A 272,262-nucleotide genomic window follows, 5' to 3' on the forward strand; every position below is an offset into this window, starting at 1 on the left:
GCATGCCGGGCCTTGTAGTCCTTCCTTTCCCCCCCCTCTTTTTTTTCCCCTCCCTCCTTCCCCCCCCGTTTTTTCTCCTCCCAGTCGCTGCGAAGCGCGCAGGGAGGGGCGCAAACGCGCGCGCGGCCGTTGAGCGCCGCTTTGGGAGGGGGGGGACACTCACAGAGAGGGGACACTTTGCGGGGGGACACCCCGGGGGAGGGTAACCCCCCTCCCCAGGCTGCCCCCGCTCCCCGAGGTCCCCGTGGGATGTGTGGGGCATTGCTGCCCTCTCCTGGGATGCACCCGCACTGCGCGCCCCCTCCTTAGGGCTGCGGGATTTGGGCACAACCAACCCCCCCCCCCCAGCCCCCTCCCCACAATCTGGGGTGCACACTTCATCACTGTCTCCAGGTCAGCACCCCCGTGGAGCCAGGAGTGCCCATGGAGCCAATCATGTCTTTTTTTCCTTCGCCCCCACCCCACTTCTAACTCTTTTTTTTTTTCTTTTTTTTTTTCTTTTTTTTTTTTTTTTATCAAAAGCTCTACCTGAGGCCTGGCAATGTCCCTGCTGTTTGCTAACACCCCTGCTCCTCCAATTTTTTGGTGTCCCCTCTTGGCCGTGTGCCAAAGAGAATGCCAGGAGGAAAGGTGGTGAACAAGGCCCCTGGGGACAGTGGTGGCAGAGCAGGGGGGCTGCCCCACAACTTCCCGAGCACCGCAGAACCTCCCTCCCCACCGCCCCATGGAGCATCTCCCCAGCACCAAGTCGCGCCGCTGTTAATGTTCCGGGAGCTGGGTAGATACAATATAATTAAAGTAGATAATACCAGTGATGTTTGTTATGACATCGTGGTTTTGTGAGTGATGAGTGAAGGGTTAACTCCAGGGAATTGGGAATATTGCTTGGCTGCTAATAACACGTGAGTCATCGATGGAATAACACATGGGTGCAGGGAGAGACACAGCACCTGGCTTTACAGCAGCCCTTTGCCTTGCCTGTGTGGGGCAGGTTGGGGTTTCATGTGTGTTTTTGGATCAACAGGCAGCAAGGAAGGAATATGAGCTCCAGACACACGCTGGTCTCCCCAGCTTCGCTGCTAAACTGGGATGAACTGGTGAGCTGGGCTCATGCTGAGAGCTGTCTTCCAGCTGGGACCTATTGCAGCCGGAAAGGTGCCAGACCCATCCCCTCCTGCACTCATCAGGGTGAGCAGGGCTGGATTTGGGGCCGGCTGGGCTCTGCACACGCTGGATGAGGATGGGGAGCAGGCTCATTGCTCCTGGAAGCGGAGCAGAGTGCAGGCCTGGGCTCCAGCCCGGTCAGCAGAGGAATCTGCACACGCAGACAGGATCGCTGCAATTGCTGGTGGCTGAGTGAGCAACTTTGCAGGCTTCCTCGTCCCCTCGCCCTGAATGTCAGCTTTGAATTTTCTTGCTATTTTTAGGGATGGTTCAAAAAAAAAAAAAAAAAAAAAGAAAGAAAAAAAAAAAAGAAAAAAAAGCCACTGAGGAGTATCCCCTCCCTTCTCGCTTTGCAGGGCTCTGTGCCCCATGAATATTGCAAGGCTGTGGATTATTGTACCTGTGCAGGGACGGGGGGAGAGGGACAGAGGGACAGGGCAGGCAAGAGAGAGGTCGTGCAAAAAACATGACATTGCAAGCAGAATGGGTGAGAATGTAAAAGATTTATTAATTTAATCCAAAGCATTAAAAGGTCATGTATTAATCAAAGAGATGCTTAAAACTGTCAAAGTCCTTTGTCAGGTTTGAAGTGCATCTCTATAGTTATCATAAAATATATATATCAGTCTGGCATGGAGCCCCGGGCAGGGCTGGAGGAGGATGAGGAGTTAACTGAGGAGCTTTGCAGCGGGATGGACACCCCCAGCTGGCCCTGCCCGGCTCCCGTGGGTGCCCAGCACCCCCACACTGAGCTGGGAGCCTTGTGGCTCATCCTGCTTGTCCCCAGGCCTGGGTTTGCTCCCTCCCAAGTCAGGCTCGTGCCCTGCGGTGGCTCGGGGGTTGTGTTTGGAGTCTGAGTTTGGGGCAGAGGAGTGGGTTTGGGAGCGGGGTCCCCAATTGTCCCCGTGGGCACAGGTGGCCGCAGGCACGGCAGTGGGCATCGGGGCGGGCGAGCTGTGCCCGTGCCACTCGTGTCACAGCCCCAGGAGCGCTCAGCGCTGCCAGGGTTTCTCTCCAGCTGGGGAGGGGGTGGCGGGGGCGGCTCCCCGGGGCCACCCGGGTCACCCGGGCCCCGTCTCGCAGCCAAGTGCTGTGTCAGCAGCGTTGGCGTGGACTTACGCTACCATCTAGCGGCTGCTCTGCCACCGCTGTCCCCGGCTCAGCCCGTGTCCCTCCCTGCCCACCCCCGACAGCAGCGCCGGGCTGAGCTGCTGTGGCGGGGCTGGGGGTGGTGGCAGCTGTCACCCCCAGAGCCACCAGCTCCCCGGGGTGGGAGCGGGGGGTCAGGCGGCAGCGGGGTGCTGTGGGGACAGCTGGGGGCACGGGGATGGAGGGGCGAGGAGACAGAGAAAGGTTTTCGATGCTTTGTTGGGATACAGGAGCTGGCGTTGTGGGGAGCGCAGTCCAGAGGCCTGGTGGGTTTTGGGGGGGTGGGTCCTGCCCCTCCAACGCCTGCGGAAAGCTGGGGCTAGCCAGAGTTTGCTTCCATAAAGATAACTGCGGCAGAAGAGCCCAATTCATCTCCGAATTCCAGCACCGGGCTGCCCCGGAGGAGCAGCAAAGCCATTCCCAGTTTCTCCCAATAAAACCATTTCCGAGCAGCCCCGTGACCAGCAGAGCGAGGCTCCCGCTGTGCCCCCTCCCCATCGCCTGTGCTTGCTCTGTCACCTGACCATTCCCACTCCCAGGAAACCTCCGTCCCCAAATCCTGCTGCTCCCCCATTGCTGTCTCAGATGCTGCCGTTGTCGGTGCACAGCTCTTCCCAATTATCTGTTGTTTTTCCACGGAAAAATGTGTCCCTCACAGTGACTGGGGCTGAGCTGCTGGGTGATTGCAGATAAATCCATCTGTGCCTCAGTTTCCCCTCCGGGGGGACAGTGCCTGCGGGCCTGGACAGCAGGCTCAAGCCTGGTCAAGTCTAAGCCCACATTTTTGGCCATTTTCCACTGTTGTCTGGCCGTTGCTGCCGTGGAGACGTGGCTGCGATCCACGGCCCGGGAGCTCTGCGGGTTCTGCCGGTCCCCGGGGGGCTGGGGCCGGGGGGCACAGGGACAAACCCCCGACCCCCCCTTCCCGGTCACGAGGGTCCCCAGCAGCATCTGGGGGGGCTCGGGGCCCCCGGGGAGGGTGACAATGCTGCGGGTGCCAGGTCTGCAGCGCCGGCCATCTGCAGCGTCCTCACACCTGTGCCCTGGCACCGGGTGGCTCCAGACCCCCCTGCCGTGCTGGCCCGGGCTGGCCCGGGCTGGCAGAGCAGCCAGCCAGAGCCGGCCCACATGGGCTGGGCAGCCTGTGCGGGGGAGCGGGGCGAGCAGGGCTCGGCACGATGGGGATGAGGCTCCTGCGGGGCATCGGGGAGACCTGGTAATGCTGGATGGACCCTCGGGGCAGGGCAAGGGGTGCTGAGCTGCTCTCGCCCCTCTGGAGCTGCTGCAGGGACAACCGGCCCGGAGGGGAAGGGGCCAGAGCAGAGCCCCAGCTCTGAGCTTTGCTCTTCAAGCCCCCAGCGCAAGCTCGGAAGCAAAAACGATCCTGCAGCACCTTCGGAGGGGTCCTGACCTCTTCCCCCACCTCCCATCGCTTCTGGCCCCAGGGTGGACCCTGCTGGGGGATGCAGGAGCTCTGTGAAGGCTGATCCCACCCCTGATCAATAGCGCCCAGCATTAACATAAAATCGATGTCCCTCCCCTGCCCAGCCTGTGGTCACTCCGCAGCAAAATCCTTTTGGAGAAGGACAGCACATGTCCACGTGGCTGTGGGGACAAGGACACTGCGTGGGTGACGTGTGCCCCACCAGAGGGAGAGTGGGTTTGGGGTGCTGGGTGGGTGCCAGAGCTCGTGTGTGCCAAGTATCAGGGGACGACAGTGCCAGTGCCATGGCCACGGGGTGCCCCTGGCTGTGTCCCTCAGGGTCCAGCCCCAGGCGTGTGGTTGCCAAAGCCAATGGCCACAATCTGGCACCGGGGCTGTGCCTGGGGCTGCCCTGTGCCAGCCACCTCCTCCTCTCCTGTCCCTGCCACACAATCTGCTCTGTCCCCCAGCCCGGGCAGCCTGCCACCCTGCCTGGCTGGGGGCCTGGCCCTTCCCCAGGGGTTTTTCCCTGGGATGGGGGAGCAGGGGCACAGCCAGCCCTGCTCCCTCCACCACCATGTGCTGGGGGATCAAAAGCCCTTGCAGGAGGTGGGGTGAACCAGGAGCTGTGAAGATGCCTGGTGGTACCCAGTGATGGTGGCATGTTCCCAAGCCTCCTGGTATGTCCCCAAACACCTCAGCAAATCCCCCGAGTCCCTGGTATGTCCCCAAACCCACTGGCATTGGCCCCCTGTCCCCCTCCCCATATGCCCAGCATTTCTCTCACAGCCTGAGCCCCCCTGGCTGGGGTGGGGGCCAGTCCCTCCTTCCCATCAGTGCTGAGGAATTCATTACCGGCACAGCTGGGCCCTGCTGGGGAGGCCAAGCTGCAAGGAAAATTAACCTCTTCCTCCCCAGCCTGCAAGCACGGGACCTCTCCCTGTCCCAGCTGGCAGGAAGGGACAGTCCCCTCTCGGGGAGTGCTGGGGGGCTGCGGGGTGCTCTGCATGGGGGCAGCTTTGCAGACCCAAATGCTTCCCAACCCAGCGTTTCCAGGCTTTTATTCACAAGGGAAGTTGGTGTGCCCCCTTCCCACACGGCCTTGGGGGCAGGGGGGCTTTCTCTGCTCACCCCCTTGGAGAAGCCCCCCCAGACCTGTGTCCTGGGGCTGGAGGCGGTGAGGGGGCATCGTTCAGTCCTGGCTCGGCTGAACTCGGAAGCCCCTGCCCCCATGGGGATGGGTGTTGCCACCCCAAATCCCCAAATCCCAAGTCCCCCCACCTCCAACCACCCCCCACTGCTTATGCCCACCTGGGGCTTCTCGTCTCTCTTGGGGTGGGGCAGGGGCAGAAGGACCTGGGCTGCCTCCAGTTTGTTAGAAAGGTTTTATTTCTCTGTATTTACAGACTTAATAAAAAAAATAAACAACAAATCCCTCCCCTGCCCTTCCCTCCCCATCCCATGGCACTGTCCTCCACAGCCCTGCCCTAGGGGTGCGGGGGGTTACTGGCCATGGGGCACAGGGCTGGGAGCCCGCTCAGGAATGGGAGTGCCTGGGGGGGCAGCAGGCAGGGTGGCACCGTCCTCCCCCGAGCCAGGACATTCCCCTGGACACACACACTCCCCCGATTAACCCCTGCTGCAGCCACACCTCCCCAAGTGCTGTGGGGTGACCCCAGCCCGTACCCTCGTCCTGCCCCCTGGGGCAGAGCTGCCCCCACCCCGCCTGGCCCCCCAGGACCCCCTGTGCCCCCAGTGCAAGCAGAGGTGGGTGTATGGCTTTCAGGACTTGGCTCTACCATAAAGCAGAGGAGATAAGGCCAGGGACAAGGGGGTCCCCCAGTACTGGGGTCCCTTGGTGGGGGCGATGGCTGCTTGGGGGAGGCATATAAAATCTTATAAATTAAAGGAGATATAAAGGGAGGGAGGGTTGAGATGACCTCCCACAGGTCAGTGCCAGGATTTTAGGGGCATGAACTCCATCCAGCTGTGCTCCAAGAGATTGGGGCTGGCATGGGGAGCTCCCCACAAGCCCTCTGCTCCTGTGGGTCTGGGGGTGTCTGGGGGGTTCACCGGGGTTCCCCACTGTCCCCCCTGCAGCCAAAGCCCTTCTCAGGTGCAAAGCTGGGTGTGAAGGCAGTAAAGGAGTGGGAGAAGGGGAGAGCTGGGTGCACTGCTTTGTCTCCTCTCTGAGTCCAATATCCTTGTGCAAAGCCCTGTGTTCTCCCTGAGCACTCCCCAAAAGACATTTTGGGGGAGCACAGCCAAAGGGAGCAACCACCTCTAAAGAAAAAAGGAAATTCACCCCAAAGCCAGCCCAGAGCTTGCTGGGGGTGCCAGCCCCGGGTCACTGGTTGTCCCCGGGCTGGTACTGGGGCTCGGTGGCAGTGAAATAGTCCTCGAGGAAGGACTGGAGGTACTCGAAGGTGGGGCGCTCCTCGGGCTCCCTCTTCCAGCACTGCACCATCACCTCGTGCAGGGATGGGGGGCAGCTCCCCGGGCACTGCATGCGGTACCCCCGCTCCACCTGCTCCAACACCTCTCTGTTGTTCATCCCTGCGGGACAAGGACTCGCCCTCTCAGTGACAGCTCCCCCGTGGGACGAGCCAGCGGGGAAACTGAGGCACACGGTGGCGTTGCCCTGTGCTTTGGGTAGGAGCCCAGTTTAGCATTGATCTCTCTGAAGGGGAAACTGAGGCACGGGACAAGCCTTGCCAAGGAGGGTCAGCCCACGTCTGTGCCCTGCCCAGCCCAGCCCAGAGGTGCCCCTGCCCCAGGGGGCCATACCTGGGTAGGGCACCCGGCCTTTGGTCACCAGCTCAGTCAGGAGGATGCCAAAGGACCAGACGTCCGACTTGATGGTGAACCTCCCAAAAAGCGCAGCCTCCGGAGCCGTCCACTTGATGGGGAACTTGGCCCCTGCAAGGGGAGACAGGTGAGCCACGGCTGGGGCTGCACCTACACCTAGAGCACTTCACACCTGGGGCAGCCACATCTGGGCACACACCACAGCTGGGACATCCCACACCTCACATGAAGCACCTTGCACTGGGGGTGTCCTGCACCCAGGGCACCCTGCACTGGGGACACCCTGCACTGGGGACACCCTGCTCTGGGGTACCTGTCACCTGGGGCATCCATCAATGAAAACACCCACGCCCTGGGCCACTTGTCTCCTGGGGGTGCCAGTTCCCTGGGGCACCTCTCCTCTCCACCAATACTCTGGCATGATCAGAGGTATCCATCACCAAAAATACCCATAAATTTGGGGTGTCCATCACCCAGGCTGCCCATTCCCTGGGGCACCATCATTTAGGGGATCCAGTGCCCAGGTTACTCAGCCCCGGGGATGACCATCTCCAGGCTAAGGGACACAACAGGAGGACACCGCGGGGTTCCCACCCTGCCGTGCTGTGTACTCATCATCCTCGATGAGGCGAGCGAGGCCGAAGTCAGCGATCTTGCACACGAGGTTGTCTCCCACCAGGATGTTGGCAGCGCGGAGGTCCCGGTGGATGTAGTTCATGCGCTCAATGTACGCCATGCCCGCCGCGATCTGAGGGGCACAGAGCAGTGAAGACCCCCAGGACAGCCCTGGGGGGTACCCCCACCCTGTACCGGCCCCCCAGTACCTGGGCAGCCATGTCCACCAGCTGGGGCAGCTTCAGGTAGCGACCGTCCCCATCCTTCAGGAAATCCAACAAGCTGCCTGCAGGCAGGAGGAGTCCCCATCAGAAACCCCCAAAACCCAAGGGGTGCCCTGCCCTGCGAGCCCCCCTGCCCTGGCAGGTGCCCCCTGCTCACCCTGGCTCATGAACTCTGTCACGATGTAGATGGGCTCCTCTGACACCACGGCGTAGAGCTGCACCAGCTTGTCGTGCCTCAGCCTCTTCATGATCTGAGCCTCCTCCAGGAAGGCCTCGGGGGACATTGTCCCAGGCTTCAACGTCTTCACTGCCACCTTGGTGGTGCCATTCCATGTGCCTGGGTTGGGCACACACACAGAGTCACCACGAGCCCAGGGGTGTCACCAGCCAGCCCAGCACAGAGCAATGTGTGGATGGATGGATGGATGGATGGATGGATGGATGGATGGATGGATGGGCAAGGATTCAGGGCAGGGCAAGGAAGGGTTTCCTTGGTGAGGATTGTGATCCCACAGCATCCCACCCAGGACAAGGAGTTCCCCTCATCCCAGCGCCCACCTCACCCCATTCCCAAACCCTTCATGGATTCTGTGCCAAGTCTCCACCTCCCCTACACAAGTGGGTACCACCTGGCACCCCGTGATGCTCCCTGCCAGGACAGGACAAGGCTTCTCCTGTTCCCTGTGCTCCCCCACCCCGGCCGGCTGGGCCAGCCTTACCCATCCACACATGTCCGAAACATCCCATGCCAAGTTTCTCCTCGAGGGTGATGGATTCCCGTGCTATCTCCCAGGCGTCCTTAGCTAATCCCAGGGTCTGGGGCTTCACAGCAGGGCACGGGTGGGTGAGCAGATGGCACAACCCGTCGTTGTACTCTGCAGGGGATGGGGGGCAGGCAGGGAGGAGGAGGGAGGGGATGTGATGGGATGAAGGCAGCATGCATGAGTGCAGGAAGCAGAGGACACCGGAGGAAGAGGATGACAAAGGTGGGACCCCCTGGCCTGGTCTTGTGGCCCCATCTGCAGTGGGGGTCTGCTCGCCCATGCAGAGGTGACATGGGGCCTCTTGGGGTACCCATTGTGAACCCAGAGCAGGACATGGGATAATTCCTCATGCCAGCAAATCGGTGTCATTCAGCCTGTCCTGGCAGGCGTGAGCTTGTCCCAGTGGGGTGCCAGGCCTGGGGGTACCCCCGTGTCCCCCCTGCCTCTTGCCCTGGCTTGCCCACCAGGCCCTACCCATCCAGACTTCCCCGAACTGCCCATTTCCCAGCTTCTTGAGGAGCTGGAGGGACTCGCGGGGGATCTCCCACACGTCTTTGGTTTTGACTGAGAGGTCGGCCAGTTTGGGGGTTCCCTTGTGGCACGGCACGGCCAGGCGGCAGCACAGCCCGGCCGCCCGCTCTGCAGCGGGAGCAGGGGCACAGGAGTCACTGTGGGCACGGACCCCCACAGCCCTTTGCCCCGCTCCCACCACCCTGGGCATCGCCAAGGCTCTTGGATCACCCCCAACACACAAATGCACCCCCCTCCGCCTGCCCCAGGGACAGCTCTGCACCCCCCAGCCGGGCTGGACCCCCAGTCCCCCCAGCTGCACCCGGGGCGGGGGTGATGTCCCCCCACCGGAGACAAGGGGAGCTCCCTGCACCCTGGACAGGCAAAAGGGGAGGCTCTCAGCAGTCTCCTAATGCCACCAACAGCACAGTCCCCTCCTTCCCCAGTTCAGCCCCGACAGCCCAGTCTCTTACCAAAGGGTCTTCTGAGCTTTCCCTACCCTTCCTATTGCCCCCCTGTGCCCCTCACCACCCTCACCACACCCTACCTATGTAGTGCTGGACCAGCTGCTGCACGGTGTTGAACTGGGCGCGGGTGGTGATGTAGTAACCCCCGCTATCCAGTTTCCGAATCTTATAGTGCTTCACGTGGTCTCCCTTGGCCTCATCCCAGTCCCGGATGGAGAGGGAGTAGGCACCTACGTGGGGATACTGGTCAGGGAGGGATGTGGGGCACAACCCCAAGTGTCCCCACCCCTGTCCCTGTACCTTTCGTCGTCTCACTCTCCCGAATGAGGAAGGTGCCTCTGGAGTTGCCGTGGCACAGGAGCTGCCGCTCTGCATCTTTGCGCCCGATCTTCCCGAAGTACCACCTGCCACGGTGACGGGCTCAGCGCCAGGGTGGCACCGCCGAGGGCACCACGGACCCCCGTGCCAGCACTGCGGCACTGCCGAGGCTCGCAAGGACACCTGGGCCTGAGCCAGGTGGGGTTGGGGTTTGTCTCCACCCCTTATCCCCCGCTACTCACTCTTCTGCCTGGATGGAGTCCACAGGGGCCACGTAGTTGCTGGGGATGTAGCCCGTGGCACCCGAGCTCAGTGACCTTGCCTCCCACCAGTCCCCCTCCCTAGGCAGGGAAAGAGAGAACGTGGAGGAAGAGGGACAGACAGACAGACAGACAGACCTGCCCACCGTGTGCCTCCTCCCCCCGCACACAGCACCCCAGACCCCGCTGTCCCCTCCCGTCCCTGCTGAGACCACCCAGGCAGAGCTTGGGTCCCCGGCCTGGGTCCTGCGGGGGGTACCAAGGCACAGGGGCACCTCCCCGGGCTGGTGTGTGGGTGCTGGGGGTGGCAGCAGGTCCGGGGGGGGGCTCACGTGTTGTTGATGATGTGGAATTTCTCCCCTTTCTGGAATGTGAGGTCGTCCTCCGTCCTGGCCTCATAGTCGTACAGGGCGATGAAGAGTGTCACCCCCCCGCCTGTGGCACACGGAGGGAGCACGATGAGAGCCCAGGGGTGCAGCTGGACACCCCTCCCCACCAGCCAGCCACGCCGCTGACCTGCGATGCCCCCGCTCCGCGTTGGCAGCGCGCTGCAGGTGAAGCTGCCCGGCTCCGCACAGGACGGGGCCAGGGGCACCGCGGGCCCCTGGAAGTTGTTGAAGTCGGGGATGCGGGTGAAGATGGCCCCTGGCTGCGTGGGGTCGGGGTCGTACTGGGAGGCGGGGGGCTGGAGGGAGCCCCCCTCGCCCCCTGCCTGCCCTTTGCCGGCCCCCTTCTCTTTGCAGGGCACGCAGCCCATCCTGGGCACCGCCTGTGGGGCAGAGGGTCCGTGAGCCCCGCGCCCCCCGGGCAGGGTGGAGGCACGGGGTGCACCCCTCCAGTCCCAGGGGATCTGCCACCCTCCAGCTCAGCGCGCTGCACAGCAGGGGCACCCTGGGGTGTCCATGGACACCGCTGCAAGGGGGGCTGTGCTGCCCGGGGGACCCCACGCCCGCCCGGCACCCCTGGGTGCTCCACAGCAGCTCCACTCACTGCGACGGCTCCTCAGGTCACTTCAGCTGCTTCATGTCACCTCAGGGAGGACAAGAGTCACCTGTGGACACCAAGGAGGCCATCAAGTTGAAACACCCTTGCCATGGGCTGTAGCACCCCACCGTGGGATAAAATACCCCTGTACAGGCTGCAACAGCCCTGCATGGACTGAAACACTTCTGCCACAGGCTAAAGGACCCCTGAATAGATTGAAACACCCCACAACAGGATGCAACACCCCTGCCATGGGCTATGACACCTCTAACGGGCTGCAACACCAACGACGTGGACTGCAACACCACTTGCACCGGCTGCAACAGCCCTGCACGAGTTACAACACCCTGCGCAGACTGAAGCGCACATGCACAGGCTGTAACACCCCTGCATGAGCCATAATAACACCCCTGCAACATCCCTACAACGTCCCTTCACAGGCTGCAACCCCCCTGCATGAGCTCAAATGATCTGCAACACCCCCACAAAGCTGCAACATTGCTCCGAGGGCTGCAACACCCCGGTGCGGGCTGAAACCACATCCTCCAGTGGGTTTTTCTCTCACTGTGTCCTCACCACACCACTCACGTCCTTTCAGGGCAGCTGCGTCCCCGAGGCTGAAGGGGAGCCTGACCTGGTGGGAAGGAGCCCCCAGAGCGTCCCCATCCCCACACCCTGTGCTTGGGGGAGTGTGTTTTGGGGAGGAAAGTCCCTGCTCACATTGCTGTGGTCAGGACAGGCTCTTCAGCCACATGTGGTGAGAAGGTGTCGCAGAGGAGGAGGAGGAAATCAGACCTCTCCTGTCATGGCTGTTAGATGTCCATCCCCAGCCCTGTCCTCACCTTGGCTGCTGGGCACCCACCCACACCAGTCTGCCCAGTTTGCACCGGGCAGAGCACTCCAGTCTGCAATATGCCAGAGGTCACCCTGCCTCCAGCTGAGAGTGGAGGGAAGGAGCAGAAGGTGTCCTGTCCTCTGCACTCCAGCAAGCTAAAGGAGACAAAGGTTATGGGGTGGATGAGACATTTCAGTCAGGTTTTCCCAATCATGGTTATCGATTCCCTTTCCTCTCTCTCAGTAGGGGTGGAGAGCCCAGCTCGCCCCTTCCCTCTCTGCTTTCCACGCTGGTGGTGTGGCAAGGCCGCAGCCATTGCCAACGGGGCAGTGTTGTCAAATCTGAGGAATCTGAACTGGTTGGGGATTTTATTCCCGATGATAATTAATGGCTATTTAAACTGATGAACAACCCTGGTTCTCACAAACCCTACCCCCTCTGGGTGGGAATCACCCACCCACCACATTCAGAAACTTCCCATTTTGCTGAATTTCAGTGGAGCTGCCACAGCTGCCAGCAGGGACGGCAAGGAGCATCTTCCAGGCAAGTGCAACCCCCCAGCATCACAGCATCAAGGGTTTAGGTGCTGTGCAGCAGCATGGCACCCAGGCTTCCCCTTCCCTGCGCACCCAGGAGTCTCCTGAGCTCAGCCCTCACACTGCCCATGGGAGGGGGACGCAGCTGCGGCCGTGTCCGATGGCTGCACGGCAGTGTCTGGCTCCAGCCTTCCCCAAAAGGAGCTGCTTGGAGCCGGGGAGCAGATGGCAACTGAGCCCTTGTCGCCCTGGCTCCCCCAGCACCAGCCCCGGACGAGCTGCCAGGTCCCGCCCCGCGCTCAGACCCGGCCAATTCATCACCCCCGTCCCGCCGGGCACGGCTGGGCACGGAGCAGCCACATCCCTCACTGCCCATCCATCTGCTCCCCAGGCCCCCGGGACACGGGGCAGCTCAGCCCCGTCCCCAGCTCCTGGACAGGGCACAGTATCCCTTGCACACCCAATTATCACCCCACATGTCACCTGCAGGGCTGGGGTCACCTCCATCCCCCGCCTCCCCTCATGGGAATAACAGCAGTGGAGAACTCGGGCTCTGGGGGGACATGGCGGTGCTGGGAATGTCACACCCCGATCCGTGGGGACAAGCCACGGTGGCATTTGCCAGGCTGAGGGGGCCACAACCCCACCGGGCAGGAGGCAGCTGCCAGAGGAACTCACACAGCTACGCAAGGGAAGAGGAAGCAGCAGGAGCACGGTGTGGGCTGGGGAGAAGAAGAGGATGGTGCTGTGGCCGTCAAGGGGCCACAGGACGGGCAGGACTTGAGCTCTGGTGGCAGCTGGGAGGGTCAGGCAGGGATGGCAGCAGGGCTGCAGCCCCCTGGGTGTCCTGAATCCCCCCCGTGCCTTGTCCCACACTGTCACCCTGCATTGCTCCGAGGTGACCCAGCTCCCGCTCCCTGGGAAGAGGAACCGAGAGGGCTGCACAGCCCAGCCTGGCGCCACGGAGGTTCCTCTGTCACCCTGAGGCTCTGCAGCTCCCTAGTCCTAGCAGGAAAACTTAGACATGAGGTAGCTGCAGTGCAGAAGGGGAAAGTGGCTCATAAGGACACAGGATCTGGAGCTGTGTCCCCATCCCATGTTCAGAACCCCACAGACCTGGGGAGGGGACAAGAGGCCACATCTGCCTCCCCCATCTGCTCCTTGTTCCAGCTCTATGGCAGATGGTGGCGTGTCCCTGCCCCTTTCCCGCTGCCCCCAGCCCCAAGATGATGCCTGGAGATTGAGCCCTGCTCCAGCTCCAGTCCTCCCAGTTCACCCAGTGCCTGGTGAGTCTCCTGTGGCTCCCGGTGGGAGCAGGTTCCTCCAGAGCAAGGGGTGCAAGGAAGGATGACGCCCCATCTCATGCATGCCCACGAGCAGGGCTATTCCCTGAGATGGAAAATGAAGGATTTGCCAACCCCCAAAAGTGATTTTCTCCACAAGCCCACCTGTCCCCTTGCCCCTCTCCCTGAAAGAAGATGCTCAGTAGAGAGGGAGCCCCCCTGGCCAGCCTTCCAGCCCCATCGCTGGCTGGGAAAGCAGGATTTCCGCTGGAAGAAGAGCAATTCCCGGATCCAAGGGGCTGCAGGGGCGGAGGGAGGGAGCCAGCCAGGGCTCCAAATACAATGTCCCGGGAGGAGCGGGGTGGGGAGGGAATTGTGCAGGGCAGGAAGCAGCGAGTTCCTGTCCCTCCTTGGGACACACCAAGGATCAGGGACGAAGCAGAGCTGCAGGAGCGGGGGGAGCATCCGCTCCGGCTGGGGCCTGAGCCCCCGACAGCTCCCCCAGCCCCAGGCACGGAGAGCTCAGCCTCCACGATCGCCCCGGAGCGCGGACTGGGCTGGCAGCCCATGGGCACCTGCAGGGCCGGAGGGCACAGGTGTGTGTGTGTGTCCCAGGTGCCGTGTCCGGTCCCCTCGCCAGCCTGCGGGTCCAGCACGGGTGAGGGCACCGACGTGGTGTCACCAGCAGTGAGTGCCGGGATGGTGAGCTGGATGCTGGATGCCCCCAGATCTTCACACACACCCCGCAGCCCCGCTGACCTGCTGCCCCCCAGGACGGCCGGGACGGGGGTCTCCTGCCACCCTCAGGCATTTCCCAGGGAAGCAGTGAGGGCACAGTGAGGGCAGACCCCCCAATAAACCCCACCGATGTCCCGGGACCCTCTGTCCCCACAGCTCAGGACCCGTCCCGCCGGCACCCAGAGCCACCCCCCACAAGGAGGGGGCATCTCTCACAGAACACGGCAAGGGGATGAAGAGACCCCCCCGCTCTTCCAGGGGTGAGCCCTGCACCCCCTGCACCACACACCGCACACACACCTCCTACCTGCTCCGGCTGGCATGGACCCCCCGCTCCCACGGGGCTCCCGACGGGACCACCGGCCGGGCAACCACGGCAGCCCCGCCTCGCCCAGCGCTGGGGTTCGGGCCGGCAGCCGTGGGAGAGCCGGAGCGCCCGGCCGTGAGCTTCCCGTGTCTCTTCGGCGCTCTGGCAGCCGAGCAAGAGCTTCCCCTCCCCTCGCCCCCCCTTCCTCCCCGCGCTCGCAGCAATGGTTCATTGTACCAGCCAGCCCAGCCGGCTGCTGGATCCCCCTCCGGATCCCCTCCGGATCACCCTCGGGATCACCTCGCACGCTCTCTGGGGACCACAGCCTGCCCGTGGAGGTGGTACAGCGGGGAACAGGCACCCGGGGGTCTCCGGTCCCCAGCAGCACAAGGAGACGCTGGCGCGGGTTCCCAGGCTCTGCCTGCTGGGATTTACGGGGCAGTGAGCGGGTCCAGCCTGTGCCGCTGCCTGCACCCGTCCCCAAAGCCTGGCACTGCCTCCCTGAGTCCCCCGGAGAGAAGTCCCGGGGCAGGGGACAGCAAAGGGACATTAAATTGCGCACAGAGCCTTGCAAGGGACAGGAACAAGGTGCCCGTCTGGTGGCAGGACAGGCACAGCAGCCACTCGTCCTGCTGGAGCAGGCTCTCAGGGGCAGGCAGAGCCGTGGAGGGGCAGCAGACAGCCCGCCATGCCTGGGGAACGGCAGGTAGCTCTGGGTTGTGTTCCAGGGGCGTCCCCCCAAGGTGGGGTGCAGCTCTTATGTGGCTCGAGCCAGTCCTGTGCCCATGGATTGCCTGCTAGACATTGGACTCCTTATTTACACCTTGTCCAGATAAAGTTGCTGGTGGGATGAGCCCAAGATTCGGTCACACCAAGCCACAAACTTCAGTGAGTTCTGGGATTGGGGTGAACCACCCAGACCCCTGTCTGAGTGCCTCTGCACCCTGCCTGAGCACCCAGCATCCCGTGTGATCCCCTTGCACCCTGTCTCAGTTCCCCTGCGCCCCCTCAGAGCCTCCCCAGCGCTGTCTGAGCCCCCCCGTGCGTCCTCTCTGAGCCCTCCTGGAGCTGGCTTTGTCCCGGCTCTGCCGTGCTGTCCTCCCACACAGCTGGACTGGAGTGGGATCCTTCCCATCTCTCCAGAGCCTTCCTCCTCCTCCTCCTCCTCCTGCTCCTCCTCCTCCGGCTGGGGACCTGTTCCTCAGTGATGTCACACTTAACCTGTCCCCTCCTGACTCATCCGGCGAGGGAAGGAAGCCTGGCTGGCCCCAGCTTGGGGGGTGCCCCACAGATCCATCCAGCACACCCACCCGAATGCTGCTTGAGGCATTTTGGGGCTCATCGTGCACCTCCCATGGCCCGCAGCACCCGCATTGCTCCATCTCCCTCCGTGGGGCCCTGCCGGGACACGCTCTCCCCGCCGAGCGCCCCGGGGTGCCCGTCCCCCGCCAGGCTCCGCACGGTGCCGGTTCCTTCCCTCCTCCGGGGAGGGCCCCGACTTCTGCATTGGCTCCGCCGGGTTTCGCCGCCGCCGGCTCCAGCTTAAAGCTGAGGAGCCGGTGCGGGGCCAGCCGGGGCGTCCAGGATGGGTTTTCTCTGCTGGCTCACGGCCTCTGTGCTCTGCATCGCCGTCCGGGGTGAGTCTGACCCCCACCCTGGCACTGTCACCGCTGGGGACACCGCGGGCATGGGAGGGAGATGTGGGGACCCCCACCAGATCTGCTCCCGCCGCGCTGCAAGGGAGGTTTGAGTCTGAGGAAGTGGTTTTATTGCTTGTTGGGCCCCGAAATTCGCAGTTCCTCCAAGACACAGCTGGGATGGGTGGCAAAGAGGGCAGGGGAGATGTGTCTTGAGGGCTTGGTGGGGCTAGGGGCATGAAAATAAGACTAAATATGGCTTTAACCCAAGGGGTTTAACCCAACCAGGCAGGGCAGCCAAATGTGAGGGGACAGGGGTGGCAGGGCGGCCGTGCCCCCGTGGGACACCCTTTCCATAAAACCGAGCAGGGTAGGGAGGTGACTGCACCTGTGGCTGCGCCCCCCAGTCCTGGCACTGTGTGTGGGTGCCCAGGGATGGCGTGTCATGGGTGCCCATGGCACAGCCCGGGCTGCAGCTGGGGTTTGCTCGTCCCCGCCTCCCCAGGGCTGGGGGATCGGCTGCTCCCGGCTGTCCCGGGCTGGGCAGGTGCTGTCCGGGTCCGGGCAGGTGCTGCTGATCGCTCCCGGCGAGGAGGAGGATGCTGAGGGAGGGAAGGGCTCGTTCCCAGCAATTGTGTTGGCGTGGGGTTGCACAAGCTGGGAGCCCGGAGGGAGGCTGGGGAGGTCACTGGAAGATGCCAGGCAGAACCTGAAAGGTCCCTGGCACCCCTCAACCATGCCCTGTGTGTTGGGGACAGCTTGGCCGGGTCCCACCTTGGAGATCAAAGCCAGGGCCACCAGTGCCGGGGGTGACACTGGGGCATCACCCCAACGGGAACTGGGGCTCCCTGGGGGTGCAACAGTGCGGGGCTCGCTCCAGTGTCACGGCAGGCTGTGGCATGGCGCTGACCCCGGGAGGGTCCTCAGTCCCTTGGATATGCCTTTGGATGGGCTCAGGAAGCTCTTTTGGCCAAGCAGGGAAGCCCCAGGCTGGCCTTGGCAGCCTCTCATGCTCGTCTCAGCTGGGGGGACACTCACAGCCCCCTCACCCTGCCCCCTCTGCCTTTCAGGACAGGACTATGGGCTCTCCCGCCCGCCCCCTCAGTTCGGCTCCATCTACCATGTCCGAGGTAATGGGACCCCGCAGCCCCTGGGAGGGAGCAGGGGATGTTCAGCACGGGTAGGACCAGGCTGTCCCAGTGCCGAACTGGGCAAGTTCCCACAGCCGAGTGCCTCTTCCTGATCCATCCATCACCCGTGGGGGCACAGTCCTGGTCAGCTGTGGGTCTGCAGACTCTGGGGGGCTCGGGGGGGATGTTGGGGTGCTGAGGCTTGGGGGCTGACCCGTGTGCTGTGCCGGGGGCTCACAGGGGTCATTAAGTTGCCCTACGCCGAGATCGAGGAGCCCTTTGAAGCCTGGTACAACCTGACGGGGAACAAGAGCCGGATCCAGTACTACGGAGGTAAGAGGTGGGCACCCAGCTGGGCCCACTCTGCACCCGCAGGGCTCTCGTGCCTCAGTTTCCCTTCCCTGGCACAGGACAGGTGATAACCTACCAGCTGGCAGCGGTGAAGCCCTATGGGATGAGGTACAAGATCACACCAGAGACCACCGAGAAGGAGGTGAACGCCAGGAAGTGCTTCCAGCTGCCCGGCTCCAAGGAGGACGTGGTCACCGCTCAGAGCGTCTTCCCCAGCATGAGCGGCTTCAAGGTGGGACAGCTCAGAGCCTAGATCTGACCTCCCAAAGCATCCCCAAGCTGTGGCAGGGGTGCTGGGGGATGCTCCTCTCTGTCCGAGGGCTGCAGGGCGCTGGGACCGGCCAGGACCTGTCCCCACACCCCAGGGTGCAGGGAGGGTCACTTCCCCACCCGGATCGGGGCCGGACTCCTGGCTCGTTTCCCAGCTCCAGCAGCCGTGTTGGGACGTGTCACATCCCACACAAACGCTGGCATTTCGGCATGGCTTGGGCAAGTCTCTGCGTGGCAGCTCAGCTCCTGCCGGCCCCGGCCTGCGCCAGGGCTGAGCACAGCACGTGAGCAGTGGGGACAGCAGGTTGTCACTGAGCTGGACACATGCCTGCATGGCGAGGGCTTGGAAACACGCAGGAAAAATCTGAAATCTTTTCAGGTTTTCGGAGAAATGGTGCAGCCAGACCCCCTGCTCTGGGTGCACAGAATGCTGTGCACAGTGGAGTGTCCCCAGGGCACCGCCGAGCCAGACAGGGGGGGCTGCCCTGTGTTGCACCCCATATCCTTGCCCCAGCTTCCACTCCACGCCTGGCTGTGTGCTTATGGCCATGGAGCCCCTGGATCCATCCAGAGAGCCTGGGCTGTGCAAAGGGGCTGGGTGGGCAGCAGGTGGCTGGAGGAGGTTGGGGGCCCCTCCCTGAGGCCGTGTCCCCCCCAGTTCCTGCGGGAGGAATACTACGAGGGCCGGTACTGTGCCGTGTGGCAGAACGTCACCCGCTGGGCCCAGAAGAAGAATGTCTACACGCTGTGGGTGACCAACTCGAGCTGCGGGGTGGCCCCGGTGCACTATGAGATGCGGGGGTACAACAGCCTGCTGGGCTCCCACTACGACAAGTACGAAATCGCCTACACTGACTTCGACAACAGCTACCCCCCCTCCGTCTTCGACCTCCCCGTGAACGGTGAGCCAGGGAGCGCCCCCCCGTCCCGTCCGTGCGGCTCGGGCTGACAGCGTCCCCTCTTCGGTCCCCAGCGACCAAGTGTGGGGTGCTGCCGGGGAATGCGGCGGAGCACCGTGTGCTGGCAAACCCCATGGAGGATCTGGTGGGGCAGCACCGGCCCTGGGCACACCGGGTTTTCCATGACTACCGGCGGCAGATGGGGCGGCGCTACGGCTCCGTGCGGGAGCTGGAGCACAGGCAGAGCATCTTCGTGCACAACATGAGGTAGGGGCAGCTGGGGGGATGACCCCTCCGCGGGTGCTGCTCGCACCGACGAGGCGGTGGCAGCGGCAGCTGGCGCTGTCCCCGCCGTGCTGGCAGGTTCGTGCACTCGCGGAACCGCGCCGGGCTGTCCTACACGCTGTCCCTGAACCACCTGGCGGACCGCACCCCGCAGGAGCTGGCAGCGCTGCGGGGCCGCCGCCGCACCGGGACCCCCAACAACGGGCTGCCCTTCCCCAGCGAGCTCTACACCGGCATCATCCTGCCCGAGAGCCTGGACTGGCGCATGTACGGTACGTGCGGGGTCAGGGGGCGCCGCGGTGCTCCAGGAGTGAGTGCTCCTCACCCAGGCTTGCGCTGAGTCCCACAGAGCTGCCCTGCTGCCCATCACTACACTGAGGAGCCCGTGGGGCTGTGCTGTCCCTCGGGCTGCACATCTGGGAGGTTGGTGAGAGGCTGCACGGAGAGCCTGGGGCTGTCCGAGACCAGGCTGGACAGGGCTTGGAGCAACCTGGTCTAGTGGAAGGTGTCCCTGCCCACGGCAGGGGGTGGAACTGGATGGTATTTGAGGTCCCTTCCAACCGAAACCATTCTGTGTTTCTGTGATTAAAGGCAGCTGGGTCAGCACTTGGCCCTGAATTCACTCTGGTGTCCCAGGGACAGATGTGACATCTGAAGCAACATCTGGCTTCCCCCATGTCCCCATCAGCTGGGAGTGACACCCCCAGAGCTTGGCCCTAGCCAAGGGTGGGGGTCCCAGGTTTGCTGATGCATTCCCCCCTTCTCGGTTAGCACCAAGACCTGGCTGTGCTGCCTCTGCTCCTCAGCTGCTGCCTCAGTTTCCCTTCCTCCATCCCTCGGTGTCAACCCAGTTTCTCATCCCCCACGCCGTTGTCCGCAGGTGCTGTCACCCCCGTGAAGGATCAGGCTGTCTGTGGGTCGTGCTGGAGCTTTGCTACCACGGGAGCCATGGAAGGTGCCCTCTTCCTCAAGGTGGGAGCAAGGCTGTGGCCCACGGTGTGGGACGGGGCCCCTGGAGGGTGCCTGTCCCCATCCTGCCCCGTGTCCCCCCCGCAGACCGGCGTGCTGACCCCCCTGTCCCAACAAGTGCTCATTGACTGCTCCTGGGGCTTTGGGAACTACGCCTGCGACGGCGGAGAGGAGTGGCGAGCGTACGAGTGGATCAAAAAGCACGGGGGCATTGCCAGCACCGAGTCCTACGGCACCTACAAGGGGCAGGTGAGGGTGGCCCCTTGCTCCTGATGGCCTTCCCAACATTTTGGGGCTTTAAAACCGTGGTGGGACTCACCTGGATGCATCACAGGCTCTGAGGATGAGGATGTCACCTCATCCTCAAGCCTTCCGTGGTTCACTGTCAAAGCCAAGCCCCAGGGCTCATCCCGGCAGTTTTGTCATCGTGTCCCTCAGTTTCTCTTCTTGCAAAATAGGGACAAGGGTCCTCCACCTGTGCGTGGTGCCATGAGTCACTCCACAGCCAGGGGTACCCAGGGATGGAGCAAAGCTGCCTGGGGATGGGGATGTGGCAGCAAGATGCAGGCAACAGCCCTGCAGGGCTTTCAGTGCAGAGCAACTGGGAAAACGTCCCCACCACCCTGGGCTTGAGAGGACAGAGGGGTCAGAGCCAGGATGCTCTCACAGCCCAAATTCCAGATCCCTCCTGCATCTGCAGGGTCAGGTGGGGAGGCAGGGTCCCAGCGAGGGATCCTGGGGGTCCTGGTGACAGTGTGTGTCCCCTGGGTGTGCAGAATGGCTTGTGCCACTACAATCAGTCTGAGATGCTGGCCAAGATCACGGGCTACGTCAACGTCACCTCGGGCAACATCACAGCAGTCAAAACTGCCATCTACAAGCACGGCCCCGTGGCCGTCAGCATCGACGCCTCGCACAAAACCTTCTCCTTCTACTCCAACGGCATCTACTACGAGCCCAAGTGCGGTGAGACGAGCAGCACACGGGGCACGGGAGGTCCTGGGTGCCCAACGAGATGCCAGAGCACCTAGGTGCCCTCTCTTTTTTGGTCAGGGGAGGGGTGGAGGGGATGAACCCTGAAGTCCTCTGCAGCACTGAGGGTAGCCCTGGGAGTGGGGATGCTGTCTGGACTGGGATGTTCTCTGGACTGGGATTACTGGGCAGGGATGTTCTCCAGGCAGGGATGGTCCCCAGAAAGGAGTGGTCACTGGGCAGGGATACTCTCTGGACACACGCTCAGCACACAGAGATAGTCTCCAGGCAGGGCTGAGCCTGTCCCATGTCATTCCTGCAGACAACACTCCGGGATCACTGGACCATGCAGTGCTGGCTGTGGGCTACGGAGTCCTGCAGGGAGAGACCTACTGGCTCATCAAGAACTCCTGGTCCACATACTGGGGCAACGATGGCTACATCCTTATGGCCATGAAGGACAACAACTGTGGTGTGGCCACTGAGGCCACCTACCCCATCCTGGCCTGAGCCACCCTGGCTCTGCTGGGAGAGCCCTGGGCAATATCCTCAGCACTCAGCCCTGGATCAGGCCCTTCATGGCAACATCAGGAAGCCAGGGACACGATGGGACAGGTGCATTCAGTGCTGGACACAGGGCAGGATGGGGACACAGCACTGGCCTTGCCAATAAAGACACTGGAAAAATACGGGGTGGCTTCTTCAGGAGGGATTTCATTGCTGCCCACACAGCTGTGCCCCCTGTGCCCCAGGGACACATCCTGTACAGATCCCTATCCCCAGCCTGGTTTTCTTGGTCCTGTGGGACCCTAGGGGCCTCCTGGGGAGGGGACAATCCCCTGGCAGAGCCAGCTGGCTCTCACAGCCAGTCCCAGACACCCGGGGCGAGGGGAGCGGCTCTTCCAGCTCTGAGGTGGAGCACAAACAACCCCAGGGATTTCTGCTGAGATGAGAAATTCCTGGCATGGGCTGTTGGGGGGGGGGGAAGGCCTCCACCCCGTGCCCCACTGCCCGAGTGCCTGTTGTGGCTGTGCGTGGGGATTTTGTCCCTGGGCTGTTTGCCAGTGCCACCAGCCGGGCACCTTCACTCTCTGGGGCTGCTCCCCTTTTACATCGTGGCTGTGCCTCGGCTGGGTGCTCTTAGTTTGGGCTCAAGCCATCCTGGAGAGCAGGATCAGTGCACAAGGATACTAAAACAGGGTGGGAAGCTCTCCCTGCCCTGATCCCATCTTTGCTGGCTCATCCCTGGAGCAGGAGGCACCTCTGCAGGGGTGGGCAGCTGTGGCAGTGGTGGTGGTGGTCCCTGGGGCAGTGCTGCAGCACAGGGGGCACCGGCTCTGCCCTGCACCCCGAGGTGCAGCCAAATCCAGCCCAGCTTGTGCCCGGTGGGGCGTGCAGGCAGCCCACAGCGAGCCCTGAGTGGCTCTGCTTGGGGCTCGCTGTCACCTTGGGCTGGGGGCCGGCTGGACAAGCAGGAGGGGTGAAGGGCACTCAGCCGTGCTCCTCCCCAGCTCTGTTTGCCCCTGGCTCCAAACTGCTCCAGGGTGGGGGGGACACGGGGACACCCCCAGCACCCACGCCCAAACCCCAAATCCATTTGGCATCCACCTGTGCTCCAGGGATGGCTCCCAGGGAGAGCTGCTGGCACTGCCAGGCTCTGCTTCCCAATTCAATAACCCATTTAGCAGCAGGCAGCTGGGAAGGGAAACCTAGAAGGGAAATGTCTCGTAGCTGCAACTGCACAGGCTCTACCTTCCCCCAAAATGGGGTTTTGATAGCTGAGAAGTGACATCCCCCACGGCTACACCCCAATTTTGTGCAGCAAACCACTGGCAGCAGCTGGGGAGCTGCACTTCCCTCCAGGTGACACAACTGCTCTCATCGGTGGTGGCAGGTCATCATATTCCCTTGTTTTCTTTCACTCCTTCACCTGCTTATTTGACAATTTGCTGATTGTTGAAGGGGTCTTTAATCATTCCCAGCAGGGAGGCTGGCTGGAATTCATGTCTGGGAGAGGAATGATCACTGCACAGGGATAATGTGGTTTATTCCGTGGGAGTCCAGGTCTCCAGATCTTTGATTGTCTTGACTGCAGTCAATAAAACATGCTTTGACTTTCAGGAAACCATGACTTTCAGGCTCCCTTTGGATAGGAGATGTCCTGAATTTGCTGCTGAACACAGAGGTGCCTTCGAGAGCTGGAGGTTTTGTATCCCCAGGAAGCATTTACTGAAATTCTGCTCTCATGGCATGAGGGATACCGCAGTCCTGAGCGTGGGTAGTTCAGCTGGCTGGGAACCTAAAAAACGATCTATTTATTATATTTGAAAAGGGGAAAAAAACAAGAAAGGACATACCTGAAGGGAGGTTTGCTGCTTGCAGAGCCAGATGTAAGTTCTGGCTCCCAGCCTGGCTGAGCTGTGACCTCCAGACTTCCCTGGACACCCAAACCTCAGAGTGGCTCCAAGTTTTGCAGAGCACAGCAAAGCACAGCCACTCTGAGCTCTGCTATTTATTGGAAGCAAAGCTGGCCTGAAGCTCGGCATTTAAGGTTTCCTTTGGAAGAGGCACCTTGCAGGAAACTCCCCAAATTTGATACCTTGGTGCTGAAATATTAGCTGAGGTTGGTGTTCAATGGAGTGAGCACTGTTCAGAGTGGAAGATCAGAGGGTTTGGGACCCACCTTCCATATCCCACCTTGAGAACCCCATCTCCTTAGTCTGTGGGGTGGTTTGGGAAGTCTCCTGAGGGCAGGATTGCTGGTAGCCCTCAGTGATTAGTTTCCAGTCCTGCCCCCATCCTCTATTAGGTGTTTGTCATGGTCTCCACTCCTTCAGGGCCCCCTCCTTGTGCAGCTGCTCCTTTTTGGCATCTGCCAACCAGGAGGTTGGTGCTCAGGCACTTAAACTGGGCATAGGTGAATCTGCCTGCACACTGAGCCCTTTTGAGGCTGTCCAGGCCAGTGGTGGCTCAACTGGAGGTGGGAGCCTGCTCAGCCTTCCCTGAGCCTCCTGCCTGATGCTCTCCTTTAGGAATTCTTTAGGAATTGCTACACTAAGATGCTCTCCAAATGTCTCAGTCACCACCAGCCAGGTGAGTGCCTGTAAGTGTGGCTTCCACCCCAACATCATCCTGGTTTATGATGAGATGGAGACGCTGACATTCTCATGATCCATGTTAAAGGTGAGGACACCGTGCTCTCCGTCAGGGATGTGGAGGCTGTAGGACAGGGCTGTGACATCTCATTCTTCACTGAAAGGGTGGTCAGGCATTGGAAGGGACTGTCCAGGGAGGTGGTGGAGTTCCCATCCCTGGAGAAGTCCAAGGAATGACTGGACATGGCCCTGGTCTGTGTGACAAGGTGGGAATCAGTCAAAGAGGGGACTTGATGATCTCAGAGGTCTTTTCCAGCCTCAGTGATTCTGAGATTCTGTGACTGGAGCCCCTCAGCACAGCGATGGCAGCAATCTCCCTGGCTTTGGGAGTGCTGAGATAAGCTGGCACAAGGATCCTCCTTTCTCCTCCTGCCCTGGGGTGGGGATGGCAACCTTGGGGTGATCTTAGCTCCGTGCTGGGCTCCAACCCACCCAGCCAGGGCCAGGCAGGACATGGGGAACGAGGCAAGACAGAGGTCACCACCACAAACAGCTCCTGGGAGGAGCTCTGTTTGCAGTGAAACAGCTCCTCTGTGGGTGAGAGCATCCAGATCTGTGGGATCAATCTGTCCACACATCCAGAAACTCAGGGTGGGCTGAGTTTGCCAAGCTAAATTATTCTCCGAGGAAGGGCGGCTGGGATTTCATCTGGGTTTGGTTTCTCGCCCTGCCCTCGGCTGTCCTGGATACAGCATTTCCCCCCGAGGCAGCTGTGCTCCAGCACAGACCTCTGTGCAGCAATGCCAGGTGGTCAGAAAATGTGCTCCAGCCCAAAATCTGGCTGCCTTTCCCTGCTGGATGAATTATCTGTGAAAACCTCTCACGGCTCGCACAAAACAAGGTAATTATTCAGCAGGCGGGGGATACGCAGAGCCAGAATATGAAATTATTATCTGTTAGTGATTTACAGAGAACCACAGACGGTGTCAAGGAACAGCAGCTGAATCAAACTTGCTTTGGCAACCTCGTGGCTCCCAAATGCTCCAGGCGACCCAGAGGGGCTGATGGAGAGCTCACAGCAGTACCCCTGTGCCCGGGGGAGGGGGCTCCTGGGGGTCTCACTCTCCCCACGACAGAGCCAGGTGGTCCACGAAGGGGAAGGATGTGCTTTACATAAAACCCTGAGATTTCAGGATGGCAAGGACCATGATGCAGGGGAGCTTTTGATGTTTTACACAGTAACCAGAGGTTTTTGGGGCACAAATAGAAGATGTCCCTGCCCATGGCAGGCATTAGAGCAAGATAACCTTTCCTTCCTTCCAACCCAAACCATTCCACAGCAAACGGGTGCATCTGACAGATCTGAACAGCCTCCTAAACTCTGAAGGCTGGAAACTGCTTTGCTGCCAGTGCAGCTCTGCTGGAAAATCACCGAGGCAGCGGCTTTCCAAGCGTTTCTTCTCACACTTCCTTCAGTAGCAGCTTTGCAAACTCTCTTCCTCAGCCAAATGCTTCTCCCTTGGCACCCGTGATTGCTCTGGCAGGTTTGTTGTTCACATTCTCAAACCAAACCATTCCTTGTCCTTCAGCCCCAGGTATTTGCCACTCCATACCCCCCACACCCTGACTTTTAGGTTTTAATTGATAGGGTAAGGGGGAATGGATTCAAACTGAAAAAGGGGAGGGTTAGATTTTATTTTAGGAAAAAATTCTTCCCTGTGAGGGTGGGCAGGCCCTGGCACAGGGTGCCCGTGGAAGCTGTGGTTGCCCCTGGATCCCTGGCACTGCCCAGGGCCAGGCTGGACAGGGCTGGGAACAGCCTGGGACAGTGGAAGGTGTCCCTGACATGGCAGGGGTGGCACTGAGTGGTCTTCAAGGTCCCTTCCAACCCATCTCAGGATTCCATGATTTACTGTAACAGAGTGCAGGCGGTGCTGCCCTTCTCCAGGTGTGCTGTCAAACCCCAAAATCCGAGCATCCCCAGCCTTCCACCTCCTCATCCCACAAAACCCTTCCCCGGAGCACGGCAGCCCCTGCACAGCGAGGAGGGGTTTGTTCCCAGCCGGCCCTGCCAAGCTCTGCCTCCTGCTTCCCACTGACGGACATTTCCCAATCACAGCCCAGCATCCCGCACAAAGCAACTCATGTCATGAAATTAAGTATTTCTCCTACACACAGCACATTTGCCCGGTGATTAAAACGAGTCCCCGAGGTAGCCAAGCACAGCAGAATTCCGGTTCATTATGCACACCCACGCAGCCAAGCTAAAAACCCAAGACACTCCCCCAGTCCTTCTTGGGAAAGCCTGAGCAGCTCAGATTTCAGCTTCACCACTTGCACCAGCCGGGACTGGGAATACTCTGTCATCTGGTGTAGGAAAAAAGGTAAGGACAGAAGTTTCCCAAAGATTTCAAGGTATCCCTTATGGTCTGAGAAAGAGGGAAGGGTGTAGGAGCACAGGAATGCCGAGCAAATGGAGCAGATCACACAACTGTGAGTGGTTACTGCCTTTTGCTCATTCCATCTTGGATTTAGGATGAACTTTTAACACCAAAACGTCTTAATTTCCCCCATTTCTCAAAGCACCTGTTCTATGTCACGTTTCACAAAATGACAACTACTTGATGAAAAAAAGAGAACAACTATTGCATATGTGCAGTGTATGATCTGTCCTTGCTGCAGCAGCTTGAGTCCAACCCCATTCCCAAGATGAAACGGGGCCAAATCTTTTCCGTATTCCCTGCTGGAGCTGCTCCCAAGCTGCGGTGTGAGCACAGGGAGCTGCAGTTTGCTCTGACCCCATTAGGGGCCGAGCCACCCGTGAAATCAGCGCGGGCTGTGCCTGGGACTCGGGGACGAGCAGCTGCAGCTGCTGGAGTCAGAGCAAAGGGGAAGCACGTTCACATGGAGGTTTTCCTTTCCCTGCAGACACAACCTCCTGCCTCATTCTCTCTTCCTCCCATTCTCTTTCTCTCCAGGCACAATATTCCCAGTGCCCCTGCCCTGCTGGTGTCTCCAGCCCTCCCTCGAGCAGGAGGCTCTGCTCCTTCTCACCTCCATTCTCAAGGTGGAGACACCTTCTCCTCCTTCTCATCAAATTCCTCTGTTCTTTTCCTTCTTCCCTCCAGTCCTGACCCTCGTCCACCCACCTCCACAGAGACCTTCCGTGCCTGCACCAGCTCTAATCCCAGCCCAGCCCTAATCCAGGCTCCCCTCCCCTGTCCCATGCCAGCCACGGCTGTCCCTGTCACCTCGTCCTGCTTTAGCCCTGCCACCACCCCTTCACCCTCCCCTCCTCTCCTGCGCCCAGCTCAGCCCCTCCTAACCCCAGCCTGGCTCAGCCCAGCTCAGCCCCTTCTCCCAGCACTGTCCGGGCTCAGCTCAGCCCCACTCGTCCCTGGCCTGGCTCAGCTCAGCCTCTTTTCCCAGCCTTGGTCCACTTCAGCCCTGCCCATGTCCCGTTCCCCTGTCCTGTCCTGTCCATGTCCCGTTCCCGTTCCCCTGTCCATGTCCATGTCCCGGTTCCCGTCCCCGCTCCCATGTCCGGCCCTGCCCACTCTCTTTTCCCAGACCCCGCCCCCTTTCTCTGCACGAGATCTCGCGCGATCTCCCTCACTCGTCGCGTCACGCGGGGCCTAGAGGTGACGTCACCGCGCCGCCCGTGACGCTAACGCTTCCGCGGCGCGGCGCCCCGCCCCCTGAGTGACGGCACAGTCACCAATGAAACGCGGCCGGGGCGTGACTGATGCGGCGCGCGGCCAATGGACGGCGGGCGGGGGCGGTGCCGCGCGGGCCGGGCGGGCGGGCGGGCCGGCCGCGCCTGTCAGCGGGGCGGCGGGATGGCGGCGCTGTACGCCTGCACCAAGTGCCACCAGCGCTTCCCCTTCGAGGCGCTCAGCCAGGGCCAGCAGCTCTGCAAGGTCCAGGAGAGGGGCTGGGGGCGGGCTGTGAGGGGGCTGTGGGGGCAGGTCTGTGAGGGAGCTTGTGGGGGCTAATTTGGGAGGAGGCCTTTGGGAGAGGAATCTGAAGGGGGCTGTGGGGGAAATGGGGGGGTGATCTGTGAGGAGATTTGAGCAGGGTGGTCTGTGAGGAGATTTGGGGTAGATGAGGGGTAGAGGGCCTTCTGGAGCATTGTTTGTGAGGGAGAGCAAGCAAGGGAGTGTTTTCAGGGGGTGTGTGGGTTGTTAGAGGGACTGAGGATAATTGGAGAGCTGTTTGTGGGGAGATCCTGGGAGTATTTATGAAGACTGGGGCCTTGAGGTGTCAGTTGGGGGTCTGTGGGTGGGCAGTGGGAGGGTGTGGATGAGGGGATTTGGGGAGGTTCTGAGGGGCTGCAGCATGGGGCTAAAGCCTAGGGGCTGTTAGGGGAATGTGTTGAAGGGCTGTTTAGGGGAGCTGTATGTCAGGGGGACCTGAGGGCACTGGAGGCAGTTTGGAGGTGCTGAGGGTATTTGGAGGCTGCTGGAGTGGAAGTCATGGGATTGTTGTGGGGAATAGAGGGGAGGTGGGAGCTGTTCCTGAGCAAAGGTCTGGGAGATGTGGGGACATTGACAGGAAGTCTGATGGTGTCTTGAAAGGAGTAAGGTACGTTTTGGGGACAGTCTGAAGGGGTGGGGAAGAACAAGATCAAATAGGGGATGAAACAGGGCACACGGGGCAGGACCTGGAGTAGCCTGGGATCACTGAGGCTGGGACAAAGCAGGTGAACGCAGGGGAAGCTAGGATGGGAGGAGAGCGCAGCCAGATGTACAGGGAGCTGGTGAATACCTGAGGCAGAGCTGTGTTCCTGCCCTGGGAGCCAGGGCCATCCCGTGACCCTGCTCTGTGGGTGTGGGGCACAAATGAGCCCTGCTGGTGGCTCTGCATTCATGCCTGGCTCACCTGTGACACATGCCATTCCCATCACCCTTCCTCTTCTCTCAGCATGACTGTGCAGGGAGGAAGTGTTTGCAAGTGTGGGGATATGGTGGGAGTGGAGGGCAGCAGGAGCTCTGGGATTTGGGGAGCAGCACTGCACCTCATGGAACACTTCTGTTGTTGCAGGAGTGCCGGATTGCTCATCCCATTGTTAAATGCACTTACTGCAGGACTGAATTCCAGCAGGAAAGGTAAATGCTTGCTGTACTGGGGAGATCCAGGTTTCCTGTAGAACGATCACACCCTGGGAACTGGAATGCTTCCACACCTTCGTTGACTGAGCCTTACCTGTAGATTGTTGCAGTGGAAGACTTGGGGGACCTTTGGCCACCTCTGAAGGTCTGCTGGGCAAGCTGGAGTGTCTGTAGTGCACTTGGATGACACCTTTTGCTTGGGTTTTTTTTTCAGTCAGAGCTCAGATGCATCTTCCAGGGAAGGATATGGGTGCATCTTTCCATGAGTTTTCCTCTTACCTTATGTCTGGTATTCAACATTCATTTCCTGCTATGTGTCCTTTAGCTGAGATCTTGTCTTTTTGCATTTTGACAAGTTGTGTAGCTGTCAGAGGGAGGATTGGTGACCTCAGAGCTGTGTGTGGCCGTTGTGTGAGGTGTTCCTTCCTGTGTTTGTTGGACAAATATACCTCTGGCCTCTCCTGTGACCTCTTGAGTGGAGCCTGCCCTGATGCTGAATCACTCATGCTGCCAATTAGTCAGTGATCAAATCCTGTGTTTGTGTGGACAAAAACCTGGTGTCATCTGGAGATGCCTTAATTAAAGGATACTTCCTAGTAATGCCACTTTTTGGCCATTTATCCTCAGCCAGATGGGACAGGAAAAACACTTTGGTATCCGAGTCCCTGGAGAGGTTGAATCCAGCCGAGGGGAGGTTGGAATCCTGAGCAGGGATCCTGGGATCCCAACCAGGCATCCTAAACACAGAGGTTTCATTTTCTATTGGAATGTGTTAATAGAATGATCTGTTCTTTCTAACAGCAAAACCAACACGATATGCAAGAAGTGTGCTCAGAACGTGAAGCTCTATGGCACAGTAAGTGAGGGGGCTCAGCCTCTCTTCCTTTCATCTCTCTCGTTTTTATCCTGCTGAAATCCCAGAGCAGTTTATGGGCTGCCTCGGCTGTAAGAGCATGACTGATCAATAATATGGGTCACTCAAGTGTGAAGCTTTGACTTTTTCTCTTCTTTTAGCACAAAAAAGAGCTGTGCATCGTTTGAGACCAGGAAATGATCTGCTTGATACCCAGTAGAAACAAGACTGTGCTTACACAGACTGAGGTTGCTGCAGGAAGCAGTGATAAATCTTCATTTCCTGCTTGTCTGAAATCTGAAATAGAGATTTTGATTGGTTCTATTTTGGTGTTAGACATTTTTCTAAAGATTTCACAGTGCTTGATAAATGGTCTGAGTGCCATGGCTAAATACATTTAGCTGGAGACTGGGGGTCTAAATGGAGTTTTGTCTCCTGGATCAGCATTATACTCTGCATAGAATAAGGAAACAAAAGTTTGAAATTATGGTTTAATTTTAAAGTGTTAATTTTATTAACACTGCTCGTTCCCATTGTAGTTAGAAGGCTGTAACAGTTGTTCTTATTTTTTAAAGCCAAAACCCTGCCAGTACTGCAACATCATAGCAGCATTTATTGGAAACAAATGCCAGCGTTGCACCAACTCAGAGAAGAAGTATGGCCCTCCTCACTCGTGTGAGCAGTGCAAGCAGCAGTGTGCATTTGACCGGAAGGATGACAGGAAGAAGGTCAGTATTTGTGTGAAAGAAGGCTGAAAAGGCAAAAGGGCTGATCACAGTGATCCTCTGCCCATCTTCCTTACATCTTCTGCAGCATTTCTGACAGGACAAGGAGGAAAGGCTTCAGACTGACAGATGGCAGGGAGAGATGGGATATTGGGAAGGAATTGTTCCCTGCGAGGATGGGAGGCCCTGGCACAGGGTGCCCAGAGCAGCTGTGGCTGCCCCATCCCCAGAAGTGCCCAAGGCCAGGCTGGACAGGGCTGGGAGCAGCCTGGGACAGTGGAAGGTGTCCCTGCCCATGGCAGGGGTGAGACTGGATGAGCTTTTAGGTCCCTTCCCACCCAAACCATTCCGTGATCCATGTCTCTTGGTTATGAAACGTTTTCCTAGAGCTGAGCTTTGCTCTGGTTTAGAGCTGTTTAATCTTTGAACCCCTATGTGCCTCTGCCAGATCGTCTAAGAAAGATCTCTTGAATTTGGCCCAAGAGCTAGCAGAGGAGCAGAGACCTCTGAATGAAGTGTGAGGGGCTGTCTGGGGAGAGGCGTGGGGAATGATATTTGTTCCATAGCCTGAGGAGCTACAGGTGTCATACCTCCACCAGGAAACCCCTTCCATGCCTTCTGTATGTGAGTGCACTGTAGGAGGCGTGTCTTGTCTTCCCGAGGTTTGGAATGCTGCAGGGATAATCCATGCCCTGCTCAGCCTCCTGGAGCAGACATCCATGCTGTTTTGGTCTCGAGTGACTGCCTGTCCATTCAGAGGATTCTTTTTAAATCCCTGCTTGTTCATATGTGACCCTAAGCTTGAAAGTGCTTCATGTCTTTTCTCTATTTGTTTTGTGGGCAGGAAGAAAGACCAAAACTTCTTTCTGTCTCCTGTTCCAGGTGGATGGAAAGCTGCTGTGCTGGTTGTGCACCCTGTCCTATAAACGAGTCCTGCAGAAGACCAAAGAGCAGTGCAAACACCTGAGCAGTTCTTCCCGAGCCAGCCTGCAGGAGAAGGAGCAGTTCAGTAGGCTCAGCAGTGGCAGCCACTATAACAGGTGACCTTGGGGAGGGCTTTGGGCAGGGTTTGAGTTCAGGATGATCTGGCTGAGTCACACTTTGCTGTTTTGCAAACCTCACCGTGCTGGTACAGCCTTGTGCTTCTTAGTGATCCAACTTACTGAACTTGTGCACTATGAAAGCAGAGTTGCATTTGTAAAATTTAATTATTAAAATGCAGATTTTAAGCAGGAGTTCTTCACCTACGTGCTGCTCTGACTCATTGTTTTCTGTTTATTTTTAGTCTCCAGCTACTCTTCGAGGAATGATTTTTTTTATCGTTTTAGCACTGGGAAATACAGTTTTAATAGGATCAAAGTGGGTGGGAATATTTATCTGCCTCTCTGTCTTAGTCTGAAAGTCATTCAGGTTCTGACATACAATTTCCTCCTTTTTCTAGCCAGAAAACCTTATCCACGTCTTCCATTCAGAATGAAATCCCAAAGAAGAAAGCCAAGTTTGATGCCATATCTGCCAATGGTGACAGGTGAGCCTGTTACATGGGGAAATTGTGGGCGGGTTTAGTTTGCTGAGTTTATATAAGACAGAGTTGTGTGTGAATATCAGGAAGCTCTTATGCTAGAGCAGGGGCCTTAGGCTTTGAGACCTCGGGGGGCTGCCCTAGAACCTGCAGGCCAGTGCTACCTGGAATCTAGATATAGATTGGAAGAGGAAAAGAATACTGAGCACATCTATCTGCATGGATGGAGCAGATGGAGGTGATGGTTGGCTGAATTCCCCAATAGGCAGGAAAATTGCAGCCAGACCACCTTCATTGTCTCTCTCTTGCAGTGACAGGGAGAGAGGGGCTGGTGAGGCCTGCAGGTTTTGTGCTTTAAGGTCTGGCAGACTGATCTGCAGGGAGAGCCTCAGAAGACAGGAGGAGATTCAGACCCACTTTCCATGTCCCCTCCAGCCTTTGGGGGAGACACAAGCAATCAAACAGCTTTGCTTGAGAGGTGGTGAACTCCCCATCCTGGAGATGTTCCAGGCCAGGTTGGATGGGTCATGGAGTGACTTTGTCTAGTGGAAGGTGTCCCTTCCCATGGCAGGGGGATGGAACAAGATGCTTTTTAACATTCGTTCCAGCCCAAACCATTCCATGATTCCCTGATTCTAGGGAAGCATCCGACCCCATTCTGCTGTCACACTTGATGCTGGATCATGTTGATGCCAACTGCCTGTGCAGTGGAATGGGAGTCACTAGCAGAAACAGGAGATTGAGGTGGATTTGTATTTTTATGATCTTGTACATGCATATTTTCATTCCTGCCTTTCCTCTCTGATTCTCAGCGTTCCTTCCTCTCCCGAGATGCTTTGCCCCCTTATCCAGAGGGCCCCGTCCACGTTGGCGCAGTGGGCTGCTTCCCAACAGACTCTCGGGGCCCACCATTGTCCTGTTGCTCAAGGCATTGACATCCTGAAGTGAGATCACCTGTTGTTTTCTCCCCTCCCTCCAACTGCCTCACACACGGGAACTCTCCCTGTCCACGGATCTCTTTCTAAACAGCAGGGATTCGGGAGCATGGACCAGAGCATAGTTAGTGACAAAGGGTTTGTTAAAGCCACTGGTAATGAATCAATCACTGCCTGCCTTCAATGTCTCTGAGATCACGCAGGATCCTACAGATCCTGTTGACACCTTGTCACTGTATAATGCTCCCATGGGAAATGCCCATCCCTGGAAGTGTTCATGGCCAGGCTGGATGGGACTTGGGGCAACCTCATCTAGTGGAAGGTGGCCCTGCCCATGACAGGGGCGCAGAATGAGATGAGCTTTAAAGTCCCTTCCAGCCCAAACCATTCTGTGGTTCTGTGAAATAGAACTTTAATAATTTTACAGGCTCCCATGGAGTGGTCTGAAACACCTTTTATCATCTGAGCAGCATTTTCAGTTAAAAGCTGGAAAAATTTAAGGACTGATTGTGACTTAGGAGCCCTGGCTGAGTGCAGAGTAGCTAGAATTCAGTTGCCTTCAGTGCTGGTGGAAGCAGAGAAGAGAATGGAAACAGGGCCCTGGTAGAACTGGTGCAGCCTGTCCTGGTGCAGCTTTCCCTCTGGAGAAGTGGCTGCTCTGGGCTGTGGGACAGCACCAGCTGTTTTTACCTCCTCATTAAATCTTGGGCTGCGATCTCATAACTCATTGTAACAGCCCTGCTGGCTTAAAAATACCCCAAAAGCAGAATGTCCTGTGCTCTGGATTGGTCAGCTATTTGTTTGGAAAACAGGAGCATGTATTGAAGGAATCAAGGGCCTTCCTTTGCTCTCAAGTCAGATATTGTCAGTCTGGCTCCTGTCAAGGCTGTAGGCCTCGCCACAGGCTTTTTTTGATGAGTTCCAGTAACAAACCAAGTGTAAATTTAGCAACTAAAGAGCTTCAGCAACGTGCAGCAGAAAAGGAAAGCTGCAACTGCTTTAAATAGACAAATGGCTGCATGTCTTGAGTGGAATAATAATAACGGGGGTTCCTTAAGTGTGGGTTTGGAGTTGCTGAGGGTTCTTTCATGAGGTGAACCCCCAAATCCCTCCCCTTTTATACAACTATCAGATTGTCCCTCCCAGAGTCACCTTGGTGTCTGGGGCACAGCCTGAGCGTGCAGTTAAGGTCTGCTGCAGCACAGGGGTATTTGCAGCAGCAGCAGAGTCTGGAGTAAGGTGACACAACCAGCACCTCCTCCCTGCTGAGATCAGCCCCAGCTTCCTGTGCCCTGGCTCCTGGCTCCAGCCAAACCTCTGGTGTAGTCCTCAGCTGGGCAAAATTTGGGCATATTTGAGCTCAGCTGACTTTGGCAACACCTTCAGCCAGGGTCCAGCTTATCTGAAATTACTGCCTCTTCTTGGCTATGGTAGAAATTCCTTTACTGTGTCATACTGAATTCCCTCTGTGTTTTTGTTTACGTATTTCAGAGTGATTGTTGCTCACAGTGGCTATGATACGTGGACAGGGTGATTGACCTCCAGCAGTCATTTAAAGGGTGGTGTTGGATGGTTTGTTCTGTGTGAGTTCTGGGAGGAGCAAGCAGCTCTGTCCCTGCTGCACTGGGAATAGTTTTGTCTCCCAGTGACTGACAGAACATCTTGCAGCAGGCCTGGCCTTGTTAATCCTTCTGTGCTGCCAGTGCCCCTTGGTGCTGTGCTTCCCAGCACGCTGGCCTCACCTCCAGCCCCTGGAGCTGTGCTGGTCCTGACTGGGCACTCTCGGTGTCCCCATCCTCTTGTGCCAGTGCTAGCAAAGTGTTTCCGTGCTGCAGACTCTGCAGATGGGCACACTGCAGTCCCTTCTCCTGTCACTGCAGACAAGGTGCTAAATTGTGCTTGTAACACCAGGCAGTGACAGCACTGCTGGCAGGGGGGAGGGCAGCGGTGCCTCAGGGTGCTCAGCAGTGAAGTTCATTTGTAAAAAGGTTCTTATTTGCATAGGAAAGTCCTGGCACAGTTTAAAGCTCTGTGACTTGGGTTGTACTGCTCTGAGCAGAGGATGTTCTTCATAGAATCCCAGAGTGGTTTGAGTTGGAAGGGACCTTAAAGCACATCTCATTCTGCCCCCCTCCATGGGCAGGGCCACCTTCCACTATCCCAGGTTGCTCCAAGCCCTGTCCAACCTGGCCTTGGACACTTCCAGGGATGGGACAGCTACAGCTGCTCTGGGCAAACTGCCACCCTCACGGGGAAGAATTCCTTCCCAATATCCCATCTATTCCTGCCCTCTGTCAGTCTGAAGCCTTTCCTCCTTGTCCTGCCACACCAGGCTCTTGTCCCAAGTTCTTCTCCAGCTCTCCAGGAGCCCCTTTAGGCACTGGAATGGGCTCTAAGGATTCCCCAGAGCCTTCTCTTCTCCAGGCTGAGCACCTTCAGCTCTCCAGCCTGGGTTCAGAGCAGAGGCCTCCAGCTCTTGGAACATCTCTGTGGCCCCATCTGGGCTCTCCCCAGCGGCTCCACACCCTCCTGTTGCTGGGGGCCCAGAGCTGGAGGCAGCTCTGCAGGTGGCTTTTGTCTAAAGTGAAGTGTGGATGCTGGTTTATGCCTGGTCTGTGCCTTTTCATGCCAGCCTGACTTGAATAGCAAAATCTTTAAGCTTGGCGTTTGCTTTGCCTAATTTCTGCCACTTAACAGGTGTGGAGTTTGAGGCAGTCAATTTGGTTTCTGTTCCAGTCAATATAGAAAAGCAGGTGCCTTGGGAACAGCTCCATTTTTGTCCTCTGTCTCTGCTGAAAACAGCAGGAGCTCATAATTTCCCTTTAATTAGCAGTGTGCATTTTAGGCTGTTCAAACATGGAGAGGTCATGTCCCCCTTACCTATCTCAAGGGGCTGGATCTTGAGTTTATTTAGTTTATTTGTAGAAGAAATTACTTTTTTTTTTTGTTGGTTGGTTGAATTCTTGATCCTGTTTGTTAAAGGAAAAGACTGACTTGTTTTTGGCAGTTTTCCTTTGAATTTTGGTGTCTCAGGCTGCCTCTGTAACGTGGGGTTAAACACAGAGGAACCTTTCATTACTATCTTGTCAGTCTTTAAAAAATACAAAAGAAGAGGGAAAAAATATCTGCTTCTTTATTTAGCACCTTAACACATTTGAAGGGGCATTTTGCAGCAACTGGACAGGAAAATACCTGCCTGGTATTTTATTCCCCTCCAGGAGGAGATCTCAAGTTCCCCACTGGTGGATGCAGAGCCCTCAGAGCGCCAGGGACAGGTGCTCTGTGCCAGGCTGTGACCCTGCTGTCCCTTCCTTCTTCCCATGGGGTGGCAGGGCTGGCACTCAGCTCCCTGCCTTCGCGCTGTGCTGGGCAGCAGCAGCTGCCAGGCAGGGAATTTTTCCTGCTGGAGCTGCTCAGGGAAATGTGGACATCTCGTGGCACTCTTTATCACCCCAGGGCATGGCAGGAGGGAAGCGTGCCTGGGCAAAGGAATGGTGTGTCAAGGGGTTGTTTTCAGCCAGAGGGAATCAGTTCTTTCTTTTCTCTGTGGAGGCTGTTGGTTTTTTTGTTGTTGTTTTGTTTTTCCTTCCTTCTCTCCTCCCCAGCATATTTGCACTGAGTGGGAAATTAAAGCTGCTCTTAATAAAGTGCTTGCACACAGGAAGGTGCTGGAGCACCCACTATCATCTTGCACAGCCTCCACTTGGGAAAACTATTGGGAAAGTTTTAAATTGGAATTGTTCTGTGCTGGTGTGTGGGTATGAACGTCTCTGCCTAGCACAGAGCTGGATCCAGTGTGCCCAGAGAGCTGCCACATGTCACTGTGGACTCTGCTGTCAGCATGGTTTAGCCACGCAGGGCTCTTCTGCTGCGGGCTGTCTCCTGCAGGCCCTCAGTTCTGAGTTTTCCTCTGGCAGGTTTTCTCTCCCAGTGCCTCAGGGCCATCCTCTGACTCAGATCTGGGAAGCTGCCTCTGCTTAGTTTCCCTCTGTAGATCCCCAGCACAGTGGGGGAGCAAGCCTTTTCCCCTGCCACATCCTTACTAATGAGTCCTGTCAAAGCAGACTGTAGTGCTTTTAATTAGAAAATGGATCATTTCCAGGTGCTAGGGGAGACCCCGTGTGAAGTGAGCAGCGAGTACTCTCTGCCTTAGGGTACAGGCTGGGGACTGGAAGCTCAGAGGTAGAAACATCCTGGAGAGAGGCAGAATTTTGGGTTGAGACCATGCCTTCCCCACTCAGCTTTAGAGCTGAGTGTTGACCTACTCTGAAGGCTTTTAAAAAAGAGTCAGGCTTAGGGTGACCCTGATGATTTATCTTTTATTTATCTGATAACATCCAGACTTGAAGTCATCTTCTAGGTGAAGCTTTGTTGTCTTATTATTGTTCAGTTTTTATACAGCAGTTTCAGGTGTGTGTGGCTGGGAGTGTGCTGCCCACTTAGCATGAGGAGATAAAAATCAGCTTTAGGGATGAAACGGAAGGCAGGGAAAATCGGCTGGGCTCCCTGGGCCGTGTGGCCGCAGCTTGTTGTATCCTATGATCTGGCAAATTCCTGTAGCACAGGGCTGCGTGTGCCTGCCTGGGGCACTGCAGGGAGATTTGTGACTTAGCAGTGCAGCAGTGACTCAGGCACAGATAACTGCTGATGGTTGCTTAGATTTAGAGTACCTGGTGGTGTGCAGTGATGTGCTCAGCTATTTCTCTGTCTTCTTGGAGAGTTTTTCCTACTCTGAAATAATGAAGCTTCTCCCTAAATTGCTTTATCGTGGCAGAATCATATTATAAGGTCCAGTATGTTTTTTACCCCTTTTCCTTGTTCAGGACAATGTAGCTGTTTCCCTTTGCTCTGTTTGTTGAACTTGGAGGTTATTTGTTTCTCTTTCATGTTCCCTCCTTGCTAGAATGTTTGTTTACATTCAGTGTGAAGTTTTGCAGTGCATCCAAGGACTGCTTGTGAGCAGAGATTTCCAAAGGGATACATAAAGTTTAATTCTCTCTCTGATTGCTGTCTTCTACACTTTGGTTTGAAAAAGGATCGTGAATGATGGTGAAATGATTCCCATTCTCCTTTGAGTGCATCTATGGGAGTTTCCCTGCCTTAGTGTAGAGGAGGGATTTGTTGAGAGCCTCTCCCTGTTCTTTGCTGCAGTTTTTCTCCTGACCTTGCCCTGGACTCCCCTGGCACCGACCACTTTGTCATCATTGCCCAGCTGAAGGAGGAAGTGGCTACTTTAAAAAAGATGCTTCACCAGAAGGATCAGATGATTTTGGAGAAGGAGAAGAAGGTACAGTCCTTGGCTTGCTTCCTCCCCAGCAGGCTGACATGTTCTCACAGTTCACACTCTGACACAGCCTGTTTTTTTATCTTGGAGTTAACATGTCTGGCTGTTTCCAGGCTGCCTCCTTTCCAAAGCCAAAGAGGCTCTCTGGACCCACCCAGAGGATCTCATTTCATAAAGGGTCATTTCCTGACCACTTGGAGACCTCTGTGTGTGGGCAAGGCTGGGAATAAACATGCTGCTGCTTGGAGAAATGCAGTGCTGGCCTTTGCTGTTGCTCTGTGCTCTCAGTGACACAGTTCTGCTCTCGTTGCAGTCCCCCAGCACTGCCAGCATGTCTGTGACCTCAGCCGGTGTCACACACCTTCTGTAGAGACACTTTCTGTGGCAGGGGCTCTGTGGGGAGGGCAGTTGTTGCCTCTTTCAGCTCACTTGCTCCTTCCTGGTTTCTGCACAGATCACAGAGCTGAAAGCTGACCTGCAGTACCAAGAATCACAGATGAGGGCAAAGATGAACCAAATGGAGAAGACACACAAGGAGGTCATGGAGCAATTACAGGTGACAGCATTTTTTGTTTAATTTGCTGAGCTGTGTTGTAACCAGGAGTGACCGAGGACATTCCTGAGCTGTGTCCAGGAGGGACTGAGGACACTCCTGATCAGAGCACCCCGTGAGCTCCTGCACACAGATCTCTGCTAATGCTTCTCAGCCCTGTCCTACAGCCTCTGTGCTGCCAGGCAAGCCCCTCCCGAGCTCTGCATTGCATCCCGACCACCATTCACACCTACCTTGCTGCTCTCTACTCAGGCTCACACTTCCTGTGTTGTAAAGTGCTATGTTATGTCCCTTATGGACTAGACAGGAACCATCAAACTCATCTTAGTTATTGACAAAATCAGGTTTGAACCTGTTTCTCCAGTCTGCAGAACCTTTGTCAGCTCCCTGAACCTCTAAATCACCTCCCTGTGATTTGTGTGAGCAGTAACCAGAGAGAACAAAGGAACAATTGGCAGTTCTTTTAGCCCTGTATCTCCAGTCCAAATAAAGAAGTCCCTGAGCTGATGGAAGCAGGGAGGGCAGGATTCTTGTCATGGCTGTGGAAACACAGCAGACTGTCAGCATGAATAGCTTGAGCCACCGAAGGGATCAGGTCAAAGGGGAAGAAATGAGACACAGAAATGAACTTTGCACCCTTTAATTACTCTGGGTATATAAAGATCTAAAGCCCCAGCAATGAGAGGTGGGAGGGGATGAGACAAAAGGCTTCTGTTGCCCCTGAGGAAACAGCCCCTCCTCCATCCACACCCACTCTGGGGAAGTATCCCAGTGGAAGGCAGGTTTGGGGCCTCCAGCTGCAGTCAGAGTGCTGGGGCCTGTGAGAATCCCTTCACAGGACACGTCCTTCTGCCTGGCTGAAGGCTGCAGTGTGGGAATGTGGTGTGCAGGGGGCTGGATGTGCTGTTTCTGAAGGTAAAGGAGCATCAGATCCAGGAGCAAATGTGCCCCAGCCACCTCCCTCTCTTGGGGTTTTCCATGTCTGTGCTCAGCTCAGGCTGGGACTGTCCTGAACTCTGGTCCAGACATTTTTTCTGCTAGTATTGGCTGAGTCTTTGGAAATCTTTTTCAATGATTGCAAAATCAAAGTTCAGATCCTCTCAGTGTATTGCAGGTGCCTTGAACTGTTTTTATTATTAATTTTTGAACAGTATTGTGGGTTTTATCATTTTGTCTTTGTCCTTTCCTGTGGGGCTGGCATGGGAGAGCCCTCTCTAGGGGGTTAGAGGTGAGCTCAACATCTGCCCCCGCTTTCCACCTGTCTGTGGGATGTCAGCAGCTTCTGCACAGGGATCCCAAGAGCTAATGATGATCCATGCCACTAAATACCCATTTTTCCCTGTTTGCAGGCCAAGAACAGAGAGCTCCTGAAGCAAGCAGCTGCCCTGTCAAAAGGCAAAAAGCCTGAGAAGTCAGGAGCAATAACCTCCCCTTAAAGCCAAACCCCCAGCCTGGGAGCTTTGGCCAGCATTAGCCGAGGAGCCTGGGAGCCCTGCTGGATCACTGGAAGCCCGAAGCTCTGTGTTGTCACTGTCCCACTGCTGGGGACTCCATGGGATTCCTGATGCCTGTTACCTTCTGACAGCATGCCTGAGTGTGGCCAGTTTGATCCATGGGGAGAAGTCCCAGCCTTCCTAAATCCCCCCCGAAGTACTGTTTCCTGGAAGAAATCTTTTCCTTACCAGTTGCTACCACTGCCAGCCCTTTCCATGAGCAAATAGGAACCTGCTGCATTAGAGGCTCCTTGCCTGCTGCTGTGAGGGAATTGCCATGGCCAGTTGTTCTGCAGATAAAATGGGAGCTGCATGTGGTGGGAGCTGGATTTTTTTTTTCCTTGAACTGTTCCTTCTTCAAAAGAGAATTGAGAACTCACCAGCCCAACAGATGTTCCTGGGAGGTTGTGCCACTGCCGACAACAGTTGATCCAGCTTTTTGAAGATGCTTCCAAAATGGAGGCCATGTATTTATCTTGGAAGATTTTTGTGTTTTGTTTTGTTTTTTCTTCTTTTCTCTGTCAACTTGGCAAACCAAACTGCCTGGTTTTGTGTTTCCTTGTTTTTCTGATCAGAGCTTTTGGGTTGGGAGCCAAAGTGGAATGATACAGCCCCCAACCCACCCAGAATTCTCCCTCCCAGTGCCCTGGTTACATGGTGACCTCTGGGATTTTGATGATTTCTGCAGCTTGGTGCGATCAAGTGTCTCTTACTCCATTTCTTTACACAGAGAGAGTTCAAGGCTCGGATATTCCCTCTCTTCCCCCTTTCCCTGCCCCTTCCAGATGCAGGGGCCAGGCTGGCTCCAGGAAAGCACTTACTCAGGCAGCAACCCAAGCCAGGGAGTGTTTTTTGGGGCACTCCAGGGATTTTTCTCACTGCTGATTCCAAACCAGCAGGATCAAAGGGCTATGAGAGTTCCCTGTACCAGGGATGTGCTGCCCCGAAACAGCACGGCTGCCACTGACCCTTACAGCCAGACCAGCTGGGTAGGTCCCCCCAGGCACCTCTTCTGGGGTGATTGGAGGGGGAGCACCCACAACTCCGGGCTGGCAGGAGCTCCTCAACATCCCGAACTCCAGACAGGGAGTGGAGAAACATCTCAGGGCTTGGAGACCCCCGGGCAGGGGCTGAAGGTAGGTAAGAGAACTCATGCTTTTGCTGCAGGGCGGCTGCTCCATCAGGGCTTTGATGAAGCTTTTAACTAGAGCTTGTGATTACTTTTTTTCATCCTTTTGTTTCTTATTTGTTACTAAAGTTGATTTTACTCAAAGGCACTTTTTTGGGATGATGTTGGCCTCTGGCACGGAAGGAGCATGTTTCATCGAACACTGCCATGTATTTGTTTTTGATTTTTCTAAAGAGACTTTTGATGTGAAAACAAGCAAAACCAGAAATTGTTACAAATTTGCCTGAGTGTGGCAGCTGGAAAAACTCACCCAATTTTATACTTTTAGAAAATGAAGTGCATTGGTGGGAGTTTTTTTAACTGTGGGCTTTGCTTTTTTTCCTTCCCTCAACATACAGAAATAAAAGGAGGGAGAAGGGCCCTGTAAATACTGTTCAGTTGGGTTTTTAATCGTGATAAATTGCTCCTGCCGTCGCGTAGCTGATTTGTAGCACCAACATCGTTTCTTTGTATGTTTGTAATAATGAAATTTTCAAGGGACTCTTTGATTTGTACAAATGACACCTGTAAAAGTGGTTTAAAAAAATCCTCCTCCGTGGCTGATACTTTGTTTGCTTTGAAAAGGGAAAAAACCAAACCAACCAAAGTACCTCTCCCTGCCTGGAGCTGATTTATCTCCTGCTCTAGGGTTGGGAGTTAGGGGAAGGAGACAGTGTTTTCCCATTGTTTGCTCTGCTCCTACTTTTTTTTCTATCTTTAAATGCTCCCATCAAGCCTGTTGCTAGGATCCTGGTTACTTGGTTACATCCAGCTTCCCGGGACCCATCCGGCTGTATCTGAGGAGATTATTCCTGATCTCGGCAAGGGGATGTGACTGGCACAGACAGAGACACCCACTCCTCTGGCATGGAGGTTTTCCCTTTTCCCATGAGATTTCCATGAAGAAAATTCAGCTGCCCCTCGTCTTTTTGCAAGGAAACCTCCAGAGGTCTGGGAGTCTAAAGGGGTTTTAACTTTGACCCTTTTCTTTATTCATATCCAGTCCCCTGGAGCACATGGGGATAGCAGCTCCTTCCTGCTGCTACACCCAGAGCAATGAGGATCACTGACCAGTACAAACCAGTACACACCACAGTGTCTAATGTTTGTTGCTGAAGCCACGTCCATCTGCCTGCAGAGCAGAAATCCTGATGGAGTGCTGGCAGCTCCTGAGGGCCAGGATCACCTTGGGAGTCACCTTCCCTCCAAGCCTCTGAACAGAGCAGCTGCAGAGGAAATGAGAGGAAACAGCCTCAAGGTGTGCCAGGGAGGGTTTAAATTGGATCTCGGGGACAATTTTTCCGTGGAAAGGGCTGTCCAGCCCTGGCACAGACTGCCCAAGGAAGCTGTGGAGTCCTGGAGGAATTTGAAAGCCATGTGGGTGTAACATTTGGGGACAAGGGTTAGGTGATGGCCTCCAGTGCTAGGGCAACAGTTGGACTGGATGCTCTTAAAGATCTTTTCCAACCTGAACGATTCCATGATTCTAATTCCCTTCTCCACCCCACAAATGCTCTGGACTTCCTTCTTCCAGCCAACAAAGCCCTAATGCTGCAGGTTCTCCCACTGGAGTCTGTAGTGGGGTGACAGTCCAGTGACAATCGGGCTCCTGCTCTTTGAGCGGAGCACATAAGGGAAGGAAACACTGAAAGAATATTCCATGTCTTACCTGCCCCAGGTGTCCCCTCAGAGTGTCCCTGTATGGTCTCTGCTGCCCAAAACCACCAGCTGGTGAAAAAGGCAGGAGTTGTCCCCAGCCAACCTCCCTCTAAGGTAACACACCTTGAGCAATTTGCCTCGCCTTGCTGTTCAGCTTTCCTGGAGCACCAGACTTGTCCAGTCAGCAGGATGGTGACCAGGGCACTGTCCCAAAATAATTGCCTACTGTTGCTTGTTTTTAAATCCCTGGAGAGATTTAAAAGCCATGTGAAAGTGGCACTTGGGGACAGGGGTTAGTGGTGGCCTTGGCAGTGCTGGGGTAATAGTTAAACTTGATGATCTGAGAGGGCTTTTCGAAACTGAACAATTCCATGATTCTATGGGATGCTGAAGCTGTTCTGCAGTGCCCAGCATGGCCTGCTCCTGACTCCCAGCATGGGTGGCCAGATGCTCCCTGTACCAGGCTGCTGTGGGAGCAGGGACACAGCCGGGAAAAGTGCTGAGCCTGCAGGTAGCCCAGTGAGGCTGCAGGTAGCCCAGTGCTTGCCGAGTGGGCTGACGAAGGGTGAGGAGCAGATGGGGGATCTTGTGCTGCTCTGAAACCTGAACCTCTGTGCCCACCCAGCCGTGCTGGGCCCCTCCTGCCCCTGCTGTACATGCAGGAGTTGTCTGTGGGACAAATTCCCTCCTGGCACAGCCCTTCGTGTCTTCTGATGGGATATTTTTATATTAAATATTTGGCAGCATCTCCAGCCCATCTCTTCAGCTGGATCATTGCCTGATGCACACCCACAGCCCTGTTCCTCTAATATCCAGAGCTTTTTGGGGAGCAGAAAGGGGAGAACAGAGGCAGCCCACCCCTCTCAGCCCCCCCCAGTTTGCTTGCTCTGTGTTGCCTTTACTGATGCAAGGGAAGAGATGTGTTTTCCCTGCCAGGCTGTGTTCAGCCAGCACAAACACAGAGCTCATGGCCTCAGGTGGAACCGTGGAGTCATGGAATGGTTTGGGTCGGAAGAGACCTTAAAGCTCATCTTGTTCCACCTCCTGCCATGGGCAGGCACAGTTTCCACTACATCAGGTTCTGGTGAGCAGCAGCGCCTCTGCTTGTGCCCCGTGTCCAGCAGCTCTGTGGGGTGTGACATTGCCAAAGGAGCTGGACTGGGGTGACAGAGGCTAAAACAGCACCTCTGACCCCAGGGCAGTGAGAGGCCACGTTCCCTTGGATCAGATGAAATGAAGCCCCTGAATCGTGCCTCTGAAATGACACAAATGGAAATACAGAAGTGGAAACCTTGAGGTAGCCAGAGCCACCCAGACCCCACAGCCTCGGCACAGAGCCGTGTTTGCAAAACACCCTAAAAATAGCCCCAGGAAGGGGACAAGGACAAGGAGCAATGACCAGGGACATTTGAGACTGCGTCCTCCCTGCCCGCAGAGGCTGGGGCTGTGGGCTGTGCTCTGGTGGCTGTTGCAGCCGTGGGCCAGTGCTGCAGTGCCAAGGAGCCCTGACGTTCCCTCTGCTGGCAGGAGCTCAGCCCGGAGCCAGAGGAGGCTGTTGCCAGGCAAATCCTGAGTTGTTTGTGCAGCAACTCCTGTTTGCTGGACTTTGTTGTGTTGGGCTGTCAGGCAGCACCAGATTGGTACCAGTGCTGTGTCTGGGACAGCCTATGATTGTGGGGGTGGGTTTTTTATTTTATTTTCACTTTTTTTTCCCTTCATTATTTTTCTTCTTTTCACTTTTTTTTTTTTTTTTTTTTTTTTTTTACTCCTGTCCCTTTGGAGAAACACCAAACCCGGTAAAAGAGGCAGAGAATCCCAGACCATTTTGGTGGGAAGGGATCCTAAAGCCCATCTCATTCTGCCGCCCTCTGTGGGCAGGGACACCTTCCACTATCCCAGTTTGCTACAAGCCCCATCCAGCCTAGTCTTGCACACTTCCCAGGATCCAGGGGCAAACTGGGCAAACTCTGCCAGGGCTTCCCCTCCAGCACAGGGAAGAATCCCTTCCCAATATCCCATCTATTCCTGCCTTCTGGCAGCAGGAAGTCTTTCCCTCTTGTCCTGCCACTCCAGGCCCTTGTCCCAAGTCCTTCCCCAGCTCTCCAGGAGCCCCTTTAGGCACTGGAATGGGCTCTAAGGTTTTCCCAGAGTTTTCATTTCTCCAGTCTGAGCACCTTCAGTTCTCCCCGTCTTTCTCCAGAGGGTCTCCAGCCTTCTTTGGAGCATCTTGGCCTCCTCTGGGCTCACTCCAGCAGTTCCCATATCCTTCTAATGCTGGTGGCCCGGAGCTGGCCCGGCAGGCGGGCTCTCAGCTGAGCGGAGCAGAGGTAGTTTCTCTCGGCTTTCTTCTCCCTTTAGCCCCAGGACACATTTCCAGCACTTCCAGCGTTCAAGGGTCGGAGAAGTGCGGCCGGCTCTGGGTAGACCTGGTGTCTGTGTTCGGCAATACGGCCACGCCCCCGCGCTGCTATTGGTCCGGTTGTTGCTGGGCGATCACGCCCGCGAGCTCCCATTGGTGGAGGCAGCCCGGGGGGCGTGTCCCCGCCCGCACTATGTAAGCGTGGCGGGCGCGGGTCCCGGGGTCGCTGCGGAGCGCGGGGGCGAGCGGGGGCGAGCGGGGCTGGCCCCACCGCCCATCCCCACCGTGATGCTGCTCGCCAGCTCGCCGTGCAGCCCCGCGGGGCTGGAGGAGCACCGGGGCTGCGGGGCCCGGCGGGGCGGCCAGGTAAGGGCTCCCGGGCTGTATCGCCCCATCCCCGGGCGCACACGGGGCGTTGGGGGTGTGCCCCGAGCCGCGGCCGCTGCCCGGGGTCACCTGCCCCGCCCAGCTGCACTGACACTCCGTGCCATCCCACACCCGTTTGCTGCTCAGGAGCGGGGGCCAGGCTGCACCTTCCGCCTCCAGAGGGGTTTGAATTATGCCATCATGTGCCCCTCTATGGGTCTGTGGGTGCTGTGGGAGCGCAGCTGCCCCCCTCCGGCTCTGAGGAGTGTGGGGCAGAAAGGACCTGAAGCCCGTGCTTGGAGCAGGGGGAGCCCCTGTGAGCAAGGGCTAATTTCTGGATTAACTGTGTTAATGAATTTGGAGGAGGGTGGGGGAAATGGTGATATTTAGTGGCGTTTTGTGCCCAGGGAGGGGTTAGTGGCCCCCCCGAGGCCGTGTTTTGCTGGTGATTGTAACCACAGTGCCGCGGCTGTGCTGCTCCTGACCCCGCTGCCGTCCCGCGGGACCCCCGCACCCCGTTTCTCCCTGTTTTCCCATGGAGGGGGTAAATCCCGGCTCGAGAGTGGTGTCACCACTCCGGGCCCGTGGGGCCACAGCTCCGGTGTCCCGGTGTGTCACGCGCGTCCGGGAGCGGAGCAACATCGCAGCCCGGTTTCATCAGGCACTTCCAGCCTGACGCAAAGGGTGTGGGGGTGATGGCCCCGTGGGCCGTGCCGGTGTCCGCCTGAGTCACCCCTTCCGGTGACGCTGACGGGGATATTCCATGGCTCCGGTGACTCCCGGCTGTGCCTTCCTTCCTAGGAAAGAGGAATCCAGGCTCCCCGGGAGCTGGCGAGGGGCCCCAGCACCTTCATTCCCCTGGGAGAGGTAAAGTGATGGGGATTGACTTGGGTGGGGGTCTCCTTCACCCTTCCCTGCTGCGGGTGCGGGGACAGGAAGGATTCCCAGCCCCCCAATTCCCAGTGCCTGGTGGGGGTGGGATGCTGAGGAAGGAGGAAGGGGTGGAGAGGGGTCACTCACCGCAGGTGGATCCTTGTGTCATTGTGGGGGAGTCATTCTGGAGATTGGGAGAACAGCTGTATTTCACCCTGCTGTTTGCCTGTGCCTCAGTTTCCCCACTCATCCAGACACATCTGTGTTTTCCCTGCCATGCAAAGACTCACACCCTTGCCCTGTCGGCCCCCTAACATTCTGCCCTGAAATCCCCAGGGCACCTGGGCCCTATCTCAGCACCCAGACTCACTCTTCCAGATGTTCCTTCTCAGGCAGAGATAGCGCCGTGGTTTCGTCACTGCGCTGGGGGGCTGACCCCGTCTCCTCCCCTGCGCTCCAGAGCCCAAACAAACAATCCAGCCCACAGGCTGAGCCGGGCGGGCTGTGTGGGATCTGTCATGGAGACCCCCAAAGAGGCTCTGCCCGCCGGGACGGGCAGCGGGGGCCCCCGGCGGTGCCCGTTCCGGAGGCGGGGCACTTCCAGTGGGGTGAGGATCCGATCTCGGTGCTCTTGGGTGCCTGGGTCCTGCTTGCTGAGGGGGCTCCACTGAGCTTAGAGGGATGTTGGGAAGAGCGGGGGCCTACAGCTCACAGCCCTTGAGTTCCCTGCTCTCCTCATTCTGCAGATCCCGCAGGAAGGTGGGGACAGCAGCCTGCACCAGCTCCTCAAGGCCTTCGTCTCGGCAGGCAGGGTGGACCACGTCGCCATGGTCATGGGGCTGCACCCCCAGTACCTGAGCAGCTTCTGGAAGACCCAGTACCTCCTGCTGCGCATGGACGGGCCCCTGCCCTACCACAAGCGCCACTACATCGCCATCATGGTGAGCAGTGGGGCCCTGGGCGTGTGGGGACACAGGGTGCTCTGTGGGTCCCAGCACTGCTGCTCGGGGTGCATCCGGGACCCCACAGAGAGGTCCCTCTCTGGTATGACATCCCAAAAGCGTAGAAGCCCCTTTGGGGTTGGTGCCCGCGCAGGGTACCCCAAAACCTTCCCTCCAGGACCCCTGGGGACTGGCCCTGATAGTGAGAGGGGAAATCCCCCTGTCTAGAGCTCGTATCCCAGGGAAAATCCTCCAGGAGCAATGTGGGACGAGTGGGCTCCCTGCCTTGGCTTCTTGAAGGGCTTGTAGCGGGGTGGGGGTCCCTGGGGGCTGACTGCTGGCTCTCCCTGCAGGCAGCAGCCCGGCACCGCTGCTCCTACCTGGTGGGGTTGCACATGGGGGAGTTCCTGCAGGTGGGGGGCAACCCTGCGTGGCTGCGGGGGCTGCACTGTGCCCCCCAAAAACTCCGGAACCTCAACGAGATCAACAAGCTGCTGGCACACCGGCCCTGGCTCGTCACCAAGGAGCACATCGAGGTGAGAACTGATGCTGCCAGCACACATCCTCCCCCAGAACCCCAGGGGCCACGTTCCTGCTTGCACAGTCCCCAAGCTTTAACCCTTTGGGGGGCTGAGGGAGTCAGTGGGATGGGAAGGGGTGACTTGCCCTGGACTGTGGGTGAAGCACTTCCCAAACATGCTCCTGTATCCCTGCCACTGGCTTGCCCCAGCACTGGGCTGTGGTGGGTGTGCAGCTGAGGGCTGGGGGGTCTCTCCAACCCCTGCTGTGTGTCACAGGCTCTGCTGAAGCCAGGGGAGGACAGCTGGTCGCTGGCAGAGCTGGTGCAGGCACTGGTGCTCCTCACCCACTACCACTCGCTCGCCTCCTTTGTCTTCGGCTGCGGCATCAAACCCGAGGAGGAGCAGGATGTGGGGAACAGCTGCTGGACCCCCTCACCCCACGGTGACAGCAGCCCTGCCTCTGATGACAGCATGGGGGGCTCTGGGGTAAGAGGGGCTTTGCCTTGCAGGGCTGTGAGTGTATCCTGGGGTGGTGGATACTTTATGGGGAATCACAGATCAGCTTGGGTTATTCTGGCAATGGGAAGCCATTCCCCCTTGTCCCGTCCCTCCAGGCTCTTGTTCCAAGTCCCTCTCCAGCTCTCCTGGAGCTCCTTTAGGCACAGGAAGGGTCTCTAAGGTCTCCCTGAAGCCTTCTCTTCTCCAGGCTGAACACCCCCATCTCTCGCAGTCTTGTTTCCAGAGTAGAGGGGCCCAGCTCTCAGAGAATCTCTGTGGCCTTTACTGGGAACAGCTGATGTTTTAGAGCCATGCAGTACCTTCCACATCCTCCACAGGACTTCCCCCTCCTTGCAGACCTGGGGATGGGTCATGGGAGCTGCTGGAATCTGGGCAGGAAAAGCCCAGAGGGAGACGCTCATTTGAGCAGCCCAGGGACTTCCCCCAAGTGCCAGATCTGGGCTTGGGGGCCCCTCTGGTCAGCCAGGGGCAGAGTTGACCCTGCCCTGTGCTTCCCCAGGGCACAGATGCCATGCAGGAGGTGGAGATGCTGATGGAGAGGATGAAGCTGCTGCAGGAAAACCAGCTGGAGGAGGAAGGGGTCACACAGGAGGAGATGGCAACGCGCTTCGAGCTGGAGAAGACAGAGAGTTTGCTGGTCCCTTCCTCAGGTGAGGGGGCAACTGTCTGGGAGCTTTGTCCCCATGGGCCAGGGGAGCCTGAGGAGGGGGAAAGGAGCCAGAATCTGCCTGAGGGAGAGCAGGATCAGGTCCTCAGTGCAGCGCTGACTCCATCTGGGCTCATGGCCACTGCGTTGGTGCCTTGTAGATATTTTGGATCCCTCCCTGCAGTCCAACATCCGCTGCTTCCTGGACGACCCTGAATTCGGATACAAGGACTTCACACGGAGAGGGGAGCAGGCCCCCCCCACCTTCCGTGCACAGGTGGGTGCTCAGCAGGGCTCAGGTCTGGGGGTAGCTCCTACTTGTGTTGGGGTTGTTCCCAGGACTGGGGACAGTGGGTGAAGGGCTGGAGCTGAGCAACCAGGTGCTGAGAACTGGGAGAAGGTGTCAACTTAGGGGGAGACCCCACCCCCTGGTTTTGGGGGTTGTTGTGGTTTAATGCCAGTTGGAGATGAAACATAACACAGGTGCTCACTTAGCCCTCACTTTCTTCCCTCCAGCCCAGGGAGGAAAATCAAAATAAAACTTATATGTTGAGAACAATTGAAAAATAATTGAAAAGAAAGTAAAATAAAATTATAATGATAAATAATGATAATAATGACAATGAAAAGGGAAAAAACAAGTGATGCACAATGCAATTGCTCAGCACCTGCTGACTGATGCCAGACCCCCCTTTCAGGTAATTCCCCCAGTTTATATACTGGGCATGGTGTTCTCTGGTGTGACATTCTCCCTGTGGTCAGTTTTGGGTGACCTGTCCTGGCTATGCTCCCTCCCATTGGCAGAGCCTGAAACAAGAGGAATAAAATCCTTGACTCAGGATAAAACCCAGACCATTGGTTTGTTACCAACACCCTTCTCATTCCAAGTCCAAAACACAGCACTGGAACAGCTACTGAGAAGAAATTAATTCTATCCTGCCTGAAACCGGGACAGAGGGACCCCAGTTTTCCCCACCAAACCCCTACCCTGGCATCCTTTCTCCACCAGGATTACACCTGGGAGGACCACGGCTACTCGCTGATGAACCGCCTGTACCCCGACGTGGGGCAGCTCCTGGATGAGAAGTTCCAGGTGGTTTACAACCTCACCTACAACACCATCGCCATGCACTGTGGCGTGGACACCTCGGTGCTGCGCCGGGCCATCTGGAACTACGTCCACTGCGTCTTCGGCATCCGGTACCTCCCCAAAACGTGGCTGCACTTCCTTCTCTGCCTTGGGAAGGGCCCACAGCAGGTCCTGTGCCTTGGTCTTGGTTAGAGCGTTGCTGCTGCTTCCCTAAGGCAAAGTGATGCTGTTGGCACGCTTGGCTGAGGCTCAGAACAACCCCGGGAAAGGAGAATGTAGTAAAAAATCACAATATGGGTGGTGAGGCTCTGGCAGAGTTTGCCCAAAGAGGTGATGGAATTTTCATCCTTGGAAGTGCCCAAGGCTAGGTTGGATGGGGCTTGGAGCAACCTGGGATAGGGGAAGGTGTCTCTGCCCTTGGCAGGCAGTGGGACTGGATGGGCTTTGAGGTCCCTTCCAACACAAACCATTCCATGATTGTGGGAATGCACAAGGCTTGGAATAACACATCCTCCTCTCCCCAGCTATGATGACTACGACTATGGGGAGGTGAACCAGCTCCTGGAGCGCAACTTAAAGATCTACATCAAGACAGTGGCTTGCTACCCGGAGAAGACAACCAAGCAGATCTACACGCAGTTCTGGAGGCACTTCAAACACTCAGAGAAGGTGCTGCCCCGTCCCTCCCCCTCCTGGCGGGCGTTTGGGGGTGCTGGCCCTGGCCCTGACTCTGCTCTCGCCATAGGTGCACGTCAACCTGCTCCTGCTGGAGGCCCGCATGCAGGCGGCTCTGCTCTACGCCCTCAGGGCTGTCACTCGCTACATGACCTGAGCTGCCGCTGCTCCCTCCTCCTGCCCTGGCTGTGCAGACAGGCCAGGGGGCAGCTGGAACCCTGAAAATCCATCGGGAGTCTTGTCTCCCTGCTTAATGAGCTGTGGAAGTAAAGTGGGAGCTTCCCTGAGCTTTCTCCCAGACAAGGGGAGCCCCAAGAAGCTCTCGGTGCTGGGGAGACCCCAAAGTGCTGCCTGGGCTTGGTGAGTGCTCTACTGCTCCATCCTTTTTGGGGTTAGCCCCAGTGAAGCTAAACTGGGATGTCTGTGGGGGCAGTGCTGGTGTCACACCCCTGTGACATGTCCTGGTACCAGGGCTGCCACCAAAGAGCACTGTCCCCCTGCCCGAGATGGCCAGAGGATCTCTTGGGCTTCACCCCTGCTTTTTGGGTCCTGCTGGGCTGGGAGACACAGTTGCTGGTGGGGGTGCTGCCCAGGCACCCCCCTCACCTTTCTGCCTCATTCCCTGCAGTTTGGGATGTGAAGTGCCTTTAACCTAAGTGCCAGGGCAGGAGCAGGGAAAGGGTAGGAATACCCGAGTGTGTTTTACACCTTTTTGCATTGTTTTCCAACCACTGGCACATTTCCACTGCCTCAGCTTTAGGGGCTGAGGTGGGGAGCTGTGCTGGGGCATGAGGCTCCCTCAGCCTTTGTCCTGCTGTGAGGGTGGCAGGGTGGGATGGGGTGGCCGTGGCTTTATCCAGATCTGCCAGAGCATTCCCAGCAGCACAGGTCGCCATGGAGGTGCCTGTTGGGGAGCAGGATCCAGGGCCAGCACATCACCACCCTTGGTTTGGCTGATGAATCTTAGCTCCAGTTATTTCTGTATTAACTCATGATTAGGCATGGAAATGCCTCTGTAACTTTGCTATTAATCTTGTTTGAAAAAATAAAGTAGTTCTTTTTTTATTCTTTTTCCTTTTTCACTTTTCCTTCGGTCAGCCCAGGGGCTAATCCTGTAGGCAGGTACAGAGTGCAGGGGTCTTGCTGCTCTGGGAGTGCCTGGGAGCATCCCTGACTTGTCCAAGGTGTGATGGGGGAGGTCTGAGTACTCCCCATTTGCCTCAAGGGCATGGGTTTGACTTCAGTAAACTCTCCTCGTGGTGGCTGTTTCCAGTCTTTCCTGGCTGGAACTTCTTCCAGGAAAGGCAGGATTTAGACCCGACACTCCTCCCGCTGTGGGTGTCCCGTGGGGTGCCCTGATCCACTGCTGGCATGGAGCTGAGCTGCCGTGGTGCTGTGGAGCCCAGCACTTATCAGGGTGTGGGCAGGAGCCCCTGGAAGCTGCTGATAAGATCCCTGAGGAGAGGCAGCTCTTCTTGGAAGGTGCCAGGTCCTGGCTCTGGGGCTGCTTGGGACCCTCTGGCCCCCACAGCCAGCGGGGACCTGCCCCTCTGAGCAGGCAGGGGGAGGGCAGTGGGGCTACGAGGGAGCCTTGGTGAGGGTTTGCTGGGATTTATGGGGTAGTCTCTATTTTGGGGGAAAGAGGTTTGAGGGCAGCTTTTTTTTGGGGAACTGAGGCAGGAGGACGGGGCTCCCTGGGCTTTGCTGGTTGTGCCAAAGTTCCTGGTGGACTTTTAGGGTGTCACCCTGTAGCACCAGAGAACTCCGTGTGGGGGCTTGGGGAGCTGAGCCAGCCCTTGGATCTCCATTAGCTCATAACCTGGGTCATTGCATCACTTCAATCCCCTCTGCTTTGTACAACTGGTCACAATTATAAACCAATAAATTCTTCATCTGGTGCATAACCAAAGCCTGCAATTTGTGTGTGTATATATATAATTTCGCCGCAGCTTTCACTGTTGCCTTGCAGGGCAGGTGTATTAATAATCCCCCTACCTGTAGTCGATAGTTATGATCCCAATAGGCGCTATTTTTTTTCCACTACACTTGTCCTCAATTTAAAAACACAATGTGTTAGTGGTGTTTAGCACACATTAAAGAAACAGGAAATAACAGTAGTAGTAATAATAATTAATAATCTGTGCTGAAGGAGCCCTTTGAGCCTGCTGGAGCCCAAAGTGCTTGGCAAAGTCGCCATTCCTGGGCCATTCCTGCTGGCTGTGCAGGCTTCAGGCGGGGCTGGCGAGGAGAAGTGTGTGTGGCCGGACGGACACGCGGATCCGTGCAGGGCTGGGACCGGCCCGGGGCTGGGGCTGGGGCTGGGGCTCGGCACTGGCCGCTCGCCCCCGGCCCCTCCCGGCTCTCCCGGGCCGGCAGCGCCGCTCGCTGGGAGCCGCTGGGAGCTCGGGTCGCCCGCTGGAACCAGCCCCGCTGTGAACCTTGGCAGCCCGCACTGCTTTGGGTTCGAAGGCACCTCAAAGCTCATCTCGTTCCGCCTCTGCCCTGGGCAGGGACCCCTTGCTCTGGCCTGGGCTGTGCTGTGGGGGGGGTCGTGCCAGCATCTCCCTCCGCAGCCCGGAGATTTTCAGGTGAGATTTCCCCCCGAGGTAACCCAGGGAATCACCTCAGACCTCTGCGGGCAAACTCCAAACCCAAAGCCTCCTCCCAGTACCCCATCACCCCCCATGCCAACTCTGCATGGCCTCAAATCCCCACTCCTGCACCCCACCAACCCCTGCAGCAAGCCCCCATCTCCAAACCCCGCACTCCCAGCGCTCCCCACCCCAAAGCCCAGTCGCTCCCTGGCCTCAGAGCCTCCCTCCAACCTCCCCCAGCACCCCATCATCCCCCACCCCACGTCCCCTCTTGCCCCTTGACCCCAAAGCCTCCCTCCAAACGCCCCCGACACCGAACCCCGGTTCTCCCCGTTCGGGGGGCGTGCCCCCCCCAGCCGCACTACATCTCCCGGCATGCCCCGTGCGCCACTTCCGGCGGCGCGTCCCGGTAGCGGCGGTGGCGGCGGCAGGAGCAGGTACGGGCGGGCGGGGGCCGGGAGCGCCGGTACAGCGGGGGAATCCCCGGTGCGGCGGGAGAGCCCCGGTACGGCTGGGAACCCCGGTACGGCGGGGGAATCCCCGGTACGGCTGGGAACCCCGGTACGGTGGGGGAATCCCCGGTACGGCTGGGAACCCCGGTATGGCGGGGGAAATCTGCGGTACGGCTGGGGAGCCCTGCCGGGAGAGCCTCCCCGGAGCGAGGACGGGCCCGGAGAGCCCCAGCTCTGCCGAGCCCCCTGCCCGGGGACAGCGCCTCGGGACGGGGCGGGGGGCGAGAGGCGGCGGCCGAGGGACTGCCCGGGAACCGGCCCGAACGGGGCTCTAACACGGCTGAAACACGGCCCGAACACGGCTTTGACACGGCTGAAACACGGCCCGAACACGGGCTCTGACACGGCTGAAACACGGCCCGAACACGGCTTTGACACGGCTGAAACACGGCCCGAACGGGGCTCTAACACGGCTGAAACACGGCCCGAACACGGGCTTTGACACGGCTGAAACACGGCCCGAACACGGCTCTGACACGGCTGAAACACGGCCCGAACGGGGCTCTAACACGGCTGAAACACGGCCCGAACACGGGCTTTGACACGGCTGAAACACGGCCCGAACACGGCTTTGACACGGCTGAAACACGGCCCGAACATGGGCTCTGAGCACAAGGAGCGGAGCTCTCGTCCCGGCTCGCCGCTGTCCTCCGAAGGACAATTCGGAAACCCTGAGCGGCTTGGGCTGGGACTACAACAAAACCCGAGTTCTCGTTCCTGCTGCCCTCCTGTGCCTTGCCGTGAGTGTTTCTAGCTTCTCCAAAGTTCCCTCTGAGGCAGCCCCGCTGGTATTTCTTTGTTTGATCTCTCCTGCCTTAATGTTGACTGAAATTTGAAACGTCCCCGTTCTGCTTTCTGGCTTAATTGTTCTTTCCCTCTGTTTGCACGCAGATGAATTATTTACCTCTGTGCCTTGCATTGGGTTCTGTTTGTCCAGGTGGAGGTAGGCGAGGGCTTGGTGCCCTTCTGTGGCGCTGAAACACTGTAGAAAAGGTAAATGATGTGAGAAGGTGCTCAGCTGAGGCTGAAATGAACGATAAAGTTCATTAAGCTTTAGGATGCTTAAATGCTGCTTCCACAAGCCTAGAAAGAGGAGTCAAAGAATCCCAGAGTGCCTTAGGTTGGAAGGGACCTTAAAGCTGCTCTTGTTCCACCCCTGCCATGGCAGGGACACTTCCCACTGTCCCAGGCTGCTCCCAGCCCCAATGTCCAGCCTGGCCCTGGGCACTGCCAGGGATCCAGGGGCAGCCACAGCTGCTCTGGGCACCCTGTGCCAGGGCCTCCCAGGGAAGGATTCCTTCCCAATATCCACCTAAATCTCCTCGTTGAGTTTAAAACTGCTCCACTTGTCCTATCGCTTTGTGCCTATATAAAAAGTCACTCTCCTTCTTTTTATAATCTTCCTTCAAGTATTGGAAGGCTGTAGTGAGATTTCCCAGGAGCCTTCTCTTCTCCTCATAATAAAGAAGCCTTTATTGCTTAAAGAAACCTGGAATTGTACAGGAGCGAGTGTTAAATTTTAAGTTTCGTGATGTTCCTGTTTTTCAAAAGCAAGTCCCGTGCGGAATCAGGGGAGGGGGCTGATGAAGCTTCCACAGCCCACTCTTGGTGGGTAAAGGATGCTCAGCTGACTCAGTTTGATGTGCTACAGAAGCTGCAAGGGAGATTCCTCTCCCTGCTGTGATTTCCTCAGGAATACCTGATGCTCTTCAGACAGACCTTTTAAATGAATCCAAATTGCTTTTAAGAGTAGACAACACCTAAAATTGTGAGCTTACGTGGTTTAAATTCCTTTTTGTGAAGACTACAAAAAAGGGGCAAAACAGAGCCAAAATGAGGCCGGTTGTGAGGGATGGGGCTGGCACAGTTACACCAACTGAAGCTGGATATCTGCACAGCGATGGCAACAAAACCCTTTTCTAATTCAGGTTTAAACCTGTTCCTGCCAACAGTGCTGGGAATGACTGTGCTGTTCTGTCCCAAGTCAGGGGGGTTTCAAATGTGTCAGTGTGTCCTTTCACAGGTGATATCTGTTATCTGATAATGTATCAGAGTATTTTTGCAAGGAACGTTTTCTTTCTGGATTACGGAGAAATGAGCTGTGTCTGAGGGACGGAGCACACTCGGCTCCTGGGAGATGGAGTGGGAATCCTGTTGGGAGCACGGGGCAGTGCCACAAGCAAGGGGAAGGGGATTGCATCCTTGTTTTCACTCTGCTGGATCAGTGATCTGTGATTTTACAGCCTTCTACTTCATTCAGGACTGGTTAATTTGATTTCCAGTTTAATTTGATGACAGTTTTGAGAGCCAAATCACTTGTATTTAAACAAATGGCTTCTATTTTGATCAAATTTCATTGTGTTTGGCATGTGTTGAAGCATTATACGTATTAAAAATCGCTGAGACTGCGGTTCCTGCAGGTTTATTAGCTGGTGATGAATCTTCAGTTACGAGCTGTACAAAAACTGTGTCTGGCCAGGGTGGGAGTGTGGGGGGGCTTAGAACAGAACTGGGTTTTTCTGGCTGGTCTCAGTGATACCGTGAATGAAGAAAGCCTCAAATATCCTTGGGACCATTTGGGTTACCTCAAAACCTGTCATTTTTCAGGCAAAACTGGAACTTTGGGCTGCAGGGAAGCTGGTAGGGCTGTTGGGGGCAAAGGCATCATCTTGCTCCTGCATCCATTAAAGTGGGAGTGGAGATGCTCCAGGTCATTCATAATGAGTTCCCTAATTCTCTTTAGCAGCGATTTTCTACATACAAGTGCCATGTGGGTTTATTTTTCTGAGTGTGAGAAGGCCTTTATTTTTTGCTGGCAAGTTTGGAGCCTGTGGAAAACTAATGGATGTGCAACTGTGGCAGCGTTGGGCCTTGGCTTTGTATGGAGGGGAGAAAAACCCTTTCAGAGATCTATTTTTATCAGTTAATTAGTCGCTCTTGCTGACGTGTCAGTGCTTGGTGATAACTATTCCCAGCTCTTCCCTGCGAAGTGGGGTCACGCTTAGGCAAGGAATGCAGCACCAGCCTGGCTGCTCATCCCCATGGCTGGAGGTTTAACTCCTTCCAAACTGTGTCCCCGAATCCACGGGCAGATTCCACGGGAGGAGCTGGCATATAGATACACAGAATTCTGTCAATCTTCAGCAGAGCTGCTTTCCCACTGGTGACTGCCCTTAATTTTTCTTGCTCTTATCTGCTGATTTTGAATGACTCAGGACGATCTGTCAGGGTTGGAAGGTGACCAGGCAGAACATCTAGCAATTACATGTTGGTATTTTCCTTCTTGAAGACGAGGAATTGCTGTTTTCCTGATTTCAAAATGACGAAGCCCTTATTCTGGAAATTCCTGTGTTGTGCATTCTGTTGCTTGTGGCGTCAATTGTTGTTGATTCTCAGCTGCGATGAGACAGGGAGGTGAGAGGCAGCTTTGGTCTCAGCTGTACCCTGGTTGTCACTGCCTGAATTTCTTTGTTTATTGGTGACTCTCTGCTGAGGACGGGAAGGGGGAGGGAGGACTAATTATCTCCAGAGAGAGGCTTTCAATGCTATTAGCTAAAAGAAAGGCTTCATCTCCTAACTTGAATGACTTGAGAGAAATAACACGAAGCGCTGGTGGCAAAGATATGAAAATTGAGAGCAGTCCAAATGGTTTCTCTCTGCTGAGCCCTGGAAATAGATTTATTATTTCTTTTCCCCGAGCCTGTGGCTGGTAGGAGCTTTGGAGGAGTGAGGGAAGGGGTAAACAGATTGTTAACTTTATTCTTTTGTGTTTGTGCTTTTGATTTTGATGATTCCGGAGCACAGTTAGGGATCGCTCACCTACCAGCTGCGTGCAGTCGTGATGGGCAATTCATTATCAAGGACTAATTAACCACAGCTGCTGAGTGTCATGGGGCAAAACAAGGTGCATACTGATTTGTGCAAGCCTGGCACTTCCCTGCACTCGGTGCCTTTTGAAACGCTTTTGGGAAAGATCATTGGACTTTGGTAAAATTAGTGCTCTTGGACCTGAGGGTTTGAACCTTTTCACTGCCAGCTCCAGAAAGCTGCTGCTAAAAGCAGGAATCTCTTGGCTGCCAGAACCTAAATGTTTTCCTTTAGTTAACCAAGCCCCAAAAGTTAACCCCTTAATTAGAGCTGTGTTGCCACAGACTTAGTTCTATAAAATCCATCAAGATTAATCCCCACCATTGATTTAAACCGCAGGCTGCCCCATATGGGCTTCCTTCGTCACCTCACACTTGTCTGTGGGATGTGCTTTTCTCTCCCTTAGCTTTTAAGGATGCAAGGAAGAAAAAAAATTTGTCCTAATCATATAGAAAAGCCTCGGTTTGTAAACTTGGATCAAAGTTTGGGAGGCACTGGCTTGTTTGGTGTCTGCACAGTGTTCAGTGGTGGGCCATGCTCAGACCTCTCACTGTGTAAACACTGTGTTGCAGAGGGTGACTTAGCAGAAAAAGAGATTATTGCTGGATGTGGCCTTGAGGTTGGGATCACAAGCTGTGTCTCAGGCTGTGCTCACGGAGGTGAAGCTTCCAGAGGTGTTTATGGATGGGGGATAAAGCCAAATGTTGTCTTCAGAGTATTTGAGCTTTGAACAAAGCACGTCACCGTGCCAGTTCTCAGGGGGCTCTAGGTGTAGTCACATGCCTTTGAAGGTTGTGTTCTCTCGTCTAATCCTTCTGTCCTACCCAAAATCAAATCAGGGATGTCTGTCAGCTGCTGAACTCGCTGCTCTGGGTCGGGGGGATCTGTTCTCACTGTGCCTTCTGGAAGGGGGCTTTGGTCAATGTTATTTCTGTCTTGGCAGGAGCTCCCCTGCAGATGCACAGAAGTGCTGCTGGTGCTGTGTTATCGATTCCTCTCCTCTCCAGAGCTGTCTAAAAGTTTCTGCTGCTTTGCTGCAGTGCCAAGATCCACAGGAAGGAGGTTTGCAGGTACAGCTAACACCAGCCTTCACATCCCAGTGAAGGGAGACTTGAGTGGGTTTGTGCAGGGATAGAAGCAAGGTCAGGAGGATTTGAGCTGGTCTTTGCTGGCTGCCTCAGGTTGTCTGGGAATGCATTTTTAAAGCTGCTCTGCTGCAATGCTGACAGTGGAAATCTGGATGGATCCACAGAATATCTGCTCTGTGTTTCTGGATGGATGACCTTGTGCTGAGGTTATCTTTATGGGTCTAAGGAGGAGGAGGATAATTACTGAAATAGTGATAAGCTGTCAAATTTGGGCTAGTAAAATTGTGCTTTTATTTTTGGCAATATTAAGTTTAGTGTCTGTTGCAAACCAGGTGTAATTTACGTCTATGTGGGAAATGGGAGAAGCAGGAAAAGAGCTGTTACAGAATCATGGAATATGCTGAGTTGGAAGGGACCCATCACGGTCATGGAATCCAACTCCTACTAGATTTGTTCCCTTGTAAAGGGTGTTTGTGTGATGCCAGAGGAGAACAAATAATCAGAAGCAAAGTCTTCTTCCCTTACAGTGTTGATTAGCAGCAGGTGAGAAGTGGCATGTTCTCTGTAGGGGCACGGAAGCTTCGTTTACCTTGTGCTGAGAGTTAAATTAGTGCTTATATCCTGCTCCTGACTTGCTCTGTATCCTGCTCCTCCTGCCTGTGGATCAGGGCCAGAGGGGAGCAAGGTCATGGAATTTTTCATCTTGTACTTTCAAATCAGTTTTTAACAGACCCACAATTACGGACAGAAGCACTGTGATTGCAGGTGTCTGTAAACGGGATTTTTCCTGACTCAACTGCACCTTCTTAGAGCAGGATCTGCCTCTGGGTGAAGTTGTCAGATGAGTGTGTCCAGTTCTCTTGGCTCATGCTGTTTTCCAGCAGTTTTGGAGTTGGGTGGCTTCAGGCCACCTGGCTTTTCTGTACCTGCTCAGATTGAGGTAAAGGCAGTTAACAGAGGGCCAGCAGTGCCAGAGCAGGAAGGGAAACTTGAGGAAAACTCTTACCTGGCACCTAACATTATAAAAATTGGATTTTTGCTGTTATTGTTCTGTTTCACTTGTCTTATAAAGACAGAGTTTTTTTCCCTGACTATGAGGATAAATAGTTTGCAGGGAAGAAGTTCCCTGGACTGTTCATGCAGGCACTGCTCAGCTGCTGACACCTGAGGTCAGGCTGAATTTGTCTGTCCCTCAGCCAGCAAGGCTGTTTGTTGGGATTGTTAAGTATCCAGTTTCTCTGGGGGTTTTGGTGGGCTTATACAAAATGCATCTGGAGGAAAAAAGGGGGGAATCTTCAGATTGAATTTATTAAGCTGGCTTGCAAGGTGTCCTGAGTGTGCTGCAGTCTGGTCACCTGCAAAAACCTCTGCGAGTGTATTAGGCTGGGGAGGTGGGATGAAGGATTGTTGTGAGGCTGCTGGATCCCCAAAATCAGTGTGACACTAGTGATTACACTAATCAGTATTATTCTACATCTACTTCCAGCCTCCTAATGAAGCCTTCAATCTGTATTTTAATGACTGTGTTCTCTCTACTTACCGACTGTGAGTCCAGGGAAAATAAGGATGCTCAGGTGGACGGGAGGTCTGATTTAGCTCCCAGCTATGTTGCTGTCGTGGTGTTTGATGTCAGGCAAGTCACTTTTTCCTTGTTTCATCCTTCTGTCTGTCCTCTCCAAAATGACCTGTGGTTAGTGAGGATGTAGTCATCCTCCTGTTTATAGCTAGAGGGACAAATTAATTCATCTCAGCCTTAAGGGCCATAATTAGCAGCCAGGTTCTACCAGTCTAGTCCCATCCTGCTCTGTGTCCTATGTGTGTAGGTGGGCCCTTCAGTAAATAGAATATGAATAACAGGAGGAAGTGTTTGAGCAGCAGGTATGTTGGGTAAGTCCAGCATCAGCTGTGTTCAAGGAATTGTTTCTTGATTTTCTGTATTTTGTGAATGCGTAATGTGAAGTTTTAACTCTGCAATTTTTTAATTTAAGTGCTTATTCACGTTTCACCCCAGGCTTTTCTGCATGTGGAGCTTGCTTTTTGTATTAAGTTCTTCTGCAAGGGAGGATTTTTTTGAGAGCTTTTTCAGTGAAATAGGAAAAAAGTTTGCCTTGATTCTGCAGTAAATCCCTGCTGCTCTTGGGAAGTGGGATTTATAAAGCTGCTGTGCTACATTTCAGCATGGAAAGGGAGGTCAGGGAGAAACTACCAGAAATCCATTTCTCCTTTAACATGGAATTGTATAGGTGATACTCTTGCATGGAGAGCAGCAGTCCTTGCATAAGCACTGGATACATTAACATTTCTAACTAGTAAATTTATGGATAATCTCTTCTTTTGGAGGATTTATTTAGATTTGAGAGCATTAGCCTCTGGGAAAATTAAACCTCTTTTAAATCCACTTTGTTCAGAGACTAGACTGAGGAACTGCTGGTAAGCTCTGCCATCTTCCTCCTGCTTTTCTGTGGGCTTGATTGGAATTGCAGTGCAGGGACACAGCTGGTCCAGAGGCATCAGGACTTTGGTTTTAGGTGCTTTATCCAGTTGTTGCAAAATGGATTTGGAGCCTGTTTGCTGTTCCTGGAAGGGGCATGTGCAGCTTTAAGCACTGTCAAAACCAAGAGAGCCCCTAAAGCAACCAGCCCCAAAGGTAAGGAAGATGAAGTGTTTGTGGGAGCTGAAATGTCTGGATAAAGCTGTTTTCCTGCATAATGCCACAGTTCTGGGGAGCTGCTGGGTGCTGCTGTGCCTGCCCAGGCGTTTCAGGTGGCTGATTCATGGCTCTGTGTATTTAATCACAGTTTCTATAGCAGTGAAATCTTTAACGAGTGGGTGGAGTTTGCTCTTAGTCCATTGCGGGTTCGGCCGATTCATTCCTGTGTTCTTGCTGAGCAGAGTCATTTCATAGGGGATAATATTGAAGGCTATTCTGTGTTTCTGGTGCATGTAATGAGTACTGAAACAGCTCTTTCATTTGAATAGTATTACTATTTTTAATACTATGTCGTGAGCATTGCTTTGTCCTGTCATGTGTGGCTGCACTGCTGAGTAAATGTAGAGTAGGATTCCTTATGCTGATGTGAATGTGTATCTTACTACCTTTTGATTATCATTTAAGATAATTGAACCTGTGATTGTAGACTTGAGTCTTCCTGTGTTCTCCACAAATGCTTCCCTCAGGGTTTGATATTATCTGCTGGCTCATAATAGAACCGTGGTTCAGTCCTGTTGTACTGAAAGCTCAAATTCTTCAATTCTTCCTTATTTCCAAGGTGACTTTGCTGCAGGAAGCAGCTTTCAGTCTTAAGGCCAGCAGCAAGGGGTTTGATTTGCATCCTCAAGATAACATGGTGGGCAGTGGTTTTGTGTGGATTTAGAGCCACATGCTGCCTTGCTCTGGTGTCCTGTAAAATATGTTGTGTTCTTGAACTTGGAGCAGAAGGCTGATCCTGGAGAAGGGCACTGGCTCTTGGGTCCCTCAGTGGGATGAGAGTCCTCTGGGATGGCTGACAGTGCTGCTGATGAGTTTGGCTTCAACAAAACCTCGTCTGAAACTCGTGTTGAGTTTACTTTTGGGGAAGTGTGACAGTTTGTTTGCCTGCCTTGATCATACCCTCTTCATCCTTGCCCTCTTTTGAACCTGAGCACTTTAAAAGCAAATAAAACTTCCTCGTGCAAAATTCTGTTTCTGACATGGCATGTCACTTGCTTGTGACGACTGTTTGAGTTGAAGCAGGAATCTGTTGGGAATGGGTTTGTATCTCCATTAAACAGGAGGGGAAGGTGTCCATTGCCAAGAGTCTGTTGGAGATGCTGGCTGAACATTGCTGTGTTGAAGTCCCTGTGCATGGGGGTCAGCAGCAGCAGCAGGCTGGCTTTTGCCCCTGGGAATCGTGTATGGGGTCACCCTGCTGTTCAAAGCACAGCACGAAAGCACTGGGGAGTGCAGTGCATGGGGAACTGGGAGCTGTGGGCTGGGGAAGCCGGCACTGCTCAGCCCCGTGGGTGCTATTCCTGCCTCCTCCTCCACAGTGAGTAGCTCCTGTTTCATTGTGGGTGTCCCTTGGAGCTGGAAATCGGAGAGGCTTTGCCTGTTAGGCAGACTGTGTGCAGGTAAAGTGGAGGTCCTGGCTTATTTGCCATTTCTGTCAGTGTTGAAGGCAGGAACACTTTGCCCCCTGCTTTTTATTGTAGCAGTTTGGAGAGCGAGATCTTCCAAGCTTCATTTTGTGAAGCTTTTCCACAAGTTGCAGGCTTGATCCTGGAATTTAGTGTCCCTACAAACTCTGTCTTCAAAAGAAATTCTTTCTTGGGAGGCTGTGTTTGTGCTGGCTGATAGGAACCTGGCTGAGCTACCTGTAATCACTGTCTGGCTTTGCAGTAGCCATTGTGGGGTGAAATGTTTGCTGCCTTTCAGCAGAGTGCTTGTCAAATAGTCTCATTCAGTGCACCCAGATTTTTTAACAGATGGGACAGATTTCTGTGAGCCTGGGCAACCATTACAATGGTTTTGCAAGGTGAGATTTCTGTTTTGATGGGCAGGAGAATTAATAACACTGTGTGATTCATGCCAGTGAGGAGTCTGGTTTTGGCTCAGATTTGGATTTTTTTTTTTTTAAGGATATTAGCATTTGTCTTCAAAGAAAGCTAAGTTGAAAGGCAGAAGATGACAGCAGCAGTTCCTGAGCTGTTCTGATAGGATGAAAGAATCTTGTGGATGGAGATCTCCATACACTTGAGGGGACTGGGAGAATTGGTCTTGGGCAAGGTGATCACTGCTCACAAACTCTTCCCCTCGTGCTTGGCGTGCCAAGAGGGAGACAGTGGCACCAGGGCAGTGCAGTGTGCACAGGGGGCTGTGCCAGCCCTTAGCTGCTGCAGGGGCACAGAGCTCTGGGAGCCCGGCTCTGCCCTGGTTCTGCAGTGATTAACCAGAGCACGAATCCGTCCTGTGCACAGCCAGTTCCTCATGGAAGCATTCTGCAGATGGCCACCCTTGCTGGGCAGCACGGGAGCCACGAGCAGGGGAGCAGGGAAGGGGATGTCAGTGTCTGGTGCTCTTGGAGCCCAGAGTGCACTGCAGGAGCAGCCTCCTGTGCTGGTTTTGGCTTGGCAAAGGCAGCAGCATCTGAGTGAGTGTTCAGAGGCTCTGGTGGCCAGGCCTCCACTTGCCTAGCCCTGTTCCTGCTGAGGATCCAAGGCTACCCTAAATGCCACCACACTTGAGGGATTACAGGGCAGGTCCAGCAGGAGTGAGCAAGGCAGAATTCAGGCTCCGTTTTAGTGTTTTATTGCCTGCTCCTGGGGCTATCACTTCCTTTGCAAAGGGCTTATTTCCTTCCTGCAGCATCGTCCTGGATGGAAGAGTAGGGTGTGCAAGAAAGTGAAAATCTCTGGTGATGACTGAGCCTTACATGTTAAATTTAATAATCTGGGGACACGTGGGGCAGGTGATGCATTAGTCACATCTCGGGATGTGATGTAGTCCCCCAAAGCCAGAGAGCGCCTGTGTGTTTTAGCAGATTGCAATTTAATTGTGCTAGGAGGGAGTCTGAGCTGTGTTTGTGGCTGGAGGATTGCTGGTTTGTGTCGTGATCCCTTAACAAAACAGCCCTGGTGGAGGCAGCCTCTGCCATGGGCTTTGTGTCTCGGCAGCACAAAGGCTGTGCTGGCAGCAAAGCCGGGTCTGTGTGCCTGGTGTGTCCATCTGTGCTGGCTGAGCGAGAGCTGGAATTTGGAAATGCTTTTAACTGTGTGGGGGGAGCAGGTGGCTTTTCATCACAGTGAATTGTTTATTCCGGTACAGATTGGGGCAGGGTTGTGTTGCCGAAAGTGGGAGGAATGAGGGGTAGAAAACATGGAACTGGTTAAACTGGAATTCCTGGGTCGTTCCTGCCCTTGAGTTACGATCAGCGAGGTCTCGCTAATTTCAAAACCTAGGGCTGACAAATCCTGGTGCTTCGGGATCACTCCGTGCTCTGGGTTTTCGCTGGTAGGTGTACTGGAGGAGCTTAGGAATGGTTCTGTAGCTGGGAACTCAAATCCTGTAAACGAACAGTCCTGGCTGGTCCCGGATGGCCCGGGATTGTGCGGGGTAGGAGCCCGTGGGCTGGTGATGAGCCTGGCTCGGGCAGCATGGGGACACGAGGGTGGCACCTTCCTTCCCGCGGGGTTGGCAGTGGCAGCAGGGATGGAGCTGTGATCCATGGCACATCTTTCAGGCCTCTTTGGTGCTGGGGAGCCTGACTCCATGTCTCTCTAGCCCTTGGCTGTGAGGGCAGACACCACAGCCCTGTAAATTAATTAATCAATCCCAAAGTGCTGGGGCTGCCCAGCAGGTCCTGTGTGTTCACTCCCTTCCCTTTTTCTCCGGCCGCTGGTTGTGGCCCATGTGACAAATTGAGGAACTGAACTGGATTCAAAGCAGCTGCTGCTGCACCAGGCTGGTTTAGGCTGGGCTCAGCTGCTCCATGAGATCTCTGGTGCCAGTGGAGAGGAGGGAAGGCAGAGCCTGTGGAGCCACAGCTTTCACTGCCTTCTGCACGGGGCTGTTTTGGGGTTCCAGTGCAGCTGCTGTGCCTGCCCTGGAATTGCTCCCTTGAGGAAATTTTCAGGTTGAGCTGTTTTGCCAGTTTAGTTAATTCCCTTTCCAGAAACCTTGTTTAGAATTTACCTGGAGTACTGCTCATGTTAGGTGGAGGGAGTGGGGCTACATTTTTAACTGTTCCTGGTTCTGGCACCTATCAAAAGGTCCTGTTTGCTGAGCAAACCAGGAGTTCCTGGCTGGTTGATAACTGTGCTGGGGAATGGGGTCACAAAACGAACCTGCTCTGATGTCCAAGGGCACAGAGCTGAATACAACAGAGAGGCTGAGTCTGGTGTACAAAAGAAGTCCCCAGAAAGAGTCAGCTTACAGTTCAAGCTGCTTATTTTTTAAGGCAGTTTTTTGTCATTGGATTTTAATTCTGTTCTGCAGCTGCTCACAGGCCCTGTCATAATGGATTCCTCTTATGTAACTTTGGGAGGTATTTGTAATTCTTGATGGCTTTTAGGTTTGATTCAAGGTGATCTGACAAACCACTCAGGTGTGCTGGTTCCTGTACAGGGAAGGGCTGGGAGCTGCTGGAGGTACCTGGAGTGCTCCTAAGGCATGTCTTGTGGAGGATTCTGTGCTTGTGAACCAGGGGCTCCTCATGCTAGGGTATGCAGAGCCAGGTCCAGCAGCCTTCCTGTTAATACAGCCCATCCCAAGGCAATTCCTCAGCTCCTGTGCCTTGAGAACGTTTGAGACATTGATGTGTTCTCTAATTTTGAAGTCCTCTCTGCTCCTTGGTGTTATGATGATTCCCTTGATTTAACTGGCACAGCTGGAGAAGAGCAGTTTTTCCTGGTTGCCTTCCTGGCCCAGGTCAGCTAGCCTGCCTGCAGGGCACAAGGAGAGATTTGTCGCTTCAGTTGAGTGTTTTTTTAACCATTGTTACTGTGGAAGGTCCTTTTGTGGCTGGAAAGAAGCCCTGATAGTTTTGTTGAGCTCTTAATGCAACTAAACGTGTTGGCAGGAAAATGTAATTTCTGATGGAAAGTTAGAATGGTGATGAGAGAACAGAGCTGAAACATTCCTGTTCCTGGGGGAGTTCCAGGAGATTACTGTCTTTAAGATTATGCCACTTAAGATTTAATTAAAGAGTATTTGGAGGAGTACATCAGACCAAAACTTAAAAGATGAGTGACCGTGTGCTGAGCAATGTGGCAGGTGTCCCTGCCTATGGCAGGAAGGTTGGAATTGGATGATCTTTAAAGGCCCTTCCAGCCCCAGCCATTCCACGGTTCTGTGTCCCTGTCTGAAAGCATTTGGAAGAGCACTGGGAAAGGCACAGCTTCCACCTGAGATTAAAATCAACCTGCAGCCCTGTAGGTCAGGTGGCTGCACTAAGCAACCAGTGCTGCTGCTTCATAAACTTTGTGCACAACCATGGGAACTGCAGAAATTTTTTTTTTAAAGAAAATGTTCTCATTCAGAAGCTTTATGGGCTTATTTTCACAATGGGATGCCTTGCTGCCTGCACTTATTTATAAAGGTTTTGCCAGATCAGTAGTGGGAATTAATTTCTCTGTTGTCCTACTTGAAGCCTGGGCACCTTTTTAAAACTGGAGCTTTGTGAGAAAATAATTGCCTGAGGAGGGCTTCTTTAAGGAAATGTGATATCTTAATCAGAAATAATTAGAAATTATGCTAGTGTGTCTGTGAAAGAAAAAAAACAAGGCTACAACTGAATTTCAAACTACCTGAACTACTTGGCAAAATCTGCCAAAAGGTGAAATTTAATGCTCCTATAGATTCAGTGATGGAATTCCAGAGTGTCGATTCAGAAAGAGCTTTAATTTCAAATAGCTGAGCTGTTCCCAGTTACGAAGTGTTGACTCTGTGAGTTGATAACGACACCTACTCAGCCCAGGTTTCCTGTATCTCATTTTTTCAAGTGGGAACATTGCATTGCCTTGAGTGTGGAATTTGATTAGAGATGCCTGGTTTATGTGCTGGAACGTGCAGCAGGGAAGGCATGGAGTTTAATCTGATTGCACAAACCCTGTGGGCTCTTGATCCCAGGAAGCAGTCGGGCACTCGGGGTGCTTTGAGAAAGACCCTGATGGCAGGATTGCAAACTCAGCTCTGCTGCTGCTGCTGCAGGATTTTTGGGAGTTCAGGTGAGCTTTCTAACAAATTCATTTTAGTGCTTTGATGGTGGTTAAGCTCATTCCTCTCACTTCTTAGGCAGAGGCAAAAAGAAACACTTTTCGAATGGGCTCTGCAGTGGCTGAGACTAAAAGTGGCCTCATTCTGGGGAGGAAATGGTGGTTGCAAATGAAATTGTCTATCGAGTCATAATTACAGGGGCATGACCACAGCACTGAATGAGCATTCAGCTGCCTAGTTTTTATTCAAAGTTTGATGAGAATGGAAACCACAAAATGAAGACAGAGGTGGTTTGAATTTTACCCGAGAAGCCAGAGGTAAATAAGTAACCCTGTGATTTTGTGCCTTTTGGGGGTGTGTTACAGAACTGACACAGATTATTTTAGCTCAGATAATCTGTGCAGCCCGCAGTCCTCAGCTGCTCTCTGCAGCAGTGGGTCCAGGATGGGAGGTTTGCTTGGATATATCCAAACAAGCTCATTTGGATCCTTCATGGCAGACAGGCACAAGCAGAGGACAGGCCATGCTTGCTCAGCATTCATCAGGTATAAACCACAGAATCCTGCCATGGTTTGGAATGGAAGGGACCTTAAAACTCATCCAGTTCCACCCCCTGCCATGGGCAGGAGCAACTTTCACTACCCCAGGTTGCTCCAAGCCCAATCCAGCCTTGAACACTTCCAGGGATGGGGCAGCCACGTGAACTGAAATTCCCTGTGAGGTGTGGTACAAGAATGAGCTGTTGCATGAACAGGTATTTGCAGACCACAAAGGAATTTTAATTTCTGACTAGCCCAATTGTCCTGAAATCAGTTGTGCAGTAAGACACAAGGGAAATGTGCCAGTTCCAGAGCTGAAACCAGTGTGGTGCTGCTGGGCTGGGATTTCACAGGGGCTGCAAGCTGGTCTCAGTTGCTTTCAGAAGGGAGCCCTTCTACAGCTCTGTGTCTAGCATGGGGTTTTTTTGGGGTTTTTTTTGTTTGTTTGTTTGCATTTTTCCTCTTTAAAAAAACTTGGGATTTCTTTGTGGCAATACAACAAGCTGGAAAGGACGTGGATGAGAAACCCTTCTACTGGTGACCACCATTCTGGGTTGGTTAAGGCACTCAAGCTTATTTTTGGGTTTGAATATTAGATGCTAGTGAGCATCTAGTGTTTAACGTGCATTTTTAATGACCTTTACAGGAAAAAAAAGACATCTCAGGTCTTCCTGTTCTTAACAGTCATAGGTCTGAGAAATAGGGACCACACTCCTGGTTGTTTTCCCTTTACACTTCTATAACCTTCTCTGAAAGGTGAATTGTACTCGAGGCATTTCCCCATCTCCTCTGTGCTTTCAATTAGTGCACCAATTAATTTATATAGGCCTTGTGATTGGGCTGTGGTCTGGCTTTGCAGAGGCCCAGCTGGTGTTTTTGTAAGTAACTGGCAATGCCCCAGTGGCTTCAGCAGTGATAAAAGTTCATCCTAATACAGATTCGAGTAGTCAAGAATTCAGTTTGTCATCTTCTACGTTTTGGAAAGAGGGAGAAATAGAAAGCACAGCTTAGATTTTGGGCAAGTCAGCTCTCTACACTTCAGATAATTAATTGTTTTTTTCTTTGCTGAAGCAGGTGCTGGTGGAGCTGGTTCCTCTTCTTAAGTCCCACTGTGCAAACGTGTGCAGTCCTGGATAACTGGGAAGCTCTACAGAAACTACTTTATATCAGTTCCCTTCCTTTTCTCCTTCCTTTGCTGTGCCCAGACTTTCCTAGGTAACACCAAGCTATAGGAATTGCATTCTTCAGTACAAGAATGTGTTAATGCATTTTGAGTATTTGTATGTATCAATAGATTAAGTTGTGTGTGTTGGTCGTGTGGGTGTCCAGAGCTTCTTTCATCTCCTGGTTTCAGTGTATCAAGCAGCAGATCACAGGATGGCCATGCCTCGCTGCTTCCCTTGGGATCCTCCTACTCCTGTGTCAGCTCCCACAGTAACAAGAGCGTCTGTTCTCTGCCTGAATGGGCCATTCTGCTTTCATTTTACCCTCTGCTTTTATCAGCAAGGTAATTTTGGTCTAAGACAAGCCCTTCAGCTGCTTCAAGGACAGTGAAGAGGGAAGCTGGTTTGCCCTATTCATGCTGCAGTTTCTTCTCTGCATGTGTCTGCACCTCCAGACTGGGGGATCAGCTGTCAACAGGTCTGGAGGCGAATTAGAGGTGTTTCCTATGCTGAGAGCTGAATAGAAATAGCATTTGTCACTGGGGCTGGTGCAGAAGCTGTGCTCTATTCATGTGTCATACTTTCCTATAGGCTGCTGGATTTTTTTTCGAGGTTTGCTGAATACAGCTCCTTCGGTGAACTGAAACACCTGGGAGAGGCTGGAGTGGCTTTTTTGGACTTTGTGTGGTCTGTTTCAAACAGAAGCATGGAAGAACTTGCTGTGTTTGGTTTGTGACATGAATCAAGTGTCCATGTCCTACTGTGGATGCCTACAAAAACTGTGAATGTTTTAATTTGCGTTTGAATTGCTGTACAAAAGAAATGAATCCCATCTTGAAGATGGGGGAAGTTGAGGCATAGTTGAACAAAGGGCCTTGTCCAGCGTCCAGTTCACCATCCCTGGAGGTGCTCAAGGGATGAGGCACTCGGGGCTCTGGTCTGGTGGTTGGTCACAGGTTGGACTCGCTGATCCTGGAGATCTTTTCCAGCCTCGGGCATTCTTTGCTAGTCAGTAGCAGAGCAGGAACGATGCCACTCACCTTCCCCGTGGCACAGCCCCAGAGGATGCAGCTCCCTTCCCTTTCCAGTTCCTCTCTGGTAACCTTATATTACTGTGCCACCCACAGGCAGCTCCTGAGCTGCTGGAAAACATTTGCTGTTTGCATGGGGAGCCGCTTATCAAATGTTAAATCTGTGACAAAAACCACTGGTTTCATTGACTGTAATATGAACTGAACTGAGGTTTTCAATCCTGGTTATTCCAATTTTCTATTTAAATTGCACATAGAGTTGCTATACTAGTGTCTGCTTTTTCCACTTCTTCCACAAATCCCATTCCTTGTTGCTGACCAGCTGCTGTATTCCTGCTCAAAGCCATTGCTTCCCAACGAGTGCAGAAATGCTTGTAGTGTTGGGATCCTTGGAAAGAGAGGGAAACTGCCGGGCTGTTAATTAGTGGGGCACCCTGTTAATTGACATGCTGCCAGATTAGGCTGCAGAACAACTGGGTTTAATCTGTGTGGTTTTACTGAGGAGGAATATTCTGATTTCCCTCCAGCTGACCCCTCCACTGCTCAGTATGTGATTAGTGCAGAACAAACTGGGTCAGCTGAGGCTGCTCAGAGGATTTTGAAACCAGCACTTGTAGTTCCAGCAGTTTGCAGAAACCAGCAAATGATGTTCAAACCATATAACTGAAGGACATGAGCAAACCAGGACTTTTAGGTGAAGCTGGTTTGTTTTTAGACAGAGTCAGAAAAACGTATGAGCTTTTTGGCATCCACTGACTTGAAAAGGGGCTCGTGCATCTCTTCCCCTTTGTACCAACAAGAGGTTAATTACACCTTTACACCTGGTCTTGTAATCTGTACTAGGGCATTTGGCATGGTTGATCTATTTAGGCTTTTTAAGAATTTCCCTTGTAATACTTAAAGTCCAGTTGTGCACCCGTGCTGTAATCTGTCCCTTGGGAGGACAGTTTGGTGCTGTTGAGGTATTCTGCTTTGTAGAAGAGAATTTTAATATTGTTTACCATGCTCTTAATCTCACTGCTGGCAGATAAAATGAGTTTCTTTAGCCCTCCCCCTGAGGACCTGGTGGAGCTTCATGGCCAACAGACCCATGGCATTAGGTGGAGTTATCTGAGCTTTGCAAAAATCTGCTCATCTGCCTTCCTGGGAGGAGTAATTATTGGTGAGAGAATAAAATGTTGATTTTATTTTTGAAATTACATTTATAAAAAGGAACGGGCAGCCAGATCCCTGGGCTAGCTGGGGAGGGTTTGTAAGTCTGGCCCTTGAGAAGCATTTGCAGCTGGGGAGAGTCCTGATGGCTTGGATCAGCTGCTCGAGGGGAGTTTGGCAGGTCAGGGAGGAAGACTCAGGCTGTTCTCTGTGTGATGAAGAGGAGGCTGCTCTGTGCCTGGCTTTCATCTCCCAGCTGGCCTTATTGCTGGTGTCTGCTTTTTCTTGTTGTGATGGTGAGCTGTTGTGGGCAGCATCAGCCCCTTGCTGGGCTCTTGCCATCTGCCCCAGTGGGAGCCAGCAGTGGGTGCTGCTGCAGTAATGTCATTTTTTAAGTAGTGTAAAGCAAAGGGCTGAAGTGGCATAATGAGTGATAATCTAATATTTGTTTATTGGCTGTTACTAGCACCATATTAGGTCAAAATGAATAATCATCTGGGAGTTGTCAGGTGAGCTTGTTTAATTTCATGGGTCATGGTCTGTATTAATGCAGGACCATGTTCCTCAAGCTATGGGTGTGTGTTAACCCTTCCCTTTCCCTCCAGCTGGTGGGTATAGTTCCAAACTGTTATAAGAGCATCCTTTCTCTCCCCCACATGCTTTTTTTTCCAAGACAGCCTTGGGTTTTGTGTCTCATTACAGTAAAAGCCCTGTAGTAGCTGCCCAGCTGCTGTCATGTCCCTCCCTGGAATGGTGATTTAGAGCTGAGCCAGCATGGAAACTGCCTTTCCATGCCTAAGGCAAGCCTGTTGGCAGCCACTGTGGAGAAGTAATGTGCCACTTCTGCTTGGGAGAGTTGTCAGTTTTCTCGTTTAGTTGAGAAAAACAACCACCGTTGGCTCAGGTTTTAGCTGGGCTCTTGGAAGTGTGCTGTAGTCTTTGGAAGGAAGCTGTGAGGACAGAGGGGTCCAGCTAATGAGCTTCATTCTGAAGGAAGCTGAATGCTTAGTGTTCCAGAGGTCTGGGTAAGGAATGAAAGTGAGGAAGGGGGAAGCTGTAAAGGGGTGTTGAGTAAAGCTCATGCATGTGGATTGCCCAAGGCTGGGTGTGCAGTTTCGTGGTGGTTTGAGCTGGGGCTGCCCAGGTTCTGTCCTTCCCTCTGGACGTGCTTGGTCTGCATCTGGCTCAGCTTTGGCTGCTCCCAGAGCAGCTGCATCGGTGCTGGTGCGAGGATGGGAGGAGGTCCAGGGTCTGCAATTGGGCCGGGCTGTGTTGCTGTGGGTGGAGAGCTGGGAAAGACAAAATTCCCTGTGCAGGAGGCAGTGTGTTAAGACTGAAGAAATAGGGTTGAAAACACTCCAAACAGTTTTCTATTGTGTGTGGATTAGCTGCCTAGCTGGAAAAAAGCCATCACCTTACTGCTGGGAGTTCAGAGCCGGGTCAATGGAACAGGAATATATTCTGAGAGTGGTGCAGAGAGCTGGGGAGAAAAGCTGTGAAGTGTTTGAAGTGTGGAGGCAGACAAAGAGTGGGGCTCTGCTGCTGTGGTGGCCGGAGGAGCAGGGAGTGTCTGAGCAGTGCAGCACCCGGGCTCTGGAAACACAGGAATTCCACACAGCTGTCAGGGAATGTGGGAACGCTCAGAGGACATGAATATTCATAGGCGCTGTGGCATGTCATGCTAGAGGAAATGAAAAATCCAAGTTTTCTCAGAAGTAGGTATCTGGGAAACCTGTGACAGGGGATAAAAGCAAATTTGTGTTCTGTGGAGTGGATTATCTCAAATATTAGTCCAGAATACAGCTTTCCAATTAGCTGGTCGTGGTTAATGCTGGCAGCAGGATCTGCACTGCTTAATCCATTCCTTTGGTGAGAATTCCTGTTCTTAGTGCAGGAACACGAAGTGAATTCCTGACCCTCAGTGCAGGCAGAGCTGTGCTCCTGCTCTGGCAGCCTGTGGCAATGCTGCACTGTGCCTTTTATGCTTGTCCTGTTAATAACCAGATATTGTGGATTTAGTGTTGTGCTCAGGAAGATCCTCCCAGCGCAGACTGAGGTGCTTCCAGCTGTGACAGGCAGTGACAGATGTCCCTGGAGTGCACAGTGAGTGCCCAGCAGTGATGCTGCCAGGATTAGTATTCCAGGCACAAATGTGCCCCTTGTAGTGCAGAGCTCAGCACAGCCTGTGCAGGAATGCCCTTGAAAGGCAAATTTAACCCAGCTCCCTGGTGGCTCTGGGGGAGTGGGAGCACTGCTGTCACTTATGCTGAGATTCAAGGAGGCTTTGAGGTGGCAGTTTCAGTTTCCCTTCTGCCTTCCTTTCCCAGAAGGGCTGGCTGGAAAGGGCAGGCAGGGCTGGTGGCTCCTCTGCATTCAGTGGGGGAGCATTCCCTGGCAGGAGACTGGACCAGATGAGGGTCAGGCTCTGCTCCTGGGGACCGAGGGACAGGACAAGAGGAAACTGCCTCAAGTTGTGCCAGGGCGTTTCAGGTTGGATATCAGGGAAAATTTCTTCACCAAAAGGGTTGTCAAGCCATGGCACAGTCTGCTCACAGCAGTGTTGGAGTCACCATTCCTGCAAGTGTTCAAAAACGTGTGGATGTGGCACCTGGGGACGTGGGTTAGTGGTCATCTTGGCAGTGCTGGGTTAATGGTTGGACTCTATCATCTTTTCCAGCTTAAATGATTCTGTAGTTCATTCATTCCAGTTCTTGCAAATGGTGCCCTTGATGCAGCATGTGGATGCACCAAACCATGCATCCAAATGCAAGTGAAAGCTGTTTTTTAACAGTGTGAATGGATTAGGCTGTAGGGATTCTGAGGGTGTTTCCTAAGCAACTTGTGGCTGGCTGCCTCTGAAATCAACACCTTCTGATGTTCTTGGTCCACTCACTTGCTGCCCAGAAGCCTCTACAGATACCTGTTCTCTTCTGTGAGCTGTTTAAAGCTGTGATCCCCAATTATGTTTTGAGGGTTTAATGGCTCTGTTGAGGTGTTCCCCCCATTCCCAGAGCATCACTACGTGGAATTCAAGCTGCATCAGAAGGAAGTAACCTGGAGCATGATTGTCTGATGCAAGGAAGCATTTTCCCCCACACAGCTGAGCAAAGCAGAGCTGAAAAGCCTCGCTGGCAGAGCCTCCATGGCTGGTGAGTTGTGGCTGCTGTGCTGACACTGCAGCCCTGGGATGCTCCCATGCTCTTGGGCACGCTGAGCACGTGCTGCACAATCAGCAAGCTGTCACATGAAGATGACCAGCTGATCTGATGTTAAACTAAAGCCACCAAACTGTGCTCTGCTGCGGGAGCAAAGGTGATGAGTTGGCCTGGGCTTCACGTGGGAAAGGTTAGGCTGAAGTGGGCTATAGATAAAGGCTGGCTTTGACCCCTCAGCACTGGAATAACTCTATTTTGTAGTTCTTCCCCACTCACTCCATGATGTTCCTTCTGACATGTCCAGTTGAGTTTGTCTAAGTTTGAACTGCAAGGACAGAACCTCTCTTTTCCTAAAATACTGAACTTGTTTTCACTACACTGTGGAATCTGTCAAAATCAAGACACATCATGATTTCCCCAAACTTAGTTCCCCTGGCACCTCATTTCAGAACTTTCTCCAGAGAAAAACTGGCTTTTGTACTAAAATCCTGGTTCCCTTTTTTTTTTTTTTTGGTCTTTTTTTCCCTCGGCAGTATGTTCAGAAGTGCCTTGATGCTGTGTGACATCTGAAATACTTCCTGTGCACGTGCTGGGCTGCCTTTGCTAGATAAGCAGCAGGTTGTTCCCTTTTACAGCAGGCACATCCCTTCCTGAAGAGGCAGATGTGGAATGTTTTCCCTGGGAACAAATATTGCTGCTTTCTAATTACGGCACCTTAATTTTGTTTCTCTTTTCTTTCCATCATGGCGTGTGTGTGATTAGAAGCTTCTTATGGCTTCAAAGAGGGTGACAATGTCACACTCTTCCCAGTTTGGGGCAGGATTTCTGCTCTGGGTTCCCTCCACACTGGTTTTGTGTAGGCTGAGCAGAGCTGATAGAGAAATAAAACTAAATCTGAGCTTTGTTCACACTTGGAATTTTAATTGGTGTGTTGACTTTGTTTCCTGTTTTTGCAGGCATTTCTCCAGACACTAGTGTGCAAGAGGAATGGAAGAGAACACTGGTGAGTACAGTGTTGGATATCTTGCCACAGGTTATGCACCTGACCTGTCCTCCTTGGTTAAGCATCATAAAGAACCTGATTACTTTAAACTTGGTGTCTTCATTTCAAGTGTAGAAGGTGATCAGAAAATAATGTAGTTTGGCAGATGCATCAGCTGCACTTGTACTGTGGTGTGGACCAGATCTGACTGAAGCTCTGTACATATGGAAAATCTTTTTTGGAATCTCCCACCTGTGAAACCTGGAATGCTGATCTCTTGGCTATCTCAAGTTCTTGAAAACAAGTAACATCCCCTTTCTTAATAAGGAAGAGGCCAGAAGCAATGAGCTGGTTTGAACAAGGCACATGGCAAGGCATAAAGTAGGATCAACTCCTGGTTATTCCTGTTCTGTATTTATTCCTTTAGGCTGCTCTGTGTTGCAGAAGGTACAGGATTTTTTTGGATTAAAGTTTTTTAAATTAAAATTTAAATCTCATGCTTTAGGCAGTGTGTAGTGCTTGCCCTGAAGCAAGAAAATTCATTGCTGGTAGGCTTAACTGATGTAAGGATATGGCTGTAACTAAAACTCACAGATTTTTGGCTTAGAGATTGCCTTGAAGAGGTCTTCCATCTGTTTGCCTAAAATGGCTACAAGAAAGGAGTTAAATGCCCGTTTTTTCCCCTGCCATTGACATGAGGTTTGCTGAAGGTTGGCATGAAACCAGTATCCAGGCAGCAAATTCACCTCACATCTTCTGGACTGTGATTCTGCAGCTGGCGATTCTAACTCGTAAATAATATTTCTAGGTTATTCTATACAGTCAGGTGATGCCATCCTGAAAACTTTGGGAATGGTTGTGTTGTCAGCAGGGCAGTGTGCTTGCTGAGGCAGATGAAGGTCAGTTTTTGGCTTCATACAGAGCTGGTGTGTTGGAGCCCAGTGGCCTGGCTGGATCTTGCAAGCCAAGAGCTCCTGCATAAAAGTATAATGTGCTTGTAGTCCTGGTGGCAAGAACTGCTGTGCTCCCTCTTTGTCAGGCTGTAAGGTGCACATTTAATCTGTGGTGATTGCTTTCCCTTCTGATTTGCTCGTGGCAAACTAATCCCAAATGATGACTTGTGGGGGAGGCAGAAGGTGAAGTGAGTGTGGAGGTGGCAGCTCCTGCTCAGCCCTGGGACACAGCACAGCACAGCAGGGCCAGTTTTCAGTCTCTAGGGCTTGAGTTACTGGGATGGCCTTGAGCATGGAAGGTGTCCCTGCCCACAGCAGGAGTGGAACAAGATGCTCAAGGTCACTCCCATCCCCAACCATTCTGTGATCCATGATCTCTCCTTGTTCACCAGGACTCAGCCACCTCTGTTCACCTCACAAAGCTTTGTGTCCCTTTTCACGTGCAGTTGAACCCCATTTTTTGGCTAGATCAGTGAGACAGAGCTGGAGCCTTTTGAGGTTTCTGATAGTCCCTGTTTTGATGAGTGCTGGTGGCCTGGGATGTGAAAAGCTGTTTGTTCTGCTTGCATTTTGCCAACATGAGTAAAGTTACTTCCCCTTTCCCTCTGAAGAGCTTCTGCAGTGCCATTTTAGGATGGAATATCTGTGCTGGGTCTTTGCATGCACAGACACCCCCATGGCTGGTCATGAAGCTTTGTGTTACCTCCTTGGTGCTAGGAGCCAAGAGCCCTGTATTAAAGACAGAATAAACAGATGGATCTTTTATTATAATTTCCTTAAAATTCCTTTGCTTTTATGGATGTTCATTCTCCAAGTGCTGTTAAGCTCAGGACTGCTGGGTTTCTTCCTGGAGATGAGGTAAGATGGAGCTCAAGTCCAAGTCTGTGCCCTTTGTTCCCTTCAAGCCTGGTGCTTTTGGATGCATTGCTGTCCTTCCCTGGTTGGACATTAACTGCACTGACAGTGCTGCATGGCTGGAGCTTGTTTGAGCTGCTGTGCTTGGAATGGCCACTGGGAATGCACAGGGAAGCATAAATCCTTTTGAGCTGTCAGGCCTCACCAGCCATGGGTGGGTGGGGGAGCCTTCCTTGGCTGACTGCCCTGGCTAATTAAAAATGAAATTTGCTGTTGTCTTCAGATTTTAATTCATGCTCATCCCTGAGGACGAGTGGAAGCCAGGTCTCCAGGCAGCTGCAGTGAAGTTTCAGAGCTGTCCATACATGGTATTCTAGAACAGGTACGCAGCTTAAAATTTGCTCACAACCCTGCCTTGAGTTAAGTATAGAGAAGAATACACAGAAATTTCTGGCAAACTTTGGGACATGGCCCTAAGTGACTGTAGTTCAAGTTCCCACGTGTGGCCTTAAATTGAAGGAGAGTGGGTTTAGGTTGAATATTAAGAAAAAATTCTTCCCTGTGAGGGTGGTGAGGGACTGGAATGGATTTCCCAGAGAAACTGTGTCTGCCTCATCCCTGGGAGTACTTCAGGCCAATTTGGATGGGGCTTGGAGCATCCAGGTCTAGTGGAAGGTGTCCCTGCCCATGGCATGGGGTGGAATTGGATGAGCTTTGAGATCCCTTCCAACCCACACCATTCTGGGATTCTATGATTTTACATCAGTTCTCTGCAGTAAATTTGGGGGGTGTGTGTTGTAGCCAGGGCAGCCTCACAGGTCTGTTTGTCACTAATGCTGGACTTAGAACTGAATTCCTTCCCTGTGGGCTGTGCCTGTGCCACTGGCATTTGCTTTAGGAATGTTCAGACTGTGAGGTGCCAGTGCCACGGCTGAGGTTCTGAAATGGGGGAACTGCAGTAGTGTGTGAGGAGATGGGAGCTGGTGCAGGTGCTGCAGGGAGGGACAGTGCTGCCCTGCAGGAGCTGATGGTGCCCATGTGAGGATGGAGATTAGGGAGGGCAGTAAATGAAATCTAAATGTGCACATGCTGCTGGGCTAAGCTTCCTCAAGGTCCCACCTACACAAGTGATCTGTTGAAGGGAAATGTCTCTGGAATACCTTTCTCTTCTTCAGATCTTTCCTGTGGTGCAGGTGAAGAATCACACTCTGTTTTTGGAGCCTGTTTTTGCTGTTCATCTACTGCCTGTCACTACCCAGGCCCCTCCCAAAGACCACTCACTCACCTTACCATGATCTGAGCTACGTTTGGAGCTTTTTCTTTGTCAAAGGATTGTGTTCTATAGTATTTCATCTGTCTGTAAGTCTGGGAGATCTAAAAAGCAAAATATTGAAGTGGAAGCTTTGTGCTTGGCAGGGCAAGTCTCCCCTTATGCCCATGGTTCCTTGAAAGCTCTGCTGCCACGTTGGATCGACCTGAGGTGGGAGCAGACCTGCACTTCACTTGCCCAGTAATGAGCAATCATTAATGAACAGGTTCAGAGGGAGCATGGAATGCCTTTTCATGGAAAGTTGTTGCTGTTGGGTCCTTTGACCTCCTGTACTTTGCTCTCTGTTGACAGTTTCTGCCTATGCTTACACACTTCCTCTGCAGGTATTCAGATACAAACCTTTAAGTCCCTAAAAGGTCTAAATCTCTGTGGGACCACCGTGAAACATTTGAGGAAATTACTGAAGGAGCCTTTGCACACACACAGGCTGTTACCCAAAGCTGCTTTTTTAGAAAGTTTATGGATGCTTTAAGAATCTTCTGTGGCTACTGCTTTATTCCATGCTGACTTTCATCCCCTTTGACTTTCATCCTCTTTATCTCCTGCTGTGCTACTTTTTTCCCAATTCTTTTCCTCCTAAAAATATGAATTAGTCTTCAAGTCCTTCACCTTTGTGCAAACAAAGAAGTAATTTGTTTTAGCATCTAAGCTGACTCCTGGGTTACATGCCTCAGGAAGAAACCAGTGTGATCTGAATCTGCTGCTTCTGGAGACTTGGGCTCTAAATACAGGCTGAGTAGAGGAAAGGGCTGAAAATGTGAATACTTGGTTCTTATCCCACCAGCTCTGCTGCTTTTTCCCAGCAGGATGCGTGGCTGGCTTCCTGATTGCCATCTTAATCCCCAAGAATCAGAGCTATACCTTCAGATGCTCAGAGATTCCCAACCATTATGGGAACCACTACAGAATGATTGAATGGTTTGGGCTGGGAGGGCCCTGGGCACACACCTTCCACTAGGCCAGGCTTTTTCATAGCCTGTCCAACCTGGCCTTGGCCACCTGCGGGGATGGAGCAGCCACAGCTGCTCTGGGCACCCTGTGCCAGCCCTGCCCACCCTGCCAGGGAACAATTCCTTCCCCAGATCCCATCCAGCCCTGCCCTCTGGCACTGGCAGCCATTCCCTGTGTGCTGTCCCTCCATGCCTTGTCCCCAGTCCCTCTGCAGCTCTCCTGGAGCCCCTTCAGGCCCTGGCAGGGGCTCTGAGGTCTCAGTTGAGGCCAGGCTGGTGGAGCTGGCAGTCAGTGCCAGCACTGTGTGCTGCCTGGATGGGCGCTCAGAGCATTGCAGGCCTGGGGGCTGCTGGAAAAGAGCAGTCACTGCTATGTAGCCAATGGAAATCTCTTCATGATGTCCACAACAAAAGAGTGGGTTTTTCTTCCAGGAAGACACAGCAGCTGTGATTCCACTCAGATGCTGCATGTTGTGCAGCTGTAACACAGCAGAAGAACCAAAGTGGCCAAAGTGCCCGAGATCAAATCCTTAATTACAGTTTGATGTGTGGTAACTTGCAAGCAGGTAGAAAGGCAATTTCCTACTGTTTCTTAGGCAGGTTACCAGAGGTTGGAACTGATCTCAGTGGAAAGCATGTGACTTTTAAACAAGGTGCAGCACAGAGCATTTCCTTACCTACCTGAAAGCATTACTGTAAACAAGTCGAGTGCACTTGAGGAGTTAGCAAAATACTTTGGGACGTTATCCTGACAGCCTTTTGTTCTTAAATTTGTTTTAGTCCTTAGTGTAATTAATGTACTGAGTGCTGTCAGGGTGCTTGGGGCACTCGATGCCGTGTCGGTGCTGTTTTTCTGCCTGCTGTATTTGCAAGTGGTTCAGCTCAGCCATCCATCTAGTTAGCGTGGCATTTCTGAAAATTAATACCCAGTAATTCCTCCCTGAACAACTTGAGGAAGTGTCTGAACTCTTGCTGCCTTTCCCTCCTGAGCTACAAGCCGAATATTTTTCAGAGATTATTTGCTGACCTGCCAGAGACCTCGTAATTCTGTGACACCCCATTTTGAGTGATTTTTGTAGCTGTTGTGTTGTTTGTACCCCTGTCTCTGACTGGGGGAAAGCAGAGGTTAATTCTGCTGGTTTTCTGGTTTCCTGGCTCAGCTGTGGAGGTGCTGGGATGGAAATCCCATCCCAGCCTCCAGGCTGGCTGGAGCAAGACAGTGGCAAAGGTTGATGTTGAGTGAGAAATGTCGTTTTATTTTGAGGCACAAGCACAAGAAATGCTTCATGACAGAACTGAACAATCCTATTCCTTGTGTGAAGAGGTAAAACCGTGTAGGACATACAGTCCATCCTCTGGGTAATTCAGGGTGACTTGCTGTGAAACAGTGAGTGTGGAGTTCCTGTGGCTCAGTAAGTAGGGCATGGAACAGGGCAGTAGCTTTCCAGAGTTTCTAGTTTTCTTTTTTAACTTGTTGGACCTTAAATTCACCTTGCTCCTGGAACATTGCCTGTAAATTCTGTCCAGGGATTTTAGTAGCTGAATTTATTGGGGTTGGGAGTAGAAAAGGAGCCTGCCTGGAGCCAGAGACAAGCAGGTTTAGTATAAATGTGATTTTTGTTATTACTGTTTCTTCACACAGGAGCAATGTGTCCAGGCTGAGTGGCAAACCTGGCCTTTTAAAAACAAAATGCTGAATGTTCTCATTATCTAGCCGCCTTTGTGAGCTGTAAATAGTGTTAGCTGAGCTGTTGGCTGGACAAAGCTACTCCCAGGCCCTCAGGCTGGCCCTGAGGTGCAGTCCCAGTGTGAACATTTGGATCTTGTCACTGCTGACATCACTGCTTTATCTGCTTGGTTCTCCTTTGTCTTGGAAAGGAGCCTGGCTCTGATTGCTGAAGGTGTCTTTTGTCTCCTGAAACCGACAAGCAACCAGAGATAGGAGGTGGCTTTTTTACAGCTTGGGCCCATCCAGCTTTGTGGAATGAGTGGATAACTGTGACTTGCTTCAGGAGAGCATGGTTCTTCAACCCAGCCTGGGTTTGTCTCATTTTGTGAAGCAGAGATTTTAGGATTTCAAAAGGATTTACTGTCTGGGTTATGATAAATTTGTATTCCCTGGCACACGAAGAGTAACACTTACAGGAGATGCTAAATTCCGTGTACAGAGGTGTTCGGGCTGAGGGTGCTCAGGCCATGCAGGTTCTGAGCCGAGCTTTGCAGGTGCAGGCTCTGCCATGGATCCTGGTGCCTATTAGGACTAGTCTAAGGCTGTGTAAGGTGGAGCTTTGTACATTAGTGTAACTCAGCTGTGCAACTGCAATTTTTGTTCAATTTACCACAGAATCATAGAGTCCTGCGGGTTGGAAAAGCCTGCCAAGATCCTCGAGTCCAGCCAATCCCCCCAGCACTGCCAAGGCCACCAGTAGCCCTTGTCCCCAAGTGCCACATCCACGTGGCTTTTAACGCCCTGCCGGGATGGGGACTCTGTGCCGGGGACTGACAGCCCTTTGAGGAATTTTCCCCGGTATTCAATCTAAACCTTCTCTGGGCACAGCCTCACTCTCTTTCCTCCCGTCCTGTCCCGTGTGAGCGCAGCCCGACCGCCCCCCGGCTGCACCCTGCTGTCAGCGGACGGCCCGAGGGTTCGGCCGGGCCGGGCTGCAGAGCTGCGCTGTGGCCGCCAGAGGGCGCGCGGGACCGGCGCGAGGTGAACGCGGAGAGAGAGGGACAGGGGACAGATGGACAGGAGAGAGAGACGGGGACAGAGGGACAGGGAATGGCTTCCCACTGCCAGAGCGCAGGGGTGGATGGCATAGTGGGAAGGAATCCTTCGTGTGAGGCTGGTGATGCCCTGGCACAGGGTGCCCAGAGAAGCTGTGGCTGCCCCATCCCTGCAGGTGTTCAAGGCCGGGTTGGATGGGGCTTGGAGCAACCTGGGACAGTGAACCGTGGCAGGGAGTGGAACGAGATGAATTTGAAGGTCCTTTTCGATTCAAACCATTCTAGAATGTTGTGAATTCCATTTCTGTAGGAGGCTTCCTCCCTCGCGCCGTTTTTTTGCGGGGGGGATAAAACAGCCAAACCGTGATGGTGCAGCCAAGCAGTGGCTGTGGACATTGGTTTTCATAGGCAGTGCAGTGAGGTCTGGTTTGGCACCATGTCAGGCTTAGTGCCAGCATAACAACACTGGCCTAATTGGTATAGCACAGCCTCCTGTTGCACTTGAAAGGTAGAATTTAATAGTGTTCTGTACTCCATGAGAAAATCCCCTACAAAAACACGTCCCAGTTCCTGTGCTCTGTTCCCCCGCATGGCTGGAAGCAGCTCTGTGTATTGTTTGTTGTGTGTGCTTTCCCTTTCCTTCCCCAGCCCCACTGCTCTAAGGGATTCGTTTCCAAGGCGAGGTGAGCAGCAAGTGACGGCTTGGCAGGAAAATCACTGCGGGAGGGTCTGTGGTGATCCCTCCAAGCTCTGCTCTTAGAGAGCAGATCAACCCCTTCTCCCCGGGAAGGCAGAGCTAGGCAAGGATCTGGGGCTGAACCTTGATCTTTGAGAGGACTGTAACCAGCCTTTGTCATCTTTTTTGTTGAAATTCAACCAAAATGATGAAAAACCTGCCCTCCTCCCCTCCAGCTCCTTGGGCTTAACATTAAATCTTGGAAACTGAAGTGGTGATTAGGAAAGTAAACAAGAGTCTTTTCCTGCAGGGAAGGCAGGAGTTTGTTCTGCCCCAGCGTTGTAGGTTGCAGGGGTTAATGTTACATTTTGCTTTGGGAGAGGAAAGGAAAATCTCTCCAAGTAATTAACTTAAGATGCTGATGCTAATGAAGGGGCTTTCAAGGCTGGGACTGCGGGGGGGTGATGGGAATCCCCTGCTGAATCAGTGACATTAAGGTTGTAGGAGTGATTCCGCAATTATTAGGCTGAAATGATGTTGAACATGAAGCTAATCCTGTTATCTCCCAGATACTGAGCAAACTGAGTGCTCTGGATAACTCTAATGGGATTGTGTGAGTCAGTCTGGCACCCTTGGCCTGTTCAGGGCTTTTTCTTATTTTCCTTTTCAGGACAAAGTATTGATCAGGCTTCCTAGAGTTCATGTTGGGAGGTGGTGTCTGGGGCAGTGTGTTGCAGCAGTGCTGGGTTATTTTTTTTTAAATGAGTTTGACAGTGAACACCCTGTTGCCTCCTGAAGACATTCAGTCCTCCACAGCAAGGATCCCTTAAGCCTATCCCTAAACAGATGTTTAGGAAAAGAACTGAAGAACAAGGAGAAGTTTAAAGAGGCTTCCCTGTGTCATGTCTTCCTGGCATCAAGGAGCTGCCATTGAGATTATGTCATTCTGTGATGGAGACTATTCTGGGCTGTCATATTCGCAGAGAATAATTAGTTTTCTGGCTTGTAAATTGCATTTTGCATCCATGATAGCCTGTGGTGATTGCTCTAAACACAAGTAACTGGTAGGGTGCTTAAAAGGGATTATCTCGAGCTTGGTTTTAAGCAGTTGGATAAATTGCAAGGTGACCATTGTCAGGAAACCCAGGAACCAGAATGATCCTGTAGGGAGGACAGAAGAGCCATAGTGCATGTTCAACAGATGGGCTTGTTTTCCTGTTGGGCACAGACCTCCAGGCTGTGCTGGCCTCACTTCCATGCAGGTTTGAATGAGCTGGAACAGTGTTGGTGTTGTCACTGCCAGGTCAGGCTCCAGCAGTGGTTGTAGCAGCACAAAACACAGAGGCTTGAGAAAACCGTGTACAATGGAGAGGTGAAGCCCTATACCCCAGTGAGAACAAGAATTTGGGTTTCAGAGTTATGGAAAATGTTTTTCTCTGCTCTTGTACCACCAACCAGGCCTCTTGGTTCCAGCATCATCAGAGTATAGAAGTGATACTTATAACACCCACTAAATGAGCAGATATTTTTGTGCCAAACCAGAAATTTCCATAAATGTGGGAAAGTTCTGTTATTAAAAGATCAGTCGGCTTTTATTTTCCAAGCTTTCATTTTTTTTTTTCTTTTTTTAAGGGCTGATCTTGTTAAGAACTGCAGATTTTTTGTGAGGTTTTATTTTTATTCTTTTCTGTTCCTTTGAGGAAGGTGAGAATTGTTTTGGAAGATGCAAGGAGCTCATTTACTGCAGAAACAGGCTTCAGGGTTGCTAATGACAAAGTGGCCAGGCTGCCTCAAAGAAGGCACCAGAAGATGTGGGGGCTGGTACAGCCAAGGGGCCACCTGGGATTTTGGACCAGTTGAAGTGCCCAGAGCCAGCCAGCCCTGCTGTTGATAAGGTGACAGATTTAGATGGCATTGCACTAGCCTGTAATTCCAGGGACTTCAGGGGATAATTCTCACAGCAAAGGAGCCAGCACCTTCCACAAACTCTTTGAGACGGGAATTCAGCACAAGAAAAATTTCCTGATTTCAAACCCAGAGTGCACAGATAAACAGTTTAGTATTTGTGTTTCTACACCATAATTTTTGCGTGCCTCACACTTGCTCTGAGGTATCCTTGCTATAACTGGTCTTGAAGAATACTCTTACTGGAGCCACTTTTCATTCCTGGAATGTGGTCTGATACAGGAGCCACAAACCGTTGATAAATTAGTTAATCAAGATGTTTTCCACTGGTTTTTCTCAGTGATTTCTCTTTGAATTACTTGTAGATCTTGCTCATTCTTCCTGCAAGCTGAAACCCCTTAAACTTGAGTTTTGGTGCTGCTCAGTCTGGCATGTTCTGGATTTTGAGGAGGTAGATTTTCGTGTGTGCCACGGTGGGGAGTTTTTACTGATACCTGTAAGATCTTTGTCCCTAATGAGCAGCATTCCCTTTTTGAGGATTGGGAAGTGCCTCATGGAGCCATGGGATGTAGAGCTCTTTGGCTGTGGTCTCTGCCACCACATCATTCTTTGATCCCAGCCTGTATCTCAAGGTGTTTAACTCAGGTGTGAGGCTCCCCAAGAGTGCCCTGGGCAGGAAAGGGGTGAATCCTCCTCTGTCTATGCTGCTGGTGTGTGGGTTATCTGCATCCAAGTGAAGGTGGGACTGCAGCTCCCATTAGACTGGCTGCAAGCTTTTAGCAGACATACTTGAAATAGTCCTGCAATACAATTCTGCAGAGTTTTTCTGGGAGGGCAAGTAAATATTTGAGGAGCTCATTCTTGCTGAGCTCTGGGCCTTCCAGTGGGAGGGTTTGAGCTGTGGCTGTGCTGGGCTGTGCTCACAGCTCTCCCTGCCCTGCTTTAATTTATTGTGTTTGATTCTGGTCCTTACAGTGTAAGAAAGACAAGAGGCTACTGGAGAGGGTCCAGTGAAGGCTGCAGAGATAAGTGGTCTGGAGCATTTCTCTGATGAGCAGAGACTGCAGGAGCTGGGCCTGGTTAGTCTGGAGAAGGCTGAGAGGGGATCCCATCAATGAACAAACAGCCTGGGACAGTGGCAGATGTCCCTGCCCAGGGCAGGGGGATTGGGACCAGATGATCTCTAGTGTCCATTCCAACCCCTTAACATCCTGTGAGTCTATGAAACATCTCTGAGGAGTGTCAGAGAGTGGTGCCCAGGGACAGGACAAGGAGCAATGGCCGTAAACTAAAAGACAAGCTGGTCCTCAGCATGAGGAAGAACTTCTTTCCATGAGGGTGGCGAGCCCTGGAACAGCTGCCCAAGGAGGGGCTGGGCTCTCCCTCTCTGGAGCCATTGCAAACCCACCTGGACGTGCCCCTGTGTCACCTGCTTTGAGTGACCCTGCCGTGGCGGGCAGTGGGACTGGCTGACCTCCAGAGATCCCTTCCAACCCCAACTCTTCTGTGACTGTGGATCGAACCCCATCTCCTGCCAGCAGCAGTGCCTGTGGCAGGACTGCAGCCCCACCTGCAGCCCTGCCAAGTGGGAGGAGAGGGGAGCATTATTTGAGAGTCTTGCAAACGATCTTCAGCTTTGGTGTGATGCTGCTTGCTCCCAAATAAGGCTGCTGCTGATGCTCTGCAGACACAGGATGAAGGGAATGAGGTGAAATGAATCTGGGAATGTGTGAAAGGTTGTTTCTGCAAAAGGGGGAGCAACTCAGGGACAAATAGCTTCCTACAAGGTTAGGATTAGCTGTACCTTCAGAACTGTTGGTGTTATCTCATCTCTTGACGTTTCCTTTAATTATATGAAACGACCTTGACACTGTAAACAATTCCCATGGCATTGTCCCTGCGCTGGTGTGAGTCAGGGTGATGTGTAAACAGAGGTTTGGGGGGCCCGGTATGGTTTGGGACACAATCGTCCTGTCTGATTTCTGTGCCTCCTTCCTGGATGGCTCTTGGTGCCTGTGGCTGCCACCACCTTGTTTTCCCAAGGTCTCTTGGTACTGGCAGAGAACAGGAACATCTGGGAGTGGGATTTCAGGGTAAGCCTAAGGGGGCAGGTGGAGTGCTCTCCTTTTGTTTTCAGCTCCTTTGAGCCTCCATAATTCTGTCTCCAGTTCCAAAGGGGAAAAAGGAGGTGTTACACAGCACAACCCCAGCACTGCTTTATTCACATTAGCAGCAGTGCTTTACTCATCACGTTCCCATCTTCAGCCTCGCTGCTGCTCAGAGATACCTTGGTGGCTGAGCAAGAGTCAATATTTGGAGTTGAGGTTCACTCCCTGTCTTGCTGATGGCTCTTGTCTGGGTGTGACCTGAGGTCTGGCCATGCCACTGTTTAGGGTGGCCCATGGTAGATCTATGAAACAGAAATTGGGCAGATGCACTTCCTAAGCGTTATCTTGTTCCTTAAATAGAGAATAAAGCTTGTATCAACATGAATCACAGAGTTGATAAACTGGAATAGTTCCTCTTGGAGTTGTCTTCTTGTATTGAGCAAATATTTATCCACGTTGTTTCCAAAGGCATATTCGTGCAATAGAAGGAGGTCAGACCTGTAATTACCTGTTAGATTTATTCTGGCAGAAACGGCTTGTAAAAACACAGTACAATTGAAAGGAAGCTTTTAAACCTTCTCTCTGTGTGTGAACCTAAAGCTGTGGTTTACAATTTCAAAGTTTATGAGTTTTCAGTTGCAAGGGTACAAAAAGTATTTTCCTTGCTTAATTTAAGTGCCCCAAGTGAAACTGATCCACCCTTTCTTTTAATTCCTGAGCTGTGGCAGGGAATTTGGGTTTCTCTTCCAACTGTATCTGCGGGAGATGATCAGAAGCTGAGGTTGTGTGCCAGACTTGCCTTGCATTTTAATCAGGAGCTCCTCGCCTAGTCAATAATTAAAGCAGAGCAGGTGCGGTGGGGAAATTGGGTGTTCCCCAAAAACTAAACCAAGGCGCTTTTGTAAGTCTTCATGAGCAGAGCCAGGAGTGAGGGGTGGTAGGATGCCCTGGCACTGCCTGGCTTGTGCAGTAATTTGGAAAAAATGTAACTTCAGACTGGGGAGCTGGAGGTGTTGAAGGATAATTTGGATTATTGGTGTGGTGCGGCTGCTGCAAGCCGGTTGGGTTGGCAGAGCAAAGGTGTTTTTGCTGCAGTTTCAGCTTTGGGTATGAAGAGCACATGCATTTACTGAGATGCTTGTGAAATGTTTAAAAGAGAAAACTTTTACAGAGGAATCTTGCTGCCTTTCTTTTCAGTTACTGTGTGGGCAGAGAGGCTCGCAGCTGAAGTTTGACACCTTGAAGGATTAGAGGTAGGAAGAGAAATTTGGGATCATGAGTCTGTGGACCTTGACCTATGCACTGAAGACTAACTTAGAGTTAATATAGTCTTACCTCTTAGGGTTAATTGCAATTTAATCTGAATTTCGAGGTTTCGTATTTACTGATATTCTTGCAGTTAGCTTGCAGCTTCCAGTGTTGTGCTTGACAGAGTTTGTCCCATTTGTTTAGTAAGTGGCACAGATGTACTTGGGCTGCTGGAGGACTTGGTTATGTCGGATAATGTCTGCACAAAGCTGCAAAGTCTTACGAGTTAGGTTTGTCCTGTAAGACTGTTAGTGATGGATGTGACTGTGCAGCTGCCCCTCGCTTGGGAAGAGCATTGTGTGCTGTGCTGGGCAGTGCTTTGGAAGGAGGGGAATATATTTTGATTTTCTTCATCCCCGTGTTTTGAAGTGGGGACCCTCAGGTGATGTCAGTTTATACACTTTTCTCTGAGTATCTTGAGTTTTTGCTGCAGGAGAGGGCTAAACAAGAGTTAAGCTAAATGCCATTCCTGTTTCTTCTCTAAACAATGCAATCATTAATGTAATTTTCTTCTCTGTGTTTTTGCTTAATGCGTTGCTAATAATGTAGCTGGAAGTGGCAGATGGGTATCCTGCCTCTTAATGCTTCCCTGTTGGGAATCCGCCGATGCTTTGCTGGAATGTGTCCTATATGTGTGCTTCCTTTGGCTTCTGACCAGACTTTCTTTTAATGCTGCTTCAAGGTGCCCCAAAAAGTTGTTCATCAGCTTCGGAGTTTCCCTTGCCTCAAGATGGCAAAGCCATGAATCACCATAGTGATCAAATTAGGGTTAGTCAAGTTAGCCAAGATGTGACTGAATCTTTAATTTTGTCAAGATGGCATTCCTCAGCATTCCCTCACTAGTAAACAAGAAAATACTCAGCCTGTGTTGTAATTGCAGGGAGTGGTGAGGAGGCATTGGTGGTGAGACTTTTCCAGTACTGCCTAAAAGGTACTTCCAATGGAAGTTGTATTTCCCCTGGAAAACAAGGCTGGGGGGTATTTTTGCTTTAAGCTCCTCTGGGCCCAAAGCCTAGTTAAATTTACAATTTTTTTAAACCTCTTTCCCGTGACAATGAAGTGATTCCTTGTGTTGCAGCCACGTGCTGTGACCCCAGGGCTTTCCGGGAGCATGGCCTCACCTTCCCAAAGGTGGGGCTGGAAGTGCTGTCAGTCATCTCCTTGGCACGGCAATCTCTTCCTCCAGCTGTGCTCCAACGTGGTCAACATCTGGACTGCTGTGGGACCCGGCGTGCTCACCTTCCCTGACGCCAGCACATGGGTGGTGGCACCGAGTCCCTGAGGTGCTGGACCTGCTGCCCTTGGCTGTCTGAGGTGGAGCACCGTGCTGACTAACTGGTGGGGACTGGAATGCTGTGGGAAATAGGAGTTTCCCTCTTGGAAATGTCACAGGAAGCATGAAGGAAGTCATGTGGTGCAGGAGCAGTTAGCTCCCATTTGTCTCATCTGGACCATCAAAGGCTGCACGACCCAAACAATGTGATGCCAGCTGCCTTATAAATAACCCATTTTCCACTTCCACACCGGCTTTTCATTCCATGTGAGGAGAAAGGAAGAGCGTCACGTTGTGCTCATTTGTTCGAGTGACTCCCTGGCATCTGCTGCCCTCGTTAATGGGGTATTAATTACCCTCAGTGTGGGAGCACAGCCCAGAAAGGTTTGTCTCTCTAGGCAGCCGGAGCTCTGATGTGTACATGCAAGATTTTTTCATTTTCTTCTTCTTCTTCTTCCAAAGCTGAAAACAAAACCCGTGGTGAAACGTGAAACCAAGGTGGTGAGAGGGCTGTAGCCCCTGTGCTGTGAGGAGAGGCTGGGGTTGTTCACCGGCAGGAGAGAAGCTCTGGGGTGACCCAGCTGTGGCCCTGCAGTACCTGAGGGGAGCCTGCAGTGACAGGACAGGAGTGGCTTCCAGCTGACAGAGAATGGGGTTAGATGGGATATCGGGGAGAAACTCTTCCCTGTGACACTGGTGAGGGAGTGGAATGGATTTCCCAGAGCAGCTGTGGCTGCCTCTCCCTGGAAGTGTTCCAGGCCAGGTTGGACAGGGCTTGGGGTCACCTGGGATAGTGGAAGGTGTCCCTGCCCGTGGCAGGGGGTGAAATGAGGTGGACTCTAAGGTCCTTCCCAACCCAAAGCATTCCATGATTCAGTGAAATGCATGCGGAGCCTTTTTGTCGTCCCTGGCAGCCCTCCTGGTGAGGTGGGCCCTGGGTGAGGGTGGCAGGGCGTGCATTTCCTGCCGTGAAAGAGCCTTGAAGGCTCTGTAGCCGCAGTACCACTGGACCGAAATGGCTCCCTCGGCAGGGATGGGATAATGCCCGAGTCATTTTTAATGTTCCTGTGGCTGAATCACACAACACAAATGTCTGAGTCACCACGGGTGAATGTAGCATTTCACGTCGGTGTGAACTGAAATGTGAACAACTCTGGCTTTATTAGAGGAGCTAATATTGGGCTCGTTATGGCTTTCCTTACGTTTTCAAGTGAACCAATCCAGAAGAGGTCCTTTTACAATGTATATAAACAGATTATTAACATGGAAATGCCAGGGGTTTAATGGGATGCTGGGCTGGATGGAGAGGAAATTAAACTTCAGAAGAAGGCCGTGTACCCCATATTTGAGTGTTTCCTGCCTGCCTTTTTTATTTTCAGCCATCTGCCTCTCCTTAAATCACATAAAATTTTCATGTGACTGGCATTTCTTTGTTACTATATTTTAGAAGGAAATGCTGAAGGGACAATCATCTGTTACCCTTTTTGCTCTCCTTTAAAAAGCTCTTTGCTATTCCAAGTTTTTAATCTTAAAAAAAGTTGTCACCTGTCCCTGAGGAGTAAAACAGTTGCTCTGGTTTCTTCTGGTTGCTGTGCAGCAAAGTCAGATGTCTTTTCTTGTTACTACGGGAGTTTTTGCCATTTATTACTCTTCCTTGCTTGAAATGTGAGTTTTCCTTCATCCTGTATGTCCAGTGGGACGAGGCTGCTTTGTGCCATATTTTTCCCCAGTGGTGAAACAAAGCCCTCTGAAAGCTGAGGGTTTCTTAGGAGCTGCTTTCATGCTCTGACCTCAGGCTGCAGTTGAGGCAGGAACATTTTTGGCATTCTGTTTTCTGGGACAGAATTTGCACCTTTCCTTTCAGAGGTGGAGCTGAAGGATGGACTGATGGGTTTTTCTGGCCACGAGTTCCCTTGAAAATAATGCTGCTGGTGTTACGTTTGGATTTGTGCTGTTCTGTGCATGTTGTCAGCTCTTTTCTGGTGGGGTTTTGCTTTCTCCCCCAAAAGAGGGGAGAGTTGTGGCTGGAACTCCTGAATGATGCTTAAGTCCAGAGCCAGCTGCAATTTGAAACACGGATTTGTAGCTCTTTGCTCCTTGAGCATCACAGCCCTGCCTTTCAGGAGGAAATATTAATGCTTCTGATACAACCATGGCCAAACCTTGTTATTCTCTCTGTGATGGTCTTTGAGCCCTGATGAAGCATATAGAAATGTAAAGGACTTTATTTCACAGCCTGGTGGGTTCCTGTGCAGCCCTAGAGCCTGAGTAACTGTTGTGCATCTCTTGGGCTGCAGCCGCTGTGAATTTAAATCTGTTTATTTAAATATCTTCTATTGAAATTTAAGGTAATGTTTCATGTTTTATTAATGTAGAAATAAAGGGTCAGGGATATGATGGTGCCGCTATGCTTTAACTATTTACCACGTGTCATCTGTTCTGCAGCAGAGCTTTGTGCACTTTGAATTCACAGCAAATGCCTTATAAAAGGCAATGACTTTAATTCCTTAGAAGCCAGGCAGGTCTAGAGGCAGCGTGCTGTAGCATTCCTCAATGCAGGGATGTTTTTTCCAGACCTCCTTCCAGGCTGGGCAGCTGATTTACAGGAAAATCAGAGAAATCTTCCTGCCTTTATCTCTCACCTTTATGGGTCTCTGCCAGATGGCAAGCAAGTATAAATGGTTTTAAAAATGGCTTTTTCTTTGCTTCAAAGCAAAAAGTCTTCAGTGCGGTGGAGCATTCTTGGGAATGGGGATGTTCATTGCCCAGAGGTGGAGATGGCCGTGGTGGGCGCTGGAGAAGAGCAGCCCTGCAGGAATGGCAGTGTCCCTGCACAAGGGAGGACAGAGCTGTTTGCTCTGCTCATCGCCTGCTCCTGCCTGGCACCAGCGACTGAGGACAAGCACAGTGCAGGTGGAGAAGGTGCTCAAGTGCTCTCCTGTTTCTACGCCCCTGCTCTGGATGAGGAGTGGATTTGCAGGTTTCCAATGGCACATTTAGTATGTTAGTGGGGAACCAGGAGCACCGAGGTGTTTGTGGCTCAGGTGAGGTGTTAGAGAATTTCAGAACTGGCCCATGCCCTGTTTTGGGGAGTGTTTTTGTAGCACTGTATCCCCCCCATCCCGGGGCTGGGAACAGCAGTCCCATGGCATTTGCTCTGGGCAATGTGCAGCATTGATTGTTCCCGGCTGCACCAGCCCCAATCGACAGCCTTGGATCTGGTTGTTTCCCAGAATAGAAGGTTTTCCTATTGGGATTGCTGCCTGGGTACTATTCACTCATCCTGAAGTCCTCCTCTTGCTGGCCCAACGAGGACAGGGACACCGAGCACTGCAGCAAATCCTGTTGTTTAAAACTTCTCCCACATTGGGGAGAAACCAACCTAGATGTGTCACATGTGATTTTAATCCCTTTTCTGCTGCAGTAAATTCATGTATATTTTTGAAAATTGCTTTTCCTTTTTCCCTGAACTAAGATTAAGCTTCTGGATGCTTAAAGATTTTCCTGTTCCTCTGTTGTAGGGTGTACAGGGAAAACGAGCTGTAGGTTCACAGAAGTCCTAACCCAAATTTTAATGATAAATTAAGGAATCCAAAAGGACATATTTAAACTTTGGAGATCGTTTATTGTGAGGCAGATGGCTGAGGGGGATGTTTGTTACCTTAACCATCCAGCTGTGACACATGAATAGAAACTAAACTTTTACTTTTCCTTGTTAAATTTGAATTTTCCATTGTTAAATTCAAATTACACGAGAAGACACGCTTCCTGGTAACTTTAGTGGAGAGGGGAATTGCATGAAATTGTATTTTTATTATATATTTGGCTAGATGCATATCAGCTCAGGCTGTCTTTGAAATTCCCTTTGCTCAGGGGTAATGCAGCTCCAAGCACTTAGAGAACGGCAGTCTCATCCCTTGGTTTGTCTTTAGCTGGCACAGGTAGGCTGCAAATTCCTTAATCCCATTTTGGGAGGTGAAGCCTCTCGGTTTGTTGCCGTGCATGGATTCTCCAAGCGCATCCCTGAGATGAACACCGAGCTCTCCTCGCTCCCGGTGTGTCCGTGTGTCCCCCCGGTGTGTGTGTGTGTGTGTCCGTGTGTCCCCCCGGTGTGTGTGTGTGTGTGTCCGTGTGTCCCCCCGGTGTGTGTGTGTGTGTGTCCGTGTGTCCCCCCGGTGTGTGTGTGTGTGTGTGTCCGTTTGTCTTTCCCCCGTGTTTCTCTCCCCTGGGTGCCGGGGGTCCGGTCCCTGTGCCCGGGGGTCGGGTCCCTGTGCCGGGGGTCGGGTCTCTGTGCCGGGGGTCGGGTCTCTGTGCCCGGGGTCCGGTCCCTGTGCCCGGGGGTTCGGTCCCTGTGCCCGGGGTCCGGTCCCTGTGCCGGGGGTCCGGTCCCTGTGCCCGGGGTCCGGTCCCTGTGCCCGGGGGTCCGGTCCCTGTGCCGGGGGGTCCGGTCCATATGCTCGGGGCTGTGCGGCTCAAGGGCTGGGTCGGGCCTGGCTGTCTCCTCCCCTTCCTGAGCTCGGCGCTGAGCTCGGCTCTGGAATGACAGGCATTCCTGCGGGAAGGGAGCTGGCCCGGACCCCGGTTTGTGCGAGCCAAGTGCCAGCCATGGGGGACAGGGGCAGCCGGACCTGTGCCGGACACTCGGACACCGGAGCCGTGGCCTGAGAGCCGGGAGCCTCGCTCGCCAGGCTCGCTCTTCTCGCCAAGCGTGGATTTAGCGTTTTAAAGGGTGAAGTGTTCTCAGCGCAGACTTGTCCTCTCCTCCCGGAGAGCTGCTGCGAGCAGGATCCCATGGGGCAGCCGCACTTCTCCAGGCCGGTAAATCCAGGTGCTTTTGGTGAGTAATGCGGGGCAGGGGACACGGGGAGCTCTGGGGCTGCAGCTCTGCAGGTGAAACGGAGGAGTTGGGAGGAGTGGAATGTGGAACTTGTGTAACCTGCGCCCAGCTGGAGAGAGAAACCAGAGAAATAACTCAATTTCCTTCCTTTCTCTTACTTATTTCACATGAAATCACTGTGCAACACGTTCTCTGATCTTCAGACAGGCTCCAAGATGCTGTTTTAAGGGACAGCCTCTGGTTGGCATGGATTTAGGGATTTTACCTTTGCAAAGCGCTTGGACAGTGGGAAAGTTCACCTGCGTAGGGCAGAGTGAGCCTGGACCAAAGCCACCAAGAATTGCCTCCTTGTGATTGATGTCACACAGCTCTTGGGGCAGCTAGAACAGTTTCGGGGGAGAAGGGCTTGGCAGTGATCTCCCTGCTTGTTTTCCCTCTCCACTCTGAGGTATCTCGGTAACAGACTGGAAGAAACACAGCTGTGTTAAGCTCCAGGAGCAGCCCCGGTTCCCGAGCCCTGTGTGGGGGTCAGGGTTGCTCAGGTCTGTCGTGGGTGCTGTTCCCAGCACTGTGCCTGTGAGGAGACTTTCCACATCCCGCTGTCATTCCCACTTGCAGTTAGCTGCCTGGGCTCAGTTGTTCATCCTCATCTGTAAAGTCGAGTTATCTAATGTTTGGAGAAGGAATTGACATTGGCACACAAAGAGCACCCTCAAGATGCAGATTATTATTTTCATTATTTTACATACTATTATTTTCATCATTTTTCACTTCTATAACTTTGACCCTATCAAGCATTTCTAGGACTCAGATGAAACCAGTGATTCTCTTCCCCACCACCAGTTCACTGCTAGCTAGTCTTGTTCAAGAGTTGGTAAAAATAAAGTGATAGAGTGGAAGGGAGAAGTAAAGCTTCAGTTGTCTTTGTACTGTGGAGATTAACAGCATCTTCTGCTTGGATTTACTCACTGTCAGAAGCCGACCTGATCAGTCTTGGGCTCTTTCCTCATCAAACACCAAGAACAGTGGTAATTTCCAGGAGAGTGGGCTTGGTGTAATGATACTGTGCTTTCTGGAGACTGGGGCCAGCAGACCTGGTGTTTCCTCAGCTGCTCATTTGCTCTCTGAAGTCTTTTTTCATGGCACAGCTCTCACAGTTCCTACTGATTAAATCTGGAACTTGAAGAGATGGTTCTTGCATTAACTGTGGCAGGATGCTGTTAAGGGGAGTCCTGTGAAGATTATGGTCATTAGAAACACACAAAACATAGGGAAGCCGAGGGCTGGGACTATGTGTGGTTGATTTGTGGCCACAACCTTTTATTCCTTTAAGGTCAGGATTCACGTCTTCCCTGGTCGATTCAGGAAAACACACACCAAGTTTTTAAAGCTGTTTTAGGGAAGCTTAGAAACATTTACCAAAGTGCTTTTTGGATACTTTTAACAGCATTTCCCTCAAAGAGTGTTTGCTTTTTGAGTTGCTGTTTGCTTGGAAGCTTCTGGGATTCTTGAGTGCTCTGCTGGACACAGCAGGGTGGGAAGGGAGGGAGTGGGGTTGCTCTCCAGCCTGTGCATCCACAGGTGGCCACAGGAAGGCTTGTGGCAGTGCCTGGCTGCTGGCTCAGGGCTGTGGTGGTCCCAATGGAGCCACAGGTCCTGGTGTATTCCAGGTACCTGAGCAGCCACATATTCTGCAGAACTTCCCGATGCACCTTGTGGGCTTGCTCGATGGCAGAACTTCAGGAGGTGTGTTCCTTTGGGAGGGAAGTCAAGGTGATTAAGCAGAGTGCCATGGCACTGAAGTACCTACCTCATTTGCCCAAAACCAGAAATGCCCAGCAAGCTTCTTATGAACAGAAACTCCTGGGATTTGTGAAAATCCTGTAGTAACTCCTACAAGAAGAGATGGGTCAGGTTCTGGCTGAACTCTGGTTTGTGGATGGAAGGAATCTGGCCCAAGCTCACGATTTAGACACTGTGCAGATCTGTTTATGCATCAAAATAGGGATGTTTCCTCATGAGGATGTCTCTTAATGAAGGTAGAATTTACCAAGTCTTACATCCCAGAAGAGGATGGGGGCAGAGAGCCCATGGTAGTGCAGGGAGGACAATACCTGGCTTCTCTCAGACTGCTTCACCAGCCTTTGGATATCCGGGGGAGAAAAGCAGCTTGTTCTTGACCTTTCCCTAGCAGCTCCATTCCCTGTCCTGGGGCCCACTGACCCTACATCCTTAAAGGATTGTGCCATTGTCCTCATTGTGATCTCTTACTGCTACACCTCACGAACACTAAAAATCAGTAGTTTATCTCCCAGGTATATTCAAGATACGATGAACTGTCATCATCTGAGATACTTTGATTTCTTCACAGCCTTTGGCCTTTCTTTTTTGTGATCTTAGACTTGAATCTGAGGTGATTTTTAGGTTAAAAGTAAAATTTCTCCATAGCCAGGGTGACTTCTGAGGATGTGTGGCCTGAGTTAAAACAGTTTAAAAACTCACCAAGATTAATTCTGGAATGCCCTGCACTAGATCCAGGTTGGGTTTAGTTCTTCAACACTGTGCATCAGAGGTGCCTCTGTTTGATGTAACTGCAGGTATCTTCCACATTTGAAGTGATCCTTAATGGAAGGAATGTTTATTTATTCCTCTCGGTCCCTGAAGTTCCTGCTGTGCCTGTTTCCAGGCTGGCAGTGCTTGGCTTTACAGAAGGGTGTTTTGGGGCTTGACCCCAGAAGATGGGGATTAACTCTCCTTGCTCACCTTGTGGCTTTTCCTCCCTGGCCCATGGTGTGACCATTAAACTATGACATTGATAGGTGGGGTTCCTCAGGGCCAGGTGGGAACTGCTTTCTGGGTTTTCCTGTGTGTGTGGCCATGGTGTGACCATGTGGGGGGTTTTTAATTGACCCCATGAAACCTGGCTGCGCCAGTTTAACCCACTGAGAGCAGTGGTGGAAGTGAAAGCTTCACCCTGTTTAATGGGAATGGCAGCCCCAGCCAAGCCTGACAGGACCTTTGGGAACAGGTGGTGCATCAGCAGCCACTTGCTGAGGGTGTGAGAGAGCAACTGTGAGTCTCTAGCTCCTTCCACTGAAATGGTTTCTCTGTTTTGGAAAAAAAAAAAAGCCTGGGGTCACTCAACACCACAAGATGCAGTGGAAAAAGAGCTTTTTTTCTGCATGAAATTTAACTGCAAGACTTGAGCAAAAACATGTCTGCAGGGAGAGGGTTGTAAGGACCAGCTGGCCAGGCAAACCGATAGGGAATTGCATCCCAAGCTGCTTGGCACTGCTGGAGCTTCCTGCCTTCTTGTGTGTTCAGGCTGTGCCAATTTTGTGACGTTTCCCTAGATTATTTCAGTCTAAACATTTTGGGTTAACACAAATCTGCTGTTTTAAACAGCTCAAATTCACCTGCTTGTTTGGATAGAATGAGATCAGAACAGCTTAAGTGTATGGGAGAGCAGATCTGAAATGGCAGGAGGCTCTGGCTGGGAGCATCACACTGTCCCTGGACCAGCTGGATTCTGAGCCCCAAGTGTTCCATTTCCCCCAGGAGCATCAGGCAATGTGCTGAAGTTGCAACACGTATTTTGTTGCTGATTTTTCCCTCAACCAGGGCTCTGTTGGAACATTAAACACAGCATCCAGCTGTCAGGGTGGGCTCTGTGGGGTCACTTTTCCAAAGCGTGGGCTACTGCTTCCAGAAGGGTTAAACAAGGCCCTGCTTCAGCATGGGGTCACTTTAGGCACCTGCCAGCTGGGAATCTCTTGACCTTCTCATGAGGACTCTGCTGGCTTTACCCAGGGCTGTGTGACCTCATTTAACCTTTTCCATGTATTTAAAATGGGTTTTCCAGCCTGGCACCATGGTGAGGGTGAGGCTGGTCTCTCTTGCTGTTGGGCCAGGTGGGGTGAAGGCATCAGATTCCTGATGCTTCCCACCTTTCCCTCAAAGTCTGGTTCCTTTCTTTTTCCCTATTTAATTCCCCTAGCACTGTGCTGTGGTTCCCTCCCGGTTTCTCAGTGCATGACTCGGATAAGGAAGGGTTTCCCCCTTGCATTGCAAAGCAGCTTAAGGACCCTCCTGTACCTTGTAGAGCAGAGCAGGAGGAGGTACAGCCTCAGCAAGGTGGGTTCTCTGCCTTCACAGGGAAGATGTGTCCTCTCCATTTCCTCTCCATTTCATGGAGATTTGAGCTGGAAATGGCCTGTGAATGGAAGAGAGGGTCCATTTGGGAGGGAGTGTGAGCACTATCTAATGTGAACAATCACTGAACAATAAGGTTATTTGAATGCAGATCTGTAAATCTCACCTCCAGCTGCTGATCCACCCGCTCATTAGTCCTGAGTGTCATAATTGCTTCACAACGGGCTGCTTTAAATGTCTATGTCCCTGTGGAAATCGGGGATGGGAAAAGGAAGAGAGCTGTGGAAGGATAGGACAGGTTCTCCTGGCACCTGCACAACAGGACAGAATGAATTCCAGTGGGGATCAGGGAAGGGATTGCTTCCCTGGCTTCAGTGTGAGCAGTGGGCTGGAATGGTTGCAGAATGTTCAATAACGTGTCAGGTTTTATTCTACGCAGAGCAAAAGGGTGAGGGGAAATGATTGTGTGCCTGTCTCCCTCTCTTGCCCGGCTGTTTTGGGGTATGGAACTGATAATAAAGCACCAAAACCAAGTGTTTCCATGTTGGACAACACCTGACTCTCAGCAGGAGCCCATGAGCAGTTGTCACACGGTGCAGGGAGCAGTGGGGCAGAGAAGCAGGACCAAGGAATTTGCTCTTGATGTGAAGGTCTTGTGAAACCTCCTGTGTTCACCTGCGTGGTTGCAGTTCTGGCAGTGAAGCTCCACCCTGGGAAGGTATTTGCTTTGACAGCTGGACCTGGGCTGCATGAGCTGCTGGAAGAGGTTCTGCCAGGAGTAGTCACATGTGGGTTCTCTCCACCCTCTCTGCTCTTAGCTGCTCCTCCTTTGGAGGTACCGTGCTCTCCTGCAGTTTCGGCTCATCTTTTCATGTCCTGTGCCCCTCCCTGGCTGCTCAGAGGGGACTGTGGCAGGGCAATGCTTGTCCTTCTGCTTCTAACTGGAAATGGAGACATTCCAGGGTGCTGAGGGCTCTTCATTAATCCCTGGACCTGATGGTTGAGTTTTCTTTTAATAACTTACTTTGCTTAGTACAGCACTCTGACATCTTGGGTGGTAGGCAGCACCTAAGTGACATTCCTCAGAGCAGCTCAGGGAACGGGTAAATATAAGGCAGGCTTGGTAATGCTGCCTTCAGCACTGTTCTCCTTGGAAAGGCGAGGGAAATGCTTTTGATGACACTTGGGCTTCAAATTCCATCTACAGCCTATGCTTGGCAAGTGCTCGTGCCTGCCTGGTGAAGTTTGGGAATGCTTTGTTGAGCAGAGTGAATACTGCTTGTTAAAATTGCAAAAAATAGCCCCTCCAGGGCTAAAGCTCTGGTCTCTGAAGAAAGTGCTTCTAAACATGCAGATGCTTCCTCTTGGATTTCCAGGAGCTTGAAATGCCTTTCTGCCCCCTGTGCCCCCCCTTCCATCCCTACAGAAAATCACAGATCAGTGCTACCATGGTGTATGTTATTTCCCACCCAGTTTCTCTCTTGATATGAAGTCAGGGTTGTTGTTTTTTTTTATTTAAAAGCATCTCAGATGCTGAATTGGTCTTTCTTTTTCAAACAAATGTTGGCTGGTTCAGAGTGAGGGACTTTCTGTTACAGGACTGATTTAAACAAAAGTACAACCAACAAGTAAGCAGTGGCTCAAACCTTCTCCGGTTTCGCACTGCTCTCCTCTTCCCTGTGTTTCAGTGATCTTCCATCCGTTTGTTGAGCTCTACAGTGCTCCTGTCTCTAGTGCTGAAGCTGAGGGATTCTGGCTCTGGAAATCCTGCCATGGAGTGGGCACCAGCTGGCTTCACTTAGCTTGTGTGCAGGTTTTGGTTTTTTTTTTGCAGTCAGTGCTACATTCTGCTCTTTGTAAGTGATCCTCTGTGTTCCATCAGATACCCCAAAACAGAAACATCAGGCAAGGCAGGATCAACAGTCCCCAGATTAGTGTTTTGTGTTCCGATTCTGCTTCAAAAGTGGGTTTTTTTGAGTTGGGGGTGGGGTTTTCTTAGTTTTGGTTTGTTTTTTTCACGTCCCTTCCCGCCTCCGTGTCCTTCTTGTGCTGTTCTCCAGAGACTCCTGTGCAGTAGGTGGAGCACAGGCCTGTATTGTGTCGCTTTCCTGTGGAGTTGTTGCTCTTGGCCAGCTTTGCTGCTCGTATTTATAGAAGGAAAATCAGAGAGGGGAAAATCTAGCACATCCAGCTGCTGGAATGGCTCTGGTGATTTCGGGGTGTGGACAGTTGTGGACATCAGCTCAGTGGGCTGGAAGGGGTTTGTGTTCGTGTAATGACTTGTGTCCAGCACCTGCTTCCAAATGAAGATGAGAAAATGTAGGGAAGTGGTTTGCACTCATGGGAAAAGCTGTGACTCTGCAAAATTAAATTAGTATGTGGCTGAGGGAGCTGGGGGAACTCAGCCTGGAGAAAAGGAGGCTCAGGGGGGACCTTCTCACACTCTGCAACTCCCTGACAGGCAGGTACAGCCAGGTGGGGTCAGGCTCTGCCCCCGGAGAACGAGGAACAGAACAGGAGGAAACAGCGTCCAGTTGTGCCAGAGGAGTTTCAGGTTGGACATCAGAAGGAATTTATTAATTTGAAGAGTTGTCAGTCCCTGGCACAGTCTGCCCAGGGCCGTGGTGGAGTCCCCATCCCTGGTGGTGTCCAAGGAACGACTGGACACAGCCCTCAGTGCTCTGGGCTGGTGACAAGGTGGGGATTTGGCACAGATTGGATTCAGCCATCTCAGAGGTCTTTTCCAGCCTTAACGATTCTGGGATTCTGTAATCTTAGTCTCATCAGGAAGGCTCTTACCAGTTTCCCTTTGCCCTGCTTATGTTGAGAAGCCCACTTGTGTCTCCCCAAGCTGATGTGAGGGATCAGTGGAGCCACAGACAGAGTCTTGTTCCCTTCTTTGCATGAATGTGTGCAACCATTCCCAATGTGAGGTGGGTTGGTGGGAGATGGGAGCTGTTACCTGCAGCACAAAAGTAATTCTTTATTCTTTTCCTTCTTTTCTGTGCAGCTGAAGAGGTGGATCACGCCCCAGGTGATGCCAGCATGGGGGTAGATGTTTTGGAATCAGGTGACACCACACCTCCTACAAAGAGGAAAAGCAAGTTCTCGAGCTTTGGCAAGATTTTCAAACCCTGGAAGTGGAGGAAAAAGAAAAGTAGTGACAAATTCAAGGAGACTTCAGAAGGTAAAGCAGCAAGGCCTGGGTGGGTGTCCCTTCCTCCATCCATCTGAGAAGGGCTTGCTGTCACGGGCCTGAGTCCTGATGTGTAAGAAGGAAATGGGACTTTGGTGATCAGCTGGCACCTGCAATCTCTCCAGAAACACCTTCCCATGAATCTGTAGTTTCAGACAGATGAATTCCTTTCTTTCAAGGAAGCTCCCCAAGCAGCTGTGGGGAGAGAGGTTTTGCTCCATGATCAGCAGTGCAGCATGAAATGCAGGTCTGAACATGCAGTTTCTCCTCTCTCCTCTTAATCCATGCAAAACCAGTGAAATCTGAAGCCCTTTTATTTCCTCTAGAGAATCTCTTTAAAAGAAAAAAAAATCTTGAATTTCAAGCTTGCTCTGTTTTCTGAGTGCTTTTTTTCAATTTAATATCAGTTTTAGAACGAAAGATTTCTATGCGAAAGCCAAGAGAGGAGCTGGTAAAAAGAGGGGTTCTGTTGGAAGAGCCTGAGCAGGGTGAGTCTGCAAATGAGCTTCTCCTGTCTGTGTCTGTGTAGCTGATCTTCCTCTGGCCAAACCTCACCCTTGGGAGACAAATCTAAGGGCTTTCTGCTGAAGTGATTTCTGTCTGCCTTACTCTTTACAATGCTCTCTATTGTCTGTTTTCCCACCTGGGAGGAAGGCAGCCTGCTCAGGGAGGAAGATGGTGCCACATTCAGGGTAGAAAAAAGGAAAACAGAGGTGCTTCCACTAATCTGAGGACTTTATGAAAGTCTGTTATTGCACATGCAGTAGATGACTTGACTCATATTGGACTCTGCATTGCAGCAGGGATTTGGTGACTGCTCCATGATGGAGGGTGGATACAAAAGCTGCTGGAGATTTATGACTTCAGTTACGACTTCCTGTGCTGCAGCACAACACTGGGCTCACTAACCTGTAACACAGCAGGAAGGGCAGGACAGGGAGAAGAAAAACCTTTGATGGCATACAGTGTCGTGTGATTTGTTGATAATTGACTCGTTGATAATGAAATCAAGGGCTCTCTGCTCTAGCTGGTTGGGTTGCTGTGCTGTCCTGTGCAGGTGACTGAAGACCAGCTGCTTCAGAAGCCAGAAAGAGCTGGAATGGCTCCATGGTGGTTGAGTCAGCTGTCTCCATCTCTCCTCTCGTCTGCCTTACGAGTGTTTTTCTCTTTGCTTCTCTCCTCCCGCCCCTTTGCAGATGGTGAAGAGCCAGAGAAGCTGAACCCACCTGCACTGAAGAATGGCCACACTGTCCCCATTGGGGGCCCTGGGGTCTGTGACCTGCCCAGCCAGGAGGAAGAGGCCACAAAGACATCCAGCCTTAGGAAGCCTGTTCCAGTGGAGGAACCAAAGAAGAGGCAGGGTAAGAAACGAGATGTGTGCAAAATCAGGGCTTCACATTCTCCTGTAACCAGTTTTGAATTCTCATCTGATCCTTCCCACTCTCAGTAGGCTCTCCAGTGCCTTAAGCTGAGCTGCTTCCCTTTGCAGGCTCTTCCAGCAGCCACCCTGGCCCCGAACTGGAACCACCTCAGGAGCCACACGTTCCCAGGCAACCTCTGCTTCCTCCAAAAAGACCTCCCTCCACTTCCCAGGAGGCAAATGAAGTGCAGGCACAGGATCCAACACCTGCCAGCAGCACTGCAAGAACTGCCCCCTTCAGCACAGCCCCCACGTCAGCAAAGACAGTCAATTCCACAGCTGCCCCTTCCCCAGCCCCCAGGACTCTGCTCCCTGCTCCTGCCAGTGCCAACACTACTGCTCCCACCAGTGCAACCAGCACAGCTCCTGCCAAACAGCCTCCTGTCCCTCCTCCCAAACCCGTCAACAGAAATAGCAACTCACTGATAGGTAAGTGACCCCATAAGATGTTTTTTGTACCCTGAGATGTTCTGGAGCCACTTCCCTTCATAAGGGAAGATTTTTAGTTGCATCAGGATGTCTGACCACCTTTCCTGAAAACAGTCCAGTTTGGATTCAAATCTGTCAGTGTGTAGCCAGGACACACACATTCTGGGAACAGTGTAATTACTGGAGTCTTCTGCCGTGAACTGTCCAGTCTGTGCCCAACAACTACCTGCAGGAAGGAATCCCTGCCTGCCTGTTCTCTGTCAACTCTAAGGCAGTGTCTGAATGTTGATGCTTCGCTGGGGGCTGGGATTGGGGAATGGTGGATGACGTTTTGCTTTGTGAGAGTGTGGTTAGTGACAATTCAATCCTTCAGCTCCTCTTGGATAAAAAAGCAAGCCAGCAAACAAACACAAAAAATCCATATCACACCAAAAAATGTCTGGCGTGGCTATCACTGCCAGGCCATGTGGTTTTTTAGGTCAGAGACCAGGAGCTGGCAGGGATAATTCAGACTTCCCTGGTTATACTCAGGCACCTCCTCTAAGATCTACGGCTGGGCTGTTGACATATGGGTCTTGTCCCTATGTCTTGTCCTGTGGATAAATCAGCTCAACTTTAATTTGAACTGAATCTTCCCTTTTAGAGAATTAAATATTTTCATCTCTGTAACTTTTCTAAGCAGAAGATTTGGCGAGAGCTTCTTAAAGCTCATTTAGTCTCAGTTCTCTGTGGGAGTTCTGGAGATCTTAAAGATGCAACACTGAGAGTTGGGATGACTTCCATGCAGCCAAGGCCTGTTGACATTTCAGACGGTTCTTTCAGAGACACCTCCTAATCTTTGGACAGGGTTAGCAGAGGTTAGCACAGATCAGGAGGGAAGCTCCTGGGAAGATCAATCTGACAGATCTGCACTGTTACCACAGAAACTGGAGGCGTTAGCCAGGTGTGGTTTGAGTGCTGGATGTGCAAGTTGCCATCTGAAATAGCCTGGGCCACTGCTTTCAGTGTGGGTGGATGGCTCTGCTCTGCTTGGGGCTCACCTTGTTCTGGCAGGTTTTACAAGTGACCTTGGTATGGTATTAACAACCCCCGTGTGCCAGACCAGCGTGATTAGCCTGACCATGCTTGAGCACTCCATGAAACACCTTCTTGTTTTCTTTAAGCTGCTTGCACGCACTGCAGGTGGCATTTGAAATGCCCCAGCGCTGATGGCAGGAGGTACTTGTGGAACAAAAAATGTGGCTGGAAACAGCAGTGTATCCAACGTGTTTAGAGTCATCCTGCCTCTGGGCTGGGAGCACCTGGGGACGTGCAGAGGAGGAGAGAACCAGCAGTTCTCTTTTGTCTCCTGGGAATTAATGCAGATTTAGAGGAGGTTCCACAGCCCTCTGGTCTGGCATGCTGGAGCTGTGGTGTTGCTGTGTGAGCCTTGTGTTGTCACTGTTGTTGAGCAGCAGGAGTGGAATTGGCTTTGTGAGCTCTCCACGGGTGTTTGGTGCCTACTCTGACTGCAGGGATGTGTCCTTCTGTGCCACTGTTACAGCCTGAGGCAGGGGAGGGTGTCACTGTCCAGGTCGCCCCTTTGTCTGTCCCCAAGTTGCTCATTCACTGAGCAGTTCTGGTGTCTCAAGCAGCAACTTCCTTCTGCCAGCTCCTTGCTCCCTTTCAAATTTTGCTCTTACCCAGAGGTGCCTAAATCCTGGTCCTGCCAGGCTCAGAGCACTGCTCAGGAGACACTGGAGTCCCTTGGGCGGGAGTTGAGGGCACTCTATTTTGCACAATCTGGCCCTTAATCTACAAGGGGAAAGTCTAAAAATGCTAAACATCTCACAAATGTGCCCACCTCTCTCCAGTTATGTGGCCTTATCTCTCCCACTTGCAGCACCCTCTCGTGGTGTCTGCACTGCAGATTCCTCCAGCTCTCTTCTGGGGACATCCATGTGTCACCGTCACCCGCTCCAGGGGAATGTGCAGCAAGTCTCAGCCGCTTTAGGCAAAGCCTCTACAAGCCCCAGAAGCCATGGATACATGGATGTTGAAAGTTGCAAACTCCTAAAGCAAGAGCAGTCTTTACTGGTGCAATTTCCCTGGGAACAGAGAGGGGGTTTGAGGATCTTGTGACTGCTCACTGCAAGCATTTTTCTTGTCTCTATTTCTTCCTCTCTTCTTCATCAAACAGCAAATACTTAAGCTTTAGGTATTTTTGGAAGTTTTTCTAGTTACTTTGTAATGGCAGATGAGTTTATATAAGGCTTAAGGAACACAGTTTAGAGGGAGTAAAGCAGAACCTCATCCTGAGGAGTTGCTGGCAGTGCGATGTTCTTGGGCTGGGTCTGATGAATGAATACAACTGGGGGGAGCACACTGCTGCCTGCAGCTGTGCTGGTTTTTGCCTTTGAGCAAAAAGTAAGACTTCAAGACTTTTTCAGTCTTCCCAAGAAGTTCTTTAACTGCAGGGGAGCCGTTAACACAGCTGGAGTCTGGGGTGTCCTGGATGTCTCGGATTCCTTTATGCTGTAAATACAGCCATAAAGTGCCCACATAACTGCATTCCTGGGCAGGTTCCTGTGCTGTCTTTCAAGGGCTGGTGCCATTTCTCTCTCTAAAGCAGGAGGATGTACAAACCTGTCTCAGCCTGCTCATTTTTGGCTGCTCTCCCAAGTCTTACCTTTGCTGCTGGAAGGACAAACTAGAGCCTTGCAACCTGGCTATTTCTGGTATGATATTGCAGTAAAAAGTAGCAGAGAATGCTTAGTCCAAGGCTCTGAGTGCATTGCTGTGCTTTTTCCACACTGGTGAAGATTATCTGGAATATATCCTGTTCAACATTGTGGCTTTTGTGGTTTTTATTTTCAGCTGAGCTTTCCCAAGTAATGACCAGTGGTACGGCCTTGTCCAAGCCTTCCCCTCCTCTCCCCCCAAAGAGAGGCCTCCTGCCTAACAACACGTCAGATGCTGTCCCCTCCAAGCCCCTAAATGACAGGACAGTGGCAGTGAGTCGCCCCGCACCTGTTGCACTGCCCGTGCCCTCGGCTTACCCACCGCCGCCGTCCTCGCCGCCGCTGCCCACCCACGTACCCCCGGAACCTCCACGCGTGGCCCTGCCCACCTCCAGCCCTGCCCTAGACCCACCGTGCTCCCTGGACCTGCCGAAGGAGACTCCTCCTCCTCCTCCTCCTCCTGCTGAAGAGTTCAGGTCCATGGAAGCGTCGAAGAGGACGGCAGAGCAAGGGTTTGGTGAACCCGCTGTGCTGCCTCGGCTGCCGCAGATCCCCCTGCACATTCGTATCCAGCAGGCTCTGGCCAGCCCCCTGCCTGTCACCCCACCTCCCGAGGGGTCCCACAGGGCTCACTCGCTGCTCTTTGAGAACGATGGTTTTGGAGAAGACAACGGCACCCTGGGCAGGACGAGATCTCTGCCTGTCACCATTGAGATGCTCAAAGTGTGAGTACCTCCTTGTATGTGTGCTGGCTCTCCCAGCTCCTGCAGCACTGTGATGGTGGGGATGGCTCCGGGCAGGGCTTTGGTCTTTGCTGAAATCATTTTCCCTGTTGGCCAAATCTGTATTTCAGGCTCTTAAGAGCCAGTGCATCTTCCCCATGAAATTACCCCTGGTTTTGGGATTTTATTGCTCACAAAGGGAAATGGGTTCCAAACTACAAACACAGGCTGATGCCAGGAATCCAGGCTTGGATTGTCTGTAACTGCACCAAGACCAAACAAAGTCTTGTATTCCATCCATCTGTGGTCTTCCTTAGCCTTTCATTTTGCTAAACATAAGTGGGGAAAGGACTGTCTTGTGTTATAGCAGAGCTGAATCTCCACAAAGCAGTGGGGTCAGAGGGCTGTGCCTCTGTCATTTCCTCAGCCAGAGGCCCCTGTGCTTTGAACAGAGGGGACAGTGCAGGATGCTGCAGTGGCTCTTGCACCTCTGGTTTCTGGGCTTCCCTAGAGAGGAGAGCTAAGGACGCATTGATTCTAGGCATATTCCCCTGTGCCATGTGTTCGGAGGTGTAATAGCATGCTTCTCGTTAGTCCAGACGATGAGGAAGAGGAAGAAGATGACCAGGAAGAGGAACAGAGTTCAGGTCTTCGTGTTTATATTGGAGATGTGCCATCTGTCACAGTCATCCCCAAACTGGTACCTCAGGTCCTCCCAGAGGAGCAGGAAGGAGATGAAGGGATGAGCGACTCTGATTCGGAAGGGCCCATCCTGTATAAAGATGATGAGGATGAGGAAGATGATGAAAGCCATAACAGTAAGGCTTTGACATTGCAGGTGGCTTTTTTATTGCTCTGTTGAACTCGTGCCTGGCTGCACTGAGATCTGGATCAAAGCACCGCTTCCCACAGTGCTTCAAAGCAGCTGGTTCCTGGTTGCATGATGTAGCACATGTCCTCTGCCTTGCTTTTTCCAAGGCTTTGCAGCCAAGCCTGTGCACTCACCTGCTGAGTGCACCCCTTCAGCTGCAGATGGCTCCTGTGAAAGCATGTGCTGTCCCAGCCCCTCGGGTAGGACAGCAGTAGGTGAGCATGTGGTGTCACACAAAAGTGCTGGCTGCTGCTGCTGCTGCTGTGCAGTGAGTGCAGAGCTTGGGAAGAGCAAGGACAGAGGACAGCTCTCCTTAGGGAGAGCGCAGCTCCCAGGGGCACAGGGCTGGGATTGCTGTGGCAGGCTCGGCAGCCTTGAGCTGCATCCTGTTGCTCTCCCTCCCCACAGGCATGCTGGCCAGCAAAGTGAAGAGGAAAGATACACTGGCTATGAAGCTGGGGAGCACAACCACACCACAGGAGGAGAAGATCGTCGTCCCTCGGAAGAGTAAGGAGGAGTGGAACGAAATCCGCCAGCAGATTGGGACGACGCTGATCAGGTACAGATAATGATGGTGATCAGTGTGTGCAGAGTGGGACTGGACAAAGTTAGTGCCTTGTCTGAGCAGCCTGTGCAGGAATAGGGTGGGTGGTTGGGCACGGCAGCAGGAGCAGGGCTGGGAGGTTGAGTGTTGCTGTTCCTCCTCCGTTGCAAAAGGTGGGAGTTCCTCCTGGAGTTGAACAATATCCCTCTTGACAAGCCCCTGTTTCCAGAGGTTAAATGGACTGAGAGGGGAAAATCTCAAAGATTATGGAGAAGTAGAACACAGATGGTATAAAAAGGTGTGGATGGATTCAGGGTGGGTGCTGGTGATGGATGAAGCGGGGACTGGTGACAGTCCAGGCTCTGCTGTCAGAGCTCCTTGAAAAGCTCTTTCTGAGCTGGAGGGCCCATAGCCCTTCCGGAAGCTGTGCCGGTGGCTGAGCAGCTGTTTGAGCAGGGCATGGTGTAAAATACGGCAGCAGTGATCCTCAGTGGTGAGTGAGGAGTATGGAGGAGGCTGTCTAGTGCACTGAAACCAGGCAGTTTTATCCTTCATCTGCTACTGATGAGTGACCAGATAAAACATTCTCCACTTGTCACACTTCTCTTCAGGCGACTGAGTCAGAGGCCAACTGCAGAAGAACTGGAACAGAGGAACATTCTTCAGCGTGAGTAGCACTTCTCTGGTGGTCCTGAGAAATACCATAAGTTCGCCTTTAACATCTTAATGTATCAGATGGGGATAGTTTTAAATTGAAAGAGATTTAGATTAGATGTTAGGAACAAATTCTTCCCTGTGAGGGTGGGCAGGCCCTGGCACAGGGTGTCCAGGGAAGCTGTGGCCGCCCCTGGATCCCTGGGAGTGTCCAAGGCCAGGCTGGACAGGGCTTGGAGCAATCTGGGATAGTAGAAGGTGTCCCTGCCCATGGCAGGGCGTGGAACTGGGTGATCATTGAGGGCTCTTACAGCCAAACCCATTCTGGGATCATATGATTATGGACAGAAAGCTGTCCCATGCCTGCCACCTCAGAACAGTGTGTGGGCTGGTTCAGGCTCTGCTGTTGCACAACAAGGACTGGTAAAGGTGTTTTTGCTTGGGCTGGATTTTTTGTTCCAGACATTACAGCATTGCACGATCTCTAAAGCAGCAGTGCATCACGACATCAGGACTGTTTCTCTTGGCCATATCTTGTTCTGCAAAAGTTTTAAACAAGCATCTCGAGGAAATGGGAATGTCAGTTCAGGAAGTTTCCATTTAAAATATTTATCCGTGCTGTTATTTTCTTTTAAACTATAATAGCTTTGTGAAGGAACAAGGAGCACAGTGGCTTGGGTGTATTTTGGCGAAATGGCCATGAATCTGTGACATGAATGACTCATTGGTGCTGCATAAGGGGCATATTTGCCCCTGCCAGTTCAGGAGGTGACACAGGGTATTGAGTTGTACTGGGCTCTCTGCCTGTACTGAGCCTTTAGATCTGTAGATAATCTGATCCAGCTCAATACTCTCCTTTGTTCAAGCCTAGAAAGCACTTTTCAAAGCCTGATGCTTACATGAAATACGTTTCTTTTCCCTTTGGCAGCGAAGAATGAAGCTGACCGTCAAGCTGAGAAGCGCGAGATCAAGCGCCGGCTCACCAGAAAGGTACTGCTGGCTCCCCCGGCGATGGCCACCTGGCAGGGCATGATGGCAGTGAGCACGGTGTGGGTACCGTGCTGTGGGGGAAGTCACTGGGCTCTTGTGTAAGTGTCCCCAGTGCCCTCGGACTGCAGTGACTTTGGAATGTGGACTGTCACCCACGGTGAGCCGTGGGCACCAGGGCCGTGTTTGTCAGTGACAGATCTGAGCTGGCAGCAAGTGTAAAAAGCAAGATGATAACTAAATTTGGCACCTGACACATGAAAGGTTTGCTGGTCTGGCTGCTTTAACACAGTGCTTCAGCAGCCACAGCTTCACAGCAGGCTCCCTAAAATCCATTTCTAAAGTAACAGCAGTGTGGGAGCTGAGCAGAGTAACAGCTGCTTTTAGCTGTTACATCCAAGTTACTTGTGATTGTTATTCATGGCTGGGAAAGCTTCCCCAAGGCCTGTGGGTGTGAAGTGTGAGCGCTGCCGTTGCTGGAGCTGTGTTTAGGGGTGTCATGCAGGGCTCACCCTTGTAGCGGCTGTTCCCACTCACCTCAGTGTCCTTCTCCATGACAGGGCTCTGCCCTAGCCTGGCTCTGTGATCCCAGTGGTGGCAGTATCCAGTCTGTAAGAGGTTTACCTGTTCCCTTGCAGACTGCGAGCAGGATCTGGTAGTGTCTGTGGTTAAGGCACAGTGAGGGAACTGGTGTTATTTTTGCTTGGGCTGCTTAGTCCTGGATTTGCTTTGTGGACAAGGCTCAGACTAACCTCCTTTGTTTTTGCTGGTGTTCAGCTTAGCCAAAGGCCTACAGTGGCAGAGCTGCAGGCCAGGAAGATCCTGAGGTTTAATGAATATGTGGAAGTAACAGATGCTCAAGACTACGACCGGCGAGCAGATAAGCCATGGACAAAGCTGACACCAGCTGACAAGGTAACTGAAAGTGTCTTGTCCCCAGATGGGAAGGGGACCCTTTGCAGGGTGTCCCATTCCAAAGGGTGTGAGCAAAGGAGATCTGCTCTGTTCCTTTGGCTTCACCTCTTCATCTTTTCCTCTGCCACCCCACCTGCGTCCCTTCACTTGCATGTGCTGTCCCAGCTCTGCTTCCTGCTGCCTCATGGCAAGGTGGAGCCCAGGTGGGCAAAGTCTCAAGACCAGCATGGCTTCTGCCTCAGTTTCTGAGTGATGTAAGAATCATAAAATCATGGAATTGTTAAGGTTGGAAAAGCCATTGACGATCATGGAGTCCAACTGTTTACCCAGCACCACCATGTTCACCACTAAACCATGTCCCCAGTTGCCCCATCTGCACATTTTTGAATACTTCCAGGGGTGGTGATTCTACCACAGCCCTTTCCATGAAGAAATTTTTCCTTGTATCTCATCTAAACTTCCTCTGGCTCAGCCTGGGGCCGTTTCCCCTTGTTCTGTCACTTGTTACCTGGGAGAAGCGACCTACAAACCCCTGGCTGTCTTGACCCTCCTGACAGGGAGTTGTAGACAGCAAGAAGGTCTGTCCCGAGCCTTCTTTTCTCCAGGCTCAGTCTCTCCACCTTGCTCAGCTGCCCCTGGTGCTCCAGGCCCTTCCCCAGCCCCATTCTTTTTTCTGGACACAGCAAGGATACTGGGTATTGGTCATAGCAGTGCAGTTCCCTGCAGGCTCAAGAAGCAGGCAGGGAACCATCTGTCTTTGTCGTCCCCGGCCACCTCTGGGGACTGCCCAGCCCTCACCGCAGAGTGGCTGATTAAATTAAGGTAGGTGTTAATGGACTGTGAAGGCTGGGGTGGCCACTGCAATCTGAGCCCTTTCCTTTCCAAAAACATCTCTCTCTCTATGTAGGCTGCCATCAGGAAGGAGCTGAATGAGTTTAAGAGCTGTGAAATGGAAGTGCATGAGGAGAGCAAGCAGTTCACCAGGTGAGAACGTGTTAACTTAGAGTTTTGGTCTTGTTAGAGCTGTCAGAGCTGTGCTGCAAGGACAGTGCTCAGTGGCAAAACACTAAAACCTTAGAAAAATCATTTGTGTGGCACTTGGAGATTGAATGTCCCTTTCTGTCTCAGTCGGGGGAGCAGTAGCAGACACAAGGCCTGTTGTTTTTCCTTAAACTGGGGCTTCCATCCTGAAGGCTCAGTGACCAGTGTCTAGTTTGAGGTGTATCTGACACTAGTGTGAAGCTGCAGCTGGGGCTAGAGATGTGCAGCCACAGCCACAAAATACCTTGCTAATGAGTTACCTTGCATGTAATCTGTGGAGCTACCTCTGGATCATGGCTCAAGTGATTCCTTTCCTTACAGCTCTGTGAGGCAAAGTTGAATACAGAGCACAGGAGGTGAAATTGTTTGATGTTAACAGCTTCCCTGAGGGCTGACAGTTCTGAGATAATTCAATTTACTCTCTTTGGCCATCTGTAGCGCCCAAGTAACAATTTAATCTGAGTTCCAGGGATAACACTCAGATTTTTCACTTGGCTTTCAGATACCATCGACCATAATATTCCAAGGAGGGAGCAAGAAACTCGGGAGCGCTGGAAGTTTTCTGCACCCCTCTCCTAGGCAATGCAGTGAGGGTGGAGCCTCAGCTCTTCCAAGATTTGCCTTCCAGACATATCCAGAAAAGGGCTTTTGGCCAGGGAAGGGGAATCCTGTCTGAATGTAGCATTTCACTGGAACAAACACATCTCTCATGCCATCAGCCTGGAACTGACACTATACCTCGCTTGGCTCAGCAATATGACTCTGCCAGGACCGTGCCCAGGGGAACAACCCCTTCCTTCCCAAGTTGTACAGACTTGTCTTGGGGGTGCAATTCCTCATTTCCTTCTCCTTTCCATCAGGAAGGGAGGAAAAAGAAAAGGCAGCTCTAATGTTGGGAAGCTGAGGAGAGCATGTGCTCGGAAGCATGTGTGTGTGTATATTAGCTGTGTACAGAGAACCCTGGCAGACAACTGACATGGCACTCGTTATTTTTGGGGGGTTTTGCTGGTTTCTGTCATGTCCTTAATGCCCTGAATCACTACTGACCAACGGTTTGTTGTCCTGGAAGGGAATTGTATAGATATTAACATATGCTGCATCTTTTTGTAAAAAAATTTTTAAAAAATTAAAAAAACAGAGAAAAACCCCAACAGATGTATAAAACATTTGCTCTGCACTCTCTCACACTTGCTGTAATCTTAATAACAGATCTTGAGATATCTAGGCTTGTTTAACAAATTACAGAACCAGGAAAAATGACTGTTGCCTTTTTAAAACTTTTTAATTTGGGGGAACTGTGAGAGTAGTCAGTTGTTTTTATTGTGGCTTTCTCTCAGATGTTTTTTACTCTCGCAAATCAGGGTTGAAGCTTGCCTTTTTCTCATTTTTACAGCTAAACCTACTGGAAACTTAATAATTTCACTGTGTGGGTCGAAAGGAGGGGAAGAATAGGTTTTCAAAGTGACCTTAAAAAGACGGTATTTCTCTTTTGAGAGAAAAATTCTTCCTCAGTGCGGGTTCAAAAAAAAAAATCTAGTAGGGCCACTGCTGTATTATGCACAAAACTAAACTATGTGTGAGATGCCACTTGTGCGGAGTTTGGGGTGGGAGAGAAGAATTTTGTCTTGTTCACAGACCAGTGTGGCAACATGCCGGCCATGGCCCAGCATCCGCGGGGAGCTTTTCCCTCACAGCATCCCCTGTAAAGCCACCATTGCGTTGTATATCAGTCTCCTCAGCAAACAGATTTTAATTATTAAATAAAAGTATTTTAGAATTCTTTTTTTCTTAAACTCTGCTTGTGTGGTCGTGTCTTTTCAACTGCTCTCGGTAGGGGCGTAACCTGCGGCTCCCGAGGGAAGGGGGGGTGGAGGGCGGGTCAGCCATGGCGGCGGCTCAGACATGGCGGCGCCTCCCCTGAGGCCGCGGCTTTTCGCGCCCTTTCAATTGCGCGTGCGCCAGCCGCCCTTCCGGCCTGTGCGCAGCGCCGCTGGCCCCGCCCCTTTCGCCGAGTCTTGGCGCTTATGCCCATATATGGTTTGTCTCTGCCCCTTGGGCGGGACGCGCGCGCGCACTTCAGCCCCGCCCCCACGCCCTATAAAAATCGCTGCGCGGGGCGGAAAGGCCTCTTTCACCCTGAGGGGCGGCGGAACGCTTGGGTAGGTTCGCTCGACATTAACCATTTTTACCCTTTTTACCCTTCCCTTACTTTGGCGTGAGGACGTAGTGGTCGAGCGGCACCACGCTGTCAGCGGATGCCCACTGCATCCCCGTTTAAACGCTAAAATATATCGTGAGTTACTCGTGGCTGTGGGTGCTGCGGGATCGCCTCGTGCCACCTCAGCCGCCCTTCAGAGCCGTTTCTTTTCCTTACAGGTTCCACCAAAACTTGTTAACCTCAGTTTGTCCAGCTCGCTCCAGCGTGAGTATCTGTCATGTGGCCGCGCCGCATGCTCGGCGGAGCGGGGACGCGCCGGGGGGGGGCGGTCAAGGTGGCTAAAAATGTTTAAAACAAAGATCCGACGTGGATATCCGGAGAAGTCGCTCTCTCTCGGCTCTGTCCGTGTGGCGTACGGGAGCGCAGGCCCTCGGGCCCGTGACGTACAGTCCCCTTCCACGACGTCGGAGAACAAGCCGGGCCCCGAGCCTGCAGCCTGCATATTCCTACTGCTTCTCTGAGCCCTTGGGCCGTGACAGAGGAGACAAACCATGCAGGAAACACTGACACCAGGGGTGCTGGGACGGGGAACACGTGCGGAGGTGGGCGGGAGAAACAAAAAAAAAGGTCCTGAGAAAGTCCTTAAACTTCCTTGTTTTTTTAAATTCCAGTACCAAAATTGGAAAAGTTAAGAGTGGAGCACGATTGTTGAAGGTAATAACCGCGTTTAAAATGCTATAGCTCTTGTCCTTAAAACCATATTTCAAGTAAGTTTTAACTGTTTTGTATCGTCTTAGTGAAAAAATTATAATCCAGATTATATAGGTAGCGATAATGAAAGTTCAGATCATAGGCTTCTAGTTTCTTCTAGTGTGTGATTTTAGATAGATGAGGAAAATAAATTATTTCTGTGTGTTAAAGGGGAAAAAAATCCGGTAATGAATCTTGAAGGCAGGAAAAAAAATCGCGGGATATAAACTTACTTACTGAACTTAAAGCTCTCTTTGTGTAATGTGTGACACGAGAAAAGAGCAGATGAAAAAAACCTTCCTTTTCTAAAATATTGCAGAAACTGCTGGGCCGAAATGACAAAGAAAAATCCGCCTTTAGTTGGAGAGGGTGAGTATATTAAAGAGTCTGCTCAATTAGGTGGGCAGACACTGGCCGAGTCTTCTTTGTGCACTGTGTAATTAAAATGTAGGCACGGGGATCAAAACGGGGTGGAACCAGGAATGCGTGAATGTAGTGGTCTTTTAAAGCACGTGCTTGGAGCACTAAAAATAACGTGTGTGCCTGGTGGGACGGGCACTTCCTGGATTCTGTGGAGCAGTGGAGCTGGGCACGGAATTAAAGCACAGTATCGGTAAGCGGCACGGGAAGGAAAGACAATCCACGGGATGTGGGATTGGTTGAAGTGCAACTGGAAGGCCAAGGGCAAATGTGGGGTTGGTTTGTCCCACAAGAAGGAGCTGCTTTTGGGATACTTGAAACTGGGGTGCTGGAGAAGGGGGGTGCAGGGGTAAGGGATAAATAAAAAAGGTGTGTGCTTTCCTGTGGACTACACAACCTTCCCATCGATTCGACCTTGTTGGGGCTAGGATATTACCGGGAAGATGGTACTGAAGGTGGATTATGGGATGTGGGTGAAAGCATCAGTCCTTGTGTTAGGCCCTGAAATACAGCCCTTCGTGTTATGTTGGTAACTGAAGTCTGTACTTGGCTGCCGTAGACAGCTCAATAAACTGAACTTGTTTTGGCTTGGTGTGTGTTTTTGTTGAGAGATTTAAACATTAAGAAAAGCTTAATGCTATTGGTGGTGCCTTTCCCTTGTGTGGAAGTGTGATTCTTGTGTGCTGCTGACACATCTAAAGGAAGTAAAGGGATGGGAATGCACTGTGACGCTCTGGGCTGGATGAGGCGCAGGTCGGACCTTCGGTCCGGGTTTGGGTCGTCTCGGGGCACAGAACGCTTCATGTCGTTAATGGCTAAGTCAAGAAGTGTTGATTGGGTCTTTTTACCCCGGGGTGTGGCTTGAAGGGGGTGGGGGAAAGCAAGCAGGGGGATCACGCTTCTCGCCCTTTTGTAATGGGAGCGGTGCTGATGGGAGGATTTAGGGGAGGTTCTGGTGTGGGTTGATGAGACTGGCACGAGCGGTTGGCCGCATGTCCTGTCCTGGGCCATGAAGTCTACAAGAAAAGGATCAATGGCTGTGTATCTGCTCATCAAGTAAGTCCCAACACGAGCCTAGTATTAAATACTCAGTGGTGATGCTTCTCACATGGGCTGTGGGTGACCCCTGGGGATCAGGGTCTGATCAAGTGAGGCTGCTGTAGCAGCTAAAATCTTAAATAGAAACTTGATTTTATTACTAAATTGAAGCTATCATGGCCAAATGCAGGCCTCTGGACTGGAACAGCAGAATTAATCAGTAAAATAAGGGCAGGAGAGATTTGGTGTCTTCAGGTTGAGCTGAGAAGTTTAGTCTGGTTCCTGTTTCAAGAGTAGAAGTGTTATTTTCCACATTAACCAGGAGTCGGTTGCTGGAAAAGGTGGGAGCTCAGACTTGCTGGATTTCAATACCGTGCGTTGAATTACCGTTTTTTGCAGCAGCTCTGTTCCATCACAGCTGGCCGCGGCCTTGCAGGCTGGAGGTATCACTCTGGAGTTTAGAAGCAGGCTGAGTTACTCACGTGGACTTATTGCCCGGGGGCCAACATATGGCTAACTGCGAGCCCTGCCTTGTGCTGCGTGTCTTCGTGTGTCTTCTTGTCCCCTTGTCTGTCCCCTTGTCTCTGTCCCCTTGTCCTTGTCCCCTTGTCCCTGCGAGGCTGACTTGGCCGCGGGGCCGCCGGCCGGCAGGGGGCGCAGCGCAGCGAGGAGCCCCGGCGCGCGCCCCCGCGCATGCGCAGAGCGGAGCGCGGCGGGGCCGGCGGGCGGTGAGGGAGCGCGGCGGGGTCGGGCCCGGAGCGCGGCGGGAGGGACCGGGGCGGGACGGACATGGGGACGCGGACGCGGGCGCGGGGATCCCGGCGGGGCCCGGGCCGCCCTCGCCGCAACCGACCGGCTCTCAGGGAGAGCTGCAGGCGGCGGGAGAAGCGGGCGGTCCGGGCCGTGGCCTGCGCGGCCCCACGTGAGGCGGCGCCGCGGGGAATTCGAACGGCGGGAAGGGGCGGGGGGCGGTGCTCGGGCCATGCGGAACGGGAGCGGGGTGAGGACGCGGACACGGCTCGGCTCCGATTCTTCCCTTTTCCCAATTCCCCTCTTTCCCTCTTGTCCTTTCTTTTTCCCTTCCCTCTCCTCGCCTGCCTGGACCTGAAATCTGGAGAGGTTCACAATCTGCGTGAGGTAGGGAGAATGGATAAAACAAGGGAAAACTTTCCATTTTCCCAGAGCAGGAGAAGGAATCTGTTCAAATCCCAGCTCGGTCACCAGTCCCTCAGGTGGATTTTTAAGGTGTGAGGGGACACACCAAACTGAGCAGCGCAGTGGGCGACCCCTTACAGTCTCTTTTTGGCGTTTAGATTCCAAGATGCCAGGAAAACGCAGTGCGAAGAACCCAGTGCCGGAAGGGTCTCCTGAGACAAAGAAGGTTAAAGGTAAGAAAAATCCATGGGAATTTTCCTTTTGTTTTCTCAGGGGTGATTTTTACCGGGAAATTTGTACCCCCACATGTTCTTTCTCCCCCTCCCACCCCACAGTCAGCCACCCATCACACCGCTCACAGCCTGGGCTGGTGCTGACACTGGGCCAGGGTAATGTCGGCCAGCTGGGCCTGGGTGAGGACATCATGGAGAGGAAGAAGCCAGCTCTGGTCACGCTGCCGGAGATGGTGGTGCAGGTGGAAGCTGGAGGGATGCACACGGTGTGCCTCAGCCAGACAGGAAAGGTGAGTGCAGTGAGTTCTGGGATGTGTTCTGGAGGAGAGGGTAGGAATCAGCTACTGTTCTGCCCACATCTTCCAGCTCTGGGGTTGAGCATAGTCTCACATGGACCACAAAATTTTAGGGGGACAAAAGGGAGACCTGAAAAGAGCCTGCAAGAGAATTGCAGAGAGCCTTAGAACAAGAGAACGGAGTGATAGGACAAGGGGGAATGGCCACACTGACAAAGTAGATGGGTGACACTGCAGTTTTAGAAGCAGTATTGGGAAGACTTTCTTCCCTGTGAGGGTGGTGAGGCTCTGGTACAGAGAAGCTGTGGCTGCCCCATCCCTGGAAGTGTTCCAGACCCGGTTGGACAGAGTTTAGAGCAACCTGATCTAGATGAAAGTGGTCCTGCCCATGGTAGGGGGTGGAATGAGATGAGCTTTAAGGTGCCTTGCAGCCCAAACCATTCCATGATTCTGTCATAAATCAGCCTGGTGAGTCTCTATCCCCTGACTTGATACTCAGCCAGTTGGCCCTCTGGGCCCCATCCTGACCACTTGTACCAAATCTGCAGATCTACACCTTTGGCTGCAATGATGAAGGTGCCCTGGGACGCGACACCTCGGCTGAAGGCTCTGAGACCTCTCCGGGGCCGGTGGAGCTGCAGGAGAAGGTGGTGCAGGTGTCGGCAGGAGACAGCCACACGGCTGCGCTCACCGAGGACGGCAGGGTCTTTGTCTGGGGCTCCTTCCGGGTACGCTCATTCCTCAGATGCTGGAAGCTCTGCTCGTGGCTGCTGCTCCTGTGGCTCATCCCTGTCTCTGTCTTCCCTCAGGATAACAATGGAGTGATTGGCTTGCTGGAGCCCATGAAGACGAGCTCTGTTCCTTTGCTGCTTCAGCTTGACACGCCTGTTGTTAAAATAGTTTCAGGTGAGCAAGGCCCTGGGGTGTGCAGGGTCAGGCAGGTATATGAGACTGTCACAACCCTTGAGGAAGGTCCATGGCCTTTTCCTCCTTCTTGGTCTGAGCCTGGTACAAGGGTGTACTTGCTCATCTCTAACTCTCCAGAGAATAGACCTTGTAGCCCAGATATTTTAGCTCCAACAGATTCTCATATTGAGTTAATATTTGACTAGTCTAATGTAAAATGCCTTCCAAGAATGGCCTGAACTGTGACCCTGTGGGGCCAGTGCACTTGCTTTCTAATGATGCCTGGGAAAGCTAAGCACAGCAGCCAGGGAGCTTGTCCAGGGCCCAGGTCAAGTTGGGGCATACCTGTGTCCTTACCACCTTCCCAGAAAAACTGCTTTCGGATTTGGAATTCCTGGGATCAGGAAGAGGGATGTCCTGCAGTTTTAGATGGTGGCACAATTGGTGTCAAGGTATCCAGTGCAGTAAACCGTGACAGCTGGGACAACTGGGGTTTACCTGTGGGATCTCAGCCCCCAGGGCTTGCTGAAGACTTCTCCATGAGTTCTCTTTCCTTTCTGTCCCAGGAAATGACCACTTGGTGATGCTGACAGTGGACGGCGACCTGTTCACGTGTGGCTGTGGCGAGCAGGGCCAGCTAGGCAGAGTGCCAGCACTCTTTGCAAACCGAGGAGGCCGGAAAGGGCTGCGTGAGTGGATTTAGTTCTCAGAGGGTGCATCCTTTGGCTCCAGCTCTGCCCTTTGCAGAGGAACAAAGGGACCCAGTCCCTGTTGCTCAAGGGCTTATGTGTAATCAGTGACCTAAATGCTGTGAGCCAGATCCTTAGACGCAGGGAGGGTGTAAATCCTTAGTCCTTGTATAACAGCTTGTCTCCTGCCCAGAGCGGCTGCTGGTCCCCCAGCTTGTTCCTGTCAGAGGCAAAGGGAGAAGAGGCAAAATGCGCTTCCAGGACGCTTTCTGTGGGGCCTATTTCACCTTCGCCGTCACGCAGGAGGGACACATCTATGGATTTGGCCTTTCCAACTACCACCAGCTGGGTGAGCTTCACCTGTGTGCCTCCAGATCTCCTGCTAGTCCACTGCTGCCCTGGCCTGCTGGGTGCCCCAAAATCTAAAGACTGCATGCACTGGAGCTGGAAATGGTGGGGGTAGGGCTCATCCTGCATAGCTCTGGGCTCTGAGGTTAGGTCCCAGCCTGCTGGGTTTGAGCAGAAATTGGACTTTGGGGCGGCGGGCCGTATTGTTCTCTGGTGGGGTGAGCCCCAGGGAGGATGGCTTGGTGCTGGAGCCTGGCCTGGGCTGTCCATGCCCGTGGACCTGATCTGCCCGGGTTTGTGCGTCCCACCCTGCAGGGACCCAGGACACCGAGCCCTGCTTCTCCCCGCAGAACCTTACATGCTTCAAGAACTCCACCAAGTCTTGGGTTGGGTTCTCTGGCGGGCAGCACCACACGGTCTGCGTCGACTCTGAGGGTGAGTGACACTGTGACAAGTGGGCTGGGAGTCACACAGAGCAGCGTGGGGGGATCCCATGGCCATCATCCTGGCCAAGGAGCTGTTGGGATGAGGGTGATGTGCTGGCGCCCTCCAAGCTCTCTGTTCAAGGAAACAAGGTTGGTGTAAGATTGCAGCAAAGGGAAGCTGACAACAGGAACCTGGACTCAGTTGTGAACTCTGCTCTTGCACCTATCCACCTTATTGATTTTTGAGAGCTGAAGGGTCTCTATCCCACCCTGCCCCTTCAGGATGGGTCTCAGGGTGTGCTATGGAGCAGTGATGCTCATTCAGGAGTCAGACCTAGGAAGAGGGTCCAGCTTTGGTCCTGCTGCAGCTTCTGTCCCCCTCAAGTCACCTCTCCTGTTTTTCCACTGTGCTGCAGGTAAAGCCTACAGCCTGGGCAGGGCAGAGTATGGCCGGCTGGGCCTTGGGACAGGGGCAGAGGAGAAGAGTACACCCACAGTTATCCCAGAGCTGCCCAGCATCACTTCGGTGGCCTGCGGAGCGTCAGTTGGTTATGCTGTCAGCAGTGATGGTGAGTGCCAGGGTTTGGCAGCACTGCCTTCTGTCCCTTCTTTGTGCCACCCTGCACACCATCACCACACACTGCCAGCTGCGCTGGGACTGGAGCCACGTCCTGGTGCCAGTCGCCTGCACAGATGTGTTTGTTGGCCTGTGGCAACAGGCTTGGTCATGTGGTGTTCACCTGGAGGGGGTTGTTCGCCTGATAATCTCTGACTCTTGATGCCATACCTCTGTGCTCTGGTGCTGCATGTCTGTATGCAGCGTCTGCAGGAAGGAAGGTTTGGAGTGGGCTGTGGTTTTAGTTTTCTCCCCTAAAGGGATGAAAGTTCCTTGGCTCTGTGGCGGAGCATCTGTTTGAGTTGCAAGTGCTCCTCCTCTTCCTCCTTTTTGTGTTTTGGACTCACAGAAACTCACTGGGTGCGAGGTCCCCTTGGGTTTGGGTGCTGGCTCCCTTTCCCATTGTGCAACCACTTGTTGCAGGACGAGCGTTTGCCTGGGGAATGGGCACGAACTACCAGCTAGGCACTGGCGAGGAGGACGATGTCTGGAGCCCCGTGGAGATGACCGGGAAGCAGCTGGAGAACCGGCGAGTGCTGGCTGTGTCCAGTGGTGGGCAGCACACTGTGCTGCTGGTCAGTGAGAAGGAGCAGAGCTGATGAAACGACGCAGGAGCCGAGCCCAGCGGGATCACAGCACCCCCAGACCCCCCACAACTTCTGCCTGGGTTGGGGAGCCAATTACTTGGGGAGGGCAGGAGGCTCATGGAGCTGGGCCCAGCAGCACCTGTGTGGTTCCCCATGGGTTCTCCCTGCAAGCATTTGTCTGTTTTCCCATGGTGCCCGCTGCTCTGTCAGCTCCCTGGGTCAGCTTGGTCCTAAACTGATCCCAGTTCTGTGCCTGGATGGATTTCCACTTCTCGTCTGGTTTTTTAAAATTTCCGACCCAGCGAAGCCGAGGGTCTTGTTCTTCACCCTTCAATCAGGTTCGGGTATCAGTCTCCTAGAGGTCCCTGTGTTCCCCACATCTGGATGCTCCTCCACCCCCTTCACCTTAATATACCTCTTTGACCTGGATGTGTCTGCTGCCACCTGCCAAACCCCTCTTGAGTCCCTTCCAGGCAGATCTGAGTCCAAATGGAACGTGCCCAGGAAGCTCTATCCTCTAATCCAGAACTTGTGGTTGCTGTGGGGGATGGCCTGCCTAGTGAGGGAGAGTGCTGCACGATGATGCCTAGCATACTGTGACCGCTGGAAAAGAGAGGGGGGATTCCTGCCTCCCATCCCTCAAGTATCTAAGCTGAAACTCCCCAGGCAGTGAGGCCTGGAGCAGCCACCTCCAGCACTGCTTTTTGCAGTCCTGGCCACTCCCTCTTTGCCATTGCCTTTGGAAACCCAACCAAATCCATCCCACGGGTGGGAACACTATTAATTTAATTTTTTCTCTTTCGCTTGCTGAGGAAGGAGCTTCATTTGCTGTTAGGGCCTTGCTGAGCAGACACCCAGACCCCAGCTATGCATGGAGTCGCTGGTAACAACAGGACTCCTCCTCCCCGTCGCCTCCCTGATCCAACTGGCCTTGCTTCCTGTGCCCAGCCTCCTCCATCCTATCCATAGAGGAGGTGCCTTCCGGGCACCTGGAGTGAGGAGGGTGGTCTGTAAAGAGCTAAATTATAGCAATAGGAGGGGGGGTTGTGGCTGGGATGAGGGGTCTGGGATTATACAATGGGTCCGAAGGGGTTGGATATTTTTAAAAAAAGAAAATGTATTTTGGTTGATTAATCAAGGCAGAAAGGACAAAAAACTCATCTTTTAACATTTGGAATAAACTGAGTTTTGATAAACCCAGGCTTTTCCTGTGCTTTGGAGGGGTGGGCAGTTCTCCCGTGGGCCTTGCCATGGCTCCTGGAGACAGTCGGGCTGGGTGCCTGGTTTTGGGGGCGCTCGGGATGGGGGCCTGGTTTTGGGGTGGGGGCCTGGTTTTGGGGTGGGGGCCTGGTTTGGGAATGGGGGCCCGGTTTTGGGGTGGGGGCCTGGTTTGGGAATGGGGGCCCGGTTTGGGAATGGGGGCCCGGTTTGGGAATGGGGGCCCGGTTTTGGGGGCGCTGTCCCGGTCCCAGCTGTGTCCGGGTGTTCTGTGCAGTGCGAGCCGTGGCCGCCAGGTGGCAGCAGGAGAGCGCTCCGGGAGCTGCTGGGCTGCGGCACTGGGAGAACTGGGACAGGGAGAGGGGACGGTCCCTGTCCCTGTCCCTGTCCTCTCTGCCGGCTCTGGCAGCCTCTCCTCACGTCCCCGCCTGTATGACAGGTAACTCCTGGTGTCTTTGGGGCTCCAGGGACACAACCAAGGCCGTGGCACAGCTGGAAGGATCCTGGCCTGTCCCTGCTGGGTGCTGAGCCAGATGTGTGGAGCCTGGAAGCCATGGGGCGAATTCCCACATCCTGGTGTGACTGGAGCCCCTGGTCGCTGTTTACACTTAATTCATTTGGGCACGAGCAGGTTCCTTAACGAGCCTCCGGGGTTTAAAGGATGTTGAGGAGGAATTTGGGTCCTGTGGAGCAGACCCCTGGCTGTGTCAGGATCCAGCTCAGTCCATGGTGGAGGTTGTCCAGCGCTGACACCTCCAGACCCTCCCTCATCACCAGGTGGCAGCTCCAATCCCACAGACTGTTCTCCATCTGTTGCTACTGGCAGTGCATAAACGGCTTTTGATTTCCAGACAAAAGCTTGGGAAGTGGAATTTGAGGGCTTTAGCCTCCATGGAGGATGAGGCCTGGTGCTGTGAAGATCTTTTCAGCCCAGAATAAAAGCACTTTGAGTGTTGTTTATGGGGTTTGTGAGAGATTTATTCAGGATTTTTAACATGTTGCTGTTCTAGATATAAAAATTCTGCCTATGTAGGGGTGCTGCAGGAACTGCAGAGAGGGAATTATATCTTCAGGAGGGTTTGGAGGATACTGAGATTGTTTTCTTGTTCTTCCTTTCCTGCCTGGAAGAGGAAACGAGCTTTAATTATGGCCAAGCTGCCCGTGACTTGCCTGGTTTAATGATGAGTCTGCAAGTGACAGTTTGGTCATTGTACTGGGCTGTCTCTCCCTGAATCCCATCGTTAGGGCTGGTACCTGACCAGTATATCCCAGGAAAACTGGCAGTGCAGTGCTCTGGTGTGGCTCCTGGTAGAAGTGCCTTGGGTCTCTTTAGGGTGAGAATGGGGCTGAAATAAGGATGTGAGGGTGTCTCTGCCCCCTCCCCAAACTGCTGAAGTCCTGGTTCCTTTCCCATTACAAAGGCCAAAAATAAGGAAAGTCTCACATGGGTCACACAGCTTTTGGGAGCTAGGGAAGGGGATCCTGGCTCTGTCCCTGTCTGGAGGAGCCCCAGTACTCACACAAGATCCCAGCCATCCCTCATCCCCTCCCTGCATGTTCCTCCTGATCCCATTTGCTCAGGGAAAAAAAACAGTATAAATTAAGCAGAATTTATAACTCTGAGAGGAGAAAAAAAATCCTCTAGGAATTATTCATAGTGATTTTTTCCCTGTTAAATGATGAGTTGCAAGACAAGTATCTCTGTCGAGCTGGGAGCCTGGATCCACCCCAGGCTGCCCTGGGGTCAGGAAGGTGGGAAATCTTGCTCCTCTCCTCCCCAGGAAAGTCAGATCCATTCATTTCCATCTACATATTAATGCAATTCCAAAGTCAGCCTAAACCTGCAGACAAACTGGCATCATCATAATCACACACTCAATACATCAGGGTTCATTATTTGGTGGATTAATTAAAGAAAAGAAATGGGGGAAAGAATGTTTCCTGCAGTAACACATGGGTTTGGGGCTGTAAATGCCCCTGGAAACAGCTCACTGGTGTGTGCCAGCACAGGTTGCTGCATAATCAGTCTGGGCTGGCTGCTGGTTTAACTGGGCTCGGTGCCAGCCTTGCTTTTCCCAGGGTGCTGGGTAAAGCACGAGGGTCCTCGAGTGGTCCTGGAGCAGTGATGCCCTAGCTAAACAACACCCCCTGGCTGGAAATCTGGTTTTCACATCCACTCTGTGCTCTTTATGGTTTCCCCTTCTTTGGGAACTAAGAAACCTACACAGCAGAAGTGATAAATACCTTAAAATCCAAAGTCTCATTAAGCCAGGGCAAAGTTACAGGCTCCAACACCCGTTTCTGTTGCTTTTTTGCTAAATCCTCATTTGTATTAAAATTCCAAGTGTAATTTGGGACAGAATTCGAGCTGCTAGGCTTTTAAAATAAAATTCTATCTTCATGACCAGTGGCAGAAGAGGTTTTTGGTGACTAGGGCTTGCAAACAATCTCAGCTAAAGGGCTTTGGGGGTTCACAAAGGTGAGTTTTTCCAAGTCCAGGTGAAGTTTTAGAACTTGAATTTAGAATAATGGAATGGCCTAGGTTGGAAGGGACCTTAAAGCCCATCCAGTTTCATGCCCTGCCATGGGCAGGGACACCTCCCACTGTCCCAGGCTGCTCCAAGCCCTGTCCAGCCTGGCCTTGGGCACTTCCAGGGATCCAGGGGCAGCCACAGCTTCCATGGGCACCCTGTGCCAGGGCCTGCCCACCCTCATAGAAAAGAGTAAATTTAGAGGTAGTTTCCTCACTCCCCAAACCACCCCCCTGAGCCAGACCCTGCTCATTTTTGATGCCTGGGACTCACAAGAGAGCTGGAAACTACTTCCTATCTCTGACTTTATTTTACTTTATTATTTTAATTTTTATAAAGCAGGGTTCCTGTACAGAAATGCCACTGTCAGGCAAAAATCCCGAGGGTTGGAGCTGGAAATAATATCTGAAGTACTTTGTGAGATACTGTGGATCTGGCATATTCAGCTCCATCACACATGGAGCAGCTGCTGTAGTGAGAGGTGTGATGGGAGGCCCTGGGGTCACTTTAATTTCATACAGCTATAGATTGACATACATATATATTTATAAAAGTACACAGAGAGCTCCCTCTGAGCATCCTGGCTACAGCATGGCTCAGTCTGGGCAGGCAGGATCTCCCTGTGCTGTTTCCCTGGACTAGGATTTGTCCCCAGTTTCCCAGCCCAGCTGAGGAGCTGGAGGAGCTGGATTTTAGGTGGGAAGAAGCTGAATCAGCCCCCAGATCCCTGCTGGGATGCTGCCAGAATGGGATGATCAAGGTCCACATCACCCCGTATGCTCTGGTGTGCTGCTTGCCACTCATTTTTCCCAGGAATATTCTATTTTTCTTTAAGTCAGCAAACCTGAAGCTCAGGAAAGCCACTCTCTTTGCTTGTCCCGGGCTCCAAGCTCTGCCCAAGCAGGGTGGCATTTTAAAAAGTAATGACTTGAAGCATTTATGCCACTTTAAGGCGATGGCAGTCACATCTTCCAGCAGGCTAGGAATTCGGCAGATGGAAAAACAAAGGCCTCCGTGAGCAGATGGGCTTGTGGTAGCAGGGGGTGAGGAGCCCAAGTGTGGCCACGCCAGGACTCCACTCATGCCTGCAAAGGGATTCTGAAGAGCTGGAGATGTACAGGTGGATGCAGCGCTGAGCAAGAGGCTTTTTTTTTTTTTCCTGTGGCACATTGACACGGTGCAGGGAGGATCAGTGGCATTGATCTGAGACCTCAGTGGGCAATGTCACCCTATTTGATTCCTTTACAAAAGAGAAATTGGTTTTGACAGCCTTGTGGGCTCTGTCTTTCTAACGGGGAGGGCTGCAATTTCCACATTTCTGGAGAAAGGTAATGGCTTTTATTAGCCTAAATTGATACAGCTGGAGAAACCAGACACAAGCCAAGCTCTGCATCCAGCCTGGGAGCCCCAGGTGCATCTGTGCCTGCTTCCTCCAGCTGTATCAATTCATTCTCTCAACGCTATTACTACTTCCTCTGAGCATCCTCCTCCTCGGGCTTGCTGAGTACCTGGAAATGACAGTGGGAAGGTGAAAGGAAGGAAAAGTTGGTGGCTCATGAATGTGGCATGGGGCTGTAGAGGTGCTTCAGGGAGCAGGAGAACCCATCAATTATTGCTCAGCTTCAGGTAATGTGGTCAGGAAGTCCCTGGATGGTGGCTTTTGCAGGATGCATTGGGACTTGAAGTTCAGCTATCCCTTTGGAGGGATGCTGCTACATCTAGATGAGAGCCTTTCTAGGTGCCTGCACGACCTCTGTCCCTGCTTGATGAATTGTGAAAGGGAGGTGATATTTTTGACATCAGAAATCCTATCCTATCCTTTTTTGTCTCTGCTATGGAGATCTGGGCAGTGCTGTTGTTCATCCTTCTCCTGATGGGCAGGGGAGGGGGAGCCCTTGCTGCAGCCTGTTATTCCATCCTAATTACTTTAGCACTGCAAGTAACAACTCAAGTTCCCACAAATTACTCCCTTAATGGGATTCTTCTTGGGCTTAATGACTTCATCTGTTCCCTGTCACCCTGGGAATTTGGTATTGGCACATGGATATCGGGGTCAGCTTCAGACATGCCCTGCTCCATCCTCTGGCCATATCCATATTCCCAGCATCACATCCATGTCCAGGGCAGCCTTAGATGCAGTCAGAGGTCTCTAAATAACACTAATGACAGTAACGACATTAACAGTAGAAAGCTTTCTTTGGGAGCACTCCCAGTTTGAGAGAGTCCAGGAGAATTTTTACAATGGATCTGGAGCTTTTTGAAAACAATGTCTCTGAAGTGGCATAAGTTTCTCTTCCCATCTCTGGTTGTCTTTTGGACACAGCTCAGAGGGGGATGGAATGAGGTCCCATGATGTGGCAGAGGAAATGACCTCAAGCCATTCCAGGGGAGAATTAGGCTGGATATTAGGAAAAGTTTCTTCCTTGAAAGGGCTGTCCAGCCCTGGCACAGCTGTCCAGGGCAGTGATGGAGTAACCATCACTGGAGGGATTTAACCATCACCGTGTGGATGTAGCACTTGGGGACATGGGCTAGTGGTGGCCTTGGTTGTGGTGGAAGAACAGTTGACCTTGATGATCTTGAGGGCTTTTCCAACCTGAATGATTCTGTGATCCTATGATCACTTCCTGGCACAGTTCTCTTCTGCCATGTGAGTTTCCCCTCCTGCCATAGGCTGTGGTGCCATTGTGGCCTGTGCAAGAGGAGAAGCATGTGGACATCACAGTTCTGGTGCCCTGGGCTCTGCTAAGAGCCACGTGTTGGAGGGTGACAGCCGTTTGCTGAGTGTTGTTGGTTGAGGTGGTGGCAGCAGTGGAGCATCTTTGCTCAACTTGCCTCTTGTTTTGGTCCTCTCCCAACATCATTTGGTGAGTCCCAATTCTCCCATTTTTCTTTCCCAGGATGAAAATTGTTTTTGCAGTCTGTATGCAAATCCAGCAGTGCTACTGAGCAGCGCCCAGGCCACCATTCTGCTACACCTCTGTGGTGGTGACCTGGGTGACTTCTGAGCGCAGCTCATCTCCCCCGTGTGCCCGGCAGCCCCGCTGGGGGCTGCCCACGTCTAGTCATGCCGGCTTGTTGCGGGCTTCAGAAGGGGTGCAGGTGGAAACGTGCTCCCGCGTGGTGTTCCTGGCACGGGAGAAGCTGTTCTGGTCCACACGGGCTCGGAAGGGCAGGCAGAACTCTCGGAAGCACCTCTTGAAGTTTTCATCCAGGAAAGCATAAAGGACGGGGTTGAGGCTGCTGTTGGTGTAGCCCAGAGCGATGCAGAAGTGCAGGCTGGCCACCACGTAGGGGTTCTTCTTGTCTATGTCCACCAGCGTCCAGACGATGACGAAGATGTGGATGGGTGTCCAGCAGATGATGAAGGCTGCCACCACCACCAGCACCATGCGTGTGATGCGCCGCAAGTTGCGATCCTTCTCTTTAGAGCCTGAGAGGAGCCGGACACTCTTCAGGCGAAGGATCATCAGCCCATAGCAGATGGTGATGACCAAAATGGGGACCAGGAAGGCAAAGATGAAGACACATATCTTGGTCACGGTGTCCCAGTAGATGGGAGGATCAGGAAACTGGAGAGTGCACAAGACCATACCATCTGTAGGAGAGAGGAGGGACGAACAGGGAGCTGGAGGAGTGTCTGCTGAGAATATTCTGCCTTCTGTTCAGTCATGGCCTGTTAAAACCCCAGGGAGGTGCATTCCTACCTGCCTGCTCTTGGCAGAGGTTCCCCAGGAGCTCTGTCATCAGGCCCCTGTCCACAAGACACTAAGGGGATGCACTGACCCTGGAACCTTTACCCTGCAGAGCCTCCTGGGCCATTCAAGGCCAATCCTGCCTTCTCCCAACTCCCAGGGTGGACATCCCCATATCACCCTCCACTGAAATCTGTCCACTTCCGTGAGATGTTCAGAGCTTTCTTAGCAGCCTCAAGGACCAGTGTCCCCACACAGGAGCTGCAGATCTTAGTGTGGGCCACTTGGAGACTTTGCAGCAGCATCCCTGGGGGTTTTTTAGGCACCTGATTTGCATCCCAGGAGGTGGGGAGGGGCACTGGTTGGACTGGAGATGGGGAAAGATGGAGATGAGATTCTCTACGCTTAAGGGGAAGGGAGGACAATTTCTGGGACAGTTTCCAAGATGGGAAATAACACCATGATGTTTTTTTCCAAGACAGGGCACATTTATGGTGCCATAGAGAGGTGCCCGCTACTGACCACAAATCTGCTACTGGACCAGAAGTCAAGTTTTCCAGGTCACCCCTGGGGTGGACTGATGGGACAGGAGGGGACGTGTCCCCAGAGACACTTGCCTTTTGACTTGGTGACTGCCATGACCATGATGGGCACCCCGATGAGGGAGGAGAGCACCCAGATGCAGACATTGATGATCTTGGCTTTGGCCGGCGTGCGGAAGTCCAGGGCCTTGACAGGGTGGCACACGGCGATGTAGCGGTCCACGCTCATCATGGTGAGGGTGAAGATGCTGGTGAACATGTTGTAGTAGTCGATGGAGAGCACAGCCTTGCAGAGCAGCTCCCCGAAGGGCCAGGTCTCCATGAGGTACTTGGCGCTCTGGAAGGGCAGGGTGCTGGTGGCCAGGGCATCAGCCAGCGCCAGGTTGAAGATGTAGATGTTAGTGGCTGTCTTCATCTTGGTGTACCTGGGGGTGGCAGAGAAAAGATGTGTTACAGGTGCTCAGGGCACTTGATGTGATGAGGAGGGGGCACAACCTGTGTGCTCATGAAGGTGACACCAGCCTTGGTGGGCAAAAGTGTTGTGATGTGCCTTTGTGCAGCAACAATGTGCCAGAAGCTTTCCATGTGCATCAGGGAGCACATTGAGGAAGGAGCCAGTCCAGGGGAGGCCACCAAGATGACTAGAGGGATGAAACACCTCTGCTATGAGGAAAGGCTGAGAGAATTGGGATTGCTCAGCCTGGGGAAGAGAATCTTTTGAGGTGACTAATTGTGGCCTTCCAGTCCCTGAAGGAGCCCACAAGAAACATGGAGGAGAGACTCTTTACAAGGGTCTAGAGAGACAGGTTATTAGATGGAATATTGGAAAGAAATTCTTCCCTGGGAGGGTGGTGAGACCCTGGCAGAGGGTGCCCAGAGCAGCTGTGGGTGCCCTGGAAGTGTTCAAGGCCAGGCTGGACAGGGCTTGGAGCAACCTGGGATAGTGGAAGGCATCCCTGCCCATGGCTGAGGAGTAGAATGAGATGAGCTTTAAGGTCCCTCCCAACTCAAACCATTTTGGGATTCTGCGATTTTATGACTTCAACACACAAGAACACAAGTATGGAATCATAGAATGGCTTGGGTTAAAAGGGTCCTTAAAGCTCATCTCATTCTACTCCTCAGCTATGGGCAGGGAGCCACACATCACATCCTGGTACCCGAGGAGGGGATGGCATTCACGTGTGCTCAGCTGGGACATGCAGAGCATGGTTTGGCCCCTGCCACAGTGGTTTTCCTAGACCTGACCAGGGAGGTGACACTCATTCCATGCGTGCTTTTATTCGAAGGAATAAAGAACTTTCCAGAGAACTCAGTTTTCCTAGGAGATTGATTTGCTCCATTTCCCTGAACCAGTTGCACAATGTCCTTTATCCCCTCAACCTTCCTCCGTCTGATTTTCTACCCAGTAAATTGTGATTATCCAGCCTGCTTCCCTGTCAAGTTTGCCTGCAGAAATTGGATCGATTAGCCCCGGAAACAGGCCATCTGGAAGCAGCCCAATTAGCCAGCCTGGAGCTCCAGAGCCTTTGGGGAAGCCTGGCTGTATCCCCCAGGGCATTTGGGAAGGGCTGGCTCTGCTTCTGGTTCTTGTCACAGCATGGCAAGAGAAATGCCTGGTCCTTCATGTCCAGACCTTTCCTGAAGGGATGAGGCAGTTATGGCAGATGCCAGAGCAGCAGGGATGTGTGTGTGTCCCAGGAGTATCCAGTCCTGCAAGTGTTGGTCAGAGGGATGCTTTGAATGGTGTGGTGGCTTGGAAATAGATACTGAGGGATCTGCTGGGTGCTCCCAAAGGGCAACACATGTGGGGTGGGACAGGCTCTGTGGAAGACTCTGCTCTTTGCAGGGCTACACCAGCAGCTCCAACTCTTCCTGTGCTCCCTTCCAGCAAATCCCCATTGCTCAGAGAGAGCATCCTTCCCCAAGCTTGTTTAGATGCATCCTAATTAGTTAACTAATGTCAGGGTCAGTTTGCACAAAACCATCTCTGTGCATGGCTAAACCTGCCTGTAGCAGCACTGGGGTAAGGCACGGAGTGGGGAGATAATCCTTTTTGTTACTGGGATGAAGAGATTGTTTTCCTTGAAGTACTGATAAAATAGATAGAAAATGACTTTTCACATGTGTGATAGGGGTAAGAGAGTTTTAAACTGATAGAGGGCAGGTTTGGATCAGATATGAGAGTGGTGATAACCGGGCACAGCGTGCCCAGAGAATCTGAGGCTGCCCCATCCTGGCAAGTGTTCCAGGCCAGGTTGGACAGGGCTTGGAGCAACCTGGGATAGTGGAAGGTGTCCCTGCCCATGGCAGGGAGTGAAATGCAATGGGCTTTAAGGTCACTTCCAATTTAAAGCGTTCTAGGATTCTGTGACAATTGGCATAGCTCATTACACGTTGGGGGTACATGGAATAAATTGAGGTGGGAGGACTGACTGGCTCCCATCTCAGGTGGTCCTGCCCTAGCTGGAGCCCAGGACTGCAGGTTGGTGTGGGAAAGAGGCTCCTGGGATTGATGGTGCTACCCAATCCCTTCCCCTTATCCTTTCTCCAACTCAGCAGGGTCAGGAGAGTGTCTTGGTGGGGATGGAGACCCACCAGGTTCCACTGTCAATAGAACTGGGAACTGGAGCTGAAAAACTCATTTCTCTCAGAGAAAATAGAAAACAGCAGCCTAACCCAGCTCCCAGCTTCAAGAGCATTCCTGTCTCCTTCACCACGGCTGCAAATGGCAGTCCATTGCCCAAGGGTGGAAAATTCGAGCTGAGCTTTTTTTTTTTTTTTTAATTTAAATATGGCATTAAAAATGTCTTGTCCTTGAAAAGTCCTTTTCTGTTCTCTTTAGTGTTATTTTCCAAGTGCTTTTGCAGAAAAGTTTCCTCCCAGGTTAAATAAAATCATGAGAATTTGTGGTATTGTCAGGTTTTGCCTCTCCTATGTGAACAGTCAGTTCAGGTAGATTCACATGTCTTTGGTCTCTGTTTTTTGAGTAAAATGGTAAAAAAATCTGTTATTAATTTCATGGTCTGCCAGATGTGCTTGGCTGTGCAGGGTAAGAACTTTCCAACCCCTGCCAGACGTGCCAGGGGTAGGGGACACATCCCCAGGCAGGATGGGGCTGGTGAGGGCAAAGCAGTGTCAGGGATGAGTGGGATAATGGAGATGACTGGGATGATGATGGAAAGGACTGGATGATAATGGGAATGTCTGGGATGATGGGTTGACTCTGACAATATATGTGACTGGAGTGATGGGGATAACTGGGATGATGAAGGACATAACTGGGATGATGGGGTTGACTGGGATGATGGGAAAGAAGGGATGCTGATAGGGATAACTGGAATAGTAAGGATGGCAATTTAGCCTCCAGCACTGGGGTTTTGGGGCAAGATTCAGCCCCCTCCAGGTTTGGGCTGAGGTGTCAACCCCCTGCACAGGGTGAGGCATGCATCCTGGTGACCCTCCTGAGATGCAAATAAAACTGCAGCTCTAGGAAAGAGGTTTATTGCCCACATGAGAGCAAACCATCCACTGCTGCTGATGGAGCTCCCTGGGCTGCCAAACCCATTGCAATTAAGTGAGTGCCTTGATTGGGAAGTTATGCACTTGAATGGAACAATCTGGGAGGTGTTGATGAAGAGAGGAGATGGGAGGGGATGGGGCAAGCACAGGGCAACTCTGCATTCCAGTCTTGACTCCCAAGTAGGGATGCCCTCTCCAAACCTCTTAGAAAATAAGTAACTGAAAGGAAAGATAATAATAAATGAAAGAAAAACTCCTGCAGCTGCTAAAAGCTGCTGCCTGAAAGAGCGTGTCTTAACAAAGCCTGCACCCAGCTGTCCCTGCAGCCTGTGTGGGAGCTGGTGGGGGGCTGATGGGCTCAGTGGGGATGAGGGCACTTGCAGTCCTGAGCTCACGGCTGCAAATTGCTTCCAGGAGTATTTTTAAAAGCATCTGACAATGCATTGGGCATGGCAGTGCTGGTGAGAGCTGTGCTGGGGAGAGTGCTGGGTGTGCTGGGCTCCCTCCAGGTGTGCTGATGGGTTTGGCTGCTCTGGAGAGGGATTTATTTGGAGTTTGGCTGTGCTTGGCTCACTGTGTGTCCATTCACAGAGCTATATGCCAGGGTCCTGTGTCTGCATCTGCCAGCTCCTGGCACTCATGGACTTTGTGGCAAATGCAGTGCAGGATGTGCTCCAGCCATGCTCCCAGACTGCCTGGACACCCTGCCTGGACCCCAAGAGCACTGAGAGGTGGCACTAGGAGAAGAGCACAAGGCAAATACCCAGAATCTCCCTGACAGTGAGGTCCAAATCCGAGCTGATCCCATCTCATAGCCCTTTTTTTTTACACAGGTCTCCCCTAGTCCTGGCCTAAATCCTGTCGACATGGAGCAACTCTGACAAGGACCCCTGGAAAACTCCAGGTGGCTTTGGTCATGGAAGGGGCGGAGGTACATGTCCCTGCAGCCCCTCCTGTCCTAGGGGCTTGGAGGGTGATACTTGCTCATTTCATGGGAGATATTCCCCACACTTGGAAGTGTCCAAGGCCAGCTTGGACAGGGCTCGGAGCCACCTGGTCTAGTGTAAGACAACCCTGTTTAAGGCAGGGTAGTGGAACAAGATGGTCTATAAGGTCACTTCCAGCCCAAGCCACTCTGAGATTCTGTGTTTAGTTCCATCATCAGTTCGAAAATGGGGGCCTAGAAGCTGTGGTGATGGGATCTGTGGCTGTCAGGCTTGCTAAAGCCCGGCTAACGGTGCAGTTACTCAGTGAATAAAATAGGGAGGGTGTTGTTTGCATGAAATCACTCTCCTTAAGATGCCTTCCCTCTCCTCTCAGAGTAGAATTAGCTGGAGGGGGTCTAATAACACTCATCCCTCACCCTGACATCGCTCATGGCATCTGTCTCTGCCGCAATTATCTCAATTTGCTTTTTCAGACAAGGGCTCATTTTTAATGCCACTTTGAGTGGATGAAAAATCCCATTAGGGGTCAGGTCGGGTCAGGTAGGTACTCTCCCATTGCCCACCCTCTTGCCCACCCCCTCAGCAGAGCCCCGCAGAGAGTGGGGAGCAGGCACAGCAGAGCAATGGGCACTCAGGGTGGCTCATGGACACGTTTCAGGATGGTTTCCTTCCCTCCGGTGAGTCACCACATTTATTTGTGCGCAGGCAGTGCCAGGCTGTACTGACCTCCTGTAACAATAGCTATGGACTGAAACCAATGGGGAAATGAGTGTGAAGGTGTAAAAAATGTGAATTTGGGGGATTTGTTTAAATCCAGCCATGAGCTCTGGTTTGGCTCTAGGGTTTTGGCCAAGCTGGGGTTACAGCACCACCTGAGGCAATGGGAATTGGAATTACCCCACAAATTCTGGACCTACCAGAGAAGCCCCCTCCAGTGCAGAGGGGGTGGCTGTGAACCCAGGTACTCAGTGAGACCCTTCTGCTCCCTCCTGCCAGGCCAGAGGTGTTGGGGTCTGTGCCCTCACAGAGTGTGACTGTGAGCACAGCCCATCCTTTGCTGCTGGCAGGGCTGTGGGGGAGCTCTGTCAGCCCACACTGCCGGTGCTGCTCCTGTGCTCTGCAAGACTTGGCTTTATGGTCCCATTTTCCATGTCAACCCATCTTATCCAGGCAGGACTAAGCCTTTGTCCCCTCGGACAAAGGGACTGATGAGATTTTGTACCTTAGCACAAGTGCCTGGCTGGATACAGCAGCATCTTGCCATGCCCCGTCTTTAAAACGGGGGCCATTTGGGTCGTGTTGCTTGTCGTGGGGTGCAAGACCCCACAGAGCCTGTCTCTACCCAAGGAAAGCCTCACCACAGGTGCTGAGGTCTTGGATGAAGCCAAAGTAGGTCTCTTGGCTGCTGGAGATGGTACCCCACATTGAGTACAGCTCAGCTGCTGTGGAAGATGGGGCTGGGCCATGCTTTTTTCTTTGTTAGAGAAAATCACAAGTCAGGCAGCTGCAGGAGGTGCTGGCACAAGAAGGAACTGGGAATGGGCTGGGTGGGTAATTCCCACGAATGGAGTGGGGTGGCAGCAGTGGGACCCCACCAGACCTGGCTGAAGGGGGTGGGGGGGTTCTGGACCCGCCCTGCTAACAGCTCCCAGCCCGCAACGTGACCAGCCCTGCGGCTTCTCTTCCCCACAAAGGACAAGGGGCACTCTTGTCCGACAAGGGGTCGGGCTGTGTCCCCCCCAAACCCAGCCCCCTTGCACTCCCCGAGCTGCTCCAGACAGGCATGGCCTCTGCTTTCAGCACCTGCACCCCCCCTCGCACAGCTCGCACACGTCCTGCTCACACAGCTCGCCCGTCTCGGTGCTGCCTGCGCACACCCAACCCTCCTGCTGCTGCTGCCGCCTCACACTCGGGGCACACTCATACCTGGGGCACGCTCACAGCCGTTGCACACTCATTCTTGGTGCACGCTTACTTCTGGTGCTGGGTGACACACAGCACACACTCGCCCCTGTGCGCACTTTCTCTAAGTGCAAACTCCCTCCTGGTGCACGCTCACCTCTAGTGCACACCCACCCCTGTGCACACTCACTCACTGTCACCATCTCTCACCTTCATGTGCTGCACACTGCCCCCGGCACAGCCCGCCTCCATCGGTGCTCTCACTCCTGGTGCCCACCCACCCCAAGTGGCTCCCACCCCTCGAGGGCAGCGCCCGGGGTGCCCAGCTCTCACCTGACGATGCCGTACATGACCAGCACGTTGCCCAGCAGCCCCACCACGCACACCACGGAGTAGAGCGCGGTGATGACGATGGCGATGAGGATGGATGTAGCGTTTTTGGCCCGCTGCGGGCCCGTGTCGTTGACCCCGTGTCCGGGCAGGGGGGCCCAGGCGGTACCGTTGCCCCAGGGGGTGGCAGTGGCCGTGGGCAGCACAGAGGGCAGTTCCACGGGCACATCCATGGTCACATCCATGGGCAGCTCCATGGCCCGCGGGCGGCCGTGGCCCAGCAGGAACCGCCGGGCGCATCCGAGCAGCGCGGGTTCGAGCCCCGCTCCCGGCCGGTGCCGCCTCCCGCACTCGCCGGGCCGCGAATGCCTTATAAACCCGCGTGTTCCCCGAGCCACGTGGGGCCGGGGGCGGCCCTGCTCGCCCGCCCGCCCCCCCGCCTATCTGCACCCCTCCCGCTCCCTGCCTGCTCCCTAGATCCCTGCCAGCTATTCTCCCCCTTGCTCCCTACCTGTCCCCCCCGTCCCTGCCTCCCTCCACCTCGGTCGCTATCTGCCTTTCTTTCCTTTCGTCCTTGTCCTCCATCCGTGGTCCCGTTTTCGCCGCATCTCTGTCTGCCTCTCCCTATCCCTGCCTGCCTCGCCCTATGCTTCCATTCCCCCCACAGATCCCTCCTTGCGCGCCCCTCTCCCCCCGCCCCCAAGCCTGTCGCTCTCTCTCCCCATCCGTTCCAGCCTCCCTTCCTGGTTCTTGTCTTCTCAGATCCTGCCTGACCCCCGCTCTCCCCAGTCCCTGCCTCCTTTCCCATCACCCAGTTCCTTACCTGCACCCCCTCTCCCCAATTCCTGCCTCTATGTCCCCTCCCTGCTTGCCTTCCTAATCCCTGTCTCTCCCCCCAACTCCTCCCGGTCCCTGCCTCCCCCCCATCCCTGTCTGTCTCCCATCTCCGGAGCCGGCAAGAGTCCCCTGACTGGAGGGGGAGTGAGATGGATCCCGGCGCTGTGACTGTTTTGGGTTTTCTTTGTCTGTAAGAAAGCAGGGGGACAAACAGCCCCCTTGTCCACAAAGCAAAGCCGGGGCGTCTCCAGTTCCCCCTTGCCCTCTGCTTTTTCTTTCTCTCTTTCATTCTCTCCTCCATGTGTTGTGGGGTTAGGGGGTCCTGGATGAGTCTGGGAGTACTGAGAAGGTCTGGGAGGATGTTGCAAGGGGGTTCAAGAGAGATATGGTGGGATGAGGGAAGGAATTGGAGGGGTGCTGGGGGGAGAATGATACGGGAATGCTGAGGAGGGATTTGGGGAGCAATGTTGGGGGGGATTTAGGAGGAATACTTGGAAGGGATAAGTAGGGATGCTGGGGCTGCTGAAGAGGGTTTCTGGGGAGTTAGGAGGGGTGCTGCTGCAGTCTAAGGGATGTAGGGAGATGCTGCAGAGTAAAGGTGCAAGTACAGACCCAGCAACAGCACCTGAGAGGTTGAGGGTCACCCTCCACTTTCCAAGGATACTTTCCAGCCTTGGGGCAGGACCACTTTTCTCTGGCAGGGCTCCCTCTTTTCAGGGTCTGCAAAGCTGAGAGGCAGGAGACTTATTTTTCCTGTAGCCCCACTGGAGGTGGAACCTGTGGGTACATGTAATTGGAGTGTCCCCATCTCCTATTTGCTTTGGGGATGGATTAATTCATTGCCCTGTGCCCTGAGACAGCCCTGGCTCAGACAGAGAGCTGCAATTTTGGGTACATTTGGCTCCAGAGGGACTGAGCAGGGGACACAGGACATGGAGGAGAGGCCAGCAGCTTGTTCAACCCTGGAGATGGGGTTTTTCAGTCTGCGCAGAGCTCTGCCAGCATCAAACTCCTGCAGTGCTGAAGCATCCAGACATTTCATCAAGAGCCTCATAAAAACGCCCCGGAGGGAATTAATGGCTTTTCATTCATCCCATGGTTCAGATGGCAACCAGCTCCAGGGCCGCTGAGCAGGGAGGTAGGAGCAATGTGCTGTGCATTTCTGTCCTCACAGTGTGAGGTGGCCGTGGTCCAGGCTTTGTCCCACAGGGCTGGTGGGATGGGTAAAGGCAGGAATTGGGACCACAGGGATGGATTTAACATGTGTATCTTGGGTCCTGTGCTTTGGATGCACCAGCCTCCTTACCTGGAGGGTGTTCCCATTCCTGCAGTGGTTTTACAAGCCCAGGCAGGACAGAGGGGAATGTTCTGCACTTCTGTGTGGTCCAGAATACAGGATTTAAATACCTTTCTGGGTGAAAACAGCCTCCCAGACCCAGAGCAAGGTGTTGAGTATCTGCTGTTCCCAGCTCTGATGCAGTCCAGTTGCTGATCTCTCCCAGTGGGAAGGAAACATCAGGCTGGGGAGTGTAAAATAGCTTTTAGCGTGGCTGAGGAGCTCTCTGGAAGAGAACTCATCCCTTCCCTTGGCTCCCAGCATGGCCAGAGCCCCCACACTGACCCTTTTCCAATGGGTTATCTGCAAAGGACTAATCATCCTGGCAGGTTCCAGCAAACATGTCCTCTCGGCTCAGCTCCAGCATTTCCTTAGAAATTTTTTCAGCTGGAATGTTAAAAATAAACCCAGTGGTCACAGAAAACAAATGGAAAATCTTTAACGGGCTTTGGTGCTCATCTGCCTGCTCTCAGCTATTGCTGCTCCAGCTGCCAAGCCTGGCTGCTGCCGTGGATGGAGTTCCCAAAATTGAAGAAACTGAGGCATGTTTAGGGGGAGAGCATCACCCTAATGCAGAGCATGTAGCGTGGTGGGTCCATCAGGCCCTGACCCCCAACTCTGGTGCTGGGACTTCTCTCTGCATCTTGAGTTTGATCGATGCCACTTTATCTACCCCAGGAGGATGAGGAGGCCCTGGCACAGGGTGCCCAGAGCAGCTGTGGCTGCCCCTGGATCCCTGGCAGTGCCCAAGGCCAGGCTGGACAGGGCTTGGAGCAGCCTGGGACAGTGGAAGGTGTCCCTGCCCATGGCAGGGGGTGGGATTGGATGGGCTTTAAGGTCCTTTCCAACATGAACCAATCTGGGATTCTGTGATCTTGGATTGTATTCTGCTCTCCTGTGGGGATTGCTTCTCTTAAGAAGTTCTGTGTGGCAATGCTTTAGCTCTTATTTTCTCCCCAACACCCTGAAAAATAAATAATATATCAAATTGAGGTGGTGAGAGCAATGCTGAGGCTTTGGAGGAGCAGAATTCATGTCGCTCCTTTGCCTCCAAGGGGATTTACAGCTGGAGCCACTAATGTCAGTGTTTTGATTTACTCAGAGACTGCAAACTTGACAAAGTGTATTTCACAGTGAGAAGACCCTCTCCTCTGGAATTTATTTGTTTTAATCAAAATGGACATAAAAATAACATGCAGGAGCCATGAATCTGCTCTGGCCAGACTCCAGTCAAAATCCATGGCAACCTCAGGAGGTTAATGGAGGAGGAAATGGGAGATTCCTTCCTTCCTTCCTTCCTTCCTTCCTTCCTTCCTTCCTTCCTTCCTTCCTTCCTTCCTTCCTTCCTTCCTTCCTTCCTTCCTTCCTTCCTTCCTTCCTTCCTTCCTTCCTTCCTTCCTTCCTTCCTTCCTTCCTTCCTTCCTTCCTTCCTTCCTTCCTTCCTTCCTTCCTTCCTTCCTTCCTTCCTTCCTTCCTTCCTTCCTTCCTTCCTTCCTTCCTTCCTTCCTTCCTTCCTTCCTTCCTTCCTTCCTTCTCCTTATACAAGTGATGCACCAACCCTTGCAGAGGGATTTACCAGCCTCCTCTCCTCCCCCTGAGCTGCTGCCACCATTCTCCAGGGTCTGGTCCCACCCATCCCAACTCAGAGAACCAAATAGTCAGCATGATGGGGGCACCAGGATGGAGCTCAGCTTGTGGTGAACCACTTTGAGGGGGCTACATTGACATCTAGCTCCCTTCATTTATGAGGATGAGCTGGGACATGCACAGAATCACATCTTGGGGAATTGCAGCAGAAAATGTCACTTTGTTTTCTGTAGATCTGAGATGTTTTGGGGCTTGGGAGAGAATGGACCAGATGCTCGATGAGCATCAGCTCAACTGCACTGGTAACCACCGAGCTGCGAGTCCAGGCTGCTCCTCCATCTCCCCAGGGCTCATCACTTCCCCTCCCTCCACTGACAGCTCCAGATAAATCAGCCTTGAAGAGGAAAATGGGCTGATTTGTGTGTTTTGTTTTCCCATGTCAACATATCTGAGTGTTTTCATACCTTGCGGGGCAGCTGCTGCAAAGAACAAAGCCCATCCGTCAGGGGAGTTAAAATTAGATGAGATTCTTCTGTGCCTCACCATTCTGCATGGCTGCTTGTGAGGTGGGGGTTTTGCAGCATTATTTCCTCGGTATTGTGTGTGGAGAAACTGTCTCTCAGGGCAGGGTGTCTGCACAACTGAGATGGCCAGAGCTGGAATTGAATCCAGAGGCTGGATGGAAAATCTCTGCTCACCACCTTGCAGGCAACAATCCCTCTCCCAGAGGCTGGTGATGTCTCAAGGGTGATGCCACCAGTACCCCTGAGATGTTCTTGGGACCTGAGAGAGGCTGTCAGCCTGCCGGGCTTGGTGACAGTCTCAGCCTGCCCCAAACCTGCTGCTGCTTCCACCCAAGGCTGGGGGCAGCGGGGCTCCTTACAAATACATATGCTGGTTCATCCTTTTCAAGGAAAAATGTCTCCAAAGTGACGATTATTTCATCAGAGGGGTTAATGAGCCCTTTTCCTTTAGCCAGGCTCATGTCTGACCTCGTGGCAGTGACAGAGACAGGGACAGCAATAGTGAATGGCTCGTGGGCACCAAGCTGTGCTGGCAGTGAAAAAAGGACGGGCATTGCACCCCATCCCTGGGGAACTCAATCCCCACAGGAGCCTTTTTCCCTGATTGTTGCTTATTTAGATATTTTCACCATCCCACTTCCCCCTCCATGCTCCCTTTGTGTGACGATGGAGCATTGACTGGGAGCGGGCAGTGTGTCCCTGGATTTCGGGGAGCTGGGAGCCTGAGCTGTGCCCTCCCCGCTGGCACTCAGAGGTGGCAGCGCTGCTTCCATCCCATTCGAGTCGGGAGCATTAACAACCTGTGAGTCATCTCATAAATGAACCATCGTGGGGAGGGGGGGATCCAGGGCAGGATGCTGCTCCCAGACAGAGCCGGGCTGCAAAAATAAAGCTTTTTGCTGCTGGTGAAAGGAATTGGTGTCAGTGTGACCCCTGGGCTCTCCGAGGGGCTGGGTTTTCCTGAACAGGGAGCAGGTCCTATGAGACTGAAACATGGGGACTCTGTGTCCTGGTGCCTGGGCCTGGTTGTGACATGCCAGAGGGCCAAGGGCCCTGTGCACATGGGCAGACACACACGGGTACGACCAAGGGACAGGGAGGAGTGTTAGGTCTGGGTTTGCCAAGGGATAAGGTCTGTTTGTCTGTCTCCTGTGAGCCTGACAGGAGATTTGCCAATGTCTGTTACTGTACCAACAGGATGGGAGTTAGACCCATGCCAAGTGTGGCTTAAACCCCCTGGGGCACCTTCGACCCTCCTGATCATGGAGGAGGCAGGTTTCTTTCTTATCATATAAATGTTACGTTTTATGCAGCTTTTTAGCTCTGAGCCACAGTGCAGGAGAGATGGTCCTGCCATCACCTGCAGCCCTGGATGCCAGTGCCAGATGGGATGGACGTGTGGCTGTTCAGCTCATTGATTCACCTCCTTGTAGGGCTCTGGAGATGCTGGGAAAGAAGCGGGTGTTGTCTTTGATGTTGGGAATCCAGGTCAGCTGCAATCATGCTGCTCTCTAACTGTGCCAAATCACAGAGCGCAGCTTCAGAGACTCTTGCTCTGGACTCAAACCCTGGGTCTTCCCTCCCATTTTTCATGTTCCTGCAGAAAGTCCACGGGATGATTTGGTTTGGGGTTGGGAGAGAACAGGAAACCTCCTTTCAGTGGAAACCTGGTGGAAAAGCACAGGAAGGTTTGGATAAGGTTTGGTTTGGGACTGAAGGACTGAGATTTAGGTGATTTGGACCTGGAGGCATCAGGAGCTGCAGAAAGAGCATCAGCTCCCACCAGCTCTTTGTTTTTGTACGAGTCATTCCCTTCCAGGAGCTGAGATGTGGAGGCCAGGGAAGCAATGGCATGGGAGCAGTGGTGGTTACAGGGTGTTTTAAAAATGTGATTAAGGCTCTTTTCCTGGTTATCTTGGAGCTCTCCATATCCTGTGCTTGGTTTGGGCTGTGGGGTAGTACAGGGACCAGTGTGTCCCCTCACAGTGTAGGCTCACAGGCAGCAGTCCTGAAAATGATGGTCAGGCTCCTGAGAGGATCCTGGCAGGTTTTGAAGATGCTCAGCAGGTCCTGAAAGCTGGAGTTGTTCAGGGAATCTGGCTGTAGCATTTGTCACCTGCATGGCTTTGGTCCTGGAGGTCAGGAGAGGTGCTGGATGGCTCAGCTGGGGCAGGACTCATCCCAAAAAGCTCAGCAAACCTCAGGATTTTTCCTTGACACTTTGATTGAGTTCTGAAGGGCTCAGGAGCTGGATTCAGCCAGAGCCAGGCTGGATGCAGCTGTGGCAAGAGACAGAGCAAAGCTCTTTGATCACCAACTGCCTGCTTTCCGCCTGACTTGTCTGAGCTGGATCGCCAGCAGAAAAGCCAACAGTATCACTTGTTGGTTGGTGATGAACATTCGTGGTGATGCCACCCCTGATGCAGCTACCTCCAGGGATTCCTCCTCCAGCCCTTTGTCAGAGCTGGGGATCTTGCTTTGTGTCAGTTCCCAGCATGATACCACCAGATGCCTGCTCCCATCTGTCCTGGCTGGTCCTAGCGGCCTTGAGAGAGCACCCAGGGAGGGCAGCATGCCCTCCATCCACAGGGACACAGATGGTGACTGCCCAATGCTGTATTTTTCCAAGAGAGCCATCTGCTTCCCTCCCTGCTTCCAGGGGCAATGCCAAGCCATGGGGCAGAGCCTCTGCCACCATTCCCAGTCCATCAGCCAGCACTGGGAACCTCTGGAGAGCAGCTGGGATGGCACAGCTCTTCCATGGTCATGGTGATACCCAGGAAAAAGCAAGAGACATCAGGGAAAGGAGTTGAAACTCATCAGTGCTGGGTCTCAGAGGAAACCTCTGGCTCTGTTTGTACCCTGCCATGAGAGCACCATTGACATCCCAGTGCTGGGTGTTTTGGCCATCCTGAGGGTGGGTTCCAAATCCAGGATGAGTACAGGGAACAAGAAAGAGCCAGAGGAAGAGGAGCAGTGACAGCAAAGGCTGCTGTGCTCAGCTTCTCCCAGCTTCAAAGGCAGCTCCCCCTCCTCCAGCCTCTCCAGCCTGCAGAACCTCAGACAGCTGATCAGAGAAGGTGATTTCCCTCCCTCTTTTCTTTCTTCTTCTGAAAGGCACAAAAAACACCCTTTCACCCTCCTGCATCTTGCAAACGTGCAAATCTTCCTCCCACCCGTTGTCCCACTCTTCCTCTCTGGAAATATTCCAGCCTAGCAGGAAGGCAGGATCAGATTCCAGCCATGTCATGGTCCCCTTCCTGAATGCCTCTGCCTTGGGAAGATATTTTCAGGGAAGATCTCCTCTCTGATTATCAGACTGGGGTAATATTTTTTCTTAAGACCTTTTTAGAGCTGATAACCTGCTGGGCTCAGCTGGGCTGTCCCTGGGGAGCACTTGGCCAGCCTGGCCTGTGGTTAAATGAAGACTAGTAATGAGGAAAAATTGAAAGCTGTGATTTAACGATTGGAACAGCTCTTCTTCCACAGCTATCTGTCTGCCTATCTAAATACAGATATATATTTTCTAAACACAAAGTGCCAACATCCCTGCTCTGAGACGGGTGAAGCAGCTGAGAGCCAAACACAGGATTTAAAAGAACAATATTAAATAAATGATGTCCAATGAAAGCCTTAGGCAGAAGAAAACGCTCTGCCAATAGATACTTATTTACATGGAGAGGAAAACAGCTGGAAACAGATTTTTTTTTCCTCTCTCCCAAGGTTTCGGCTTCGGCAATTTGAGGGAGAGGATATTTGATATATAAATCCCTTCCCGTTGCTGGGTTTGGTGGAGGCAGAGCCAGCCCTGGCTCAGGGAAGTATTTGCTTAGATAAAATGTTGATGATTGAAAGATTTTTTTTAATCTGGGTTTTTAACTTGCCCTCCCATGGCACAGTAGGGAGCAAAACTTGGTCGGGGTGGGCTCAATTCCCAGGAGCTGTCCCCCTGTCCCCATCAGGGCGCAACACACACACATCCATATAGACATGGCAGAGTGACTGGGTGCATCAGAGCACAACGTTGCCAGGGATGAAGGGAGGCAGTGTTTGCCCACAACCACCTTCAGGGTGATGCTCCAACATAATTCCCAGTCCCAGAATGGATTTTTCCCATCAGCCTGATGGAAAGACCCATCCTCCTCCCTTCCACTTATAATTGCACTCCATTAGCAACTTGAATGTTCTAGGCTAAGTATTCCCATTTTCCCCACAAATGGAGCCCTTCTTGCCCACCCAACAGCACAACAACCCCTCCTCCATACGGCTGTGGGACCAGAGCTGACGGTGAGTGCCAAGGGGACAATTTCATTCCTTGCTGTAACCAAGATATCTTCTGAGCAAAGCAATTTTTCCTCTTGCCTTGTGCTTCTACCTTCCCTGTATCCAAGCACAGCCGGGATCCTCTGAGGGCCTGGATGACTCACCATGGCAGAGATGTAAGGGCATTAGCATGATTCCTCCCTGGGCTCTGCATCTCCCACCACCAGGAGTTTTTATATTCCAAGCATCTTTCCTGCCCCGAGGAAATGTCACGTTTACCTGCAAAACGGCTGGACAGAAGGAGCAGGTCAGGAGACAGCAGGGATGAGGGCTGGACCAGGGACAGTGGAGTAGGGGTCAGAGGGATGCAAGCACACACACGGAGTGTCACAGCCTCGCTGATGGCAGCGTGACAAGTGTCCCCAGTGCAATTAGTGCCCTCATGCTGAGCTATAGGTGGAAGCTGCCTCCAATCCTCCTCCGTGGCCGCTCCTTTGCCTCTTTCCCCACAGCCCCAGCACTGTGGCGGGTGCAGTTGCTCACTAATTACACGCCGTACCCAGACTGGCTGCTTTGCACAGTGCTATTAATTAGCATTTGCTTCCCTGATGGTTGCTGACCCTGCCAGAGTTGGGAATAAATTGGCTGCTATGGGTAATGGGTTTGCTGCGAGTGGTCGGCTCTGGTGGCACAGCTCCTGGGTAATGGTGTTGTTACAGGATGAGCTATTAATATTCTCATTTTGGAAAGACAAGGCAGTTTGTTGGAAGAATGTGGCCCTCAGTGCCAGCTGCTCTTGACTTTCAGGCTTACAGAGACCTTGGAGAAAAGACAAAGATCTGAGACAGTTGGGATTGTTCAGCCTGGAAAAGAGGCTTTGAGGTCACCTAATTGTGGCCTTCCAGTACCTGAAGAAGCTGTCAAGAAAGACAGAGACTATTCACAAGGGTCTGGAGTGGCAGGACAAGGGGGAATGGCTTTCCACTGCCAGGGATAGCTGGGATATTGGGCAGGAATTGTTCCCTGTGAGGGTTGTGAGGCCCTGGCACAGGGTGCCCATGGAAGCTGTGGCTGCCCCTGGCAGTGCTCAAGGCCAGGCTGGACAGGGCTGGGAGCAGCCTGGGACAGTGGAAGGTGTCCCTGCCCATGGCAGGGGGTGGGACTGGATGGGCTTTAAGGTCCCCTCACACTCTATGATTCTATGACTGTGAAAGGGGGCACAGATATGGCTGGGGGAAGAGCTTGGGACCTGTCCACCCTGCCCTCCTGGAGCATTTTTCCTCAGTAAATAATTGACATGAGGCTGGGGGACTGGGATAGTGTAAAGGAGGTGGAAAGATAATTTGGGGACATTACAAGCAAATCAGGGTTATAAAATGTGCAAAGATATTTTTCCTCTGCAACACAAGCCCTGCTCAGTCCATGCATTTAGGTGCAGAGGATCATGGAGTAAGGATGAGCCTGAATATCCCACTGAGCCTCCCAGGCTCCTCCTCCTTTTCCCCATCACTTTGGGTGCTCTACCTGCACTAAACCTGTCCTAAATCATGTTAATCTGTAGAGCAACCCAACCCCACTTCCCCCCCCCCGCTCACCAGCTCTGTCCTCCAGCCACCTGGCACTTCATTATATCACTCAAGATTAATCCAGAGCTCCTAATTGCCGAGTGCCCAAGAGCTCCTGGTAAGGAGGAAAAAAAAGTGCCAGGCAAAAAAGCCAAGGTTTTTTTGGTTTTTTTTTTTCTGCGCAATATTTAGGTCGACCTGCTGATGTGGGAAGTGCAGAGATGGGAATTTGTGCGGTTTGAGGGAGCTGGGGGTTTTTATAGCATTTATTGGGCCTTTTTCCCTGTCATCTCCTCCATCCTAGCTGTAAGAGGGAAGAGTGTGCATGATTCCAGCTGAAAGTGAGGAAAAAATGTATTTTTTGGAGAGATTTTTGCTTTTAATGGGGGATCTTTGCTTAGTTCTCCATGTATTCAGCTAAAGGAGGGGGAAAAAAAGGGTCTGTGCCAAGCACTGTGATTTTGGGAAGGCTCTGCAGACTCAGCAAACCTCTCCAGCCAGGAAAAAAAAGGGCACAGGGTTTTTCTTTAGGAAAAGTATTTTCCACGCAACAAATTTCACTTTAGAAATAAAGGTCTGGGTCCAATTTGGGGTCTTTTGATGCTTTTAATCATCATGAAGCCTGGTGTGCACAATCGCAACCATACACTTCAACAAATAATTTCCTTCCAATGGACTGCAAACACTGCCGATGAAAACTGATTTTCCTCCTCTTTTTTTTTTTCCTGTTTTCAGGAAAAATACCACAAAGCAAATACCCAGTCAGCTCAAATCCATGGCTTTGCTCCAAGTATTTTGGCTTGGCTGAAGATCCAGGCTGGATCATGTGGCTGTCCTGGGCAATCACTAATTTTTTCAGAGCCACTCCAAAGCAGTTGAATCACTCACATCAAGACAAAATAATGAAAGAGAAAGGAAATTCCATTTGTTTCCCAACCTGGGGCTGGAACCAGAACTGGGAGGCTCAGCAATTTTTTCCTCCTATTTCAGTGCTCTTTGTGTGCTGGGAGTGTCCTGCCGAACAACCCTGCCTGGTTCCTCCAGGTGTTTAGGGACCACCACACCACTGCATCCTTTGACAACCACCCCTATGGAATTCAGACCCTGCACTCCCCATTTTCTCCTGCCCCTGTAGCAGAGGCAGCACCTTGTGCTTAGGAAAACCAGTGCTTAGGGGTTTATTAAAACCAAAAGCTGAATAAAAAGACCAGAGTTTGGAAGGCTTTGGCTGAGCCACAGCTCAAACGAAGTGCAGCAGCTGAGGTTTCCCTAAAAAATTTAGGGTCTCTACAGCTCTTGTTTTCATTTATCATCAAGTCCCAGGGTGGTGCAGGGTCTGGTCAGCTTTTAGGGTACTGATCAGCCTTCTGGGATTTGGGGAAGAGCTGTTGCAGTCCAAGTATTGGGGGCACATTTGCCACCTTTCTCGGGTCACCAAGGCACAGGGAGTTTTTTGGACTCCCTCTAACCCACACAACACTCTCAGCATCATTCCCGCCCCCCCTAAACCAGCCCAGTGCTGTGTTTTCCTGCTTTTCAAAGGAAGTTAGCCCAGTTCCTGAGCAGGGCTGTCCCCTTGCAGTGTGCCCACCACTCTGAGCGTCACTCTGGTGTCATCTTCTCCGGTGGGAGAAGCAATGATGAGGAGGTGGGACCGATGGGTGCTTTTTTTTCAGGAGATCTGAATCTTGTCTACCTGAGTCATGCTGAGAGCCTGTAGCTGTCACCAGATAAGTACTGCATGTGGGGAGGCCAGTGCCTAAGGGATCATTTCCTATTGATTGGAAGTAAGCAAGGGAATGGGCAGGGGAATCTGCTCAGTTTGTCACAGAGCCTGCCAGTCACAGAAACATGGAATTGTTTGGGATGGAAGGAACCTTAAAGCTCATCTCATTGCACCCCCTGCCATGGGCAGGGACACCTTCTGCTATCCCAGGTTGCTCCAAGCTCCATCCAACCTGGCCTTGGTCACTGCCAGGGATTGGGCAGCCACAGCTTCTCTGGGCACCCTGTGCACAGCAGGAGCACTAGGACCCACACAGAGAGGTAAAGACTGGCTCCAAAACCGCTTTAATTCAGTTCAGAGACACGGAACACCACTAGCTACTCCATTCCTTCCCAAGAAGCCCAGTTGCTTGGGAAGCCCCGACTGAGGATCAGTTATCTCGATGCTGGACAAGACACACCACCTCCTGCTGCCCCATCCTTGTGCACAGGGACCTGGCACTGTGCTTTGGGGGGTGGTGGCTGGGGCGGGGGGAGTTATAGATGCATAGAGTGAGAGGATGGGGAAATGAGGTTGCCAAGGAAACCACAGAACAGCAAAGTGCTGAATTTTTTTCTCAAGGCTAGAAAAATGCAGGGGAGAAGGGCAGCGGCAAAGCCCCGTGCTGTGGGTGAGCTGGGGGGACTGGAGTACGGGAGTTGGGGGGAGTGACCCCTGGGCAAGCCAGGATTGCAAAGTAAAACTGGTCATGAGCCAGATTCTGTGAAACAGTGTCCCCGAGCTGGCTGAGGGCAGTCCCTGGGGAAGGGATGTGGTCCGGGTGCACCAGTAGTGGCTGTCCCCTCACAAGGAAGCCTGTCTGGGGTTGGACACTCTCTGGGGTTGTTTAAAGTGCTGCAAGTTGAAGGCTGAATATAAAAACTCCATCAGACAGAAGACTGAGCACCTCACTGGAGTCACCTGGAGGGATTTAAAAGATGTGTTGATGTGGCATTGGGCACATGTGGTTAGTGGTGGGCTTGGCAGTGCTGGGAGAGTAGTTGGACTCAATTATCTTGGAGGTCTTTTCCAACTGAAATGATCAGAGACAGGCAGGGAGAGGCAGGGAGAGGCACCAGCCTTTGCTGAAGCTTTGGAACATTCAAACCTGGAGCTTCGGGCTGAGTAAATCAACCCCTGGCAGTGACCGTAAGGGCCTCTCCATCATTGCGTGGTCACGACCAGCCACACGTGGGGCTGGAGCTGCCACAGAGGTCCTGGGGGCTCTTGTCTGCACCTCCTGCCCACAGATGGCAGGGGGGACCAATATTAGCACTTGCTGGTGCAGCCATGGTTCCACCTCTCCAGCACTGATGAGAAATGAGAACCGAAGTGCCCACTACACCAAAGTTCATGAGAGAGCTGAGTGCTGGCAGGATGGGCAGCTGCCAGGGATCTTCCCTGCTCCTCTTCCTCAGCAGGCTGGGGGATGTGGAGGGGAGGAGGGGACGAGAGAGGGGAAAGCTCCAGGGATCTCTGGAGCTGAGGGGTGGGAAGGGCAGGTTATCCTGGGGGGGCTCAGTCCCCAGTTTGGGAACTGGATTTTTGAAATACACACACCCACGTGTTTGTGCCCTTCCTGTGGAGCAGGTCAGAGGCTCAGCCTGGGGAATGGAGCCTGTAAACAGCTGCATACCAGAGAGCCCCTCACTGTCCCCTGCCCCAGGGGCACTACTGCACCTCCCCAGAGGCTGGAGCAGTTCTCAGGACCATGAGCTCTTCCAGCCCAGGCAAGTGGAAAAGCTCTCTCTGGGTACCTGGGAGGGAGACATCCTAGCATGGGTGTCAGTGGACCCCCTGCTTTCCCAGATTTCCAGTTTGCCTTTTATTTTCCTCCTCTGGGATTTCCCAGGGGACCTGGGGAGGGGGCACAGGGTGACATTTTTCCTGGAGACAAGTTCACAGGGGGGCAGAAGAACACAGAGAACTGCCAGGAGATCCATCATAACATGCTTGGAGTCCAGCTCCCTCCAGTATCACTTAAACACCTGTATTAGACTGGACTGCAAAAAAATGTAGGTCCAAATCCCTCAATTTCAACCTTGTCACAGGCAAACGTGCCCTGAGGTACACTGGTACTGGCCAGGAGCCCAGTCCTGCCCTTCCTGCACTCCCCTCACAGCTCAAGGTCACACTGATGTTTTATTCATCCCCTACAATTCACTATATTCTTTAATTGCAGCCACACGCACTGTCACAAGTGTAAATAATTGCCTTGGAAGCTCATTAATCACTTCAGCATGTTAACGAGCACCGCAGCCCAGAGAGCTCTCTCAGGGGGCTTAAGGGTGGCAGGGACTCCCAAACACGGAGGGTTTAGCACCCAAGTCTGGCTGCAAACAGCACTGCCTGTGAAAAAATTCACACCTCAGCCCAATATTAAAAAATTAACAGCTTCACCATCCTTCTCTGCTCTCACCCTCAGGCTCATGCATGTATGGGAGCAGCACCCTCATCCCCATCCACGGTCACCCATGGTCACCGTGATCTTCCTGTGTCCACATCACACCTCACTGCCACTGGAAGAGGCTGGTGATAACGAGGGATGGGCCTGGTGCCACAAGGCTCCATCCCAGAACTCCTGTAGCCAAAGGGATGTCTCCCAGCTACTCCCTGATGCTTTTCTCCTGAAAAATGCTCCCTGCTGTTGGTGGAAGTTCTGCCCTGCATGGGGCAGCCTGCAGCATCCAGACCAAGCCAGAGAGCTGCTCCAGCCTTAATTAAAGCTCTTTAATCATCAGTCAGGTGATGGAGGAGCAGAAAGCCATGGTTATATGCCAAGCTGGGGCTGGTGATTTGAGATACATGTTGGAATTTGGTGAGGGATCTTGAACGACCTTGAGGCTCAAGCTGGGGAGCTATAAACTTGAGACAAGAGGTCCCAGACCAACCTTAAGAAACAGTCTGTGCTGCAGAGACGGTTCACACCTTTATTAGTCTGGCTGGAAGGGTTCTTCCTCACTCGTCTCCCTGCCATCCTTCTTGCTTTCCTGGGACACCGTGCCTTCAACCCAGGATGGATGGTCCATTTGTGACAGAGCACAGGGACAAAGAGGCATCCCAACAACATCTGGACATGCTGCAACCACCCTGTCCCCTCCATGCCCTCCCTCTGCTTGCACTTAGGTGAGGAAGAAGGTGTTTGGGTTAAAACCCGGCCCTCTACCACCCTCAGCTCCCAGGCACAGCCCCATTTTCATGGAGCAATGTCTCTCCTGCCCCCAAATCATCCAAGCCCAGATTTCTCTCAGGGAAGAACACACTGCCCAGGTTGTACAATTTCCCTTTCCAGGAATGAATCTGTTCCTAGTGGGATCTCAGCACATCCCAATCAAAGGGCAGGTAGGTATTTGCAGGGAAGAACCATCGAAATCACAGGGGCCTTCTCGAGTGAATGCGACATTGCCGGAGGCTGGCTCTCCGAGGGAGCCCAGTGCAAGGGAACAAGGAGCTGGGGTTTAGGGACTGGTGCCACCCTACCTCTCCTCCCCACCCGAGCTGCCCAATGTAGTGTCACAGCATCTTGTCTTGCATCATGCTCCCTCCAGCCCACTCGCCAGCAGCATCAGCAGAACTGCAGAAGAAGAGCCCAGGGCAGGTGGTAAGCCCTCACCCAGCCTCCAAAGCACCACTTCAGGGGGATCTGCCACCCCTGAAGGCTAGGAAAGGGTTGAGTTGCCCAGGGCCTCTCTCCAGATGGTTACAGACCTTCCAGCGGTTCCCACACTCGTTGCACAGCACGAATGTTGTCATGGGCTCATCAGCGCTGCGCGTCTGTACCTGGGGTGGAGCAGCACCGGGTCAGTGAAGACCCTTCTGGGGTCCCCCAAGACAAGATCCCCTGGGGACCATGCCTGACCTGGTTGTAAGTGCAGTTCTTCTTCTTGCATTTGCTGCACTGGAAGAGGTCGGTGACAGTGCCCCCTGTCTTGGCCATCTGGTGCTCCCGAATGGCCTCCTGGGTCATGGCATTCCTCAGCTTCTTGAGCTCATCACTGGCCATCTCCTGCCACCAGCATTGGCCCGGATGGGTCAGTGTGGCCATGGCTCTGCTCACATCCAAGTACCACAGTCCAACACCTTCCCCATCCTCTCCCAAAACAAGACTGATCCTGCTCTCGGTGCTTGCTGGAGGGCTCAGACCCATCCAGATGAAAAAATCACCCCATCCTCAAACTAAAACTGCTGCCTGCAGGTATCTGTCTCCCCACAGGGGAAACTGGGCTTCTGATTTGTGAACCCTGATTGAGGAGGACAAATGGGGATGCTCCAGCCTGATTCTTGCCAGTGTGACACCCCACAGCCAGATCTGTGATGGCTGGGGGTCTGCAGGGCTCTGAGGGGACCCAGCAGTGCTGCCAGCTTTCTCCTAATGCTCCCTGTGCCTCATTCAGCACTCGGGTGGGACAGGGAGGTGATGAGACAACTCCATTGTGGACAGCACCAAGCCAAGATCCTGCACTTGGATGCCACAGAGGCAGCATGGATGAGATCCATGGGCACGAGCCTCACGCACCCCACTGCCCACCTCAGCAGTCATGCGGGCGATGAGGCCGGGCTCGATGGCCCCACACAGCACATTCCTCCGCAGACCAGGGTTCTTGGGGTCCTTCAGGTTGCTGATCCTGCTCCGCACCCGGTTGCGATACTTCATGTCTGTGCTCTTCAGCTCCTGGAAGATATGTGGGGTCCGTCAAGGAATCAAGGAGGGGATGGCAGCTTGGGTGCTGCTGTCACCAGGGCCAATGGTCACGTGCAGGAGGCTGATCACAGTGGGGCTTTCCTCCCCGTGGGAAGTGTCCCCATCCTTGGCTTTAAGAGGATGAAGCACAGCTTGAGATGGGGGGAGGAAAATGACTTTGCATTGCCTTGGAATGTCTAACATCCAGGCGAGGCTGTAGGGCTCAAGGACTGTCATCAAGCCCTGCGCTGGGAAAAAAGTTCATGTTGCAGAGGAATCTGTCTACTCCCTCCTCCCAAAGAACATGGATATGGACAGGTTGATATCGCAGCTTTGGGCACAGAGTCCGAGAGGCACCAAAAAGTGCACTCAGGAGGGGAACCACCCTGGGGTTGGCCCACGTCTCAGGGAGCTGCCAGGAGAACCCCAAGCCTTGAGTTGGGGGTAGGCAGAGGTGGCTCCATCCCAGCCAGCATGGCACAGCCTGGACATTGTGACATACTGGTTCTGGCAGGAGACACAGGCACCTACAGCAGGCTCGTGGAAAAAAAAATCTCTGGCTGGGTTTGGATTTATTTCCCCAGAGATGAAGGCAGGTCCCTGACCAGAGGGGACTGGGAAGGACGCACAGACCCCCGGACGAACGCAGGTGCTCAGGAGATGCTTTGCTCAGCATCAGTCTCAGCCTCAGCCTCAGCCTCCTCTAACTGAGGTCTGGGCTCCCTCTACAGGCAACGAGCAAGGCAGTCTGTCACCCTCTGTCCTTGTCCCTGTCACCCTCTGTCCTGTCCCCAGCAGCAGCACTCCTGAGGCCATGGACGCCCCCCCAGCAGATGGAGCCTGGGGACCCCTAGCTCCCCAAAGGATATGGTCTTCAATCTCTGATGCCATCTTCTCGCAGTTGACACTGAACTCCTTGTAGTCGTCTGAAGGGTAGAGAGGTTAAGGGGTGACCTTCAGCTCTGAAACCAGCCACAAGTCTCACTGTACCTCCCACAAAAAGTCTCACCTCTCCTCTTGTAATTGCCCCAGATACCCAATCTCTAAAATACCTATTTTTATCCATCTTGAACCTTACAAAGATGCGTCCTCACATCCAACTCCCTTATCAGAGACCCTACCAGCCTCCTTTTCTTTCCTTTTGGGGCTGAATGCTCCTCTCAGAACTGTCCCATAGGAGAAACAGCCCAGTCTGGGCTCCAGCACCCTCAGAACTGCTCACCATCCATGCGGAGCGCAGCTGTCAGCATCTCAATGCACTTGTCCCGCACCGAGTCCCCCGTGAGATAGCAGGGAGCCAGCAGGCAGGGGCTGGGAGAGAAGGAGGGACTGGTGGGGGTTCGCGGCACGTCAGGCTTGGCCTTGCTGCTGTTGGCTCTGCAGGGGCACATGGAGGGGAACGGGCAGGTGGCAGGGTTCTGGCACGGCTGCAGGGACCTGACGAGGTCCCTCGGAAGTGGAGTGGGTCTCTCCTACCTTTCCTCCTCTCTCCTACCTTTCCTCCTTGCTGTCACTGGAGATTCTGTGGGAGCTGGCGGGAGCTGGAGAGAGACTGATGCCCACAGAGGCTCTCCTGGGGGTGGCACGGAATGGGACAGTGGGGATGACACCAGAGATGGGGCAGGCAGGACAGGGAGCAGGGACTGGGGGCAGGACCTCAGGCACTAGCACATCGATTAGAGTGCTCAGAAGCCAACAGGAATCTCCCCAGGGGAGGATTTACTCCTCCCAGGGAATATCCCAGTGCTGTGGCAGGATCAGGGCTCCCTGCCACTTCTTACGCCCTCCATGGTCAGGGCATCCCTAAGGGGGAGCCTAAAAGCATCCCCAGACTGCCCAGGGACACCCTCTCCTTACCTCTCCCCTGACAGTCTCTTCTGTGGGGAGGAAGAGGAGATGGTTGAGGACCTGGAGTCAGCAGAGGCTCTCCTGGTAGGACAAGCCCCATGTCAGAGGGCAGAGACTGGGACAAGTGGTGGGTTCACACCCCCAACCAAGGCCCAGTGAGGGGCTAGGGTCTGGCCTCTCCCATCTTCACCCAGCCCAGCACCCACCTCTCTTTCCTGCCATCCAGAGGTGATTTTTTAGAGGACGCAATGGGGCTCCGGCCATCGCTGGACTCTCTTCACCACGGAGGCCCAAAGGAAGAGAGAGAAGCTCTCAGCAACCCAACATGCTCTGGCAACCTGTGAGCTGGATCTTGTCCATTTGCATCCCCCACCCCTGAGTTCCACCCCTGCCAGGCTGCCAGCAAAGCCTCCCCTGGGCTGGCAGTGCCTGGCAGAGCCTGCTGTGAGGGTCAGGGCATCCTTCAGCAGGTACCTCTCCAGTCTGGAATTGGCAGAGTGGCCCTGGGCGCTGGTGGCATGAGAGTCACACTTGCTGGGCTTCCTAGGGACAGAGAGAGTGAGGGTCAGATAAGCACTGTCCAAATTGACCTCATCCAAGGAATAACTGGTTTTAGAGAAGGGAAATAAAAAATGGTCACTTCTCCCTCCTCCAAAAACTGCCCTGGTGCTGCCCCAGAAGCAGTTTGGTCTCCAGAGGTGCTGCTGGCATCCATGGGTAGACAGAGATGAATAAACTCCTTAAGGACCAAGCAGGGGATGGTCTCATATTGGCCCCCCTACAGGAGGCAGGAGCCCTCACCTCTCCTTGTGCTTCTCCCTGTGCTTCTCAGCTGTATTCTTGCTGTGCTTCACCCCTTCACTGGGGCAGCTGGAAACATCCAGCCCTTTCTTCTCCTTCTCTCCATCTGTGTCCTTCTCCCTCTTCCCATCGGCATCCTTCTCTTTTTTTGTGGTGGTGGGCTCTGGGGGAAGGATTTGGGTGTCACAGTCACAACCCAAACCAGCACAGGGCACCTGCAGAGCTGCATCTTGCAGCGAAATGATTGTGGAAATGCTCAGCTCTTGGTGGGGCACACATTGATTTATACCACTCTGTCCCGGAGTGAAAACAAACTCTTGGAAAATCTGGGTTACAGGTTATAGGAGCCTGCACATCCTAGCTCTGGAGTGATTCCACTCCATCCCTCCAGAAAGCATCGGGGCTCGAGGTGCAGGGATGGTCCAGAGAAGATTGAGGCTTTGGGGGAGTCTTACCTCCCCCATCATCACTCACCCAGAAGCCGCTTCCAGTTTTTGATGAGGATTTTGGCTGAGGCCACCACCTCTTCATCTGAGCAGTGTTTCCGCACTGAGTTCACAGCCACTCCGATCCGTGTGGTCTGGGGACACACACCAGAGACAATCCTTAGGGATGTGCTGGCTGGCACGAGGCACAGGACAAGCTACCCCACGGGGTGTCCACCCCACCCAAATCCCCTCACCTGCAGCAGCTGGATGGTCATGGTGTAGCCGGTAAGGGATTTGAGCAGATCCAGTGCCCCTTCCTGCAGCAGGGAGAAGCCACGGGAGCCCTTGAGGAGGCACCAGGCAGCACCAGAAAGGCCATGAAAGGAGAACCCAAAACAGCCCTGGGCTGCTCCCTGGGACTGCCTGACCCTCTGTGTCACCGATAGAAAAGTCCCACACAGAAATCCTGCTGAACCATCCCAGCACCAGGTCACATCTCCAGCTGGGTAGCAAGAGCTTTTCTTAAAACTTGGGAAAACCCCATCTGCAAGAAAAATCTGGGCTGATGGGAGCTAGGGACAGATGGGGGATTCCCCAGTGTCCCCCACCCAGGGGTGTGAAGGTCCATGGGACACAAACCCCTGGATTTCAGCCTGACACCCTGCAGTGGCAGCTGGGATAAAGACAGTCCAGTATGGAGCCTTCCTCCTCCTCCCTCCCTTTCTCCTCCTTGGTATTTTTAGAGTCCCAGCAGCAGACACCAGCTCCCAGGTACCCCCTCCCAGGGACACAGTTCCATGGACTTCCCATCATGAGGGGCTGGATCAAACCCTTCGGGTTTGGTCGGTGCATGGACATTCCTGTGCTGTAGTTGGACCCTGGCTCTGTCCCATTCCAAAGTGCAGCAGGAAAGGTGTAGAGCACCCCTGTCCCTTGACTCCTGGGTAATTTCTGGCAGCAAGCAGAGCCATGGGATCTGGTTTGATACCAAGCATCGGCATCCCAAAAAGCTACCAGATCCAGGGAGACAGCAGTGCTTCCCCCCCAGCCTACACCTTGTCGGGGCAAAGGCTGGTGGAAACGGTCAAATATTAACCCTGAGGGCGGTCTTGGAACTCATAACTGGCACACCAGGATCCCCAGATGGATCCTCACTTGGCACAAGGGTGGCAGGGCTGGATCCCATCTTCCCCAGAACACAACCACCAAAACCACCCAGGAAACAGTGACAGACCCCTCCCCTCCCTTTGCACACTTGTGCAACAGGCAGGGCTGTGCTGGGTGCATTGAGGGTGTTCTAACCCCCAGCCCAGAGCTTCTCCTTGCTGGTACATGAGCCTCTGGCCCTGGCACTGATCGGGTGCACAGGCTGAGGGCCAAACACCTGTCGCCCACAATCCAGCACTGCCAAGTGGCGTCTAGAGCTGCCACCTATGGGACAAATCCCCCCTTACCCCCAAGTTCAAGTGTCTGGGGAGCAATGGGGTACAGGACAGCCCCAAATCAGAAGTAAAATTAAATCCCCTGGGTGCTGGCTACAATGTCCTGAGGCTGGGCTTGGGTGGCACGGGCAGCACCCCTTAAACCCACTCAGCCCCTCCAGGGACAACATGAGGGGTGTGAAAAGCAAACCCACCCACCCTTTCCCAAGCCACCCAACAGCATTCAAACATGCATGTAAACAAGCACGTGTGTAAATATGCACATGTGCAAATACATATGTGTGTAAATACGCGCACATGCCCCGAGGAGCTCGGCTCCTTTACCGTGCTCTTCCTGGCCACCATCTTATCCAATTTCTTGGCAATCCGGACCAGCTCCTCAGCGGGCCCCATGGCGGGGGCTCCAGCGCAGCAGGACTCCGGCTGCGGGCACAGCTGGGCACTGAGGATACGGGGAGAGGGAGCAGAGAGGAGGGGAAAAGGGAGAAAGGGAAGGGAAGAGAAGGGAAGGGAAGAGAGAGAGAAAGCAGAAAGGAGGTGGGGCTGTCCCGGCCAGTTATAAACTCCTGCCAGGAAAGCGAAATAGCACGGGGGAGGGCTAAATATAGCCGAGAGCCAGGATTGCAAGAGCGGGGGAGGTTGGCGGCTGTGGCGGCCACGGGGAGCCCGGGAGCCCAGGGACAGAGCCCGGGACGGGGCTTTGCCATCGGGATGGCTTAGCTAGGAAATCCGGAGGGGCACGGCTACAGTGTGGTGTGCTGGGGAATAATCTTTATACGCCATGTATTGGAATGTTCCAATATAGGTGGAATTCTAGTATATAGGAATAGTTCTTATATTGGAGTACTCCACATATTGGAGTATTTTGGTACTGAGAATACCCCGTCCCTGGAAATGTCCAAGGTCAGGCTGGACACGCTTGGAGCGACCTGGTCCAGTGGAAGGTGTCTTCCCCTCTGTCAGGGGACGGAAGGAACGATCTTTAAGGCCCCTTCCAACATTCCATGATGGTGTGATGACATGTCCTGCAGTCTTTGAAGCGAAGCAGAGCCCTGCCAGCTGAGAGTGTGCCAGGCTGGGATGGGAGCCACAAGCCCCTCAGGCCTGGCTGGACGGGCAGCAATACAGGGCACAGGCCATCGGGATATGTAGGTGACAACCTTGCCTTGCTTGTCCCTGCTCCAGCACTCATCCCAGCATCCAGCCCAGGGAAGGTGTCCATGTCCCAGCCCAGGCCTACATGGCTACCCCCCAAGGGTGCTCACAGCTGCCAGTAACTGGGAGCCTTGTGGACACATCAGCAGCATCACCATGCTGGGGACCGCCAGGGCAGGGATTGTACCCTCAACACGCTCCCAGGTGCTTAAAAAATGATCGTTTATTAGAAATCAGAGACAGAAAACATTTTAAAAAACTTTTTTTTTTGAGATTAAGCATTTGACACAGAAATGAGAAGGTTAAAGCAAGGGGCTATGGAGGCAGGTGGCTCCCAAGGGACTCTGGTACAGGGGTATTCTGGTCCTAGAAAAATCTGCAAAACCCTCTCTGAGAGCCCCTCCTCAGGGAAGGGGCGGTGATCTAGCACCCATCCCACATGAGGGACATGAGGCAGGGGCTCTGTGGTACCAACTGAAACATCCCCTGCCGTCCAAAGCAGGGAATGGCATTTCGCTACCAGTTTTGGAGAACTTTTGGAGCATCCCCAAACTCCACCAGTCCAGGCAGCTCCCAGAACGTAGGGTGGGGGATGGACACAAAAAAACCCTCCCTCTCCTATTTCTTGCCCATCCCAAAGGCTTCACAGTTGGGGTACAGAAGGAGGCTGGCAGTCCATGGCTGCCCCCAGGATAAGGAGGAGGCTTCATAACTATCTGGCAGAGGGTGGGGGACACCCCATCCCCAGTTCCTTGCAGAGAAGGAAAAAGAAAACCCAAGGGATGGGCAGAGCCCACAGGAAGGACGGAAGAGCAAAAGGAGCAGGGGCTGGCACAGAAACCTCAGCCCACCAGGGCAGCGAGCATGTCCAGTCTCTGCTTCTCAGCTCCCCACCGCCACCATCCATGGATGGTTTTCCTAATGCAGTGGGTCTCTGGGCCCCCTTGGAGGACAGTGGTCTCATGCCAGGATCCTGGGCACGTATCCCTTGTGGCCTGGCTCTACCAAGCCCCCAGCAGGGAGCTGCCTCTAGTCCCAATGGGACAGTGACAAATGGGCCACCACCACCCGGTCAATCTTGCAAGAGGTGGACGAAGCTGGCAGGGAAGACTCCGGTGCGGGAGCCATCGCCCTCAATGAAGCCGACCTGGGGGTGCAGAAAGAGGGTTCAGGGGAGTGCGAGTCTTATCTCGAGATATCAGCCCCAAAACCTCTCACCTGCTCAATTCCAAAAAGGATTTAGAGAGGCATAGCTGTGGTGACACATCAGTGGAGCCCTCCCAGCCCTTCTCCATGCACACATGGAGTCCGCCTTCCATGCCCCCCCCTCAAAAACCCAGCCTCCTTCAGAAGTGAACTGGGAGGGGGGGGAAAGGACCAGGATTTGGATCCCAGCACCTGCCAGTGCCATTGTGACTCACCCAGATCTGCTCGTCCTCCTCGCGTGTCACCACGATGACCTCCCCCTTGGAGAAGGTCAGCTCTCGCGCCTTGTCCCCCTTGCAGTCAGCCACTGCCTTTACCCGCTTCTGCCTCCCCTTGGCCTGAAATGGAATGAAAAGGGGTAACAGACCCCCCCCCTCCGAGGCCATCCAAAAGGCGGCAACAGGGATACGACCCCCTGATCACTCCATCTGCCACCTCAGGATAAGAGGAGCTGGGATACTTGGGAATGAAGAGAGCAGGATTTGCACCTACCGGAGCAAATCTCCTGGGCATGGGCACAGGGGGCACCTTGCTGAGAGCAGGGTCCTCGGGGCCACCAGGGCTCTGGGGGAACCCAGTTGACCCCATTTTGCCCACCATGCCACTGATGCGCCGGTACGAGCGGGTGCTCTCTGAGCTGTGGGTGACAGCAGGAACAGTGTCACCTCCTCCCCTCTTCTGTTGCCTTCCCCCTCCCTGTTTTCCTTCCTGTGAGATTTCAAGGGGGTCAGGGCTTCCTCCATGGGACCTGAAACCCACTCACAGCACCCTGGATGCTGACGGAAAGGGTCCCCAGCACCCAAACTCCCTCAAATAAGCCCACCACATTTTCCCAAAAGAGTGAAAAAATACATATGATAACTTGCAGAGAGGACCTTGGCATTCTCCCAGATAATCTGAGTCATTGTCTTATCAGCTTCTTTGGAGACCCCAGAGGGTGGGGACCCCTTTACTTCACAGCGATTCTCCATGCCCGTGGGCGTGGCAGAGGTTGAAGCTCACCCACCAGCACCATGCAAGGATTCCCCAACACTAAGTGCAACCCCCGTCTGGGGCAGGGTCCCTACCCAAACTTGACAGGGGGGATGTCGGGGACCGTGCTGCCTGGCAGGGGCTGCGTGGGTGGGGGACTCAGCTCCGGCCCCCGCCGAGCGCTGCTGGTGTCCGTCTCGGAGCGGGTTTCCCAGTACGCTGCCCACTGGCTCTCGCTGGGGCTGCGGGTGCTGGGGCTGCCATCCAGGGCACCTGTGCTGCTGGCACAAGGCAGGCTGCTTGGTGCCAGTGCCTCCGCTGGCCCAGAGGAGTGAGGCTCCGATGCCTGCTGGGGCAGTTCAGGGCGCTCTGGGGGAACACACACAATGGGGACAATAAACTTGGTCTCTGAGGGAAGGCACATGACTCCCCATTCTGACTCCCCACCATGACACCCCACTCTAACTCACCGGTGGGGCTGTGGCTAGGTTTGGGGCGAGAGCTGCCCCGTGTAGGGTTTTTGAGGGGCAGTGGCGGGGGGATCTCCTCGCTGTGGGCCCGGCGGGGTGAAGGGCGTGAGGGCATCAGGATGCTCTCATAGGTCTTGTTGGTGATGTCCATCCCCATGCAGCTCCAGCGGGTCTGGGGGCACGTGGGCAGCGGGCTGGTGGCCAGGGGTGATGTGCCCTTAAAGGAGTGCTGGAGGGGGCTCACCTGGGGGTACATGCACAGCTCCAGGCATGTCCCACTGCTGCCAGCCCCTCACTGGGGCTGCACTCCCCCAGCTCCCTCATTGGGGATGTGGAGGCCCCCCACCACCATCCCACAGGTACCTTCTCCTCCAGCTCATCCTCACTGTCATAGGGGAACTCTGATGGGGGCTCCCAGTCATAGTCCACATGGATTTGCAAGGAGAGCTTCCCTGCCTGTGCCTGCTCCAGCTGCCAGAGGGATGGGGCAGGTCAGGGGGATCTCAAGATGGGGCAGCCCACAAGGGTCTAAGCACTGGAGGGACACGTCCCAGTAGCTCCCCACCTTCACGTAAGCCCTCCTCAGGCACTTGGTCCCCTCTCCCCCACTCTGTGCTTCTCTCTCATTCCTCCATCCACCTACCAGCTCCTCACACTCCCTGTACTTCAGCCTCCTCGCCACATCCAGAGCCGTCTCACCTGCCGCATTCACTGCCCGAGGGACAAAAGGGGGACAAATCCAAGTTGCAGCCTTACCACTCCTACCAAAGAGCCTCAAAACCCCCATCCCAACCTCATACCTGTGGTGAAGGTGGCTTTGCCTTTCAGAAGCAGCTTGAGGCAGTTGGGCTGGTTGTAGAGTGCACCATAGTGCAAGGCCGTATTTCCATCCTGTGTCACCCGGTCCAGTGTTCCCCTGTACAGGGCCAGCAGCAGAAAAGTCAAGGCTTGAGAACACACAAGCATCCTGTACAATCCTCTCATGAGGGAGAGGGGCAGGGAACACTGGGAGCACTTGGGGACGCACCCATTCTGGATGATGAAGTCCACCAAGGAAAGGGATGATCTGTCAGCGTGGCGCACAGCCATGTGCAGCGGCAGCTCACCTGCATCCTGCCAAGAGATGGGAGAGATGACCCTGAGAATGCTCATCTTTCCACAGGATAAAAGGAAAAGAAGTACTGGATCCAAGAATGCTCATCTTCCACCTTGAATGAAGAGAAAAGAAGTGCTGGACACATGTATGCTCATCTCCCCCAAGAAGGAAGGGAAAGGACAGCTGAACCCAAGGATGCTTCATCTCCCAAGATATGGAAAGGAGAGGAGAGTGGCCTCAACAATGCTTCATCTCCTACATGTAGGAGAGAAGAAAGCTGGACCTGAGGATGCTCATCTTCCCACCAGCACATCCCTGCCCAAAGCCCAGGAAAACCCCAAGCACAGACACCCAGAGAGGGGAAATCCATTCCCTGTCAGATGTAAGCCTCACCTGACCCTCAGGGCTGGCCATGGGCTTGGTCAGGTCATGCCCCTCAACAAAGGCCTTGAGCAGGGCCAGGAGGTCACGGGCTCGAATGGCTTCCCAGAGGCCATGGGGGTTGTCCTGGCCACTTTTCTGCACGTAGCGTCGCTCCATGTACTTGGCCATGATGTATTCCTTGCGCACAGCCCTGCCAGAAGAGGGGCTTGAATGGGCATGGAGCCAGGGGGTGAAGCCCTGCGCTCCTGCCTCCTCCTGAAGCCTCAGGATCAAGGGTAAACCTCCAAAGAGGTGCAGATCTCCATCACAATCCAGTAGTGACACCAGGATGCCTCATCCCAAGGCTATCTTAGAGCTGATGGGTAGTGGCAGCATGGGGACAAAAACAAAGCACACACCATGCACTCCTCTTCCTCTTCTTCCCTGCACACCCAAGTCCCTGACTCACATATCACTGCTGGCCGAGGGCTTGGGACAGTCCTGTGTGGGTAGTGTGGCCTCCATGATCTCATTGAAGCGAGTGTTCCCAATGCTAACAGCCAGCTAGGGAGAGAGGAGACCAGAGGGACATGAGCCCTCCTGGCCACACTCACCCTGCTCCAGCCAGATCCCATCCCAGAAGGAAGGAATCCACTGGATCCACCCAGGGCTTTCGCAGAGCAACATCTCTGCCAGGATGATGCTCTCTTAGGGCAATGGAAATCTGTTTTAGGAGGGAGAAAATCCTGGGGAGCTGCCAGCAGCCCCCCACTTAGCAAATGGCTTTGCAGAGCCCCCCTTGCCCAGACCACCGCACTGGGGAGACGGAGGCAAGTTTGCAAGCCCTGGAGCAAAGTGGGGACAGATGGGATGGAGGAGAAGGAATGAACCCTGCATCACAGGAGGTCTGGGGGACACAGAAGGTGGTTCCCAGGGGCCAGGAGACCTCTAGGCTCAGAGAGCAGCTTACCAGCAGCTCGGAGGTGCTGAGAACATCCAGAGTGAGGGACTGGATGCGGGAATAATGCACACCCAGCTCCCGATGGATACCAGAGCACTCAATGCACGTCAGGATGCCAAGGTTGGTAGAGAGCCATGTGGGATCTGCAGTGAGAGCGGTGTGGGGCTCAGCACCACGCCCAGCCCTCAGAGATGCTGTGAGACACCCATGACAGCTGACTCACACCCAGGGTGGGGGGGACACCGCAGGCCCTGACGCACCTGGGGCACCACAGTCACAACATTGCTTGTTTCCTGGCATATTCTTCACCTCACTGATTACCAGCCTGGTGAGCTCCTGCATGCTGCCGTCCACCCCGGTGCCTGCCGCCATCCCGCCACTGCCCCCATCCCCCTTGAAGGCATTGCTCAGGGCTTCATCCTTGCTGTTCTGCAGCACTGAGACCCACCTGGGCAGAAGGGAGGAGGAAGAGGAAGATGGGGAAGGCAGAGCAGGATCTGGCATGCCAAGGAGTAGGGATGGGCTGTGGCACTTACACAACACACTCCTGCTCATCCTCTGCTTGGAAGTGATATGTCCTGTTGTCTGCAAGGATGGGGAGAGAGGAGACAAGGTGAAAGGAGAGAAGCTGTGTCTCCATCCCGACAGGGCTTGGAACAATCTGGTCTAGTGGAAGGTGTCCCTGCCCATAGTGTGGAACAAGACAGTCTTTAGGGTTGCTTGCAGCCTAAACCATTCTAGGATTCTATGGTCTAGGGATGCCCGGGACAGCAGGAATCAGCTGGAGTCTCTTCAAAGAAGCTGCTTAATTACAAATTAAATCACTGCACCTCACTCTCCCATCACCTGAGCCCTGTCACAACCTCTTTTTGCGTCAGCTTTCTAGATCTCCTTGGAGAGATCAGTCCTTCATCTGTAAAGACAGCCAGGAAGACATCTAGAGCCAGATTAAAAGCATTTAAAGAGGGTGCCAAGGTGTTTTAGAGGGAAAACTACTCCAAAAAGGGAGAGGTCCTACCATAGCCTCCACCTCCAGGTCAAACACCTCATCCCAGGCACTCACGTGTCACCAGGTCAAAGCATTTCTTCTCCTCGGTATGGGGCCGCACCTGGCAGGTGAGGAGGTTCAGCTTCACAGGGGGGCGGTTTATCTGCAGGGCAAGAGGACCGAGGTGGGTAAAAGGACCAGGAAGGAATGGGATGGGCATCACCATCTCCAGTGGCAACTGCGGTGGTACAACCACCACCGCAGATGGTTTCTCTTGGGATAACCATGCAAATCAGACCCTGTCTGACCCATTTGAGAAGAACAAGGACCCTTTGCAGGAGAACACTGCCCCAAGATGTTCCTCTGTTCCTGCCGTAGTTTCCAGCCTCCAACGCCAGGGGGCAGCCCTTCCCTCCCAACCAGCCCCATTCCCTTTGTGTTTGTCTGGACCCTCATCTCCATCTCACTGCCCCAGCCAAGTTCACCTTCTCCCATGGACCCCTGCCAGACATGGGGGGCCACCTTTGGACCCTCGTTAGACACGGGGGACTACCTTTGGACCGTCCAGTCACATCCTGTATTGAATTTAAAGCCAGGCAGATTTGTGACCAGTTTGGGCAAAACTAAACCTGAGATTCAATGGACACCAAGCCCCAAAGGGTGCACAAAGAAAGGTCAGGGCTGCAGCCCCCACGCTCTTCACCGTGCTGTGGGAGATGGTCAGGCAGCCGTACTTCACACCACACTTCCTCTTCTGCCACACTTTGCGGATCCTGAGAAGGAGGAAGAGGAGGAGTGAGGATTGCACAGCTGCAATCACCCATGTCCACATCCCAAACCAGCCACAGCGGAGCACCTGATGGTGTTCTAGACATGAGATTGTGCTTTCTCTAAGTCAGAGAGTGCTAAATGTCCTGTGAGCTGGATTCCAGCTCTGAGGCCTCCCATGAGCATTGACAGTATAGGGATGAAGCCAAGAGCCCTCCGGGATAACGCTCATCCTCACCCATCACTCTTCTTGTACAGGAATCCTGACTTCTCCATCCCGTACTGCTTGTTGCCTTGGTGCTGGTGGATACTGTAGCCACTGCCAGAGTTCTTCCTGCTCAAGTTTTCCTGAAAAAAAAACCAGAAACAAACAATTAAAAAGCAAAGTGGGAGGCACAGAGGCGGTTGCTGTCCCAAGTGACCTTGTTCTTACACGGGTGCAGTGTGTCCAGCAGGATGCCAGACAGCCCCAAGCCCTCCCAGCGTCCAAATGTCCCCATGTCCCTGGAGAGGTTAACCCAGCTCCCTTCTCCTTACTGCTCCTCAGCCCCAAACTAACCCTAGGCTACCCAGCACCCTCCTGAAGCTCCTTCTCAGTTCTCCCTTGCCCATCCTGGGGGTCTCACCTCCTTGTTCTCCAGCTGCAGGATGTTACGGAGGGAATCACGGGTCTGCGTGAGCTGCTTCACCTCCTCCTCCTGTGCTTGACGGAGCTGGAAAAGGAGCAGCTGCCCTCACTCAGGAGGGTGTTCTCAGGGGCTGGCACAGGGACAGGGGGGTGGCACCTTTGGAGACACGTCTGAGGGGCACTGGATGGCATTGTGAGGGCCTTACCGCGTGAAGGGACACAGCGAGCTTCTCAATGAAGGGGTAGAGGTTCTGGGCAGCCTTCCAGCCGTCTTGGAAGAAACTGGGTGTTTGTTGAGGGTGATTAAGATGCAGATGGGGAAGATGGAGGAAAAAAGGGGGTTTTTAGAGAAAATGTGGCAGGAGATCATGGCAATTGTCTCCCTGGAAAGCTGTGCTTGCTTTGTGGCTCTCTGGCTACAGGGATCCAGAGAGACCCCAGCAAAGGCCAAGCCCAGCCCATGGGGTTTAGATACCCAAATATTTGGGCTATTCGGGATGCAGGATTGGCCTCTTGTTTAATCCCAGCTCAGCTCACTGGGAAGCAGTGCTGCCAAAAGCCACATGCTGGGGTGTCCATGGGTCACAGTCCCAGTCAAAGACATCCTTTTAATCACAGTGATTGTCTCAATCTACCTCAGTTTCCCCACTTGAGAGCTGGAGGAGATAACGACTCCCACAGACTGCTATTCCAGCCTCACAGAGCAACAGGAAAGGCAAGAGGATGTTGATCCTCACTCCAAACATCCTCGTTACAAGCCCCATGGCTAATGCCAGAGCTTCTCAGCTAAGTTCATCCCTGGAAATCTATGCAGAAACCAAATAATCAGATATATCTCAACCCAATGCCACTCCTGCAGCCCCATGGACACATTTACAGCTCCCCAAGGCAACAAAGCACATTTCAGCTCCCCAGAGAAAACTGAAGAGTGATGGTGGTCTCTACCCAGTATCTCCACCAACAGCTTTATGGGTCTGGGATGAGAGTAGAAGACCCTAGATCATCATGGGACCACCCAAGGGTGACAACTAGCCCCGGGAATGAACCATCCTGACCCAGGTGGCACCTACTTGTGCTGAGCGTGGAAAAACTTGATGAGGCTCTGCAGGAAATCTGGTCCCTGCTTCATCTGAGACTCACTGGCTTTTAGCAGGTACTGGAGGGGGAGAAGACACCTGGTTAGGTGATAGAGACAAGGACCAGCTGAAAATATCCCAGAGGAAAGAGCAAGAGCCTGCCCAGCCCTTGATTCCTTTCCCAGCACAGGGAGGAAGGTTAAAACACTGGCTGGGTTTCAATAAGTCGAGTCATGATTTTGGATTTGAAGGCAGCTCGCTGGGGACCACCCTCAAAAAAAACTGGCTCTGAAAGACCTCCAAGACATGGAAAGTTCAAGGACTGAGGCAGGCCTCCAGGGTTTCCAGCCAAGCATGCTTCTCCCACTGCTCATTACTTCTGGAGTTAATAAATAACCAAAGCTCAAGGCAGCTTGTGAAGGGGAAAAAAAAAAAAAAAACCTCACAAAAAAAAGAGGCCAAATGTTTTTTAAGACATGGCCCTTTTATTCCCAAAGTATCAGATTCCAAAAAGCGAGCACCTGCAGCACACCAGCACTGGAGGTCTGCTGAGGTGCCCCAATGAGATGGGGAATTTCAGCTTTATGCATCAAACCCATCCATCAGCTGCGGGCAGACAAGGAAAGACAGAGAGTCTCGTTCACCCTAAGCAAAATAAGGAGGGGAAGAGATTTTCCCCCTTCAAGTTCCCCTCCAGCTGCTGGAATGGTTTTGAGAGCGAGGGGAGAGGGAGGCAGCCCTGAGCTCTGGAGGATTTCCAGGGTGGGATAGAGCTCCTGGAATGGAGTCTCTCCATGCCCCAGGCACTCTGGACACCCTGAGGGGTCACTGGACTGGGGACACTTGTTAAACTGCTCCATGCAACCTGGAGATGCCAAGCCATTGTCAGGGAGCACGACTATACCCCTGAACCACGTCCCACCTAGAAAAAGCCACATGTGCCCAGTTCCCATGGGATGTCCCACGGTGACAGTGGCAGCAGAGCGTCCCAGGCAGCAGTGGCTGGGACCCATGAACAAAGGGATGCTTCCAGCACCCCTGGACCCATGTCCAACTGCTCCCACAGCCCTGAGGGCGTGAGATGGCCCACGATGGGGAGACACAACCACCCCATGAGGTGAAACAGGACCCTGTTCCCAGCCCAGGAAGTAGCAAAACCCACTTTCCTATAAACCCATGTGCATCACATGGCCCCCAGCCCCCCGGAAGAACTGCCCTCCCATTTCCAGGACCAGCAGCAGCTCTCGTGCATGCAGAAACATGGATGCACATGCCCTGCTCCAGCTCCCACCTCTCCATGTGCTGTTATTTATCCCTCGGTGGAGCTATTCAAGGGAGTGACTCATATGACTGGGTCCCAGCTCCACAGCCTCCTCCCCACAACCCCTGTTCTTTGCTGGGTGGGCATGGGGTGGCACCAAGATCTGGCCCTTGGGAACATGGGAGATATCTGGGACAACCCATTGCAGACTTGTTCCCTGCTCTGCCACCCTCGAGGTTTATGGGGCTGCTGAGTGTCTGGAGCCAGGACACCTGGGTTCCTCCTTGCTGCAAGGCTTTAAAATGGAATCTCCATCCTTCACTTATTCCCACCTCATCTCCTGAGCATGGACTACAAGGACCCAGATCTGTGAAGCAGCTGGGGTGACTTGTGACCCCCTCACTAAAGCCAGGAGCAGTTCTGAAGATAGGCAAAAACCATAAAGCCAACTTGACGGATGTTAGCCAAAAAGCTCACTTTTTACCCAAATGGCACCTAAGGAAGGGCAGGAGCAGGGCTGGGGGGACCTGGCCACCCTCGTGGGGCACCATGGATGCCATCTGGAGCTGCATCCCACAGGGACCTCAATATGGGGAGAGGGATCTCTGAGCTGGGACCATGCAGGGGCACAATGGGATAGGGATGACAAGGGTTCCCCACAGCACACAGGTGGGGCTGCTTTGGTGTGGGATACTGGGACAGGCTCCGATGTCCCTACACAGCTTCCAGCAGAGCTGTCCCCCGTGCCCCATGGGACTCAGTTCCTGGAGGGGAACAGCCCCCAGTTGCCCCGGCACAGTCCCACCTCGCACATGTGGAGCTGCAAGAGCCGCCGCTCCTTCTGCATGTCCTCAGCCATCTCTGCTGCTGCTGGCTCCACCTGAATGACCCCAGCCAAGCGGGCTCGTTCCTTCTCCATCTTCCCCCTGTGGAATGAGATGGAAGCAGGTTGGGGATATCCCTGCTCTGAGGGGTGTCCCACGCGGGAGGCTACAGTGGTGATGAGATCAGGAGAAACATCTCCAAGGCCTCTTCAGCCCCTCTCCCTTTTCTCTTTGGGAAAAGCTGGACCAGAATCCTCCCCATGACAAACTGGCTCCATCGGTGCCTGGCTCCAGCCCAGGAACAAAACACCTTTGTGCAGAGTGGGATTAGGTAGATTTTGCCAGAGGCAGCGTGTTGCTTACACTTTGGTCTCGTAATCCTTCCAGGCCTTTTCAATCTGCTTCTTGGAATCCTGTGGCAAACGAAAGAGGAGGGGGCAGCTGTCAGGGAAAGCAAAAGAGCTGGTGGCACTAAAAGGGCCGAGAGCTTTGCTCTGCATTGCTGCACCCCTTGAGGGTGAGGGGTGTCCCTACCAGGTCTTCACCCCTCACTTTTGTTACTCCCAACCCTCACTGCTTCCTTCCAGCCCCTGGCACTGGTTCCTTCCTTCTCCTGTCCACAGGCACAACCTGAATCCATACCAGGGGTCTCGCTGCAGAATGCCAAATGAGTAAACCTGGGGACAGGACTTACCAGGCGGCCATCCTTCAGCTGCCCTTTCAACAGGCTGTCCAGGGGGAAGGACACAATGTTATTCAGGTTCTGCACCTGCAGAAGGTAAAGATAGGGTCCTATGGTGGGAAAAGTCAGGGAGCTGGAGTCCCAGGTTCTTCTCAGTGCCAGGGACCTCCCCCCAGCTCCATCACTGCCCCAGGAAGGGTTAAAGAAGCTGGAAGTCGGGCTGAATCCAGGATCCTGGCAGAGGACACGCTGGGGCTTGTTGGAACTGGCTGCAAGATGTCTGACGAATGTGGCCCTTCCCACAAGCCACACCAGCACCACAGCTGCCAAAAACAAAGCTGTCTTTCCCCATTCACGCCTCATCCCTGTCGCCATCCCTATCCCCAGCACCCAGCAACATGACCAGCCCCTCCACAGTCCTGTGATACAAAAGAGCTCATCCGTGTCAAAGGGGCTTCCCAAAATGCCCCCCTTTGATGGGGTCTGGGGGTAGCAATGCAGCCACCATTATCCCTACCAGTGTTGTGCAGGGGTCCATGGTGGGGACACGGGAGCCCACTGCCGTCCTGGCATCCCTCCATGCAGCCCACAGAGCAGCAGCCCATTTTAGAGCTGTGACAGCAGCTCCAGAAGCCACATGGGACTTCCCCAATGCACCCAGGTTTCTTTTAAAGGGTTTTGGTCCTCTGCAGCACCTGAGGAGAAACCCAGCCCCAGGGACAGGACCACCTCCAAACCAGGGGTAAAAGGGAGACTCTAGGAGAGGAAACACAGCTTTTGGACCCGGTTGAGGGTCTTGGCACAGAAGCCTCACTCAGCAGCATGTACGGCAGGAGGTGAGGACCCTCAGAACTGGTCTAACTCCTCCATCAGGACAGTTCTGCAGAGCCCTGCTGGAGCACGGGAGTCCAGCACACTGTGACAGCCAGGATGGGGAAGGGGAGGACCAGGGAGGCCCAGATTGGGGTAGCTGGGAGAGGAAGACGCCAAAAATCTGAAATTCTTGCTGGGGGAAGGGCAGCAGAAATCAATTTCCTCCTTCAGCAGAGCCAGGAGCCAAAAACGCCCTTTGGAGAGGGGGATTTAAAAGTGAACAGAAAGGGGGCTACATGGGACCCCCGAGGGATTTGCTGCTGAACCCAGCTCCATTCAGGAGCTGAGTTTTCCATCGGAGCCATTCCTGGCTCGGCTCACAGCCGCCTCTGCCTGCTCCCCATGGCCCCACTGTGCAGCCCAGTGTGGTTTTGATTTACTCTTGGCAAGCGAGATCAGAGATGCAATTGATGTGAGAAAAGAAACAGAAAGCAAGAAAAAAGAGAAAAAATTAAAATAGCAGCCCCAGCTTCCCATCAGATCCCAGTGTCAATGCCCCAGGGTGAGTTATAAATCCAATAACGGGGGTACCAGATGGTCTGAGAGCACTGGGAATGTGTCCCTGAGCCCAGGGTGGGAGGTAGATATTGCTGCACGTGATGGAGGGCAGCTAAACTGGAAGGAGGGGAGCTGCACTGGTTGGTGGGGGGATTCCAAATCCAAGTGGATTTGGGACAGCTTACCAGGTTCTTGAAGAGTGCAGTGACCTCGCGGGTAAAGACGGCCAGGTTGAGGAAGCCGGTGGAGAGCTCATGGTTGTTCTGGGAAAGGTGGTTGTTGCCAAAGTTCTCCAGAGCCTCGCTGTACTGTTCCTCATTCTCCACGTGGGCTGTATGGGGCGACACCAGAGAGGGACATGGGATGACCCTGCAGCACCTGACACATCATGGTCACAGCATGAGGTCCCACCATCTCCCCAGCCTCCCTAAGGTTCTCAATTTTCTTTTATATATATATGTCAGACAGTTTTTGGCATCTAAAGACATGAGGTCACATCATGAGGTTCCACCAGCAGCTAGCATCCACCTTCCTCACGTACTTTTTTTTGGGTTTGCAACCCATCTCTGTAGCATAGCTGGTCTGATCCTGCTGCAAGACAGCACTGGACTATCCAAAACAACCTTCCTAAGGCTCTCCATTTCCCTCTTTATATAGTTTTAAGAGAATTTTTGGCACCTTAGCATGTTGCCAGACTGACAGGCTGGTAGCATCCAAGTAGCAAATACCCCCAGGCTCAGCAGCACCCATGGCTGCCCAGTGTGATCACTGTTGGTGGAGAAGGGGACTGTCACACGCCCCCAGCCCCATGCTCTGGGAATGCCCATCACCTCCCAAAGCCTAACTCACCAAGACCGGAGATGTGAATGGCTTTCACATATTTCCTGATCCTCTGGAGCACAGCTTGGTCTCCATCCAGGCTCTGCAATAGCAAAGAGAGAAAACAAATGGAGCTCATTAGCCAAGCACGGCTGCTACTTCCCCAGCCCAGCTGGCCCTTGGAAAGGCTGCAGCCCTGCTGTGCAGATGTGTGGGGTGGGATCCAAGCTCCCAGGGCTGAGAAAGGAGCTGGAGGCATCCTGGGGATGCTGGAACCACAACATCCAGCCAGTCCCCTGCCAGGGCTGTGGTCTCAATAGCTTTGCTGCCAGGCAGAGCTTTGGCTGGCCCCAGAGAGGAGGGTTTGAGCAAGACAGTAGGAGGAGGTGAGAGGCTCTTTGGATCCCAGCAGCTCCTATTAGAAAATGCCTTGCTGGCTCTTGCAGGGACTTTCAACCAAGGAGGGGTTGAAGCATCATGTAAGCACATCAGCCCATCCCCATGGATCAGAACCAGGCAAGATGTGCGAGGGTGCTCAGCTCCCCACAAAACCAAAGACAGGACCCACCTCCTGCTGATGGGGACCTAAATCCCATATACCCTTAGGCTGGTTGTGCGCTAAACCACAACAATCCCATAATGAGGAGCGTGGCTTTCCAACGCCCCCCAGCTCATGCAGGGTCTTGCCCATGGTCCCCAGCACCATGAGTTTCCCTGCAGGCACATCGGCCAGATCCTGCTCTGGTTTGGAGCTCTCCCCATCACCCTCATCTCTCCCTACCTGTACAGCCCTGATTTGCCCCCTGAGCACCACAACAAATGCAACCCCACCCAAGCACTATGACAAACTCATCCCCACCCAAGGGCAAAGGGCCGTGGTGCTGCCAGCCCGAGCATCTGAGCACACACTAGCCTCAGCATCAGGAAAGGGTTAAGGGCGGCTTGGCTGCAGGTACCAGAGCCATGATAACAGGCTGGAAATATTTAGAGGGCGTGAACAGCAGAAAGGGCAGGGATGAAACCTCTGAGGAATTACAATAAAGAGGCTCTCTCTCTACTTGAGCTTTGTCGAAGGTTTTCAGGCTGATGTCAAGGCTGCTTTCCTGACAGCAGGATCAGCCTAGCTGAAGCACTGCTCTCTTTGTCAGATGGGATGCTGCCAGGATGAACTGGCTGGGAGTGGACTGGGGCTGAGGTGGGAGCCAAATCCCCTGCTTAGGGGAGCCTTGCAATGCATCTACAGTGGAGAGAACATTGGGGAGCATCAAAGCTCCCCACGGCCCTTCTCTGTGTCAAATCCAGGTGGACCAAGCTCCCCAGAGCAGAGATATTCCCTGCCTCTGGGGGAAGCCAGGGCTGCATGCTCCAGGCTTGCAAACCTGGCAGAGTCTTAGGAAGGGGAAACTGAGGTAGCATGAGATGCTTTGGAAGTATCGCTGGCCAAGTGTGGAAAGACACTCCTTCAAGTGTCCAGGAGAGAGCAGCTCATCCTGTTGCCAGATCACAGCTGCAGGATGCAGAACGCAGAGCTGGTGCAGAGCAGGGACGACCCAGGGAAGGACACAAAGGCTTTCAGGAAGGGGTCCATGAGTTCAACCAGTAGGCACAGGGCAGGCAGAGACAAGTATTTGGGTGGTAAAGGCAGAGGGAATCACTGTAATGTGCTGTCGGCAGCTGCAGGCAGCACTGGCATCCCTGATGTCCCAGGCTGGCTGCCGGGAACCCCTACCTTGGCTGTTCAGGAGTGAAGGGGCAGAGATGGCTGGAGCCCCCGACGGCACTCATCATCCCCCAGGCCCAGCTCAAGGGCTTCTGGTCAGGGGGCAGCTGAGGACATTAGCACAATAGGGACGGCAGCAGGAGGAATTCCCCATGGGATGGAGGAAGGGATGAATGCACACCTGCACCACAGCTAGCTGGGCTCACAGCCTGGGGACCTTAGGCAGGATGCTCAATGGAGGCCATTCTTCTGCCTCCCCCACTGCTGCTGCCTCGTGCTACCCGGCGAAGGAGCCGCCACGGGTGCCAGAGACAGGGTGCCAAGCTGCCAGGCCAGGAGCAGTATATGGCATTGCCCTGGGGGACAGGGTGAGCTGGGAGCTCATCTGCCAGCAGCGTCTGCCATGTCACCCTGCCCCAACCCAGAGGTGCTCAGTCCCTTCTGACATGCACACAGCACCAACCACCAAGGGCCAGGTTTAACCTTCCAAGCCCACTCCAGAGACCTCAGGTTCTGTCTCCACAGCAGCCCCAAGGATCCTGAAGTCCGACAAACCCCTGGGAGGGGAGAGCTCTCTTTAATCTCAGGAGGTAAACTGAGGCACAAAGTAGCTCCGGCCAACATCAGGATGTCTCCTCAATGTTGAGCAGCAATCTCCAGTCCTCTCCCTGTTCGCTTCTGCCTCTGATTTGAGACCTGCTTCTATCTTGGGTGCATGTGGCCATGCTCTGTTCCGCGGTCCTGGTGGGATATAGCCATCCCTTCCCACCCAGCAGTCAGATGCTGGAGTAAGACCAGCATCCTTTCCTCCCTCCTGTTCACCAAGCTACCAGCCAGTATGTGGTGTGGTGACAGGAAAGACCATGGCTCGGTTTGGCCACAGACTGTCTCTCCTATCCCTCAGTGATCCCCAAATCCACCACTGATTGTTCCCCCTGCCTCATGCTATCACCCTATTGGGGCTCCAAGGATAGCATGGAGCTGGTTTGCTTGGATTTCCCTCCTCCCCTTGTGCTGGGATCAGAGGGATGCCAAAGGTCTGACAGCGGTTTGGCCCCTCCCTAGAGCTTCCAGTGTCATGGGGGGTTCAGCCCGGTGCCCTCCATGGCACATACGGCAGCAGTCGTGATTCCCAGCTCTCTCTCATGCTTGCTGGAGCTTCACTAAGCCAATCCCAGAGACCCCATGTCATTCCCGAGGGACGCATCTCCCCCCATCCCTGCATCCCTTACTGCAGCCTCTCCAAGGAGCCAAACAAAATTCCTGCTGCTCTCTACTGGCTGGAGCTGCCTCCCCCTTCCCCACTGGGAAGAAGATCCATGGCAGTGACCAGCATGTGCTGATGGGAGCTACATCGGTGTGTTCCCAGATTTCCAGGCCTGAGACACCCATCCTGTCCCCAGGTATCCCGGCAGCCCTGGGGCCCCTCACTCCCTGCCAGCCCTGGCTCTCCTTCAAAGTCATTCCTTAGCTAAGAGGAGTTGGCATAAGCCACAGGACCAGCTGGAAGCTGCCTTTATTCCAGGCGGGAGAAGGAGGATGAAGGCACCACACCACCTCCACCCTTCCAAAAAAACGCTGCCGATGATTTTGAGGGGAGGCTGAAAATACTCCCCCGGTTTTGATCAAGGAGGACACCCTCCCAGCAACATCACAACCCATCGGGGCTGGCTCCAGCACAGGAACTCGACAGTGGATAGAAATGTGGGGCTGATTCTCTGGGGGCATGTCCTGGGCCCCAGGACAGAGGTGGTGTGCTGGTCCCCGTGGGAAAAAAGGATGCCTAGGCCCCGGGGAAGGATGCCTTGATCCCCAGGAGGGGATGCCCTGGCCCTAGAAATAGGGAAATAGGCTGCCCTAGCTTCGGGGTGGTGGGGGGTATGTCCTGGCCCCGGGGAGCACCTGGAGCTTCAAAGAAGCCTTTGCTCATTTCTATAGGCTTAGCCCCTCATAAAAGTACGCTAGGGCTGCTCGGAAGATGCAAACGGCCCCCCTCCACCCGAGGGTCTCAAACCACGCGTTTAGGATGACCAGTATAGTCTCGGGGTGAAAGTGTGGGCCCTAAAAAACAGAAGCCCGAGGGAGGCGCAAGAATCAAGGGACTCGCACCTGTTGGTGCGGAGGTGTTCCCAGGCGGGATGCGGGGGATGTTCCCAGGTAGGTTGTGCAGTCAGAGCCCCGGACCACCCCCCCTCGGCCCCGCTCACCTCCTCCAGAGCCCCCACGGTCCCCCGGCACTTCTGCATCTTGGAGGCGAAGGCGGCGGCCGGGGAACTGAGGTCCTCGCTGGTCACGGCCAAGAAGTCGGCCACGCTGAGCTGCTCGGGCATGATGCGAGGGGCACCGGGGGCACTGGGCGGCGGCAGGGGGGAGCCTCCCCTGCGGAGCGCCCCGGGGTGCCGGCTCAGCGCCCCGCACCGGGAGCCCCGCGCCGCACCGGGAGCCCCGCGCCCCTCCCTCCGCCCGCTCCCGCCCCTCTGCCGTCACGCGGCGGCCCCGCCCGCCCGCGCGTTAAAGGCGAAGAGCCGCGGTCGTCCCCAGGAGCCGTTCCCTTGACTCCCATTCCGCCACGTAGGGGCTGCGGGGCTCCTCCGTGCTGTGGTGGGACGAAGAGAAAACACTGGGGTCTGGGTGGATCCGCACCCCCAGCCTTGCCTCGGCACCCGGCATCTCCCTAACCCCAGTACCTACATTCCCCAGGCACCAGCACCCCTCTAACGCCAACATCCACCTTTCCCAGGCACCCGTTACCCACCTAACCCAAGCACCCAGGGACCCCAGCACCCACCTCCGCCCGGAGCCCACCTCCACCCAGCACTTCAGTACTCACCTCTCCCCATCTTGGTAGAAGATGGAGACACACACAGTGACGGCCAGTCCGCTTCAAACACCGTTTTAACTGGAAGTCACCCTCACCCTGCCCTTCCTAGAACCCCTAGGGGACAATCCTTGGACAGGGGATAATTACTGGAGCCCTTGGCTTTTTGTCCCACTGGAGGCGACCTCTTTGTTTCCCCTCCTCTCCCCTCATTCGTCCCACCTCTCAATGGAATTTGGTGTCCCATTCCTGTTTATTTGCTCTTCCCGGAGGATGGGTTGGAAGCCTGGACACCTCAGGAGCAGGCAATGAGGTTGAACAGACACTGAGCACATCCCACTGCAGGGCTGGGGCTGGTGACAAACTGGAACAGAAAGGGGCAAGAAGCTTCACTGGGGCTGGTTTGCCATGGGAGAGTGCAAGAGGGCTTTGCAGGACACCCCCCCCAATATCCCTTGCACCCCTCACCCACGGTGGATGGTGGATCAGGGGGTGACAGACCCTCGACCCTTTTACTGAGCCAGGAGTCGGGCTCAGTAAAACTTAGGTCTGTGCCTAACCAGGGCCAGCCCAAGTCCTCCTCTAACCCGCTGTTACTGGAGTGCTGAGGGGGACTGGGGTACAGGAAGAGCCATCGCAAGCCTTGGGTGAACGGCTACGCTTGAAAGATTCCACCCCTCTGGCACCGGCAAGCAGGGGAGCCCACGGTTTGGGGTGTCCTCCTCCAGTTTGGGAGGATCCAGCATCTGACGAGCTCCCGGGACATCTCCCTCGGATACAGGGCTCTGGCAGACAGAGGGTTAAAAGGCTGCAGCCCAGGCAGGACTGGAGCAGGAGGGATTTGGGATGAGAGCCTCTCAGCAGACAGGCAGCCCCTGATCCTCCTCCTTTCCCCCCCCGCTGCCCCGAGGCGTCCCTGCGGTCCCTTGGCTGGTGTGGCCCTGCCACCTCCTGGCTGGCCTGGGGACTGCGCGGGAGTGGGGCGCGGAGGGGCTGCAAATCGCCCAGGGACATCTCCTTACTTGCTGTGGGACACTCATCCCTATGGGGGATGGGGACTCTGTGCCCCTCCCCCAGCTCACCTGGCCCGGGGCTCTCCTCCTCCTCCTTCTCTTCCTCCACATCACCAGCTATCTTCAGACGTCACTGAGTACGTCCGGGTATCACTTGGTACCAATGAACATCAGGTACCACCAGCCATCACTGGGTACCACCAGGTATCACTTGGGTACCACTTCCCACCACCATATGTCACAGGACATCGCCTGGTAACACCAGCCATCACTTTGCCACCACCACTGGTGGCATCCCCAGGTCACAGCATGACAAGTAACACATGGAGAAGGGACCTTACATGGACATAGCTCCCCCAGGATCTTGCTCTGCAGACCCCAAATCGAGGTGCACAAGCCTATCCAGCCCCAAGATCAATAGGGAGCTGGCCCCCAACCCTGGTGGGGCTTTTCCCACACTCCTGGTTGAAGGGACTCTAGCTGAAGCAAAGGCTCATCCCAGCCAGATTTGGGCTGGAAATCACCAATGTGAGTGAGACCAATTCTCACTCCCACTCCAGTCGAAGCTTCATCTCAACCCTCTTCTCCACAAGTGCCTGCAGAGCAGGCTGGCCAGATAAAAAGCCCCAAAACAGGCCATTTTACTCTGAAAACAGAAGGAAAACCAGCTCAGCTCCTCCCTCTTCATAAACCATTCCAGCATATTGCTTCTTAGAAGAAAACAGCCCTTTATAACTCCAAAATTTTATTTTATTTCAACTCTTCCTAGGCAGAAAACATCAAGTGCCAAAAGTTTTTCTAGACCAAAACATATTCTCACCCACACCATCTCTTGCAGGAGCACCAACAACCAAGAAAGGACAACTTAAATACACCTATTGACAAATCCAACCCCCCCCAGCCCCACACCAAAGGAGGGACTCAGATAAATACAGTGCAATAATTACAGATATTTCACAAGGAATGGCACAATTAAAAGTCCTATCCTACCCCAAGGCCCAGGGAACCCCAAGCCCCTCTCTGCAGGTCATCGCCTCCTTCAGGCACACCTCTTCCTAGTATATTCCAGTTTTGATACTCCCAGCACCAGTAGCTCCGAGAGGCCAGAGGGAGCTGGTACAGACTGGGGCAGAGGGCTGAAGCCCCTCAGGGAATATGGCTCCATGTCTTGGCCTGAGATTTGCCAGAATCATGTGAGCTTCATCCTTCCCTCACCCAAAGGTGACTTCAGTTTTGCTGCCTCAATGTTTTTTTAAGGATATTCCAGCCGTGGTGGAGAAAATGCCACTGGAAATGACCTGTTGTGACCATGAAGAACCACTAATTTAACTGAGGAGCAGATGGAGTGACCCCAAAACATGACACAGCCCATTCTGGGCAGAGCTTTTTCTGCCACCCTAACTCACCTGGCACACCCAAAGGCACTTCCAGTCCACCAGCATCTGCAGAGTGGTGGGGGGTTATGGTGGGAATCACAGTGCCCCATGGATTCATGTGGGGATGTTGAGATGGGTCCTGGATGGATCTCAGAGCACTCCCAGTGCCCGGTGAGGTGATAACCAACCCAGGAGAGTGCAGAGAAGCCACACTGGGTGAGTAACACAAGTCCCACTCTCCCCCCTATCCTCAGAAGACCCAGCGCTCCCCAACATATCCCAGTCTCTCCAGTCAGCCCACACAGATCGCATGTGCTCAGGATGCAAGTGGCCAGGGGAGATAAAGGCAATGGGGACTAGGGGGACACTCAGTGCTTCAGCAGGTCCCCCAGGTCATATGTCTCAAAGAGGTCTGTGACTCCCTCGCCCTCAAGCCCCCAGAGATAGTCATCCTGTTCCAGGGGGGGCGAGAAGGTGACAAAGGGTTCCAAGTCCAGATGGGAGGGGGTGCAGGGCAGCTGGTCCTCTGTTTGCTGCAGAAGGTGGGCAGGGGAGCCCAGGAGCCCAGGTTCCATCTCCAGCAGCGAGCTGGGTCCTCCCTGGATGGGGAGAGGCAGAGATGGGGGTGAGAGAGCAGTTCCTGTGCCCCCCCAGCTCTGGGAGATGGAGTGAGGTGGCTGTGTGGCTGATGGGGAGCTGTTCAGCAGGGAAAGGGATACGGGGTGGTCCTGTGGGGAGGTGGCAGCAGAGGGGACAGGGTGGTCCTTGGTGGGGCTTTCCTCCGTGATCTCCTCTGGGCAAAGGTACACCTCGATGGGGCCATTGGTGCTCTTCAGGTGCAGCTGGAAGTTCTCCTGGGAGGACAGAGTAAGGCTTAGGGGGATACCCAGAAGGTCACCCATATCCCACTCCACTACCCCCAACCCATGATGGATCCAGCTGGGGCATTGCAACTCTTGAAGGACCAGCTCAGGGTCAAACAGCCCCATGGAGACACCCCAAAACGACCCAGTGTCATGCTGGGCTGTGTCCTTAGGACTCTCCAGAGGGTCCCACTGAATGTGGCACGGATCCAGCAGCACCCACACACACCTGGCTGAAGTCTGGCACCTCCAGCTGTGTCTCAGGAGGAGCCTTCACGGCAATCACTGTCTGCTCCTGGAAGCTGCTGATGGCACGGAGGTCCTGGTAGGTGACATATGCCAGCGTGGACAGGGATGAGGTATAGGAAAAGGAGGGGCTGCAAGCAGGACATCAACCCTTGCATCCCTCCAAACACCCTCCAAGCCCAGGGGAATCCAACTGGAGGAGAAGGGGCTCAGAGGGGTTCCCAAGACCCTGCCCTCCCTCCCATCTCCCTCAGCAAGGATATCTCTGGTTGGTCTCATTGTCAGCCAGCTGCTGGATCTGCAGAGCACAGTCCTGCATGAACTGGTCCAGCATCCTCTCTGCCCTAGCCAGTTCAGCCAGTTCCCCACGCAGCACTTGTTGCTTCGTCACCATTGCTGCATCCTCAAAGATCCCTGTCCCCCTGCCAATGGAGATGGCATCTGAGTGATGGCACAGCACACCCTATGTGTCCTCAAGTTATGTGTCCCCCACCCTGTCCCATTTTCAGATGCCCAGCATCCCTTACATCCACTGGATGTGGTTCTTGGATTTCTTGCGGATGAGCTGGATGCCCTCCAGTACGTTGGTGATGTCGTAGATGCGACGTTTCTGGACCTCCAGCACTTCAGCAGCCCGGTTCAGATCCACAACACCATCGGGAGACTCGTTCAGCAAACGGATGAATTTTTTGGTGAGCAGCCCCAGTGAGGTGTCGTAGCGAGTCTTCTCCCCGGGAGACTTGGGGGCTTTGGGGAAACAAGAGATGCCCCCATCCTCTCCTTAGTTTGGGACGTGGGATGGAGGTGACATGGGGCTAGACAGGAGAGACCACGTTTTCCTTTCTTTAGTGGTATATGTGGGACTGAGGTAACATAGGATTGGAGACAAGAGACTTTCCCAATCCTCTCCTTAGGCAGGTCCATGGGACGGATGTATCACTGGGCTGACCCCTTCCCCCCCCACCCATTCTCTCCTTAATGTGGGATGTGGGCTGGAGGTGACATGAGGTAATGCTAGAGGGGACATGGTTCTAAGAGGGAAGAGAAGTGGGGTTTGCTCCTCCCAGCTTCCCCTGCCCCATCTCACCCCGCCCACATCACTTACTCCTGGGGCTGGGGACCTGTGCCAGTGTCCAGCCCTTCCCCTTGGGCGTGCGAAATTCGGGGCCCTCCAGGTCCAGCTTCCTCTTGGCCTGGAGCACGAGAGAAAACCCTGCATTTTTGTCAAGCCAAACACCCCTCTGAGTTCCCCAGGCCCCCTAGGGCGATCAGCCACCCACATCCTGGGGTGGGGGAATCCTGCAAGAGGCTCATCCAGTTGCAATACTCCTTTTGGGAAGGAGCACAGCAGAACTTTCTCACAGCAGTATGAGAAGCCACTGGGAGAACTGGACAGAGAGGAGATGAGGGGTCCCATCATGCCCCATGGCTTCCTGCACACCCTGGAAGTCACAGGGAACCCAATGGGATTTCCTCTCACCCCCAGCTCTTGGCAGGGCTCCACAGGCTGACTCCTGGGAATGCAGCAGCTCCAAAGCCAGATCTTCACCCTCCTTCCCTGCCAGCTGGCCCACTGGGGTGCAGGATTTCACTTCCCTCCTCCCAAGTGGGTCACGGTTGAGGCAGCCGAGGGCACCCAGCTGCCACCAGCACACCTGGGACCAGCTGGGTTCAGCCCCCTCGTGACCCCTGAGTGCTCTGGACACATGTACCCAGCTGGAGGGAAACTGGGGAAAGGGGGGTAGGCTGGGTTCTGGGAGGGGAGACAAACATCCCTGCACCTGCTGTCCCCTCACCAGGGCAATCAGCTCCTTGAAATCCCCCCTAAGGAACCCCAAGCAGCGCTTGGGCAGAAGGGACCCAGGGAAAAGTGCAGCAGAGTAAATTCACAGGAGAACTGGAGGATGTCACCAACGCAAACAAATCCCCCAGGACTCCTCCACACTCACAAATATGCACAGGGTGATTTGGGGGGAAACACTTCGGCTCAGCAGTAGAAAGCAGCCTCCACAGCCCCATCCCGACCTTCCCCCAATACCTGCTCCCAGGCCGGGCTGTCCCACAGGGTCCTCCCCAGCACATGCCGCAAGGCACCCAGGTCCCTGTGCTGGCTCCGACGGCTGCTCCTTTGGGAGCACAACGCACTTTGCAGGGAAGGGTTGGGCGCCTCGGCCTCATTCCCACCAGAGGGGGCTGGCGGGGAGGCGCCAGGGGCTGTTTTCCACCCCTCCAGGGAACCAGGTTGGTCGCAAGCTCCTGTGGGAATCTGTTCCCTCCCGCGCTTCCCCGATCAGGTTTTTCCCAGTGAACTTGCCTCCAACCCCAGCCTCGTGCCCCTGGATCTGCCCCGGAGCTGCCGGCACTACAACGGTTAATGCCGAATGCATGGGAAACACCTGCCTCAGATAAGACCCCATCCATCTGCCAGTACGGGAGGGCGGACATCACCCTGTTCCCCCCTCCCTCTCGGTATCCCTTGCTTCTCCGGCATGCATGGCCATGGCCAACGTGTGTTCCCATCACTGTTGGGGAGGTCAGCTGCACCCCACCTCCGCCAGGCAATGGGGAAACTGAGGCACGGAGCAACCCACAGCAGGTCCTGGTGTTTCCAGACATCTCCAAATCCCCCGAATCTCCCCTCCGCATGTGCAGGAGGGGATAAAGGAGGAGCCTTGCTTCCCCAGGTGCAGTTTTGGGGGTGGGGGCTTGGTGGGTTCAGATAGCAGCAGGACCCCACCAGCAAGGGACAATGGACAAGGGGCTCCCTCCTGTGACACAGCTGCCATCCCCCAAGCTGGGCAGGATTAGGCACACAACAGCTGAGTGGGGCACAGTGAAGGGCTCCCAGCACCCCACCAGCACTAAGAGGAGGGGTGAGATGAACCAGAGTAGGTAGGGGAGCAGGGACCAAACCCAAAGACCTCCCCAAGACATGGCAGGACCACCCCATGCCACTTGCCAGCCCCCAGCCATAACTTCCCCAGGATGTGAGAACACACCATGTGCACCCCAAAATGATGGTGGGAGTGGGAAATCAGGCTTGACCCTAAAATTTCGGGGGTATGTAAGGCAGTGAGGGGGCAGGCTGGGCCCCCTACCCCTACTCTGCCTGCCAAGCAGCCCTGAGCCCAGCCCTGGCGCTAGAAGCTACACCCTGCACCCAGCCCAAGCATCAGAGCATCCCTCAGCCCCCCCGCAGGGGGCTCCTCCTGCCAACCTTCCCTTTCAACAGCATCCGCTGCCTTCTCCGGGCTTGCCCGGGCTCTGCCCGGCCCTTTATGGAGCTCCTCCCAGTTCCCCCTTTTATCAGCCCCACCGCCCCCACGGGGGCGTGGGAACGCAGTGCCTGGGGTTGGGCACTCGGAGCTGGCAGGGAGGCAAGGGGCACCTCAGGATCCTACTGCTTGGGCTGCTGGGTCAGACCCCCAGAGGTGCTGTCCCCACTGCCTTGGGGTGGCTGAGGGCTAGTAGGGCACAAGATGCAGACAGCGGAATGGAGGCTGGTCCCAGATTTGAGGGACAGTGAGATCACCCTGCACTGGGGAGGAAGGCAGTATCCTCACCTCAGGTACTGCTCCCTACTCTGGGGTGCAGCCAACACCTGCATCCCCTCCAATAGCCCCATCCCGGGAGATGTTCCCCGGTAGAGAGGAGCTGGTGGCTTTAAAAGCCATAGCTAAAAACGCCCCTCCAAGGGCAGCAGCAAAATCACCACTTCCTCACCCATCCCTCCCCTCAAAATACCCTCTTTTGCTCATGCAGAAAACCCTTTGATCAGGTTGGGATTATGTCACCCCTGTAGAATCTGGGGTGCTCCTGAGCAGGTTCTCCCACAACCCAGCACGCACAGGGGCTGCCACTCTTGGGTGCTCTGTGCAGGGAGGGCTCAGCCCTGCCAGCTCCTACAGAACCACAGTGGACTCTGGACGGCCTTGCTCAGGCTGGGGAGCTGGGATTCTACGTCAGAAACACCCCTCTCTCCAGTGCTCTTGCATAGCCCTAAGCGCCTTATAGTGACTCCAGAGCCCCTATAGAGACCAGAGATGGGCAAACACTGACGACGGGATTGGCGTGGGCTAAAGCCGCTCCAAAATACACATTTACCCTAGAGGAAAACACATTCAATTGCTCCAGAACCCTCAAATCGGAGAGTATGGTAAATTTAGGGCTTTTTCGGACGATGAGAGACAACCTATCCTGCTTTCCCGCGGGGTGATAGGCTCCTCCATGTGATCCCAGATCACTCATGTGGCACAAAGCCGGTGGGAGCGGCTGCAATTGCCCTGCTTGGGAATTGGGAGGAAACGGTTGTATCTGATTGCCTCGGCTCTGCACACAAAGGTTGTGCCATAAACAGGGTGTGTGCGGCAGGAACCCCAGCTGTCAGGACTGTGAGTGCCATACCGGGGCTGGAAATAGTATCTTCAGCACAGCGAATGGGATAATGGCAGCGGGAAATGAGATGGGGACTGGGGGCAACGCCTCTCGCAAGCCACTAAGGGGGACAGAGGAGTACACCATGTCCCCAGTTGTTACATGAGCTTCCCAGACCCTGTTGAAGGGACAGCTGTGCGCAGCAGCACCCGGAACATCTGCTTATGTGGGTGATGATGATGATGGTGGTGGTGATGACAAAGAGGCCGTTAGCCCAAATCTCTTGATCCCAGGTGTCAAGGAACAGCACTTCATGTCCCCAAGAATCACACAAGCTCGCCCCCCTCACCCCCCTTGCTGGCCAAATTTAGGGGACAGCGGCAGGAAGGAGTACCCTGAGCCCTGGAGTGGGTATGATGACGATGACAAAGGGACCATTAGTCCAAAAGGAGCTCTGCACATCCACAGAAACGGTACTGGGAGTCTGTGGGGTGTTTTTAGGGAGGGGGCAGCAATGATGGTGTCTTCTTAAACAACCCTAACCCCCGGCAGTGCAGGATGTCTCACGCGGTTAGGAGACAAAGAAGCCGGAGAGGAGACAGGTGGTCCCGAAGTCCCCCAGGATGGGGACTCAAAAAGGCCGCATCCAGCCCCCCAGCCATGGCACAAAGGGGGAAGCAAAGACACTCCCTCTCCCCTCGCCGCGGCAATGTCCCCAGCTGGCACCAAGCATCAGGGATTGGGAAAAGGGTGGTGGGGGGGGGGGGAATAAATAAATAAATCAAGCTTTGGGAAAACTCAATTGGTGTTAGCAGGATCTGGGATTCCTCCCAGGACCGAGGAGAACAGAGGCTCACAGTGAGGGCTGGATGTGTGCCCAGGCTGGAGCAGGCAGGAATTAAATGCCAGCTGCCAGCGGGGCCGACAGGCCGGGGTCTCGGAGGGGGCCCTCCGGGAGCAGAGACGGGCTGGGCAGAGCCTCCTGTGCACCCTGACAATGGGCACGGGGCCAGCATCCGACTTGTGCCTCACTTTCCTTGTTTAGGGGTAGCTTTGTAGCTTAGTGTTGGGCTTTGTAAACACAGTCGTGACCCCACAGCTTGGCAGCAGGGATATGGGACAGCAAAACCCCTACAAAACTCCCAGCATCAGGGTCTGAGCTAAAAAGCCTTGGAGTGATCCATGGAGGATGAAACACCCCCCCTCAAAAAAAACAGTCATTGTTAGCCCCGTTGTAACCACGGGCAGAAACCAGGCTTGGAAAGTGATGCCATAGCACCCGTGTCCCCCCAAGTCCTCGGGTGATGGGTCACCCCGGGGGTCACAGCTCCAAAGTGGAGAGAGCCAGTCGGCAGGACTTGGTGCTCCCTACCCAGAGCAGGCAGGGTAGTGAATGTACCCATTCCTCATTGCCCCACCATATAAAGGGCTTCTCAAAGGGCCTGGGATTGCTGACCGGGTATTGAGGCTCAACCTGGACTTTTTGCAAAGCTGGAGAGAGAAAAAGAGGCCGAAAAAGGCCAAGAAGCGGAAGCCAGAGCCACGGGCACGCAGGGGTGAGGGGAAGTTGAGAAACATCTGAACCATTTCACTGCGACTTCTGATTTCAGACCTCACCCTCCCCCACTCCCAGAAAGACGCATTAGAGGGTGCAGACTCCAATATAAGCTGCAAAATTTGGAAGGGAGGGGGCTGTACATGCTGGGGTCACCCACCCCCTGCTCCCCACCCAGCACCATCCCCAGCCTCCCGTGCCCCCGAAACGATGCCCGAGGAAGAGACTGGATGCAGACATCTTACCGGCAGCCGTCCCGCCGAGGCTGAACAGAGGGTCCTGAGCTCGGGGCCTTGGGGGGTGTCACAGAGACACTCGCTCCGGGAAGGGGGCCCGCTGATAGCCGCTGGTGTGTAGACCTGGGTGAAACAGCCTGTGGATAACGGGGGGCTGCCCAGGCTGGAAGCCCCCGGATCACAGGAGCCCATCACTGACATGACCTTCTTCGGGTGGTGGTGGGGAGGGGGGGGCAGGAGGGCGGTACCCCCCCTCTCCGGGGCGGGGGACACTCCTCTGGGGAGCCGCAGCATTGCAAAGTCCTTTCCGAAAAGCCCGGCCCGGGGAAGGGGGCAAGAGCACCCCACTATTCCGTAGCCGGGAGAGGGTCACAATCTCAGCCGTGGCATTTTGGGGAAGAGGAGAGCCGTTCCGGCGGGAGATGCCACTGGCCGGTCCTCAGATTCCCCCCGAAAAACCTGCAGAGAAGAACGCGGCTGTGATGCCACCAAAACCGGCCGAAAATTCGCCTTTGGCCCCAAAAATCAGCCGCACTGGGGCCGTATGGGGCCGGGGCGGCTGGAGCGCGGCCCCGCCTGGGCCGGGACCCCCGCGCCCGGCTCCGCTCCCGCCCGATCGCGCCCGGCCCCGAGCGCTCCTTTTCTTTTTTTTTTTTTTTTTTTTTTCCGGTTTTTTTTTTTTAAGCGCCAAAATCCGTGCCGCGAAATTCAGATTTCCCGCGGAAAATGCCGCGTGCTGATTGGCTGTCGCCGCCGCGGCCCCGCCCCCTCGCTGCGGCCGGAGCTGCCGCGCCGGGAGAGGCCTTAAAGCGGCCGCGCGGCAGGCGGGGTCATTTTTGCAAATAAGGGGGGGACCTTCCTGACACCACCTGCTGGGGGTAGAGGCGCCTGTTTTGGGGCTGGAGGGCATTTGGGTTCGGGATTGGGACTAGGATACATTTTCTGTTACTTATTTATTTTTTAGAAGATACCGCTCCCCATCAATCTGGTGGCGTCCAGCCCGGGGCTGCGACCCTCCAGCCCCCTCATTCCACATTCCTCATCGTCCTCTCATCTCTATCAAGCCCCAGTCCTCATCTTCCCATCCTCATCCTACCCTTCCCATCGATCCTGCATTCCTATCCCCAGTTAAAGCAACCCAGGGTAAAGGAGAGGGAGCCGCATCTATTTAAAACAAAAATTTTTGCCTCCACCAGCTAGAGGCTGTCTGGCACCTCCTTACCCTGCAGACATAGGACAGTGCTGTTGCAGGAGGTCAGGGATCTAAGGGGTTGGCATGAGGAGATTTGACCCCTGGTTCACTTGGAGTGCACCACATCTTTCTGGCAAAGTAGAGGGAGAAAAAGGGGCATGAAGGGTACTCAAGCTGGTCTATAGGGTATTTCAGAGTGCAGCAGTAACAGGAATCACCGAGGCAATGACAAAGCGCTGAGTGAGGGCAACTCTCACCCTTACTGGCATCAGTAAAAGGCCACCACAGCCACTGAGACAAACCAGGGTTTAATCCTGCTGAGGCCACCAAGCCACAGGAGTTGGTTCCTCTTTGTCCCTTAGTTCCTCTCCATCACCTTGATTGTCTCTATCCCCTGGTTCCTCTCCATTCCCTGATTCTTCTCCATCACCTGGTTGCCTCCATCTATTCACTTTTCCCCATTGTTCTTCTCTCCATCATTCTACTCTCCAGGAAGAGCCAACTCCATGCCCAGGTCTGGGATAAGGATAATCTCAGATAATGAAAAGAAGTCTCCTGGAATACAGACAGATGGATACACATGCTGGGCATGGCCTCTGCTGTGGACAAGGAAGGACACCAGACTTCCAGACTCCAACTCAGCTGGGAGGGACACCCAGAAACGTGCCAGGAGCCTCGGGTCCAGGATAGACATTTACCTCCCACTGTGCGAGACTTTGGGTCAGAACAAAAGGCCTGGCAGCAGCAATGCCACCCCAGCTGGGCAGTGCAGCCCCTGTGTCAGGAGCATGGCTGAGCTTGGCAAATCAATCCACCCAGACCTTCTTTTTCCCCTGTGTGGGAAGAAGGCAACTGCTGTCTCCATCCCAGTGCACAAAGACAAGGCCATGCCCGGCAGGGTGGATAAATTTGTGTCAATTGCCTGCCTTGGGTTTGCTCTAGCGGGTGACCCTTGGGATAAGGACATGGGGTATGGGCAGGGCCTGGCAGCTTGTGTCCTCAACTCCTCCAGTTTGGACAAAGCAGAGGTGACATCCCCACATGTTGTTAGTGTGACCTCACTGGGGTAAGAGCTGACCCAGAAGATGGGAGAACTTGTTGACCCTCACCCCCTCAGGTGTGCTGAGGGACAGCTGAAGGAGGAGTCAAGGGCATCTTTCTCACTACCTAATATTTGTTCAGTAAGCCTTTTCCAGCCTTTCCAGCCATGGCTTTCCACCGACAAAGTCCTCTTCCATACCAAAAGACACAGATCTGTATGTTCCTGTGACACCAAGGTGTCCAGAAGGGTGGCCCATGCACCAGCTTCCACTCTGCAAGCCAGAGGAGTTTGGATTGGAAAGGACCTTAGATACCATCTCATTCCATTATATTGCAGAAGTCTGAGATGACCTTGTGGGTGGCCTGAAGCATCCCAGCTAGCTGCTTGATCAGCTTCCTCACCCTGGGGCAAGGCAAGAGATCCCATCACTGTGCTAGCCATGGTGGGGGTTAGGAGCCAGGAGACCCCTCCTACTTTCTCCCCTGGGAATCTCAGCAGGGACTGAACTGCACCCCAAGAGCAGGGAGCTGATGGCAAAGAACAAGCAATGATGTTGCTTTTCCCAGTGCAGATTCAGCACATGAAATGTACACCACATCTGGGTGACCACATCTCTGCCCAGACCAAGACAGCACCATCAGAGGCTTATGGGTTCAGCCCCCGCACCTTCGCTTACCTCAGAATCTGGAAAATCTTTTGGATATTCAGCTTGGAGATGAGGGACCTCATCGGGATGCAGAGCACATGGAGGAGGTTAACTATAACCCAGAAGCAAAGGGCTGAAGCTGGGCTGTGAATCTCAAAGGAGACCCCATCCCCTAATGTTCCTCCCCAAGGAACATTCCCAGGAGAGAGAGGGTACAAGGGGTGCTGGTGCCCTATGGCTCTGTCCAGGGTGGGGGAAACAACTGTCCCAGGAGCATGTGATGGGCTATTAGGCAAACACAAGTGGCTAGCAGCCCTCAGAGCCCAATGCCACACACCCCTGTGCCTGGAATGGGGGCAACACGAGGTCCCAGTCCTTTCTGGAAGGCCCAGAGAAGGCACCAGAGAAGGTCCCGGTCCAAGTGGAACACTAGAGGATATCCTAATTCTTCCCAGGGACAGGCATCGGGGGAAGTCCTGGTCGTTTCCAAGGGTACACCAGAGGAAATCTCAAAACCCAGCTCTTCTCCAAGGGAGAACCTTCCCGGTGAGCCGGGCTCTTCTTCCTCTGCCCTGGAGACGGCAGCAGCGAGTCGCGGCTGCGGCGTCGGCACCGCTCCGGCTGCACCTCACGTTGTCCCCGGCAGATTTTGGAATGTGTGTGAAGTCTCTGTCCCACCGTGGGACCAAGCTTCGATGTCACCTGTGGGAGAGGGAAGACGAGGGCTGGCAGGAACATGCGAGTTGGCTGCCAGTACAGAGGATGGTCTCCACGGGGGTACGGGGAGAGCAGGAATATCCTCCTCCAATTCCACAGCATCTCTGGGAGTTCCAGCCAAGGGGGGTACTGAGCCCCTACACAAGGTTGGTTTGCAGGACGAGCCCTCCTGTGCATACATGCACACGTGTGTGTGCACAGCCACGGCAGGGTAGGCACATGTAGAAGCGCACGTAGGTGTGTGTGTGTAAGTGCACACAGGCATGTGTGCACACATGAGCCACATATATAAGTGTGCATATATTTTAAGTGTGCACAGACGTGCGTCAGTGCCTGCAGGCATATTGTCAGAACACATGGACATGGATGCAAATGCATCCACGCGTGTGAGTGTGCCTGGACAGGTGTCAGGTGCCCCACGTGTGTGAGTGCATATAGGTGTGTGTAACTGCACACAGTCATGCATGCATATCTGCCCTTGTGAGCATGCACAGACACGTGTGTCAGTGTTTGTAAACACGTGTGTAAGTGCACACAGGTGTGTGCAAAGGCAGACAGTCATGAGTGCATACATGCACACACACGTGAATATGCACATACCACACGTGTTAGTGCAGCCATGTATGTAAGTACATGTGTGTGTGCGCACCCACACTCAGCAGCCAGAAACCACCCCCATGCGTGAGCGCGCCTAGCCAAGGTCACGCGTGTACGCGCAGCATCTGTGTCAGCGGCGGCTGGCGGGGAGCCGGGCGGGGGAGCCGAAGGGGGCCAGGCCTTGGCCGGGGCTAGAGCGGGAGGAGGAGGAGAAGGAGGAGGAGGGAAGTGCGGCTCAGACAGCGCGGCGCCAGCAAACACCTGCAAACAGCTCCGGGCACACAATGGCAAATACAGGTGGGAACCGCCGCCTCCGTCAGCGCAGCGATTGCATCAGACTCCGGAGCTTGCCAAGAGGCGAACGAGCCGGCCCAGGGGCCACCGGCACCGCAGCGGGGCCGCGCTCGACCTTCACCACTCCTCCCTCCGGTATTAGTTTTTGCCTTCCTCAACCTCTTTCCTGCATCCCTGCAGTGTAGCTGGCTTGGTAAAAGTAAAGTCGGGCTTACTCGGCCAGGAGCATTTTTCTCGTTCCAGCTGTTCCCCCCCGAGGTAAATCTCGGCCCCTGCAGCTATTTTTAGCCTTGTGTTTTTCCCGTTTCCTTTAATTTTTTTTATTTTTTTATTTTTTTTAATCAGGGTTTTCCAGGAAAGCATCGGCATTCCACAACAACCAGGGTAAATCTGCTGCATGGGGTAAATCTTCCCCCCGAGGTAAATCCATCTGCCCCATGGGGTAAATCATCATATCAATCCCCCGAGGTAAATCCCAGTCCCAGCAATTATTTTTAGTTGCGTTTTGTTTGTCTGTTTTGTTGCTTTTGTTTTTGTTTTGTTTTTGTTTTGGGTTTTTTTTTTTTGTTGGGTTTTTTTTTTTTTTTTTTTGTTTTGTTTTGTTTTGTTTGTTCTTGTTGTTGGTTTTTTAAAAGAGGCATTTCAAGGAAAGCGCTGGCAACTGACAGCCCAGTCCAGGGAGCCAGTGGGGTCTGAATAAGGCTTGTGCCAGAGTCTGAGAGTGTCGGGGTGGCTGTCCTGGGCAAGGCGCTGGGATCCATCCAAGACGCGGAGGAGGTAATGGCCCTAAGAGGCTTCTTGGGAGCTAGAGCCAAACCTACACCCTGCTAAACCCCACAGCCCCTGGCCTCGGGAATCTCCTGCCCTCATCCCTGAGAGGGGACAATGGCAAGGGACACCTCTACTCCCCGAGGACTAGAGTCCCCCTCTACCTCCCCAGTGCTGTTTCCATTCAAAAAGCCCCAGCAGGACTGGTTTCTCTCACCCCACCAGTGCCTAGCTCCCCTTCTCCCAGTAACCCAGCCCAAAAATAGGCTCATTAGTGCTCCCATGAGTCCAGGATTTCCACCACCATCATCCCACTGGGACCTGGAGTGCTCACACTGCAAGAAACCCCACCTTTCAGGTACCCAGACTCATCCCCATCCCTTGGCTCATGCCCAGGGTGCTTTTCCCACCCATCCCACTTAAATCCCTTTAGCGCACCAGCACTGGCACAGCTGGAGGACAATGACACCAGGGTGAACATGGGGACACTCACCCCTAACCCACCCCTTGCCTTTTCCTCTGGAGCCAAAAGCCAGTGGAGATGGCAAAAGCCTATTTTTAGCTGTGAGCATAACAGCAGCTCTGTTCTCAGATGCAGTGGTTCCTGGATGGACACCCTCACCTGCCTCCCACGATGGCCAGGCAGTCCATGTCATGGCATCCCACCCCACCCAGGGGTGCCTGAGGATACCCTGCCCTAGGGACATCAAGCTGGGAGGAGGGAGGAAAGTTACGGGGGGCTGGTGATCCACTTGGACCAGGTGGTACTTTTTGGAAGCCCCACGTGCTGCTTTTCCCTGTGGAAATGCCCCTGGACAAAGGGGCATTTGGCAGGTGCCAGCTGCACCCCAAGCTCCTGTTGGCTGTCATTGGGATAGAGACTGAAGTTAATGTGTGTGGGCAAAAGTTTGTATCACTGTGCTCCAAGACCCCTGTGTCTTCTCCCTCCTCCTCTTCCCGTGCCCCTAACCCATGCCCCATGCTGGAACACCCTGTGGACACCCCAATGCCACGGGTGCAGGACCCCCATCACTCTTGTCTAAGCCCATAGCGGCAAAACCAGAGCCCAGCACAGGGGATAAAGATGATGGTGCTACAGGTGGGGGGTTGTTAATTTAACTTCATCCTAGGCAGGCCAGCACCTTCCCCAGGGAGCATGATCCAGCTCCACAGCTGAGCCAGCCGGTGGTCACATCTGCTCCCGGGCCAAAGGGAAAGTGCAGCATTACCCAAGTGGAGGGAAAAGCATTTTTGCACCCAACATCCCTTTCCTAGGCTGTTGACCCCAAGGAGATCAGGCCAGGCAGGCCTGAATACTACCTGGGGCACCAAAAGCAGCCCAGAAACTCCTCTACCCCTGTGAGGTATATCCTGGGGGAGCAGCATCACCCCTTCCAGCCTGGTAGAAGCTCTAATCCAGCTTCAGGATGGAAGCAATGGTCAAGCAGCCAATTAGCACATGGCTTAAAGTGGGAAAAGTGCATTTTCTCCTCCTTCCCAGGGCTCCAGCTACACCTCCAGATGGTCCCCGGGGCTCAGCACTGTCTTCACTCCTTCAGTATTAGATAAGCACAGCAGCACCCAAAATAGCCGGCAGCCCAGGGTTAATTCCTCTCATATCTGAGCTGATGTTTCAAGACTATTACACAATTGTGGAGATTCCTACAGTAACCCTAGGAGTTCCCATCAGAGTTTGGAAGGTTCCCACCCCCCATGGAGCTGTTTTCCCATTCAGGCTTGCACCCCAGCTCCCTCCATCCCAGTGACGGAGGAGAAAAACTAATCAATATTATCTGATTTTTATTATGCAAAAATGGTAACTTTTATAAAAAGTTTATAAAGCAAGTACAAGGCACATTCGCAGAAATTCACCTTCCTGCACAAAAGGTACAAAAAGTTATACTCTAGTATAGAGCTCTACAATACACGAGGCCACAGCCCCAGAGAATTTGGTTCATACTCGAGGATGTTTGTTCCCCCCTCCCCAAAACCCCTTAATCCCCACCCCACCATCCCATTAAACACCTTTTAAAAAAAAGGACTCGCTGCTATAATCCAAAAATATACAGACAACCTCCTCTTCATCATCAGTCTATCATTAAAAATATCTCATGCCAGTTCGGGTCCAAAGCTAGGATGCTGAGCTCCGTGGGTGGGATGCTGGCGGTGGAAGGCTGGGGGGGTCGGAACCAGCCGCTCCCCACTCGCGGTGCCCGGGCCCGGGGGAGGCGATGCCGGGGCCGGTAGGTCGCAGACAGCCCGGCGCCACGGAGGAAGCTGCTATTTACCTCCGGCTGATAAGGAGCCCGGAACCGACACTAGCTGCCTGTTTGCTAATTGGCATCGGGAGGTGAGAGGAGAGAGGGGGAGGGAGGAAAAAAAAAAAAATAGTGGTAATTAGTGCGGTGATAAGTGGGGCTGGGGATGGAGATTTCGGAAGAGGGGGTGGGAGCCGGGAAACCAAGTTGCTCGGGGATGGTATCTGGCCCCCGGCTGGGGATGCTTGGGTTGGGTTGGTGCTGACTGGGGACTGGGGTGCAGGTGGGAGGCTTGGGGAGGATTGCAGAAAGGGGGACCAGTGGTCTGCGTTATTTGGATCGGTATCAGCGGTGGGTTGGAGGAGGTGGACTAGGGTGCGGGTGGTGAAAAATTGGGGTGCGAGGGGGAATTGGGGAGAGGGGAGCATGGGTTGGTGGGGATCGGTCCCCTGGGGATTTTGATGCTGGGAGGGGGGCCCGGGACTCCACTTGCGCTGCGGGCATATGGGGACGACTGGGCTGTGGATGGTGGTGGCGGTGGTGATTGGGGGTGACACTCACCTGAAGGAGGTGGCGTTAGTGACAAAGTTCTCTCGTCTTTGGTGCGGAGTTCTGAGGCGAGTTCAGCCGCCTGCGAAGAGAGGGGACAGGGCTTAAGATCACCCCGGCGGCTGGTGGTCCCCACTCCTCCCCATTACCCACCGTGCCACCAACACCACATACCCCACCAACTCGGGGACCCTGCAGCACCCCCGTCTCGACTTGGTATCACCTCCAACCAAACACATCCTCTCTCCCCAAATCAACATATCCCCTAGCCCAAAGCGATCCTTACCTTAAGGGAGAGCAGGGTGGCCTCGGAAGAGGGGTCGCGGCCCTTGGACCCCTCCTCCAGCACGATCTGGAGATCGAAGATGTAGTCTATAACGTGCTGCAGGATCTCCACCTGGCTCACCTTAGTGCCTTGAGGGATGCCCGGCACCAGCTCCCGCAATTTCGAATAGCAGTCGTTCATATCGTAGAGCAAGTTCATGGGTTCTTCCAAGGCCGGGCTCTTGTTGTGGCTGCCCCGGGCGATGGCCAGACTCTGCTCCGAGAGGCAGCAAACGGCCTCGTAGCAGCTCCGGACGGAGCGCACCGGGCTGATGGCTTTCATGGTGGGTTCAGAGCAGGTGTGGAGATGCCTAGGAGCCTCAGGGACTGTAGCGATAGCTGGGGTTTTGCTGGGACCACCGAGCACCAGGACCACCAAAGAGGGAAGCTCTGAGAGCCTTAAGTCTCAACCCCTGGATCCCAAACTTTCGTATCTCGCTGGCAGATTGGAGAGGGTGGGGGGGAAGGCACCCGCGCCGCCTTTATATAGGCAGCGCTACTTGACCACGCCCACTACATGCAAATTATGAACAACACAACCCTCTTTTATGTAAAATAATCATTAATCTCTTCCCTTTTATGTAAACGAAGACCTAAGCCCTGCCTCCGAGTGTCAATGAAGCATCAAACACCGCCCCTACACCCCCTCTACTTCACGCCCCTCCCGCCCCAGGCCCCCGAATTGACCCTTCATGGTCAGAGTGGCCGGACGGGGGATGACACGGCCACGCAGGTCCCCTTCTCATGGCCAGACCCCCAGACCTCTTGGGGATTTATCCCCTTCTAAACCCCTTCAACACTCCAGCATCTCCAAACTGTCCCACACCCTTTCCCAGTGAATTCCCCCTATTTTTAGACAGGACGATGGAGTTTCCCTCCTCCCAACCTCCCTGTTTTAAGGAAATTAGTGCCGCCCTTTTCCTCAATCCGCTTCTCATCTGACCTCCAGACTTTCTGGCGTCAGGAATTATCTTGTGACCAGCAGAAAAAAATTAATTGCGGTAAAACTGAGGTTACGATGGAGAAACCAGATTTAGGTCAGCGCCTGTGAGAGGCCTGGAGGGTTTTTTATTTTGGAGTGGAGGAGAGGAGATTTATAGGCAAAGTGGTTATCCCAGTAGAAATTATGTGGTGGGGGGGATATGAAGGAAACTGCCCTTCCGAACCATCGCTGCCTCAAAACCTATAGAATCAGACAATGTTCATAGAAAAAGCCCAAAGCTGGAGCGATCTGGGGTCCCCGGTGGATGTCACCGCAGCAGATGGCACATGGAGGGGTCCCGTAGAAGTGACAGCCCTGCAACACCTAGATTGTGAATCTGTATGAGCCCAAGGGGAAAAACCTCTCTCCCCCAAATACTGACTTTGGTGGGATTTAGTTATGGGGGCTTGGTTATTAAAGTGCAGGAAGGGAATGCTACAGCCAAGAAGGTTGGGGGCACCCTGGATCCTGCTCGGCCTGGGGGTCCCAGCTAATGAGAGGTGCAGGGGGGTGGGGGTACAGGCACCTGGACCAAATTACTCCTGCCCATGGCAGCGATTTATTTTAGATATGCCCAAATCCCAGTTTAGTAGTGCTGGGGTTTATTTCCACCCCCCCAAAAGGGGTCTGGGGATTTCAGGCTGGGGATTTCAGCCCCTCCTCCCCACATCTTTCCCAAGCCATGAGCTGCTCAACAACAAGCCTTGAAAGCAGCATCCAACACTTTTTGGGGTTGGATTATTTTTGTATCTGTTATTTTTCTCTCCCTCCGCCCCCCACCTCACTCGTTCTGAATTTCCTGGGAAATCACCTATATGTAAAGGATAGCACCTTGGAAAGAGGCATAATTACCCTCATTAACCTATTTTGGGGCAAGGGCAAACAACCAAACCCCCCGATCCAAAAAAATAAGAGCAAAATAAAGTTAAAAAAAGAATTAAACATATTTTAAAAATAAATTATAAATGCAAAACTTAATGAAAATAACACAGATTTTAAAAAATGTTTTACAAAACATTTAGAAACTCTTTTCAGACCACCACCACCTTGTTATGACTTCCCCTCAATACAAAATAGCAGTGTACGGCCTCTGCTTATTCCCATACACTCCCTCTCATTTCCCAAGGGATGGGTGGGGGGGCGCTGAAAGGCTTCAGAGGGACGGGGGGGGGGGGGCTTTTGTTTGCAGGGGGGTTTTGTTGGCGGCGGTTCCCACAGGCCCTGCCTGGGCGGCGGGACCCGCTGCCTTTGCCCAGCTGTGGCCCGGGCCCTCCAGCTGTGTTGATCTAACTCCCGGCCCCAGACAGCCTGGCGCCAGCCCTGCGCACGTCATGCATTCACAGAGGGATGCGTGGCCAAGGCAACCTCCCCCCCCGCACATCCCCCCGCACCACTACCACCATCGCCACGGCCACGCTGCCGCCGTATTCCAGGGGGATTCGTTCCAATCCTGGGATACCCCGAGTGTGTGAGAGAGTCGGGAGCACACGGATGTTTTTATCTAATCACTCCAAGTGTGCGTAGCAATGCCCCATCCCCCGCATGGGTCGCTTTTTACCGGAGGGGGTCACTTTTAGGGTACTGTTGCAGTGGCAGCTCCGAGTTTGGGGTGTCCTCACGCAGCGGCTGCGTGGGAAGCAGATTTCTTGGCGTGGAGGAGAGGAAAAGGGGGAGGAAGGGAGCATGATGATTTCATGGTGAAAGGGCCCACACTGGGTGTTTTATTAAAAGGAAAACTAAAAGAAGTAGGAGAATAAGCAGGAGCTGGGATTATCCACCTCAGCAAGCACCCCACTTCTCCAAGTCCCCTGGGGGAGGGGTGACCATGTACCTTACTACAGCTCAGTCATTCCTTCCCACCCCACCACCTTTTCCCCTTTTCCTGAGAACAGATCGTTAATCCCAGGGGATTTGCCCACGCTGCAAATACCTGCAGAGGTCCTCGAAGCTGTGGGGGGGAAGGGGGGGGAGGGAGGGGGTTTACCAGCAGCTGCTTCCCCCTACCCAAAAATAATCTACCCCTTGGGCTTGCATTTGGTTTGATTCCTCCCTCCCCCCCCCCCCCCCCCCCCCGCCCCAAAATAAGTCGGTACAGGTGGCAGGATGTGAGGGATGTAACATGGAGTGGAAACGGCCAGATTTGATTCGGCTGCTGCAGGCGAGTGTGGGAGTCCCTGTGTCCTGGGGTAACACCACCAGCGTTCTAGGGGGAATTTCTTGTGTTTTGGAAGCTGGAGGCTGTCTGGAAGTGCTGGCTGCAGGGAAGGGATTTGGATGGGAGAGGAGAGGAACAGAGATGTGGCAGAGTGCCCAAGACAGCTACAAAGAGAAAGGCTTTTCCCCAGGGATCATCTGGATTCACTTTCAGATGGGGCTGAGGTATAAATCCTATTTACCAGGGATCTTCGAAGGCCTTCAGGATCCTTCAGGAGCAAGGGAAGCTGAGGGACCTGGCTGGCTGTGCTCTGGCTCAGAACAACATGGGAACAAGAGCTCAGAGATTAATTTCACTGATTTTTGGAGATGCTTCAAACCAGCTCTCCAGCCTGGGCACCCAGATGACACGGCATAGCAGCTATCCGAGGGAGTGTCGGTGCTGGAGAAGAAATCTAGATGGATGCTTAAGGGAAAAAAAGGGATTCTGGCTTCTTAAAAGGGCTCTGAGATCTCTTTCCCATCTTATCCTCAAGGTCAGGTTGGCATGGGGAGGCAGTCCAGTGCCATTTGGTGATCCTGCTGACTACTGGGGGCAGCTCTCTTGATACTTCTGCTGGGGCCGAGTGCTCATGGAGGGACAGTGGGTCCAGGATGGGCAAGCACAGGCAGGGACAGGTGCCGTGGCCTTGCTCTGGCCATTGGTCACACAGAGAATGTGCGGAAAGGTTCCTGTGCAGTTTGGCAAACCCTCCCTGGGGTCCCTGTAGCCACAGTGACACCTCTATATTGAGCTATGATGTCCCAGATTTGGGGTGTTTCAGAATCAATGGGGATTATAAATTTGAGCTGGCAGACATCGATGGATGGATGGATGGATGGATGGATGGATGGATGGATGGATGGATGGATGGATGGATGTCAGAGTCCACAGCCCGTGCAGAAAGGAGCCTGGCCCTAGCCACCTGTCTGCTCCGTGCCTCAGTTTACCCCCCTCACCCACCACAGGGACCTTCCGCTAGAGCCAGACAATGCCCGAGACTCCGTAATGGGCCACGAATGGGGCTGGATGAGCAGACAAATGGCAGATAATTAAGGGGGGGAGGCAGGGAAGGAGTGGCACCGCTGGGAATGTACACCCAAAAAACAGCAGTGAGGTGCCTCGACCCCCTAAGCCCTGTCACCAGGACACCTGATCTGGCCCTGGGGAATGTGCAGCTGTTTGTGCAGGGGATTAGCTCCAGGGACCCCCCCCTCAGCCTGAGCATCCCATCCCAACCCAGCCTGGAGGCAGCACCCAGGACACTCCCTGCTCGCGATCATTAGGGACCAGATGAACACCATGAGGCATTACCTTGTTCCAGAGTACTCAGGGGAGGGAGAAGAACCTCACATCCCTCTGGAAGGGAACCAGGAACCATGACATGAACTGTGGCCAAGCTGTTCAGTCACTGCCCATGCCTCAGTTTCTCCATATTTCCTCTCATCCAAAGTCCAGTCAGGAGCAGCACTACATCTCCATCTCCATCACCCTCAGAGCCAGAGGGAACCACATATTCCCATGAGGAGTCAGAGCTGCTTCTTCAGTGTCCACTGATACCTCTGTTCCCTGCAGAGGAGTGGCGGGACACTTGGAACATCCCCGGGTAGTACCCAGAGTGTAGGGACACAGTGGGGCTGGGGGTCATGCAGGCCCAGGCAGTGTTGAACAGGCAGCAGTGGCTGTTCCCAGCACTGGGATTCCCACAGCTGCTTCCTGCTGCCCTATCTCACGGGCGCATATGGGGAGCTGGGAGCAGCCAATGCTTCCTGCTCTGACCCCCCCTGCCCTGGCCACCGTTCTCACCACCTCCCCCCAAGGCTGGAGAGAGCCTACCCCTTCCTCTCCCCACCCTGATATAGCAGCAGCCCCTCTGAGTCCCATCTGCACCCTGAGGAGTCTTTCCCCTCCTGAGACCCTTTTGGGTCACCCCCGTGTTTTGGGGGAATTGCAACATCATACCCCCATGTCACCCCAGTGGACCCAAGACTGATCAGCTCATGCCATGTGACCTCTATAACCCAGACCTTGGTGGGAGGTGCTGAGGTGCTGTGCCGCTACTGGAGGTATACTCACAATTTGGTCTGCTTCCTTCTCCCTCTACCTTTTTGATTCCTCCCTTCCCAAATTGCATCCAGCCAAATTGCATCCCTGCAAAAGGAGGAGGAGGATGGGGCTGGGGGTGCAAAGGCTGCAGATGTGAACAACCCTGCTTGTCCCCCTGGCTGCTGCAGGTGTGGAGACACTGGGCTGACTCAGAGGAGCCCAGCCCTGCTGCCACTGCCAGGGTGACAGCAAAGCAACTCCTGCCTCCCACAGTATCCTCTCAGGGCAGGGGGGCAGTGGGCACCCAAACCTGGCACCATCTTTGCCACAGCCTCCCCCCAAAACGTGGGGTGCTGCAGCCCTGGCATGGTCCAAAGAGGGAAAACAGGCATGAGGAAGAGGAGCCCAGCCTGTGTTGTGTGGGGTTCTAAGGACGAGTTTTGCTGCTCCCTTCAGCCTCCGCCCCCAATCCTTCCCTTTCTCAGCACCCCAAATTCCTCCCCCCAGGTCCTGCTGTGCTGCAGGATGTGGCTTTGCCAGGCTGCCTTATTACACTCAGAGACCGTTACAACTCATCACACCCCCCACCCTGCATTGCCCAGCCCTAAATCACCCAGGAGCCCTCCTCCAGAAAACCCGACACACACCCTCAAAACTCTTAAACCCTCCAGATCCTCTCCAAAACCCAACACAAGCCCCTGGCCTAGCCATCCATCCCCACTACCCCCAGAAAGCCACATCACACAGCATGACACAGAAGAGCCCCTCCATGGAAAAGCATGGTGGGGGGTGGGGGGAGAGATGTTTTATCTTAGCCCCCATCTGCCCCTAATAAGGCAGGTTTATTTTTAGTGGATGTGAAAGCCGGAGCAACCAGCTCAAGAGCTTTTTCCACTCACATCTGCATTTGTACAATTTGGGTTTCCTGTCGTGGTTTTGACACTTTTCAAACCTGCCCAAATTGTTGTTTTCTTTGCTTGGCAAAGAGTGCCACCAATCCCTCCCTCTGTATCCTCAGTATAAGTATCTTGGTAGCATCCCCTCCTCAACCTCCCCTGTCTAACCTCCCATTCATCTGGCTCCCGACATGCTGATATCTTGGAATGGGGCTGGGATGCTGGTGAAGGTTCAGACTGGATCAAACAAATCTTGTCCTGGATTGTGCTTTCCCACCCCCAGTGTGGGATGAGAAGCCACTCTTCAGACCTTGAGTAGGGAAACTGAAGCAGGGACGGTGTGAGTGCTGTAGCTTGCGGACGGAGACCTCCCAAGCTTGCTCCCCCCCAGAGGCTTTTCAGTTGTGTGGCCATGCTGGGTTTGAGCAGGAGTGGGAAACAAAGGCCTGGGGGTAAGGGTTGTGCCCTTCCTCTGTTGTGAACCCACCCCATGGGGATGGGCCCAGATCATCCCAGGTGCATCAGCGAATGGGGTAGGTCAGGCTTGGCTCAGGCACCGGGGGAAGACACCTGGGTGTCCCCCCAGCTTCCTCTGACACACAGTTTCCATCTGCCCGGAGCAGATGCCACGTGAGAGGCAGTGGCAGAGTGAGGAGGGGCTCTTTCGTCTCCTCTCCTCAAGCCACATTTCTGCAAGAAAGGGGGGACATGGGAGTGTCCTCTCACTGCTCCTCCAAATCCACTGGATCTGTGGCTGCACAATCCAAGGACCCCTGGGGAGTGGCCAAACTGAGGGTTCGTATTCCCAAACCCCAGCACTGAGACTCTCCCTGCCTCAGTTTCCCTACTCAAGGTCTTAAAAGCAGCTTCTACCCTTTTGTTGGGAATGAAAGTCAAAATTCAGGCCTGGAATGATGTGGTCCAGCCCCAATATCCACTGTTTTCTCCATCCTTTGGCCCATCTCCTTATCTCATCTCCTGACTCCAGCAACTGGTGAGAGGGGTGCAGGGGTCCTAGGGGAACAAGTCAAAAAGCCTTACATCTGGGCACACCCATCCCAGTCATCCCCTGTCATGAAACCCCACTGCGGCTGCCCTCTCCAACACCATTCCTTAGTGACAAGGATGACAAGGATGCTGGAGTGTAAGACTGAAGGCAAGGACCCCTTGTCCCTGTCCCCAGCTCCCTCTACAGAGCCAGCTGCTGAACCAGCTGTGGGGCTAGGTGCCGGAAGCCGACCTGCACTCGCTTTCTCACTGCTTTTAGTTAATTTTTTCACTCTCTGTTCACCCAGGGAACTTCACTTTCTACAAAAATGTCCCAGTGTGTGTCCCCACTGCGGGGCTGGGGACAAGTCCCATGCTGGGCTCAGCCTTTGTGACGTGGGGACTTGTTGGCACCCTCTGTGCCCTCATCCATGGAGTTGAGGGGACATCAGCATCCAGCACGGAGGTGGGAGCCAGAGATCACAGCCTGTAGCACACGTGGATGCACATATAGGTAGGTATGGAAGTCGTACCCCCCCGTGCATGTGTGTGTAGGTGACCTGTATGTCCCTGAGCATGCCTACGCTTGTCCCTTCTGTACCCATGTGCTACTCCCACCTGGACAGGCATGTACTATGTTTTGTGTGCGCACGTACGTACCGTATGTACAGTTCGTACCGTAGGCACGCACTCCTGCGCCGCTGCTGTCCCCATCTGGCGGGAGACTGTGCGGCTCAGCACTGCCACCTGGTGGGGGAGCGCGGCACTACAGCCTCCGCCCGATGGCTCCATGGACACACGGACCCGCGGACACACAGACATAGCGTCCATGGACACACAAACGCATGGACACAGACAAATGGGCATAGCCCCCACGGACACAGCTCTGCCCCTCCCCCCCACGACTGCAGCCCCACTCATCTGCCCCCACAATAACCATCAACCCCAGGAGCCTCATGGACTGTCCAGCCCCTCCCCTCTCACCAAGTGAGCCTCAACTCCCAATATCCTCCCCTGGGGCAAACCACAGATCCCCCAAACAGCACCCATGTATGTATCCCGCCACGTCAGCGACCCCCCAGAACTCACACCAGCTACAACCATGGGACCAGCCAGGACAGGGTGGGGGTCACAGAACCTTAATCAGAGGGAGAAATCGGTCGCACGGGCTCTGTGGGGTGGCGGGGCAGCCTAGGGGACATGAGAACAGCCCAGGGGACACGAGGCAGCCCCTCAGGAGGTGATGGGGCAGGTGACTCCAGCGCCCTTCACAAGAGACCTCTGTTTGCTTGTACAGGTACTGCTGGTGGTAGGTAGTCCTCAGCATAGTATAAGTCCCCGGCTGGCTCCATGACAGTCGTGATGTCTCCACACCGCTCTGCTCCCAGTTTCTAGGACAGTATAATGGCAAGGGGAGCCTGGAGGGACCCCCTACCCACCTACCCACCACATGACACAGCTAGGGCAGGGTTTTGTCCCATACGGCCAAGCTGCAGAAAGTGACTGGTGTCACAGTGTCCCCAGGAGGGCTCCTAGTGTTACCACAGGCTCCTAGTGTCTCATTGTGGGAGGTCCAGTGTCTGCAGGGGGGTTAAAATGTCCTCAGGGTCAGTCCTGATGTCCCCAGGGAGTCGTAGTGTCTCATGGTGAGAGTTCCAGTGTCCCCACGGTGTGTCTAGTGTTCCAAGGGGGCACAGTGTTCACAAGGTATGACTCAGTACCAAGGTATTGTCTGGGAGAATTATATGAGGGGCATGTGATATATGACTTGTTATATGGGGGACATGTGATATATAACTTATTACATGGGGGGCATGTGAAGCAATCGAATGCAGAGTGATGGGTCCGGGAAGGGATGAGCAATCAAGCGCAGAGTGATGGATCAAGGGAGAAGCAATTGAGCTTTTTTTTTTTCAACTTTTACATTTTTTAAAAATTTTTAAAATAACTTATTATATGAGTGGCATGTGATATCTGGGTGTGCCGGAGTGTGCGTGTGTCTGAGTGTGCCTGAGTGTGTCCAAGTGTGCCTGTCCATCACTCTGCGACTGATTGCTTCTGCCTTGATCCATCACTCTGCGCTCAATTGCTCCTACCTGCCTATCCATCACTCTGTGCTCGATTACTAATGCCTGTTGAACGATCAATCAACCAACAGCCCTCAGAGATGCCTTAAAATCAAAGGCATGGAACCGGGCACGGGGAACACTGGGAGGTACCGGGGGGTACCGGGAGGGGCACTGGGGGTACAAAAGATGGAACCGAGTACGGGACCGACCGGGGGGAACCGGGGGTTCACTGGGAATACTGGGAATACTGAGGAAGCATCTCTGGGAAGGCAGGCCCGGATAGAGGGTGCCTTACACTGGGAATACTGGGAATACTGGGAATACTGGGAATACTGAGAAGGAAGTCCGGGGAATGCAGGCCAGGATAGAGAGTGATATATACTGGGAATACTGGGAATCCTTGGAATGAAATCTTTTTCTCTGGGAAACGTAATTCATCCTATCAGGTGTCACTGAGTCCAGTTTTGAGGAGGCCTTTGGCAGTCAAACTACTGCCAGGTTTCTAAGTGGTGGTTGTTTTTTTCTGCTAGGTTTCCTGCATTATTAGGAGAAAATAATTCTATGTTCAGGGTAAACATATAAAGAATAGAAAAATAAAAATATAAAAATATAGATATATTTGTATAGATATAAAACATCTCCAGATTAATCTATTTGAAATATAGATTCTATAATAGAAATAATGCAAATAAAAGAATATGTATAAATATGAATTATAAATATGAAAATAGAAATATGAAAACAGTATGTGTTACAAACAAGCTCCTCTTTGTTCTGTTAATGTTCTGTTAGCTGTGGAAAGCTCCCCGTTTTGATGTTAATTGTTGCCGTTGTTCTGGTCTGACTCCCACTCCCTGGAACTGCCTTGACCTGAATGGTGCCTGGCAAATCAGAAAACCGCAGGTGCTCATGGGACACAACTCAGTGACAAAAACCCCTAAAACCAACGAGCCAGTGTAACATGGAAAACTAAAAATGGCCCTGCCAAGTAAGAAAAGCAGTGCCGGAGATGCCATCAGCAAGCAGGACTCTGCTGCCTTGTCACCGTGATCTGAACAGCGCCCGATGGCCATGACAGCCCTGGAGCAGGGCGCGGGTACTGTATGGGGAGGCCCTCGGGTGAGAATGGGGGGCGCGGCTGCGCTGCCCCGCGGAGCTGAATCTGCCGTGATCGGGGTCGCTCAGCAGGAGGAGCGGGAGTGCAGGAGACGCGTCGGGCCCTAGGCCCAGAGCTGGTTTCCCCAATGAAGCCACTCAAACGGGAACTGCTTTCCTTGACTTTCTTTATTTAAGGGGAGTCTCGAATAAGTGAAAGTGGTATGATGGGTTCTTATTTGATGTCAGGCTGGGTTTTTTTAGAAAGAATAGAAACAAAAAAATAGACAAAAATGCAGTAAATATATACATACATCAAATTATAAATATATATGCATATCTAAGTATATGTAAGCTTAGATATGAGATAGAAATTAAGATAGGTATATGTATAGTATTTAATATAAATATTATTTATATATATTATTATGGTATATTTTAAGATACAAGATACATAGTGTAGATATATGAATATAAAGTACAGATATCAATAGGAAAACTATAAGTAGAAAAATATATTTAAATAGAGTTCAAAATAAAGGGCGTTTTTGTTTCTATTTGGTTAGAGGTAGGGTTTTTAAATAAGACTAAAAATATAAACATAAAAATATATAAATTTTATACATAAAATAAAAAAATTATGAATATAAAGATATATATATATATATAATGAGTAATAATATTGTATATGTGGTACATTATAATGGAAATTAAATTGAATCTATAAAATACGTATAGGTTATGAATTTGAATATAAATTAAATATTTTTAAAAGAATTTTTTTATATCTAAAGGGGTTTGCTTATAGTTTTCATTTGGTAAGAGGCGATCGATTCCTAATGCCTGCCGATCTATCGCTCTGGGCTCGATTGCTTGGCGCTGCTAGGCTGAGAAATTTAATTAATAACAAATTAATTTTTTAAAAAATTGTTTAATTTTCGGTGAATTTGGGATTTTTTTTTATTCCCCTGAACCCCTCTCGAAATAAAATCCCTCATTTGCCACGGAATTGGGGATTTTGGGACCCTCCCCCACTAAATAAAATCCTTTTTTTTTTCATGGATTTGTGGATTTTTTGGGATCCCCCTCTCAAAAAAAATCCATTCATTTCCCGTGGATTTGGGATTTTTTAGGGTGTTCCCCAGAACCCTAATTTTTTTTTCGGGATCGCTCCCTGAAAAATTCCCAGAGATTTCTCTCCAAAATCCCGCGGATCCCAGGGACCCCTCCCCAAAATTCCGAGGCTCTTCCTCTCCAAAATTCCTTTTATTGGCGGGGTCCTAGAGGATTTTGGGGGAGTCGGGGGGGATTCTGGGGGTCAGGGTGGATTTTTGGGGAGGTTCAAGGGGAACTTTGGGATCACTTCTGGGAGAAGCTCCTCTGGGAGCTTTTTGGGGTGTGGGGGGGTCGGTGTAAATTTGGGAGCGCCCGGGGATTCCGGGGGGATTTTCCCGGGGATTCCGGGGTCACTTCTGGAACTGCTGGAGCGGGTCGTGCTCCCCGTAGGTCTCCCGGTGCCGCTCCAGCTCCTCCCGCTGCCGCCGCAGCCGCGGGGGCATCTCCAGGTAAACGTTGGAGAAGAGCAGGTGAGGCGGCGGCTTCGCCTCCCGCTCCGCCTGCTCGAAGGCCTCCAGCACCTGCGGCAATTCCCCAGCTCTGGAATTACGGGAATTCCAGGAATCCCCGCCTTTCCCAGCCCCCCAAACCGGCAGATTCCTGCCTCAAATCCTGCGCGGTTTTGGTGGGGAATTGGGGTTTTCACTGCGATGAAATCCTGGCCCAGAATCTTGGTTATTCATCCCAAAAATCCCTGTGGTTTTGCATCCCCAGATTCCAGATATTTGCCCACCTCCACCCACCCCCCCCAAAAAAAAAAAAAAAAAAAAAAAAAAAAAAAAAAAAAAAAAAAAATCCCAGCTCAAAATCTTTGGGATCTCTCCATAAATCCCAGGGCCCCTTCCCCTAAATGCCAAAGCTCTCCTGTCCATAAACACCAAAAATTTCCCTCCCCAAATCCCAGTGATACTTCCCCACAACCACAACATGACCCCAAAATCCCATAAATTCTCTCCTCAAATCTCAGGATTCCTTCCCCAAAATTCCTAATGTTTCCTACCCCAAAATCCTTAAACTTCCCATCCCAGAATCCCACAAATCCCCCCCTCAAACCCCAGGGATTCCACTCCAAAATTCCAAATATTTCCCACCCCAAAATCCCATAAATTCCCCCCTCAAATCCCAGGATTTCTCCCCCAGAATCCCAACAATTTCTCTCCCCACATCCCAGGGATTCTTCCCCAAAATGCTGAGTATTTCCCACCCCAAAATCCTTTAACTTCCCATCTCAAAAATCCCATAAATCCCCCCCCCTCAAACCTTAAGGACTCCACCCCAAAACACCGAATGTTTCCCACCCCAAAATCCCATAAATTCCCCCCTCAAATCCCAGGTTTTCTTCCCCAGAATCCCAACGATTTCACTCCCCAAACCCCATGGATACCCCCTCAAAAAATTCCGAATATTTCCCACCCCAAAACCCCATAAATTCCCCCCCCTCAAACCCTAAGGACTACACCCCAAACCACCGAATATTTCCCAGCCCGAAACCCCATAAATGCCCCGAAATCCCATCAATCCGCCCCAGAATGACCATTTTCCGGGAGCTCTCTCTCCAGGCCTGCTCCTGATGCTCCTCCCACCAGCCCCTCCTGCCCAGGTAGAGGCGCAGGCAGGAGATGGGATTGTCCTGTCTGTCCCCGGAATTCACCTCGTCTACCAAGTGGTACGCCGAGCTGTCATCGCTCGTGCTGTGGTGGCCGATCCTGGGGGAGAAAATCAGTGAGAAATGAGGAAAAATGGGAGAAAAAAATCAGTGAGAAATGGGGGAAAATGGGGGAAAAAATCAGTGAGAAATGGGGGAGAAAATCCGTGAGAAATGGGGGCAAAAATCAGTGGGAAATGGGGGCAAAAATCAGTGGGAAATGGGGGCAAAAATCGGGAAAAAAAATCCATGAAAAATGGGGGAAAAAAAATCAGTGAGAAATGGGGAAAAATCAGTGAAAAATGGGGGGAAAACTCCATGAAGAATGGGGGAAAAATCAGTGAGAAATGGGGGAAAAATCTAGGAAAAATGGGGGGAAAATGATTGAGAAATGGGGAAAAATGGGGAAAAAATAAGTGAGAAATGGGGGAAAAATCAGTGAGAAATCAGAAAAAAGTTCATTAAAAAGGGGGGGAAAATCGGTGGGAAATGGGGGGAAAATCAGTGGGAAATGGGGGGAAAATCAGTGGGAAATGGGGAGAAAATCAGAGATAAATGGGGAAAAAATCAGTGAGAAATGGGGGAAAAATCCATGAAAAATGGGGGAAAGAATCAGTGAGAAATGGGTGGAAAAAAATCTATAAAAATGCGGTAAAAAACCAGTGAGAAATGGAGAAAAAAATCCAAGAAAAATGGAGGAAAAAATCAGATTGGCAATCGATAGCTAATGTGTGCCGATCGATTGATCGTGACTGCCGATCGATCATATCGGCGATCGATTGATCGCGCCTGCCGAGCGATTCGATCGGCGATCGATTGCTAATGCCTGCTGATCGAGTAGATCGGCGATCGATTGCTAATGCCTGCTGATCGATTAGATCGGCGATCGATTGATCGTGCCTGCCGATCGATTAGATCGGCGCTCGATTGCTAATGCCTGCTGATCGATTAGATCGGCGATCGATTGATCGTGCCTGCTGATCGATCATATCGGCGATCGATTGACAGCGCCTGCCGATCGATTAGATCGGCGATCGATTGCTAATGCCTGCCGATCGATCATATCGGCGATCGATTGCCGATGCCTGCCGATCGATTAGATCGGCGATCGATTGCTAATGCCTGCTGATCGATTAGATCGGCGATCGATTGATCGCGCCTGCCGATCGATTATATCGGCGCTCGATTGCTAATGCCTGCCGATCGATTAGATCGGCGATCGATTGATCGCGCCTGCCGATCGATTAGATCGGCGATCGATTGCTAATGCCTGCCGATCGATTAGATCGGCGAACGATTGATCGCGCCTGCTGATCGATTAGATCGGCGATCGATTGATCGTGCCTGCCGATCGATCATATCGGCGATCGATTGCTAATGCCTGCCGATCGATTAGATCGGCGCTCGATTGCTAATGCCTGCCGATCGATTAGATCGGCGATCGATTGATCGCGCCTGCCGATCGATTAGATCGGCGCTCGATTGCTAATGCCTGCCGATCGATTAGATCGGCGATCGATTGCTAATGCCTGCCGATCGATTAGATCGGCGATCGATTGATCGCGCCTGCCGATCGATTAGATCGGCGATCGATTGCTAATGCCTGCCGATCGATTAGATCGGCGATCGATTGCTAATGCCTGCCGATCGATTAGATCGGCGATCGATTGATCGCGCCTGCCGATCGATTATATCGGCGCTCGATTGCCAATGCCTGCCGATCGATTAGATCGGCGGTCGATTGCCAATGCCTGCCGATCGATTGCTAATGCACACTATTTGCACACTCCTTGCACACCCTTTGCACTCATACAGAGGCAGGAGGTTTCTCAGTTCTGGTCGCGGTTTTTTGGGGCGTTCATTCAGGGGGATTTCCTCAAGGATTGGGACACTCCTTGATTCCATCCCTTGCCTGTCTCCCAAGCGCCACCCTGTGGGCAGAGCGCGGTACTGCGCGCCTGCCTCTCCCAAGATGGCGGCTCGGGTGTCGCTCCCCGACCTTCTAACTCTGGCTGCAAAAGGAGGGTGGCACAGCAAGGAGCCCGCTCGCTCTAGTGGGATGCCTGCGCACGACGCCGACACCGATCCCACGGGTGCGATTTTCGGCGGCGTTTCCAATCGTGCGGACATCTCCTTCAGCCCGCTTCGGCCCGGGGAAGAGGGGCGGGGCCGCCAGCGATGGTGCCGGCGCAGCCCGGGCAGGCTCGGGGCGGAGCCGGGGCTTGGCGAGGCGGGGCACGGAGGTCCCGGGGACGGGACCGGGCGGGGCCGGGGCGGTGCTTTAGGGGCGCTCCCCAGTGGTCCCAGGCGGCACCGGGGCCGGGGCCGGGTGATCCCGGAGCGGTACCGAGCTGTGCTGGGGACGGTGCTGCAGGGGCGGTGCCGGGCCCGCCTCAGGGTGATTGAATGCCCAGAAATCGCCTCCTCTGCCCCGTGCTCACACTGAGCTGCGGGCTGCAGCGTGCTGTCGGAGCTCCGCACACAGCACGGATTTGGGCTTCCCCTCCTCTCAAACCCTCTCCCCCTTCTTCCTCCTCCTCATCTTCCTCTTTTTCCTCTCCCTCCGCCTCGCCCCCCTCCCCGGGCCCCTGGCTCCCCCCGGGATCCCCTCCTCCGGAGGCGGCCCTTCCGAACCGACCCCCCCTCCAAGCCCCGGAGCCCGAGACCATTAAGGTAAGCTTTTGAATTGAAATATCAGGATATTCACTCTATCCCACTGGCCTGAAATTTCAGGATTGTACGATTTTTTCTTGAAGCAGTTACCTTTGCTGCAGGATTGTGTGGTCACCAGTCTCCTTTCCTGTGACTCTTGTTGAAATTTGCTGTCAGATAACCGGCTAGTAACGAAATATTTGACAGAAATCAGTGCTGTGAACGGACTTCACTGCAGCAGTTGATGAAAGAGCAAAGAAAATGTCTGTCGTGTTTACGCACCCCCCCGAGGCTGAATGAATTCTGATACTGTAATAAATCAGTGCAGTTGGTGCCTGCAAAGGTCTTGACATTGATCAAGAAGATATTGCTTTGGATTTTTACTTTTTATCAGCGTTTCTTTAATCTGTACTTCAGCACTCTAGCCTTTCATAAGTCTTCTCCGGTTTCCTCTGGCCCTGCAGAGTAGTCCTCTCTGTTATTGTCTGATCCCAGCTTTGATGCAAGGAGGACTTTTTGTCTTGAAAATTAGCATCCCCCTCTGCATATTTAAATTAGTTATTTGACTTCTGAGAAAAAGCTGGTCAGCTCGAAGTCCACCAGACACCAGAGGCTGCTGTTTTTAGCACCTTATTCAAAGAGGACATCCTTTAGTTACCTAAGTAGGGGTAGAGATTTACCCCTAGGAATAAGGAATAAATGCAAGCAGACTGTCCTGCCAAGAAAAAAATCCAGTTACAGTGACTGAATTCGGGTTTAGTTGCCCTTGATCCTTGCAAGGGATTAAAGGCAGGTTCACTTGGTCTCCCAGCAATGAATGTCTCAACCGAAAGCTGCTCGAAATGTGCCGTTTTTCTGATGGTTTTGGATTCTTTTGCCAGGTGGGAACATGGACTGCTTGACTTGTTCCTGTGTCCACTTTCCACTTCAGTCCTTTGCATTTTCTCTGAAGGGAAAGCAGGAACAGGGAAGTTGGGGCAGTTCCGTCAGCAGAAAGGCTGCTAAGAATAGATGGTAAGGACTTACTTTTCTGCACAGTGCCATGTAACTGAAGGCTCGTTTTTGGATTTCACATTCTGTTCCTGCCCGGTTTTGTGAGAGCTGCAGGTGCATTTCTGTTTCCAGACCCTGCCAAAAATAGTCGCTTATATTATAATGAATCCTTTTTCCTTCATGTTTTCTTGCTTTAAATGAATTCCCCTGTCAGATTGATGTGAGCAGCAGTTATTTTTGGAGCTGCTGGTGTTGTACACGGAGTAACTGTAGAACAAATGAGTTGTGATGGCTTCCTTGTATTTGATGTGTGGAGAGGAGCAAAGGCACAGATTCATCCTGTGTAATTGCAGTCGTCCAACGTAGGTGCCAGGGTCGGGAAGCTGGGCAAGGTTTCCTCTCTTGCTGGGCCTTAGGGGGAGGGAGCTGAACCCTGGTGTCACTCGGATTCCTTCCTCTTCTCCCTCCTCCTTTCTTGCTTGTAGAGCTGGAGCTCGGGGTCACCGAGTTTGGGTGCTCGCAGTCAGGGCCTGAATTTGGAGAGCAGGAAAGCGGGGGGAAGTTTCTAGGCACGTCAAAGCCTGTCTCTAGGGTGTGGGACTTGTTGGTCTTCCTCACCACCCCCAGCAACTTGCACGTCTCTCTGGACCTTGCTGTGGTCACAGCCCACTGCTCATTTATGTGACTGTTCATCCGTCTGCCTGATTGCTTTAAGTACAAGTAGCCTGATTCAGGTTTAATTTAGCAATGATTTTCCTTTGTTTCGTCGGTAGTTTTCTAAAACTCCCCTACAGGCTATTTTGAAGGTGCTTTTTTTTTTTTTTTAACTGCCTGTGATGATAGAAAGCTGTACGGCCCTCTGAAAGCAGTATAACCTGCTTTCCAAAAATTACAGAAGTAGGATTTTTATTGTCCACTATGCAGCTGAAGTCCCCCAATGAGCCTCTTGAACTGAGGGTGAGGAGAGCGGCAGATACGACTCCTCATCAACCTGCTCTTCTTTTCGTTCCTAAAAGAAGGAAGCATGAAGGTAACTATAGAAAAAGATCTGCATCCCTCGGGGTTTTGTATTTTAGGTGTTTTGAGGTTTATTTACACACCTCCTCCTTTGTTTCCTGGACAGGTTTTACGTGACAGTGGAGCTTTTGAGTACACGTGGAAGGAGCTTTCAATTCGGCTGGAGCACTTGGATAATACAAAAGAAGACCAGAAGGAAGCAGTGATTCAGTTTTTGGAAAAGGTAACGGTGTTCAAATCAGCTGGATAAAAAAATGCAAAGAATAGTGTTAGTGGAAACTGGAGGTCTTGTTGCTATTGTTGAGAAACCTGTCAAAGACCAGCGAATGAATTCTGAGAAAAGCCTTGTTTGGGATTCTTTATACGGAGGTGGCATCCTTCTTGTGTTCAGTGGGAGGGCAGCCAAATGATTTGTAGGAAAATGAAATCCAAAAAGATCAGCTGTTATTACAGCATTGTCGGTGTAAGGGTAGAGTGGTGTAGGTGTGGGTAGCTTTGATCTCCTCTTTAGGTGCCGACATTATCAGAGCTCAGTAGATGGTGGTCCTTGACAAGGAAAGGTGACACTTGCTGTTTACTCTTCAGGATGTTGAATGCCCAGTGCTTTGCCTCCACTGTGGTCTGCCCAGGTACTCGGTGTGTGGTCGCAATCTAGGTGCCAAGTTGTGGTGGGTTTTTGTTTTTCCATCAGTGTGGCCTGTAGAGCAGGAACTGTAGACAGAATCCTGCAGAAGTGCTATGGAAGTTGTCCTCATAAAAGCTGCCCAGCTTTCAGCACGTGGTCGTTCTCAGTACCGTGTGGTTCCCCTGCACTTGCCAGCCAGCAGGTGCACTTACCTTTCTCCCCACCTTTGCTGACAGATCCTGCTGAAGCTGGTGACCAACCCCTGTCCCTACACTGACAAGGCAGCAGACCTGGTTCAGGCAGCCAGCACGCTCCAGGTGGCTCTGTTTAAACAGGACTCTGATAACATCAGCATCCCCGTCTCTCACATTGATGGTATGTGGTAACCTGTCAACATCCCAACTCCATGACTTGGGGATACACTTTCTAGCCCTAATCAGCAAACTGGGGATGGATAACTCTGGCAATCCTGTTAAGTAAGGGCCCTCCAGGATTCAGCTCTCCACGTGTTCTTGGTATCAGAAGTCGAAGTGGAATTGCCAAGTTGCCGCTTTACCTCTGAAAGTAATTTCTGCCGTGGCTGTGCCACTTGAACGGTATTTGAAATCTCTCTTCATGCTCTTGCAGCAGCGTTTTTGAACTCAAATGGAAATCTAGCCCTTCTGCCTGGGACTGTTGACAGAGTCATGGAATCCCAGAGTGGTTTGGCCGGCAAGGCTCCTTAAATCTCATCCAGTTCCAGCCCTGCCATGAACAGGGACACCTTTCAGTAGCCCGGGCTGCTCCAAGCCCCAGTGTCCAGCCTGGCTTTGGACACATCCAGGGATCCAGGAGCAGCCACAGCTGCTCCGTGCTGGACAGCAGCATTGAAAGGCAGAGTGAAGGTTCAGCTGTAATTTAGGGGTTGCACTTAAAGTTGTATTGCGTGACAAATGTGGCTTTCATCCTTTTATTAAATTTTTTTTTTTAATTAAAAAGAATTAAAAAGATGCCTTGTATTCCTGGAGTGTTGCATTCTACGTCTGTTGTTTTTCCTGTTAGTCTGGATTCTTGCTTTGATGTTTTTCTTCACTTATTAGATGTCCTGGATATGGTGGATGTCCTGCTCGAGGACAGTGATGGCTTTGATGAAGAAGTTGGGTTCTCTTTAAATGAAGACGTGATCATTTCCCTTCAGTGCTGTTGTCCCTGCTGCATTAGAAGCCAGGAATGAACAAGTCCACGTGGGCCTGGATGCTGATCCCTCTTGCTGGTCCATGACAGCATGTGACAGGTGAGATTTCCAGGTGTCTGATTTAGCAGGAAACTGGTTTGTTCCTTCTTGTGAGGAGGCTCATTGGCTTTGCATGGGCAAAGCCACTCCACGTTTTCCATCTAGGAACAGAGTTGGGGAGCTGTTTGAAAACAGAGTCCCAGAGGTAAACAGCTTGGCTCGGTATTTCTGTGTGGAAATAGAAGAATATCTGTGTCTTCTGATTTTTCTCTCGTCTTTCTTCCACAGGTGTTTTTGTATTCCTGACTTGGGTTTCCATCGGGGACACGTGGCTTGGAGCTCAGGAGCCGGATCTGTTCCTTGCCCACGGCAGATTGGTCTGCACTAGTGCAGGTGACGAATTACAGGACGGCTTGGGAACTCGGAAACAAGGAGAAGCAAGTCTTATGTGTCTTTGCAAAAAGATTTGGCTACCACAGGGCATTAATTCAGGGAGTTAAGACTTCATCTTTAACGTTCTGTGCTCTGCCAGCATCACTGCGAGCCCTGAAAGCCTCCTGAGCTGTTCTCATACAGACCTATCTTGTTTGGTCAAAAAAAAAATCTTAGTTTAGTTTCGTCCAAGAAATGTTACTACTCTGTGCGAGCTCATGGGGAAGCTTTTATTTGGCATCTCTCAGTGGGACATTGAAAGTCCAACTTCCCATTTCTTGCACAGTCTGAGAGGCAGTATTACTTTCTATCATTTTTATCACAGGCATTTTAAACTTTTTGAGGAACCGGCAGGACTGTTTGTGCGGAGGCGTGCGGTTCACAGCCATCCTCTGTCCAACGTAGGATGGGAAAAAAAGGCTGGAGAGCTTCCTACAAGGGGCTGTAAGTGCAAATGACCAGGAGCCCGGGGTTTAGTCATGATGATTTAGTATTTCTTTAAAGACTCTGATTGATTTCATGATGCCAAAACCAGTATGGATAGAAGACTGAAGTCAGGAATCACGATGGTCTCCTTGGGTTTAAAAAGCTTTAATGGTGTTTCAAGACATTTGTATGAGACCTGGTTTGTTTTTTCTTACCCTTTTATTCAATCAAAAAAAAAAAAAGCCTTGATCCATCACTGCTGCTGTGATGTGTGACAAATGCCTGTCCTCCCTCCACGTGGAACAGGTGAGAGGTGGAACTGAAGCCCAAAGAGTTTTCTGCCCACTGATAATACGTGAGCCGTATTGGGAATTCTCTGCAGAATGGCAACAGTTGTTCTTGAATGTGGCCATGAGGGGAGTGGAACATGGCAGCCCGGGTCTGAGAAGGTGCAGTGCCAGAAGGAGAAGCTTTGAAATGTAAATCAGGATTGATTCAGGTGACTCGCTACCGTGTGCTGTGCCCAGGGCCTTGGTAGAAATACTGTGCAGGGAAAAGCCAGAGCTGCCTGTGCTATGAGCTGAATTTTTTATTGGGGGGGGGGGGGGGGGTGTGAAATAAGAATGAGGTGCAAATGAGGGAATTGCTTGTGTGTGTGAATATTCTTGTCCTAAAGGAGCGCTGCCCGGTGCTCCTCCCTTCCTGTGCCCCTCTCCTGGTGAGCCTCTGTCCTGCTGGCCGTGCCTCTCTGTCTCCGTGCCTGTGCTGCTCCTTGCCCGTCTTTGCCCGCCCCGCACGGGCTGTGCTCGCTTCCTCTCTGGCTCCTGGGTTCCCTCTTTGTCATGGTACCCCTCAGTCCTTGCTGTGTGTTTGGCACTCTCTGTCTTTTCTCCGTCCTTCTCTGTGCCTCTGTGGTGCTCCCTGTGCCGTTGTTTCCCGTGGGATCCTTGTGTCCCGGTCACTGTCTGTCCTAGGGTGATGTTATGGTGTTTCTATCTCCAATCATGTGTCCTGATTATGTTTGGTATTATGTCCTGTGCTTCCAGGACTGACTCTGAGAGTGAAGCTTTGTTTTGTCTTGTTATCAGCCGGCTCACCTCCCCCATGGTCTATGTTTAGGAGAGGTTTTAGCTCGGTTTGCTTGCTTGCTTGCTTGCCTGCTTGCTTGCCTGCTTGCTTGCTTCTGCCTCTTTTTCTTTCCTTCGCTTTGCCCTTGCTTTTTTCTTATTAGTTAGTTCAGCTAGGCAGTCCAACTTTTTCCCTGGACTGTTTTCTCTTCCACCCCGTCCCCTCCCTCTCCTGGATACCATCTGAACCTGTTCCGGACGGGGACCTGGGAAACCCCAAGAAACACCGGGAGTCTACACTCTGTCACCTGCAGCAGCCATTCCCAAGCGCCAGAGACTGATAACTGGGCGACCACTCGCCAGAGAGACTGAACTCGTCATCCCTTCAGAACGGTGAAAGAGTTTTTTGTCAGCTGGCGTTGTCTTTTTTCCCTGTGCTGGGGAGTGTCTTGCTTGTTAAATAAAGAGGTTTTTTTCTCCCACTCTTCTCCGAGGAAATTCTTCCCGAACCCGGTGGGGTGGGGGGGAGGAGTCGTGGGGTTTGCTGTCTGGGGGCTCCTTCTGGAGGTTTTCCCCCAAATTTGCCCAAAACCAGGACACTGTCCCTGTTCATTTTTAATCCCTCCCTCTTGTGCTGCCCATCCAGCATGCCAGGGGTTTCTTTTCGTTTTTTGGTTATTTTTCGTTTTCATTTTTCTTCTTCTTTTTTTTTTTTAGGGGGGGTTCCATTTCATCGTGCACCTTGATGTTGATTTTCTTCCCTTGTCCTCTCTGCTGCCCCTCCTCCTTTCTGCCCCTTGTCCCCTGTGTCTGCAGGGCTGGGGAGGAACTTCAGCCCTTGTGGGGGTTGCCCTCCCTTTTCTGGTGTCAGCAGAGTCACTTTCTGTGGGATGGACACATGGGAGGGGTTGCAGTCAAGTGCCCTGCTGCTGTCCAGGGCAGTTGGAGTCGTTCTGTGCCTTCTTTGGGGTGAGGAAAAAAGGCTGAGGGGGGCTCCGACGTGGTTTGGGGCACCCCAAGGTCCCTGGGAGAGGGAGCCGGGCTGCGCTGGAGGAGCAGGTGAGTCGGGCATGGGGGGGGGTCATGGTGGGTGCCAGAACATTGAGAGGGAGGGGTGGGTGTAGAATGCATGAAAAACAGAACCTTAAAAAACAGCTAAATATAGTCTAAAAGGAATGTTTTATTGGTTTGTGTTTGGATAGAGGTAGGGTTTTTTTATAGATACTGTAAATATAAAAGAAAAGATAAAGAATAAAAATATATAAGCAAATATAAGAAACCGATATATAAATATATTACATTACATTATATTTTGTTATGAAAATAGAAATATATAAATATTTAGACTTTAAAAGGAATGTTTTATTGTTTTTTATTTGGTTAGAGGAGGGTTTTTAATAAATAATATAAATAATATAGGCAAAAATATACAAATATGCAAAAATAGATACTGACATAAAATTATTATAACTATATATGCATATATATATGTAAGTATAAATCTATAGAAATAAATATAAATATAAAATACATGTATGTAGTATGTAATATAAATAATTTATCGATTTTAATATGTTATATTAAATAGTATGTTATAATAGAATGTAAATAGCATCTAGTATATTAATATACTAGTAAAAACTACATTAAATAGTATATAAATATAGAATACACAATATAGACATATAAATCTACAGATATAAATATGAAAACTAAATAGAAAAATATATTCAAATATAATTTTAAATAATCGAGTTTTTTGTTTCTATTTGGTTAGAGGCAGAGCTTTTAAATAAATAATATTAAAAACAATGAACCTACAAATATGTATGGATATACATAAAATAGAAATAACATTAGTAATATAAATCTATGTATATAATGAATAATAAAATAATATTGTATATATGATAAATAGAATAGCAATTAAATTGAATATATGAAATATGTCTAGATTATGACTAGAAATTAAATATTAAAAAATAGATGATTTATATATATAAAAGGGTTTTTTTTTCATTTGGTCAGAGGCAGGGCATTTTTAGTTTGGGTCGGGGTTTTTTTGGGGCGTTCATTGAGAGGATTTTATGACGGGTGGGGACTCTGGTGCTTGGAACTCTCTCCCTTCTCTGTCTGTCCCTGACAGGGCGGCAGTGCCGGGCTGAGTTGGGCGGCAGTGCTGCCGCCGTGTGGACACGGGCGGGTACTGCACGGTGCCCCTCTCAGGATGGCGGAAGGGCCCGCGGGCCGGGACCCAGCCCTGCGGCAGCGCTCAAGATGGCGGCCTCTCTAGGACCCCGGCGGATAGGGATCTACATAAAACGCCTGCCCGCGCCCGCCGGCGCCCTCACGCCCGCGGCACCGCGGACCGCGCGGCCGTTGTCGGCACGCTCTGACACGTCCGGGAAAATTGGCGGCGAGCGGATCGGCGTCGGCGATGTAATCAGGCATCTTATGCCTACACACCGGGGTCCTGATTTTTTCCCGCCCTTTCTGCCGCCATTTTTGGCAGGTCAGGCGGGGTGCCGCCCGAGCCGCCATTTTGAGAGTGCGGACACACTCAAGATGGCGGCCTCTCTAGGACCCCGGCGGATAGGCGTTTACATAAAACGCCTGCCCGCGCCCGCCGGCGCCCTCACGCCCGCGGCACCGCGGACCGCGCGGCCGTTGTCGGCACGCTCTGAAACATCCGGGAAAATTGTCGGCGAGCGGATCGGCGTCGGCGATGTAATCAGGCATCTTATGCCTACACACCGGGGTCCTGATTTTTTCCCGCCCTTTCTGCCGCCATTTTTGGCAGGTCAGGCGGGGTGCCGCCCGAGCCGCCATTTTGAGAGTGCGGACACACTCAAGATGGCGGCCTCTCTAGGACCCCGGCGGCTAGGCGTCTACATAAAACGCCTGCCCGCGCCCGCCGGCGCCCTCACGCCCGCGGCACCGCGGACCGCGCGGCCGTTGTCGGCACGCTCTGAAACGTCCGGGAAAATTGGCGGCGAGCGGATCGGCGTCGGCGATGTAATCAGGCATCTTATGCCTACACACCGGGTCCTGATTTTTTCCCGCCCTTTCTGCCGCCATTTTGGGAAGGTCAGGCGGGGTGCCGCCCGAGCCGCCATTTTGAGAGTGCGGACACACTCAAGATGGCGGCCTCTCTAGGACCCCGGAGGATAGGCGTCTACGTAAAACGCCTGCCCGCGCCCACCGGCGCCCTCACGCCCGCGGCACCGCGGACCGCGCGGCCGTTGTCGGCACGCTCTGAAACATCCGGGAAAATTGTCGGCGAGCGGATCGGCGTCGGCGATGTAATCAGGCATCTTATGCCTACACACCGGGGTCCTGATTTTTTCCCGCCCTTTCTGCCGCCATTTTTGGCAGGTCAGGCGGGGTGCCGCCCGAGCCGCCATTTTGAGAGTGCGGACACACTCAAGATGGCGGCCTCTCTAGGACCCCGGCGGCTAGGCGTCTACATAAAACGCCTGCCCGCGTTCGCCGGCATAAAAATAAATATGCATAAATATAAACATAGACATAAACATGCACAAACGTTAACCTGCATAGATATAAACATAAACATAAACATGCAAAACAATAATAATAAACATAAATATAAATATAAACATAAATAGAAATACAAACATTAATAAAATCAGTGAGAAATGGGGTAAAATCAGTGAGAAATGGGGGGGAAAAACCATGAAAAATGATGGAAAAATCAGAGAGAAATGGGGGAAAAATCGGTGAGGAATGGGGAAAAAGATCAACGAAAAATTGGGAAAAATCAGTCAGAAGTGGGGGATAAAAATCAGTGAGAAATGGGGGGAAAAGTCGGTGAGAAATGGGGAAAAAATCAGTGATTAATGGGCGGGAAAATGCATGAAAAATGGGGGGAATAATTCAGAGAGAAATGGGGGCAAATATCAGTGAGAAATGGGGGGGAAAATCAGGAAATATCCATGAAAATTGGGGGAAACATCCATGAAAAATGGCGGAAAAAATCAGTGAGAAATGGGGAAAAATGGGGAAAAAGGAATGATAAATGGGGGAAAAAAATCAGTGAGAAATGGGGAAAAATGGGGAAAAAATCCACGAAAAATGGGTGGGAAAATCCATGAAAAATCAACGGAAAAATCAGTGAGAAATGGGGAAAACATCATGGTGAAATGGGGGAAAAATCAGAGAGAAATGTGGAAAAATCATTGAAAAATGGGGGATAAAAATCAGTGAGAAATGGGGGGAAAATGGGGAAAAACATCAGTGAGAAATGGGGAAAAAAATCTTTGATAAATTGGGGCAAAAATCATTGAGAAATGGGGAAAAAAATCAGTGAGAAATGGGGAAAATTTGGGAAAAATCCACGAAAATTGCGGGAAAAAATGCTTGAAAAATTGGGGAAAAATCCCCGGGAATCCCCGGGAAAATCCCCCCGGAATCCCCGAGAAAATCCCCCCGGAATTCCCCGGGAAAATCCCCCTGAATTCCCCGAGAAACTCATCCCGGAATCCCCGTGATAATCCGTTCGCTATCCCCGAGAAAATCCCCCAGGAATCCCCCAGAAAATCTCCCCGAAATCCCCGGGATAATCTCCCCGGAATCCCCGAGAAAATATGCCCGGAATCCCCTGGAAGATTCCCCCGGAATCCCGGAGAAAATCCCTCGGAATCCCCGGGAAAATCCCCCAGGAAAATCCCCGGGATAATCACCCCGGAATCCCCTGGAAAATCCCCTAGGAATCCCCGAGAAAATCCCCCCGGAATTCGCCGGGAAAATCCCCCCGGAATTCCCGAGAAAATACCCCCGGACTCCCCGGGATAATCCCGACGAAATCCCCTGGAAAATCGCACCGGAATCCCCGAGAAAATCCCCCCGGAATCCCCGAGAAAATCCCCCCGGAATTCCGCGGGAAAATCCCCCCGGAATCCCCGAGAAAAACCTCCCGGAATCCCCGCGAAAATAGCCCCAGACTCCCCGGCATAATCCCCCCGGCATCTCCTGGAAAATCCCCCCGGAATCCCCGAGAAAATCCCCCCGGTATCGCCGAGAAAATCCCCCCGGAATCGCCGGAATAATCCCCTGGAATTCCCCGGGAAAATCATCCCGGAATCCCCGAGAATATCCCCCCGGTATCGCCGAGAAAATCCCCCCGGAATCCCCGGGATAATCCCCCGGAATCCCCGGGATAATCCCCCGGAATTCCCCGGGAATATCCCCCCGGAATCCCCGGGAAAATCCCCCGGAATTCCTCGTAAAATCCCCCTGGAATCCCCGGGAAAATCCCTCCGGACTCCCCGAAAAAATCCCCCCGGAATACTCGGGAAAATCCCCCCGGAATCCCCGAGAAAATCCCCCGGAATTTCCCGGGAAAATCACCCCGGAATCCCCGAGAAAATCCCCCGGAATCCCCGGGAAAATCCCTCCGGACTCCCCGAAAAAATCCCCCGGAATACTCGGGAAAATCCCCCGGGAATCCCCGAGAAAATCCCCCGGAATTTCCCGGGAAAATCACCCCGGAATCCCCGAGAAAATTCTCCCGAAATACTCGGCAAAATCCCCCAGGAATCCACGGAAAATTCCCCGGAATCCAGGAGAAAATACCCCGGAATCCCCATGAAAATCCCCCCGGAATCTCCGAGAAAATCCCCCGGAATCCCCGCGAATATCCCCCCGGAATGCCCGGGAAAATCCCCATGAATTCCCCGGGAAAATAATCTCGGAATCCCCGAGAAAATCTCCCCGGAATCACCGAGATAATGGCCCCGGAATACCCGAGAACATCCCCCGGAATTGCCCGAGAAAATCATCCCGTAATCCCCGAGGAAATCCCCCCGGAACACTCGGGAAAATCCCCCCGGAATTCCTCGTAAAATCACCCCGGATACCCCGGGAAAATCCCTCCGGACTCCCCGAAAAATTCCCCCTGGAATACTCGGGAAAATCCCCCCGGAATTCCTCGTAAAATCACCCCGGATACCCCGGGAAAATCCCTCCGGACTCCCCGAAAAATTCCCCCCGGAATACTCGGGAAAATCCCCCCGGAATCCCCGAGAAAATCCACCCGGAATCCCCTGGAAAATCCACCGGGAATTCCCCGAGAAATTCCTCGCTGAAACCCCTGGAAAATCCCCCCGGACTCCCCGAAAAAATCCCCCCGGAATACTCGGGAAAATCCCCCCGGAATACTCCTGAAAATCCTCCCGGAATTCCCGAGAAAATCCCCCGGAATTCCCTGAGAAAATCGCCTCGGAATCCCCGTGAAAATCCCCCAGGAATCCCCTGGAAAATCCCCCAGGTATCCCCGATAAAATCCCCCTGGAATCCCCTGGATAATCCCCATGGAATCCCTTGGAAAATCCCCCAGGAATCCCCGAGAAAATATGCCCGGAATCCCCTGGAAAATCCCCCTGGAATCGCGGGGAAAATCCCCCCGGATTTCCCGGGAAAAATCTCCCCGGAATCCCTGAGAAAATCCCGCCGGAATCCGCGAGAAAATATGCCCAGAATCCCCGATAAAATCCCCCCGGAATCCCCGAGAAAATCCACCCGGAATCCCCTGGAAAATCCACCGGGAATTCCCCGGGAAATTCCTCGCTGAAACCCCTGGAAAATCCCCCCGGAATCCCGGAGAAAATCCCCCCGGAATACTCGGGAAAATCCCCCCGGAATACTCCTGAAAATCCTCCCGGAATTCCCGAGAAAATCCCCCGGAATTCCCTGAGAAAATCGCCCCGGAATCCCCGTGAAAATCCCCCCAGAATCCCCGTGAAAATCCCCCCGGAATCCCCGGGAAAATCCCCCAGGAATCCCCTGGAAAATCCCCCCGGACTCCCCGATAAAATCCCCCTGGAATCCCCTGGATAATCCCCATGGAATCCCTTGGAAAATCCCCCAGGAATCCCCGAGAAAATATGCCCAGAATCCCCGATAAAATCCCCCCGGAATCCCCGGGAATATCCCCCAGGAATCCCCGATAAAATCCCCCCGGAATCCCCCAGAAAATCCCCCCGGAATCCCCGACAAAATCCCCCCGGAATTCCCGAGAAAATCCCCCCGGAATCCCCGGAAAATCCCCGCGGAATTCCGGTCCATTTCTGTAGGAGAATAGTTTGTAAGGATAGTGCAGAAGGCACTAGTTGCCAACGAGTTACAGCTGTACTGATTAGCAAGGAGTGGAAACAGCCTTGCCTGCCCAGTGAGGCTGGTTGTTATAAAAGCGTGGGTCAGCTGGCTGCCAGTTTCACTAAGCACAGCTCCAGCTGGAGGTGCAGAGCCTGCTGCAGTGTGGGCTGGAGCCTGCTGGCTGTGCTGCGAGGAGGAAGGGACACGTGGCCGTGCAAGGGATGGACAAGGTGAGAGGATGCTGTGTGTGGGACAGACAGGCTCAGGTGGCTGGGGAAGGGACAGGCTGGGGTTTAGCCAGTCGTACAGAGGAGAGGAGGAGTCGGTGCTGTGTGGAGCTGCCTGTGAGAAAAGGAGTCAGAGTTGCCTCAAAGAAATCTGTGGAGAGAAGGCATGAAAAGTGTGTAATGAAAGACTAATGTTGGTGCCTGTCATGTCTGTCTTGATATAATTGCTACACGTTTTCTCGGAATGCTTGAATTTAGACATAAAATGAAAACTTTATTGTAAGAAAGGAATGCATTTCTCACCAAAGTGGTGTAGGGTGGGGGATCACAACTCACAGATGGCCTGGAAGCGGAACGGCCACAGGGGTTACTGTAACTGGGCCTCCAGTACCAAAGCCCCAGTGGGTTTAAAGGCTAGAGCTGGGCTGGGATTAGCACGGGCTATGCAGCTGGGCTCATGCACAGGTCTGTCAGCACTCCTACCCGAGGACAGTCCCTCACCTAGGGAGAGGTTCTAGGCCTGGAGATGAGGCTGAGTTTGGGAAGGGTGATGAGGACATGGTTAGGGAGGGATGTAAATGCATATCAAAAGACTTAATTTTGAGGGGTGGCAAGCATTAGCTATAAACCAGGAAGTATTTACAGCTAAAGGCTGGAGGTGGGGGCTGTCTGAGGAGGACAGGACTGTTTAAGGCTGAAGTTGGAAGAGAAACCTTGGTGAAGCTTTTGCGTTAGAAACGGCCTCACCTGCCAAATCAGATTTTTGTCTTCAGGATTGCATGAGTGAGGATGCCACAGCCAAGGAAAAGGTTCAGGTTTGGGAGGCAAAGGCGAGTTAGGCAGGGCTGCAGGGCTGGGGCTTGGCTGTTTCCATACTGCTCAGGGCAGCAAAGGGTAGCTGGCTCACTGGGCCTTGGATCCAGAACTCTTTCTGGAACAAGGTGGAGAGCTGAGGTTCATGCAAGGGGCCAGGAATTCTTTGTCTGACTGGAAAATGCCAGAGGGGCAGTGTGTGACTCGGATAGGATGATATGTTCGTCTGGCGAGAGTCACAAAAGAATATTTTGGTTTACTGATAACTGGGCAGCTCAGAAGTTACTACTTGACTTAGTTGCTGCTCCCATCTGTTGCACACATAAACAGAGCAAAGCAGACGAATTCTCTCGGAGCCTGAGGTCTTTGACTGGCCCTCCAAAAATGCTGCCCGCTAAAAAACAGACGTGGGGGAGGAAAGTTGTCAGATACAACAGAGCAAGAAAAGGCCACGGGCTTCAAAGTGCCCTCCAGCAGACCATGGAAGTGACCTGTCTGGAAGTGAAACCAGCAGTCTGCTTCCCCAGCCTCCTGGAAGCCTCTAACAGCTACACAGGCAGTGAGGGGAGAGAACAATTCAACCTAAAAATAATTTTCAGTAGCGTTCTGCACTGCTGTTAAAAATACTGCAACCAGGGAATGTGGTGTGGTGATAACTATTAGGCCTGTAAGTCTGGTAACTGGGGCTTTTAGCTCAAACATCTCGGTATGGCTACTTTGAGCCTTGTAAAAGCTGCATTAAGTCCAATTTCTTGGGTAGTTCTACTAGCTCTAGCCTTGCTTTTCATCCCCTCAGTAACAAAGCAACTCCCTCTCGAGAATGTTATTTACTTTCCATATGATGTGCCTACCGATTTCTGGAATTGCAAATGTCTTTGGATACATGCGTAAATTTAAGTTTCAAGAAAGCTGTCAAGCTAAAACAAAGGCTTGCCATAATGCAGAAGAAAATGTTTTATGGAAGAACGGAGAGGTCCCTACCTGGGCATAGAATTTGCTGTACTAAGGTGTGTTCCAAACACCTTGTTTAGACCTGCCATCTAAACAAGCAGAAAAATAGTTGGAATGTAGTGAGTTCAATTTAACTATTGCTAGAAATAGGAATTATTAGCAGAGCTTGGAGCATGATATCACTAGCAGCAGTAAGACGCTTTTAGCTTGCTTCTCATAAATTACTTGTAAAAAGCATTTGTACCTAGTGTGTAGCAATTAATATTTCCCCATTTTCTTCCCCCCCGCCCCCCAGTCTCAGGTACTCCTTTTATTTTACCCTTTTCTGTCTTGTAACATCACCTTCCTTTATTTTATTCTATCTTCTGTTCTCAGAACATCGCAGCATCCTCTGTCAATGTGAAAGCATTTGTTCATCCTGTCTTGGAATGGCTGTCAATGTTGCCCTCTTCTGGATCACTTTTTTTTTTTTTTTTTTTTTTTTTTTTTTTTTTTTTTTTTAACAATATGTTGCTAAATGTCAGGAAAATTAATCCACAAACACCAGCGGTTTATGTCCAAAAAGGAAACAGAGGAGTCCTTTTTGCTTTATTCGAATAAAGGGAGAGGCCATGGGACATTCCCCTGGGATCTCTCAAATTTTTGGAGGACGCAGCCTCCTTTTTATCCTATTTTCCCGGCCGCATTTCCCTCTCTCTTTTCCCATTGGCTGAGGTACTTGAGAGGCACAGACTTCCCGGAACGCCTGATACCTGAAATTCCCCTCTAATGTATAACCCTCCCTTTTAATTTTTAATTCTTATAGAATTCATAGTTTCCCCCCGTTGCTTCTTTCATCTTTCGATATCCAATTTCATTTATCAGCAGCCCTGCAGTTTGTTTGTCAAGGCAACTATCTCTTTCCATTCATCAATCAGTGGAATCCATCCCATTGTTTCTTTTATCTCTCAGTGCTAGCCTTATCTACAGGCTGATCCACAGCTCATTTGTAAAGACAAATTCAACATTCCTCTCAGCTAATAAATGAGAAGTTAGCTGAAAAAAGTAAAAACTGGATTTTTTTTCTGGTGTGTGTCGGACAATACAGTGGAGAGAATTTGCGGGAGGATGATCGAGGATATCCTATTATAATATCGTTCTCGGACATTTTACTATTTTAGATCATCAGTTGTATTCTGAAAGAAATCTATTTTAATGATATGTGTACGTTTGCACGAAGTTATAGTTAAATATAGCTTGCGGCTGGGCTCTTTAATGACTAGGGGTATTTTTGGTTTTAATTCAATATTTTATGCTTGTGGTGTGTAGTGTGCTGATTTATTTTTTAATGTTATTTACTACGTGCGCTTTTGTTTTTGAGTGAAGGTAACTTTCTGGATGGCTTTGTATTTGAGGCAGAATGAATTGAAGTAGGTTTTTAAAACTGATTTTTCATATGTACGATGGGGAGTTTAGTAGGGGCAGCTCTGATGGTGGGGGCTTGGTTGTTAATTTTATCAGACGGCTTTTGTTAGATACAGCTTTTAATTCTGGAAAGTTTTTTTTTCTAATGTCGTGCTTTGAAGGTGGTTTTCGAGGATGTATGGTATAGCTTTATTTTGTTTGTAGATGGTGTATGATAAGGGCTATGGTCTATTTATCTAATGCCATGTTTTTTCATTCAGGTGTTGATAAGGGAGTTCTTGAATGGCGTTTTGTGTTGTTTTTGTTTTTGGTGGGGCGTTGTTTTTAAAGGATACCTTGATAAGGTTTGCCGATGGCGTTCTAGCCTGTAGCATAAGGCATAGGGTAGTTTTTGAATTATTTTGTGGTGGCTTTGATTCTTGCCAGCATGTAGTGTTTGTTTGAGGTAATGCTGTGTAGCTAATTTCTGTTTTCTTATTAATATTAGAATTGGAGTGTTGTAGTATATGGGCTGTTATTATATCATAGGGGTTCTATTTATTTGGTTGGATTGTTTTCTAGTTATGGATAATTTTTCTCAAAAAACCATTTTCAGGATTTCAGGCGTGACACAAAAGAACACTCAGATTGCTGGAAGGGAAACGTGTGCCCAGATTGTCTCGAAGCAGTGCTGCTGTCGGTTCTCGTTCAGTTGTGTCTTCTGAAAATGAGACTGTTGTATTCATTGCGCTGTGCTAAACACTTGTCATTCTCCCAATGCCAGGAAACAGATGAAGCTTGAAGAAAGAGGAAGGAATTTGGAAGCGTACAAACAAGCTGAGAAGAGGTTCAGAGATCAGGATGCTCACTGGCAGGAGGGGCTGGGGTTAGGGCTGAGCAGGAGCAAAGCCGGAGCACATCAACCTCACCTCGTGTTTTCTCGGGGGCTTTATGGCCCTGGCAAGAGAGAGATGTTCACTGATGAGTCCCAGGCCGAGCCGTGAGCACAGCATGTTGTGTTGGAGCTGGGGGTTTTTTTTGAGACGTTCAGCAGCCACACTCTCTAGTCAAGAGTCCTGAGGTTTGTTGCTGCTCCACTTTCATCCTCATATCCAGCTTCCAGCCCTTTTCTTCTCTCTGTCCAGTGTGTCTTTTGTGTTCCTTTCTTGTCCTGTGTGCTCCCCATCCCATTCCCGTTCCCTACGGAGGGGGAGGGTGTGGAGACTGGGGGCTCCGACGTGGTTTGGGGCACCCCAAGGTCCCTGGGAAAGGGAGCCGGGCTGCGCTGGAGGAGCAGGTGAGTCGGGCATGGGGGGGGGGGGGGGGGGGGCGGTCATGCTGGGTGCCAGAACATTGACAGGGAGGGGTGGGTGTAGAATGCATGAAAAACAGAACCATAAAAAATACCTAAATATAGTCTAAAAGGAATGTTTAAATGCTTTTTATTTGGGTAGAGGCACGGTTTTTATAGCTAATATAAAAATAAAATATGAAGAATAGAAATAGATTGGTATACATGTAAAATATAATGAAATATAAGTAGCAAATATCTATGAAAAATCTAGTGTATAACAGAAATAATGCAAATATAAGAATATGTATAAATATAAAATAGAGCTATGAGAATGGTAATAAGAATGGGATAAAACATCAGTGAGAAATGGAAAAAAACCACATGAAAAATGGTGGGAAAATCAGTGAGAAATGGAGAAAAATCAGTGAAAAACGGGGGGGGAATCTTTGAAAAATGGGAAAAAAAATCAGTGAGAAATGGGGGAAAAAAAATCCATGAAAAATGGGGGTATAAATCAGTGAGAAACGGGGAAAAGTGGGGGAAAAAATAATTGAGAAATGGGGAAAAAATCAGTGGTAAATGGGGGAAAAGTAGATGAAAAATGGGGGAATATTCAGTGAGAAATGGGGGGGGGGGGGGAAATCAGTGAGAAATGGGGAAAAAATCCATGGAAAACAGGGAAACAATCCATGGGCAATGGCGGGAACAGAGCGAGCTGTTGTCGCTCGTGCTGTGGTGGCCGATGCTGTGGGGAAAAAATAAGTGAAAAATGGGGGCAATAATCAGTGATAAATGGGGAGAAAATCAGTGATTAATGGGCAGAAAAATGCATGAGAAATGGAAGGAAAAATTCAGAGAGAAATGGGGGCAAATATCAGTGATAAATGGGGAAAAAAATCAGTGATTAATGGGGGTAAAAATGCATGGAAAATGGGGGGAAAATTCAGAGAGAAATGGGGGCAAAAATCAGTGAGCAATGGGGGGGAAAATCGGGAAATATCCATGGAAAAATGGGGGGAAAAAATCAGTGAGAAATGGGGGAAACATCATGGTGAAATGGGGAAAAAAAATCTTTGATAAATTGGGGAAACAAATCATTGAGAAATGGGGGAAAAAATCAGTGAGAAATGGGGAAAATATGGGAAAAAATCCACGAAAATTGCGGGAAAAAATGCATGAAAAATTGGGGAAAAATCAGTAAGAAATGGGGGAAAAAATCCATGAAAAATGGCGGGAAAAATCAGATCGGCGATCGATAGCTAATGCGTGCCTATGGATTAGATCGGCGATCGATTGATCACGACTACCGATCGATTAGATCGGCGATCGATTGATCGCGCCTGCCGATCGATTAGATCGGCGATCGATTGCTAATGCCTGCCGATCGATTAGATCGGCGATCGATTGCTAATGCCTGCCGATCTATTAGATCGGCGATCGATTGCTAATGCCTGCCGATCGATTAGATCGGCGATCGATTGCTAATGCCTGCCGATCGATTAGATCGGCGATCGATTGATCGCGCCTGCCGATCGATTAGATCGGCGATCGATTGCTAATGCCTGCCGATCGATTAGATCGGCGATCGATTGCTAATGCCTGCCGATCGATTAGATCGGCGATCGATTGATCGCGCCTGCCGATCGATTATATCGGCGCTCGATTGCCAATGCCTGCCGATCGATTAGATCGGCGGTCGATTGCCAATGCCTGCCGATCGATTGCTAATGCACACTATTTGCACACTCCTTGCACACCCTTTGCACTCATACAGAGGCAGGAGGTTTCTCAGTTCTGGTCGGGGATTTTTGGGGCGTTCATTCCGGGGGATTTCCTCAAGGATTGGGACACTCCTTGATTCCATCCCTTGCCTGTCTCCCAAGCGCCACCCTGTGGGCAGAGCGCGGTACTGCGCGCCTGCCTCTCCCAAGATGGCGGCTCGGGTGTCGCTCCCCGACCTTCTAACTCTGGCTGCAAAAGGAGGGTGGCACAGCAAGGAGCCCGCTCGCTCTAGTGGGATGCCTGCGCACGACGCCGACACCGATCCCACGGGTGCGATTTTCGGCGGCGTTTCCAATCGTGTGGACATCTCCTTCAGCCCGCTTCGGCCCGGGGAAGAGGGGCGGGGCCGCCAGCGATGGTCCCGGCGCAGCCCGGGCAGGCTCGGGGCGGAGCCGGGGCTTGGCGAGGCGGGGCACGGAGCTCCCGGGGACGGGACCGGGCGGGGCCGGGGCGGTGCTTTAGGGGCGCTCCCCAGTGGTCCCAGGCGGCACCGGGGCCGGGGCCGGGTGATCCCGGAGCGGTACCGAGCTGTGCTGGGGACGGTGCTGCAGGGGCGGTGCCGGGCCCGCCTCAGGGTGATTGAATGCCCAGAAATCGCCTCCTCTGCCCCGTGCTCACACTGAGCTGCGGGCTGCAGCGTGCTGTCGGAGCTCCGCACACAGCACGGATTTGGGCTTCCCCTCCTCTCAAACCCTCTCCCCCTTCTTCCTCCTCCTCATCTTCCTCTTTTTCCTCTCCCTCCGCCTCGCCCCCCTCCCCGGGCCCCTGGCTCCCCCCGGGATCCCCTCCTCCGGAGGCGGCCCTTCCGAACCGACCCCCCCTCCAAGCCCCGGAGCCCGAGACCATTAAGGTAAGCTTTTGAATTGAAATATCAGGATATTCACTCTATCCCACTGGCCTGAAATTTCAGGATTGTACGATTTTTTCTTGAAGCAGTTACCTTTGCTGCAGGATTGTGTGGTCACCAGTCTCCTTTCCTGTGACTCTTGTTGAAATTTGCTGTCAGATAACCGGCTAGTAACGAAATATTTGACAGAAATCAGTGCTGTGAACGGACTTCACTGCAGCAGTTGATGAAAGAGCAAAGAAAATGTCTGTCGTGTTTACGCACCCCCCCGAGGCTGAATGAATTCTGATACTGTAATAAATCAGTGCAGTTGGTGCCTGCAAAGGTCTTGACATTGATCAAGAAGATATTGCTTTGGATTTTTACTTTTTATCAGCGTTTCTTTAATCTGTACTTCAGCACTCTAGCCTTTCATAAGTCTTCTCCGGTTTCCTCTGGCCCTGCAGAGTAGTCCTCTCTGTTATTGTCTGATCCCAGCTTTGATGCAAGGAGGACTTTTTGTCTTGAAAATTAGCATCCCCCTCTGCATATTTAAATTAGTTATTTGACTTCTGAGAAAAAGCTGGTCAGCTCGAAGTCCACCAGACACCAGAGGCTGCTGTTTTTAGCACCTTATTCAAAGAGGACATCCTTTAGTTACCTAAGTAGGGGTAGAGATTTACCCCTAGGAATAAGGAATAAATGCAAGCAGACTGTCCTGCCAAGAAAAAAATCCAGTTACAGTGACTGAATTCGGGTTTAGTTGCCCTTGATCCTTGCAAGGGATTAAAGGCAGGTTCACTTGGTCTCCCAGCAATGAATGTCTCAACCGAAAGCTGCTCAAAATGTGCCGTTTTTCTGATGGTTTTGGATTCTTTTGCCAGGTGGGAACATGGACTGCTTGACTTGTTCCTGTGTCCACTTTCCACTTCAGTCCTTTGCATTTTCTCTGAAGGGAAAGCAGGAACAGGGAAGTTGGGGCAGTTCCGTCAGCAGAAAGGCTGCTAAGAATAGATGGTAAGGACTTACTTTTCTGCACAGTGCCATGTAACTGAAGGCTCGTTTTTGGATTTCACATTCTGTTCCTGCCCGGTTTTGTGAGAGCTGCAGGTGCATTTCTGTTTCCAGACCCTGCCAAAAATAGTCGCTTATATTATAATGAATCCTTTTTCCTTCATGTTTTCTTGCTTTAAATGAATTCCCCTGTCAGATTGATGTGAGCAGCAGTTATTTTTGGAGCTGCTGGTGTTGTACACGGAGTAACTGTAGAACAAATGAGTTGTGATGGCTTCCTTGTATTTGATGTGTGGAGAGGAGCAAAGGCACAGATTCATCCTGTGTAATTGCAGTCGTCCAACGTAGGTGCCAGGGTCGGGAAGCTGGGCAAGGTTTCCTCTCTTGCTGGGCCTTAGGGGGAGGGAGCTGAACCCTGGTGTCACTCGGATTCCTTCCTCTTCTCCCTCCTCCTTTCTTGCTTGTAGAGCTGGAGCTCGGGGTCACCGAGTTTGGGTGCTCGCAGTCAGGGCCTGAATTTGGAGAGCAGGAAAGCGGGGGGAAGTTTCTAGGCACGTCAAAGCCTGTCTCTAGGGTGTGGGACTTGTTGGTCTTCCTCACCACCCCCAGCAACTTGCACGTCTCTCTGGACCTTGCTGTGGTCACAGCCCACTGCTCATTTATGTGACTGTTCATCCGTCTGCCTGATTGCTTTAAGTACAAGTAGCCTGATTCAGGTTTAATTTAGCAATGATTTTCCTTTGTTTCGTCGGTAGTTTTCTAAAACTCCCCTACAGGCTATTTTGAAGGTGCTTTTTTTTTTTTTTTAACTGCCTGTGATGATAGAAAGCTGTACGGCCCTCTGAAAGCAGTATAACCTGCTTTCCAAAAATTACAGAAGTAGGATTTTTATTGTCCACTATGCAGCTGAAGTCCCCCAATGAGCCTCTTGAACTGAGGGTGAGGAGAGCGGCAGATACGACTCCTCATCAACCTGCTCTTCTTTTCGTTCCTAAAAGAAGGAAGCATGAAGGTAACTATAGAAAAAGATCTGCATCCCTCGGGGTTTTGTATTTTAGGTGTTTTGAGGTTTATTTACACACCTCCTCCTTTGTTTCCTGGACAGGTTTTACGTGACAGTGGAGCTTTTGAGTACACGTGGAAGGAGCTTTCAATTCGGCTGGAGCACTTGGATAATACAAAAGAAGACCAGAAGGAAGCAGTGATTCAGTTTTTGGAAAAGGTAACGGTGTTCAAATCAGCTGGATAAAAAAATGCAAAGAATAGTGTTAGTGGAAACTGGAGGTCTTGTTGCTATTGTTGAGAAACCTGTCAAAGACCAGCGAATGAATTCTGAGAAAAGCCTTGTTTGGGATTCTTTATACGGAGGTGGCATCCTTCTTGTGTTCAGTGGGAGGGCAGCCAAATGATTTGTAGGAAAATGAAATCCAAAAAGATCAGCTGTTATTACAGCATTGTTGGTGTAAGGGTAGAGTGGTGTAGGTGTGGGTAGCTTTGATCTCCTCTTTAGGTGCCAACATTATCAGAGCTCAGTAGATGGTGGTCCTTGACAAGGAAAGGTGACACTTGCTGTTTACTCTTCAGGATGTTGAATGCCCAGTGCTTTGCCTCCGCTGTGGTCTGCCCAGGTACTCGGTGTGTGGTCGCAATCTAGGTGCCAAGTTGTGGTGGGTTTTTGTTTTTCCATCAGTGTGGCCTGTAGAGCAGGAACTGTAGACAGAATCCTGCAGAAGTGCTATGGAAGTTGTCCTCATAAAAGCTGCCCAGCTTTCAGCACGTGGTCGTTCTCAGTACCGTGTGGTTCCCCTGCACTTGCCAGCCAGCAGGTGCACTTACCTTTCTCCCCACCTTTGCTGACAGATCCTGCTGAAGCTGGTGACCAACCCCTGTCCCTACACTGACAAGGCAGCAGACCTGGTTCAGGCAGCCAGCACGCTCCAGGTGGCTCTGTTTAAACAGGACTCTGATAACATCAGCATCCCCGTCTCTCACATTGATGGTATGTGGTAACCTGTCAACATCCCAACTCCATGACTTGGGGATACACTTTCTAGCCCTAATCAGCAAACTGGGGATGGATAACTCTGGCAATCCTGTTAAGTAAGGGCCCTCCAGGATTCAGCTCTCCACGTGTTCTTGGTATCAGAAGTCGAAGTGGAATTGCCAAGTTGCCGCTTTACCTCTGAAAGTAATTTCTGCCGTGGCTGTGCCACTTGAACGGTATTTGAAATCTCTCTTCATGCTCTTGCAGCAGCGTTTTTGAACTCAAATGGAAATCTAGCCCTTCTGCCTGGGACTGTTGACAGAGTCATGGAATCCCAGAATGGTTTGGCCGGCAAGGCTCCTTAAATCTCATCCAGTTCCAGCCCTGCCATGAACAGGGACACCTTTCAGTAGCCCGGGCTGCTCCAAGCCCCAGTGTCCAGCCTGGCTTTGGACACATCCAGGGATCCAGGAGCAGCCACAGCTGCTCCGTGCTGGACAGCAGCATTGAAAGGCAGAGTGAAGGTTCAGCTGTAATTTAGGGGTTGCACTTAACGTTGTATTGTGTGACAAATGTGGCTTTCATCCTTTTTTTTAAATTTTTTTTTTAATTAAAAAGAATTAAAAAGATGCCTTGTATTCCTGGAGTGTTGCATTCTACGTCTGTTGTTTTTCCTGTTAGTCTGGATTCTTGCTTTGATGTTTTTCTTCACTTATTAGATGTCCTGGATATGGTGGATGTCCTGCTCGAGGACAGTGATGGCTTTGATGAAGAAGTTGGGTTCTCTTTAAATGAAGACGTGATCATTTCCCTTCAGTGCTGTTGTCCCTGCTGCATTAGAAGCCAGGAATGAACAAGTCCACGTGGGCCTGGATGCTGATCCCTCTTGCTGGTCCATGACAGCATGTGACAGGTGAGATTTCCAGGTGTCTGATTTAGCAGGAAACTGGTTTGTTCCTTCTTGTGAGGAGGCTCATTGGCTTTGCATGGGCAAAGCCACTCCACGTTTTCCATCTAGGAACAGAGCTGGGGAGCTGTTTGAAAACAGAGTCCCAGAGGTAAACAGCTTGGCTCGGTATTTCTGTGTGGGAATAGAAGAATATCTGTGTCTTCTGATTTTTCTCTCGTCTTTCTTCCACAGGTGTTTTTGTATTCCTGACTTGGGTTTCCATCGGGGACACGTGGCTTGGAGCTCAGGAGCCGGATCTGTTCCTTGCCCACGGCAGATTGGTCTGCACTAGTGCAGGTGACGAATTACAGGACGGCTTGGGAACTCGGAAACAAGGAGAAGCAAGTCTTATGTGTCTTTGCAAAAAGATTTGGCTACCACAGGGCATTAATTCAGGGAGTTAAGACTTCATCTTTAACGTTCTGTGCTCTGCCAGCATCACTGCGAGCCCTGAAAGCCTCCTGAGCTGTTCTCATACAGACCTATCTTGTTTGGTCAAAAAAAAAATCTTAGTTTAGTTTCGTCCAAGAAATGTTACTACTCTGTGCGAGCTCATGGGGAAGCTTTTATTTGGCATCTCTCAGTGGGACATTGAAAGTCCAACTTCCCATTTCTTGCACAGTCTGAGAGGCAGTATTACTTTCTATCATTTTTATCACAGGCATTTTAAACTTTTTGAGGAACCGGCAGGACTGTTTGTGCGGAGGCGTGCGGTTCACAGCCATCCTCTGTCCAACGTAGGATGGGAAAAAAAGGCTGGAGAGCTTCCTACAAGGGGCTGTAAGTGCAAATGACCAGGAGCCCGGGGTTTAGTCATGATGATTTAGTATTTCTTTAAAGACTCTGATTGATTTCATGATGCCAAAACCAGTATGGATAGAAGACTGAAGTCAGGAATCACGATGGTCTCCTTGGGTTTAAAAAGCTTTAATGGTGTTTCAAGACATTTGTATGAGACCTGGTTTGTTTTTTCTTACCCTTTTATTCAATCAAAAAAAAAAAAACCTTGATCCATCACTGCTGCTGTGATGTGTGACAAATGCCTGTCCTCCCTCCACGTGGAACAGGTGAGAGGTGGAACTGAAGCCCAAAGAGTTTTCTGCCCACTGATAATACGTGAGCCGTATTGGGAATTCTCTGCAGAATGGCAACAGTTGTTCTTGAATGTGGCCATGAGGGGAGTGGAACATGGCAGCCCGGGTCTGAGAAGGTGCAGTGCCAGAAGGAGAAGCTTTGAAATGTAAATCAGGATTGATTCAGGTGACTCGCGACCGTGTGCTGTGCCCAGGGCCTTGGTAGAAATACTGTGCAGGGAAAAGCCAGAGCTGCCTGTGCTATGAGCTGAATTTTTTATTGGGGGGGGGGGGGGGGGTGTGAAATAAGAATGAGGTGCAAATGAGGGAATTGCTTGTGTGTGTGAATATTCTTGTCCTAAAGGAGCGCTGCCCGGTGCTCCTCCCTTCCTGTGCCCCTCTCCTGGTGAGCCTCTGTCCTGCTGGCCGTGCCTCTCTGTCTCCGTGCCTGTGCTGCTCCTTGCCCGTCTTTGCCCGCCCCGCACGGGCTGTGCTCGCTTCCTCTCTGGCTCCTGGGTTCCCTCTTTGTCATGGTACCCCTCAGTCCTTGCTGTGTGTTTGGCACTCTCTGTCTTTTCTCCGTCCTTCTCTGTGCGTCTGTGGTGCTCCCTGTGCCGTTGTTTCCCGTGGGATCCTTGTGTCCCGGTCACTGTCTGTCCTAGGGTGATGTTATGGTGTTTCTATCTCCAATCATGTGTCCTGATTATGTTTGGTATTATGTCCTGTGCTTCCAGGACTGAGTCTGAGAGTGAAGCTTTGTTTTGTCTTGTTATCAGCCGGCTCACCTCCCCCATGGTCTATGTTTAGGAGAGGTTTTAGCTCGGTTTGCTTGCTTGCCTGCTTGCCTGCTTGCCTGCTTGCCTGCTTGCTTGCCTGCTTGCTTGCTTCTGCCTCTTTTTCTTTCCTTCGCTTTGCCCTTGCTTTTTTCTCATTAGTTAGTTCAGCTAGGCAGTCCAACTTTTTCCCTGGACTGTTTTCTCTTCCACCCCGTCCCCTCCCTCTCCTGGATACCATCTGAACCTGTTCCGGACGGGGACCTGGGAAACCCCAAGAAACACCGGGAGTCTACACTCTGTCACCTGCAGCAGCCATTCCCAAGCGCCAGAGACTGATAACTGGGCGACCACTCGCCAGAGAGACTGAACTCGTCATCCCTTCAGAACGGTGAAAGAGTTTTTTGTCAGCTGGCGTTGTCTTTTTTCCCTGTGCTGGGGAGTGTCTTGCTTGTTAAATAAAGAGGTTTTTTTCTCCCACTCTTCTCCGAGGAAATTCTTCCCGAACCCGGTGGGGTGGGGGGGAGGAGTCGTGGGGTTTGCTGTCTGGGGGCTCCTTCTGGAGGTTTTCCCCCAAATTTGCCCAAAACCAGGACACTGTCCCTGTTCATTTTTAATCCCTCCCTCTTGTGCTGCCCATCCAGCATGCCAGGGGTTTCTTTTCGTTTTTTGGTTATTTTTCGTTTTCATTTTTCTTCTTCTTTTTTTTTTTTAGGGGGGGTTCCATTTCATCGTGCACCTTGATGTTGATTTTCTTCCCTTGTCCTCTCTGCTGCCCCTCCTCCTTTCTGCCCCTTGTCCCCTGTGTCTGCAGGGCTGGGGAGGAACTTCAGCCCTTGTGGGGGTTGCCCTCCCTTTTCTGGTGTCAGCAGAGTCACTTTCTGTGGGATGGACACATGGGAGGGGTTGCAGTCAAGTGCCCTGCTGCTGTCCAGGGCAGTTGGAGTCGTTCTGTGCCTTCTTTGGGGTGAGGAAAAAAGGCTGAGGGGGGCTCCGACGTGGTTTGGGGCACCCCAAGGTCCCTGGGAGAGGGAGCCGGGCTGCGCTGGAGGAGCAGGTGAGTCGGGCATGGGGGGGGTCATGGTGGGTGCCAGAACATTGAGAGGGAGGGGTGGGTGTAGAATGCATGAAAAACAGAACCTTAAAAACCAGCTAAATATAGTCTAAAAGGAATGTTTTATTGGTTTGTGTTTGGATAGAGGTAGGGTTTTTTTATAGATACTGTAAATAGAAAAGATAAAGAATAAAAATATATAAGCAAATATAAGAAACCAATATATAAATATATTACATTACATTATATTTTGTTATGAAAATAGAAATATATAAATATTTAGACTTTAAAAGGAATGTTTTATTGTTTTTTATTTGGTTAGAGGAGGGTTTTTAATAAATAATATAAATAATATAGGCAAAAATATACAAATATGCAAAAATAGATACTGACATAAAATTATTATAACTATATATGCATATATATATGTAAGTATAAATCTATAGAAATAAATATAAATATAAAATACATGTATGTAGTATGTAATATAAATAATTTATCGATTTTAATATGTTATATTAAATAGTATGTTATAATAGAATGTAAATAGCATCTAGTATATTAATATACTAGTAAAAACTACATTAAATAGTATATAAATATAGAATACACAATATAGACATATAAATCTACAGATATAAATATGAAAACTAAATAGAAAAATATATTCAAATAGAATTTAAAATAATGGAGTTTTTTGTTTCTATTTGGTTAGAGGCAGAGCTTTTAAAGAAATAATATTAAAAACTATGAACCTACAAATATAGATGGATATAGATAAAATAGAAATAACATTAGTAATATAAATCTATGTATATAATGAATAATAAAAGAATATTGTATATATGATAAATAGAATAGCAATTAAATTGAATATATGAAATATGTCTAGATTATGACTAGAAATTAAATATTAAAAAATAGATGATTTATATATATAAAAGGTTTTTTTTTTTCATTTGGTCAGAGGCAGGGCATTTTTAGTTTGGGTCGGGGTTTTTTTGGGGCGTTCATTGAGAGGATTTTATGACGGGTGGGGACTCTGGTGCTTGGAACTCTCTCCCTTCTCTGTCTGTCCCTGACAGGGCGGCAGTGCCGGGCTGAGTTGGGCGGCAGTGCTGCCGCCGTGTGGACACAGGCGGGTACTGCACGGTGCCCCTCTCAGGATGGCGGAAGGGCCCGCGGGCCGGGACCCAGCCCTGCGGCAGCACTCAAGATGGCGGCCTCTCTAGGACCCCGGCGGATAGGCGTCTACGTAAAACGCCTGCCCGCGCCTGCCGGCGCCCTCACGCCCGCGGCACCGCGGACCGCGCGGCCGTTGTCGGCACGCTCTGAAACGTCCGGGAAAATTGTCGGCGAGCGGATCGGCGTCGGCGATGTAATCAGGCATCTTATGCCTACACACCGGGGTCCTGATTTTTTCCCGCCCTTTCTGCCGCCATTTTGGGAAGGTCAGGCAGGGTGCTGCCCGAGCCGCCATTTTGAGAGTGCGGACACACTCAAGATGGCGGCCTCTCTAGGACCCCGGAGGATAGGCGTTTACATAAAACGCCTGCCCGCGCCCGCCGGCGCCCTCACGCCCGCGGCACCGCGGACTGCGCGGCCGTTGTCGGCACGCTCTGAAACATCCGGGAAAATTGTCGGCGAGCGGATCGGCGTCGGCGATGTAATCAGGCATCTTATGCCTACACACCGGGGTCCTGATTTTTTCCCGCCCTTTCTGCCGCCATTTTTGGCAGGTCAGCCGGGGTGCCGCCCGAGGCGCCATTTTGAGAGTGCGGACACACTCAAGATGGCGGCCTCTCTAGGACCCCGGCGGCTAGGCGTTTACATAAAACGCCTGCCCGCGTTCGCCGGCATAAAAATAAATTTGCATAAACATAAACATAGACATAACCATGCACAAACGTTAACCTGCATAGATATAAATATAAACATAAACATGCAAGACAATAACAATAAATATAAATATAAACATAAATAGAAATAGAAATACAAACATAAAAAAAATCAGTGAGAAATGGGGTAAAATCAGTGAGAAATGGGGGGGAAAAACCATGAAAAATGATGGAAAAATCAGAGAGAAATGGGGGAAAAATCGGTGAGGAATGGGGAAAAAGATCAACGAAAAATTGGGAAAAATCAGTCAGAAGTGGGGGATAAAAATCAGTGAGAAATGGGGGGAAAAGTCGGTGAGAAATGGGGAAAAAATCAGTGATTAATGGGCGGGAAAATGCATGAAAAATGGGGGGAATAATTCAGAGAGAAATGGGGGCAAATATCAGTGAGAAATGGGGGGGAAAATCAGGAAATATCCATGAAAATTGGGGGAAACATCCATGAAAAATGGCGGAAAAAATCAGTGAGAAATGGGGAAAAATGGGGAAAAAGGAGTGATAAATGGGGGAAAAAATCAGTGAGAAATGGGGAAAAATGGGGAAAAAAATCCACGAAAAATGGGTGGAAAAATCCATGAAAAATCAACGGAAAAATCAGTGAGAAATGGGGAAAACATCATGGTGAAATGGGGAAAAAATCAGAGAGAAATGGGGAAAAATCACTGAAAAATGGGGGATAAAAATCAGTGAGAAATGGGGGGAAAATGGGGAAAAACATCAGTGAGAAATGGGGAAAAAAATCTTTGATAAATTGGGGCAAAAATCATTGAGAAATGGGGAAAAAAATCAGTGAGAAATGGGGAAAATTTGGGAAAAATCCACGAAAATTGCGGGAAAAAATGCTTGAAAAATTGGGGAAAAAAATCCGAGAGAAAATCCCCGGGAATCCCCGGGAAAATCCCCCCGGAATCCCCGAGAAAATCCCCCGGAATTCCCCGGGAAAATCCCCCTGAATTCCCCGAGAAACTCATCCCGGAATCCCCGTGATAATCCGTCCGCTATCCCCGAGAAAATCCCCCAGGAATCCCCCAGAAAATCTCCCCGAAATCCCCGGGATAATCTCCCCGGAATCCCCGAGAAAATCCGCCCCGAATCCCCTGGAAGATTCCCCCGGAATCCCCGAGAAAATCCCCCCAGATTCCCCGGAAAATCCCCCCGGAATCCCCGGGAAAATCCCCCCGGAATCCCCGAGAAAATCCCCCCGGAATTCCCCGGGAAAATCCCCCGGGAATCCCCGACAAAATCCTCCCGGAATACTCGGGAAAATCCCCCCGGAATCCCCGGGGAAATCCCCACGGAATCCCCGAGAAAACCCCCCCGAAATACTCGGGAAAATCCCCCCGGAATCCCCGAGAATATCCCCCCGGAATACTCGGGAAAATCCTCCCGGAATCCCCGAGAAAATCCACCCGGTATCTCCGGGAAAATCCTCCCGAAATCCTCGAGAAAATCCCCCCGGAATCCACGTGAAAATCCCCCCGGAATACTCGGCAAAATCCCCCCGGAATCCCCGAGAAAATCCCCCCGGATTCCCCGGGAAAATCGCCCCGGAAAACCCGAGAAATTCTTCCAGGAATTCCCTGGGAAAATCCCTCCGGAATCCCCGAGAAAATCCCCCGGAATCCCCGAAAAAATCCCCCCGGAATACTCGGGAAAATCCCCCCGGAATACTCCTGAAAATCCTCCCGGAATTCCCGAGAAAATCCCCCGGAATTCCCTGAGAAAATCGCCCCGGAATCCCAGTGAAAATCCCCCCGGAATCCCCGGGAAAATCCCCCCGGAATCCCCTGGAAAATCCCCCAGGAATCCCCGATAAAATCCCCCTGGAAGCCCCTGGATAATCCCCATGGAATCCCTTGGAAAATCCCCCAGGAATCCCCGAGAAAATATGCCCGGAATCCCCTGGAAAATCCCCCTGGAATCGCGGGGAAAATCCCCCCGGATTTCCCGGGAAAAATCCCCCCGGAATCCCCGATAAAATCCCCCCGGAATCCCCGATAAAATCCCCCCGGAATCCCCGATAAAATCCCCCCGGAATCCCCCAGAAAATCCCCCCGGAATCCCCCAGAAAATCCCCCCGGAATCCCTGCGAAAATAGCCCCAGACTCCCAGGCATAATCCCCACGAAATCCCCTGGAAAATCCCCCCGGAATTCCCGGGAAAATCCCCCCGGAATCCCCGAGAAAATCCCCTAGAATTCCCCGGCATAATCCCCCCGGCATCCCCGAGAAAATCCCCCCGGTATCGCCGAGAAAATCCCCCCGGAATCGCCGGAATAATCCCCTGGAATTCCCCGGGAAAATCATCCCGGAATCCCCGAGAATATCCCCCCGGTATCGCCGAGAAAATCCCCCCGGAATCCCCGGGATAATCCCCCGGAATTCCCCTGGAATATCCCCCCGGAATCCCCGGGAAAATCCCCCGGAATTCCTCGTAAAATCCCCCTGGAATCCCCGGGAAAATCCCTCCGGACTCCCCGAAAAAATCCCCCGGAATACTCGGGAAAATCCCCCGGGAATCCCCGAGAAAATCCCCCGGAATTTCCCGGGAAAATCACCCCGGAATCCCGGAGAAAATTCTCCCGAAATACTCGGCAAAATCCCCCAGGAATCCACGGAAAATTCCCCGGAATCCAGGAGAAAATACCCCGGAATCCCCATGAAAATCCCCCCGGACTCCCCGAAAAAATCCCCCCGGAATACTCGGGAAAATCCCCCCGGAATACTCCTGAAAATCCTCCCGGAATTCCCGAGAAAATCCCCCGGAATTCCCTGAGAAAATCGCCCCGGAATCCCCGTGAAAATCCCCCCAGAATCCCCGTGAAAATCCCCCCGGAATCCCCGGGAAAATCCCCCAGGAATCCCCTGGAAAATCCCCCCGGACTCCCCGATAAAATCCCCCTGGAATCCCCTGGATAATCCCCATGGAATCCCTTGGAAAATCCCCCAGGAATCCCCGAGAAAATATGCCCAGAATCCCCGATAAAATCCCCCCGGAATCCCCGGGAATATCCCCCAGGAATCCCCGATAAAATCCCCCCGGAATCCCCCAGAAAATCCCCCCGGAATCCCCGACAAAATCCCCCCGGAATTCCCGAGAAAATCCCCCCGGAATCCCCGGAAAATCCCCGCGGAATTCCGGTCCATTTCTGTAGGAGAATAGTTTGTAAGGATAGTGCAGAAGGCACTAGTTGCCAACGAGTTACAGCTGTACTGATTAGCAAGGAGTGGAAACAGCCTTGCCTGCCCAGTGAGGCTGGTTGTTATAAAAGCGTGGGTCAGCTGGCTGCCAGTTTCACTAAGCACAGCTCCAGCTGGAGGTGCAGAGCCTGCTGCAGTGTGGGCTGGAGCCTGCTGGCTGTGCTGCGAGGAGGAAGGGACACGTGGCCGTGCAAGGGATGGACAAGGTGAGAGGATGCTGTGTGTGGGACAGACAGGCTCAGGTGGCTGGGGAAGGGACAGGCTGGGGTTTAGCCAGTCGTACAGAGGAGAGGAGGAGTCGGTGCTGTGTGGAGCTGCCTGTGAGAAAAGGAGTCAGAGTTGCCTCAAAGAAATCTGTGGAGAGAAGGCATGAAAAGTGTGTAATGAAAGACTAATGTTGGTGCCTGTCATGTCTGTCTTGATATAATTGCTACACGTTTTCTCGGAATGCTTGAATTTAGACATAAAATGAAAACTTTATTGTAAGAAAGGAATGCATTTCTCACCAAAGTGGTGTAGGGTGGGGGATCACAACTCACAGATGGCCTGGAAGCGGAACGGCCACAGGGGTTACTGTAACTGGGCCTCCAGTACCAAAGCCCCAGTGGGTTTAAAGGCTAGAGCTGGGCTGGGATTAGCACGGGCTATGCAGCTGGGCTCATGCACAGGTCTGTCAGCACTCCTACCCGAGGACAGTCCCTCACCTAGGGAGAGGTTCTAGGCCTGGAGATGAGGCTGAGTTTGGGAAGGGTGATGAGGACATGGTTAGGGAGGGATGTAAATGCATATCAAAAGACTTAATTTTGAGGGGTGGCAAGCATTAGCTATAAACCAGGAAGTATTTACAGCTAAAGGCTGGAGGTGGGGGCTGTCTGAGGAGGACAGGACTGTTTAAGGCTGAAGTTGGAAGAGAAACCTTGGTGAAGCTTTTGCGTTAGAAACGGCCTCACCTGCCAAATCAGATTTTTGTCTTCAGGATTGCATGAGTGAGGATGCCACAGCCAAGGAAAAGGTTCAGGTTTGGGAGGCAAAGGCGAGTTAGGCAGGGCTGCAGGGCTGGGGCTTGGCTGTTTCCATACTGCTCAGGGCAGCAAAGGGTAGCTGGCTCACTGGGCCTTGGATCCAGAACTCTTTCTGGAACAAGGTGGAGAGCTGAGGTTCATGCAAGGGGCCAGGAATTCTTTGTCTGACTGGAAAATGCCAGAGGGGCAGTGTGTGACTCGGATAGGATGATATGTTCGTCTGGCGAGAGTCACAAAAGAATATTTTGGTTTACTGATAACTGGGCAGCTCAGAAGTTACTACTTGACTTAGTTGCTGCTCCCATCTGTTGCACACATAAACAGAGCAAAGCAGACGAATTCTCTCGGAGCCTGAGGTCTTTGACTGGCCCTCCAAAAATGCTGCCCGCTAAAAAACAGACGTGGGGGAGGAAAGTTGTCAGATACAACAGAGCAAGAAAAGGCCACGGGCTTCAAAGTGCCCTCCAGCAGACCATGGAAGTGACCTGTCTGGAAGTGAAACCAGCAGTCTGCTTCCCCAGCCTCCTGGAAGCCTCTAACAGCTACACAGGCAGTGAGGGGAGAGAACAATTCAACCTAAAAATAATTTTCAGTAGCGTTCTGCACTGCTGTTAAAAATACTGCAACCAGGGAATGTGGTGTGGTGATAACTATTAGGCCTGTAAGTCTGGTAACTGGGGCTTTTAGCTCAAACATCTCGGTATGGCTACTTTGAGCCTTGTAAAAGCTGCATTAAGTCCAATTTCTTGGGTAGTTCTACTAGCTCTAGCCTTGCTTTTCATCCCCTCAGTAACAAAGCAACTCCCTCTCGAGAATGTTATTTACTTTCCATATGATGTGCCTACCGATTTCTGGAATTGCAAATGTCTTTGGATACATGCGTAAATTTAAGTTTCAAGAAAGCTGTCAAGCTAAAACAAAGGCTTGCCATAATGCAGAAGAAAATGTTTTATGGAAGAACGGAGAGGTCCCTACCTGGGCATAGAATTTGCTGTACTAAGGTGTGTTCCAAACACCTTGTTTAGACCTGCCATCTAAACAAGCAGAAAAATAGTTGGAATGTAGTGAGTTCAATTTAACTATTGCTAGAAATAGGAATTATTAGCAGAGCTTGGAGCATGATATCACTAGCAGCAGTAAGACGCTTTTAGCTTGCTTCTCATAAATTACTTGTAAAAAGCATTTGTACCTAGTGTGTAGCAATTAATATTTCCCCATTTTCTTCCCCCCCGCCCCCCAGTCTCAGGTACTCCTTTTATTTTACCCTTTTCTGTCTTGTAACATCACCTTCCTTTATTTTATTCTATCTTCTGTTCTCAGAACATCGCAGCATCCTCTGTCAATGTGAAAGCATTTGTTCATCCTGTCTTGGAATGGCTGTCAATGTTGCCCTCTTCTGGATCACTTTTTTTTTTTTTTTTTTTTTTTTTTTTTTTTTTTTTTTTTAACAATATGTTGCTAAATGTCAGGAAAATTAATCCACAAACACCAGCGGTTTATGTCCAAAAAGGAAACAGAGGAGTCCTTTTTGCTTTATTCGAATAAAGGGAGAGGCCATGGGACATTCCCCTGGGATCTCTCAAATTTTTGGAGGACGCAGCCTCCTTTTTATCCTATTTTCCCGGCCGCATTTCCCTCTCTCTTTTCCCATTGGCTGAGGTACTTGAGAGGCACAGACTTCCCGGAACGCCTGATACCTGAAATTCCCCTCTAATGTATAACCCTCCCTTTTAATTTTTAATTCTTATAGAATTCATAGTTTCCCCCCGTTGCTTCTTTCATCTTTCGATATCCAATTTCATTTATCAGCAGCCCTGCAGTTTGTTTGTCAAGGCAACTATCTCTTTCCATTCATCAATCAGTGGAATCCATCCCATTGTTTCTTTTATCTCTCAGTGCTAGCCTTATCTACAGGCTGATCCACAGCTCATTTGTAAAGACAAATTCAACATTCCTCTCAGCTAATAAATGAGAAGTTAGCTGAAAAAAGTAAAAACTGGATTTTTTTTCTGGTGTGTGTCGGACAATACAGTGGAGAGAATTTGCGGGAGGATGATCGAGGATATCCTATTATAATATCGTTCTCGGACATTTTACTATTTTAGATCATCAGTTGTATTCTGAAAGAAATCTATTTTAATGATATGTGTACGTTTGCACGAAGTTATAGTTAAATATAGCTTGCGGCTGGGCTCTTTAATGACTAGGGGTATTTTTGGTTTTAATTCAATATTTTATGCTTGTGGTGTGTAGTGTGCTGATTTATTTTTTAATGTTATTTACTACGTGCGCTTTTGTTTTTGAGTGAAGGTAACTTTCTGGATGGCTTTGTATTTGAGGCAGAATGAATTGAAGTAGGTTTTTAAAACTGATTTTTCATATGTACGATGGGGAGTTTAGTAGGGGCAGCTCTGATGGTGGGGGCTTGGTTGTTAATTTTATCAGACGGCTTTTGTTAGATACAGCTTTTAATTCTGGAAAGTTTTTTTTTCTAATGTCGTGCTTTGAAGGTGGTTTTCGAGGATGTATGGTATAGCTTTATTTTGTTTGTAGATGGTGTATGATAAGGGCTATGGTCTATTTATCTAATGCCATGTTTTTTCATTCAGGTGTTGATAAGGGAGTTCTTGAATGGCGTTTTGTGTTGTTTTTGTTTTTGGTGGGGCGTTGTTTTTAAAGGATACCTTGATAAGGTTTGCCGATGGCGTTCTAGCCTGTAGCATAAGGCATAGGGTAGTTTTTGAATTATTTTGTGGTGGCTTTGATTCTTGCCAGCATGTAGTGTTTGTTTGAGGTAATGCTGTGTAGCTAATTTCTGTTTTCTTATTAATATTAGAATTGGAGTGTTGTAGTATATGGGCTGTTATTATATCATAGGGGTTCTATTTATTTGGTTGGATTGTTTTCTAGTTATGGATAATTTTTCTCAAAAAACCATTTTCAGGATTTCAGGCGTGACACAAAAGAACACTCAGATTGCTGGAAGGGAAACGTGTGCCCAGATTGTCTCGAAGCAGTGCTGCTGTCGGTTCTCGTTCAGTTGTGTCTTCTGAAAATGAGACTGTTGTATTCATTGCGCTGTGCTAAACACTTGTCATTCTCCCAATGCCAGGAAACAGATGAAGCTTGAAGAAAGAGGAAGGAATTTGGAAGCGTACAAACAAGCTGAGAAGAGGTTCAGAGATCAGGATGCTCACTGGCAGGAGGGGCTGGGGTTAGGGCTGAGCAGGAGCAAAGCCGGAGCACATCAACCTCACCTCGTGTTTTCTCGGGGGCTTTATGGCCCTGGCAAGAGAGAGATGTTCACTGATGAGTCCCAGGCCGAGCCGTGAGCACAGCATGTTGTGTTGGAGCTGGGGGTTTTTTTTGAGACGTTCAGCAGCCACACTCTCTAGTCAAGAGTCCTGAGGTTTGTTGCTGCTCCACTTTCATCCTCATATCCAGCTTCCAGCCCTTTTCTTCTCTCTGTCCAGTGTGTCTTTTGTGTTCCTTTCTTGTCCTGTGTGCTCCCCATCCCATTCCCGTTCCCTACGGAGGGGGAGGGTGTGGAGACTGGGGGCTCCGACGTGGTTTGGGGCACCCCAAGGTCCCTGGGAAAGGGAGCCGGGCTGCGCTGGAGGAGCAGGTGAGTCGGGCATGGGGGGGGGGGGGGGGGGGGCGGTCATGCTGGGTGCCAGAACATTGACAGGGAGGGGTGGGTGTAGAATGCATGAAAAACAGAACCATAAAAAATACCTAAATATAGTCTAAAAGGAATGTTTAAATGCTTTTTATTTGGGTAGAGGCACGGTTTTTATAGCTAATATAAAAATAAAATATGAAGAATAGAAATAGATTGGTATACATGTAAAATATAATGAAATATAAGTAGCAAATATCTATGAAAAATCTAGTGTATAACAGAAATAATGCAAATATAAGAATATGTATAAATATAAAATAGAGCTATGAGAATGGTAATAAGAATGGGATAAAACATCAGTGAGAAATGGAAAAAAACCACATGAAAAATGGTGGGAAAATCAGTGAGAAATGGAGAAAAATCAGTGAAAAACGGGGGGGGAATCTTTGAAAAATGGGAAAAAAAATCAGTGAGAAATGGGGGAAAAAAAATCCATGAAAAATGGGGGTATAAATCAGTGAGAAACGGGGAAAAGTGGGGGAAAAAATAATTGAGAAATGGGGAAAAAATCAGTGGTAAATGGGGGAAAAGTAGATGAAAAATGGGGGAATATTCAGTGAGAAATGGGGGGGGGGGGGGAAATCAGTGAGAAATGGGGAAAAAATCCATGGAAAACAGGGAAACAATCCATGGGCAATGGCGGGAACAGAGCGAGCTGTTGTCGCTCGTGCTGTGGTGGCCGATGCTGTGGGGAAAAAATAAGTGAAAAATGGGGGCAATAATCAGTGATAAATGGGGAGAAAATCAGTGATTAATGGGCAGAAAAATGCATGAGAAATGGAAGGAAAAATTCAGAGAGAAATGGGGGCAAATATCAGTGATAAATGGGGAAAAAAATCAGTGATTAATGGGGGTAAAAATGCATGGAAAATGGGGGGAAAATTCAGAGAGAAATGGGGGCAAAAATCAGTGAGCAATGGGGGGGAAAATCGGGAAATATCCATGGAAAAATGGGGGGAAAAAATCAGTGAGAAATGGGGGAAACATCATGGTGAAATGGGGAAAAAAAATCTTTGATAAATTGGGGAAACAAATCATTGAGAAATGGGGGAAAAAATCAGTGAGAAATGGGGAAAATATGGGAAAAAATCCACGAAAATTGCGGGAAAAAATGCATGAAAAATTGGGGAAAAATCAGTAAGAAATGGGGGAAAAAATCCATGAAAAATGGCGGGAAAAATCAGATCGGCGATCGATAGCTAATGCGTGCCTATGGATTAGATCGGCGATCGATTGATCACGACTACCGATCGATTAGATCGGCGATCGATTGATCGCGCCTGCCGATCGATTAGATCGGCGATCGATTGCTAATGCCTGCCGATCGATTAGATCGGCGATCGATTGCTAATGCCTGCCGATCTATTAGATCGGCGATCGATTGCTAATGCCTGCCGATCGATTAGATCGGCGATCGATTGCTAATGCCTGCCGATCGATTAGATCGGCGATCGATTGATCGCGCCTGCCGATCGATTAGATCGGCGATCGATTGCTAATGCCTGCCGATCGATTAGATCGGCGATCGATTGCTAATGCCTGCCGATCGATTAGATCGGCGATCGATTGATCGCGCCTGCCGATCGATTATATCGGCGCTCGATTGCCAATGCCTGCCGATCGATTAGATCGGCGGTCGATTGCCAATGCCTGCCGATCGATTGCTAATGCACACTATTTGCACACTCCTTGCACACCCTTTGCACTCATACAGAGGCAGGAGGTTTCTCAGTTCTGGTCGGGGATTTTTGGGGCGTTCATTCCGGGGGATTTCCTCAAGGATTGGGACACTCCTTGATTCCATCCCTTGCCTGTCTCCCAAGCGCCACCCTGTGGGCAGAGCGCGGTACTGCGCGCCTGCCTCTCCCAAGATGGCGGCTCGGGTGTCGCTCCCCGACCTTCTAACTCTGGCTGCAAAAGGAGGGTGGCACAGCAAGGAGCCCGCTCGCTCTAGTGGGATGCCTGCGCACGACGCCGACACCGATCCCACGGGTGCGATTTTCGGCGGCGTTTCCAATCGTGTGGACATCTCCTTCAGCCCGCTTCGGCCCGGGGAAGAGGGGCGGGGCCGCCAGCGATGGTCCCGGCGCAGCCCGGGCAGGCTCGGGGCGGAGCCGGGGCTTGGCGAGGCGGGGCACGGAGCTCCCGGGGACGGGACCGGGCGGGGCCGGGGCGGTGCTTTAGGGGCGCTCCCCAGTGGTCCCAGGCGGCACCGGGGCCGGGGCCGGGTGATCCCGGAGCGGTACCGAGCTGTGCTGGGGACGGTGCTGCAGGGGCGGTGCCGGGCCCGCCTCAGGGTGATTGAATGCCCAGAAATCGCCTCCTCTGCCCCGTGCTCACACTGAGCTGCGGGCTGCAGCGTGCTGTCGGAGCTCCGCACACAGCACGGATTTGGGCTTCCCCTCCTCTCAAACCCTCTCCCCCTTCTTCCTCCTCCTCATCTTCCTCTTTTTCCTCTCCCTCCGCCTCGCCCCCCTCCCCGGGCCCCTGGCTCCCCCCGGGATCCCCTCCTCCGGAGGCGGCCCTTCCGAACCGACCCCCCCTCCAAGCCCCGGAGCCCGAGACCATTAAGGTAAGCTTTTGAATTGAAATATCAGGATATTCACTCTATCCCACTGGCCTGAAATTTCAGGATTGTACGATTTTTTCTTGAAGCAGTTACCTTTGCTGCAGGATTGTGTGGTCACCAGTCTCCTTTCCTGTGACTCTTGTTGAAATTTGCTGTCAGATAACCGGCTAGTAACGAAATATTTGACAGAAATCAGTGCTGTGAACGGACTTCACTGCAGCAGTTGATGAAAGAGCAAAGAAAATGTCTGTCGTGTTTACGCACCCCCCCGAGGCTGAATGAATTCTGATACTGTAATAAATCAGTGCAGTTGGTGCCTGCAAAGGTCTTGACATTGATCAAGAAGATATTGCTTTGGATTTTTACTTTTTATCAGCGTTTCTTTAATCTGTACTTCAGCACTCTAGCCTTTCATAAGTCTTCTCCGGTTTCCTCTGGCCCTGCAGAGTAGTCCTCTCTGTTATTGTCTGATCCCAGCTTTGATGCAAGGAGGACTTTTTGTCTTGAAAATTAGCATCCCCCTCTGCATATTTAAATTAGTTATTTGACTTCTGAGAAAAAGCTGGTCAGCTCGAAGTCCACCAGACACCAGAGGCTGCTGTTTTTAGCACCTTATTCAAAGAGGACATCCTTTAGTTACCTAAGTAGGGGTAGAGATTTACCCCTAGGAATAAGGAATAAATGCAAGCAGACTGTCCTGCCAAGAAAAAAATCCAGTTACAGTGACTGAATTCGGGTTTAGTTGCCCTTGATCCTTGCAAGGGATTAAAGGCAGGTTCACTTGGTCTCCCAGCAATGAATGTCTCAACCGAAAGCTGCTCAAAATGTGCCGTTTTTCTGATGGTTTTGGATTCTTTTGCCAGGTGGGAACATGGACTGCTTGACTTGTTCCTGTGTCCACTTTCCACTTCAGTCCTTTGCATTTTCTCTGAAGGGAAAGCAGGAACAGGGAAGTTGGGGCAGTTCCGTCAGCAGAAAGGCTGCTAAGAATAGATGGTAAGGACTTACTTTTCTGCACAGTGCCATGTAACTGAAGGCTCGTTTTTGGATTTCACATTCTGTTCCTGCCCGGTTTTGTGAGAGCTGCAGGTGCATTTCTGTTTCCAGACCCTGCCAAAAATAGTCGCTTATATTATAATGAATCCTTTTTCCTTCATGTTTTCTTGCTTTAAATGAATTCCCCTGTCAGATTGATGTGAGCAGCAGTTATTTTTGGAGCTGCTGGTGTTGTACACGGAGTAACTGTAGAACAAATGAGTTGTGATGGCTTCCTTGTATTTGATGTGTGGAGAGGAGCAAAGGCACAGATTCATCCTGTGTAATTGCAGTCGTCCAACGTAGGTGCCAGGGTCGGGAAGCTGGGCAAGGTTTCCTCTCTTGCTGGGCCTTAGGGGGAGGGAGCTGAACCCTGGTGTCACTCGGATTCCTTCCTCTTCTCCCTCCTCCTTTCTTGCTTGTAGAGCTGGAGCTCGGGGTCACCGAGTTTGGGTGCTCGCAGTCAGGGCCTGAATTTGGAGAGCAGGAAAGCGGGGGGAAGTTTCTAGGCACGTCAAAGCCTGTCTCTAGGGTGTGGGACTTGTTGGTCTTCCTCACCACCCCCAGCAACTTGCACGTCTCTCTGGACCTTGCTGTGGTCACAGCCCACTGCTCATTTATGTGACTGTTCATCCGTCTGCCTGATTGCTTTAAGTACAAGTAGCCTGATTCAGGTTTAATTTAGCAATGATTTTCCTTTGTTTCGTCGGTAGTTTTCTAAAACTCCCCTACAGGCTATTTTGAAGGTGCTTTTTTTTTTTTTTTAACTGCCTGTGATGATAGAAAGCTGTACGGCCCTCTGAAAGCAGTATAACCTGCTTTCCAAAAATTACAGAAGTAGGATTTTTATTGTCCACTATGCAGCTGAAGTCCCCCAATGAGCCTCTTGAACTGAGGGTGAGGAGAGCGGCAGATACGACTCCTCATCAACCTGCTCTTCTTTTCGTTCCTAAAAGAAGGAAGCATGAAGGTAACTATAGAAAAAGATCTGCATCCCTCGGGGTTTTGTATTTTAGGTGTTTTGAGGTTTATTTACACACCTCCTCCTTTGTTTCCTGGACAGGTTTTACGTGACAGTGGAGCTTTTGAGTACACGTGGAAGGAGCTTTCAATTCGGCTGGAGCACTTGGATAATACAAAAGAAGACCAGAAGGAAGCAGTGATTCAGTTTTTGGAAAAGGTAACGGTGTTCAAATCAGCTGGATAAAAAAATGCAAAGAATAGTGTTAGTGGAAACTGGAGGTCTTGTTGCTATTGTTGAGAAACCTGTCAAAGACCAGCGAATGAATTCTGAGAAAAGCCTTGTTTGGGATTCTTTATACGGAGGTGGCATCCTTCTTGTGTTCAGTGGGAGGGCAGCCAAATGATTTGTAGGAAAATGAAATCCAAAAAGATCAGCTGTTATTACAGCATTGTTGGTGTAAGGGTAGAGTGGTGTAGGTGTGGGTAGCTTTGATCTCCTCTTTAGGTGCCAACATTATCAGAGCTCAGTAGATGGTGGTCCTTGACAAGGAAAGGTGACACTTGCTGTTTACTCTTCAGGATGTTGAATGCCCAGTGCTTTGCCTCCGCTGTGGTCTGCCCAGGTACTCGGTGTGTGGTCGCAATCTAGGTGCCAAGTTGTGGTGGGTTTTTGTTTTTCCATCAGTGTGGCCTGTAGAGCAGGAACTGTAGACAGAATCCTGCAGAAGTGCTATGGAAGTTGTCCTCATAAAAGCTGCCCAGCTTTCAGCACGTGGTCGTTCTCAGTACCGTGTGGTTCCCCTGCACTTGCCAGCCAGCAGGTGCACTTACCTTTCTCCCCACCTTTGCTGACAGATCCTGCTGAAGCTGGTGACCAACCCCTGTCCCTACACTGACAAGGCAGCAGACCTGGTTCAGGCAGCCAGCACGCTCCAGGTGGCTCTGTTTAAACAGGACTCTGATAACATCAGCATCCCCGTCTCTCACATTGATGGTATGTGGTAACCTGTCAACATCCCAACTCCATGACTTGGGGATACACTTTCTAGCCCTAATCAGCAAACTGGGGATGGATAACTCTGGCAATCCTGTTAAGTAAGGGCCCTCCAGGATTCAGCTCTCCACGTGTTCTTGGTATCAGAAGTCGAAGTGGAATTGCCAAGTTGCCGCTTTACCTCTGAAAGTAATTTCTGCCGTGGCTGTGCCACTTGAACGGTATTTGAAATCTCTCTTCATGCTCTTGCAGCAGCGTTTTTGAACTCAAATGGAAATCTAGCCCTTCTGCCTGGGACTGTTGACAGAGTCATGGAATCCCAGAATGGTTTGGCCGGCAAGGCTCCTTAAATCTCATCCAGTTCCAGCCCTGCCATGAACAGGGACACCTTTCAGTAGCCCGGGCTGCTCCAAGCCCCAGTGTCCAGCCTGGCTTTGGACACATCCAGGGATCCAGGAGCAGCCACAGCTGCTCCGTGCTGGACAGCAGCATTGAAAGGCAGAGTGAAGGTTCAGCTGTAATTTAGGGGTTGCACTTAACGTTGTATTGTGTGACAAATGTGGCTTTCATCCTTTTTTTTAAATTTTTTTTTTAATTAAAAAGAATTAAAAAGATGCCTTGTATTCCTGGAGTGTTGCATTCTACGTCTGTTGTTTTTCCTGTTAGTCTGGATTCTTGCTTTGATGTTTTTCTTCACTTATTAGATGTCCTGGATATGGTGGATGTCCTGCTCGAGGACAGTGATGGCTTTGATGAAGAAGTTGGGTTCTCTTTAAATGAAGACGTGATCATTTCCCTTCAGTGCTGTTGTCCCTGCTGCATTAGAAGCCAGGAATGAACAAGTCCACGTGGGCCTGGATGCTGATCCCTCTTGCTGGTCCATGACAGCATGTGACAGGTGAGATTTCCAGGTGTCTGATTTAGCAGGAAACTGGTTTGTTCCTTCTTGTGAGGAGGCTCATTGGCTTTGCATGGGCAAAGCCACTCCACGTTTTCCATCTAGGAACAGAGCTGGGGAGCTGTTTGAAAACAGAGTCCCAGAGGTAAACAGCTTGGCTCGGTATTTCTGTGTGGGAATAGAAGAATATCTGTGTCTTCTGATTTTTCTCTCGTCTTTCTTCCACAGGTGTTTTTGTATTCCTGACTTGGGTTTCCATCGGGGACACGTGGCTTGGAGCTCAGGAGCCGGATCTGTTCCTTGCCCACGGCAGATTGGTCTGCACTAGTGCAGGTGACGAATTACAGGACGGCTTGGGAACTCGGAAACAAGGAGAAGCAAGTCTTATGTGTCTTTGCAAAAAGATTTGGCTACCACAGGGCATTAATTCAGGGAGTTAAGACTTCATCTTTAACGTTCTGTGCTCTGCCAGCATCACTGCGAGCCCTGAAAGCCTCCTGAGCTGTTCTCATACAGACCTATCTTGTTTGGTCAAAAAAAAAATCTTAGTTTAGTTTCGTCCAAGAAATGTTACTACTCTGTGCGAGCTCATGGGGAAGCTTTTATTTGGCATCTCTCAGTGGGACATTGAAAGTCCAACTTCCCATTTCTTGCACAGTCTGAGAGGCAGTATTACTTTCTATCATTTTTATCACAGGCATTTTAAACTTTTTGAGGAACCGGCAGGACTGTTTGTGCGGAGGCGTGCGGTTCACAGCCATCCTCTGTCCAACGTAGGATGGGAAAAAAAGGCTGGAGAGCTTCCTACAAGGGGCTGTAAGTGCAAATGACCAGGAGCCCGGGGTTTAGTCATGATGATTTAGTATTTCTTTAAAGACTCTGATTGATTTCATGATGCCAAAACCAGTATGGATAGAAGACTGAAGTCAGGAATCACGATGGTCTCCTTGGGTTTAAAAAGCTTTAATGGTGTTTCAAGACATTTGTATGAGACCTGGTTTGTTTTTTCTTACCCTTTTATTCAATCAAAAAAAAAAAAACCTTGATCCATCACTGCTGCTGTGATGTGTGACAAATGCCTGTCCTCCCTCCACGTGGAACAGGTGAGAGGTGGAACTGAAGCCCAAAGAGTTTTCTGCCCACTGATAATACGTGAGCCGTATTGGGAATTCTCTGCAGAATGGCAACAGTTGTTCTTGAATGTGGCCATGAGGGGAGTGGAACATGGCAGCCCGGGTCTGAGAAGGTGCAGTGCCAGAAGGAGAAGCTTTGAAATGTAAATCAGGATTGATTCAGGTGACTCGCGACCGTGTGCTGTGCCCAGGGCCTTGGTAGAAATACTGTGCAGGGAAAAGCCAGAGCTGCCTGTGCTATGAGCTGAATTTTTTATTGGGGGGGGGGGGGGGGGGTGTGAAATAAGAATGAGGTGCAAATGAGGGAATTGCTTGTGTGTGTGAATATTCTTGTCCTAAAGGAGCGCTGCCCGGTGCTCCTCCCTTCCTGTGCCCCTCTCCTGGTGAGCCTCTGTCCTGCTGGCCGTGCCTCTCTGTCTCCGTGCCTGTGCTGCTCCTTGCCCGTCTTTGCCCGCCCCGCACGGGCTGTGCTCGCTTCCTCTCTGGCTCCTGGGTTCCCTCTTTGTCATGGTACCCCTCAGTCCTTGCTGTGTGTTTGGCACTCTCTGTCTTTTCTCCGTCCTTCTCTGTGCGTCTGTGGTGCTCCCTGTGCCGTTGTTTCCCGTGGGATCCTTGTGTCCCGGTCACTGTCTGTCCTAGGGTGATGTTATGGTGTTTCTATCTCCAATCATGTGTCCTGATTATGTTTGGTATTATGTCCTGTGCTTCCAGGACTGAGTCTGAGAGTGAAGCTTTGTTTTGTCTTGTTATCAGCCGGCTCACCTCCCCCATGGTCTATGTTTAGGAGAGGTTTTAGCTCGGTTTGCTTGCTTGCCTGCTTGCCTGCTTGCCTGCTTGCCTGCTTGCTTGCCTGCTTGCTTGCTTCTGCCTCTTTTTCTTTCCTTCGCTTTGCCCTTGCTTTTTTCTCATTAGTTAGTTCAGCTAGGCAGTCCAACTTTTTCCCTGGACTGTTTTCTCTTCCACCCCGTCCCCTCCCTCTCCTGGATACCATCTGAACCTGTTCCGGACGGGGACCTGGGAAACCCCAAGAAACACCGGGAGTCTACACTCTGTCACCTGCAGCAGCCATTCCCAAGCGCCAGAGACTGATAACTGGGCGACCACTCGCCAGAGAGACTGAACTCGTCATCCCTTCAGAACGGTGAAAGAGTTTTTTGTCAGCTGGCGTTGTCTTTTTTCCCTGTGCTGGGGAGTGTCTTGCTTGTTAAATAAAGAGGTTTTTTTCTCCCACTCTTCTCCGAGGAAATTCTTCCCGAACCCGGTGGGGTGGGGGGGAGGAGTCGTGGGGTTTGCTGTCTGGGGGCTCCTTCTGGAGGTTTTCCCCCAAATTTGCCCAAAACCAGGACACTGTCCCTGTTCATTTTTAATCCCTCCCTCTTGTGCTGCCCATCCAGCATGCCAGGGGTTTCTTTTCGTTTTTTGGTTATTTTTCGTTTTCATTTTTCTTCTTCTTTTTTTTTTTTAGGGGGGGTTCCATTTCATCGTGCACCTTGATGTTGATTTTCTTCCCTTGTCCTCTCTGCTGCCCCTCCTCCTTTCTGCCCCTTGTCCCCTGTGTCTGCAGGGCTGGGGAGGAACTTCAGCCCTTGTGGGGGTTGCCCTCCCTTTTCTGGTGTCAGCAGAGTCACTTTCTGTGGGATGGACACATGGGAGGGGTTGCAGTCAAGTGCCCTGCTGCTGTCCAGGGCAGTTGGAGTCGTTCTGTGCCTTCTTTGGGGTGAGGAAAAAAGGCTGAGGGGGGCTCCGACGTGGTTTGGGGCACCCCAAGGTCCCTGGGAGAGGGAGCCGGGCTGCGCTGGAGGAGCAGGTGAGTCGGGCATGGGGGGGGTCATGGTGGGTGCCAGAACATTGAGAGGGAGGGGTGGGTGTAGAATGCATGAAAAACAGAACCTTAAAAACCAGCTAAATATAGTCTAAAAGGAATGTTTTATTGGTTTGTGTTTGGATAGAGGTAGGGTTTTTTTATAGATACTGTAAATAGAAAAGATAAAGAATAAAAATATATAAGCAAATATAAGAAACCAATATATAAATATATTACATTACATTATATTTTGTTATGAAAATAGAAATATATAAATATTTAGACTTTAAAAGGAATGTTTTATTGTTTTTTATTTGGTTAGAGGAGGGTTTTTAATAAATAATATAAATAATATAGGCAAAAATATACAAATATGCAAAAATAGATACTGACATAAAATTATTATAACTATATATGCATATATATATGTAAGTATAAATCTATAGAAATAAATATAAATATAAAATACATGTATGTAGTATGTAATATAAATAATTTATCGATTTTAATATGTTATATTAAATAGTATGTTATAATAGAATGTAAATAGCATCTAGTATATTAATATACTAGTAAAAACTACATTAAATAGTATATAAATATAGAATACACAATATAGACATATAAATCTACAGATATAAATATGAAAACTAAATAGAAAAATATATTCAAATAGAATTTAAAATAATGGAGTTTTTTGTTTCTATTTGGTTAGAGGCAGAGCTTTTAAAGAAATAATATTAAAAACTATGAACCTACAAATATAGATGGATATAGATAAAATAGAAATAACATTAGTAATATAAATCTATGTATATAATGAATAATAAAAGAATATTGTATATATGATAAATAGAATAGCAATTAAATTGAATATATGAAATATGTCTAGATTATGACTAGAAATTAAATATTAAAAAATAGATGATTTATATATATAAAAGGTTTTTTTTTTTCATTTGGTCAGAGGCAGGGCATTTTTAGTTTGGGTCGGGGTTTTTTTGGGGCGTTCATTGAGAGGATTTTATGACGGGTGGGGACTCTGGTGCTTGGAACTCTCTCCCTTCTCTGTCTGTCCCTGACAGGGCGGCAGTGCCGGGCTGAGTTGGGCGGCAGTGCTGCCGCCGTGTGGACACAGGCGGGTACTGCACGGTGCCCCTCTCAGGATGGCGGAAGGGCCCGCGGGCCGGGACCCAGCCCTGCGGCAGCACTCAAGATGGCGGCCTCTCTAGGACCCCGGCGGATAGGCGTCTACGTAAAACGCCTGCCCGCGCCTGCCGGCGCCCTCACGCCCGCGGCACCGCGGACCGCGCGGCCGTTGTCGGCACGCTCTGAAACGTCCGGGAAAATTGTCGGCGAGCGGATCGGCGTCGGCGATGTAATCAGGCATCTTATGCCTACACACCGGGGTCCTGATTTTTTCCCGCCCTTTCTGCCGCCATTTTGGGAAGGTCAGGCAGGGTGCTGCCCGAGCCGCCATTTTGAGAGTGCGGACACACTCAAGATGGCGGCCTCTCTAGGACCCCGGAGGATAGGCGTTTACATAAAACGCCTGCCCGCGCCCGCCGGCGCCCTCACGCCCGCGGCACCGCGGACTGCGCGGCCGTTGTCGGCACGCTCTGAAACATCCGGGAAAATTGTCGGCGAGCGGATCGGCGTCGGCGATGTAATCAGGCATCTTATGCCTACACACCGGGGTCCTGATTTTTTCCCGCCCTTTCTGCCGCCATTTTTGGCAGGTCAGCCGGGGTGCCGCCCGAGGCGCCATTTTGAGAGTGCGGACACACTCAAGATGGCGGCCTCTCTAGGACCCCGGCGGCTAGGCGTTTACATAAAACGCCTGCCCGCGTTCGCCGGCATAAAAATAAATTTGCATAAACATAAACATAGACATAACCATGCACAAACGTTAACCTGCATAGATATAAATATAAACATAAACATGCAAGACAATAACAATAAATATAAATATAAACATAAATAGAAATAGAAATACAAACATAAAAAAAATCAGTGAGAAATGGGGTAAAATCAGTGAGAAATGGGGGGGAAAAACCATGAAAAATGATGGAAAAATCAGAGAGAAATGGGGGAAAAATCGGTGAGGAATGGGGAAAAAGATCAACGAAAAATTGGGAAAAATCAGTCAGAAGTGGGGGATAAAAATCAGTGAGAAATGGGGGGAAAAGTCGGTGAGAAATGGGGAAAAAATCAGTGATTAATGGGCGGGAAAATGCATGAAAAATGGGGGGAATAATTCAGAGAGAAATGGGGGCAAATATCAGTGAGAAATGGGGGGGAAAATCAGGAAATATCCATGAAAATTGGGGGAAACATCCATGAAAAATGGCGGAAAAAATCAGTGAGAAATGGGGAAAAATGGGGAAAAAGGAGTGATAAATGGGGGAAAAAATCAGTGAGAAATGGGGAAAAATGGGGAAAAAAATCCACGAAAAATGGGTGGAAAAATCCATGAAAAATCAACGGAAAAATCAGTGAGAAATGGGGAAAACATCATGGTGAAATGGGGAAAAAATCAGAGAGAAATGGGGAAAAATCACTGAAAAATGGGGGATAAAAATCAGTGAGAAATGGGGGGAAAATGGGGAAAAACATCAGTGAGAAATGGGGAAAAAAATCTTTGATAAATTGGGGCAAAAATCATTGAGAAATGGGGAAAAAAATCAGTGAGAAATGGGGAAAATTTGGGAAAAATCCACGAAAATTGCGGGAAAAAATGCTTGAAAAATTGGGGAAAAAAATCCGAGAGAAAATCCCCGGGAATCCCCGGGAAAATCCCCCCGGAATCCCCGAGAAAATCCCCCGGAATTCCCCGGGAAAATCCCCCTGAATTCCCCGAGAAACTCATCCCGGAATCCCCGTGATAATCCGTCCGCTATCCCCGAGAAAATCCCCCAGGAATCCCCCAGAAAATCTCCCCGAAATCCCCGGGATAATCTCCCCGGAATCCCCGAGAAAATCCGCCCCGAATCCCCTGGAAGATTCCCCCGGAATCCCCGAGAAAATCCCCCCAGATTCCCCGGAAAATCCCCCCGGAATCCCCGGGAAAATCCCCCCGGAATCCCCGAGAAAATCCCCCCGGAATTCCCCGGGAAAATCCCCCGGGAATCCCCGACAAAATCCTCCCGGAATACTCGGGAAAATCCCCCCGGAATCCCCGGGGAAATCCCCACGGAATCCCCGAGAAAACCCCCCCGAAATACTCGGGAAAATCCCCCCGGAATCCCCGAGAATATCCCCCCGGAATACTCGGGAAAATCCTCCCGGAATCCCCGAGAAAATCCACCCGGTATCTCCGGGAAAATCCTCCCGAAATCCTCGAGAAAATCCCCCCGGAATCCACGTGAAAATCCCCCCGGAATACTCGGCAAAATCCCCCCGGAATCCCCGAGAAAATCCCCCCGGATTCCCCGGGAAAATCGCCCCGGAAAACCCGAGAAATTCTTCCAGGAATTCCCTGGGAAAATCCCTCCGGAATCCCCGAGAAAATCCCCCGGAATCCCCGAAAAAATCCCCCCGGAATACTCGGGAAAATCCCCCCGGAATACTCCTGAAAATCCTCCCGGAATTCCCGAGAAAATCCCCCGGAATTCCCTGAGAAAATCGCCCCGGAATCCCAGTGAAAATCCCCCCGGAATCCCCGGGAAAATCCCCCCGGAATCCCCTGGAAAATCCCCCAGGAATCCCCGATAAAATCCCCCTGGAAGCCCCTGGATAATCCCCATGGAATCCCTTGGAAAATCCCCCAGGAATCCCCGAGAAAATATGCCCGGAATCCCCTGGAAAATCCCCCTGGAATCGCGGGGAAAATCCCCCCGGATTTCCCGGGAAAAATCCCCCCGGAATCCCCGATAAAATCCCCCCGGAATCCCCGATAAAATCCCCCCGGAATCCCCGATAAAATCCCCCCGGAATCCCCCAGAAAATCCCCCCGGAATCCCCCAGAAAATCCCCCCGGAATCCCTGCGAAAATAGCCCCAGACTCCCAGGCATAATCCCCACGAAATCCCCTGGAAAATCCCCCCGGAATTCCCGGGAAAATCCCCCCGGAATCCCCGAGAAAATCCCCTAGAATTCCCCGGCATAATCCCCCCGGCATCCCCGAGAAAATCCCCCCGGTATCGCCGAGAAAATCCCCCCGGAATCGCCGGAATAATCCCCTGGAATTCCCCGGGAAAATCATCCCGGAATCCCCGAGAATATCCCCCCGGTATCGCCGAGAAAATCCCCCCGGAATCCCCGGGATAATCCCCCGGAATTCCCCTGGAATATCCCCCCGGAATCCCCGGGAAAATCCCCCGGAATTCCTCGTAAAATCCCCCTGGAATCCCCGGGAAAATCCCTCCGGACTCCCCGAAAAAATCCCCCGGAATACTCGGGAAAATCCCCCGGGAATCCCCGAGAAAATCCCCCGGAATTTCCCGGGAAAATCACCCCGGAATCCCGGAGAAAATTCTCCCGAAATACTCGGCAAAATCCCCCAGGAATCCACGGAAAATTCCCCGGAATCCAGGAGAAAATACCCCGGAATCCCCATGAAAATCCCCCCGGACTCCCCGAAAAAATCCCCCCGGAATACTCGGGAAAATCCCCCCGGAATACTCCTGAAAATCCTCCCGGAATTCCCGAGAAAATCCCCCGGAATTCCCTGAGAAAATCGCCCCGGAATCCCCGTGAAAATCCCCCCAGAATCCCCGTGAAAATCCCCCCGGAATCCCCGGGAAAATCCCCCAGGAATCCCCTGGAAAATCCCCCCGGACTCCCCGATAAAATCCCCCTGGAATCCCCTGGATAATCCCCATGGAATCCCTTGGAAAATCCCCCAGGAATCCCCGAGAAAATATGCCCAGAATCCCCGATAAAATCCCCCCGGAATCCCCGGGAATATCCCCCCGGAATCCCCGACAAAATCCCCCCGGAATCCCCGATAAAATCCCCCCGGAATCCCCGATAAAATCCCCCCGGAATCCCCGACAAAATCCCCCCGGAATTCCCGAGAAAATCCCCCCGGAATCCCCGGAAAATCCCCGCGGAATTCCGGTCCATTTCTGTAGGAGAATAGTTTGTAAGGATAGTGCAGAAGGCACTAGTTGCCAACGAGTTACAGCTGTACTGACTAGCAAGGAGTGGAAACAGCCTTGCCTGCCCAGTGAGGCTGGTTGTTATAAAAGCGTGGGTCAGCTGGCTGCCAGTTTCACTAAGCACAGCTCCAGCTGGAGGTGCAGAGCCTGCTGCAGTGTGGGCTGGAGCCTGCTGGCTGTGCTGCGAGGAGGAAGGGACACGTGGCCGTGCAAGGGATGGACAAGGTGAGAGGATGCTGTGTGTGGGACAGACAGGCTCAGGTGGCTGGGGAAGGGACAGGCTGGGGTTTAGCCAGTCGTACAGAGGAGAGGAGGAGTCGGTGCTGTGTGGAGCTGCCTGTGAGAAAAGGAGTCAGAGTTGCCTCAAAGAAATCTGTGGAGAGAAGGCATGAAAAGTGTGTAATGAAAGACTAATGTTGGTGCCTGTCATGTCTGTCTTGATATAATTGCTACACGTTTTCTCGGAATGCTTGAATTTAGACATAAAATGAAAACTTTATTGTAAGAAAGGAATGCATTTCTCACCAAAGTGGTGTAGGGTGGGGGATCACAACTCACAGATGGCCTGGAAGCGGAACGGCCACAGGGGTTACTGTAACTGGGCCTCCAGTACCAAAGCCCCAGTGGGTTTAAAGGCTAGAGCTGGGCTGGGATTAGCACGGGCTCTGCAGCTGGGCTCATGCACAGGTCTGTCAGCACTCCTACCCGAGGACAGTCCCTCACCTAGGGAGAGGTTCTAGGCCTGGAGATGAGGCTGAGTTTGGGAAGGGTGATGAGGACATGGTTAGGGAGGGATGTAAATGCATATCAAAAGACTTAATTTTGAGGGGTGGCAAGCATTAGCTATAAACCAGTAAGTATTTACAGCTAAAGGCTGGAGGTGGGGGCTGTCTGAGGAGGACAGGACTGTTTAAGGCTGAAGTTGGAAGAGAAACCTTGGTGAAGCTTTTGCGTTAGAAACGGCCTCACCTGCCAAATCAGATTTTTGTCTTCAGGATTGCATGAGTGAGGATGCCACAGCCAAGGAAAAGGTTCAGGTTTGGGAGGCAAAGGCGAGTTAGGCAGGGCTGCAGGGCTGGGGCTTGGCTGTTTCCATACTGCTCAGGGCAGCAAAGGGTAGCTGGCTCACTGGGCCTTGGATCTAGAACTCTTTCTGGAACAAGGTGGAGAGCTGAGGTTCATGCAAGGGGCCAGGAATTCTTTGTCTGACTGGAAAATGCCAGAGGGGCAGTGTGTGACTCGGATAGGATGATATGTTCGTCTGGCGAGAGTCACAAAAGAATATTTTGGTTTACTGATAACTGGGCAGCTCAGAAGTTACTACTTGACTTAGTTGCTGCTCCCATCTGTTGCACACATAAACAGAGCAAAGCAGACGAATTCTCTCGGAGCCTGAGGTCTTTGACTGGCCCTCCAAAAATGCTGCCCGCTAAAAAACAGACGTGGGGGAGGAAAGTTGTCAGATACAATAGAGCAAGAAAAGGACACGGGCTTCAAAGTGCCCTCCAGCAGACCATGGAAGTGACGTGTCTGGAAGTGAAACCAGCAGTCTGCTTCCCCAGCCTCCTGGAAGCCTCTAACAGCTACACAGGCAGTGAGGGGAGAGAACAATTCAACCTAAAAATAATTTTCAGTAGCGTTCTGCACTGCTGTTAAAAATACTGCAACCAGGGAATGTGGTGTGGTGATAACTATTAGGCCTGTAAGTCTGGTAACTGGGGCTTTTAGCTCAAACATCTCGGTATGGCTACTTTGAGCCTTGTAAAAGCTGCGTTAAGTCCAATTTCTTGGGTAGTTCTACTAGCTCTAGCCTTGCTTTTCATCCCCTCAGTAACAAAGCAACTCCCTCTCGAGAATGTTATTTACTTTCCATATTATGTGCCTACCAATTTCTGGAATTGCAAATGTCTTTGGATACATGCGTAAATTTAAGTTTCAAGAAAGCTGTCAAGCTAAAACAAAGGCTTGCCATAATGCAGAAGAAAATGTTTTATGGAAGAACGGAGAGGTCCCTACCTGGGCATAGAATTTGCTATACTAAGGTGTGTTCCAAACGGATCTGCCATCTAAACAAGCAGAAAAATAGTTGGAATGTAGTGAGTTCAATTTAACTATTGCTAGAAATAGGAATTATTAGCAGAGCTTGGAGCATGATATCACTAGCAGCAGTAAGACGCTTTTAGCTTGCTTCTCATAAATTACTTGTAAAAAGCATTTGTACCTAGTGTGTAGCAATTAATATTTCCCCATTTTCTTCCCCCCCGCCCCCCAGTCTCAGGTACTCCTTTTATTTTACCCTTTTCTGTCTTGTAACATCACCTTCCTTTATTTTATTCTATCTTCTGTTCTCAGAACATCGCAGCATCCTCTGTCAATGTGAAAGCATTTGTTCATCCTGTCTTGGAATGGCTGTCAATGTTGCCCTCTTCTGGATCTTTTTTTTTTTTTTTTTTTTTTTTTTAAACAATATGTTGCTAAATGTCAGGAAAATTAATCCACAAACACCAGCGGTTTATGTCCAAAAAGGAAACAGAGGAGTCCTTTTTGCTTTATTCGAATAAAGGGAGAGGCCATGGGACATTCCCCTGGGATCTCTCAAATTTTTGGAGGACGCAGCCTCCTTTTTATCCTATTTTCCCGGCCGCATTTCCCTCTCTCTTTTCCCATTGGCTGAGGTACTTGAGAGGCACAGACTTCCCGGAACGCCTGATACCTGAAATTCCCCTCTAATGTATAACCCTCCCTTTTAATTTTTAATTCTTATAGAATTCATAGTTTCCCCCCGTTGCTTCTTTCATCTTTCGATATCCAATTTCATTTATCAGCAGCCCCGCAGTTTGTTTGTCAAGGCAACTATCTCTTTCCATTCATCAATCAGTGGAATCCATCCCATTGTTTCTTTTATCTCTCAGTGCTAGCCTTATCTACAGGCTGATCCACAGCTCATTTGTAAAGACAAATTCAACATTCCTCTCAGCTAATAAATGAGAAGTTAGCTGAAAAAAGTAAAAACTGGATTTTTTTTCTGGTGTGTGTCGGACAATACAGTGGAGAGAATTTGCGGGAGGATGATCGAGGATATCCTATTATAATATCGTTCTCGGACATTTTACTATTTTAGATCATCAGTTGTATTCTGAAAGAAATCTATTTTAATGATATGTGTACGTTTGCACGAAGTTATAGTTAAATATAGCTTGCGGCTGGGCTCTTTAATGACTAGGGGTATTTTTGGTTTTAATTCAATATTTTATGCTTGTGGTGTGTAGTGTGCTGATTTATTTTTTAATGTTATTTACTACGTGCGCTTTTGTTTTTGAGTGAAGGTAACTTTCTGGATGGTTTTGTATTTGAGGCAGAATGAATTGAAGTAGGTTTTTAAAACTGATTTTTCATATGTACGATGGGGAGTTTAGTAGGGGCAGCTCTGATGGTGGGGGCTTGGTTGTTAATTTTATCAGACGGCTTTTGTTAGATACAGCTTTTAATTCTGGAAAGTTTTTTTTTCTAATGTCGTGCTTTGAAGGTGGTTTTCGAGGATGTATGGTATAGCTTTATTTTGTTTGTAGATGGTGTATGATAAGGGCTATGGTCTATTTATCTAATGCCATGTTTTTTCATTCAGGTGTTGATAAGGGAGTTCTTGAATGGCGTTTTGTGTTGTTTTTGTTTTTGGTGGGGCGTTGTTTTTAAAGGATACCTTGATAAGGTTTGCCGATGGCGTTCTAGCCTGTAGCATAAGGCATAGGGTAGTTTTTGAATTATTTTGTGGTGGCTTTGATTCTTGCCAGTATGTAGTGTTTGTTTGAGGTAATGCTGTGTAGCTAATTTCTGTTTTCTTATTAATATTAGAATTGGAGTGTTGTAGTATATGGGCTGTTATTATATCCTAGGGGTTCTATTTATTTGGTTGGATTGTTTTCTAGTTATGGATAATTTTTCTCAAAAAACCATTTTCAGAATTTCAGGCGTGACACAAAAGAATACTCAGATTGCTGGAAGGGAAACGTGTGCCCAGATTGTCTCGAAGCAGTGCTGCTGTCGGTTCTCGTTCAGTTGTGTCTTCTGAAAATGAGACTGTTGTATTCATTGCGCTGTGCTAAACACTTGTCATTCTCCCAATGCCAGGAAACAGATGAAGCTTGAAGAAAGAGGAAGGAATTTGGAAGCGTACAAACAAGCTGAGAAGAGGTTCAGAGATCAGGATGCTCACTGGCAGCAGGGGCTGGGGGTTAGGGCTGAGCAGGAGCAAAGCCGGAGCACATCAACCTCACCTCGTGTTTTCTCGGGGGCTTTATGGCCCTGGCAAGAGAGAGATGTTCACTGATGAGTCCCAGGCCGAGCCGTGAGCACAGCATGTTGTGTTGGAGCTGGGGGTTTTTTTTGAGACGTTCAGCAGCCACACTCTCTAGTCAAGAGTCCTGAGGTTTGTTGCTGCTCCACTTTCATCCTCATATCCAGCTTCCAGCCCTTTTCTTCTCTCTGTCCAGTGTGTCTTTTGTGTTCCTTTCTTGTCCTGTGTGCTCCCCATCCCATTCCCGTTCCCTACGGAGGGGGAGGGTGTGGAGACTGGGGGCTCCGACGTGGTTTGGGGCACCCCAAGGTCCCTGGGAAAGGGAGCCGGGCTGCGCTGGAGGAGCAGGTGAGTCGGGCATGGGGGGGGGGGGGGGTCATGCTGGGTGCCAGAACATTGAGAGGGAGGGGTGGGTGTAGAATGCATGAAAAACAGAACCATAAAAAATAGCTAAATATAGTCTAAAAGGAATGTTTAAATGCTTTTTATTTGGGTAGAGGCACGGTTTTTATAGCTAATATAAAAATAAAATATAAAGAATAGAAATAGATTGGTATACATGTAAAATATAATGAAATATAAGTAGCAAATATCTATGAAAAATCTAGTGTATAACAGAAATAATGCAAATATAAGAATATGTATAAATATAAAATAGAGCTATGAGAATGGTAATAAGAATGGGGTAAAACATCAGTGAGAAATGGAAAAAAACCACATGAAAAATGGTGGGAAAATCAGTGAGAAATGGAGAAAAATCAGTGAAAAACGGGGGGGGAATCTTTGAAAAATGGGAAAAAAAATCAGTGAGAAATGGGGGAAAAAAAATCCATGAAAAATGGGGGTATAAATCAGTGAGAAACGGGGAAAAGTGGGGGAAAAAATAATTGAGAAATGGGGAAAAAATCAGTGAGAAATGGGGGAAAAGTCGATGAAAAATGGGGGAATATTCAGTGAGAAATGGGGGGGGGGGGGAATCAGTGAGAAATGGGGAAAAAATCCATGGAAAACAGGGAAACAATCCATGGGCAATGGCGGGAACAGAGCGAGCTGTTGTCGCTCGTGCTGTGGTGGCCGATGCTGTGGGGAAAAAATAAGTGAAAAATGGGGGCAATAATCAGTGATAAATGGGGAGAAAATCAGTGATTAATGGGTGGAAAAATGCATGAAAAATGGAAGGAAAAATTCAGAGAGAAATGGGGGCAAATATCAGTGATAAATGGGGAAAAAAATCAGTGATTAATGGGGGGAAAAATGAATGGAAAATGGGGGGAAAATTCAGAGAGAAATGGGGGCAAAAATCAGTGAGCAATGGGGGGGAAAATCGGGAAATATCCATGGAAAAATGGGGGGAAAAAATCAGTGAGAAATGGGGGAAAAAAATCAGTGAGAAATGGGGGAAACATCATGGTGAAATGGGGAAAAAAAATCTTTGATAAATTGGGGAAACAAATCATTGAGAAATGGGGGAAAAAAATCAGTGAGAAATGGGGAAAATATGGGAAAAAATCCACGAAAATTGCGGGAAAAAATGCATGAAAAATTGGGGAAAAATCAGTAAGAAATGGGGGAAAAAATCCATGAAAAATGGCGGGAAAAATCAGATCGGCGATCGATAGCTAATGCGTGCCTATGGATTAGATCGGCGATCGATTGATCACGACTACCGATCGATTATATCGGCGTTCGATTGCTAATGCCTGCCGATCGATTAGATCGGCGATCGATTGATCGCGCCTGCCGATCGATTAGATCGGCGATCGATTGCTAATGCCTGCCGATCGATTATATCGGCGATCGATTGATCGCGCCTGCCGATCGATTAGATCGGCGATCGATTGCTAATGCCTGCCGATCGATTAGATCGGCGATCGATTGCTAATGCCTGCCGATCGATTAGATCGGCGATCGATTGATCGCGCCTGCCGATCGATTCGATCGGCGTTCGATTGCTAATGCCTGCCGATCGATTAGATCGGCGATCGATTGATCGCGCCTGCCGATCGATTCGATCGGCGATCGATTGCTAATGCCTGCCGATCGATTAGATCGGCGATCGATTGCTAATGCCTGCCGATCGATTAGCTCGGCGATCGATTGCCAATGCCTGCGGATCGATTAGATCGGCGATCGATTGATCGCGCCTGCGGATCGATTAGATCGGCGATCGATTGATCGCGCCTGCCGATCGATTAGATCGGCGAACGATTGCCAATGCCTGCCGATCGATTAGATCGGCGATCGATTGCTCATGCCTGCCGATCGATTGCTAATGCACACTATTTGCACACTCCTTGCACACCCTTTGCACTCATACAGAGGCAGGAGGTTTGTCAGTTCTGGTCGGGGTTTTTTTGGGGCGTTCATTCCGGGGGATTTCCTCAAGGATTGGGACACTCCTTGATTCCATCCCTTGCCTGTCTCCCAAGCGCCACCTTGTGGGCAGAGCGCGGTACTGCGCGCCTGCCTCTCCCAAGATGGCGGCTCGGGTGTCGCGCCCCCGACCTTCTAACTCTGGCTGCAAAAGGAGGGTGGCACAGCAAGGAGCCCGCTCGCTCTAGTGGGATGCCTGCGCACGACGCCGACACCGATCCCACGGGTGCGATTTTCGGCGGCGTTTCCAATCGTGCGGACATCTCCTTCAGCCCGCTTCGGCCCGGGGGAGAGGGGCGGGGCCGCCAGCGATGGTCCCGGCGCAGCCCGGGCAGGCTCGGGGCGGAGCCGGGGCTTGGCGAGGCGGGGCACGGAGGTCCCGGGGACGGGACCGGGCGGGGCCGGGGCGGTGCTTTAGGGGCGGTCCCCAGTGGTCCCAGGCGGCACCGGGGGCGGGGCCGGGTGATCCCGGAGCGGTACCGAGCTGTGCTGGGGACGGTGCTGCAGGGGCGGTGCCGGGCCCGCCTCAGGGTGATTGAATGCCCAGAAATCGCCTCCTCTGCCCCGTGCTCACACTGAGCTGCGGGCTGCAGCGTGCTGTCGGAGCTCCGCACACAGCACGGATTTGGGCTTCCCCTCGTCTCAAACCCTCTCCCCCTTCTTCCTCCTCCTCATCTTCCCCTTTTTCCTCTCCCTCCGCCTCGCCCCCCTCCCCGGGCCCCTGACTCCCCCCGGGATCCCCTCCTCCGGAGGCGGCCCTTCCGAACCGACCCCCCCTCCAAGCCCCGGAGCTCGAGACCATTAAGGTAAGCTTTGGAATTGAAATATCAGGATATTCACTGGCCTGAAATTTCAGGATTGTACGATTTTTTCTTGAAGCAGTTGCCTTTGCTGCAGGATTGTGTGGTCACCAGTCTCCTTTCCTGTGACTCTTGTTGAAATTTGCTGTCAGATAACCGGCTAGTAACGAAATATTTGACAGAAATCAATGCTGTGAACGGACTTCACTGCAGCAGTTGATGAAAGAGCAAAGAAAATGTCTGTCGTGTTTACGCACCCCCCCGAGGCTGAATGAATTCTGATACTGTAATAAATCAGTGCAGTTGGTGCCTGCAAAGGTCTTGACATTGATCAAGAAGATATTACTTTGGATTTTTACTTTTTATCAGCGTTTCTTTAATCTGTACTTCAGCACTCTAGCCTTTCATAAGTCTTCTCCGGTTTCCTCTGGCCCTGCAGAGTAGTCCTCTCTGTTATTGTCTGATCCCAGCTTTGATGCAAGGAGGACTTTTTGTCTTGAAAATTAGCATCCCCCTCCGCATATTTAAATTAGTTATTTGACTTTTGAGAAAAAGCTGGTCAGCTCGAAGTCCACCAGACACCAGAGGCTGCTGTTTTTAGCACCTTATTCAAAGAGGACATCCTTTAGTTACCTAAGGAGGGGTAGAGATTTACCCCTAGGAATAAGGAATAAATGCAAGCAGACTGTCCTGCCAAGAAAAAAATCCAGTTACAGTGACTGAATTCGGGTTTAGTTGTCCTTGATCCTTGCAAGGGATTAAAGGCAGGTTCACTTGGTCTCCCAGCAATGAATGTCTCAACCGAAAGCTGCTCAAAATGTGCCGTTTTTCTGATGGTTTTGGATTCTTTTGCCAGGTGGGAACATGGACTGCTTGACTTGTTCCTGTGTCCACTTTCCACTTCAGTCCTTTGCATTTTCTCTGAAGGGAAAGCAGGAACAGGGAAGTTGGGGCAGTTCCGTCAGCAGAAAGGCTGCTAAGAATAGATGGTAAGGACTTACTTTTCTGCACAGTGCCATGTAACTGAAGGCTCGTTTTTGGATTTCACATTCTGTTCCTGCCCGGTTTTGTGAGAGCTGCAGGTGCATTTCTGTTTCCAGACCCTGCCAAAAATAGTCGCTTATATTATAATGAATCCTTTTTCCTTCATGTTTTCTTGCTTTAAATGAATTCCCCTGTCAGACTGATGTGAGCAGCAGTTATTTTTAGAGCTGCTGGTGTTGTACACGGAGTAACTGTAGAACAAATGAGTTGTGATGGCTTCCTTGTATTTGATGTGTGGAGAGGAGCAAAGGCACAGATTCATCCTGTGTAATTGCAGTCGTCCAACGTAGGTGCCAGGGTCGGGAAGCTGGGCAAGGTTTCCTCTCTTGCTGGGCCTTAGGGGGGAGGGAGCTGAACCATGGTGTCACTCGGATTCCTTCCTCTTCTCCCTCCTCCTTTCTTGCTTGTAGAGCTGGAGCTCGGGGTCACCGAGTTTGGGTGCTCGCAGTCAGAGCCTGAATTTGGAGAGCAGGAAAGCGGGGGGAAGTTTCTAGGCACGTCAAAGCCTGTCTCTAGGGTGTGGGACTTGTTGGTCTTCCTCACCACCCCCAGCAACTTGCACTTCTCTCTGGACCTTGCTGTGGTCACAGCCCACTGCTCATTTATGTGACTGTTCATCCGTCTGCCTGATTGCTTTAAGTACAAGTAGCCTGATTCAGGTTTAATTTAGCAATGATTTTCCTCTGTTTCATCGGTAGTTTTCTAAAACTCCCCTACAGGCTATTTTGAAGGTGCTTTTTTTTTTTTTAACTGCCTGTGATGATAGAAAGCTGTACGGCCCTCTGAAAGCAGTATAACCTGCTTTCCAGAAATTACAGAAGTAGGATTTTTATTGTCCACTATGCAGCTGAAGTCCCCCTAGTGAGCCTCTTGAACTGAGGGTGAGGAGAGCGGCAGATACGACTCCTCATCAACCTGCTCTTCTTTTCGTTCCTAAAAGAAGGAAGCATGAAGGTAACTATAGAAAAAGATCTGCATCCCTCGGGGTTTTGTATTTTAGGTGTTTTGAGGTTTATTTACACACCTTCTCCTTTGTTTCCTGGACAGGTTTTACGTGACAGTGGAGCGTTTGAGTACACGTGGAAGGAGCTTTCAATTTGGCTGGAGCACTTGGATAATACAAAAGAAGACCAGAAGGAAGCAGTGATTCAGTTTTTGGAAAAGGTAACGGTGTTCAAATCAGCTGGATAAAAAAATGCAAAGAATAGTGTTAGTGGAAACTGGAGGTCTTGTTGCTATTGTTGAGAAACCTGTCAAAGACCAGCGAATGAATTCTGAGAAAAGCCTTGTTTGGGATTCTTTATACGGAGGTGGCATCCTTCTTGTGTTCAGTGGGAGGGCAGCCAAATGATTTGTAGGAAAATGAAATCCAAAAAGATCAGCTGTTATTACAGCATTGTCGGTGTAAGGGTAGAGTGGTGTAGGTGTGGGTAGCTTTGATCTCCTCTTTAGGTGCCAACATTATCAGAGCTCAGTAGATGGTGGTCCTTGACAAGGAAAGGTGACACTTGCTGTT

At 52.1% G+C, this 272,262-nt stretch overlaps 15 protein-coding genes, 2 long non-coding RNA genes and 1 other non-coding gene across 82 annotated transcripts in view; 11 read left to right on the top strand and 7 right to left on the bottom strand.

The window, feature by feature from the left end:
* Positions 1-5,107: 5,107 nt before the first annotated feature.
* On the bottom strand, positions 5,108-14,525 carry FGR (FGR proto-oncogene, Src family tyrosine kinase). 3 transcript variants are annotated; one of them, XM_088178274.1, is made up of 13 exons: positions 14,386-14,525; positions 10,693-10,753; positions 10,219-10,471; positions 10,035-10,137; positions 9,685-9,783; positions 9,425-9,528; positions 9,205-9,354; positions 8,103-8,258; positions 7,541-7,720; positions 7,369-7,445; positions 7,139-7,292; positions 6,524-6,655; positions 5,108-6,292 (listed from the first exon to the last, which is right to left on the bottom strand). In XM_088178274.1, exons 3-13 carry the CDS (start codon positions 10,457-10,459, stop codon positions 6,084-6,086), a joined length of 1,605 nt encoding a protein of 534 aa, XP_088034400.1. In that variant the 5' UTR covers positions 10,460-10,471; positions 10,693-10,753; positions 14,386-14,525; the 3' UTR covers positions 5,108-6,083. The 3 variants fall into 3 exon arrangements, with proteins under 3 accessions (XP_088034400.1, XP_088034399.1, XP_088034401.1); XM_088178273.1 differs by lacking the exon at positions 8,103-8,258 and adding an exon at positions 8,622-8,786 and having other exon boundaries at positions 14,386-14,523; XM_088178275.1 differs by lacking the exon at positions 14,386-14,525 and adding an exon at positions 8,622-8,786 and having other exon boundaries at positions 10,693-12,274.
* Positions 14,526-15,906: 1,381 nt separating this feature from the next.
* On the top strand, positions 15,907-21,587 carry LOC106861862 (digestive cysteine proteinase 1-like). The gene is made up of 11 exons (XM_014890524.2): positions 15,907-16,022; positions 17,093-17,152; positions 17,393-17,485; positions 17,563-17,735; positions 18,432-18,675; positions 18,747-18,939; positions 19,036-19,229; positions 19,838-19,929; positions 20,014-20,175; positions 20,703-20,892; positions 21,221-21,587. Exons 1-11 carry the CDS (start codon positions 15,971-15,973, stop codon positions 21,406-21,408), a joined length of 1,641 nt encoding a protein of 546 aa, XP_014746010.2. The 5' UTR covers positions 15,907-15,970; the 3' UTR covers positions 21,409-21,587.
* A 6,207-nt stretch (positions 21,588-27,794) lies between these two features.
* Positions 27,795-42,189, top strand: FAM76A (family with sequence similarity 76 member A). Of its 2 annotated transcripts, XM_088178489.1 has the most exons (10): positions 27,796-27,913; positions 29,037-29,101; positions 29,906-29,960; positions 30,533-30,685; positions 31,565-31,722; positions 32,124-32,210; positions 33,017-33,148; positions 38,291-38,426; positions 38,878-38,979; positions 40,326-42,189. In XM_088178489.1, exons 1-10 carry the CDS (start codon positions 27,833-27,835, stop codon positions 40,410-40,412), a joined length of 1,056 nt encoding a protein of 351 aa, XP_088034615.1. In that variant the 5' UTR covers positions 27,796-27,832; the 3' UTR covers positions 40,413-42,189. The 2 variants fall into 2 exon arrangements, with proteins under 2 accessions (XP_014746057.1, XP_088034615.1); XM_014890571.2 differs by lacking the exon at positions 33,017-33,148 and having other exon boundaries at positions 27,795-27,913.
* Positions 42,190-45,873: 3,684 nt separating this feature from the next.
* On the top strand, positions 45,874-52,351 carry SESN2 (sestrin 2). Of its 2 annotated transcripts, XM_088178487.1 has the most exons (10): positions 45,874-46,021; positions 46,823-46,888; positions 47,641-47,835; positions 48,189-48,371; positions 48,633-48,842; positions 49,375-49,525; positions 49,683-49,798; positions 50,531-50,721; positions 51,136-51,280; positions 51,357-52,351. In XM_088178487.1, the coding sequence occupies exons 1-10, from the start codon at positions 45,944-45,946 to the stop codon at positions 51,441-51,443; spliced, it is 1,422 nt and encodes a 473-aa protein (XP_088034613.1). In that variant the 5' UTR covers positions 45,874-45,943; the 3' UTR covers positions 51,444-52,351. The 2 variants fall into 2 exon arrangements, with proteins under 2 accessions (XP_088034613.1, XP_088034614.1); XM_088178488.1 differs by lacking the exons at positions 45,874-46,021; positions 46,823-46,888 and adding an exon at positions 47,342-47,502.
* Positions 52,352-54,276: 1,925 nt separating this feature from the next.
* Positions 54,277-114,424, top strand: PHACTR4 (phosphatase and actin regulator 4). 8 transcript variants are annotated; one of them, XM_088178118.1, is made up of 16 exons: positions 54,299-54,317; positions 59,203-59,329; positions 76,036-76,082; positions 78,153-78,251; positions 102,143-102,319; positions 102,736-102,816; positions 103,525-103,689; positions 103,818-104,177; positions 107,034-107,622; positions 108,214-108,437; positions 108,899-109,049; positions 109,646-109,701; positions 110,617-110,678; positions 111,453-111,590; positions 112,498-112,574; positions 113,134-114,424. In XM_088178118.1, the coding sequence occupies exons 5-16, from the start codon at positions 102,178-102,180 to the stop codon at positions 113,147-113,149; spliced, it is 2,061 nt and encodes a 686-aa protein (XP_088034244.1). In that variant the 5' UTR covers positions 54,299-54,317; positions 59,203-59,329; positions 76,036-76,082; positions 78,153-78,251; positions 102,143-102,177; the 3' UTR covers positions 113,150-114,424. The 8 variants fall into 8 exon arrangements, with proteins under 8 accessions (XP_088034240.1, XP_088034241.1, XP_088034244.1 ...); XM_088178115.1 differs by lacking the exon at positions 78,153-78,251 and having other exon boundaries at positions 54,298-54,317; XM_088178114.1 differs by lacking the exons at positions 59,203-59,329; positions 78,153-78,251 and having other exon boundaries at positions 54,277-54,317.
* Positions 114,425-114,706: 282 nt separating this feature from the next.
* Positions 114,707-123,448, top strand: RCC1 (regulator of chromosome condensation 1). Of its 5 annotated transcripts, none has more exons than XM_088178494.1 (13): positions 114,707-114,790; positions 115,008-115,053; positions 115,461-115,503; positions 115,859-115,908; positions 118,311-118,385; positions 118,488-118,675; positions 119,230-119,409; positions 119,491-119,587; positions 120,154-120,276; positions 120,454-120,625; positions 120,975-121,059; positions 121,466-121,618; positions 122,089-123,448. In XM_088178494.1, the coding sequence occupies exons 4-13, from the start codon at positions 115,875-115,877 to the stop codon at positions 122,128-122,130; spliced, it is 1,149 nt and encodes a 382-aa protein (XP_088034620.1). In that variant the 5' UTR covers positions 114,707-114,790; positions 115,008-115,053; positions 115,461-115,503; positions 115,859-115,874; the 3' UTR covers positions 122,131-123,448. The 5 variants fall into 5 exon arrangements, with proteins under 5 accessions (XP_088034620.1, XP_088034616.1, XP_088034618.1 ...); XM_088178490.1 differs by having other exon boundaries at positions 120,470-120,625; positions 120,940-121,059; XM_088178492.1 differs by lacking the exons at positions 114,707-114,790; positions 115,008-115,053; positions 115,461-115,503; positions 115,859-115,908 and adding an exon at positions 117,690-117,725 and having other exon boundaries at positions 120,470-120,625; positions 120,940-121,059.
* On the top strand, positions 115,151-115,355 carry LOC148221317 (small nucleolar RNA SNORA73 family). The gene has a single exon (XR_015808364.1). It is a non-coding gene; the product is annotated as a small nucleolar RNA SNORA73 family (small nucleolar RNA).
* A 2,852-nt stretch (positions 123,449-126,300) lies between the features above and the next one.
* OPRD1 (opioid receptor delta 1) lies at positions 126,301-137,226 on the bottom strand. The gene is made up of 3 exons (XM_014890550.2): positions 136,943-137,226; positions 130,314-130,663; positions 126,301-129,599 (listed from the first exon to the last, which is right to left on the bottom strand). The coding sequence occupies exons 1-3, from the start codon at positions 137,194-137,196 to the stop codon at positions 129,067-129,069; spliced, it is 1,137 nt and encodes a 378-aa protein (XP_014746036.2). The 5' UTR covers positions 137,197-137,226; the 3' UTR covers positions 126,301-129,066.
* A 14,506-nt stretch (positions 137,227-151,732) lies between these two features.
* TCEA3 (transcription elongation factor A3) lies at positions 151,733-159,226 on the bottom strand. Of its 7 annotated transcripts, none has more exons than XR_015808319.1 (15): positions 158,341-159,226; positions 156,829-156,891; positions 156,621-156,726; positions 156,147-156,309; positions 155,820-155,888; positions 155,552-155,620; positions 155,355-155,426; positions 154,993-155,070; positions 154,720-154,874; positions 154,362-154,423; positions 153,345-153,494; positions 152,676-152,822; positions 152,525-152,596; positions 152,297-152,390; positions 151,733-151,820 (listed from the first exon to the last, which is right to left on the bottom strand). XR_015808319.1 is itself a non-coding variant. In XM_088178374.1 (15 exons), exons 3-15 carry the CDS (start codon positions 156,847-156,849, stop codon positions 152,382-152,384), a joined length of 1,173 nt encoding a protein of 390 aa, XP_088034500.1. In that variant the 5' UTR covers positions 156,850-156,891; positions 157,015-157,118; positions 158,341-159,226; the 3' UTR covers positions 151,733-152,381. The 7 variants fall into 7 exon arrangements, 6 of the variants coding, with proteins under 6 accessions (XP_088034500.1, XP_088034499.1, XP_088034498.1 ...); XM_088178374.1 differs by adding an exon at positions 157,015-157,118 and having other exon boundaries at positions 151,733-152,390; XM_088178373.1 differs by having other exon boundaries at positions 151,733-152,390; positions 154,720-154,808.
* A 150-nt stretch (positions 159,227-159,376) lies between these two features.
* ASAP3 (ArfGAP with SH3 domain, ankyrin repeat and PH domain 3) lies at positions 159,377-176,740 on the bottom strand. 2 transcript variants are annotated; one of them, XR_015808318.1, is made up of 26 exons: positions 176,584-176,740; positions 172,687-172,759; positions 172,023-172,168; positions 170,479-170,553; positions 170,148-170,197; positions 169,766-169,886; positions 167,694-167,779; positions 166,830-166,905; positions 166,622-166,708; positions 166,234-166,343; positions 165,931-166,000; positions 165,303-165,390; positions 164,776-164,824; positions 164,500-164,687; positions 164,249-164,382; positions 163,748-163,842; positions 163,309-163,489; positions 162,847-162,932; positions 162,620-162,735; positions 162,463-162,530; positions 162,183-162,290; positions 161,820-162,063; positions 161,445-161,718; positions 160,870-161,085; positions 160,593-160,715; positions 159,377-160,318 (listed from the first exon to the last, which is right to left on the bottom strand). XR_015808318.1 is itself a non-coding variant. In XM_014890512.2 (26 exons), exons 1-26 carry the CDS (start codon positions 176,704-176,706, stop codon positions 160,244-160,246), a joined length of 2,991 nt encoding a protein of 996 aa, XP_014745998.2. In that variant the 5' UTR covers positions 176,707-176,740; the 3' UTR covers positions 159,377-160,243. The 2 variants fall into 2 exon arrangements, 1 of the variants encoding a protein (XP_014745998.2); XM_014890512.2 differs by having other exon boundaries at positions 160,870-161,014.
* A 2,195-nt stretch (positions 176,741-178,935) lies between these two features.
* On the bottom strand, positions 178,936-187,462 carry E2F2 (E2F transcription factor 2). Its single transcript, XM_088178129.1, has 6 exons — positions 186,867-187,462; positions 181,798-181,885; positions 181,220-181,439; positions 180,956-181,114; positions 180,676-180,790; positions 178,936-180,437 (listed from the first exon to the last, which is right to left on the bottom strand). The coding sequence occupies exons 1-6, from the start codon at positions 187,149-187,151 to the stop codon at positions 179,952-179,954; spliced, it is 1,353 nt and encodes a 450-aa protein (XP_088034255.1). The 5' UTR covers positions 187,152-187,462; the 3' UTR covers positions 178,936-179,951.
* A 3,755-nt stretch (positions 187,463-191,217) lies between these two features.
* LOC148221318 (uncharacterized) lies at positions 191,218-193,042 on the top strand. 3 transcript variants are annotated; one of them, XR_015808241.1, is made up of 3 exons: positions 191,227-191,348; positions 191,526-191,603; positions 191,691-193,042. It is a non-coding gene; the product is annotated as an uncharacterized LOC148221318 (long non-coding RNA). The 3 variants fall into 3 exon arrangements; XR_015808240.1 differs by having other exon boundaries at positions 191,218-191,603; XR_015808242.1 differs by lacking the exon at positions 191,526-191,603 and having other exon boundaries at positions 191,218-191,480.
* Positions 193,043-193,896: 854 nt separating this feature from the next.
* ID3 (inhibitor of DNA binding 3) lies at positions 193,897-195,850 on the bottom strand. Its single transcript, XM_014890597.2, has 3 exons — positions 195,207-195,850; positions 194,933-195,002; positions 193,897-194,446 (listed from the first exon to the last, which is right to left on the bottom strand). Exons 1-3 carry the CDS (start codon positions 195,525-195,527, stop codon positions 194,394-194,396), a joined length of 444 nt encoding a protein of 147 aa, XP_014746083.1. The 5' UTR covers positions 195,528-195,850; the 3' UTR covers positions 193,897-194,393.
* Positions 195,851-204,288: 8,438 nt separating this feature from the next.
* On the top strand, positions 204,289-217,181 carry LOC148221319 (nucleolar pre-ribosomal-associated protein 1-like). Of its 11 annotated transcripts, none has more exons than XM_088178133.1 (6): positions 210,571-210,947; positions 213,043-213,159; positions 213,798-214,834; positions 215,063-215,167; positions 215,532-215,650; positions 215,939-217,181. In XM_088178133.1, exons 1-3 carry the CDS (start codon positions 210,681-210,683, stop codon positions 213,945-213,947), a joined length of 534 nt encoding a protein of 177 aa, XP_088034259.1. In that variant the 5' UTR covers positions 210,571-210,680; the 3' UTR covers positions 213,948-214,834; positions 215,063-215,167; positions 215,532-215,650; positions 215,939-217,181. The 11 variants fall into 11 exon arrangements, with proteins under 11 accessions (XP_088034267.1, XP_088034266.1, XP_088034264.1 ...); XM_088178136.1 differs by having other exon boundaries at positions 216,015-217,181; XM_088178141.1 differs by lacking the exon at positions 210,571-210,947 and adding exons at positions 204,289-204,564; positions 212,844-212,949 and having other exon boundaries at positions 215,063-217,181.
* On the bottom strand, positions 205,712-211,177 carry LOC148221320 (uncharacterized). Its single transcript, XR_015808239.1, has 3 exons — positions 211,038-211,177; positions 208,164-208,335; positions 205,712-207,150 (listed from the first exon to the last, which is right to left on the bottom strand). It is a non-coding gene; the product is annotated as an uncharacterized LOC148221320 (long non-coding RNA).
* A 13,133-nt stretch (positions 217,182-230,314) lies between the features above and the next one.
* On the top strand, positions 230,315-237,361 carry LOC148221321 (nucleolar pre-ribosomal-associated protein 1-like). Of its 14 annotated transcripts, XM_088178425.1 has the most exons (7): positions 230,741-231,112; positions 233,208-233,324; positions 233,963-234,999; positions 235,228-235,332; positions 235,697-235,815; positions 236,103-236,295; positions 237,161-237,361. In XM_088178425.1, exons 1-3 carry the CDS (start codon positions 230,846-230,848, stop codon positions 234,110-234,112), a joined length of 534 nt encoding a protein of 177 aa, XP_088034551.1. In that variant the 5' UTR covers positions 230,741-230,845; the 3' UTR covers positions 234,113-234,999; positions 235,228-235,332; positions 235,697-235,815; positions 236,103-236,295; positions 237,161-237,361. The 14 variants fall into 14 exon arrangements, 13 of the variants coding, with proteins under 13 accessions (XP_088034556.1, XP_088034554.1, XP_088034551.1 ...); XM_088178426.1 differs by having other exon boundaries at positions 235,228-235,815; positions 236,179-236,295; XM_088178422.1 differs by having other exon boundaries at positions 236,103-237,361.
* Positions 237,362-249,511: 12,150 nt separating this feature from the next.
* Positions 249,512-256,559, top strand: LOC148221322 (nucleolar pre-ribosomal-associated protein 1-like). 3 transcript variants are annotated; one of them, XM_088178445.1, is made up of 5 exons: positions 249,512-249,729; positions 252,206-252,311; positions 252,405-252,521; positions 253,160-254,196; positions 254,425-256,559. In XM_088178445.1, the coding sequence occupies exons 2-4, from the start codon at positions 252,306-252,308 to the stop codon at positions 253,307-253,309; spliced, it is 273 nt and encodes a 90-aa protein (XP_088034571.1). In that variant the 5' UTR covers positions 249,512-249,729; positions 252,206-252,305; the 3' UTR covers positions 253,310-254,196; positions 254,425-256,559. The 3 variants fall into 3 exon arrangements, with proteins under 3 accessions (XP_088034571.1, XP_088034569.1, XP_088034570.1); XM_088178443.1 differs by lacking the exon at positions 249,512-249,729 and adding an exon at positions 250,316-251,643; XM_088178444.1 differs by lacking the exon at positions 249,512-249,729 and adding an exon at positions 250,316-251,302.
* The window catches only part of LOC148221323 (nucleolar pre-ribosomal-associated protein 1-like), a 26,066-nt gene continuing 3,748 nt past the window's right edge, over positions 249,945-272,262 (top strand). For 4 of the 16 annotated variants that reach the window (XM_088178435.1, XM_088178436.1, XM_088178431.1 and 1 more), the window contains exon 1: positions 269,394-271,910. In XM_088178435.1, the coding sequence (XP_088034561.1) occupies positions 271,695-271,910 (216 nt within the window). In that variant the 5' untranslated portion in view covers positions 269,394-271,694. Of the gene's footprint in view, positions 250,310-269,347; positions 271,911-272,198 lie in introns of those variants that run through there. The other 12 variants (XM_088178438.1, XM_088178442.1, XM_088178437.1 and 9 more) reach the window with 10 other exon arrangements.

The sequence above is a fragment of the Sturnus vulgaris genome, chromosome 24 (assembly GCF_052056855.1).
Source record: "Sturnus vulgaris isolate bStuVul1 chromosome 24, bStuVul1.hap1, whole genome shotgun sequence".
Taxonomy (NCBI): domain Eukaryota; kingdom Metazoa; phylum Chordata; class Aves; order Passeriformes; family Sturnidae; genus Sturnus; species Sturnus vulgaris.

Bases quoted from the DNA above. Each gene is read 5' to 3' on its own strand.
- FGR (XM_088178275.1), bottom strand. From the start codon at position 10,459: ATGGGCTGCGTGCCCTGCAAAGAGAAGGGGGCCGGCAAAGGGCAGGCA. The intron at 8,259-8,621 runs GTAGGGCCTGGT...CATCCCCTGCAG, and splicing joins GTTCGGGGAAGTCTGGATGG to AGTACAACGACGGGTTGTGC. The intron at 7,293-7,368 runs GTACTGGGGGGC...TGTGCCCCTCAG, and splicing joins TGGTGGACATGGCTGCCCAG to ATCGCGGCGGGCATGGCGTA.
- LOC106861862 (XM_014890524.2), top strand. From the start codon at position 15,971: ATGGGTTTTCTCTGCTGGCTCACGGCCTCTGTGCTCTGCATCGCCGTC. The intron at 17,486-17,562 runs GTAAGAGGTGGG...TCCCTGGCACAG, and splicing joins CCGGATCCAGTACTACGGAG to GACAGGTGATAACCTACCAG. The intron at 17,736-18,431 runs GTGGGACAGCTC...TGTCCCCCCCAG, and splicing joins CCAGCATGAGCGGCTTCAAG to TTCCTGCGGGAGGAATACTA.
- FAM76A (XM_088178489.1), top strand. From the start codon at position 27,833: ATGGCGGCGCTGTACGCCTGCACCAAGTGCCACCAGCGCTTCCCCTTC. The intron at 27,914-29,036 runs GTCCAGGAGAGG...CTGTTGTTGCAG, and splicing joins AGGGCCAGCAGCTCTGCAAG to GAGTGCCGGATTGCTCATCC. The intron at 30,686-31,564 runs GTCAGTATTTGT...CTCCTGTTCCAG, and splicing joins GGAAGGATGACAGGAAGAAG to GTGGATGGAAAGCTGCTGTG.
- SESN2 (XM_088178487.1), top strand. From the start codon at position 45,944: ATGCTGCTCGCCAGCTCGCCGTGCAGCCCCGCGGGGCTGGAGGAGCAC. The intron at 48,372-48,632 runs GTGAGAACTGAT...TGTGTGTCACAG, and splicing joins TCACCAAGGAGCACATCGAG to GCTCTGCTGAAGCCAGGGGA. The intron at 49,526-49,682 runs GTGAGGGGGCAA...GGTGCCTTGTAG, and splicing joins TTTGCTGGTCCCTTCCTCAG to ATATTTTGGATCCCTCCCTG.
- PHACTR4 (XM_088178112.1), top strand. From the start codon at position 101,509: ATGTGGCTGAGGGAGCTGGGGGAACTCAGCCTGGAGAAAAGGAGGCTC. The intron at 102,817-103,524 runs GTGAGTCTGCAA...GCCCCTTTGCAG, and splicing joins GTTGGAAGAGCCTGAGCAGG to ATGGTGAAGAGCCAGAGAAG. The intron at 111,591-112,497 runs GTAACTGAAAGT...CTCTCTATGTAG, and splicing joins AGCTGACACCAGCTGACAAG to GCTGCCATCAGGAAGGAGCT.
- RCC1 (XM_088178490.1), top strand. From the start codon at position 115,875: ATGACAAAGAAAAATCCGCCTTTAGTTGGAGAGG. The intron at 115,909-118,310 runs GTGAGTATATTA...TTTGGCGTTTAG, and splicing joins TCCGCCTTTAGTTGGAGAGG to ATTCCAAGATGCCAGGAAAA. The intron at 119,410-119,490 runs GTACGCTCATTC...GTCTTCCCTCAG, and splicing joins TTGTCTGGGGCTCCTTCCGG to GATAACAATGGAGTGATTGG.
- OPRD1 (XM_014890550.2), bottom strand. From the start codon at position 137,196: ATGGAGCTGCCCATGGATGTGACCATGGATGTGCCCGTGGAACTGCCC. The intron at 130,664-136,942 runs GTGAGAGCTGGG...TGCCACCCCCAG, and splicing joins GTCATGTACGGCATCGTCAG to GTACACCAAGATGAAGACAG. The intron at 129,600-130,313 runs GCAAGTGTCTCT...TCTCTCCTACAG, and splicing joins GGCAGTCACCAAGTCAAAAG to ATGGTATGGTCTTGTGCACT.
- TCEA3 (XM_088178372.1), bottom strand. From the start codon at position 158,409: ATGGGGCCCGCTGAGGAGCTGGTCCGGATTGCCAAGAAATTGGATAAG. The intron at 155,427-155,551 runs GTGGGTGCTGGG...TTGTCCTACCAG, and splicing joins CTGGATGGCAGGAAAGAGAG to GAGAGCCTCTGCTGACTCCA. The intron at 152,597-152,675 runs GTCAGGCATGGT...GCTCCACCCCAG, and splicing joins AGAACTGCACTTACAACCAG to GTACAGACGCGCAGCGCTGA.
- ASAP3 (XM_014890512.2), bottom strand. From the start codon at position 176,706: ATGCCCGAGCAGCTCAGCGTGGCCGACTTCTTGGCCGTGACCAGCGAG. The intron at 172,169-172,686 runs GTGAGTTAGGCT...CGCCCCATACAG, and splicing joins CATTCACATCTCCGGTCTTG to CCCACGTGGAGAATGAGGAA. The intron at 161,719-161,819 runs GTGAGTTAGAGT...GTGTTCCCCCAG, and splicing joins ACCTAGCCACAGCCCCACCG to AGCGCCCTGAACTGCCCCAG.
- E2F2 (XM_088178129.1), bottom strand. From the start codon at position 187,151: ATGCTGCGGCTCCCCAGAGGAGTGTCCCCCGCCCCGGAGAGGGGGGGT. The intron at 181,886-186,866 runs GTAAGATGTCTG...CTCGTGCTCCAG, and splicing joins CCTCGGCGGGACGGCTGCCG to GCCAAGAGGAAGCTGGACCT. The intron at 180,791-180,955 runs ATATCCTTGCTG...ATCCCTGTCCAC, and splicing joins GACAATGAGACCAACCAGAG to GCTGGCATATGTCACCTACC.
- ID3 (XM_014890597.2), bottom strand. From the start codon at position 195,527: ATGAAAGCCATCAGCCCGGTGCGCTCCGTCCGGAGCTGCTACGAGGCC. The intron at 195,003-195,206 runs GTAAGGATCGCT...CTCTCTTCGCAG, and splicing joins CCACCCTGCTCTCCCTTAAG to GCGGCTGAACTCGCCTCAGA. The intron at 194,447-194,932 runs GTGAGTGTCACC...GATGCCAATTAG, and splicing joins ACTAACGCCACCTCCTTCAG to CAAACAGGCAGCTAGTGTCG.
- LOC148221319 (XM_088178130.1), top strand. From the start codon at position 210,681: ATGCCCAGAAATCGCCTCCTCTGCCCCGTGCTCACACTGAGCTGCGGG. The intron at 210,948-213,042 runs GTAAGCTTTTGA...TTTCCTGGACAG, and splicing joins CGGAGCCCGAGACCATTAAG to GTTTTACGTGACAGTGGAGC. The intron at 213,160-213,797 runs GTAACGGTGTTC...CTTTGCTGACAG, and splicing joins TGATTCAGTTTTTGGAAAAG to ATCCTGCTGAAGCTGGTGAC.
- LOC148221321 (XM_088178418.1), top strand. From the start codon at position 230,846: ATGCCCAGAAATCGCCTCCTCTGCCCCGTGCTCACACTGAGCTGCGGG. The intron at 231,113-233,207 runs GTAAGCTTTTGA...TTTCCTGGACAG, and splicing joins CGGAGCCCGAGACCATTAAG to GTTTTACGTGACAGTGGAGC. The intron at 233,325-233,962 runs GTAACGGTGTTC...CTTTGCTGACAG, and splicing joins TGATTCAGTTTTTGGAAAAG to ATCCTGCTGAAGCTGGTGAC.
- LOC148221322 (XM_088178445.1), top strand. The intron at 252,522-253,159 runs GTAACGGTGTTC...CTTTGCTGACAG, and splicing joins TGATTCAGTTTTTGGAAAAG to ATCCTGCTGAAGCTGGTGAC.